This window comes from Anticarsia gemmatalis, chromosome 10 (assembly GCF_050436995.1).
Source record: "Anticarsia gemmatalis isolate Benzon Research Colony breed Stoneville strain chromosome 10, ilAntGemm2 primary, whole genome shotgun sequence".
Lineage (NCBI taxonomy): Eukaryota > Metazoa > Arthropoda > Insecta > Lepidoptera > Erebidae > Anticarsia > Anticarsia gemmatalis.
Genome location: NC_134754.1, coordinates 7,308,316 through 7,540,861, shown reverse-complemented (window position 1 = coordinate 7,540,861; position 232,546 = coordinate 7,308,316). Strand labels below are relative to the sequence as shown.

The 232,546-nt window shown below is 36.0% G+C and overlaps 1 protein-coding gene and 1 non-coding gene across 2 annotated transcripts; one reads left to right on the top strand and one right to left on the bottom strand.

Annotated features, from left to right (window-relative positions):
* Positions 1-42,738: 42,738 nt before the first annotated feature.
* cpo (RNA-binding protein) lies at positions 42,739-185,166 on the top strand. Its single transcript, XM_076119425.1, has 10 exons — positions 42,739-42,896; positions 52,441-53,207; positions 175,522-175,599; positions 176,211-176,264; positions 176,518-176,580; positions 177,609-177,753; positions 178,364-178,491; positions 178,667-178,854; positions 179,722-179,935; positions 180,463-185,166. The coding sequence occupies exons 2-10, from the start codon at positions 53,148-53,150 to the stop codon at positions 180,496-180,498; spliced, it is 966 nt and encodes a 321-aa protein (XP_075975540.1). The 5' UTR covers positions 42,739-42,896; positions 52,441-53,147; the 3' UTR covers positions 180,499-185,166.
* A 26,740-nt stretch (positions 185,167-211,906) lies between these two features.
* TRNAC-GCA (transfer RNA cysteine (anticodon GCA)) lies at positions 211,907-211,978 on the bottom strand. The gene has a single exon. It is a non-coding gene; the product is annotated as a tRNA-Cys (tRNA).
* Between the last annotated feature and the right edge of the window lie 20,568 nt (positions 211,979-232,546).

Here is a 232,546-nt window from a genome sequence, read left to right as displayed (position 1 = left end):
CACAGGCGGAAAGTTTGTAGAAAAATACTTAATTCGAATATAACCTCTAAGTAAGATATGTTATGTAGATATATGAAATTCTGGTGACTATTTCGTCATAATATGTAAAACTATTCCACATACAGAAAATAGCTCGTCGTAGTCAAGTAATAAACTATTTAAAGGAATATTGATCGGAGTCACTCAAGGGCGTACATTCGGACCCAGAACCTTGCCTTCCGTTTTATAAATGTAACTGGTATGCATTGGACTTAATGAATTAGTAGTCGTAGTCGTAGACTCATACTATCAAAAGTGATCAACCAATCACTTGAAGCTTTTACTTACTGTAAATACTTGCTTGCGACAATAAATTAACTACACTTAACTTAAACTTTGCGTTGGTTAAGTTAATTAATCCAAAAACTTTATATTTTGAAGTAATTTTCTATATCGTCAATTTCTTACATTCGAATAATCGTAGAGATTCGTTGAATTTTACTTTGATATCTTCTGAAATTACTCAATAGATGGCGTAACTAGTTTCATTTTAAGTAGTTTTTGTTATATTTTACCTCTGCATAGTTTATCTCACACATATCCACATATTTGTTATGCAACAATACTTAAGATTGTGTGTTTGCCTATAATATAATGTTTAATATTTTAATTATAATGTTTAAGTATACTAAGTTTAAATGCATACGATCAAAGTAGGTAGGTAGGTTACTGCACAAATAGATTAGTTAATTATGAAAAAAGCAAACATATAAAACTGCTTTGAAGCAAAAACCGAAATGACATATTCGCGTGTCTTTTCACAGCATGCGATCTGGATATTATACAGGTGTTACGATATTGAACGAACTGGGTATCTCGTGCTATGTTAATAGAAATAACTTAATGTTGCTTTTTATGTGTGTCGCCTAGGTCATATATGGTCATACACCTGCTAATCTATATTTGAGTTAAAGCCTTTTTTATAACAGAATATTAATATGTTACTGTAAAAGCCCGAACGGTGGTAAATTCTAAGATTTTCCGGTATAACCTAAGATTTACCAAATCGCAATGGTAAAAGTCCGAACAATTCTTTTATTTCGAACTTTTACCTATATTCACTTGATGATGTCGAGATGTCGCCGGAGCCCCGCTTCGCGGGGCTCCTCCTTCTGGGTGGTTAAAAAAAATGCCCATGTCGCTTTGCCCAAAACTCCTTCTTTATAACTATGTCACAGTCTATAATTATACCGTAAAATAGTTATAAACATAGTTATGAAGGAGGATTTTTTTATATATCGTAACATAGTTTTTAAACTCTGGCTTGTTCGGACTTTTGCCATTGAGAGTTGGTAAATCTTAGGTTTTACCGGAAAATCTTAGGATTTACCACAGTTCGGGCTTTTACAGTATCTTATCTTATCTTATCTTAGGGGTGGGGGTGCCAGTTAATGCCTGGCTGACACTTCGACCATTCCTGATCCTTTGTGTCACCCCCTCCTTTGCTACTCTAGACGTTGGGGGGCAGGGCAAAACTTATCAGTTTTGCTATGCACCCCACCGGAAGCAGCCTGTAGTCTTCTGGTTTAGGGTAACCGCATCCTAGAAGATCCATTCTTTTCCTTCCTAAAGCATCACACTCGCACAGTATGTGTTTCATGGTTTCTGCTTCTTCATTGCAGTGCCTGCATTTGGGGTCATCTATGGCTCCTATTTTGTTTAACATGTAGTTCGTGCCGTAGTGTCCTGTGAAAGCACCAAGTATTTTCTTGATGCTGTCTTTGCTGAGGTTTATTAGGTTATTACTCCAGCTTTTGTTGACGTTATTTATGAACAGTTTCGAATGGGTTAGTCCAGATATGGCTTTCCATTCTTTCAGATGCTGGTCCCTGGTGAAGTTGGTTATTGCCGGTTTGACTGTCGCATCAGGTAGTCCAATTATTGGTTCTGGACCTATTGGGAGTGATTCTGATCCTTTCCGTGCAAGTTCATCAGCTTTCTCATTCCCATCTATGCCCGCGTGGCCTGGTACCCAAACTAGCCTAACGTTGTTTGTACGACCTACCTTGTTCAGGTTCTTTATGCAATTCAGTACAAGTCCCGAATTGACCTTAAAACAGCAAAGAGCTTTAATAGCTGCTTGACTGTCGCTGAGTATATAAATGTCGCGATTTTTTGTATCTCGTTTTATAATCTCTTGGGTGCATTCGATGATTGCGTGTACTTCTGCTTGGAAGACTGAAGCATATCTGCCTAGGCTAGTACTTATGCTGCAGTCCTCCGAGTGGACGCCTGCTCCTGTGCCGTTCTGCATTTTGGAGCCATCGGTGTACCATATCTGTCTCGATTTGGTTTGTGTGTAGAGACCTTGACTCCATTCTTCTCTCGTCGGAATCGTCGAATCGGGCTTTTACAGTAACAAATATACCTGTTTTACATTTTCTGTTTAATACACGTGCTGAATAAGTAACATAAATAATAAAGACTGGCAGAAAATGCCTTTGGCATTAAGTCTGCCTTTATACAACTTTCTATAAGAAGTTAAAATAAATAAATAACGCCGCAAATAAAAGTCAAATGGTTCAAAAATGCAATTCATCGTATAAAAATCAAAACAACGTACCCCCACCTCCACTGCCACATAAATCTCTAATATCCTATTCTTACGTCATTAAGCCAATCTTCTGCATAACAATTACTGGAACGTCTTACGAACGTCGGGCTACGTTCCGCCGGAGTCCGCCCCCTTACAAACGTATCAAACATTCAAAGCTATCGACGTTGCGCACCCATTTTGTCGCGGAACTTCACTTGTTGGCGAGAAACGGTACATTAATTTTATTATAACAGTCGTTATGCGCGAAGAAAAATGTGTAGAAATTTTAAGGCTCTTTGTGTTTTGAAAGGGTGTATGAATTGATTTTCTTATAATACTCGTTCACAATAACAAATGTGTAGGTCGGTAGCTCTTTGTAGATGGGAGTGTTCATTGTTAAGTATAACAAGAAACACTAGCACATCCAATACAGCATGAACAATATTAATAGTTAACCAAAGCGCTGCAATTTTAGTCAGGTAAAATAAAGCTTAAGGCCAGTAGAATCTAACATCCGTACCTTATTAATACGTTATGCAAGTAACAACCTGACCTGTAATTTCTTTCTAGGGTGACAGAGGATTGAACCTCGTAAACATTGCGCATTCCAGTAGAGACTATAACTGCATTCGTATAGAGCCAGGTGAACATTTTCCCTACAAACTATACACGTGGCGTATTGTATTACGGCCGTTCTTAATAACCTATCATCAGTAAGCGATAGGTCTACAACCGACAGGCAGCGGCTCCCAACGATAGTTTTTTTTTAACCCATTTCTGACCCACTGTGGGGTCTAAAGGGTCTCCTCCCAAAGGAGGTGAAGGGATTAGGCCTTGAGTCCACAACTCCGCACGCTGGCCAAGTGCGGGTTAGGATTTTTGTTATTATTCTAAAAAAATAAGCTGCTTGTGCTCTGTAGTAATTTTATTCCTCTAAATATGTATTATGCCTGTCCCACCCAAAGGTAAGTTTTTAAAAAGAGCAGTCAATAAATCAAAATTGGCTATATCTGCTATCAGGGCGCATCTACAACTAAGTATCTATTTTAGGAGGGGAAGTGGTCGCCATGGCCGAAATCGATCGGAGAGCATCATAATCATATTAAACGATTGAGTATAAGATATCTTAACCTCTATTTAAAAGCTGTCTGAGTAAACATACTCAATCACAATAGCGATATTCGAAGATATCTGTAAACAAAACAATCCCTCACATAAATTTCACGTTCAGGGGTCAGTAAATACTTCTATGAATATTATTTTAACATATTGACGTTGTTAACTTATACTCGTTCGTCACGAACGTTTCATATGAACCTACCTAGAACACAGTTTGTATTAAAATCGTTTATGTAGACTACAAATATCTATTTCCTTTCAAGCTAATTTAGTGGTAGCGTCTGTCGGACCAGTAAGTATAACAGTATATCTTTATAATATACCTGCCTTAAAATTAATCGTTGCTCTATCTAAACAATAAATATTAAATAGCTACAAATTTTATATGAAAAAAAAACCTGAAAATATGGAAAATGCAAACTAATCTTGTCGTAGGTAAACGCACGCAGTAATAAAAAGCATTAACTGTAATCCCTTTAATAAAAGATGTATTTCTCATGCTGTGAGGTTATTGAAACAGTTTGAACTATGGCCGGCGCCTCATAAACACGAAACCCTTTAAGAATAAAAAAAATAATTACATACTTACTTACGTCTAATATTTAATGAGGGTAAATAAGTGTGTGGTATAATTAAAGGGCAGTAGACGACATTCGTGTCAGAAATATTGTTGCGTGTTTCAAGTAGTAAAAAGTAAAATAAGCAAGTGAAAAGTATTGTTGGTAGCGTTATCAAACTAGAACAAATGTTAGTAAACTTGCTCAGCTAGTGTTAGTACAGTCACCTTTTAGCGTTTCATTATATTCACTTAGAAATTCACTTGAAACTGCTATTTGAGTTTACCAAACACAAACTGAAAGTATATGTAGCGTGTCTAGGGAATATATATTTTGGTTTAAAAATATACTTATTATTCTATTCTCATGATAGTTTTAAGTCATGTCGTGAGGGACTCTATCAATTCTAAAAACAACGGTTCAAAATATAAATAATAATAATCGAACACTATTAAAGCATAGTATATTTGTGTTTATGTTAAAATCGAATCCAACATGCGCCGTGCAAAGTAATTGGCATGGTCAAAGTTGTTGTTCGACATGAACCGTAAAATTCAAAAGTTTTTAAGTTATTTCGTACCTATTTCACAATTTCTTTACTTAATTGTTAGTCTAATTATTTCCTGTTAGTTAATGATTTGCCTACCATCTGACCACAGCTATTATACGGCCTCAAGCTACAAAAGCCATACAACAGTTTCCCGCTTGGGGCATCCAATAGCATCAGGAAAGTGGTCTATTTCAAATATATCAATTTCTGTTCAACGCTGACCCGTAAGTGGTTGCGAACCAAACTAGTACAGAACAGATGGGTATATTTGTTAAAAAATAAGTAAATTATGGCCAGTTTAATTTTAAGTCTCACTTATTCTCGAAAGGCATGTCGCTATGACTAAATATTTAAATCTGTGGCATTTTTTTATTTAAAGCAATCTGCGCTTTTGGTATGATTATAAAACAACATTGATTTTTTAATATAAGGTCGCTAATTGTTAGGTAGTAAATATTAATATAATTTACTAGTAACTAGAAGTTATAGCAACATTTTGAATGCAAAAATAACCAATACGCGATAAAATTAAAGAAAAGTAAAAGAGCGCTACCTAGATATCGCATTTTCATTAAAAACCTGAATTAAAATACAATAAAAGCGAATGAGACCTAAAACATGATATAAACTGGTATTAGTGGTGTACAAAAGTGAGAATATGTAGGCAGAATCGATAATGGAGTCTATGAATAGCTCTGTCGATGGGAATGGAAACACATGTCCCAATCAAACTTGCGTTCTACACTTATCGTTCATTTATAAGTGATAAATACCAATGATTGGTTAGAATTGTGTCGTACTTGTTAATAATTTAGAGACGAATAGAAAGTGAATTATGTTCAATTATAGCCTGACTGGCAGTAGTAGGCTATTATGTTTCTTTTGTGTTAGAAATTGGTGGCATTAAAATGTTCCTAACCTGTTTTTTTAGCCGATAACAACGTTAAACAATCTTCATGCATTCGTCCAATTCTTATTCTTCACACTCACACTCACAAGAGGCAAATTTATTAAACGTCTTTTGAAATTAGGAATATTGTAAATGCAATACAATTCCATCAATGTATTACTAATTTACTCTGAAAATATATTCATGCATCCGTCAGTAATATACCTATTTAAGTAGAAAATATATTAACGTACCTACTTAGTTCTAATTTACATTGTTCACAAAGTATTGACGTTTAAACTCCTAATATTGTACTAGCTACTCTCTATTATTTGAAAGGTTTAAGGTGCGGTCACAATGGCTTGTTGAAAGTTTGTAACTATTCTTATTAAGTAGAGCAAAACCGAGGTTTTTACCTTTAGTTTAGCTTTTACCGTTAGTGCTCAGTATACGATTCAGATGCTTAAGCAGATAACAATTATAAAAAGGTAATTATCGTGGTGTATGGAAGAGCTACCACATGTTTAAATTGTACACATATTCAAAGAAAGAAAGGGAGATGGTCAGGCCAATTTTATTGTTATCTGATAATTTCAAATGAAGTAATTCAATAATAACGGCTTTTACTCAATTAAGTCCCCCTTGTCCAGCAACGTGAAAGCCACGAGTAACAAGTAAAACACTATACCAAAAAGGCATAAAAATATACAATCGAGGTAATAAACGATCATCTTTTTCAATATGATGACTAGCTACCCTTTACTTTTCGTTTTAAATTCTATTCACACCAATAAAACTGCATTATGCAGTTTACCATAACACATTACTATTGAATCAACTTTCAATGATCATAACAATAATAAAGTACTTAATAGAACCTTCACAACATGTTAATGCGAGGCAAACGTGAGTTCGTACCTTAGTAGTGTTCAATCGATAATGAGTGGAGGTATGGTATATGCGGGCTCATTGCGTATGCGCATCGGTATCGAGTAATTTGAATAGATGCGCCTGAACAGGCTCGAACAAAGGATAATCAACCGGAAGCGATAAACAAACGGGTTTCAAAACACAACGTCGGAAAGATGTATGATATTTACATCGAGTTTAGGCTATACCACTTTTATATGTTTATGATATTCGTAGCTTCTGCCCACGATTACGTCCCCGTGACAAAAATCCCAATGTTATTTCAGGTTATAAGCTATCACTGTACCGAGTTCCATAAAATCCATCTGGTAGCTTTTTCGGGAAAGAGTTACAAACACACGTACATCCATTCTCAAAAACTTTCGTAGCAGTTTTAGTAGGATAACTAGATGGTTGGACGACATCAAAATGTGAAGGGCTGCGGATTAGACAAGCGCAGGTTTGTAAAAAGTGACTTACTGAGGGAGATGCCAGTACTCAACAGTGGGTAAAAATGGACTGGATATATACTTATATAGGTACAACTGTTAACTCACCATCGTTTTTCCGAAACAATCCTTCGTTTAGTATAATACATATTATTATGCTCATCTTCATTTTTGTTCTAGGTAAGCTTGTTAGGTTACAGGGTGTTATCTCCATAAGTACACCCCAAAAAGTTAAGATACACTCTCTCGCAATACATGTTAATCATGGTAAATTATAAAAGCCAGTATTAAATAATTTTATACATATATGAAAAGTTTACCTGATACAAATATCTCTCTAAAAAAGGATTGTTTCGATAAAATTCTTAAAATAGGAATTTTAGCAGACTATTTTAAACAAATAATGTAAAAATAAAGATAGTCAATAGTCACAACAGGCACCCACGCAGCTCCGAGGGGGTCACAGGAGGCTTACCCAAACTTGAGAGACGCCCACTGGCTTCTCTTTATTAAACATAATTCAACATTTATTCTACTTGCTTAGTTTTTGGGAGTTCTTGATACAAATGAGTACGGGTACTTTGTTTTTAAAATAAATCTCAACACGAAAAATAATTATTTAACTTTAATTTAATATAAATTACCTACCAATACTACCTACTGTTCAATTTCTAACTTTTCTTTTTTATAAGAATATTTTTTTTCTGTTTAAATTTCTTGACCGTTCGGTATTGGAATTGAACTGCAACTGGAATACAACCTGGAATTTCTGATACACCTTGACAACCCCCAGGCAGGTGTCTTCTTTTTGCAAAGTGGGGTCAAAAAGTTCGTTAACCCTACGCGTGTTATGGATTAAAACTATATTTATGAGAATCGTCAGTGGCGGCGTAATTCCCAACTTGTAAAGCATTTAGGATGTTTGAGAGACGAGGTTCAGTGAATTCTGCGAAAAAATGTATTCTACGCTCATATTGCTGTGTAAAAGCCGTTGTTGTCTATATTTAGACTACTTTTGTACTTAAATATGAATCGTATGTTACAGCCTTCGTAATTACGTACCCTTGAGGGATTAGAGCGTGTCGGCACAATGCCTACGAGTTTTAATTTATGTTCTCTATCGCGCAATACACATTCTACATTGTCATATAAAATGTCACCTCATCCTAAACACAGACGGGCTTTATTCACATCTAGTTTTGTATATTTATACGTTATTTTACCGTATCACGCTCTAATATTCTCTGCATTTAGTCAGCGTACAACAATGGCCGCAGTCACGCCCGTCGATTTCTCTACTGCGAACAATGTTTATGTAGAAAAAAACTGTTCGCGCTTCAGCGGTCAAGCGTAACGGACACGGCGTGTGCGCTGTGCTCTATGCCGGCCATCTTGGATGCGCGGATTGGGTTGCGCGAGCGCATGCCACGAACACTTGGAGTTTCATTGACTCAGTGTACGGTTAACTCCAACCAAGCATTTTTTCCTTGAACAAGAAATGTCGAGGGTATATTTATATGAACGTAAACATGAGGGTATATAATTAGATTAAATTATATGATAAAGGTAGTTTGAATAATTAGCTCATTGCTAATTGTTCTAATCGCTTCTGTTTAACTTACCATTTTCTTCAAAATTCCAAGTAGTATATTTGCTACATTCTTATATATTTTACACTGTTTGATAATAATATTCAAATGATGGCATGGATAAAGTATCAGGTATAAAATATATACTCTGTTGAAAAGCTGCCAATGTACTCTACAATTTGCACACGGATCTCTGCCTATTTCATGAAATGGTCAGTAACATAATAAGCGAGTAAGTATAGCGTTATTATTCCCTATTTAGGGCATGGTCTGTAATGCAACAGAGTAGTTAGTGTACAGGTGGATTTCAGTCGAACAAACGGAGGTACTAACGTACATACTTTAGTGCAGGAGCTCGCCTCAATTTAATCCACTTAAGTAATTAACTCTAGCGAGTTAAAAGTGTAGATCTATATTATTTTGTGTTTTAATATTACAGGTTACCTACGTATGCTTTATCTATGTTTTACTTCGACACTGAAAAAGAAAATCACATTGGCTTTCCTAAATTTCAGGCATCATTGAACTTGTCAAAGTGGTTCTTATTTTTTTACCTCTAATCATGTACCTACTTACTTTGTTTGCGTCACTTCAGGCTCACTTAATACAGAATTGGGAGAATTACCAAAAAATTGTGACTTTTCGTGCTTCGATAGAGGTAATTATTTAGTCAACACGTTTCCCCCGATTCTGCAAAGGGAGGCAAATGTTCAGCGGATTTCGTTGAGTAAGCAAAGTATTATAAAACTGCGCTCATTGTATTACAAATTCATGAGCGAGTTGATGCAAGTTTTACGAATGAACGATAATCTTGCTAATTGACTCCTGGCCTAGCAGCCGAGATCTTTGCTATACTAATTGTTTCGGTAGCACGCAATCGTTTGAGTCAGATTTCTAATTGCTCCTTTTAGCGGCCTCACAGTCTCAAGGATGCTGCAATTTACAATAAACAATGGATAATGCAGATTGGTATTAAATCAATCAGAGAGTCGTCATACAAATCTGATAATGAATGACTGCGACTAGTATTTACGAGTATTCTATTATTATACGACTATTTATATGAATATTTCATAATTCTATTACGATTTTAGAAAAATGTAAGTACGCACCAAGTTCGTTGACACAAAGCATTAAAATTAGGGTAAAGTACTCAAACGCATTATCACGAAAAAGCTGAAATCAATATCAAAGATAAGTTGAAAACCCTTTTCGATATCTTGATAAAGTTACAAAACTAGTGACATCGGTCGATCATACTGGTAGGTGAATTAAGTAAATATAATATGAACCTTTTTAGTCGGCAGCTGCGATCCGGTGTCCACGTACCGTCTCCTGGCTTGCAATAATAATGTCGCACTAAACCGCGGATAGACAGGTGAGGTCTCTTCCCAGTTAGGATGTCCGACTTGACATTTAAATACACATGCAAATACATAATAATATGTAAAATATTGAATGGCTGCAAATAGTGCGTCTTTTTATTTTCTGTTAAATTAATGGATGGCTATTCTTATCTTAGAAGCGTTTATTGTAAGACCTGTTAATGATTTTGACTAAGTAAGTACCACACTTCCGTTACCATAGTACAAGCTCTACTTAGTTTGGAATCAAATGACCGTGTGTGAGTTGTCCAATGTTATTTCTTTATTTGCTAAGTATATTTTTACGTTTTGTGTGTATTTCTCTACCAAAATAATTTGAATGAGTTTTTTTATTTGTTTGTTTTTCGAAAGCTTGAAACGGTATCCTCGGTATGGATTATTACGGGACTTGCACAGTTAACAGGCATAGTCTGATTTTATCTGATTATAAAATCGCTTGGGCAGCACCGGAGATGTACAGTTTGTTTTTAACCCGCATTTAAAACTGCAAAGTAAACTCCATGTTCATGTTAATTTTACTAAGCACCTATTTCTTACAAAACCTATTTAATACGAAGTCAAGCTAAACTTTTTAAGTACTTAATTCTTACATTAATTACAGAAAAATTCAAGGAGCTAAACAAAAAAACGAATCGAATAGAATGCATGAAATCGAGATAAAGCAGAGGTACTTAGATAAACACTGCTTAAACTAAGCAGTCAGCCACAGGATCTTATAAATGTATATTATATCTCTTGCGACTACTCCAATAAAGCAAGCCTGCCCTTCATAATACTAATGAATATTAATTTGATGCTTTCATTACCCAACATAACAAAAATATGTTATAATTACAAAGACCGGCACAATTTCGTCAGTACTAAATGGGAACACACCGAATTTCCAGCCAAATGGACTGAGGTCGTCGGTATCCATTTTATCTTGAACATTACCAACGTGGTTATTCTTCAATATTTATATAAAATGTAAATTGTTCAGGGGCTTTGGGCCGTGACTGTATTATACATATTAACGTTAGAGCCTTGTTTTTTCGTATGAAAATAACGTGCTCCGTTGAGAGCACTTCGTTGCGTCGACGTTAAATTTTATTATTTTTTTCCAGTTTCTATGATATTTTGAGTGTCGTTAATCTATAACTTCCTTTGTGAGTAACCGAAAAGGGATTTATAAAGTGTGTTACTTGAAACGATTGCTTTGTTTTATATCTGATGTTGGTGTAATTAGTATCATTTATCTTCTTGCGGTACCTTCGTTTCGATACCGCTACTGTTGTTCGTCTTCAATGTTAAACAGAACTGCGATGTACTCAAACACACACGCGATAGAGTCACGCACACTACCATTCTGTCGGAACATAATATAGATTCAATATTAATCGTCTAACATAATTCATATAGACAGTATAAAGTTACGTGGATCATTATCATAACTGTACAGTAACAAAGCACAGTAAGTTCCGATCCATTGGTCGCTTACAAAGAACAATAAACCATTAATTTGAAGACAGTTTATTGCGTCCATTGAAACAATGCATTGCGACTACCGTGCGTAGTACAATAAATACCCTAATGTTATTGTTCTGTTGCGTGTTGGGTTGCTCCTATTGAACTATACGTGCTGCTCTTTAGAAGCCCTATTAAGGTCTCTATTTTGCTAGTTATTGAACAAAAAAAACAGTTAGAATAGACTATAATCACATCAACTATAACTACTTAAGAATCGTATACATAATAAGCAGTTTGACAACTATTTTAAAAGATTGGGATAGTATCCGAAATCGGTAAAAAAGTTTTGAGAGTAAAATATCTCGTCAGTAATAATCAAGGTGTTAGCTTAACAAAGATCTCCTACAAAATAATAGCTTACATTTTTGAGAACCCATAGAAATAGGAAAATGTCTATCTTAACATTTTTACAACACATCGTTCCCAATTTTCTATATCAGCAATCAGCCTACTGAATAATATCCATACTGACAACCCCTGGAAATGAACTATTCACTCAATACAGTCAATACTATAGTCTTTGTTACACTCCAAAACCTCTAACAAGCTTAGCTTTTAACTTCAATCCAGGTATTAGACGTACTTAGACATGGTCCCATCAATCATGCAGTCACTCACGCACATGTCTCTTAGCTTTTCAGTATGAACTATCAACAAAATATTCATGCAGCCATTAATATACATAGTGCTGTAAGGTACAATATAATATTATGTCCCATGAGACAAACTAGGGCGCATTAATCGTTTATTTATACGTATAATATAAGCTGAGCAGTGTCTTCAAAATGTCACGGCAACCGTTCAACCTTGCCTGTCGCGTTTTTATTGTCCTGTAGGCTTTTGGTGTTATGCCTCCAGTAAAGTATTCTTAGAATATCAAGGGGAAACTTTATTGGGCATATTTCGTTTTATCATGCTACTATTCTAGGGTAGTTAGAATATAAAATCGCAATGATTATGGCTGATGTATAAATAGTTTGTGTTTTGTTAATCTAGATAGTCATTTTAGGACTTGTATCACAATAAGGTGTCTGGAGTTGAGAATCAGTCAGGAGAGTGCTTATCCCCTGAGGTATTTGAATGCTGTGTGTATAGTTGCAGCCAGAATTTACCTTATGGTATTGAGGTATAACTGTAATATGTAGTTACTAATCATTTATTTTGTGTAAAAATATAAAAGAAATTATGAAGCGAGGAGGTATTAAAAATGTTGTGACTTATGAGTTATTTAATTATTGTTTGCTTTTTCCTAACTATTATAAATTTAATAATTACTTCTCGTGATTAGGAAAAAAGTGGAGACTGCCAAAGTACTATAATCTGAAACGAAGGTAATAAATAAATAATAAAAAATATATATCTTGATGATTTTCACACGCAACGAGGGGTCGTGCCTAGTTCTGACCACGCGCAGTGTTATTTTTTATAATTTCGTTTTTCCTTAACAAAGGAATGGTTCAAAAAAGAAAGAACTGGTATATATTGTCACGCCATACATACAGAAATAGCAAGTAATAAAGCAAAAGTAGTGGTCAGCTCGACCACCGTTCGTTTTGATCATAATCATGAACGTTACTCAGCTTTCTTTACAATTACACTATGAATAAAAACGGTAATGTTTTTTTTAATCCTTGCTTTAATGTTGGTATATTATACGTTGTTATTACAAGGCTCCGTAAATAGGACTATAATAAAGTTTATAATTAATTTCTTTACAGACGTTGCCATTTATTTATGTTCAGTTCAGTTGTGTTTTGTGATAAATAAGGATTACTGCAGCTGAATTCGCAAACTCAATGTATGAAAATACTTTCGTCGGCAATAATAAAGAAGGAAATCCAGATGGAGTTATTTATACACCGCGTTAGTAAGTATTACAAGGCTCCGTAAATAGGACAAATAAATCTAAGGGTAGCCTTCACTCATTGCATGGTGTAAGCAGTTTTACTGTTTTTGTTTTGAATTAAGAAGTAAACCCAGATTTATTACTAAAAAGGAATGCGATTTGCTTGTTGACATAAAATTTAGTTTTGCAGTATTAGTCGCTCTCATTAACAAATTATGGTTTTCTAGTTTTTCATACATGTTATTAGTAGACATGTTTTCTAACTCTAGTTTCTACTGTATAATTGCAGCAGCGTCTTTATGTCTCAAACATTTGTGGAAACTTCCCGAGATTGAGGGAAAGCACTGGAATGGCTTTCTTATCAACTGGACTCGTTTCACCCTCCGAGGCACTGTTTTATCGACGTCACGGAACAAGTTGTCAAAAGGGGTGCTAACTGCGCATGTGCATACCATCTGACAACTCTGACATTCTGTGGCACGCTTAGAAAATCACTGCGAAGCAATACACCCTAAAAACAGAGCAAAAATATTAAATACACAGCGATCAAACTACTACCTAGTGTGTCTGTATTATCACCGAGGTTCTTCTTTTTATTTACTCTTACCGTTTCTTGTAGACTTTCAGTTCCAGTGCTTGCTTTTACGCGGTTTTCTAACGTAACCAATCTAAACAGCAAAGTCGCCATAGCCCGGACGAATAAATATGAAATAAGTGATAATAATACCTGTGGCGGACTGTGTTCTACGAGAATGTTGAGCAAAGTGAACTATAGACTGACACGTTTCAGAAAATTGTGAAGATACTGCGCTGTGTTTACCCGGCTATGAGACATGGACCCAACATGTTTGAGCGTCATGCAATATAACAATTCTATGCATTGAACCAACAGTAGTGAAGAACACTCGATGACTTAGTATATAAAACCTTATCAAAACAAATACATATCATAACTGTGCCTGTAGACTAAAATATCCCTTATATTTACCTAAATTTACGAATATTGCATTTTAAGAGCATTTTATAATATTTTGGCGATTTTAAATACATATTAATTATACGGAGAAGTGAAACAGAACTGACCATAGAACTATCTACGGACTACCTCTTTCAGGAGGAGCAATCATTTGGTGAGTTGTTTTTTGTATTTTTTTATGTACAATTTGCTTACAATGATTATGATAATATGCATCTTACCACGCACGCGATAAAAACCAAAGCAAGCAATATGTAGTTCATACATATTTGTGTTATGTATGTGCATACATAATGTATCACGAATCACCACGTACAAGCTAACGGGTTTCAGTGGTATTACAAAAACTTCTACACTTCTATGGAATGACGAAAAGTGTGCAAAGAACGCTCCAGAACCTATTATTACTGTGTACAAATACTTAATCGGTTCAATTTCATTATTGAAGTATGTGACGTGAATATTTCTTCTAGTGCTGATTATGCCAAGCGGTTTCACTGTACAATTTTCCTTCGGTATTTAATCGTGTTTCGACGTAATGTTAGCTATTAATACTTGATTAATATGAAGGCGAAGAAAATAAGTTTTAGTTACTTATTTCAGTTTAACCTTTCGAGACCCGATACCGTAACTAGCCTATTTAAAAAAGGCGAAACTGAGTAATTATCTGAATACTATTTTGCTCTATATTCAAGATCTTTTCAAAATGCAAAGCAATTGCTTAATGGGATATATTCCCGACTAATAAATAGAGAACCTTTCTCGTACATTGCAATCAAATCATAGTAATCGATGGACTGTTTCTCAGAATTAGGTATTTGGTCCGCATACAAGCAGATTACCTAATCGCCATGTCCTGGCCGAGTGACTGCCGTTTACGTGTCGTCACCTTCCATTTCGTTGATAAGTGAATCCATTACTCTCATAGTATTAGCTCGTCTGTAATACGGACAGCTATAACCAGCAGTCAGTAACGTAATTCATCAAATGGATTGCTAGTAAATCGATGGACTAAGCTTTATACATTTATTTTTAATACAAACTCATGAGGAATATAAAATCACAATCTGAAGTTTGCATTTAGAACACTACTACAGTATGTAATTTGTTCCCAGACCCGTGAATTTATAAATTCTTCAAATAAGATCCGTTAGGGATTGTATAGAAGGTATTTTTCTGAATTAACTTCAAGTTGATACAGTTTTTTTAACATTGTTTATAAGCAGTAAGCCTCTGTCTACTCTAGTCTATGAAGCCTCTTTTACATGATATAAGTTTAGTGTATTGCCTGTTGCGTACAAATAACTAAATATTGATATGACGATACAAATAATTTTTCCATTGTATTCTTCAATGTCAATATTATCCTTTGTAACAGGCAATTTTGAAGAAATCAAGCTTCAAAGAAAATAGAACTACTTATTTAAATCAAAGCTAATGTTCTACACAAAGATAATAAAGATATTTTGGTTTGAGGTTTTGGTCTGAGTTTTTTTCTATTCTTTGCGTACTTTTTAGTTTCTCTTTATAATTGAGCATGCACGTTTGCTCTACTTTTCTATTAAGCGTTTAAACTCAAAGTGTTATTAAAGTCCCATCAAAAATACGTCCAAACAACTGTTGCGACACTACTATTAAGCCGTCTAAACGTTGAGTATTGTGTTCATACATAATGCGTATTCACCAGGTCATTTCCTTGATGGAGTGAAAATTTGGGGTAGCGACGGGAAACCAAACAAAGGTGTGGTAAGACAACATGAGTAAATTCAAATTACGTTTTTCCGTGAAACCGCCTCCGTGATACTAGCAAATGTTTGGCAATAAAAGCTAGCGAACTATGCCGGTTCTGTTGGAATAGAATTGTTTTTTAAGTGGAGGATAGAGGAGCGAATGTGTGTAACATTTTGTTCTGACTATGAACGGATTGATAGAGGTTTGGCTGTTTGTTAAGTATTATCGAATATCGGTTGAATAGATTTACAGGATAGAATTGGGGTCGATGTCTTGAGTAGGAACACGGAACACTTTTCATCTTTCTCCATGACCTCTCAAGGAGATACTAGACGATATTCCGATGAGGGTAAAATAATGAGGTGTTGTGTTGTATACACAGGTATTTCATGTGACGATTTTCCTTTAGATTTCCTTAAAAAGATTAGTTATTGTATTGCTCTAGGTTGATAATCTATTAAATTTCACTTATACAGTCTAAGTGATTCCATGAAGTAGTCATAAAACATCAAATAACGTTCTTTAGGTGCGACGGTACCAAACGGATCCGCCGCTCGCCCTCTAAACTGCGGGTTAAACCTTGTATAAAATATGTAGCAAGCTTACCTATGCACTTTATCACAGATTATACGAGTGTACCCCTGCTCTATCCCTAAACATATAAATTTATAGCAGCCGCGTGGTATCACGTGACCTGAAGTGGTATCGTATCGTGTTGATATACCGTGTGCCAGTTCAAAAGTCGTTTTCCTAAAGAAAAAGCTATCAACTCAAAGGGTTTAAAAAATAAAACAGCTTGAATTAGTCATGTGTGGAACTTCGCCATAAAAAACGCGAAGAGGCCATGAAAATTGTTTTGAGTTTTTATTGCATCGATGAAATGTTCGCGAAAAATGTTACTGCTACGGTAGTAGGTCGAAACTTCAAGTATTTATGGCAGTTCATATACAGTTTAGCTGTTAATCCTTCGATTTTTCAACCTATTTATTGTTCAGTTAAAAATGAACATACAATTTATAACATTTCAGCTTTGCATACATTTACTATTAAATCTAGGGATTTTAATATAAATCCTCAAATTTTACCGACGACGTGTATTTCGGATTTCATGTCAGAATATCGTTTGTACGTTCCATAATACATTTTAATGTCTAATCTTTATCTTAATGAACCTTGTAGGTAAGGGAATGTAACATTGAGGTATTACGTTTCTTATAATTGATTGTTTAATCAGTTTGAATATTTCGCATACTAAGTACCTACTTTAGAAAAAAAAAATGTTTTTAACTCTCAGGCACATAGTAATCCCCACGGTGAGCTATTACCATGACAATATACGTCATCCGTCAGTAGTTACTGATATTAATTAAACAATGATTGTATAGTGGTAATTACCAATATCATTGCGCCTAATAATAACGCACTGCTGCCTTCCAAGGTAAGCGCCTTGAAACTTAATAGTCGACATTACTGTTGCGATAAATTATTAATTATTCACCGTAACTCTCATTTATTTCATCATAAGCGTCGTGTTTTGCACTTTAACGTTGGTATTAGACTACAATTAAAGTAACTTAATACTACGAAACCAACTTCGGTAAAATTCTAATCCCATTGTTATCTTAACAATTAATTTATCAATCAAATAATTAATTAAGCTAGTAATCTCAAAGATGTCAAAGTACGCAAATATCGACAATTTGTTGATGCCTTTTATCCTCAAATTTACAATTTCCTCGTGTCACGTGTCTTTAAATTGATAACGAGGTAAGGAAACGCTTCACTCGCACTGCGGGTACTTTTATGAGCAAACAAGAACGTTATGTCAATAGCAGAAAACATTAGCTATTTCCCCTATAAAATGTCGGCTGGAATGGAACACCGGGGCGCGGTTCGCGTGTTCACAAGCGCTTGCGTTTCCCTCGCATGCTGTCGGTACCTAACCTCTATAGAGCTGGCTACATTTTTCCACATTTTAGTACACGGCTAAGCAATTATGGATATTGACGTTCGTGCTTTCCTATATTTAGGCTTTCAAAGAAGAGCTCGAGTTCTATGTAACTATTGTGTACGTAACCCAATTATTTCTATTACTCATATACGAAATGGGATTAAGTAGTGGGTACACAAAACATCTACATTTTCAATTGAATACCGTGCTTTCATAATTCGCATCAATGAAGATCTACTGATAAAGCGGCAACAATTTTCCTAGAAGCATTTTGAAGACGCGTGGGACGTTGGACGATGACCTATAAGTTGGCCTTTTGTAACTCCTCGCATTTCAGAAAGGTTGCAAACAAAATGTGGGACAGTTTGGAATAATATTAAAATTGTGGATGTCAACTTTGCAACGAGAGTTCTGGTGAATTTTGACACTAAAATGTTTCTGTGATGCTTAAAAGCCATACTAAAGTCCGTTCTGTATTTACTCTTGTGACTGTTTTACATGTAACGACTATTTGCGGATTTCAACTGCGAGTTAAATGTACATTATTCATACTAGTTATCCCGCAGGACTATGTGTAAAGAAAAACACAGTATATTTGCTGTAGTAGCTAACAGGGGCAAGTGCGAATTACGAGTAGATAGTATTTTTTGAGTGCGAGTGGGATCGTCTCTATTACTTCAGTACTTTTGAATTAATACAGGAAAAGCTTAACTTTCTTTGTTAATTGACAGTTTTAGGGTTTACCCTAGAGAATTTAAACTGAAATAGGCAATATTTTAATTGTTGCACAATGTCAACGCAATAAAAAAAACACAGTACTTGAATTTATTTATAGAATCCGTAATACCAGTGGGTAATTCAGTCGACTAGGTAACTGGCGACGATGATATATCTCGTTTCTCTACGTCAGGTCACGGTTCGTAGAGTGCAATATAAACCTCCTTCTATCCAAGCCTGAAGAATAACATTAAATACACGTAGTTATAAAGAACATTGCTCAATCTGTAAGTAATTAAACCTAAAATTGAACAAGAACGGAGACGATCGTTCGTAACGCCTCACAGAGCGGCCTAATTGTTCGGTTGCGATTTCAAATCCGGCGCGGGCGCAGCCCCGTGACCGAACCGACACTTCTGTTTATTGGTAAATCGTCTTATAATTTCAGTTTTTGCTCCCTACACTGATTATAGAATATAAATAGTAATAAATATTAATGTTTTATAACAATAAAGGGGTATTCAGTGATTATCATTAATTTATTATTATGCCCGCTGCCTAACAAGCTATAATTAACCGGTAAATAAATTATTGCTATGATTACGGGGTTGTTAGATGTCATAGTTTTATACAACTGATTTTAAATCATTTTAGAATTAACTACTTTGAAAAACTAACACATCAAATACCTACGCCATATTATTGCTAAATTTATTTGATCTCTGCCTACCCTTAAGGAAAAGTTGCGGGATTCTACGTAGGTACATTACAAAAAATGTGATTACAAAATTTGGCATTATTTGGTATCAAAGTAATTTCTAGGCCATCACCGTTTTGAAGTTATCTATAAAATAGTCATAATAAAATGTTGAAACGACAGGAACAATAACGATCGTGCGCGCATCGCACAATAGATCAGCGGGCATGTCGGACGCGATTTCATTTCCTGCGTGCGCGCGCGCCGACCCGTGGGCCAATTTCCGGCGACACTACTGTACTTATTGTACCAACTGATTGATGCTTTTCAATGGAGGTCAAATTATGAATCAATTGAATGGTGATTTCTCTAGGTGGAGTACCGATTTAATTCTGCTAGCATTACTAATGAGCTAGTTGTTAAGATTGGATTGTGAGATAACTCTCTATGGGCTCGCTTGAAACCCTTCTTGTTACATTCCCAAAAAATAACCATATTACTTGTTTTAAGGAATTCAGTTAACCTGCAGAGAAACGTTTCTCTATAACCTGACATTAAGAAATGTGACCTTCAATCAAAGAAATATGCGTCAAGTTTCCCAAGTAATTTTCTTTTAATAATTACAATAATTGTTCGTCCAGAATTTATTGTCGGTAAAATATTAGTGTGACATAAGCTATCGCAGGTTTTATCACGAGTCACGTAATATAATAATGGCTACATTACGGTAAATAAATGGTAAATTTTCATAAATAAAATTGGTTATTATTTTTGTTGCGTGCGCGGGTGGTATGACAGATTTTGAGATTTGGCGTGTAGCACGCAGCTATGGCGAGTAATACCGTCTGTCGTAGGTTGACATACGATAAAATGCCGTTTGAAAATCGGCCATGCACAGTCACAAGTTTCACAGTACGAATTCAGAATGGCATTCACGTATCAGATATATCTGCGTATATTTTTCCCCGAATGTGTTCACTTGTTTATTACTAGCGTCGAAATATGTGTGAAAATTGCCCCGATTACAGCTCGTAGGCACTCACTTTATATTTTATCACATTTTTTTCGTTGTCAGCGTTCAAATAAATCTGAATGATGAAATTGTATTAAAATATTATTATTTTTGTTTGTCTGGCTTCAGTGGCTTCGTTCTTGTCAAAAGTACGTCTACTTTTTCAAATAAATTTTCTAAATTGGTTAAAATTATATGTTATTTATGACGGAAAATATCAAAAGAAGTCAATATTACATATATGTAGCATATACTACTACTGAGTCTACTAGTCGCTCAATGCTTTATGCTGCACTTTTATTACAAAAACAGACTCTCAACAACGTCCAGTAATCGCATTTCGTAATCTGATAAGCGGAATCCCCACGTGAGTAGTGAAAGAAGCTAGTGATTTTCTTATTAATTTAAGCGCTTTAGCCTTTAACAACTTAGCTGTCGACTATCTCTCGAGAACTAAATTGCTCAGGACTTAAAGGTCAAACTTCCAGCAAATGTTTAAAAAAAATGATTGAGGTCAGATTACGAAAAATTAAGTAAAAATTATAAGTACCACGCATAACTAAGCTGCTTATTTTAATTTTAGAAATGTAAGATATTTTCTCGTTGTTTTAATTAATTCATTGGTATGTTTATTGCCTGTAAAGTTCTCTACCCAATCCGTATTGCGTGCACAAACTAACTATTAATAGAGCATAGTCATGTCAATCAACTATACATTCAGATAATTCTAATATTATTCACGCGCGATCGTATAATAATAAGTAAGAAAGAAAAAACTGAATAGTAAATAGACTCGATAAACACGTAATGTCTGAAAAAAATGAATTATTGACATTTACAACGATTTCTTTACAGTCGATCCTATTATTGTTTAGAAATGGATGTTGTTGAACTTTAATCCTTGCGATTGGAAATATATAAAGTACTTTTCATACTTACGTCACCGCCGCCATTATTGTGGAATGGAATGAAATTATTTGCATATCGACTCATTAAACAGCAATTTGTGTATAAATTATGCCTTTTTGATGTACTTATACGGCGAATACCGTTCTTTTGTGGAAGCTCATGCCTTTTTCAGGTAAAATATTATTTCTGCTATCGGTGATTTCCATTTTATATTCGTATTTACTTTTTTCAAGCGAGGCAATTAATTTAATTTTATATTGTGGGTTTCTATTCATACATAGTTGATGACTTAACGCTATCTAGACTCGTTTATAACTGCATAATCACGCGCTATTACCTCCTAATTCAAGAGACCGTTTAATGTAATTCATACGCACGGAGAGTGGCCACCACAAATGTAATCTTGTTAATTATTACCAAAATAAACACGCGGGCTGTATAAAGAATTCAGTGTTGTCTGTCGGCGTTGTTGTCCGTGTGCGTGTAGTGGCCAGTTACCGACATAGAATTTGTTATAATAACGGCCGTCCAGGGTAAACTACCTTTTATAGCATCAATTACGAGCATAACGCTTCTGTAATTTCACCGAATGTGTGCTTCTGCGGAGTTAGAGCGGTCGGGAGGTTTGTGGATAATTGAATATACTTACAACCAACGTATGTAATTGCAACACTTATTGTAATTAACTGTATTTGGAGCTGTTTAAAGAGGCGCGATTATACTGTTTAGAAAACAGACTAACAATATGCGATCTGTGTAATATTTAGACAGTAAGAATGTAATAATGTCAGATAAGATATAATAGAATGTGAATGTAGAATGTTTGATTCATAACATCAGTAAAAAACAGTTTTCATCACACTTACAAAGCTTTACATGCAAGCGAACATGAATGTTTGTTACTCAAACAGGACGCGCTCAACGGTTGAGTGAATTCAATGAAATTTAGCGGACATTGGGTACTTTTTAGTTTCGGAAAAATGCACGCCCCCGAGGCGAGGCCACGTGACGTGACAAACCGAATTCCACACGGGCAAAGCTTCAGGCTAACGCTAGTATATTATACACACAGCGTATATAATGCATGTGACGTATATTTTGGCTAAAATACCGCTCATTCTCGTCCCCTGGGTGTCATACAAAGTGACAAAGGGATAACATCAGGTTGACGGGCACCAGCACTCACCTGTTTATTAACTAAACGACTAAGTAAGGAGTGAAGTCAATTTGTTTTGCAAGCGTACTACGGACCTTTGTTCTTATTTTTATAACAGATAACTATGTTAAAACGATGATGAGATTATTTTAGTAAACTGTCAGAAGTTACTTTGTAATTGTGGAGATTGGATCTAAGTCAAGCTTTCCATCAAATCAGCTTTGTTAAAGATAGACTTAATGTTATTATCTTGGGTTTTGTACCGACATTTTATTATATACAATAAAATTTACTCCAAATAAAATGTAATCATAGCTATGTTTACATTGCTTTTGTTGATTCATACTTGAATTAATATATTAACGTAATAATATTTGGTTTATATGGATGACTTTTAAAGGCTTTCGAACAAATTGTAGAACATAATTATGTAATGTGTAAGTTAGTTCCAGTCTAATATTCAAAGTAAGTTCCATTATTCCATGTTCCATTTCAACGTATTGAATAGGGTACTATTAGCTTAAGTAACTTTTACATTAGTCTAATAAATTCGTCGTACTACAACTGTTATTCAAACATTCTATGGTACTGCAAACCCTATAATTTGTTGTGTGTGTATAGGGCTAATATTCCAAGTAATGTAGGTGGTGTCCTTATACGTTTTAAATATTAAAACGCGTTCTATTTCCCGCGTGTATATTTATTCGTACGTAGCTATTGACTTAGATGTAGCTGTATGTGTGTGTATGGTGTTGCAATCCACGTTACAACCAACAAACACATAAAACATACATAATAAGGTGGGTTTGTGTGTAGAACGCGGTCGGCGCCGCCACGGCGTGTTGGGGCGCGGTTGCCATGACGACGCCCGCACCCCTTCCCCACACCCCCACAGGTTTCAGCTGACCCGCCGACCTCTAGTGACGAGTCGTAACACTGTCAGTGTTGTAGGGATGGGCCAGTGTTCCAACGACCCGTTTTAATTTAACTGTTATATTTTATCTTGCTATCGTGTTTTATTTTTATGTTTTTGTTATCATATACTAGTCCAGATATTTTAATAAGATTGTTACTGTAACAATGAAAAACACAAAACACAGTACATTATGCTTAATCCACCACAGTATCCATTTCTCTCTGCATTTCCTGGAGCTTATTAGGAACACGATGCGGTTCATACATTTTAATTTAATATTTTCAGATCAAGTACGTATATAATATGTTACATACTTACCCTATTTCGATAGGGTAAGTAAATACTTCGGTCACGCACACCGGTCGACGATCTTAGAATTCGTTGTCGTGACTTAAAAAACCTCGTTATATTTTTAATTAGTCATTTCTTAAGTTCGTTATACCCATTCAGCAAGTTTTTACTAAATTCTATGGTTAATAATCTCTTCACGCAACATGCGTTAATTGACGTTTACTGGAGTCAAATATAATTTACACTTTAATGATTTTATTTATCCTTATCCTTTCCTGTTTGTAGTAAAAGTCGCTTAATTGATGCAATTTGAATATTCAACGTACAGTCGATGGCTTATTAAATCGCTAACTTAGATGGGCAAAATATCGTTATAACGGTTCTAAAATAGCTGTTGCTTTTTCCGGTAAGTTCATAGCTGTGGCACATCACTACAGGACGAAGTCTAGTCTAGTTCTCGACGTCCTCAGCTTTATGAATACTTCAAGCTTCAGGTGCTTGCACATCGTACACTCTGGGCCAATAAAAGGTAATGCCCCAAAAATCCACGGCTTACCGGCTTAGTAAAGAAAATCCTAGTTTGAGGTCACGTTTTAAAAAGTCTTGTTGTATTTCTTGTGGGCGATGTTGCTTGTTTATTTAGTGGATCGATAGAATCCGTAATGACTTGATTCCGTGTATAGAACTGGTAAACTAGTTATTCGTTTCTACTTTACAATCGAATCGATTGTTATTAAATGAGTAAATTGTGTTTTGTATTTTATATTTCCTACATTTTTCCCGTTATTTGTAGAATTCATTTCAAGGTTTGAAAGTAGTAGTTTCATGGAACTGCAAAATTACCTAACGATAGATAGTTTGTGCTAAAATTTATTACTGCTTTTGACGCAATGTCAACAATGGCTCTCGTGTCAATATTGTTAGAAATTATCCGCTTGTTGTGCGACGTGATACGAGGATGTATATTTATTACACATTTAAATAGGGGAGGGTAAATTTGTCCAGGAGTGCAGCGGGCCGCGATTCAGACTTTCTACGGCAAATGAGTGACTCACGCGTTACAGATCAAAGGGATAATTATGGAGCAATGCTCGTTTTTTATACAAAGTTCTCTGCATAGTATATTTTTCGTCGTCGTTTTTTCTCGTTGATACTATATAAGCGGTCTTTTGTGATCTAGAATACCTAATTTCGAGGACAAAAGTATTACCAAGAATTTAACCTGGCTTCGTATCATTAAATTTATAAAAAGATACATTACAAACATCATATATTCAATTTACCATTTTATAATATTAGACCACTGGAGGTGTATTAATAGAGTGAACAGTTTCGGCTATTGCATATACCTAAAATTCTTGGAAACTAAAGTTCCACATGAGCGACTTTGTGCTATGGCGTGGCCGTTGTGCAATGTAGTTTACTCCATATGTAGTTTTGTATGCATTATTAGGTAAATAGGTTCTACGTATGTTGTGTAGTTGATGGTTTATGTATTCATTTACACAGTAGAACCAACATATTATAGTTATTTTTAACCTTTATCGAGGTACGGTAGGTGTGCGATGCGATAGTACCCCCGTCGACTCTCCAGGGATTTTGAGATTTAACGGCAAAGCGCAACTTAAAGCAACAGTAACGAGGTTCTTGAAGTTTAAAACAAAATATAAGACGATCATATTTTTCTTCGGAAAAGTTTTGTAAAAAAACTGATGCTCAGCCCGATACGCTGTTACTCGTTAAAATCTAGGAAAATATTGATTTACCAGATTTTATGTAAGTATGTATAATAAAAGATCATTTGACACTTTAGTTATATCGCTCATTTCGAACATTAACATCGAATATTAATAATATTGAAGTTTGAATTGACGCTTTGAATTGTTTAGAATTTTTATTTCATAAAATAAAATTCAGTTTGTATTTGATATGTTCCAATTAAGATAGAAATGCGTAGGCATGCACGTTTTACTTTCTATTTTAAAAATGGATATAAAAAGTCGTATTAATTTTCGTATTTTTTTACCGATATAGAACTCTCACTTCGCTGAAAAGCTTGTATTGAATGCCTAAGCTTAAATTGAATAGGTATAAAAATAAAAAAAGTATTTTCGTTACTTGTTTACTGGAAACATAGGCAAATATACCCAATGTTTTATATTGGGAATGAAATGTTATTTTATCTATTGATTTATTAGAAAATACAAAATATTGGAAGGACTACTACAACAAAAGGCTTTAGGTGCCTAAAACGCACATCATTAATCATGTTTTACCGACTATACATATGATTTTTTTCTACGATAAGTATATATTCCTTTATATAAAAACTACAGGTATTACAATAACCAACAATTGATAAATTTTTATTTGTAGTAAATTTTCGAAATCAAAGTTCACCTCACAGTTCACACAGAAATAAAGTAATTTCTGATATAAAATATAGGTACATATTTTACAGATAAAATACAGGTAAAATCGCTTAACCGCGTTTCGGGTGTACATGACCCGTGTGCATAGCGAGCCCTTCAATTATTGGCTATCATAATTATTTTAATGAGCCTGTGTACCTGATATGTAAATTAATTTAGCGTGCGTGCTACTTGATACGTAGTCCGCCTGTCTGTTTGTAAAGCGTAGTTCTATAAACACTAATTAAATTAAAATAGTCGATTGAAGTGTACTTTATTTATTTATTTATTTGGCTCACAAAACAAGTTACAGTCGATACAGTGTTGATCTAAGACTAATGTTTAAGAGCTAGACTGCACCTCTAAATATGTAAGCACAGATACATCCAGATAATAAACTTATATTTTAGTTAGTGTGTGAGTATACTAAATATTTTAAAAACTTATTTTTAATAACTTACTAGCTAATTTGTTAGTATTGTGAGTGAAGAACATGAAATTACATTTTTAAATGAAATTGAAGTTTAATTAGGCTTGACTTGAGAGTTAATAATAGTGTGACTGCAAAAAATATGTCTAACATCCCTTTTAAACGTAGAGAAATTGTTGTGGAAAATATCCAATGAAGAGTGTTCCCACACCGTATCGTTATATAACCGACACATTCTGGTTATAGGGTTAAAGAATGAAGTGTTATTGTTGTAGACCTGAAGTGAAAATAATCGATTTGACGGGTTGCGGGCCTTGTACCGGGTGATGAATTTGATACGTGATAATAGTGTAGGGCTATCGAGATGAGAATGGACTATTTTGTATAGATTATATAATTCGCTACATTTACGGCGGTCCGAAAGACGTGGGATATTGAATTTTGCTAGCCGTTTAGTGTATGAGCGAAAGGTACGGCCTAAATTGGATCTGAAACAGAGAGTATTTACGAATCTCTTCTGAACCCTCTCAATGCGCGAACTGTGAGTTTCGTAATAGGGTGACCAGATAATCGACCCGTATTCTAAAACGCTTCTGACTAAAGAGTAGTACAAGAGAATTAGAGTGTGCTGGTTCTTAAAGTCTTTTGTGGATCGTGTTATAAAGCCAACGAGTTGTGTGCATTTAAGTATGAGATGATCATAATGAGGGCGAAACGTAAGTTTTTCGTCGAAGAAAACCCCTAGATCCTTTATCACAGTTTTACGCTGTAACAAAGAACCGGAGAGAGAATATGAAAATTCAATTTTTTGTTTTTTGGTCGTAAATGAAATGATGAAGCACTTATTTATATTTAATTCCATGTGATTTAGTGCACACCACTCAGCCACACGTGATAGGTCTTCTTGAAGATTCAAACAGTCTCTGATATTTTGTACAACGCAGTAAATTTTAAGGTCGTCAGCATACAGTAGGCAAGGACAAGTGATATGCTGTATCAAATCGTTAATAAACATGATGAAAAGTAGAGGACCAAGGTGTGAGCCTTGGGGCACCCCAGAGGTTATAATAATCGAAGAAGAAACATGCCCCTTTATGCTAACAAGCTGAGTTCTGTTATTTAGATATGAAATTATCCAGCGAAGTAGATTTCCGTGTATTCCGTAGCGTTCTAATTTCATACAGAGTATATCATGATTAACTTTGTCGAAGGCCTTTGCAAAATCTGTGTATATTGAATCTACCTGACTATTTTTGGCAAAGGCACTACATAAGTAACTCTTATATTCCAAAAGATTGGTGACGGTTGATCTTCGGGGAACTACGGTGATTGTTTATCTATATTTTTTAGTTTGAAACTTTCAAGAGTCATTTTATAATAAAATGCAGAATCAAATCTAACTATTTTTCATGTCCGATCATGTAGTACAATAAGATTTGGGTCGGCGCGATCGTTGATAGTTAATATTACATTTTATATATTCTATTGAAATACTTACATTACGTGTTGTTAATGAATTTGCCCTTTGTTTAGGTCTAATTAGCTCGGGGTTATTATTTTACATATATTCGAGTAGATAAGCTTTAGGTTTTGTGGGTTAAAGATACGACGGATAAAACAACATTAATGTCTGCAAATCACCCCGTATAACAGTACAATAACTAACAAAAATATTGAAACACACGACAATAACAAAGACATTGTTTCCCTCAATAGTCTACAACGCAATCGTAGCGGTTGCGTCGCGTTCTACATAAAAATAAAAATGGTGGCTTTTCAAAGGACTTTTCATATACAAAAGGATAATTTCGCTTTAGTTTCCATTATGTACGGGGGCCATTGTTGTCCGATGCCGTGGTTTAAACACGCCAATTTGCAAATGCGCCGCTTTTAATTTTACCTAATTGACCGTTTTATGTCGACACCGAAGGTCTTGTATGTGGACCGGGTAGTTTCGTCACCGCATTCAAAGGGTTTCACCGTTAAATTTAGCTCTGTATGTGAAATGACAAGGTCCTAACATTCTAAGAATTAAGGCAAAATCGTTATAAAGAAATATATAAATGTAAAGAAAAACTTATGTTCTAAATCAAAGGTAGAAATAAATTACAGGATCTCTTCTTACAAACATGTTTCACTGCAACAAAATAATGAACTTACTCTTGTTTCCGCATTATTTTACACCTCTTAGTCCACGTGGATGCTATTTACATGTGCAAATACAAAGTGTTATCTGTATGCGCAATACGAACCGACACCTACAATTCTGCCTAAAGCTTAATTAACTCATTAGAGTTTGTTAATGTTCGTGGGCGACCCATCAGCCGGCGGTACATCTCTGTTGAAATCTTTGAACTCGGACCGTAATGTGCACGATTTTCAATCAACTAAAACCTACGAACCTGTATTTCGAGTTTTCGAAGGATTCGTAGTAGTGTAATAGTATGGTGAATAGATAGCTTAGCTACGTTGGGTTTCCAGGAACTGGGGACGAGCTTATTGCCAATATCTGTATCAGTCCAATGTACAGATGTTATTGATAAATCCCACTAGCATTGACTACCTACCTACTAGAGCATCGTCTAATATTATTATGGAGTAAATTACATGTTGATGAATATACCCTGTACTAAATTCAACCTACATTTTAAAGATATTAAACTAATTTATTTACTCATGATTAAAATTTCAACAATTGTAGAAATCTTAGTAACGATAGTAGAGTGCACGTGGTGCGTAGATGAAAACCGCTGGCAAACAACCCGATATTTCGTTCTTAGTCTCGCCTTACAGTACCTAGGAAGTGATTCGGCAGCTTATTCATAGTTGAGACCGACGTACGGAGCACTTCCAATTTCTCGTAACCTAATGGTACCGCTTTGAGCTCCGCTTTTCACGTACCGAAGAAAAGACCCACTCACGTGTACGTGTATGTGTGAAGATAAGCTACCTAATCTTATTAAGGAACGGTAAAACCCAATACTAATAACCGAAGAGTGTAATTGTATTATGTCACGATTTAACGCCAACAATACGCCAGTAACAAGACACAAACAAAAATATACAAGTTGAACGGTAATTTTAATGTAATTTGTGGAGTCATTAATATTTTGTAACGTAGTTGCGTTGGCAAATTGCAGCCTTTAACCCTGCAATGCGGCTCGTTTTTTTGACATTTATCATATCGCGCACCGGAATACCGGCCGACTCTGCCCTAATAGGTTTTTTGGAACATTACCAGGTTCCTGTTGTTACCAACTTTAAGTTTATTCTCACTACGCAGTATCAAAATCTACAAGCTGTTCTTAATTAATGAACTGATGGGAATATGTAGCTATTGCAGATTATGGTGTTCCATGCACGTTTTTAAGTATTCTGAGTTTAATTACTAATCTTATGATGTTTTTCATTTGTTTAATTTGTTGCGCAATTTAAAAAACATAACTAACAATTAATTTGAACTCTAAAATATTCCAACTACCTATTTAATTCTAGTCTCTCCGTTTAAGTTGCCCAATATTTTAAGCTCATTCAGCGAAGAAAAACGGAGAACTTAGTCGCTAATAACTTCAATGAGAGGCTTTTTTCTTAAGCTCGGATATTAATAGGCTGTTGCGAACTACTTTCAAGTCGAGAAAACTCCGCCGCATACTGCACCGTGCGAAATTTAAAATATTTTTCTCTTCTCTATTGTATTATGGTTATATTTTTACTACCTTTTACTTCTATACAGTATCTACGTAAAATGTGTTAAAACTTTGTTGTACTTTTAAGGTTCCCTCGAATTTAATTATAAGTTTACGGTTAATAAAAAATGAGCGAAATGTTTCTGAAATACATGAATAGACCTTGATTGCGATGAGCAAAGATCTGGGTCGAGTAAAATAACGATTGGCTAATTGACTGTAAAATACTTATTACGTTGAATGAAATATTATTAATAAAACGTTATAACTCGGTATTAAAATTAAATATAGCCAATAAATATAGGTTTTCTTGGAATTGAAGTTAAGAAGACTGTTTCTCTTTCAGACGTTTTCTGTAATTACTTAAGTAGGTAGTTAATTTTATGAGTTAATAACCTAATTAATTGAACTAATATGGGTTTTGTATTAGGTTCTAAATATTATAATGCTAGAATGTTTGATTTGGTCATGGTTTTTATTTATAAACAAGTCTTAGCAAATAATCGTCGATATATAAATTGAAATCAATGTGCTATTGGCTGAAGGACGAGCTATCAATACTCAGTTGAGGTCGACCCAAGGCAACATCGGAAACGACTTTAATCACGTAGATTAAACGTGCAACTATTAAATAGGAACCTCTTCAACACAATATCAAAATAATACTAGGTACTACGCTTGGTTTTGTTCTCGAGTAAAGAGTTTCCGAATTTAGTTAAAATGTCCTATGGTGGTTAAAATAGTGTATTACGCAATGGACATATTGATTTAAATTTGGGCAGAAATCAAGAGATTATCTCTCTGTTGAAATATGTTAGTTTCTATACTTTACCTCCTTGTATGAGTCCTCCTTGCGTAGGAGTCTAGAATAACTAACTGCTTGATTTCTATACTTCAACAACTTAGTAGAGAGCCTTGGTATGCAGGATTTATCTAAATTGTAATAATAATAAGAACAGAGTATTTCCAATATTATGTAGCTGTACCAAACAAGCCATTGTCAGCTGCATAAGAATGCGGTTGCGTGGTTTTCTAAATTCTGGATTTTATATGCCTCTTAATTTACGCCCTTAATTTAAAACCCATTTCATTCTTCTGATGATCTTTACATTCTATTCGTATTTCCTTCGTTAAGAAAGCCCAGACTGATATTACGTTTTGCAGGTTTTATTTCAAGGAATTAGAACAAATAAGGCACAGCGAGGCGGATGACGTAGTATAAAATACTTGGAAGCGATCGCTTTTATAAGACAACGGTGTTATCATTCTAGGTATTTACTAATATTGTGAAGTTTATGAAGAAATATTTTTAAAATCATTGCTGTCTTATTTGTCATAATATGTTTGACATTTCATTAGGCATGACTTTAAACGAGCTACAAGTTTCACGCTAAATTGTACAATCTTAAGCGGGTCTGTCAATATAAAGCCGAATGTCGAACTCTGTAAAAAAAATTCTGTCTAAAAATTTGTTAGAAAAAATGTCTTAGGGTCAACTGATAGCAAGTCGTAGCTTGCCGGAGCAGTTCCAATTAACAAAAATCAAGCAAATGCAGTTAGTATCATTTACAGAGCCTCAAAGCACATTGGATATATTATTGCCTTCGTTTTATAACCAAAACAAGAACTTTTTTTTTAACAAGAAGGACCTCGTGATGGGTGTTAAAATAATGTTTTTCAAGAAACAGTGTAGCCAACATTAATAAAATTCTTTAGTCAAGAAACGCGAAACTTTTTTTACTCTAGTTTTCTCTTAGCGAGTCGGAGCATTTTTCTCCCCAACTTAATAAACGTAAGAAGAATTTAATAAAAGCGTCATATTTTGAGTATCACTTTTTGTTTTTACGGGATAAGAATATTGTGTAGCTGGACTAGTGGAATCGGGAATTTAATTGTCTCGGTGTCGGGTGGCAATTCCGGAATATGAAAAACTTTTCCACGAAAAATGGAAACAGCTACACGGCTAAGCGTACAAGATCGTTTCAGATTCTAGGGAAATATATTAAGCAATCTTTTGGCCTTTACGAGGTCGACTGTTCTCAAATGGTTTAATGCGCTATCGCCATCGCTTTTTTATTTTGCATATTTAATATATAAGTAATTATCGAGTAAACTTTCATTAAAGATTTGTAATTTAAAAATATCGCGACATGATATGATAGAATTGTATTATATGAACAGCACTGAATACAATCTGTTTTTTAGTAGGAAAAACTTTGAAGAGTCATTTTATATCCCACAATATGACGGGATTTAACAAATGAGTCCAGATACGGGATTTGCCAAAATAGGGCATTACATTTCGTATAACTGTCTAAAATAATTTGAATTTACAAACAGCTGTGTCCCTATTCTGGCGTGAACGTCGCGCGTACTCGCCCGTCTAACGGGGATCACATTCGAGAAACTTTTAAAAGCCGGTAAGCCTCGGCTCGCTACGAACGAAATCACAGCCTACTAAAGTATATTTCACCCTTTTGACGACACATTATGTACATTTGCAGCGCGTAACGACACGGGCACGGCTCACAATTTCCATTAAGGAGCGCCGTAATATGAACAGCCTAAATTTAAAGTGTTGCGTTCAAAAATCGACTCTAAATCGTTGTCGACAAAGTTGGATACGGGTTGAGGATTAGACACATTTGTATCCTAAGCACACGGGTCTGGCGCCGCGCCCCGTGTAACACATATCGAATTAGCAAAAGGACGGTATCTTAGTGCAATTAGCTTCAACATATTAGGAGTGCCCAATTGTCCGCTGTACCATTTAAGTGTGTCTGTGTGCCCAAAAATATCGTCCCTGGTTATTTGAGGCGTATCTGTTATGCATGACGTCCTGTTTTTTAATGACTAGATTAATGTTGGAAGGTGAACGTTGACCTCAGTTTTGTAATGGGATAAGCGCTTGGTACTGGAGTACTTACTGGTACATAATAATAGCTTAATAATGTACGAGTGCCGCTGTATATTCAGGGGCTTTTGTCCGTCGGCCTGAGTTTCAAGGAGTTCTAAAGAACGTTGTGCATAATATGTCAGTGTAATATGCTTTTGGCTACTATTGGCCAGTAATATAAGTTATTAAGTTAATGTGTTTGCCCGTAGCCTATCTCAATTCGTTTTTTTATGTTATTTGTGTAGAAATATGTAATGTTCGATCACATCATCGTTAGTGACTCCCCTAAATATGGTTCGTACTCATGTCACATAAATAAATAATCAATCAATACATTAAGTTATTTGTGGGCCTCTTTGACGTATTTAATATGAATAGTGAACGCATTTCTGTCACTGCATGTATGATAAAGTTATCTAAATTCTCAATGATTAAAAGAAAACCAATTTGAGTTATTTAAACTCGTTCGGTATTGATTTTGTCTTCAGGTCACATGCTGCTCTCAATTCAGCTTCTTTAAATAAAACAATTTTAAACATCGTCTCTGGACCATCCTTGACATACTTCTCTCAATACTATATTGGGACTATCGTCCGTTTCAAAGGTGAATTAGGGATGTAGCAAATTGAAAAGGTATACACGAACCTTGTTTCAAATGGATAATCCCATAGACGCTTTGCTTTCGTACGGCGTTTGAGGACTAACGATGGGATGAAGCTATTACTGGTCATGTTTATTTTGAAGACTCAAAGCCGAGTTTAATACAAATAATAGTTTTACTAACGTGAGATCTTACAGGCACGTATCTTAGTATAAATTCGATTGTTATAGTAAACATAAGTAAGTAGAAAAAGTTGTTTATAAAAATAAAGTTAGTCACGACTCTATGTCGTTAATACAGCAGTCATTAAGCCACGTCAAACGCCTCCGGGTGGCTTTAGCAACTTTGACATAACATTAAAATTACAAAGGCTTTTTCTCATTCAGAGGTCCGGGTACCCTAAAAAAGAGAAAAAAGAACATTTACAACATTAAAAATAAAAAAAACGCAAATTTACTCGCCCTTAAGTAGATATATTAGTAACGAATTAAGCTCGTATCTGTTTATCCGGCGAGGCACCGACGAGGATAATTATTTATTAAAATTGTTGCCATACACTGCGAGTTGCGACGGTTTCGCGTCGTATTAGCTACTGTGAAATTCTCCGGATGAAATGTAGGCTAACCATTCATCCGACCCTGTTTTGCAGGATGAGATTTTTATTATCCTCACTGAATAATGCATTATGCTTATTGCTACATTAATTTCGGCGTATACGGTCTAAATGTGCAAACAAAAATACATGTGGATTTTGTGAATTGAAGCTTTGTGTGGTGTAAACTTATTCATTGGATACAAAATAGCTGCTTCGTGTTTATCCTGTTATAAAGGATGTATTTTTATAAAGGAGTAGGCTGTAATCTACACATGGAGAGGCTATATTACATTTTGAGTTCTGTGACTCGATTCTCTACTACTATCGACTACCGACAACCGAACTGTCATCGAGAAATTTTGTATGAAAATCTGATCAGCGCCTCTGGCGGGTGTCGTGGGAAACTTTTTGGCAGTACATTCTAAATGTCAAAATTCGATAGCTAGCCGGTTGTCGGTAGTCGATAGTGGTAGAGAATCGAGGTACTGAGCTACACTTTTATTACGGGGTTTATTTTCTTTGACAAAAAATTACAAAAATGTTTCTTGTTTTGTACAAGACTGGAATTCTTACATAAAGAACAGTAATTGTCATGCTCACAAAGGGGATCCTGTTGTCCTAGAGCAAACAGATTACAGGATAGAGGACAGTATCTGGGCAATTAAACATTTGGTCACCGTACACAAAGCGCAGACCACAGTAATGTTGTTGTTGACACGTCGTTTTCGTTGACGAAATATTTTAACAAGTTTATTAACGTCGACATAGCTCTGTTTCAATGTTTACCGATGCCTCATATCCCTATACACTGGGCGCACAGCATCCAATTTTTACAGGTGGGATTTTCCATTTTGGGTAATGGACAGAGAATAGAGACGGTAATGTTAGACGGATTTTAGCTTTCATTACGATTTCTGAAGAGCTTACGTGCGCTCGTTTTACTCACTGCTCATGAGCAGTTCTGTTGAGAAAATGAGTGGAATTTTCTATCAAAAAGCTTCTATCTAGTTTGTAGGTGTGTAGAATCAGTGAGTAAGCACCGATTTAAAGGTGATGTAGTGGATAGCCGAGCGGTAAATAGTAAGACAGCCTTTTAAAGTTTACTTGTTCGATTGCAGAACCCTAAAAACTAGGTGTAAATTTTGTTTTGTTATATCGAATTTCGGGCGAGTTTACGCTCCGGTTCACCCTTTCAGCCATATTTATTTTACACGTGTATAGGGATTAAGCATTTCGAATATAGAGCTTTTAAATTAATGCTTTGATAGTGTTTTCGATTGCTAGTGGTTACATACAGTTTCGCTCTTGGTAAAACTCGTATTCATCAATTATAATTATTTGCTCTTTCAAAAGTATTAAACATTCTGCTGATTTCATCTTCTTAATAAAAGTACAAACTAACCTATTTCTTTCTTATGAATGATTATCTAGGTTAAAAAAGCGACACAAATTCATTTTTACATTAGCGAATTAGTAATATTAGTGTAGAAGTTAAAACCGTCACGTTAAAAGGTGAAACTTTCAACTATGTTAGGTATTAATGTTTTCATGTTTCCAGCGAAATTTCTTGGTTAACTTTAACAAATTACTTGAAAATTGTATTTGCGAGCGGAAAATGTACGTTCTATGTGTTGTATGTTTCAAAAGCATAGCGCTTTATGTACAGCAACGGCCTTAAATTTAATCTCTTAGTGGAGCACATCACATAAACGCAAGGAAAAGTAAAAGCCCTTAAATAAGAGAATGAAAAACGAGCAAGAAGCTCACACGATAAACGTTTTAATCTCTTTAAGTGTAGCTTCAGATAGATACAATACGAACATAAATTATACGTGAATTTTTAAAGACATGTGCCTATGATTATAATAGAAAAGGTATCGTTAGTTTGTAGACATCTTTACCACGTCTCACGAATGTCGTTACAGATAACTAAAAGATTATTACGGTGGCACCTGTGTTCATATTATTGCCGATCCCCTTGCAGACGGCACTGAATGGCAATAATCCCGAAATCGTTACACTATGTCGGAATTACCCATCGTTCATGGTGGAATTACCCATGATAGTGGAGATTTCTGTTCTATAATATTTGGAATCATTTTATTGCAATTTAGAGGTAAAATTAAGTTACGAATTAATATAATAATCAATAAAGTGCATAAGAACGATCTATTTCATTAGTGTGTTATATTTCAGTATTTTTTTCTTAATAGCTTAGTTTCGGCTAGGTTTCGGGATTTGGGTGTGTAGTTTATAAGATTACCCTGCCGAAGGTTTCCGACAAAACCGTTTTTGCTCCTTACAATGTTTTGAAAACATTAGGCTTGTAGTATCGACTTGATTTCAGTTACAGATTCTTGTATGCGTTCGTAACAGTGATAGCATTCTGAGTGTATTTAAGTTTCTTCTATGCACCGTCAGTACCTTAAGTAGGTACGAAACCTTAGCAAATGAAGCCGTTACTAAATGATAAAGCACATAATAAACGTATCAAAAATTCAATTATAAAATTTGCTATATCCGGTTGCGCATTGCAAAATTTACTGAATGCCAACAATTTGGCTACGTAACCTAGGTGCATTACATTAATTTCTAGCTGAAAGCTGGGGCATTAATTTGCGTCTGCCTCCACAGGGAAACCGCAAAATACTAGTTCCGTTGCTATTCATAATAAAACCGGTGCAAGCCGCTAAGTGCTCCAACATCTGGGCGCAACGAAATACTATTATGATGACAAAGGCCCGTGAAATAGTACCGCTGTAAGTCACTCTTAGTGATAAATACGGTATATTGTTAATTAAAATAGTTCGACACTGCAATACTAATTGTTTTCATACTTTGGCGTGGTTTGCGGGAGATTTTGTTAATTATGTTGTGAATTAGTTCCTACGTTTTCAAGGAGCTCATTCGTGTATTTAGTCCTGTTTGCTCACATCACTTGGAAGCTTTATGATTTCTGTACCTTCACTTGTACGTTTGCAAATAAAATAAATATTAAGATTGATTTGGGTTCAGTTGTCCCGAATTTTATAAAGTATCTCTCGGGACGTCCACGACTCTCTTTACGGATTTGTAATTTTATAAGCACCTCTTCAGTATTTTTATTTGTAAATAATATACGACCACATTTGTATGAAAATATTTTCAAAAGATATTTTTCCTCAATTTTGAAGACATCAATTTTAAGGGACTTCCCACTTGGCTTCTCAAGATGGCTGCTACACAATGTGTCAAGATCAGGCGTGTCAACGTAGCGGAGTCTTCCCGTTCACACGTTATCGAATTTCGACGTACGAATAATACGAGAATACGATAACCGAGTGGCTTTCATAATATTTATTAATCTTGTCCTTAGGGCACTGTGTATCTAGGGTAACTTGAGCTCGGTATATTGTAGTTTGTGTAAATAATATAATTTTAGTATTGTATGAATTATGAATAGTTTTAACTCTAGCTTAACCTTTATTTGTCTTAAACAATCACTGGGGTTTCGAAACTTCGCATTTAAGTGTAGTAGTATTTTAGGTTAAAGGTCTAAGTACAGAAATTAACTAGGGCAATCTAATTTTGCAATAAGGTGGCATAATCAAAAATAAAAAACATATGCTATCCGTACTCGTTTTTGTAAATTTTCACAGAAATCCCCCTTAGATTTAAAACATCATTATAGACCCTTCAGAATGACTTCAACAGCTTATTATAATGACATGGGCATGAGATAGACGTATAAGTTGACCATCTTCCCTTAAAACTTTTGGGGTTCAATTTAAGTAAGAAATATCGTTAACAATATGTAAATGAGACGCGTATTCTCGCGGTATAACTGGAGTAGAAAAAATAAAAGCTTGAAATTAAATTTCTTTTTTAGAATAGGAAACTTCAAATGAGACATTTTGCGGTAGTACATACATACCTAATATTAAAGAAACAAGGTAAGTATACTAAGTATATAAGTAATAGTTTATCAAAATATTACTTATTTACTTACCTTTATGTTATCTTTAATTTGTATTCTTGAGCGTTAACTGGAAAATCGCTTTCACAATCTATAGTGCCAAAATTAATTTTCAAACCATTAAAAACACATCTTAATATTTAAAGTTAGCTATTGTGCACCTATAAACAAATTCTGCAATGATGAATTTAAAAGCTCATACATTTTTAAAACTTTAATTCCAGCCCCTAACATGAACAAACTCTATTCATAGTTATTCCACATAAAACGTATGCTCGTTTATTTTCTATAGAATAACTTTGACCTCATGACGTGAGCTTGGCCTCAAGTGCAACTTTATCGAATTTCAAACTCTTTAGACTTTGATTCAACTGCTATCGAAATGCTCCTACATTATTCAACGGAGCTCGTTTGTCGTCATTTAGAAAACTTAAAACAAATAGAGAGTCATTGGTGAAAAGTGAAAATCTCGCTTTAATTTGGTATTATCGGCACCGTTTTGTTTAAGTGGAAACAGGGACTTTGGACGCCCAACGTTTCTGACGATTTGATTTAGACGCAAAGGGCGGGAAAATCCGGCTTTTTCAAAGAGAAAACATCTCTATCAAAGCTAAAAACTTTACCCAGTGAATGACGACATGTTAGCCTTTATGACATTAGGTCCTAATATGTTCATCGGAGTGCGAAAACGAGCTCTACCTTAGACGGAAGCAATAAAAATATGTAGCGAGCACATATTTACTCGTTTATATGAAGCAATATAAAGTTATTCAAAGGATATAAAAATGACAGGATATTTCATATACCTAACCAACCTATATAGAAAATAATTGAGAGGAAAATATGTGTTTTTAATGTTTGGTAAGAGAGCAATTCAAGTTGCTATTCGTCACGTTTAACAAAAGAAGCTTACAAAAAACAAGTGAATGTTTTGTTAGTAACACTGTGACAATCACTGTATAAAATTGTCTGATACCGAATAGTTACATTAAATTTACATCTTATATTACATTTAAAGTTTTTGCTAAGTTATATCATCGAATTATTGTGTTCTTCTCACGTTTCGTGTTCGCTTGAGCGGAAAGTGTCGTTATAGATGGTGATGATTGCTTAAACGATTGTTTGCGGACGTCCAGAGAGCGATGTGGCAAAATATATCGTCCATGACGTCCGTTACGATGTCTGAACCTAACACGTAACAATGTTACCTAATTTATTTGGATTTCATGTTGTTGCTGTTTCATTTTTGATATGGTTCGTTTATTTCAATTTAAGCGATTAAAAGAACTGATCCTCAACCCTTGATTGTATTGTTCAGTCATGTGAAAAGTACTACTTTTTTATCAAACATTTTTAAATCTATTAGTTTGTGTTAAAAGTATTCCTATAATAACTCTACAAATGTTAAATCTTTTGTAGAAAGATGACAGCAAAAAATACTTCGTTATAGTAACAAGATAATGATGGAGGAATACTGTTACTCTACAATATTAACATATTATATTTTATCCTGAGTATAAGCACTTATTACTTCAGTACATTAGTCGCGTCAAAAGCCTTTTGGTTCTTACTTCGCTTTAATAAAAAAGCGCAAACGCCCGGCGAAATGCGGCATGTTATTCTGAAAGAGTATAATTTATTGCGTTTACTGCTTCAGACCTACGAATGTCGTGGAAAAACCTTACGTAAATGTTTGATAACTCGATGGTAACGTTACCAGACTTATAACTACAGCATAAAACTATAAAGAACAGATAGTTCGCTTCGATTTTGAGGCGTGCCGACCCATTTATTTGGAAGGAATTGTGTTTAGTTGATTTATTATGAGTTACTTCGCTTTAATGGATATTTTTCATAACTCTAGGCGTTTTTGCAAGATTGTTATTTTGCAAAAAAATGTTCTTGCAATCAGATTGAGTAGTGGAAAATGTGTGGTGCGTATCTACTCGAATCTGGATTTGAAATATGAAAGTGCTTATGTTCAGTGCGTCGTTTATATCTTCATGCTCGCACTTTGTTTTCACGTGAGTTTTATGATAATTCTAACTTGCGAGTCTGCTTCGTGAAATATTCCTTTGGAAACATTATTATTTATTCAGGTGAAATGGTTAATGAAAATCTCGGGTACAATTTGGTGAACCTCCATCATTCATATATTCAAGAATCAATTGATAGAAATGGGTCACTATGGCGTAGGTAGATTGGCTTGCGGTGTGTTACCGTTTATATAGTACGCTGTAGGGATCTTTAAGCCCACATGTTATTGGTGTACATGCCCTCAAGAGCAACCGCATCGCATGAAATTTTAAGAATCTCACGTGAATTGGGAATGAGTTTAGATACTGCCGCTTATTCTCAGTCAATGTTAGAAGGTAATATATGTATTAACTTCTCGAGCTAAACATTTTCAGAAACCGTTTTAGCTGTAGCTCTCCGGATTAGAACTCTTGGAAAGATTTTGGAATACTATATTTTGTATGATATTGGTTTTCTTACAATAACTAGAGTTCCGTTTTAGAAAATAAGGTACCCGCGGGTATTAAGGCCTAGCTAAGGGAGATTTGTAATAAAATGAAGAATATCCAATATAATCAACCAGTTTTTATAATAATCAGTCATGTACTTATATTACTACCGAGTTTAAACAAAAAATAGCTTCTAAAGCTTAAAACTAAAACATTATCACTTTTAAAAAAACGCTGTCTTTAGGCCTTATTATAATAGGGTAGGGTAAAAAGGCCTATACTATAAACTATTCAAAAAGCAACTTAAACTAAGTAAATTAGTATTCTTGACATCAATAATCATTAACATAAGGCAATAGAAAGCATAGTAGTCTTAATAAATTAAAAAAATGTCCTTATTCGCATCCATCAGGACATTGAAAATCATCAGTATATTCTGCAGTCAAACCGACACATTCTTCGTGGTACCACTTAGAGCATCGCGAACATTGCCTCATAGCATCATCCATTCTATCTTATTTGCAAGCATGACAGTACCGATCATTTTTTTTTGTGATTTATTTTTGTCAGATCGCCTTCTAACCACAATGCTCGTTTGGGAGTCATCGTGACTGTAAGCACTAAAACAATTATATATAAATTGAAAATATAAACTACGTATATACTACCACTAAAAACATTTTAAAAACACGCTCCTACTTATATAGCAGTTAAAAAAATAGGAGTACAATAAGGCCTATTGTAAAATTTTATAGGCCTTAATATCCGCCAACCACCTATTTACAGAAAAGAATAATAATATAATTTTTATAACTACAAGTCTCTTAAAACGGTAATTTACAGACAAGCATACATTAATTAATAAGCGGACAGTCAATACAGGTTTGTAAATATGATATTTTCTAAACAACTTACGTTTTACTAGAGTCAATTTTTATAATTCGTGCTGCTGAACCGCACTTCTGAATGATTTCGACGATATTTGCGGGAGGAGAAGTGCTAGAGTGCGTCCGCCACTTTGCAGCGACTTGTATACGCTCTGAGCTTGTGTGACAGTAATCTTGATCGTCAACTACTGTATTTCGTACGTTTTTTGTGATTTAGGCCTTATTACCCGACAGGCCTTAATACCCGCAGGTACCTTAGATTTCGTCTCAGTAAGTAGGAGTAGTAGAGCTGTTGGATCAAGGCGTATGTCATGAATTACAGAAGATTAGTTTTGCTTAACCTAATAATTCTTCGGGTTAGAAAAAACTGTTAATATGAGTCGGTAATAGTCGGTATAGCTCTGAGCTCAGGTCGTATAGGTTTTTATGAAAGACGTGGTCGTTTAGTTAAAGCGTTCTCGATAACGTTGATAGGTAAGTGTGGCTCAAGTTATAGTGCGCGCCATAAACTAGGGTCGAAAGTTGTCGGCGCTGGGATCGATACGAAGGTTTACTCATCCACGGACGCACGGGCCGGACACATCGCGTGCCACCTTTAATACAAAAATATCGATTTTTCCACAAAGCCGCGTCACCGCAATCAATATACCTTTCCGCCCCGTGCCTAATTACGCCCGCCTACATCACTCAAACATCCGTAAAAAGCTCCGTAATCACGCTCGCCGGCTACCCTGATGATATCCACCCTGAAAAATAGCGCACACTGAATCATTGAAAGCGCACAGGAAAACGCTTCATTGTAAACGTTTTATTTAATTTTCCCTCCATTTACTTTTTATAATTTCTGCCGGGCATAAAAAACGATCCGCCGCCGCAGGAAGCGCGCATACACACGAAACCAGCCATATCGGGACGCACACAGGGATAAGAACACCTGTCTCGGGAACGAAAGGTGTGCTCGAGCGTGTGCGAGCGAGACAACCGTATGCGAGGTGCGGGCGTAGGACAGAGAGGCGTTATGCGCGCGCAGAGTGTTGGCACGCCCGCCGCGCGTCCCGCTCGCTCGCAAGTCCGCCCGAGAGCCGTCAGTCTATCGCGCGCAGAGGCAGCGCTTGTATGTGCCGCCCTTTGCTCTGACGCGACCGACGCAGTGTCCGTAATCGGTGTTCGGAAAATTGTGCATGTGCGTTTTCCGACGAATGCAGTGTGTGTGCTTGTGAGATGTGCTATTGTTTTCTAGGTAACGGAGACTCTTGTTTGAAAAAAGGCAGTCGGATGCAACGTATTAATTGATGCACTTGTTGGCGCGGTGTTAATTTCACTTTTATTATATTTCCCACGGAGTTGTTGTTGGAAAAGCTACCGGCGTATTTGTAACGCGTCCACTGTTTCTTTGCAAGTGAATTTAATGTAGTGCTGCATGTTATCAAAGTTTTATTAAAGCGCGCAACTCTCGTTAGTCACGATGTGAATTTATGATCCGTTAATTGTTTGCGCCGCTTTAGATAAGCCTAACCAATCTGTAAACGAACGAATAGCCGGTGCGTGTACCGGCAGAGAAACATCTACCCATCATACTTTAACTAGATTTGAATTAAAGCCGTGTTAAAACTTTGAAATTCAAGCTGAGGCATGAAATTAAAGGAGTGCGTGTATTGTAACAGTCTAATATGTTACACAAAAGAGTTTTATTTCTAAGAAAATAAGAGTCGAAATGAGAAACACGCGTAGTCATGTCATTCATGTGATACACAAAAGTCACAAAAGCGAGGCTCACAACAATAGCAACGTAGAAATTACTGCCAAGTATCGACAGCGGGAGCACTTTCTGAAACCACTACGCATTGTACTGAACCCAAACAATGAGAAAATACATATGTAACAGATATTTACCATGCCTCTAACATAGTTGATGTTCAAGATATAAATTAACGTAATTATTTAATAAAACAACCCCAAAGAGAGAAAATAATCGAGAAGAAAGTTTTCCAAAATACACCCAAAGAAAGAAAAATACTTTTTAACAGTTGCATTATTTAGTAAAAGTATCGCATATTTTTCAGTCGAAAGGTAAAAGAGGTACCAATATCGAATAGCCGTTAATAAAAATAGTTTCATAACATTGAGAAAGCGGCTAAGTGAAGCAATGATTTATTGAATCAGTTTAGACATAATGCAATTCAGTTGCGTGACGAAGAAACTGAAAAAGCAAACAATAAAATTCTTGAAACTAATTATTTTCTTGCCATTGTCACTATGATGAGAAACAGTTAATGTATTCATAGCCACCAAATTGGCTTCTGACTCGAAGGTCTATAGTTATTGTCGCGGAGAATTAATCCGGGACCGTTTGTACATTTGTGATTTACAGCTATTGTTTTAATCATGTTCTATGAAGATTTTCTACGATACCTACAATGTATTACTCCTGGCAGTTTCAAATGCATAAACCATGAATTGAAATGTGCATCCACCTTCCACGTTTTTCCTCGATACAAGTTTGAAATATCATAATAAAGCGTTTCTTTTCTAAATATTTTGCATAGCTTGAGATAACGCTTCTAGTGCAGGAGTACGAAATTTTAACAAATGATTTGCATTCAAATGCTTTGGTGTTTGTGGAATGAAGTTGATGTAAATGGATGAGTTTTTTCACGGTTGATGGTTGCGCAAATGCAAGGCAGACGCGCGAACTCCCTCGTCACGGTCGAATACCCGTGAGCGTCGTTAGATCGACACATACACCCGTGAATAATGATTTCAAAGACATTGTCAGAATCGATACAACTCCACGCCGAGCAAAACAGATAGCATTTTTTGTGAAAACAGAACTACAATAAATAAATAATTTGTAATACATCTTTACAACGGAGACGATAGCTTCAATAATTGATCTCAATAAATGAAAATGACCTTTAAAATAGCGGCATGACCATTAGACTCCCTAGCGTAAGAAATGAGAGGTTAATTGAGTTAATGGGAGAATATTCCAGTGTGGATTGAAGTTGAATCACATTAGGCGTTACTACTTTGATGTCCGAGTTTTTTTTTGTTTCAATTACCTCGGTATTGGTCAAGTTTTATTCAAAGTACCGTTTACGACTTATTATCCGAGGAAAATTGCGTAGAAGCGTATATTTGAAATCCAATTGGAATCGTTATTTTGTAACAATGTTATCTACTAGCATATTTTTTGTGCCTAAATTGTTTATAAGCAAATGTATTTCAAAGGCGAATGGTCTGGATCTACCTTAGATTATTAAATTAGCTAAAAATCAAATTGAGATCGTGATCTACAAAAGTGTTTTCCTTTAATATAGAAAGAATTTTCTTTCCGATTCTCGTTTTTATTCCTCTCAACGGCAAAGTACTATTATGATACTTTTGTAGCTCTAATTGTCTTCGATCGAGATTGGATGTTCGATAATTCCTAATTATATCTCTCTTTCTTAAACGCGTTCTTCAGACTTAATGTTGCCTTTGTTTTTTCTGTGCTAATACTTTATCTGAAGACATATAATTTCTCTAGTCATTGATAGTCATCATTACGTTTTTGTTGAAACTTTATGTCCCAAAGCCTTTTATTTGGTTTGCTTACCACTTGTTTCAGTTTACGAACTACATTTTTTCACGTAAGTACCAGAAAAATATCTTCTAGTGCACGACGTGTCGTCATGCGATACCAGGTATTAAGTCGCAGCCACGTGTAACTTAAAGATTTGCAAAACGCATTGATGTTGACAGTATCGAAGGCCTTGCTTTATTCATCGTACCAATGTCATAAAACAGCTCAAGAAAGGCCAAATTCATTCAATATAATACATGAACTTGATGTTAGACAGAAGTTTATGCACATTCTAAAACAAATGTGTGTGTAAATATATTTAGTTTGTCTAACGTATGACTCACTGAAACAACCTTAGGCTTGATTATCATACTTGGAGATTTTTTGTCGCAACTTCTTGTGCGTTTTAAGACTTTTTCAACAACAACATACTCGCTTCCATTATTAGATTTTTTCCGGCTGATCTATTCCGCTGGTTGTATTTGGTTGGTTAATAACTGTGGCGAGACCATTTGAAATAGTTGTCGTAGTTGTACCAAGGTCTACTATTGTGTCAGTTGCGTCATTGCTTTGCCTCTATAGGACGACTAATCGCCGCTTGTTAAATTAATTGGACAAATTTAGATCTATATGTTCGCTTGACACTTCTGTTACCTTAATAGGTTTATTTTATGTTCCGACTAATCGTCAAAACACATGATTAAGATTAATATTGCTGGTAAGACCAAAATAGTGTGTCCTAGGCAACTATAAAAATGATGTCTGCTTCAAATGTTCGTGGCTTAAGCGGAAGTTATTATTTTGTTAATGCTCCATTCACATACTTTCTTGACTCAATTTATTCTACATCTACAAATGTGATTAAAAACAGGAAGTGACAGCTATCTCAAAGTGTTCACTTTCTTTACGATATGATGAATTTAGTTATTTGAAACTTTACCTAAATACAGAAGCTTTAAGTAAGTCTATCGGAAGAAAGAAGTACTCAATTCTCTTAAAAGGTAATAGTCGCACTTAAATAGTTGGCAAGTGGCATCAAAAACGTGTCGCATAGCATGGCGCATAGGTATAAAATAGCTTTGATAGGATTTTCGCCGACTAGCAATTTGTTTTGTGTGTTCCGGAAAACGATCGGATAGCATTGATTTGCAATAAAAAATATTGCTTTGTCACGATTTCCGTGGTGCGGCCTCTTTCACAACGGGCTGCAGCGGCCCGCCGTGTAATGACTAGCGAAATGTTTCCAATAAAATATTTGATATTTATGTGATTTTTATTTGACTCATGTTCGCATCGACAGGTGGGTGTTGATTATGCGCTAATTACTGCAGAGCTAAATAAAGCATTTAAGAATGTTGTACCAAGGTTTACCTGTGAAATATAATCTGTATTACACAAAAAAGATATCTACATTAAATTATTTTAATATTATTTCCCGATACTGCATGCAGGCAGCCAGTAGTGGGTTTAATAAAAACAAACAAACAGGTGCCCACTTTTAAGACATCCGTTGTAACCGTGTTAGCAACTTGCCTCTAGTTGAATGATCGAATTGTGTAATCAAGGAAACGTGTTCGTTTGAATCATGAAATACATATTTTACGTTTCTTAAAAACCATAAAATAAAATAAAGAAGAAGAAACTGACGCGGCACCCGCTGAAATAAAACTGGAGCACTGTTCAGTTACAGCTACATCACTTTACGGCAAATGTAAATATTTGCGGTAATAAAATCTATTTAGGTGATTAATTCAATGTAGCCTGACGTGTTTCTACCATTGCGCGCCGAGCACATGTCTCTAGTGAATGAAAAAATGTACATTAAAACCTTTCAGACGCACTTGATTACTGGCTGTGTTGAGTTAGGACAACCAACACACACTTGCCAAAAAGTATATTTTGGACGTGAATTGTTTTGACCTTACGGAATGTTGAGCAATATCTGTTGAGGCTCCATCCGTCTATTCTGTATCACTCATTCTAAGTCAAGCGAACTTGTCTAGTTAGAACGCGATAGTGGCAGCTGGCGCCTAATAAAGGCGTTCGTGCGACAGCTGATGTCACCGTCTCGCGAAAATTTCATTCCATAAACAGGTGGTCTGTGGGTGTTCACAATTTCTGATCCTAAATGGGTAAATAGGCGCAATTTAGGCCACCGCTTCACCAGGGCCGACGGTCTGATTCAACACTTCGTTGCGGCAATTAGATTCAATTTGCGGGACACTCGGCTCACTATGAATATGGGCCCGCGTGTAACAAAGGTTCATTTCTCTCGGAATTAGACTGAATTCGGTACGGAAAGACGCTAATTTGCCTGTAAATGTAACTAATTAGACACCATCCTGGTGAAAGTTCTTACCGCGGATGTTTTTAACAGAATTCATTTTGCAAATAGATCGGTGAAAACGTTTAGAATGTGATAATTGCCGTTATAAAACAGATAAAAGAGGTAAAAATATAACATATAAACAGCTTCAGCGCATTTTGTGTTCCTGTCCAAATTTCATTACGCGAATGGCTCCATTGGTCGTCAGGCAGACGTAGTTAATTGAATGGACTTGTTTTGTTAGCCACATTCATGAAATAGTATTGGATTGTTTGCCAATATGGTATTTAAGTATATAGATATTTGTGTACTTTTTGAATCCAGGCTATAAATTGTGTTATGGGTAATTAACATTTACATTTTATTATAACGCGACCGGTTTTGCGATCTGTTTTACATATAGTAATAGTTCGTTCACAATTATAGTAATAAATCATTAGCGAAATGAAAACGGTAGTTACGTGTACACGTGAGAAGAATTTCTAATTATATCACATTTAGTGTCCATCAGTGACTATATTAATCTAATTAAACTAGGTCATTTTTGTAATTAACTTCAAATAAATAAATGTATTTAGTTATTTCGTATATAAATGAACTCTTTGACGGATCTTGCTTTAAACTTGTTACTAAGTCTACACTTTATTATAACTTCTTTATCGACTCCTCTATAATAACGTCAGGAAAGAGGTTTAATCTCAGAAATGCGTCAAGTTGATATCAAAATTGATGAAATTTTTAAATGGCCTTAAAATATTACGGTCGTAAGTTACCGATTTATACAAAAACTCAGTTATTTTCACGTTCCCTCGCGGTAGTAAATTTGATCGACGTTATCTTTGAGCTGTCTCATTATGAAAGGGTTGTTTTTGTCAGTTGTGCAAACTTAAGTGCGGCTACACCTCTGCATCCTCGAGAGGGTCCCTTCAGACCCGCCGAACTATTTCTTTGTGCCCGACCCCATAGTTTTCGAATTAAATTAAAGGAGTTTGTTGAGCCAATATGAATACTATGCGTTGACCGCAGAATCCAAACTTTAAGGTTTCGGGAAAGGCCCATACGGGTAATTATTTCGTTGAGATTAAGTAAGCAACAATAGAGAAGTTAGTCTAAAGTAACTGTTAATCTAATAAACAGTAATTGGCACAGAGTATGGTTAGTATTAGTAAGTACTGTAATCACGTTATTCAAAATTTCAACGGCTTCCGGAGCTCCTAAATATAGATAGAGATTTGCGTAATGTATTATTAGAATCGCGGAACACGGTAACTTTAAATAGTTTATTTACTTGATGAGTAAAGCGAGTGAACAGCTGAATTAAACGATGCTCTCAGTTCCCGGAGCGCGCTTATTGATTTTATTCCGTTATCAATAATGACGTTACCGTCCTCTGGAATAATTTATACAGAGTATTTAACATCGGTTAATAAATTAATGACACTGTATTCTAGTGTGTACGTAGCAATTTAATTTATACGTATCTTTGAGCACATGCATAAGTTTATTACATCATATTGTTTTCGCTCATTACTATCGCGCCGATTTTAACGAGCTGCGCTAATGGTTTCTGTAATTGTTAATTCGTAATAGAACACGATGTTTGAGTTGTGTACTGTACATGTAGCCACTGTATTCGTTTCATTAGTTTGTTGGATGGAATGAAAATAATTTCTACGTTCTATAAATAAATATTTCATAGAGTCGCAATACATGTAACTCTGGAAGCATCTTTTAAGTTTATTTATTGCTCAATCCATCGACTTTATTAATTACTTTATATATTTTACTTTAAATATTTAAATTTCAGTTCGTATATTTTTAATTACTTTGATTGATCTGACTGTCACAACTCACAATAAAGATTATTACACTTACGTGAGAGACTAGACGGCTGCTCTATTTAGTTTTTTCTTCCTCGGTAGCGATGTAATATATATATATTTTACGTGATCCATAAGTTTTGCTAATTAAAACTTTTGGCTACGTCGCACGCTTAATCCTCCGTCTTACTATGACAGATAAGTATTATTATTATTTGTCCAATTCAATCTACTTATCACTTATTCGGAACTTGTACATCCCGTAGGTATAAAGTCCCGTCGAAGTCCGGGATCTCCCCGGGACTTAGTAGTTATAACAAATGGAAACTGTAAGAGTTGGCCGGGACTTATTTACCGACACCGCCGCAGCATAAATACAGGACCGGATTAAAGTATTCAGCGGAGTAGGAAATATTGTGCCTTGTACTTTTCTGCGCGTGTGTACTTTTGAAACGTAGGAGTTTGCCAGCATTACGCGACTTGGTATTATGTAGCGGTCAGATGTTCCGTTTACATAAAATTCACGTTTCAATATACAAGTTTTAAATATATCTCCGTAGTTTTACGACAGTGGAGCGGTTTGTTTGTCAGAGAATTGCAGAAACCAATACAAACTGTTGTGGGGAGAGTGAAAAGAAAACTTCATGTTGTTATTTCTTCTTTATAGCTGACAGCGATTGTCGAACAGTTGTAAGTTGTTTTAGAACTGCTTAAGCGCGTACTAAATAAATCAGATGACTTTGTTGTGCTTTCCCTTTTGATTAACTGCTTGTTTTTTAAAGATGCTTATCACGATCAAGACTCGTAAAATTAATTCAAAGTAAGTAAGAATATAAGAGAATAGGATTTAATTTATACAACCTTTGAAGTACTGATTGAAAGGCAGATCTTGTAAATTGAGGTTTCTTTGTAGCCTTTATCTGTGAGGCTAATTCTAAATAGAAATACGTTCATTGAACGGTAATTGGCGACTCACGATCTACTCTGTGCCCATTTAATACTGAGTATGCACATCATTTTCTATTTTCTACCTAGATAGGAGCTAATAGGATGAGATTTGCAATCTTTAAATTAGACAATTTTGTTGAGTGTGAACAGCAAGACCTCAACAGATTTCAATCTGTTAATGTTACAAAGAAGGTCGATTTATTAAGCTGTAATCGATTTTATTCGACGATACTGTTGCCTAATATTCGAAGGTTAACGATATTTTTTTAATTTTGAGAATATTCCCAGCGTGTTATCATGTTGGTAATTAGTGTTTTTTAAATGAAGTTGATGTGTTCACACGTTTACCTTCACACAATCAAGTAATTCTGCGGTCGCTGTTAGGGCAAAGTGGTCAACAAACTCCAAGATTTGCTGAAATGACAAAACAACATTTAAAATAAAACCTAAAACGCAACTTTTGGTTCATAAAATCTCGGAATATATAACGTAACGTTAAATTGTGCTCGGAAACTATGTTATTGTAACCGCAGTAGGAACCTCAATTTGTACAAAAAATACTCTTTGGCCTTACCGAGTACTTCTTTAAAGTAATTTGGACGTTGAAGTATGATCACTTTTGAAATATACGTAGTTTTTTACTCGCGATCGTGGCTTAGTCACGGCAGCGTCGCTGAGCAAAAACATTAGCCTTGGAACACCTAATGGTCTTACACGTGATTGTTACATATTAAGTCCACGTCCGGTTTTATCATTGCGCTACTTAGTCTGTTGTGGACAACTAATGATACCTTTGATTATATTATTTACTTAGGTCCACCTTTGTTTCTGTCGTCGGCGTTGTCAATCGCATTGTTTTTTTCGTCGTTCGGGTCGTTTATTTCTTGGTAAGACTCCGTTTGAAGTTGAAGGGTCCCAAGAAAAGGAACCCTCGTTCTACAAATAAACGTAGTAGCAACCTCCACCGTTTAAGTAAATTATAGTACAGATATCATCAGTCTAGTCGGTAATTTAGACGATTCTAGATGTTTATTGCGATGACTAACCGTTTAAATGGTTGACTGCAGCCCACACAATTGCAATCGGCACTCTTTGACATATAAAAATAACTATATTTTTATACAGTGTAAACTGTACCGCGCGCTTTAAATGAAGATTGACAAGGCATTATGCTTCGGAAGTGTTTGTGGTATATTTGGAATGTAGCTTTCATAACAGTTTATTCATAATTATTCAAAAGAAAAAATCATACCTGTTTTTTTGTACTTGTCCAAAGATATATTTAGGCAAAGGATGAAATAAAAATGAGTCAGTCGAATAAAAATAATTCAAAAGACGTAAGAATTGCAGTATTTATGTGTTTTATTTACAGTCGAGGTTATAGGACAATGTTCGCACTGACAGTTATATGATTACTGATATTATTTCTGTATACACGCTGTATTTGAGTTTCTCAAATATTGTTCGCATAAAATCGATTCGTGTTTGAAGTTCTAAAGCTTCTAATAAATTCATTTATTAATTTCATCGTTAGATATTCGCCGAGCAAAGCGTTAATCGATTATCGTTACACCTTCGCTCAATGTGTTTCGTATATTAGGTGTAGTCTTTAAAATATTGACTTTAAATAAATGTCTTGTCCGTAGTCCCCCGAAGGTATGAATGCTTTCTTGGTAACAGAAAGGACTCTCATAATTCTCGGGTTTCATATGATATCCTACTCATTTAATAAATTCGAAATAATAAAATGTACCTTATTGTTTATTACCTACTGGAAAATCAGCATGTTTTGTCGTATTAAATAATTTAAGTTTATATAAAGTATTTCTGTTTGTCAAACTTGAGGAAGAAAGTAAGAAGTACGTAATAAAGCAAAAAAATAATAAGCTCGTCTGATCCTATATGTGATACAAATATCTCTCTTAATGGTACTCGTCGATTTATTAGAACGTTGTAAGAGGATTGCCTCCCTAATTGGAGATAAAGATACTTGAATGTTTTGAACTTTATTAACAAAAATACGCCAATAAAATTGTTATCGTTGCATCACTGCCTTTTGTATCGTATTTTATAAGCAGGCTATGATGAAAAGTATTGTTTTTAACATATTTTTCTTTTTTTTCAGGAGTGGTTTACAACCAGAGGATCAACTTATACGAATAAAACCATAGTGCTGAAGCACTAATTTTTAAAATAAAAAACATTCGCGAATTGTCGTGCTCTAACAGTCTAAATTGATAAGTCAATTAAAATCGCGTACCACAACGAGCGTAGAGTTGCGCCGTTGTCGATACGCTGATATCGGTACCGCGTCGCGCCGCGCGCGGTCTTTAAGCTGTCGCTGCAATAGTCTGTGCTCGCCAGAGTCACGTGACTCGGCCGGCACGCCAAGCCACAGCCGTGGATAACCTCGGCCAGAGCCCCCTCCCGGTGAAGAGGCTGCACGAAGCGCTTCAGAGTGCGCAAGTGAAGCGCCAGCGTCTCTCCCCTCCGTACCCCGCACCCCCCGCGCAACTCCACCCCATCCATCAGCTCGCCGTGCACCAACACATCAAAGTGCAGCAGAGCATTGTGCAACAAAGCATCGTGCAGCAACACCAGTTGAACCTGGCCCATCAGTCGCTGCAAAACCTGCAGGCGCAACAGAATCTGCAGGCCCAGCAAAGCCTTCAAGCGGCTCAAAGCCTTCAGGCGGCTCAAAGTCTGCAGGCGTCGCAAAGCCCTGCAGCTACGGGTGGCGCAGGCGCGCAGCAGGCGGCAGGAGCGACACAGGGCGCGCTGGTGCCGCCGCAGCAGCCTTCGCCGCGGCCCGCCTCCCCACAACACAAGAACATGGAGCTCGCACTCTGTCAAAGCATGGACTCCGTCAACACCGCCACCACTGAGGAAGAGGTTAGTCTACTTTACTTTTATTTACATAAATAATGTGCACTAGTCTTATGTGTATTAGGTAACCCAAAAAACCTTTGGCACGTAAGTAAAATTAATTATTCCCGATCGTTGCGGCAATTTAACCCGTAATGCGGACCCTTCCTACCTTTCATTTTCACGTTTCTCATGAATTAACAATAGAAACTAGAACGCGCCAATTCCCCTTTCGAAGAGGACTTAATGTATCGTTTCGCTTTAGCTATTTGTCATCTTACAATTGTAAAGTAATACCGAAGAGGTGCGGCTGCGTAGCTGATACAATGGGGAAAACGTTCGGATATACAATAAGCATTCGCTAACACAATAAAAGGAAATTTTCCTTGCGACAAAGACGATTTTGAATCGAAAGATTGTATTGCTCTCTTCTAACATTATATTTTAGCCTTTATTTCTTTGGATTAAAGATTATATTTGGATATTGGTATCGATATTTAAATGGCAACTCTAGAGGCCACGCGGTGCCATGGCACTTCCGGGCAGATTCACGAGTTGTTTTCAGAAAACGTCAAATCGAGTTTGTGAATAAATTATAATTTACATGTTTGTCAACTTCCTATACAGGGTTCGATTTTAATTGAATTAAAACTTTTAAAAATTAAAGATAATAAAGGTTGACAAGAAAACATAAAACTCCAAACTCGCTCAAGATAAGTCGGATGTTTCTAAACCATAACGTCAACGCAAAAACAAAGTAACAAGCACAACCCTAAAGAAAAAGCGATAAAATCCTTAACGCAAACTAGGAGGAGGCGACGCGACGAGAGAAGTGGGCAGCGGTTGTGTTAGCCGAGACAAATAGAGTAGATGTCGCTTCACCGCTTTCAGCCGCTCTCCTGAACGGACAGCTTTATAAATAGCTTGTTTTATTGTTACATTATCTTCTTTCAGTGTTGTCTACCAACTAAATAAGGTATACTTTTGACGGATAGTTACTATCAATGTATAGATTAGCACAATAAAGCTTTAATGAATGTAGTTCGGTTTGAGACTTGTGAAATAATTTCACTAGCAGTAATTCTACGCGAGTCGTAGCAATGTGACATTTCTGCTCCAGATGCATCCAGTGTTTAGATTCTGTAGTATAATTTTATACCTGGCGAAAATAACTAAATGGTGCGTGCAAATTCTTAAAGCATTAGTCTGTAATGAATGGCTTTGATATTAAAGCAAACTCTTCTTTTTATTTTTGCTCGGCGTAATAGTTCGAGAAATATTATAATGCCGTAGCATTTAATTGATGCATAAATTCTAAAAATATGAGGTGCATCTCGCAGTTAGCGGTCATAATATTCTTTGATCACTCTTTGATTCGGGAAAACGTATTATAAAATGAAATGTTAAATATTTAAATTGAGATTTAAAGTCAAGGTTGAATCAAAATAAAATGTTTTTGTTCGTCTTGCTTTGTTGACTTAGGTAAATTATTTTAATACTTCATCTTTATTACACATCAAGTGAAAAAAACAACAAAGATAAATTGTAACCATTGTCAAAGTCCGAAATTGTTTGATGTGTTTATCTTGCGCAAATCCTTTCTATAATGAATATACGAAATAAATACTCTTGTCATGTCCAGCTCCCATTGTTTGGCAAGTTAGTGTTGATTCCCCACTTCGCTTTGATGTGAATCCGACCGGCGAACGTGGGGCAGGTTTATAGACAGGGTCCTTTGCTCACATAGCGTAGGTGCATCCATTCATGCGGTTGACTATTGCTTGTTACTTTAGCTATGAGAGGAAACCGACTGCTCCGTCACTGTATAATCATAAGCCTTCAGAGCTCTCTGTACTCACATAATACGTCCACAATTGCACAGTAATGATCTTTAAACGTAGAAATTGCTACTGTTCTTGCGCCAGAAGTCATTTATTGCATTGCATTTCGATGTTGATTCATTACTTTCTGGAAATCGGAACGTTTTGTTTATAAAAAGAAACTTCATTCGCTATTTTAATTTAACGCGATTTGAAGTAAATAACGTAATTTTTGTTTCGTTTTTATTGGCATCAAACGAGCAATTGAATGAAGCTAACTATTCGCTGTAATGCTTTTACTCATAGAGCCGAGTGTCTCGTAGAAACTTTTCTTTAGTAATGTAGAACTGCGATCGATTTGTATGTCGTTGGTGTGTGATCTCAGGGGGGGTTTACGGGAGTGCGTTCGTCTGGCCGCCGCCGAGCCGGCAGACATCTCCGGCGCCGGCGAGTCTGCCGCCTTACACCACCGTCTATTTCTGTTTAACAATTGCGAGCAATAAACTTTTACACTAACATCTTAATAGCTGGAGCGCATCGATGCTTTGTAATTTATCAGTTTACTGTTGAAGTTTATAGGTTTTGTTGATATACGAATGAGTGTATTTAACCCTGTTTTGATAGTTAAGACTAAAGCGGAACCTTTGTAAGTCGTGCACCCTTTCTCGGTTAGATCCCGAATTATAGACATTTGGTTATCTAATATCTTTCATGTGCTTTGTACATAAAAACTTTGGTAGATATCTAAAAATAAACTTATGTATCTTAAAGTAGGTACCTAAGTCTTCTTCGAACATGATGTTTTTACTACTATTTATTTTTTGTTCCCAATAATATAATATTTAGTGGAAGTAAAGATTTATCTGCAGCAAACCGAGGAAAATCGGTACATTTTGCAGTTATCTTGATGGTCGGAAGTAGGAAGCGCTTAGCCAATTATACTACTGATCAGATTATCACTGGCTGCCTAGTTATGCTGTCTTTTAACGCTATGCAAGCTCAAGTACTCATAAAACTAAAAATAGACTTATAAACAGAGTTGATGTCATCGCTATTAATGAAGCTGCATCACTTTTAACAGAAGTACGGAGCGATAGAATCTAAACAGTTTGACAAAAACACTTACTGAGTGTATGATAAATACATCGATCGGTCGTTGTCGCCGTATCCGGGGCGATCGTGTGACAAGTTGGATGATACGTGGCGGTAGCCGGCTATCGGGCCTCGCAGACAACACCGCTACGGCTTCCTGAAACCTCTAACTACTTTTTGTTCCACGGTACGTTCACATTTTGTGCGCCAAAGTTACGCGACAACTCCCCTGCCCGTCAACACAACGTGGTTTCAACTCCGAATATCAGGAGTTATAATGTTCACCAATGTTTATATGTCACACTTGTTGATTATATATTTATTTTTCTCCCTTCAATTTGAGACTATTCTAAAACATTTGTCTTAACTTCGAAAGCGGCTAAAATAAGCTTTCTGTTTCATAAACTTTCAATTGATCATATAAGTCTTAACTTTCCGTTATTAAAAGTACTTGTAAAGTTCAGTTACAACTCAGACTGTGTACTTCAATCTCTAGGTAAGCAGTGCTTATCTGTGGAAGTGCCAACTCTGTTACAATAAATTTAATGAAAGGACGCTCATAAACATTATTGTAGGAGACTATTTGTATTTTTCGTCGGCTGTGCTCAAGCCAAACAAAGCAGGGAGTTTTTATCCTCGCTGTATCTTTGTTCTACAGCGGTCGAAGAAATTGGGGCTCTTTTTATAATTGGGTAATTTCGATCTTGAGACGTCAAATAGACGGTTCAATTTAAACTTTGTAGAAAATGTTCTATCTGATCTTGAAATATTTTGAACAATTTGTATTCTTGGTCATAAAATTCACACATAGAATGCTATGCAAAACTAAGAAACATAATATCATTACAATAGTTTAATAGGAAATGTAAATTGTTGAACTCTAAAGCCTCTCTGAAGCGAACTACATAAATTTACATGGAGGTCAATTATTACGCTGTTCCAATGGCATTCCATTTTACGCTTTGTCTATTTCCGAAACGCACAATGAATTAGTTAAACTACCCTCAAACATAGGACGGAACCCTCTTATCCCCTTTGTGTTTTCCGAAACTCTAAATTACTTAAGTAAATTCAGACAGATAAATTACTATAGATCTCTACAAAAGATGTTCACGTTCAGTACAGTAAATTTCTTTCAAGTCACTTTAGGTATTCCAGTCATAAATCTCTTGTTTAAACGCCTATAAGCGGCAAAAATCTTTTATTATTTATTCTATTCTTATTTGATCTGTATTCACGTTTATATTGAATCCAATAACTTAGCTAGTAAGTAAATAACTAGACAAGTAATAAAAATAGTCTCAAAAGATCGGAAAGAAGAATATTCATATAAACGATATCGTTCTCGTTCTTGAAAATCCTTTAAGTATCTGCCAATAATACGCAGATCGAAGGAACATCTCCATGGGAACTGAAGAGAAAATTATTACCTCGCTCGAGTTCAATCGAGGAGACATTCTCTCTGGAACGATTTTAAGAGAAGAATTTCCGCAGAGTGGAATATAGACACCTCGACCGTTTCAACAGTTTGTCCACCTAATTTGTTCGTCGGCGCTCGACTGTAAAAACAAATAGCTGCTCCCGCATTTCCCCTTACAGAACGATAAAGATAGATATATTCTAACTAAACGGGGAAAAAGGAGGGATAGTTTTCCGAGCTTCGCGTTTACGGGTCGCTTCAATGAGCGATTGGTGTTTACGTTCAAGCTTTTGTCTAGTTCAGTTGGAATCTTGTTTGCCGGCCGCTGCAAAGAGGTGCCTTTGTCCATTAACAGAGTAATAATTAATCGAGCTTTATCTAATGTTCCTCGGTTTGAGTTACTCGTAGAAAACTTTTAATTGAATTTGTTGGTCGATTTTGGCTTTTTGACGGGAGCGTGTTACGGCTTTAAAACAATTTTTAGGTAACGCTTTGCGAAACTCTCGCTTTTAATTTTACCTGCTGATATTACCTTCTTCATAAACGTGTCAAAGTTTCTTCAGCTTATTATGTGTTCTGTAATTGAAACTATTCAATATCAGTTGGAATGCGCTCGCAAAAATATTCAGTGAAGCGAAAAGAACTAAGTATCTGAACGTGTACTGTTAAAATGATTTATGATTTAAATCGTGATGTAGTGCGCGCAAATATTTTTATCAAACCTAACATCTGGAACATTAATTTGACATTAACACGAGACAGCTCTAATCGTTATTATAACTCAGTGATGACACTTAAAGTCGGCTACATTTTACGACATCCTGGAGCTTTATAAATCAGAACACATGAGAGTGAGGTCAACTCCGGCTGAGTACACTGGACTGACCACGCAAACAGAGACGTTGCACATTGAATAACTGTTTTCCAATGCGCTGAGCACAGCCTCCCTATCGCTTTTGCACCTCGGATTACCGACGATCGTCCGCCGACCAAAGAGGACAAAAACTTCCCGTTTGATGTTTTAAAGTCCAAAAAGGAAATTTAAAACGTGAGGGTTAATTATCCGTGCAGTTTCATGCATCCGGTTTTACATCGGTCTAGCGATTTTTCGTTTACACGATTTTGAGGAATTTTTATTACGCGTTTATTTTTTTAATTAGTGAAAAGTATTTGCACTCGAACAATTTGTAGGTAGTAGTAGGTGTAGGTACGTTTTATTTATTTACGTTTCATCGCAGAGCTGGAGTATTTGTTTTCATATGTTATACACTCTATCTAGGCTTTCAAGCTGTATAGTTGTAAATGCGAGTGAAGTAATTAAGAGTAGTCCCCATAGTAGGTATTTATTGTGTATTGTGCGAACAACTTGGCGGCTGGCCAAACGGACGCACCCTAAAGCTTTATGAATCCTAGCAATGTATTAATTCTGCGATATTGTTATGCAAAGAGAAATAATGCCGCGTACTCTAAAAAATATTATATCGTAGAGTTACGAGTTGAGGGTGTAAGGCTGTACAGAGAATGCCGAACAATGTCGTGCAAACCGAATGGACCGTGGAAGTATAATCCAGAATGCAAGACGAAAATCGACGCCCGCATTGTGAGCGGAAAATCGAACTCGAATGTCGCAAGACGAAAGGCTCTTTGTGCGCAATCAATGGCCCCTCGATTGCTGATAACTTTCTTTGCACCCTGAGAAGTTTGAGTTGGAAACTGCTAGCCGGGCATCTATTTAACTCTTTACTTACTACTCAATGTTAGCACTCACTCTTGTATTACAGAACAGTGGTGGGCCCTCTACTTTTAAAACGATTGCTGCTTATTCTACAGAAACGACAATAATTTCTGTCTAAAATGTTGGTCACGTTTGAATTCTTCAAACTTCGTCTACAATTCTGAGGACAAAATGGAAAGTGAATTTTTAAACGAAGATATTCTTTGCTCAAAATAATTTGTTTGAAAGAATCTGATTACATAATTAGGTATCTATTTAATAAGTTTTCCAAGTATCGTATTTTCGGAGACAGAATTTTTAAATTTCCTAGTCTGGAATTTCTTTATCGCCGGGAGTATTTTTAGCCGACTAAATTAAAGCTGGCAGTAATCAAGTGAAATTAATTTATAAGGATCTTACGGACGGACTAAGTTCGCTAGGGAGGGTAAGTTTCGGTGTAACAGCGAGTCGTATCTGTGCGTCGACATCGGAGTCCGTGTTCAAACAGGAGCATTAGCGCGACCAATAATTCACAATCTCCTTGTTACTGCACAAATTAAGTTCTTGGCTCGTTGCGGTCACGTACGGGGTCGCCTTGTTTGAAATACGAAGGAGCTCATCGGTCGGGCTCGTTAAGCGTCGGAGCGTGCTTTTATTACAGCGAGGCGTGCGCCGCGAACGCGCGACACTTGAATATTAAACCAAACGGCACTGGGTCATGCATATTGTCCCGTACCAATAATAACCGGCATCTGAACTCTACGCACTGTTCGATTTGCGCTCCTCGTCCTCCCCGGCCCCGGGACACAGGTACGCGGCTACAAATTACCGATTGCGTTGCGAAGGCGATGCTTAGGTCCTCATTTAATATTTATCTGACTGACGACGTCTTTGAGCGTCTCCATCTGTTTGTTAAACTAATTTAGTAAGACCTGCCGGGCTTAAAACTAGATGTAGACCTGAAAAGTAAAATAAAGTATTTGAAAGATTCAGAAAAATACTGTGTAGGTGCGAGGGCATAACGTAAAAAAACGTGAAAAATTGTTGTTTCTAAGTACGTATTAATAAGTTTACAAAAGTACTAGCTGACCCGCGCAACTTCGCTTGCGTCACATAAGAGAGAATGGGTCAGAATTTTCCACGTTTTTGTAACACTTTTTACTGTTACTCTGCTCCTATTGGTCGTAGCGTGATGATATAAAATATGTTTTTTTTTTCACGAAAAATATTCTCAAAATTATTTATATCTCTTAATATAACGAAATCGCGCTAAGGCATATCCGCCATTAAAACAGTTGCCATGACAACGGAATTTTGTTAATTCAGTGTCATTATAATATTGAATATTCGCGACTTCGTTCGCCACCTGAATTTTCCCGGGAAATGCGTCATTTTCCCGGGGTAAAAAGTAGCCTATGTCCTTTCTCGGTATCAAAATATCTCCATACCAAATTTCATGCAAATTGGTTCAGTAGTTTAGGCGTGATTGAGTAGCAGACAGACAGACAGAGTTACTTTCGCATTTATAATATTAGTATGGATATTTTTCTGGGAATCGCAAAACTCGAAACACTCGACACAAATCCTTCGAATAGACAGTCTCAATTACATTGAGAATACACACATCGAAAATTATTTGTTACGTCGAAGAAATATTAATAACTATTAAACATCAAATAATAGATAATATTAATGTATGTTAGCTACATATAATACAATGTGTAGTTGCCGTGGGAGGAAACAATATCTGTTGTTGTTTTGACTCTATCTATACATCGAAAATTATTACTCGAGATTTATTACGCCGTTTATTAACTAGGCAAGCGGTATATTCTATTACTAGCTGACCCGCGCAACTTCGCTTGCGTCACGTAAGAGAGAATGGGTCATATTTTTCCCCGTTTTTGTAACAATTTTCACTGCTACTCTGCTCCTATTGGTTGTAGCGTAATGATATATAGCCTATAACCTTCCTCGATGTATGGACTATCTAACATTGAAAGAATTTTTCAAATCGGACCAGTAATTCCTGAGATTAGCGCGTTCAAACAAACAAACAAACAATCAAACAAACAAACAAACTCTTCAGCTTTATAATATTAGTATAGATTGTAGCAACAGTATTGAAATTAAATAATGTCTGCAGCTATATTTACAATCATGCATTTATATTTTTACTTTATAAGAAGATAATACTACTTTACATTTTTGCAAGAACATTAAAACATCTTACTTCCAGTTTCTGAGATACATTTAGAGGTAGTTTATCTATTCAATAGCATTTGAGCTCATATAAAAGTGACAGTTTGTATAGATAAACTACCGCTAAATGTACCTCAGAAATCGGGGGTAATTGTCTAAAAATGCAATGACAATACATCAAGTTAATTACAGACATACATTATATATGAATCTAGAAAACTAGTTACGGTGCAGTTTATAAACAAACCAGATATTAAACATATTCAATTAGCGCAATTTGAATAGGTATGCTCATAATCGTCTAGTTGGTAATATGATTGACGCAACGTCTCGCAACAATTAAAATTCACGATGCGTCACATTTGATCAACGAGTGATGATCGGAATGAGGTCATGCCTCGTATTGTCTTTATTTATTGTTTAGATTGCATGTACGTGTAACTAGACGTAACTATTATATGCACTTGTAACCGCTAACTGGCTTGTTGTAACAAGATGTGCAAGATGCTACATACTTGTTGAATGTATCGATTACTTAGATGAAGGAAACTGACTTTTGCAATCTTCAATTAGTTTGTTGTAGAGTGCCTTAAGCTATGATAAGAATAAGATTTATTGAAACCGCTTCTGTTATTTTAATGCCTTAAACTAATAATAAATACAGGTTATGTATAGCAGCTAACAAATCTTCACTGAAAATATAATAAAGTACGCCTAAAAAATCTATTAAGTTAGTTTATCAAAACTACATTTGTTCCAACTAAGAACTCAACTTTTTCCAACTAAACTTCTTCAAGCAAGCGGTTCGGAAACCATTTCGCATGTATGAATGAGGATGAAATCCGCTCTTGTTTATTGTTCAATATCCGTTGTCCCGTACAAAGATTGGCATTTTAATAGATGTCCGCTATGCATATCGATAACCGTTCGCGCTTTGCAGAGCACGTTAACCCGTTGATCCATACGGACATCCATGACGTTCGTTACGGTCGTTTAGATGCTTGGAAAAACTTGACAATGGACTGCGATTTTTGAGTCAGGTGATAAATGCTTTTCAAAATGGATTTTTCTGTGATATTTTTGTTCAGATCTTTTGTACTAAATCAGACGTTAATGCAGGCTTTACTACAGTTGAGTCTGTGTTCGATTATTATTGTTTAATGTCAAATGCTTTTAAGATAACTTAAATATCTTATGATATAAATCAAGAATATCAACCTCAATGCACTGAGAGTAAAATTACGAAAATCTTGAGGCGAGACCGATGTCTATTTATCATTTGTTTACCCATATTACTTCAGATTAAAACATCTTTACTTAGATCAGCGTTTATTATTAGTATTATTACGTAGTCACACCTACTTGCAATAAAAACTTCAACGCGCATTTGGAATGCGTTGTCAAAATGATTGGGAGCTATAATCCGAGGTGAATTGGCATAACAGTGTGTATCGGGGATGGTATTAATAATTCTAATCTGTTGTAATACTCTGCTTTGGACATGGAATCCTCCACATAGAGCTCACCTCACGTACACCGCACCTTTTCTAACCGGCGTGTTGGGTCGATAGTACATGAGTTTAGTTTGCCGTTAGATACCTAAGTGCTAAGTAAACGCGAACTACAAACTTTATGATACACTTTATCACTTTATTTCGAGCGGGAACTAGCGCCGATAGATTTATAGTACTTTATCTTTTTAAGGAAAAGTTTCGTTATTAGCTCGATTTCCCAAAAGGCTGATATAAATCTTAGCAATATTACGTCTAAATAAGTACAAGATTTTAGCCTTAGATTTGAAATCAGTCCTGTAATTCATTCGTTTCCTCACGTTCGATGTGTTCAGGTGTTTCGAAGAACGTTCTTCAATTTACTTTCACTCAAAAGTGTAAGAATTGTAATATCCTGGTTACAGTCTAAGGTAAACATACTTTGGCGCGCAGTAATCTCCACAAGGAAATTGTATTATTCCCTGCACGTCCCTATAAAGTTAGACAAAATCAATTCAGGGAAATCGCGTTTTCATGCATATTGAGTTTAAATAAAGCAGAAAATATTAGCCGCCAACAGCTGAATCAGCGCTTATGCCAACAACAACTTTAGAAATATTTTTCTGATGATTTCATCTTACAAAATGTTTGAATTCAAGTAGATATATGGACTTTTGATTAATAAAAATCAGACACCCGAGGTATTTATCATAACATTATGGATTAAGCAAGTTTGGCAACAACGTATTAAGGTGTATGTCGTTTGTATACAATCCGGTAGTGACGTGTGGACGTGCACAAGCCACAAAAGGTGCTATGATTTATGGTAGTGGCAGGACGAAGTCCCGCACTCGCAACATTAACATTCGCGGCGCGTGTCCGCCACTGCGTTTGTTGCCTTATGCGAGTAAGGTCTAGTTGAGTCATTATTCGGATGTAATCGCTACAACAGGTACGATTTCACACGTTGACCCACTAACTTCATTTTAATTTGCTGACAGTTTGAAGTAATTTACGCCTGCAGCGACGCAAATAGGGTTCTATTTAAACATGAATACATCTTGTTACGAGACATAATTGTGGTAGAGCCCTCCAATTAATACAGAAAATTGTCAGACGCTGGAGTATTTAGAATATATACACAATTCGTGCTGGTCTTATTTTAAAGATCAAAGTACTTGCCATTGTTTAATTGATTGCGGGTTTACGTTACGAGACGTATATCATAAATAACGTCGAATGTTGCGTTTTGGAATTTATAGACAAAATGATTCGTATAAAATAAGATCTGAGGGATTTATTTTGAGTGTGTATCTACCTATGCTAATGTCAAATGGTAGTTTTTTTATGTTGGCAAATGTTAATTGTTAACTGAAGCGTAATTATAAATGGGTGATTGGATGAACACTGGTGTGGTGTTCGTTGGTCGTGGTGCGTCTCTTCTCTCTGTACGATATTAGGCGACATCGCGCGACAGTTGGCGGCCGACCAACGTTGTGTCGTTGACTGCCGACTGACCATTTGGTTTTATTTTATGCTCTCATCAGAACCTTTATCGGGTAAATTACTGGCAGAGGGGAACGTAGCACCTAATTTCCTGAAACGATTTGTACGTTCTACTTACTTTATTAATAACTTATTCGTATTCGCTGATTATGTTATTTGTTGATTACGTAAACATATTCTGAAGATAGCTGTCACTAATATTTAATGTGAATTCATAATGAATTGATTTAGTGCCTACAATTGAAAAATTCTATTGTTTATAGCTACTTTAGAAAATATACTACTACTTATCGGGAAACAATACGATTATGGCTGTAGTAACGACCAATAAAGTTGCAATTTTAATATAAGTAACATTTTATACCTACATAGGTATCTACATAATAATATCAGTAACAAAAACGTGCTCAAAAATTGCTTTATAGGATTTCGTTAAGCAAATCCACATGCTATATATGTAGTTGTAGGAGTTTAAACTCGGACATGGTTATTATTTAATAACGTATCGTGACGTGGCATCAATGCAACTAAATCGTGCAAACAAGATTATCTTTCATACCTATCAGTTAAGCCGCAAACGCTGCGATGAATATTAAATTTACCTCGTTGCTATCAATGTGTTTGATTCAACCCTCTCCACATAATTTGCGAGCGGATTGAATGAGGTAAAATAATAACGAAAATCTGAATACATTGGGCATGTTACGTATGCGGGCGGAGGCTTATTATGTAAATGCGACCCCTCATGTATGTTGTTGATAAAATTGCAGGCGCCTTACGGACTACATGCTCCAAATAGGAATAGTAAGCTATATCGTAGGAGTTTATCCGTGTTGACCGGCGGAGAGTGCGGCCGCGGCGGGATGCACACAGTCGCCGCGACGCCACGCTCGTTACATAAAAACATTTTACGAATTTTATTGAGCGCATTTAAACTTGAAAAGGCTCTCTTAAAATTTAATGAGAAACAACGTAAGCCCCCTGAAATTTAGCTTCCTGTTATGAGTGCGGACCGTTCCGCCGTCACGGGTACCGGTCGAACATTGCACCATTTACTCTGAATTCCAGAATCATTAATTAAATCGGTGTTGGCGAACAGTACTGTCAGTCATGTGGTGTATTGCGCGGCCTGCGATCTCATGTGTCCAGCGGTGCATCTAAAATTTCCCACATCGCGTAATCGAACCTGAATATGAGCGCATAATTGCTTATTTGCCTCATTTCGGATTCATTCGCGGCCGGAGTCCGTGGTGTGGGTAAATACGGTCCAATACGGACATTGGGTTCACGAACCAAATTCGCTTTTGTCGTAAGTGACGGGGCATAGGGCTATCGCAAGCACGATGTACGTCAAGTGTAAAACAAAATATTAATATTAGATAGCAAACTAGACAAAATAGAGAAAGTTCAAACGGTCGTGTACTTAACATTAAGGTCCAAATGTATGGAGATATCAACAATAATGTATAACTAAAGGTTAGAAGTTACTCGTGATTCAATTATAAATAACAATGTTTGTTTAGTATCCAACATTTTTATATCGGTAGAATAACAACATTTTACTTTATTGTTTCAGGTAAGCGAAACTTCTGTTGAAACAAGGATTTATTCCGACGGTAATGTATAAAATCCAATTAGAGTGTTGACACTCAACCCTGTTCTCGGTAACGTAGAGGTATGTCCAGTGAACGGGGCAACCGGCACTTACTCAAATGAGAAATTCATTACAAGCGCTGTTTTTGTGGATTTCGGTTATGTCCATAAAGCCGACGGTGCAGTTTGCAATACGCTGCATACGCTTTGTTTGTGCTCTTAACACTAACATGCTCTGTTTACAATTTTCAAAACATTCTGTTTTTTCGCCGCATCTCTTGAGAGAGGTAATTACGCGTGGGTCGGATTAAACATACTTTACAATATACGATGTTAATGCTCGTTGTCGGTGTAGGTATATTACCGAGTATCAGACCGCTGGCTGCTAGAATAACGTTTTTAATTCTTGCGAATATATTTAACGCCGAATGCTGCTTTGACACTTTCTTGAATGATGTAGATGTAAACATCTCATTAGAAATTGTTTCGAGCGTAGTTGCATGCGATCAAAGTACTTGGAATGAATGAATTGGCTTTGTAAATCACAAAATGCTTTCTACTCCGACATTTATATCAGTAGGCGTCCAATCAACGGCCGAGCAGGTATTTTGCTCGCAAGTGATGGCTTGTAGGAGTCGTGTGAAGAACAAGCGCATTGTAAATAGCAAGAATGTTACGGTTAAAACAACTTGTCGATTGTTTGTTTAAATGTTTACAAGTTGTTGAGAATTGATGGGCAATTCAGCTCGAGCGTCATCGCATTTGTTTCAAATAGTTTACATATGATAGCAATAACGAGGCTAAACTGTTTCACTTAAAAGTTGTTCTAAAATTTGAATTTTACGATGTTCAGACACTGTTTCAAGGTGCATTTACATCGAGTTGTTGTATTTTGTCTTGAGAATTCGTGAAATATCTTCATATTCATCTTTACAAAGTTGTATATTACACTGCAACGTAAGATTACTCAAGCGTTTCTTTTACTGGGATGCGATGCACTTTCACTAGACAAGAGTCATTAGATAAAATAAACACATAATTACTTATGCCTTTCTAACACTGATATTCTGCGAACTTAAGATATCAATGGAATTTTTAATGCTGTTCTATTTTCCATACAGTATCACTCAGCTAGCTTGTTATTGAATAGTAGTGTGAAATGTTCCCATTCTCATCACAATTACAGCTGTACAAACAAAATTACGTTACGTCATAATAAGATGCGAGTATCAATCAATATATTATGACATCAGAATGTTCATGTCGACAGCTAACATGTTCCATTCAATGGATTAACATGTATGTTGTTTTATTTCGATGACAGTTTTTTAGTTTGTGTGCTTTTCTATTCTCACTATGTCAAGGATCTTTGTTTTTTAGCTGACATTATGATTAATGTTGACATGGCCATGTACTGTGAATGTTTTAAAGAAAGCGCCACTTTTTATAATGCATGCATGCTCTTCAGTTCAGACGTAATACTTGAGTTATATTATAGTTAAATTATAGTATTAGTTTGCTTGTTTGTTAGCACGATTCTCTACAATCGGCACTATAGAGTATCTAGAGCTGGACATTTAAAATGTACTGAATAACTAGTTCCTATGGCACCCGCTAGGGGTGCTGATCATGATTTTGTACAAAATATATCGATAGCTAGACGGTTTTCGATAGTCGATAAGTTGAAGAGGATTGGCCCTCAGGAATTAATGTGACCTGATTTATAAATACACAATACCAGGAATATTTTGTTGATTCATAATACTATAATCCATGTAAATAGGACGATATAATTCAAGACAAACAGATAAATGTATACCATAATATCACTCTTAAGTACTCCGCTAATTCAAGGCTAAGAGTGCAATTTGAATTAAACATATTTTATTATTATCATCAATATTTATATGCGCCTAATGGGACAATAGCATTTATAATATGAAGCTCGTAAGTACATAAATCAGAATTAAATTATCATTCAATATTAAAACGATGCAGAAGCTAGCATTCTTTAGACCCATGTATGGTGGGGCTTCATCTACCTACGTAAATAACTAAGCGAAAGATACTTCTTGGATAAACAAATTAGGCAACGAGTACAATTCCTTATCGTATTTCTAATATGTAAATTAGTATTTTTTTAAAGCTAAATCTTCTCCCAATTAAGTTGGTTGAATAGATCAATAATATTTCATTCACTACGATAATTGTGATATTTTAAGGTAGTACAAGGCGTGATTTAATGTATGTACAAAATCATCGGTATGTAGAGCCGGCGAAGATGAAACATAAAATATAATTCACAGTCATGCTATATTGGTTGATACGTATTATTCCTCATCCATAGGGGATAGATAGCCAAGGTTGGTATGCGTAGCGTATAACATGAAATATTGGGACATCGATGTCCCAGCTCCCGTCCCTTGCATACTAATGTAATTTGGAACACCGACACCGCACAAAAGCCTTACGGAGCCTTCTTTTAGTATTGATTAACTTCCCACTATCGCCTTTTCGTTAATCTGGGTAAAATGCCACTTATTATTCCGCATAAGCCGGCTTAATTAGCAATGTATTGACAGCTTTTTAAGACGGAATTAAGCGATTCCTGTATTTTAACTGTCGGATTCCTAAAATTTTATCGTCACAGTCAATAATTAATAAATAGTAGGTACTACATTTGAAAAAACTCATAACCACATTATAAAATGAAAATCCTTACATTTTGCAAAAGCACATATTATATGAAAATGAGCTGACATAACTTTGTATGTTTCACACACCAATATTGATAAACATGTGTAACTGATATGTATTTACAAGGTATACATTAATAGTTCAGTCGGATGTTTCGGCGAAGCTTTTCCCTCAGGGAACTACTGATTCCCGGAACTAGTGGCATGATGCGTCTGTTTAATTTCAATCCACTGATAGCCTCGTAGGTTCTAAAGTCAACAACAGACGCCGACGATAATTAGTTCTGCTCTTCTCAAATCAAACACGATTGCAAAACTTGTTCTTTCCGAACCAGTGATGCAGCCAAAATACAGAAACACTATCCAGTGAATTGCCAAGGCGATTGCATTTTCAGTGACATGTTTAAGGTCGTCTCCGAGGCAGTTACAGCGACATTTAGCACACTCCAATAAGATTGCGAAACTGTAACTGTTTATCTATTTGTTTACTTTAAACATTGCATAAAATATACGAAACCATTTTGATGCTGTTTTTGCTGCACAGAAAAAGTCTGACTTTTTCAGCTCGCTCGCTGGAAAAATATTTTTAAATAAACTTTTATCATGATTTCAGATTTATGTCACGAGCACTGTATTATCTTACATACATAATGTTGATTTCCAGCTATATCGAGAATCACAAAGTGGGTCAAAATTTACTTTTAAGATTTCAACCACCGTGACCAGTGCAGTGTCAAAAACAGTAGAAATGTTACACTAGTATTATATATTATTCTGAATATGATATAGTGAAGGGAAATCCCTCAACATAGTTGCCAAATGAGCCTGCCATGATTATGTGGACAGAGCTATAATAGTGATAGCATTGAGGAATATTTAGACATCGTAGGCGAGCGCTAGTTCGTATTTATTTACTCAGCAAGCTATCTGACGTATAAACTCATTGAGTGTAGGTTTTTAGAACGGAACTCACTCATAACCACATTTTTCTGTACACAACCGTGTGTGAAATTCGCCAATACTATGCATGTTCTACAACTTCTAAGAAATTGCACATGTTTTGCTCCACAACTGGAGTTGATAAATGTATTCAACAATTTAGAACCGATCCAAACAAAATGCACATTAGCCGAAACGAAAACATTCGGCGCGATTACGTACAACATTACACATTCTTTGGTTTGATATACGTTTGAAAGAACAACCATTATGTGTTGAAGAATTCCACTACATAATATGACAATGCATAATGACAAACATACGGTCAGACGGACGTGTCTGTACAAACGTTTCGCAATCGTTGCGAATTCAGCAATATTGCACAAGAAAACAACATTGTGCTTGAACAATGCACCGGCTCTGGGAATCTCGACTAACACCCGTGAAGTATTTCCACTCTGTTCGGCGCGCATGTTGCGTTCAAATTGTATGGCGCTTTAGCATTTTAATATACCGCTTGGATCCTTGTACGCTATTAGATGCGAATGTTACTAGATTTGTCTTGTTTAACTGTTGCGAAATACGTTGGCGCTTCAAGACACTGGGTTGTAGTGAGGGGGAATAACAAATTAGATTTCGTGCGATGTAAAGATCAGATGCTATGTTTTGCAACTTTAATATAGAAAGCAATAAATATAGCGCACCATTAAGACTGTAATCTCTGTAAATAATTGACAGAAGTGAGCTTACACATGTAGCTTCATGTTGTAAGATTTCATATCAATTTTATTTATCTTATTATACAGTTCACCTTTGCACGCTACTGTTTAAAGCTGCTTCTAAATATTAGTCTCTATAAAATCCATGAGAAAATTATTATTTCGTAAAGCTATTGATTAGACACTCAGACTTTGTATCTCTCTCTCTCTATAATTAATCTATCTCATCGACTCTCTTGAGTAAATAAAGTAACTGTTCATGTATCACATACATTCTTCATAATAGAATCGAACTCAACAACCGGTAGCGACTACCTCAGCCCTTGCGCCACAGAAGCCGTTAAATCTTCCAATCGTTGTTGTTAGATCTTTAGATCAAACCAATGATAATGTTCTACCGTTTTAAAAGTTGTGCAATATTCGCCATCATTGTTTTCCGATCGCGAGGGTCGTGTGTAACGGCAAATCGCCGTAAACCAATGAATGAATTGACACAATAGTGAGAAAAAACCTCCATATAATTCAATTTAGATTTGAATCGGTGGCCTTTAAGTGTTATTTGAGGTGTTATTAGTGCTATTTGTAAAACAATGTTGTTACAACAAAAGATATCATTTTCTTGTACCAATCGTGAGACGATTTGTCTAATGTAACGTAACTTTGCCGTGATTTATGTTCGCGTGATTTCACATGACTTTGTTCTAGGTTATGTTGGTATTATGGGACTGCGTTGTGCATTCAGCTGTCAGCTCTATAAAAAGGGTTTAGATGTAATTTTATATGACTTTAGGCCTTTGATTGTTCATTTTATTAAGCCTGCGGTACAGGATCATATATAAGTTTGTCTCGTTATCTAATAACTTCCTCTTGGCTGAAGGAGCGTTGCGGTTGGCTTATTTTATACTTTTTTAAACGTCTCATTGTTGTCTTATCTGTGCAAGTCTGAAAGTCAAATGTCAACAGTAGGTATATTGTTAATAGTTTTTATGTAAGCGGTTTGTTACTTATCTGCTTTTTTCCTTCGCATATCTATGCAAATTACCCAACAAAATAATATAAAAAAATATTCACCAAGGTCTCTTTTATACAAGTTAATTAACCTAATGAAATCCTGAAATCGCAACTTAATTAAAAATATGAATTAATTATTTTTACTATCAAATACTTAGTTATCAGCGTTACGCTAATATAAAGGTGCGGTCACACTGCGGCGGAGGAGCGAGCGTGCGATGTGAAGGCGCGCCCACACGCGAACCCGCCATTAGCTCTGCCAACAATATATCATACGCGCTCATATAATATGTAAGTGACGTGTCCACATTTATGACACTTTGTTGGGTGACATAGAAAAAATATCATTTCGTGACAGAATTATTTAGTGTGAAGCGTATCGTAAAGAAAACTGTTTCGAATATTTTTTAGTTTGGGGAAAATTTACTGCTTCAGTGCATGTATTTATACTTTTATGACGTCTTTAAATTTAATTTCAAACGAATAAAATATATAAGTAGATAAAATACACCGTACGATGCGTGAAATTTGATGTTAATGTCCTGCGTCGTATCGAAATTTGTAAATGACACGTTAATCATACCCATTAGGCGTTGGAAACACGTTGCTGATTCATTAATTTGAGACACGCTACAGTTGACAGAGAAAATAAATAATTGGCTAATAATTTCATAAATGTCAGTTGTTAAAAGTTTATTGTACTCATTTTAGTTCTTGGCCTTCGAGACGCCGAACATGTTTATAAAATAATAATATGGTAGACTAAATAGATAAGTTAATAAAAGGTTAATGATGTAGAAAACAGGGCTTGCCGAGGGCCGGTCATACAAGATAATCGTTACAACACCCTCGGACATTTTCCTTGTGCCTGAGGGCCGCATTAATTGGGAACGTCGTTAAAAGACTGCGATTAAATTACTATAATTATCGAATAATTGGTGATCAGTGTTTATATCTTGACTAAGATTAAGAGTCAAATTAATTCATTAAAAAGAGAACCAAAGATGTTAAGCGATGTTCTTCCATTACAGTTTAATGATACTGCAAATGTGCAATATACACGTGCATCTCTGATAAGCAATTGACGGACGACTCTCACTGTAATGAGCAGGTGAACACAAGACTGGCTCGCATTTAGATGTTCAACATCGATGTAACTGACAATGATAGACGAGACACCGTACTTGTTTTAAAAATCTGCAAATAAAGCCATTAGATGCTGTCCATTTTACGTAAACGCCAGGGTTTTGTATGGGCAGCATTTGCGAAATTGCTTTACGTAGATCACAGATAGAATACAATGTAACCTTCATGATGAAGTAACTCATTATTCCATGAGTTCGCAGTGTAGGTAGGTATCACATCCTGTATACGAGCTACATTCACCACGTTCAGTTTCAACATCAAAACTTATAATTTGCGTTTAGATGCCCACGTATTGTTTCGCAGCATGAACCGAGAACTGTTACAAAAGTTACATTACGGTTTATTGATCCACTGATAACGTATCGCATACATTTATCTCTGCTCCGATAACTGCATTGAAATAATACACTTTTGTATATCGCTCATACTCATACTTTCCCCATTGTTTTGTGTCAATCGATACGCAATCTAGCTGGGTTTCAAATTAAAGCAAACGTTACAAGAACAAGAAAGGTAGAGTTACAATCCGATTTTAATTAACATAAAAACTTTTTTTGCTTAGTCTACCTAGTTGCCATACGAATGGTCTGAACACACGGAAACTGTGACGCGAAACTGGAGCGAGGCAAAACGACAATAGCGTCGACTAACTCAAAAGCCAATTTTTTTGAAATGCATGACGCGAAAGGATGAAAAGTCATAACACCACTGTATATCAACTCGATGCGTATCTACCCCCCTTGAAAAAATCTAATACGAAAAAAAATATTAATGTCAACGAGCGAAAAGGACAAAGATAATCGGCGCGGGGGTGTGAAAGAGACGACGAGCTATTGTTCTACACCTGCCAGTCCTCACCTGGTGCGGGGTCTCGTCCATATTTGATTAGGTTTTTTCGGGGTTGTAGTCCTAACTATGAATGCGAGTGGCGAATTGAATTGTTTGAAATTTTTGAACGTGATATTTTTGATACAACACTGGCTGTAACCAGTATGTCCAATTGGCCACGTTTTATGTGTTGAATGTTGCGAAATGAAATAGAGTCATCATTTGCTGACAGTTTTGATTAAAGTTCTGTTGATTGAAACTATTTTATTTTTTGTAGTTGATAATTAAAATCTGCCTACATTTTTTCTGAATGCAATATTTGTTTGCTTTATGAAATAGACTTCAATGTCAAAAATATCAATAGCATTGACTCAAAAAGTAATATCTCGTATATCGCAAGAACGTAAAAGCCTTGAAAGTATTATATAGTATTGCGCAAGTGTCTATTGGCCGGTGTGTATAACAAAGTTAAAAGTAATTGTTATTAATGGTTTAGAACAAAACGCATGTCTATAGGGCGTTCCACTGAACGGAACCTTGCTTGTAAACCGGTTCCTTCATTAACTCCGGTGAAATTCTGCTGTTGTTGTCATTCATCAAATGTTCACCTTTAAAGGTCGTATCGTTAGTTTAGATTATCTACAGCAGTAGCTACTCTACTCCACTACTTCAGCTACACTGTTTTAATTACCTATAATAAATTCATTTCTTCGTATTAAATTCTTCGCTTTATCGACCTATTTTATCATGGTACTGTATTCAATTTAATATCATGATAGAGTTATGTAACCTTTGTTTTAATATTAAAGCTCTCCGCTTCAAGTATAATGTTAATATCCTATTATTATAGTAATGGATTATTTCAATTTTCATAAAATAAAACCTGATATTACGACAGTAGAGTCGTTATGCTCATTTCCCCTGTGGAGTGAACAAAATGAGAACGCATCCGACGTAGGCTTTTACTTGTACATACCAAATGTAATGAAATGCATAAACCAAATGTGCGGATGTCAAACCTTTTTCTCTTTTTTATATTCAAGTTTGAATATTTTCACTGCTAGACGCGACCTGCCTGAATACATAATATGACACTCGAAATATTATAACGGTACTTGTTGCTATCTCTGTTTACCATTGAACTTTTTTTAAAGTAGAGCACCTAAATGGAAGTACTTGCAGTGCAATAGAACATAATAAACCATAAATTACTTTGTTGTATTCATTTAGTCGTTAGAAACGTCCGTAATCCAAGCCAACTGAGGGTGAGCGGTGTACCGCAAGCGCCCTCCAACTCTCACAACTTTTGCCATGACCACTGTCAACTTGGAACGCCGAGAAATTATTGGTTTAAAGAGCTTACACAGAAATTAGCTTAAATACCTTTTGTTTTTACTTCGGCACACCGCGCCTTCGTCCTCCTATCTAAGGTTAACACAGACCGCATTTCGGCTGACTGAAGATAAGCTTGTGAAATACGGGCGCCGGCTTGTCTTGTCTCGCAATTTATTTGAATCTAAATGTTTTTCTACATACGGTGTTATGTATGCTTTTGTTGGTTTCCTGCGGGCACTACTAAATTTCGTTTGTTTATTATTTTGTTTCCGTGGTTATTTACAGACCCATATTTCTGCGGTTACTTAAAAGAACACTTAATTGTGGGGATCGAGTGGGAGATCAACAGAATGCACCTGTACACTAATTTCATGGATCATTAAATCGGGAATTATTTGTCAAATTGGTTCAGACCACCTGTCGGCTGCAAAAGGCCTTTGAAATGTCCACAATTAGAAATATATGATTGTTTATACCTTTAGCTCCTTCAGTAACGTAAGCAAAACACGATTTTCAAGATGTGAAGGAATAAATAGCATCCAAATACATTAGTTCGTTTCAAAATGATTGACTGGATCTCGATGGCTAATGACACCTAGTTTAGTAAAAAATACACTTGCAGTCTCACGAAGTTTCATTTTGTCTTTTTTACAGAATGTCACTGAACCTGGTCCTTTTGTATTTTTTCCTCTTTCCGTCTTTGAATAGCTTGTGCTCCAGCGACACTCAAATTTATTCTTGAAGACAGTTTAATGGCGCATATAATTTGTTAAACGTACTGCCTCTAAGATTTAATGATAGTCAGAGGTCACTTAGAACAGGCGAAACGCTAACGATAAAGTATTGTAATGTTTTGTGAGAAAATATCGTTCTGTTTAATGAACGAAGTGTAAAACATATTAAAAATGAATTTGGTTATAAATTTAGTACTGAGGAAGCGATAAAACCCGGCCTTGGTTAATAGTGTTTTAATAACGATAAAAATATTTCATTACTGTGCGTAGGTACATACATACTGCACGTTGAAATGTTATGATATTGACAGCGGATACGACAGTACATAGCATGAATTATGCAGCGGTTCTCGTTCGAATATCGTAAAATGTGTCTGTAGTAGTTAGTATATTAAAAGCTGAGGAGAAGAACGAAGTCGAGAAAGTACACTAAGTGAATTTCTTATCGCCGCGCCAAGGTTAATTCAACAGGCCTTGAGAGTACATAAGTATTCTGCGCTTGGCGAATTTCTCTTCATGATTGTGTCAGGGCTAATTTAAGAACCCTTGGGGCGCATTCTCTCTCATAAGGTAAGCTTTACAAAGCAGCGCTGCTTATATAATACAAGCCGCGGTGACAGCGACGGCTCGTCCTGTTCTATAAAATCTTATATCGGAGGTATATATTATTATTCGTTGGTCGACCGTTATTTGTAAACTCCCGGCAGAGTTTCGTTGACCGGAAGTGCTTGCGGGTGGAAGCGCGGGATTTGACCGGAAGTTGTGCAACCCCCGGGTTGATGTGTTAAGCTTTAGTACTGGGGCTTAACTGAGTTATTAATTAATGACCGCGAGCATCCGGCTCCTATCAAATGTGCCAACTTTTTAATACGCGTTTTCATCCCATATTTTTCTGCAAAGAATTTTAATGAAAATACAGGTTGTTTAATTCACAATGAGTGTTCTAGGAATTTCTTCTTTTACCTTTTCCTTGCTTACAGCAACAAGTGCAGGCTTTTTAAACCTACCAAGTGCAGTACTTTTTATACGTAGCCAGCCTTTTTAGTTTTATGCAGGAGCCTTTAAGAGTTAGCTATGTTTTATGCTAGTGTTATTAAGTTGCGCGCTTTTACATATAAAAGGTTAAATTAAAAATGAATGTGAAGCCTTTACTGTTCGCTGCAGCTTATCTATTATGTACACATATAGGCGGCGGCTATAATTTTAATATTTTAAACGATCAGCTGTTGCCGTATCAATAAAGTGAGTATGTTTATGTAAAGGCGGGGTCGTTGGCATTCAGGGGAGGCATATGCGAAGTCACCTGCCGCTCGCAAACCCCTGCCGTAACGATGCCCTCCCCCGACGTGGAAATATTAAATGTTACTTGTTTGGTAAGTTATGTGGGTTCAGTTCACCTTCGCATACGGAATGTCGGGATGCGCCTAGCGTATTATTTTTTGACTTAAGATTATATCTTTCTAAGGAATGGTACCGAAATGGAGTCGCGAGCGAGTTTGTTCCGCAGCAATAAAGAGTTGAAGTAATCCGGTCTGAAATGTATTTTGAGATAAAAGCCCGGAAGTAATTTTAGCCGCTCAGTAAAAAAAGGTATTTAAGTAAGTAATAAACGTAGTAACGAAAGTGGCACTAGGAACAAGTCCGGTGACATCATGCCCATCATGGTGTCACAGAGCACATAAGTGCTGAACACACAAGATAACACGCGCCCGTAAATAAGCGTATAATTTATTAGAACCGTGTAGTATAGTCGTTAGAATATCAAATTACCAACTCCGAGCGAAATGGTAAAATGTTTATTGGCACTTTACTTAATCGTGCACAAAGTGGAAGCACCTATTTTAGGAACTCCACTTAATTTTATATTTAGCGTCGCATTTCATGAACATTTTTCAGCAGCGTGTGGCGAAACTTAAATAAAGCATAACGGATAACGAGCGAATTAGGACCACCCTCCGATATCATCGATTAAACTTGTGGAGCAAATTATTTTTATACTTGTGCTTTTGGGTTCCTTATTTAACAGTGAATAAAACATTGCAGTTATAGTAATATATTCTTCGTTACCATCATTCAATCTTTGAACAGATTATAAGACTACGAAATTTCTGTAATAAAGCATGTATCAAATAATTGGCACGTAGGACTAGTTAATGTTGATCACGAGCGAGTCCCTACTAGCTAACTTTCTATCGTATTTATTTAATCTGCAGTGTGTTAGTCCTTGTAATCCTTTCTCCCCACTTAGCCGGTACTATCGCTCCACGTTCGCGTCGACGCGGTGACAGCAATAGTAATGAGCTATGTCTGTATACATTATTGCAAAGGTCTTTTAAACGTCTCACTTGAATGCCTACTGATTGTAACTTCTGAGTTGATGCTCTTTTTTGCGTAATTGTTGTTGATAATGAAACTCATTTTGAATTTTAGGTTTTATTTCAGGAGAGGTTTTATTGACGTTTACATAAATCGAGGGAATAGGCTGTTTCCATATCCTAGATAACTGATTCGAAGAATAGTTAGCTTATCGATAAAATTATGATTTTTTAAATTAAACTTTTTAAAGTATCTGAATTAATGTAGTTCTGTGGGTTTTACAATGTGGAAATATATTCATTAAACATTTTAAGACAGTGTTATCTTAGCACTGCAATTAGTATTTATGCCTTGCAAACACCATTCTCTTAAGGCGTTTCACGATAGGTATTTTATGCTAATAGTATAGTTTAGTACCATAGTTTGTTATCATGCTTAAACAGTATAAGCAACACCTGGCTAACTTCGCCGGCCGGTTTTACTTAACGATCCCCTAAATAATGTAGGTATAGGGAAGTTAGCACCAGACGGCCGGCTGATTGAATAGATAATATTACCCATAAACGAATTTGGGGGAAGGGAAAAGTAAAAATTACGAATAAAATACAGTTACACCCTAATGTAGGGGAACAGGGAAATGTGAGCGTTAATTATGTGTTTCGAATTGAAAAATGCGAAAGAAATTAGAAAACGTTCGTTGAATTAATTAATGCATTTATTTGCGTAAAAAAATATATATGTGTCTCAGAAAACGGGTGTTAATCGGTTTGTAAGTAGTAATGATTACATTTTAGTAAGTAACGGGAGGAGTCCAAGATTTATAAAGAAACTCTCACAACTCTTACACATAATATTATAACGCAATGGATCGATTGTATCAGTAGACTTTCTCCAATATATCATTTAACAGTTTCTTCAATCGCTACACGTAGAGTTTCAGTTAAGTCGTCAACAATCCACAATGGGAGGTGTTTTTGACATGACGCGATGTAACTCGTGAGATCAGAACATGCAATTACGTAGGAAGCTGATAGTGCTTCGTAATACCTACAACACGATCCGCTGCGAGCGATACTCGATCATAGAAAAACATTATTTTAACTGTATTTTATTTATTTACTTTAACTTTGATAGATAGAACACCTTATTCCATAAACGTTTGTCTTTGTAAAATATCTAAGCGCTTAAAATGATTTAAGAAATATTAAAGACATGATAACGCAAAGCCTTTTCAACCATTGATAACAGAAACATTATTTACAAAGTTATATATCATAGAGATTTACTATCAATAAGATAATCCTTCAAAGTCTAAGTTCTCGCAATTTACCTCATTATAATATTCACATAACAAATATATTATGTACGGCATTCAAGGTGTCGAGTATTTAGGGTTTTGCAATTTTGGCATTAGGATTAAAGGCTTTACGTGTTGGTAACATTGCTGTTCTATTCATAGCTTGTTACGGTTCACGAGCCTTGTAGGGTGCCAGTGAAGTGTACCAATTCTATCTATGAAGCTAATATCTTAAATACCTGATGTACATTCGGTTTAAACACGTAGTTTGAAGTAGAATAAAATATTTTTAATTACTTAATCAGCATGTATTATATAAGTGCAAACGACGTTCAAGAGGGTAGTGTAATGTGATTAGGTATATAAATTAAATCATGGAATAGATAGCCAAGCATCCGGAACACAGTTTAAATTAATAAGCTTGGCTGATAACACATTGTGATTGAGTTACATCAAAGTCTTAACTCATTAGTTTCACAAAGCGGTAACTTTAGAGCGAACCAACACTTTTACGTCCTCAGTTTAAACTTGGAAGTTTTGTTCCAAAAAACTTCATCAAAGAAGCTCCCACTGTTAGTTTGACCAAAATATGCTTCCTATAAATACCGGTTTGCATTGATTGACGGATGCGTGTCAATATTTTTTTCCGGTCGTTGATACAATGATGTAAAATGTTATGGGAATGAAACTTGTTCGCAAACATTCACACAGAGCGGGATAATGTATGATCTAAGTACTCGTCTACGGTGTGAGCTAACTTCAAGGTCGACAACTATGCGGACGACTCACTGCCTACTTCAGGAGTGTTGTACTCAGTTTAAGCTAAACTCTTTGATCACAAGACCGCGTAGGAAGAATATTGAATTCCTTTGCTCTGTGTAGTAACGATCGTTAGCAAAATTCTATCTAAAGGAAAATTAAATCTGACAAAAGTAACAACACGTTGAGAATAAAAATAATATAAAACTGAATTGAAAAATATTTGTATGTCTCGTATTAAATTAGAATCAGCTTATCAACAATTTGTAATTAAATGAACGTTACTTAATTATTCCAAGAACTTAAAATAACTTGTTTTCTCATTAGTGATTTAGAATAATAGTAACACATAATAAATGCATTATTGCATTAAAGCAATCTATTCAACAAGTATATTACCTCTCTAGTTTTTTGTTTGACAGCAAATAATTGGGGTTTATTAAAGTAAAAGTGTGAAAGGCAGCCGCCATTGTTATGCTTGACATAATGTATGTGATAATGAAATCGAGTATCTTCCATCGTTCAACTACAGGAAAATAAGTTGACTATTTCTTTGTAATGTGTCGATTTCATTGCTGACTAAGAACGTATACAAAATTATAACATTGGCGTTGACTCTACATTTAACGTAAAAAGCTAATCTAACTTAATCCCTAAACTATCATATTATTCATGTGCTTTTTTTTGTATCGTGTCTATCCCCGAACGAATTTTAATATACAAGATAAGATATGATGTCGCTCCGGGGTTAGACACCGTATGATGAAAATATCAGCGCTATTTTCATAATGCCCCATCATCTAGTCTGGCTAAAAAGCGATCAAATGCAATGGATATCGTCGTCTTTACGATATTGGAAATTGTGAATTGACATCGTTGCACAGTTGATTTATTTTGGCAAACGTTCGGCTATGTTTATGATTGATCTCCGATAAGAGCTGTCGAAGACGATTATCGTCAAGAGACCACGAGGCGACAAAGCAATGGCTACTAAAGAATACAGAAATCAAATCTCGATCACAAATAATATTGAAATGCAAACCCGTTAAATCTAATTTTGTTTTGTTTCAATAATTTGTCAAGCTCGCTGTAATGCTATCGATATTGTGAATTTTGAATATAAATAAGCGAGCAGAAAGCTTTTGCTCTCAGTAATTGATGAAAGACGATTTTATTTTTTCGCTCCTTCCTACCCTCGAGGAGTAGCTGTCTAATATTGTGATTTATCGACTTAAAGTTATGAGGCGTGGGGTGTATTCTCACGAATAGAAATTATTTCAAAATAAAATATTCTTTATTGGCCGTCTGCGAGTATCGCTGTCGAGAGCTTGAAACTTTCCAAAAAATAGAGCGGAGTTCTTCTGACAAGAACTGACAGATAGAAAGTTTGTCCCAATGTTACATTACAGTAACTAGTTAAAACTTTCATGTAAGGTATAAAGTTCGTGAAGGACTTTAACTTTCATCTGCATGTTGTAGTTGTTGGCTTGTTGTGAACGAATCTTCTTAAAAAGGTTCTTTGAAAACAGCTTTAGCTCGCAAGGGGTCTTCGAAATACTACACAATTCGGGTCGAAATTAGTCGAAATACGAAAAATATAATTGTTCCTATTTATATGAATATCTTGTAGCGGGTGATCTTGTTACAAAACGTTCTTAGTTGAGGGTTCGGTTTAGTTCTCTTATTAAACTTACTCTATTAGGGTAATGTCGAGAACAATATTGTAATCATACGAATATTACGGTGCGACAGTAGTGGAGTTTAAAATAAGATTCGTAAGGGCAGAATTTGTCACGGATTATCTAAATTGGGGTTGATAGATTTATAAAAGTAAGTGTCTATAGCGGAGAAAATGGACTGGCAAAGAGCCCTTTGAAAATGGACTGAAGGGATCAGTTTATTACCATTAGGTTGAACGACCCCCAACAGGTGATTTTCAAACGGATTTCGCAGATGTTTTTGTTTACCGACAATGTTTTAAACAGTTTGGCGTTGTTGTTTCTTTACAATGTATGGTGGTTTATAAAAAATGTTAATCACTGAAAAAGCGCATGCGATTACCGATATGAACGGTTCGCAGTTGTTTGTATTAATTATTAATATAGTAACATTTTATTATATATTTAGCGAGCAGCTCACGCGGTGCGCGGTTACTAGCCGCGGCGCATGCGCCAATGTGTTTGTTTGCCTACCCGCGTTTGTTTGTTTTAGTAAAAATTTATAGCGTTTCGTGGAGATTCGCCACGCTCGGGACGCTCCTGCCTTTGAACTGCTTTACGTGTTTGCACCGAGTATGCATCTCTTTACTTTGTACTATTTCTTCTCATACGACCAAGTTATTACGTCTAATGTGTGCTTAAACATGTTTTTTTCTACAGAAAATGCAAGTAATGACTCTACTTCATGTTTTCGATAAGTAAAGAGCATATTGTTCAGTTATCAGTCGTAAATTATACTTGCAAATTGAGGTTTCAAATACTGTCAACAATTTCGGAGAGTGTTCCAAACAAGTTTTTACAATCGGTTGAATGGTAGCTGAGGAACAATGGCAGTATTACCTAATATCAACACATCACCGTCGTCAATACATCACTCACGTAATTGTGCAGTAAATTACGCACAGACAACTAAGCGAATGACCGTTAATTGGAGGATTATTGCCAACGAAAACAATCAAACCGACTTTAATAGTTTGCATATTTTCATTAGATCACCGCCCGCTTCAAGTCATTCGGAACAACGTTCATACCAATTTATGCAGTGTTATTTTTATTGTTGCTTTTGTATGGTTATTTATTAAAGGAAACTATTTAAATCTTTTTAATTACTATCAGTATCACATTTACAATTAGACCAAAATGATTGCCTACATATTTTATTGAACTATTTATGACTACGCTCTTAATAGATATCACTAACAAAAATGTGTTCATAAATGTATTGCATTCTTAACATTTAATTTCCCGGGATTTAAAAGCCTGTAAATGCTCACAGACATATTGTGCGTATAAATATAATGTAAACGCTTATGATTAAAATAATAATCACCCTCGGAATGATCCTCACACTCGCTACGAATCTACATAAACATGTGGACGAAAAACCTCAATTAAGTGCTATAATCCCCGAGATAAAGAGACATAAAATTAAAGTACGTTATTAAAAAGAGTATCACCGGCCAAATGGACTCGATAAAGTGAGGTTATGATGTCCAGCGTATTGCGAAATGGCTGCTTGAAATTAGTTTAGTCGCTAGGCTCACCCCCTTTAACATTTAATGGAGGCAATTATCATTTAGGCGGCAAGTGTAAATTAAAAGAAAGCTGGCATTTGAAAAAAAAATATACGAAGACTGCTCTAGAATGTTTTATCGTTATCGAGTTAGGTTAAACACAATTTGCAATTCGCGTGGTTCGACGCGCAACATCCTCTGTCGATAAACGCCGCGTCGTCGTCGCCGCCCGCCACTCGCTGTTTGATATCAACATAGCGCTCAACTTGAGTTTTATTTCAATGTGCTAATAACCATTTTCGAACAGCGGCAATGCACTCTTTAACAAGCTAAACAGGTTCCAGGTTGTCACAACTCATTTATCGAATTAGATACTAATATAATTTATTCATGGAGTTTTATGGGAAGTTGACCGTAAACTACACTGTGAGTTAAAACAACAACACTACTGTTTAGTATCATCAAACATTTATTGTATACTATAATAACAGTGAAACTTCGTGTAGCATACGTTTAGATTTGTAACAGTCTGCACTATATTCAGATTTTGACTGAGTGCTCAACAGTAAATCCAGAACCCCAAATAAATAGTGGACATTTCGCCGTATCTAGAGTTTTATGGAGCGTCAGGTTCCGTGTAACATATTGCTAGCTATTTATTATTTCAGTGAAAAACTTTATCAACCAAATTAAATAAAGATTTCGTCAGGTTTTTCTAAGAATTAAAGTGGGCCTATATAGTAAATTACGGTCCTAAACTAGTCAATATATTATATCGGCACCCGGCACCAGACAGCTTGATTAATTTCGGGAAAACAGATATTATACAATTTTGTCTGTGTTTATTTTTTATCTGTCTTACACATACATAGACGCGGCTTGTTTATTTCAATTCGGCGGGCCCAATATAATAACTTTCGTCTCGTCATGACAACGTTGAGCGCTTTTGATGTTTATTTACGCGAAAATTCCGCAAAAAGACAGCACACGCGTCTTGACAGTTTTACGGACGAAAAATCCTTTACATAGCAATGAATGCGTAACCGGGACTGTGCCCCTCCGTCCCTCCCCTCCCCCGTCTCATTCTCATCAATTGTTTCGTGTGTTTGTTTGTGTTTGTTCTCCGTTGCTTGTTTTCATAACACACTGTCTGTCTTTGATGGCGGTGTGTGTTTGCACAGCGGTTGGATTGCTCCGGGAACTTGTGCTTGAGACGCCGAATTTTCCCAATGTTGGATAAGAACGTTAATGTTTCTCATTATTAGGTATTTTGTTTGGCTTTGTCTCCAATATTTATGTAAGTCAAATTGTCACATCCTAAAAATGGATAGGTTACCTTTAACATTTATGTTTACGTCTCGTACAAAGATCCTTTGGATTGGGTTTGACCGTACTCTCCAAAGTATTGTTTATTTTTATGTTACACTTACACCTGTATAATTATTTTGATATACGATCGTTCATGTGGTAATTGCACTTCATATATTATTCATGTCTTACGTCACCGCCGAATACATCAGCTGTCATTGTTACGTATTCCACACATAATATTCACTCTGCAAATAATATATTATTATGTCTCATTAAATATTGGTTGGGAATGATCTGCTTACTATATCGTTAATCCGGGGAGCATTACTCGGTCGGGTGGCTGTTGGCCGCCGGCCACCGCATGTATCTTGCCTCTTTCTTCGCATTGTTAATCCATGGTTATTTATAGGCAACTAGCGCCTCTAAATTTCCCTGCGTTTATGACGATATTAATTAAACGCGTACTTGATTGCGGTGGTCGGGGATTATTTAAGCCGAATCTTGTTTGCATTTGATTACGTTTGCTACAAACTGTGAACATTTGCGCGGTTCATGAACATTGTACAAGTGGTTTTAGGATTAAATACAGTTAATATTATGTATGTACATTGTACAGTTTTTTTATCAAGTTTAAAACTTACTTTTTTTTAATCTCGTGATTTTATCACCCCACTGCAGTGTAAATAACTCTGCAGTTCCTCATAACAAAGCCAGGATATAAGGCTGGTTTTATTCTAAGTGGAGCTGAATACGCACAATTATGATCTCCGGTGAGTTGCCGTTAAATTACTGAGGCGATGTATGTATGGCTGCACACAATGCTGGTGCTCACTGAACTTACACTGAGTTTACAACGAACCAGACGTGCTGTTTCGTTGCACAGGTTGCTCTATAGTATACATTACACAGCCATGTTAACTGGTATGAAACAAATTTTACACAGCAATGGATATCGGTTTAACACGCAAAATCTATATTAACCTTTGGGACTTTGGCACAGCAGGAACAGATAACGGTGTTCGTTACTAAACCGCAAATAATCTATGTCCACAAAACAGGCTCAAACAATGGATTTATCAAATATAAATTGTCCACAATATGGGCACGACTGTTCCCAAAGCACCTGCTTGTAGTTTAACGTAGTAAATTTAGCAGAATTACAACCAGGAAACAGTCTCGTCATAAAAACATACCGTCTCCTATCTTGTAGACGTTTAAATTCTGTTCGTATTCCTGTAATGTTCTCTTAAAGTGAGCGTACCGTGAAGAGTAACGTACGCTTGCGTGTCATATCTGCACACACACAGTTAGCTTTTGCACAATAAAATATAATCTCTCTTATTAACACTACTGTTATTGTTACTGTACCAAAACAGCCGAGGAACCATTACCGTAATGTGATTAAGAAATATTAGTCGTACAGAAATAAGTACCTACTTGGTAACAAGTGTTCTTGAATGTCTAGCAGCTACTGAGTCTTAAGTGTTGGAACCGAACCGTTTGTTCTTATGTTATGTTATATAGGTACATGTCTTCTATTCATATATGATTTAGCATCCGTTACAAGTTCCAATGATATCTTTTTAATATAAGTGAAATGTTTTGACAATTAATATACTATTTAATTTAATATTCAGAAATATGTAGAGATACTCGGTAATGTTTACGAAATATGTCGGACACAGCAAAATCAAAATAAAACAATTTATTGGTTGTTTGTTATAGTAAAAATCTCTCAATCATGATTTTTATATCAGATCGTAAGACCTCGTAAGAATGATGGCAGCGTTCGTGACGAGAGTAAAAAAAAAACAAAATAACATCGATTTGTCTCGGATGACGGACAGTAGAGCAGCCGCAATGGCCGTCGCGATTGGCTGCCCGACCGGTCATTGACTCGGCGGGAAACAATCTTATTGGTCAGTTCTCTTTCAAATGTCAGAAATCGTGGCTAGTGAAATTCCGGCCAGCTATTTACACCATATTTTAATTAATAAATCTTTTTCGTTAATATATTCTGATGGCTTTATTGTTAGCCAGAGTTATTGTTATTTTTACGACGGCTTAATTTTGTTTGACTCTTTGTCAAATTGTTGTCGCTTCCTATCAAAATGTTTTAAAATATTGAGAGATAAATTAAAACATGTAAATTAAAGACGGCACCTCGACAATAGAATTAGCTACTTTACAAATTGTTTACTATTGTAATCTGCCACAACTTTTTGGCTTCACCTAACCCAATAAAATAAGTCCTAAAAAAAGTGGGAACATGATAAAATTAAGCTGTAGTTGTCGTCAAAACAATAAACTTGTGTAATTTTTAACATAATACTACTTTCTTCGGTTCAAAATGGAGATTTCGTCTTTATTTTTTTACACCAGCTGTACATTGTATTTAAATGTCCGCTGTAGAAATCCGTAAAATGTTTGTTTTTGTGTTGTTTCTCAGTGGAGTGCACTTTTCCAGTATTCCTCTCGGCGTCTGCGAGGTAGAATCCATCAAAGGATTATGCGGCGAGGCGGGGAGAGGGTGTCTCGGCGTCCCGATCGGTCTATCGTTATTTTCTGGGATGTGGAATAAATTATCCGCCACTTAACGCCACCTCGCAGATTTCACATACCCGCCGCTCTTAAACGAGTTTAAAATTACCACCATTTGATCTTAATGTAGAGCAAAACTGACAGAGATACCAGCAAATTATCGTTTTCTAAAATTACTGTGATATCTTTTTTAAAAAAGTGTAGATTTATTTTGATTTGTTATAGTGCTACGTAAGCCATTAAGAAACGTCGCTTTCTTGTGATCTCGGCCAACACTTTTATATTGCTAATTTGTCAACAATTACGTCAATATAATTGTGGTATTTATTTAAAAAAATATTTCATATGAATGTGACATGTTTCTTAAGATGTTGTGATATGATCAAGAAGACATTATAATAACATGGGTGCATTCGCAACCGTTCTCAGAACTCGTCATGCAGAAACGAAAAGCTCGGCAAGCATAGCCACGTTTCAATCAGCGCAGATTGAGGCCCACCACCGCACACAGTGGCACGAACCGGGGGGGATTATAGAATGCATGACGCGGCAACATTAGACGGAGCCGTCATTTCATACAGATGGAAATTGGATGTGGCTTTAATGGGAACGAACTCGGGGCGTTTTTATAAGTAATTGGTGGTCTACTGTGGCAATATTGAGTGTCAAGTACATTTGAATTTCACGGACTTAATTGGTTTCTCCACCTCATTTGGCGGGTGTTTCGTTTATCGGTGGGAGATTAGTGTTTGGGATTGTATTGTCAGAGCAAATATTTTCTCTGCTTATCTTGCCGCCAGCTGAGTTTGAGATTTCGTTTGTGCTCTATTCGTGTAGTTCTTAAACTGTTACCAGATAGTTTTATTTTCTTTGGACATAATATTATTTATCTACAAAATTTTAGTATAAGGATGCGACAAAGATGCCCGTTGTGAATTATGATGATCAGCTGCGGTATACGTCATTACGCGCAAACTAAATTTATCTCACTAAAATGAGAAATGAGTAAGATCAGCGAATTGTTAATATAACTAGTGGAATATTCACATAAACCCACTTCCTCTCGTCTCAAGCCAACTCTGTACTTAACACGATCTAATTTCCAATTTGCTTACAACTCCGAGTTGGCGTAAGATCCTTTACAGATTTGGTGGTATTGCATACGGGTGCATTAAGGAAATACGTAGAAATTCCCAACTAGTTTCTTAAGTGAGATTCGTGAGTGTGATGTGAATAGTTTCTATCAGTTTTTCGCCTCGTAGCGTTTTCCAGCTTTCATATAAGACATTATTGAATATGGTAATCGTATCGTTCAGTTTCTACACAGTTCCATAAGTGTGAATTGGTTTCTTAATTTACACAGTAATAGCGAGTTAAATGTATTATCAATTAAATATATCGATTTATATACTTACACATAATTAGAAACAGATGTGTTGGTTGTTAGATATCACTAAATATAATGACGGAAGCAAGTATAAACGATTAGTTAATGCGACAGTGATATTTCGCAGTGCTCCACGACGCGACGGCGCTGTCACAATCGCTCACTGATTACGACCTTCCTCTGTTCGCGATTGTGTTCCGATCAAAGTGATTCCGATCACAAAGGGTTATAAAACGCCGGCGTCACCGTGCCAGGGGTTGTGCCACCGCACTGCTCCGATTAATTGTGCCTCCGATACGTTACCGGCTCGATTGTTTGTCTCTAAATAATGCGCCAGCCGATTGCATGGAATAATGCCCCTCACTAGTTCTATAGTTTTAGTGGTATTGAAATGTGCTTGCTCAAGGTTAATTTGCATGATGACTGTTTTAGGAGCAGTTTGCAGAGTTAGGAACTACTGATAACTAGTTCTTAGCCGGTATTTTTTCGCGACTTGGCTCAAAATTTTATTATTGTAGTGTTATAAGTTTCGCTAAAATAAAAGTAAAACTAATATTAACATGTTTTTTTTAGTTTTTTGCGAAGTCACGTTTGAAAAAGGCACGTATTTGCGTGTTGAATTGCATAGAACACGCCAACGGAGTTTTTATGCATAGCCTCACGTTTTGTAGGCCGCGTTTATTTGCGCTGCGTAAGTACTCTTAACGGTTGACAAGCAATAGTTAATACTGCATAGGTAGAATGCGCCCGTTGCCGCTTAATTAAGTCAATGCAATTCGGTGCGCGAGCGCATGAAAGTGAGTGGCCAGTATCGATATGGCACATGGAACGCAACTGCTATGTATTAGGAGTAGGGCTGTCAGACGATCTCTATCGCGCCAACATTCGCAATAGAATCGCATACATTTCCTTTCACTTGTTTCATTAATAGTCATTCGTTGTCATCCTAGTGAAAAGATAATGAATGATAAGCCTACCGAGGCTCTGGAGAGTAATGTAGTTCGCAGTTTTCTGTCAATAATCGTCTTTCGTACCATATTTCTTATTACTTTCATCTTGTGTGATTGGAAATTTAATTAATTGATTGTAAAAAATGACTGATAATGAGTATGTTATTAAAAATCGATGTAGGCTGGTCCTGTTTGTCCAACTCTGCTAAATTATGACAAAACAGCCCTGGTACTACGACACGCACGCCACGTCGGCGTCGCACGCGCATTCTCTTTTTGTAAGTCTAGTGCCAGTGATGTATTGAGAATGCATCCATTAGTTCTTTGTGTGTCAACGGTAATTATTTAGTTATTTGGCCCAGCGAGGATTAGCCTCGCAAAAGGTCAATCGACAAGGTGTAAATGGTTAACCTATTTTTAATAATTAGCGCTTAAGTACTTTTATTTTATCGATAGAAGAAACACATTTATGGCATACATAACAGCTCTTCCCAAAACAATCTCGATCCTACCATTCTCGTAATTTTGTTATGAGTAAATAATTGAAAATTCTGTAATTGCCTCAATAAGTTATTCTGATAATTACAATCAATCCACTGTGCTCATTCTTCTAAACACGATTAATCAAGATTCTCTAAGGAAAATTCTCGTCGTTTATTCAAAGGACGAGGCACCGATCGTCATCTACGTGGCTTTGTATATTGATGACATTAAACAACTATGTAAGTAAGTTTAGCAACTATGCTACCTACGGTGAAAATTTGCCGGGCCGCGTCGGGAACTCATGTAAGTGCCGTTAACGAAACATATTAGAAATTAGTTGCGTTACTTGCCCTAATCGACGGCAACGAGAACTTACACTATCACTTTGATGGCACGCAACTTACTCCCATATACCCATATGCGTGTTTGTTTAAGTGTCGAAGTTTCAAGACAAACTATTGTTCGTCAGGTGTCGGGATGAATTTGTTTCGTGACGTTGCGAATTACCGCCCAACAAACTTGCGAATCTACTTCACAAGTCTTTAAAACATTTACTGCTGAATAATTTGGTTAGTTGCAAGAAAACAGAACTTCTGTCTTCATAATAACATTAGAGCTCTTTGTATTTTTACGTCGGTAAAAGGTCGTTGTTATGACAAATGAAAACTTAGTTTCAGATTTCACTTTTTGAGCTACTTTGCGAAATTATTACTCAGCGTTTGAAGTTCTTTGATATTTATGTAGTCATAGGCAATGACTGCCAATGAACTTTGAATTGTAAATTAATGTTTCAATGATTTTTTTACTTCATATTTTGAATCTTTACGCTACTGCGTTCGAATTAGAATCGAATATTTCGAATCGATATACAGATTGTATTGTGGCAGAACTCAACTTCATCCAATATTAACACTGCAATTAAGTGAAATTTCGTGTTTAGCTTACGTTGTATACCAAATGAACTGCTCGATTCATCGTCGCAGTGGCAGTGCCAAGCATTTCAATTTGAGAACGTCATTTAAACTACACCAATGTTACTTTGACAGTTTGCGCAGACATCACTCCAACGGTGGAGGAGTTAAATTGAATTGAACTCGTTGTTTACGTGTTACGTGATATAGATTAAAGTGGTGTACCGTGAGGGGCGCGATAGTAATATGAGAAACCACTAACCGCCCCAGTCCAAACATACTATTTAATTAGTTCTCGCAAATATTTAACTTTTTTGCAAATTGGTTTCATCAGTGAAAGTGGTAGAAAGGGTAAATCTTTATCTTTGATTTATATTTGCCTTAATGTCATATTGCAAAAGGTTTCTTGCCGCCCCGTTCCACTCTCATATTTAGACAGTTTGACGCGGAGAATGTAGTAAGTAGTAAATAAGCGTTAATTATAATTAATGTGCACCAAGGAAAATGTACGTCTGAAAATAAATTGTAAACTATGAATAGTTGACTCGCAATTAAAACGCGTAAGCATGCATAAAAGCAGTCATCCACAGAAATGGGAAAGGCTATTACAAATAGAGGTGAAGTAATGGCAAAGGCGAAAGATTGCGTGTGTCTCTTGCACGCCATTTTGTTCAGTAATCCAATAGTGGGGAAAAGATAAAAGCGAAAAAGATAAAAGGGGTGGTTTAATGGAATTAAACAAGGACGGGAGGGGGTGGGGGCGCATCGCCGCGGCTCGGCCGGTGCCGTAAGCCGGACTTGTGGAATGTCTTTGTTGGGATTGCTTTATTATAATTTTGGCTCACGACTTAATTTTTTCCTTTGTTTTTCTGGCGACGATTACAAGCGGATTTCTTATTAAGACGCGCCTCGTATTTCGTAACATTCTAAATCACATTATGCAATCCGAGCGCGGCTCAGACAGAATATATAACATAACAGGTAATAATCGTTATAATAAAATGGATTACAAGCTATAATAGTAGTGATTGACATCAAATTACTATCTAACAAGCTGTTTAGGCGATTAAAACATGATCTCGCTCGATTAACTCATCGGATGTGAAGCAATCGAATTAAATTTAAATAACGCGTGGTGCCTCGAGTGTGTTGGGTGTGCGTGGACTGTGGAGTGTAATAAAATGCGTAAGTTGGTATTTATCTGCAGTGGATGGAGGGTTAACTGCGGCGGCTGCGATTAGTAGGTCGATTAGCACGCGGCCAAGAAGCGGTCGCGCTGTCGATACTCGATTATTTTCGTAGGGTTGCCTGATTGCACGCCTACTGATTAAACCATGACAAAAAGTAATTTCAAAACTATAGTGTTATACTTTTCGGGAATGCATAAATCATGTTTATAACAACCCTTATTTTCATTACTTAAGGTTCTGTCTATGTAATGAATTTATTACACTGTAATCATCCGTTAGATATCAATGTAACACGGGATTCGAGGAACGCTTAAATTAAGGAGTGATAGAATCGACAGAGTAATTATTGCGAAGCCAGCTCATTAGTTGAAGAGCAGTTGTGTCGAGCCAGTAACGCGTCATTTGCACAAATTGCTGGGAAACTATAGCGATTAGTGCTAATTGTTCGGTTTGCCAAATCGTTGGATCTATAGACCTTCAAGCCGTAAGATACCCTACTAACTAAGCACCTTGATGAATGGGTCGTATTCTAATCAAATCTATTTTACTCACAAATATTTTTGTAACTGACAAAATATTTTCACAGACAGCCAAATATATTATCTCCCAAATAACTTGTAATTAATATAATCTGTTCTATTTATTAAACAGTTAAACGGCTTTATATATAACATTGGCGACGACATAAATGCCATCAATGGATTATGTCACCTAAATTATAATAGCACAAAGCTCTCTGTATATTTTAATGAAAATAGGTTTAATAGTATAATGTTTTAGGCAAATTATATGTTACATGCGAAATTATTTGATATGTTATCGGTTTTTGTTGATTAGCGATTGTCGACAGACCATATTGGATATAAATGCTATTATTATCATGTGGCAATTTAATTTGCAAATAATTTTTTGATACTATCATTTTGAGGTCCACTGTCTTCATGATCCGAATCGCGTTATTGTAGAGTGCTTGACTTCTCTGAGTACTCTGACCCTCCAATCCGTCAATCCCTATTCACTTTTGAGACTTTTTAAAATAGAAATTGTGTAGTTGACTGGGTTAACGAAAAATTATAAAACTCGTACTCGTGAAAGGTTCATCTAAAATGCTCAGACTATGTAGCCTTTTTCGTAAATAATGATGAAATTGTAATTATTGCAGACTGAAACATTTTATTAGACAGTTGACACCAACTAAAATATGATGACATAGTGACGTCACTACGTCGTATTTCTATACTAAAATGTGTTTTGACATTTCATAAAGAGTAGCTGATTTGACTGGTAGGCAACTACCCTATTGACTACAGACAGTTGTTTTAACATAATTAGTTAACAGTTAAACGACAGAATAATTGTTATGGAATTGCGTGCACCAGCCCTAAGTCAGAGATGCACCTGTCTCGATCGCTCAGCGTCAATGCGCCAACATCTGTCGAGGGCGTGCACTTTTTACTTTTTTTGCTCTTGTTTTTTACCCGCCTAATTGCGTAGCAACAGTCGAATTCCAAAGAGTTATAGCACAGTTATAGTACCTATTACAATATTTTATCGATGTTTTGTCACATCGAATTTATTTCGGGCGACATTTGGCTGCCGTAAGACAATATCTTGATCGGATTAATTATGTTATTTGGGAAGGAAGTAAGATGTTTTTTTTTTCAAGTAGCTCTGTAAATTATATTGGATCTTTGGGTGGTAGATTTTATCTTTAGAATTGAATGGTTCATGCTTAGAGATATTAGTTTCTTGTTAAGGAATTTAACTATATTAATACGAAACTACTAATATGCTCCTTTTAAAAATCAATCGATCTTATTAAGCATGAAATGGAACTTATCTTAGGTTATGGCACGTTTCTGTTATTTGTTCTACATCCACAGGTGTTAGTTTCTTTGAACTTAGCCAAAACTTGCATACTTTTGTTATGTTTGTTTGAAGCGCACGTGCTTATTTTTTACCGCGTTTAGTTTCTGCTACTTTCTAGTGTTGCCAACAAGATAGTTGATGAATTATTTGCTAACACGAAGCACCTGTTGGCCATTAGCATTTGTTAATTGAATTGTTATGAATTGAAATTTATAAATGTAATGCTTTATAATTATTGCTACATAATTAGACAAGACATGCGTTATTGTGATGTATTAATAATTAGTTGTAGTTAATTTTAATAGGTATTTGTTTTAAACGTTCTTGCGGATAAGTCAAGTAACTTGTCCCGTTTTATTTAGGGAGTCATATTGTAATTTTTTTAAGGCAAATAAATAAACATTGCATTTTTCTTTTTCAGGTAAGCTTCAATAACACAGAATCTGAAGTTATGACAACAATTTGCAAATTACGTGAGTATACTAATGTACTGTCTAGACTTAATAAATTGTAAAGATTCGGATGTCGCATCATATAATACAGTAAACATTATATCTACGAGATGAATAATATTCCAGAGTTATTAGACACGGAAAAACATCAGTGGCCATCCATTGGACATTTCACACGAACATCTGTTCAATATTTATAGTCCGTTATTTTAATAATTACATTTATCGCCCACAGTGAAACATTTTTAGTCAAATTTTATCCGAACAAAATTCACAATATTGCGAAATGTACTCGCTTTTTACTGATGAAGCAAATTTAATATTCGGCCGAGACGGCTGTTATGATGGTTGAGGGGCGCGGCGCGGCGGGGGGGGGCGCTTCCGACGAAAATGGTTTTCTCTTACCGCCCTGTGTATCAATCATTGTCTTTCTCATTTTATACATTTATGTTTCGTATTGTTATATCTCTCACCTGCCATAAAACTTGTAGTAACAAACCAGACTACATCCCACAAAATCCGCTTAACTTGCCCCTCAATAACAAACAACAACCCACACGCTGAAATTATGAAAATGTTTTAGCTTGCGGTACTTTTGAGCCACAGCTTTTCACAAATAATGTTTAACAATTGTTTCTCTATTTAATATCATTGACAACCTGTTGTATATGTAAGGTTTTTTGAGTTTGTTCACTGCCCTTTTGTTTCAATTCCCGATAGGTTGTGTTTTCCTCACCGTTTGCTCGTTCTCTGGAATCCCTGATAGTAATTTATTTTCCCTAATTGCGTAATTCCCGTTAATCCCGGTAAGGAATTTAATTTAGGCCGCCAACGTAGGTGTTTTTTATCTTTTTTCTTAATTTATTTATTTTTCTTTTATCAAACATCTCTAATTAAATCCAGACTGCTTGTAATTGTATCCTATTATGTTTTATCGCGATTAATTACAAAAGAAAATAAAATAATTTGAAATTGGAACGCCGAGTTGTCGATCGGAAATTGAATAAAGAACAAAGTGACGTTCGGAAATTAGCTCGAAGAGCAGTTGAATTCGGTTCGGGCAACTCGAGATCCACGACCGGAATTGCGTCAGAGTCGGTCGAGTTTCTTAGAAGTTTGTGTAAACTGAACGCAACACTGCACGTATTTAGGTTTAACACACCGCACAGGTAACCTGTGTACTTACGGTGCGTGTTGGCATTAGCTAATTATAATTATAGACTTAGAGCATCGAATATTACGGTTTAATAAAATCAGAATTTTCCTCGTCTTTTCTGCATTTGCAACATGTTCCTACTTAGTTGGAGTAAAAATGGGGATGTAGGAAGCTACGGACATATTATAAGGACAATCGGATGTGACATGACATGTGTTGTGGTATGTACATTGCGCACGAGTCATGACCTATAATGAAATAATAAAGTAATTGGATTACATGAACCCGTAAAATATATTTCGTCGTCGTGTTTAATATTCGATATGCTTGCATGTAATCTATTTCTAATATTATAGAGGCGCGGTGACATGGGCCAAGTTTCTCGTAACCGTCGGCTAGTGTTGAATCGATACGCGGCGTGCACACCCGATCGTTTTTCGTACAACATGTGATCGGGATTACCCTCCATAACGTCTTGATGTCGGACATCTGCTGCGTGCCCCGATCGCCCCGGCACATGTTTTTATCGTTCATTTTTTAGCTTACGATTCCGAATTGACAGATTCGATCCGACATTTTTATTTCGGACTAGGATCACCCGTTACCTCGGACACGAGACTTCCTTTTTAAGTTCGCTGACGTAATCTGACGTAAATGGTTAAAAGACGCTCCTAAGTGGGGACGCCGTTGTAAAAACCTTTGACTTTTAATATTTTAACTTAACTGATATAAAAGTCAAATGTTTGCAGGGTACTTTACGCCAAAAATAACAGTAAACGAATGAAACCAGATCGAATAAATGTTTAAAGAGTTTTTTATTTTGACGAATAATTAAGAGGACATAAATTAATTTTACGAACCATTGTTATAAAAGAGCGTTAGTAGTACAGCGGTAGAATAGCGGGTGACACGGCGCATCGTGGGACTGTTCTTTATACGCGTACCGAGAGTAACACAATTACGTCAAATGATATACGATTGAGAGTCGCTCGAAAGCATTTGAGTTCCGCATACACGTTACTCGTAACGTTACGACGACGAAACGTTCCTGTCAAAATAGACCCGGTTTTTTAACAGTCCGTTAGTTAAGCGAGCACGTAAAGAGAACCTTACATATTTTTATGGCTCTTGTCAACGGCATCCCGGTAGATAAAGATCTTGACGAGCAATACAGTCCAAGAAATTAATTACAGCTATTTCGTTGATTTAGTGGTCGCAAACTTCTGGTTTCTATTACTAGGGACTTTATTATCTTAAGTATTTTTTGTATATCTAAAATAAATAAAGGTTTGCCACCTGTTAAGTTGCGAGTATGCCTTTGAATAAAGTTTGCAGTTCGTTCAAAGATTTATGTGATAAATACTTTAGCGTCCTGCAGTTGGCAATAAATAGTCGTTATTTTTTTTTATGTTCTTACTTAAAACATGCCGTACATAAGTACATAGTATATGTATGTATAGGAACGTTTAAATCTAGCCTTGTTCAGCATTCGTGTACATATTCTATATCCCATCAATATGATTTATATCGCTATTTCAAATACCGATAATTCCTGTTAATTCTCATGAATGAAAACTACATTAAAGTGAAATACTTTTATGTCTAATATAATTTATTGTTGTTTTATTCTAGTCACGGATGGATAGATATTTATTTTAAAAAGTGGTTTATAAGCTTATTATTATCAATGGATAGAGTTTGTTATGAGAATAATATAGAAAGTGATTTTCTCAATAAAATGTCGAAGTAAACATTTAAATATGCGAAATTTTCTTTTTTAATATAAAAATATTTTCAATGGGCCACATCTATTTGCGATAGTGTTATTTTCCTGTAATAGAAATACCTCGTAGATAATTTGCAATCGTTTGACGCGATTATCGTAAGAGACATTATATGCGATAACATTAAATATATTTCAACGTACATTTACTGAATGGGAAAACTTCTCAAGTAGATTCTTTCAAATCCGGCTACATTACACCGAAGTGATTTCAACAAGTTTTACGATAAAACACAGAATCATTACGGTACGCAAATATCATAACATTATAAAATATAACTGTTAACTACAACAAAACGAAATATTTCAACGTACATTACCTACTTTGTTAATATTTTACGTAATAGAAATATCAAACGCAGCATTGGTCAGCAAAATGTAGCGCCCTGTCGAAATTTAATGTTCGAAACCTGGACACCTTCCAACTATATTCAGGTGCGAGAAAAAACATTTTAATGATATTTATTACACCTTTTAAAAAAATTCAAGTGAAATTTAGAATAATTTATGACATTTTTAGTTGGGTTGTGCATATATTTTATATTTCATGAAAACATGTAAACTTTTCGATGTGATCGGTAAATATACCATGGGATTATTTTGTACGTATCATGTCAATAATCTTACGCTAGGAATGTCTATAACATTAGAACATTGGATGTTTGGTTCCATTTCACAGTTTTTATAGTTGCGGTTTATTAAATGTATCTCTATAGTGAATATTTATAATTTGATGTACTGCCAGAATCGCGTTCATTGATACTGCAAATCCTTATGATTCTCTATTGGCCAACAGTATGATGAATTGCTTTTCAAGTGCTCGTCATCGTAGTAAATAGTTGGCACTCGCGGCTACACTACACTTCCGACTATGGACAGTGGACAGTAAACCTTAGCACATAGCTTAGATATGAGTCACTTTTATCTTAAAAATCTAAAAAATAAAATTGTTTACTAACCTCCTTGAAAGGTCTTTGAGTAAAATGTAACGAGCCGACACTGTAATGAACTAGACGTTTCTAAAATCTAGGTCCCGAATATTTACCGTTTGAAGTTAAATAAAAAGAAACAATATTAAATTTAATTTACCTAACTTAAATGTTGAACACAGTCAAAAGGAACATTGAGTAGACAGAGTTTAATAAAAGTAAATAATTTAAGAAACAAAATGAATTAAAGGTTTCTCTACAAGAAAAAAGATAAATGCGTCCAATGGTATTTTATGAAGAAAAATATTATCCTGTTCTATCTGCATCTTGTTCTGAAGTGGAACGGAGTGAATTCACGCGACCGACGGCTATAAAAAGTTACGATTTAACTTAAACAAGATGAAATTTTCCTTGTAATGTCACTTCTCAAGCTAATATAACTAGAGCTCGTCCCGCCAACTTGTTTTAAGAAAGACAGATTTTTAGATAACACTGGCAACTTTTTAATGGCTACTGAATTTTGTTTTTTTTTCTCTCCCTTGCGTCGTGTCATCAAGTACTTTTGTGTCTTACCTCTAATTAGGACTTTATAAAAAATGTTGGTCGCAAAAGTATTAAAGTAAGATAAGATTTAACTTCCCGTATAAACACTAAGTTGTAGAGGTTATTTCTATATGTTCATTTCCACGCTAGACGTTCCGAGAAGCCAAGTTGGTGGGATTAAACTATTTGAAGCTAATTCTAGTGAGCGCATGAGTGCCACAAGTAGGATCATATCCTATTTGAAGCATTTCACAGAATTACAAGATATTATTATACTGACTTTTATAACTTCGCCGTATCATATTTGCTCTTCTAACGTTGTTTATTTACCTTTAAATGATTTTATGAAACCATATCATGTAACAGTCATCTAATTTTGTGTTAAATACGATATGAGTGATAGCGTTACATAGAGCGGTGGTCATCAATAACCAACAATTTATTAATTATAAGTATTATTCGCTTCGTAATCATTTAATAACTTTCTAATTTAGTTTAATGAAATGTTTTAACTATACCCGTTATTATATTGGAGTGTAATTAATATGCGAATGCGATGACTGAATGTGAATTGAGTTCAACGTTAGAGCTCTATAATGCAACAGTTTAGGATGAAAATTAAGAGATACTTGTTTATATTTCCACTTTGAAGAAATCAAGGGAAAGCATTCAACATTAAAATTTGATTTAGTATGCAAAGTGTGGGAAATTACCAAATGGGTTGTAGCTGCAAAAATATTCTGTGATTCATTTTACAGGTGATTACGGCCCATGGGAATCGTACTGACCCTCATGTATGGCCGTAAGTTCGCAATCCTCACGTGGCGTGTGTCGAAACCGAGAATCATATTCAGAGAGTGTTGGTACGTTAGTATGTATTCACTCGTTCGCAGCCACCGTTGTTTGTAAACGCTCGCTGCAAACTAGCTAGTGATTGCTGGATACCGACTTTCAGTTGTAAACAATGTCGATGGATTCTTTTTTTCGGCGTTCATACATGCCTTTACAAATATTTGGCATTTTATTATAGTGGAGTGGAGAGGCCCACTCTATGTTGCATACAATTTATGTACATGGTATGCAAAACTAAAAAATAAATACACATTGTTTTACAAATACATTCTGTTAATTAAAACTATTAGAAATCTTAATAGTGTATGAGTGCAGACTCTATTGCGATTATGCCAACATTATTTTCTTCCTTATTTGATGCTTCGGAACCTTATAATTAATCCTTATTGGAATTTTTAAATATAATAAATCTGTACCTTCAGTTGTACGTTCTAATTCGAAAACGTATAAGACTATTTCCCTATTTTTTCAAAAACATCTAGCAATACTTTCTTGGCTAACATTCTAATGAATACAGTATACTAGCCGCTAATGGACGTGTTGTTTTACGAATATTAATAACATTTTGCTATTAGCCAAAAATAAATCTCAACGTTTAAAAAATGCATCGTTGTCGATAAGTAAGTTCCTGTTGCATACGGCACTAGTGGGCCGGTGCTTCCCACGGCCCGGTTCTAATGAGCCGTGTTGTGTTCACTAACAGAGGTGAAGCGGGAGACGCGAGGGGAGCCTGCTTTTTGAATAACTTACTATTCGCCAGTGACAAATAGATAATTAGGCGTGATTCTTTTTGTACGCCGCGCCGTGTTTAGAGCGCTACAACCTCTGTTTTGTACGATTTTCGTACACAAGCTAAGCTCTGACGAGAGTTTAGCGCGTGAAGGTTGCTTTTTTGTGATGTTGCTTTAAACTGATTTGAGATGCTCATATTTTTTATTTAAAATACCTCAAGGTCTTTAAAATTTAAACTAACATCTTAAATATTGTTTCAAATAATAAAATTGAATTAACTAAAACCTACTGATTTTTACCTATTATCAAGAATCAAAATGAAACACTAACTGTTACAAATAACATTGTTCAAGAAATACCTTAAAAATGTCAACCGGAAAAGCAGCCATAAAAGCACCACATTGCGAAATAAAGCAAAACAAGTGCGTCCTTTGTTTGGCCGGGGCATGTTGACTGTTCCTTATCCACTATCGCCTGAACTAGAACTCTGTAGTGCAACGACCCCTACTCTACTATAGAAACTCGACTTCGACTTACAACAAAAGAATACAATAATGACGACGTCAACTTTACGTTGCGACCAAAACGTATGAAGCGATGATATTCAACTTTAATTGGCTAAATAAGCGTCACTAAAATAATTACTTTTCATTACTTCATCCTGTCTGGCGAAGCTTTTAAATATTTAACATTTCAATACAGAACGCTCTAATGTTTTCTCACAAAATTCCTTACTTACGCATCTTTATGGTGTACAAAAGAAGCGAATATATTAAACGCTTTTATTTGTGCTGATTTAAAAAGCGATTATCAACAATAGAGTGTTGAAATTCACAATGTGCTCCGTGCAATTAAAGCAGCTCTTACCACATAAAGTTTAAGAGTCGTTGTGTACAATGGTAATGGTCAGCGTAACTTTCTCGAGCATTGTTCGTTCTTGCCGAGGCTATGTCGTTGAAGTGATTACGCGCATCTTTTTTCTTTTTCTTAGCTCTATTTGATGCATTACGACTGAAAAAGAAACACTATGAAAAGAGTATTTGATTTAGCGAGACCATTTTATTCTACGTGCTCTAAATAAACGTGGAAGATTTCACCGGACTCCGCAAACTCGAATGAAATTGTTGCGTTTCTTTTCGAAGAGCAAGAATTTCTGTTATATCAAGAAGGAAGTGAAATGAGAAAAATATTGTATTGTTTAGATAATCTAAACAATAGAGCGGACCGGAAGCAGCGATGAATCGTAATAGAGAGAAATGTTGTCATTACGCGAGTATTAGATATAATAGCCAATAGAAAAAACAACAAGCCACTAATAAGGCGTAACTGATACGTGTAATAGTATCTTTGATTGGTACAAAATACTCAGATAACAGTAACTGGACATTGAACTGTTGCAAGATGTCCATATAAAAGTTTCAAATAACAATAAACAGTTTAGAAAGTGCTCTAATGATTGATGTGGTCTTTTTTAGAAGGCACGATGTTGAAACTTGTTTTGCTGTTTCATTTTGTTCTGGCGGTACTGAGATGTGCCCGAGTGCCCCGAGCGTGACGATTAGACGTGTTATTACTCCACCTTGGAACTTGGCCGTAACATCGAGACACGATGATAGTAATGTCTTGTAATTGTGACTGGTAGGCGAGCGATGCAATGCCGACCACGTTTTTTACACACACAGATTCAGACGAACCATTTCGTTTCATATAATTTTGTTCTGGTCATCGACTTTGAATTCCCAGCTGTTGCACAATAATGTAAAGGTCGTGTTTATTCTAAAATACTACCGAGTTCTCACTATTAGTTTAGAACACAAATTATGTTTATGTGCACGTTAACTGCAAACCCACAATTTAATGTATCTACTAATTCTCTTTTGCAGTTCTGTAAATCTACACATTTTAGAAGAGTTACTTACTCACAGAGTATATCGACAAATTACCATCCATACCTAGTCAAAACATGCTTGTTGTAAAATTTTGTGTTATAATTGTCTGTTATATTCAAGACGATCTGGTCACGAAAAACTAGTATATCGTAAATGTCGACGCATATTCTTAGCCCGTCAGCAACGCTACTTCGTAAACCTCGCACTACAGTCATTTTGCTCTAATGGTCTCCAGCGGACGCGCGTTACGCATGGAAAAGGACATAACTCCTCAATACCCGCACAAGCCATATCCACCTCTATGAAAACGCTTTAAACTTTACATTTGCATACGAGAAAATTTAATAATTATACCCTTATGTGGTTGAACGTACGTGCAGGTACGCCAGTTTAGCCAAGTTAAGACTTGCGACGCACTGTTTAGCTTATTCAGATTTGAATATCATTTACGTCTTTTCAACGGTACCGCCGTTAAATAAATCTTGATAAAACCTTGCTTACACAGTGTTAAAGAGAGAGTTATGAAAGTATAATAAAGCGTTGATTCAGTTTTTAATTTGCGGCTACTGGCGCGTAGACTTGATGCTTGCAATCAGATACTTATTAAAGTTACGACACGTATTGAGTTACTTTTAGTTTTATTATGATTTTGCTAGTAACTTGACAGCAAAAAATCTGCTTCAAAGGAATGGCTTTGAAGAAATTCAACTCCAAACTTAGATTCTATTAAATAGATTGCTGGAATATAAAGAGTGCTGCGCTTTTAAAGTCTTACCTTTTATTACAGGACTCGTGTTCCAAATCAGAGCTGCGTGGCTCACCGTCTCCCCTTACCTTTCCGTCTCACCAATATCGCAAGAGGATTAGAATTTTGATATCATTTCTCTTATATCCTAATCTCCTTTGTAGTGACGCATGGTACCTTTTGTATGTTATTGAATACGTTATTTGTTTTGAAGCTCGATCTGTCGATAATGTGTCTGCGAAGTTCTAAACAAAAACAAGTAATTTTAACGCGGCTAAACTATGTTGTCAGTGAGAGTGTCCTCAAGGCCTGTACAACAATATTGACTAAGCCGCTAATTTATTTAAATACCTAATTACTGCGTCGTGAGAGCCGTGACTCCTCAGATTTGCAACATTCCGTCAAACCTTAACCAAGTATTTAGGGTGGTTGTGCCCTCTGAGTTCCCTTATTGTAAGGTGAATTCGGTTAACGACCGTGAGTCGTCGTTTTATTGTTCTTTCTCCTGATAATGACTGATGGCTTTCTCTCCGTGTCTTTGTTCGAAGTTGACAGTGACGTGAAAATGTAATCATGGCTCGACGTTGCCCGAAACCGCTTCGGATGTAAACAATGAAAAATGTATTGAAGTTACACAGGACACAGCAATTAATATCGCGGCAGCTATTTATAAGTTGGGGCTTAATGAATATGGGGGAACTTTGTTCGAGGTGTACCGCATAAAGGTCATCTCTACATTGTTTTGTTTAAAAATGCGTGCTGTGCAATCACTTAGCTCGGGCATAAAATTTATGGTAAGTATTAATATTTACCAAATCATTGCATGATACTCCTACGCTGTCGCTGGCATCTGTACGATGACAGAGTAAACGATCAAGAAATATTGAGATATTCAATGTTTATATTGGTTTCCTGGACATATTGGAATATTTGGTGTAATGCCAGGGCGTGGATATGGAAAATAACAAAATGAGTAAGACTTGGTGGCGATGCTAGCATATTTAGCACTCGCACACAGAACCATCATAATGCTACTTTATATAAGTACGTTTGGGATGCGCGGGCGCTGATGTTCGACTCAATGTTTTCTGGATTGCAAATGCAACCTTGTGTCAAGGTAACCTTAACTTGTCTTGTCACTATTCGTTAAACTATATGTACAAAGTAATATATGTATAATACACTATATATTTCTTTTAAATAAACAATCCAATTTACATTTTGTAAATGACATTGTGTTTGGAGTTTGGCCAGTGAGTGTGAAACGGGAATTAAATAGACGCGCGTAAATTGTGCCACCCAAAGTATGGTATGGTGGTTGGCTTTATAAACTCCACATTTACACGGCACTTTAATAACAGTGTTAAGTGAACACTTTGAAGATCCCCTTTGATATTCGTAGAGACGCCGGCTTTATGATTTATTATTCAACAACTCGACAAAACGTTCAATTCTAAAGATATTCTATACAGACCCAGTTTTGTTTCTGAAAATATTACAGGTATATTGTATTTCAAATCTCTTATCTTTATTTGAAAACTATTGTATAGAGGATTTTGTAATATAAGATCAAAGGAATGGATTTGAATTTGCGAATTAATTATTTTAGAGTTTTCAATGTTTCATATTTTTAATGTATCAGAGTTACTTAAACAAATCTCTTTGTAACAACCCAAAATGAAAATGTATCCAAAATGATAATTTGTTGCCTCATTCGATGGTACTTAATTAAGAAAGTTTACAAGTTAATGCCGCGTTAACTCCAAAGAAGCCAAAAAAACAATTTGACCGGAACAGTAGCGATAAAAAGTCAGTGTACCAATTTTCTCCAAGACTTTCGCAATTTCGCAGCTAAATCCGTGTAAAAGTGGGTAAAGACATCTCGATTGAGAATAGAGAGATTAGTTGAAGGAGTAACGGGACTGTGCAATGACAAAAACAGTACCAATTAACTTTTTTCTTCTCGAACTTCAGACACAAGTATTTCCAATCGCTCGGAGCATTCCGTCCGAGAGAGCGTCTTTAGTCGTGCGATTTGCTCTCGATAGGATAGAGATCGATTCGTTTTGCTCGTTTTATTACGATTTAAATTGTATCGATGCTAGAGGCGATTAAGGCTTCCGTGCTTGTAGCCGTGGATGCAGCGAGAAAAGAAAATTAGTTGTTGCAAAAAATCGAGCTGCACTAGCGGTCGTACAGCGCACCCTTTATCGCTAATGGTTTATTCAGGATTACACGTATGTGGAATATCCAATATGTGGAACATTTTAGGTATTTACTCGTTTAATTAATCCAGCCGAGTCCGAGCCGTACCTACATGTACAGCGTATTACGCGATAATCCCGTATGTATTGAAATATCATTGCATTGGAAGCTTGTCAATACGAAGTTGGACGCACAGAAAATGAATTCGGCTTTTGTGGGCGACAAATGAAAAATTTACAGCCGTTTATTCGGTGATATTGGGGATTTCAACGCTCATCGATATTATTGGCAAAAGAAATGACCGGAATTTTAAATTTATTTTCATCATTAAAATTGTGACATGATTGCGCTTTAAGTTGAAGTAATTAATTTGTTAGGTATTTCGAAGTTAATCAAAAGTGTTATATAAAGATTAACAGTTTAAAATAGACAGTACATTTAACGGGACGCGACATACGTAACTCTTAAACGCAAAGTCTAGCCGTAACCGTAAACGTGCCGTGTTCAGAGTCGTTGCGTGGATTGCGGTACTACAAAATAAAACTACTCGAATAAAACCCGCTTAGGCCCCTGTAGATTGGCAACTTTTTGTACCCTATTCGAAGTACAGTACAAAGTGGGCTAGGATAGGTGACTCTATCGAAGCTGTGTATAGAAATCGATTCGATCTAACGTGCGTTTGTCTTCAATCCATTTGACATTAATGACATGATACTAGCATATCGATGGCGCTTACGCTAATGTTTATTTTTTCAACCAGCGAGACACTACCGACTTTATAAAAACAGTTTGTAGTCAGTGCAGCCGCCAGGCGTCCCCGGTAAACAAAAAAGTATTTATTCCCACACACTTTACCCCCAAGATAAAGTCGTACACTTCCGTTAAAAGTTAAACAATATGTCAATCTTCGCTTAGTGGCAAGCCATTGGTTTTTTAGTTTTCCGTACGTACTAGTGAGATGTAAAATGACGCTACATGCTGAATGGTTTATATGTGTTCGCGGCTTCTGTTTCACATATAACAAGATATATGTACAGGGTATTATACGTCTAAGAATGTATTCAATAAACACAAGGAGGTTCCATCTGATAAAAGTGAATTCGGCAATTCTCTTTTTTTTTCTTAATATGTTGTACAAGAAGCCACTAATAATGATATTTATATGCATTAGAACAGAACGAAAATAAGAGTATTTGGCTATATGTATTAACTAAGAAAACATCGACTAACATTTATATTTTACTGCCCAATAAAATATTAAGTTATTAAATAAACATAAAGCTTACGTGATGCAACAATAGACATAACAGAATCACGTGAGCCCGGGTTAATTCCTGCTATAAATATAAATGATGACTATTTAACAACGCTTAGAATAAGTGTTAATACCTCGCATTTAAGCAATAACCACGTTTCAAGCAGCATTTTAGCTTCGAAACCGCGAACAATGTAGTTTACAGTTCTCAACACAGATGTTTAAAAAGAATCGACAGTTAACAACATCGTAAAAAAGGTCGGATGTAAACAGCTACCGTTGAAATTTTACAGTCACTCTCATTTACTTTTACCCTCCTTCCACTTCTCGCGGCAAGGAGGGCTTAAACGACTTTACCAATGCATATTCCAAAAAAAGTTAGTGCAGTTGTCATAAATATTTATGTGTTTGCGTCATTACGTGCAACTAACATTAAAATCCCAAATATACGAATAAAAATACGCGGCACAAGCACAGGTTTCACGTTTTGTTACTTTGTTTTAGTTGTGTGGTCTCGAATAAAAATGAATCTAATCAGTTTGAGTGCACTGTATAAAATATATCTGTAACATTACTAAATCCGATTGCTGCTTCTCTTTCAGCTTCAGTACGGATATACTCGTAGAGAAAGAATTGGGTGAAGTTTATAACCTTGAAATGATATAATAACTATAAAATATTTTATATGTCATCGTGTAAATATTTAGGGCGTGTAGCAACCATGTCCAAGGTATTTTAATCTACATTCTACACTGATATTAAAGAGAAATTTTATGAGATTGTTTGTTGGAGGTAAATCAATTCATTTTTTTAACGACACATTTTGATTTTCCTCAGCAGCCATTATTTCTGTCGTTAGATAATAATTAATAAAAATATTTTGTGTTAAATATATTTTTTGTATATTTATAACTCATATTAAAAATAAATGTATGTTGTAAAGCAGCTATGGGGATATATTTCGTTCTAGAAACAAAGACCCTGGCACCAATAAACTATTAATACAAGATTATTCTGAACAACGAATAGATTAATTTAATATCTTATTCTATAAGAATTCTATGTAATAAAACAATATTATTATTTTAAAAAAATGGGATTAATTCTGTTAACAACATTTGTATGCCATGTTATTTAAATACTGAATATCAAATTCTCGCCTGATTATAATTCAACGATTGTTATTCAAGAACCATTTTGCATCACCCAAAGCAAAAATAAATGCTCATTAAGAAAACATATTTTCATATTGATCACAAGCCAGGCTGACAATGTCATCTTGGCTATTTAATTAAATAATATCTTATACAATTCGGATTCATTCATACAATGGCGCTTCTATTCAACCTATTGTAGTAAGTATTGTAATTAATGTGATGATTCATAATACGGTCAACGCATTCGCGAACTATCATTTACAACATTTCCCCTAGAATTTAGAGTTATATATAAATATTGTAGCTTTATGTCTGATGCTTTAGAACAAGTCGTAAATGCCCAGTTTTACACGATAGTTACAAAGTAACGGTAAAGTTCAAAGACTGTCCCAATTTTCGAAACAAGATTTCTTGTCCCAAAAACGTCACCCAAAATGTACCCAACATTGGCAAGTAGTCTAGATAGCTGGCAACGCTGCCACATCGGATAACAAAGTTAATTCTCCGGCTGAAGTGCCAACGAATTTCTCCAAGTGATTATTAACCAACCGAGTTACTCTTACAACCAGTTGTAAAATAATTTCTTCAATCTTTAAGGAGCCCGCATCACCTTTGAAACTTTATCAGCTTTGGATTGGATTAACACTTTAACTCTTAGATTATTATCTCGTTGCGACAATGACATTACGTGTTATTATATTTCTCGTTTCTTTATCATCAAAGGCCGCTTAAATAATACTGTATAATCAATTGGTTCACAATAAAATTAACCGTCCCACTGCCGCCCACGCGTTCTAAATAAATCTGTCAACATTGGCGTAAGGTGCGCGAAATTTACGAGTTTTACTGTCGATGTGAGAACGTGTACTGCCAATTGGTTCTTATCAAATTCATTCTGTTTAGCGATGTATCAATCGCATATTTTACCGATGCGCTTCGAAAACAACCAGCTCACACGAGTCTGTCATTGCCATTTGCCAAATAAATATAGGTAAATGATCAAAGCGCTCAATATTCTTTTGTAACAAATTGTTATGTTTACTCGAAGCCGGTTGGCGCAATTAGTGTATCGCCTTCGGCAATGTTACGTCTTAATGGTAGATCATATTTTTATGTTTTTGACTCACTTTGTTTAGTAGACATAATCTTTATCTTATGTTGTGTGATGAATATTAATGACTGTCTTTTTTGTTCCAGGTAAATAACAAAATTTCACAATCGTGCTTAATAGAGTAAAGCAGAATGAAGTAAGTAAAACAACAATTAGGTTTTAAAACAACATTTGCGTTATGGACCTGTCACTATTGTTACTGTTACCCTTAAATGATATAAGGGCCAAATTCATAATATTTTTATAAAATTTGATCCCGTGAGATCTAAGGAACGTGGTCGAATGTTTTCGAGGGCGACGGTCGCGGTCGGCGGCCGGTATCATAGTAGTTTATAATTTTGATAGATTGCTATTGCATGGGGAGTTCCTCGACCTTGTTTTGACATTTCTGTGCTATTGATTTTCCTGTTGCGACAAAGCTGCAGGCCCTATATCATTTTTATTGCTCCCCGGAGGAGTAGCGGCGTCGTGCGTCGTTCTGTCCGCTCGCCCCCGGCACTTACTTATGTATTTTTTTATTACGGTTTCGTATGTCTACGACGATATTAATCTCTTTTCGTCGAATCTACTCTCTTTCACAATATATTCTCATTGCTTATGTTGCCGAGTTTATTTTTGCCCAACACCACGCTTGTCATATAATACTTACTCTGTTATATTAATTTATACATAGTAACTACATATTTATATAAATATAACTCGCGCTCTGTAGATAAAATAGTGTTATTGGCACGTTAAGCACCATCCATACTAATAAACAAAATTCCACATAATTGGTTCAAATTCAAATACAGATAACTGACCGCACATTGACACCGCAATTGCAAAATACCTGGTTAGTCGGATACCTAGTTTAATTTAATACATGAGATAGACTAAAAATCGAATTATCAAATTACGTTAATTTGAATATGACATAAGAGTAAATCGGACGGACGCAGAGAACCGCAGGGCCGGCGGACGGCGTGCGCCATCCGACAGGACAGACATCGGATATCTGACAATATAATGTGGACGGAAGTTGCATAGTGTACAGTTTCACTTACCTAGAGTAACCATGGGCCGCGGTCTCGATTTCACCGCGTGGATTGGACCGTGTCGGTTTTGTGAGCACGTTGATTGAGTTTCAGATTAAACTCTTGGACGCTCGTTGTGTCATTCTTTTGATCTTACTACAGATAGCTACTACCAATACACGTGCGGTATCGAATTTTAAAACTTTCAGTTTAATTTTAGTCGGCTCAAAAATACCGGTGTATTTTATATTTTCATGTAACTATCTTGCGTTATACGTTTTCAGACCAAATTCTTGACATAATGCTTATGCTTTTGATCATAGAGAATTAGTTATGCCTGCTCGTTAAACATTATGTTCTATTTGTATTTCGTACACACGTCTCTGGATATTGTTCGCGAATATTGCCCTGACTGAGTCATCACTACTGTCTACAGGTACATTATGGCTATGGACATAAATTTCACAAATATGGCTTGCTGTTGACGTCATATTTTTACTGTATGACAGGAAATGTTTTTTCAGATATTATATTTTACAACGATTCCCTGTTGAATAGCATTGTTATGCATTTTGTTCTACATCTGTACAATCTTTAATATTTTTACGTAAACACGTCGTTATCTCGATCGTGTCTTACCGCTAGATCATAATGATAGTTGTTAAGATTAATCCGAGATTAATCTGTGAACTAGTTCAGTGGTTGTGACTCCTTGCACAACGGCGGTTCTCACGACATTGGATAAAATTACTGTTATTTGCCGCGCACCGCCTCCGTGCCTCCGTACACAACGATAAAACGTGATCATAACAATATACACACGGTAACAACAGATTATAACGTTTGTCAAACAACTTACTAGACCTTCGTTGACTCAGACGCCAGTAATACGGATACAGACACAACTAAAACTATTGATGGCAGTAAATAACATGATACCAATGTAGAGACGTAAAGCGAAACTTCAGAAACTTTGCGAACACATCCATTTATCAAATTGGTGAATAACTATTGCGCGGTATTGAGGAATCGAGGCTATTTGAGTTAGTCAATACATTTAATGTACGGAAGTGACTTTTCCTATAACATTACAACCGAAAATTTGATCAAATTAAACAGTTGCCAGCTAACGTAATAACATGCATAGGATGCCCATTTGTATCCACAATAAAGATGGAGTTGTTTATAATAATTGAGCCTAACTGGTTTATAATACTAACTTTTATGGGCGGCTTTGCTCTTGTAGAAGTTTTTATAGCTCCTTCATAACAACTTAGTGGTATGTTTATCGCAGATGTTGGCTGGGAACCTAAGTTTTAATTTTAACCATTTCTGAGAAGATCATATTAAATGATCTACTTATTAAGGTACTAAAATTGTTGTTTGTTTTTTGTTTAACTCTACTTATATATTTGCAAATATTCCCCAGTATTACTCTTCATTTGATATGAATTGAGGATTCAAATTATAACCTTATCTCAGCAAAGGAAATGGTCACTATTCATGTTACAAAGATTGAAACTCCCCATTCAATTCAACGTCAGATATCTGGGGACTCTTGAGGTTTCAATCAGTATTAACAGTGCGGAGGCACACCGCAAGCTACACATGTGAATGATACACAAGCCAGATACCAAAGGCCTTAGGTTAGGCGGCATAAACCCTTACGTAAAGGATAGCCGGCTTCGTACACAAAGGCGAAAGACTTTCCGGGCGGTCAGTCAACAAGACGGCCTACTCAATTCTCTTTCGTTCACAAACTAATCGCCTGCAGAGGTTGTGTCGTAACGTCACCGAACGTAACAACGACCGTGTTATGTCTTACTCGTGACAAGGACAAACAAGCCAGTCATCTACATAGATATCTGGTGTACGGCATTGTGCTCCGTAGTCCGAGAGCAGTGATTACTGCGCCTCGCCCCAAGGCCGACCATTGTTCTAAGCTGAATTCTTGCACGTAATCCTCGTGTCGTCGTTGTTGCTTGTTTTTTGCAACTATTCATTATCTCGGGTCAGTTTGTTTGTTGGTTTCGCTTATGTTAATTTGTTTGCTGAAACAAAAGCGAATGCATCGAACTTTTGTTTTTGTTGTTGTTGTGTTTGCACTACGACTATAAATTAGGATTTCAAGTTACGGGACTCGTGCGTCTTGTTCGAGTCGTTTGATACTGCTCTTTCACTGAAGCACTTATTGCAGGGTTTACGGGGCTATTTTAACATTTCGGGCTTATTCAAATCTGGCAGGCATAAAAACAAGTTTTAAGCAACTTTGCAACTAACAACTTTTCCTACTAATATCAGCAAAAACTACTACCGACTCGCTACACTGAAACTAACAAGTAGTTTGAGATTTCAGTTTGCATTTAGCGGTTTTATGTATGTACGGGCGTTTAGTTTCGATTGGAAATTTTACTCGAATGCCTCTTATAAATAGGATGAAACAAAATTTAGCAAAATATCTTAAGTTTATATTTACGCCGAGTAAATTAAATATTAGGTAGGTGCGGAAACTCGGCGCCACTGTGCTAAAGTCAGTTTCCTTGTAACTTTAACTTCTTTAATAATTTAAAAACTTTTACGATTCAATATTAAATCGTGTTTCGTATCTTCTTAATAACAAGAGATGATAAATTTAAGTCAATATTAAATTTTATCGAGTTACCAGTTCTTGTATTATGAAGTACAGCTTTCATCTTTTGTGTTTAAGTGTTACGATATTAAAACTCTTAGAAATATTTCAAATTATTGTTTAGGAGGCTCTTTGTAAATTTAAAGGTAACGTTCATCTAAATAAAATATAAATTTTATTGGATTTTAATCTGAAACGTGACACCTTTTTGTCGGAGTAAACATTGTTTGCCTCTACCTAACAAGGTATTACGTAGGGAGGCATGTTTGCTCAGTATCCTATTATTGTAATTAATGTAAAACAACAATATTATAATTAAAATTTTACGTTGTAGCTATTTTAATGAAACGAATTTTACTCAATCTAATTTGATGACTCAAACAATGTTTATTACAACTTAGCATTACAGTTACTTTACAGTACTCTCAACTCTATTCTTGGAATTAAATAGACCGGATAAGAAGCCAAAGAGGGTAATAATCGAGAATAAAAAATTCACCGCACCACTGGTCAACGGTACTGGAACTGTAGTGCGGAAGTGTGGTCGTCACGACTAAGGACTATCCACGTTGAGCTCATCCGCTACGAATATTTGATAGCTCTGTCCTTGTGTAATGTGCACTGTAAGACGGCGTTACGCTTAAGGAATAGTATATTAGTGTAAGTACATGTCACGATGGGGTCACGGGTATGTTAGCGACGAATATAAGCATTTACTTCGACCGTCGTAGAGACGTTTGCATCGATAAACTGCATTGAAACTCTATGCTGTTCGAATGTAAACTGTAAAACTAAGAGAATATTAATCGGCGAATCTTATATTTCCTTTTGCGATACGAACTAACTTTTAATCGAAATAGTTTGGTAAAGTGCATCTGAATCATGTTCATTAATTAATGTTTATTATTACCAGCTTTTACAGTATCTTTCGGTTTGTTTGCTTGCTTGTAATTAAGCATAATATCTCGTAATTTTTATTGCTTATTTCGTTCTTACGCGATAATATTTTGTCCTTGCCGCGACACGTGTTCGCGTAAATAACACATTCACAAACAAATACATTATGTATAAGTTCATGTATAACTAATTACAGTACATATGTACATATACTCGGTGTACGAATGTCTAAACGTCAAAGAACACGTCGCGTTTCATTAGACATTAGCATCTCAGGGTTAGTCGCAGACATGACTGGGAATTCTAGGAACACTGGCCCACAATGTGTTATGTAATCCGTCTCAGTGTCATGTCCCTTTAGAGAATGGATTTAGCCAATGAGCAAGTATTTGCAGTAGTGATGTACAGATGTCACAACATTGATGTTACCAAAGCTTCTGTTCCAGATTTCGGTAGAGATCGACGAGATTTTACGGCTATTTCTCGAGCTAAAAAGAATTGCTGAAAAGTATCAAACTAAGATTATTCTTTCAAATAAACTTTGTTGTAGTAGTTGTCATTTTAAGCCTGACGAATTACTACTTATTAAGTATTTTACATTTCATCAATCATCAAAATACTACTGTCATTCTACGAAATGATCCAATACTTGAACAAGCTAACACTCGCTCTGTGTGGCAGTAATTCCACGCGCAGTGTTCGTCGCAAATGATAATAAGTAGGAGCATGAGTCATAATTTGGTGCGGGTGTCCTGAGAGCGATAAGCCGCAGCATCCATGTGCACACTAACACGAAACCGCTACACCACCTGCCAAGCGAACTAATTAACACTGTATTGGCTTTGGTCAGCGTCATATCGTTGCCTAGTTTTGCACAAACGCCGTTTTCAAACCTTATTCTGCTTCGTCTAACCCAATTACGTGGTACCACCAAGGTATACATAATAATATTTGGTTGTAACAAAATGTTAGCATAATGCAGTCTGAAAAGAGGCCAGCTCCCTACGTGAATAGCTGAATGTTGACAATGTGAGGTGAATTCAATCATGGCCACACCTAGCGTTTAATATAATATTACAAAGGTTCCATTCTTTCCGTACTTTCGTCACCTGTCGGACGGACGGACACGGCGGACTATTTGCATGCAGCGACGCGCGACCACCGGAAACGAGGCGTGCCCCCAAACTGCTCGCTTCCGGCGCTACGGCCGTCGATCCAGTGTCGTCAGGTGCTATACCTACAAGTTTTAATAACCTCTTTTACTCACTTGAATGCTTTTGATGAGGTGTTAAAAGTTTAACTTGAAATTTCTTCGAGCTTTTAGCAAACAACTACACCTGACCTACCTCAACTTTGCTGTTTCTAAGTATAATTTGTGTCAACCGGACACTGAACAATGTTACTTATCAAACTGACAATTCATCAAATGAGGCTGAAGTCGTGTTCGATCACGTTCAGCAATTAAATTTTTCTAGAACAATAACATCAATGTCGTGCAGTTCTATAGACTCGGATCACGGCGTATGATACATGAGTGTAATTTAAACATGATTTTTGTCGCAGCGTCGAGTCTATGTTCACATAATGACTATAATTTGCCAGCTGTGTGTACTGTAATTTATTCCGAAAAATCATCGTCGGGTGTACTTAGGCTGATGACAGTGGTTAAGGCTATGTCTCGAAGTGGGGCATTAGCTGGAGTTAAGCCGCGCACACACTCGCCCGCCCGCCTGTTGCGCAAGATGACATCCGAGCCGCAGATTAGCATAACGCTAGTGTTGCGACACATTGTACGATAAACAACGCACTTCTGTTCCAAATTAACTATTTGTGCGCTTGTTTCAGTTCTTCTGAAAGTTCTGTTAGAGACTTTTTTATCTCATAAGGACGCATTGGTTTCGAAATTATGTGCGACACAAGGACTTATTCTCAACAGAATTTACGTATGTGTAACGAAAGACTACTTTAATTTTATTGGCAAATTCCAAGCGTTATTCTCCGTACATTTTCAATTTAATTACATTAAACAAGGCGAAATTCCCGCACTAAATAGCAACAAAATTTGGCGTCAACGTTCAACGCTCTACAAATAAATTGTCTAAAGGAAGTAATGCAATTGCAGCAATGTATTTAATGGCATAGCACAATGCAAACGTTTCAACTTAGTATCGGGAACACAATTTACAATACACTCTGCTAGAAATGAATGTTCTTCAAATTAACTGTTGAATAATATTTCATGAGGTTTACATAGTGTTGGAAAGTTAGTACTTGTGTTATATCATTGTTGTGAGTAGAATACGTCAAATATGTGTGAAATTTACCGTATAATAAAAACGTAAGCAGGGAAACTGATAAAAACGTAACGTTTGAATGTAATACAGGCGCTTACGTATGCTGTAGTCAATTATGTGTCTGCATAGAGTATTCACTTCAGTATCAATAAAAAGAGTTTATCGACATCGGAACGTTGCGTGAAGTGTGTCACTAGTGTTAGATTCGAGGTCGTAATAATGTGACATGACGAAGTGTGCATGATTCACCGACGTCGACGCTCGGCGCACGTCTGCGCGCGTGCGCACCTATACATACATATACATGCATGTGGTTCACTGTACGCGATCAAGTTTCCAGTCTAGACGGGATCTAATAACCAATTGCATGTATAGGGACGTGGACTAACATTTTCCATGAAATAACCTATTTTCTTTTATCTATTTCAAATAAAGTCTGAAAGCTTTCTTATTAAACAATAGAGCCTCAGACAGGTGAATGACTTTTTAATATAATTTTCTTTATCAATTCCTTTGCTATTGTTACAAATGTTTCATGTGACCGAAGCGCCATCCCACATACATATTATCGTCACACTTACGGATTTCCGCCTTCCCGATAAAGATATGAGCGTGAGCGTTACCAGTAATTCTCTAGAGCAAAAACACCTAGCACATATCACTATGATCAAACAATAGAAGATTTCCGGTATAAGTTGTTTTTTAATGAGTCAATCCGCGTGAGAAAGCTTCAAATATAAAAGAAGATGGCCAAACATTTGAATGAAATAACTAAAGGTTCCATAACAATTTGTAAGCTTGTTCTAACATTTTGGAATTTGCCAAAAAATTTGAACCATCATATTATAGGGCTCGGCCTGAAATAGATCTGAATAATGTTTTTAATTCAAATGTTAAACCATCCGCGACATTTTATTATCGCCATGATTATTTTTAAAATTTTATTTCGGACACTATTTTGATGGGTTTTCGGCACAAATTTGATCGTAGCCCGACGACACGGGAAGTCATAAAATGCTTCTCAGCGCGTGTCGTGGTATCCAAAGTACGGTCTCGCTACTACGAATATTCCTTCTCATTAAATTCCTCAGAATTGCTATTACCTAGTTCCGAATTCATTAGGTAGCCTAGTGTCTTCGGTTAAGCGCCGTAAAGCGCTACTTGAGGTCGCTAACGATCTCTATGTCCTGAATTCTTTGTCTATCTACGTTTATGATCAAATAAAGACCTTAGAATGTTCATATATCTAGCACATTATCTTATTGCTTCTAAATATATTCTAAAACCTATTTTACATAGATTTTATCATAGTCCGATGAGAAAATATTAATTATGAAAATATTCCGTGTTCATGTATGAACATATTTGTATGCAAATGTTGTGAAATCGCGAGCTCAGTTGCTTTGTTTTATAATGAGAATACCTGTAATTTAGCTTTGCACAACAGGTTAGCTCTATTCGTGCCAAAATTATTTAATTAACCCTGGTTGCCCTCACCTACGAGCTACGTGTGCTGAGTCAAAATCCCGAAAGTCAGTGTGTGACTTTTGTTCTGGTCACAATTATTTTATAACATTTTATTACTGAAGCGGTTTTCTCTTGTGTGCAGAATGTGAGGGCACATTTAATCGTATCTAATTGTGGTCCCGATGACAGAATTATGTTCTGGGTAATATAGATCTTACGCGATATCTATCTGGATATTTTTAGGGATTTGACGCAATCATAATAATATTCTGGCTTGTATTCAGATTTAACAACAAACTTATATTTGGTTCGAAATGCACGTGTCTATCGTCTATTATTATCTACGTGTATGATATTATAACGAGTCTGTGAAATAATGATCCACGCTTGACGCTAACTAGTAGTCCAACCTATTTAATAATACAATGCTACTCACACACGTTTCAATTAAATATACTTTTTACTGGAATTTGTTCTATACTCGTGATATAAAATTATAAATACTTTGTACTAAAATGTTATATAATGCCATGTAAAATTTTGCGTTCAGTCAACCACAGCAACCTTCTTTGGTGTGGAATAACAAAAAGTTTGAAGCTGTACAGTACAGTAACTTTTTTGTGCTTTTTCTTCTGTATAAAGCTGCCATAAAATAAATTAAAAGTCCGAATATACAGTGGGATGTTCTAATTTGTTTCAAACTAGAATATTTGTGGAGTGTAAAATTGTAGAGCGTGTTAATTTGTTAGTGAAATGTTTGTTACAATCTGTATCATTGTTGCGTTTAGGTGCTTCTAGAGAATGTACGGTGTGTTCCGTCAATTATAACGGGCAGGCGGCCTAGTTTCCAGGAACTACGTGGGTTTACCAATTAATTTGACGTTGGATCCTCATTATCGTGTATCCTGACAGATATATTATCAGCAAGGTATTTATCTAGTTATAAGGTACCTCCTACTCTACGGCGGCAATATCGTGCAAAACCGTTTCGTAAGATTTATGTGTCGTTTGATGTCGCACTCAAATATTAAGAGTAATTTAATACGGAAACTGAATTTTCTTATACTTTTAAAATATAGTAATTGGTATTTCCGATTAGTTACTTTTCATGTAAAAATAGCTGGCAATGGAAGTAGATATTTTTTATGTTTCTGATTCCAAAGATGATACTGAGCTACCTATTTAACATTTTACCTTTGTTTGGATATCAATAACGAAATCTCGCAATAGGAATTTAGAGTGGGTGCTTAAAGTACATATTCTTATTCCCTCGTTTCAACTAATTAGGTTTATTGGGTTGACACAGCGAAGAGTGACGGATCGTCGCGACACCGACATGTTTACGACTTGACGACTGTTTGACAGATATAAGTCAAAACATGTTTCAAATTTCCTCGGAGTTGGCCAATTTTCATGAAACGTTTCACCGGGTAACGATGTCAGCTATTTTATGTTCTCAATTTTATGCTAACGATTACCGACATTTTTAAATTTATGATCTTACGAGCGAGAAATTGATTGCTTAGTAATCTAGGTTACAAAATATATATGTGTTACGGTATAGGTACAGCAGTACGTGACGGCTTCGTTGTATGTGGCATTACAGAGTTTAGCAAGCTGCAAGATTGATGTTTGAAAGGGTTTGGCTGTGTTGCAAGAGGACTAAAGGAGTAAGTTCGAAATGCAGGCGTTGGTTTAATGGTCCCTGGAGTACGGCCTCAAGAGAGATTTAAGGATCGTTAGGAGAATCCATTGGTGATTAAACAAGCCGAAGAACGTCTTGGCACTATTTATACATATCAATACTTAGAGCAGCTGTAACGCGCTAGCTGTATCCAATTTCTATGATCTTAGAAGAAAAAATGTTGCTAGTAAATAATGTGTGTTTGTATAATCATCTGTTACATTGGAATCACAACAGTCAATTGACAATCCGAGATGATTGCAATGATTCCGGTTGGACGGATTGTTATGACATTGTCAATCGAGTAACAGATTACGTAATAAAACGAAGCATTGTTCGGTTGTCCGCGGCCGATCAGCACTGAACGGTGCATATGTAATACGCGGATAGTGAAAAGGGTGAAAAGTGACAGTATTCGAGATTAAAGTTACCGGCAAGCCTGTCGGTGGCGATACATGTGGTGCGATTTGCAAACACGCACCCGTCTGTGTGTAACAGAACGGATTTTATTACGTCCATTACGCGAATGTGACACACTTTCAACTATTTCTTAATAGATAATATAAATTAGAACGCCAGTATAGCAAGCTTCCTTCATTGCGTCCGCTCAAGTTAGATAACTGGTATTCTTTCTCCCCTGGCTTTCAAGTTTCTGACGTTTCATCTAGATAAAACATAATCTTCCTTTTTTTGAAACGCCGCAACACAATAATGCAAACCCCATTTAGATTTATTCGGAGATTTTTGCTCGGCGCGCACAAAAATTGGTGAGGTTGGAACAGATTAATTGCTTTTCTAAGCTGTATAAATATTGAAGGTAAATGTTGATATAAGCCATTGCTTATTACGTAATTGGCCACATTTTGGAGCGCTCGGATCTGAAAGTACGATATTCTAGATAAGCAGCATTCCAGAGTTGTGTAATATACATTATTAGCTCCCGACCGCGACTCTACTCGTAGTTGTGTCGTGTGTCATGTTGATAGTAACATTCATAAGATTTTTGTGGTATTATCGCGCACTTAGTTTTATTTTCCTCCAGATTTTCTAACTTTAAATCTGAATGTTAGTTCCGTTACTTACCGAAAATATTTTGACTGATAAATCGTACCAACAAAAACAAATTAATGGCATCTGGCATTTAAAATCTTATGATATCACAATTCATTTTAATTAAACTCTTGACAGCTCTTAGAAATTTGGTAAATTTCGTTAGGAGCTAATATTTTAATTAATTCACATCCATTTCATTCCTGCTTTTGCTTGTATACTTCCATTCTCGTTTATTTTATCATTGACAAAGAGTGCATACCAGAGAGCGCGCGTTTGGTCCAATATTGCGTTTGACGTACACGTACAGTTGTACAGATGTACAAGAGTGTTGTATATAAAAGCAGGGTGTCGACGCACCGCTGACACATTCCCGATGGGCCACGATCACACGACCGTTGCAGTTTTGTGCATTGCGCACTGATTTATTTCTACCCGCATGCCGATCGCGGCCGCTGCATAGACTAGTCTCATTTAAATATTTTATTTCAATACCTACAGTGCGCTCGATTTACGGCATTCAAACAACGTTTACAGTTAAAATATCACTATTGGATATCTTTTACAAAAATGTAACCGTATTTTTGTGGTGAAATACGGTAAACTGGATAACGAACCGTTGACCGTGACTGCTATCAACACGGCTTCAAAGACAAATCAGTTTTACAATTATTTAAGTTTTATAGTTTACGATTTAAACGGCTTATAACTAGGTAAAATATAATTTATTTGATACCGTGTCTAATAGTTCAGCAGCAATTTGGTTTTAATGGTGCGTCTGATTTAGTTGCTAAAATTAGTTAGCTAAGTTAACTATCTATCAAGTCTTCAAAACTAAGTTTTAATATTGAAAATGTTGCGATAGCAGTGACTATATTCATTCGTGTTGACTTGGAAATAAACACTAATAACACAACAGTTATAATCAAATTCACACGGTTACGCTAACATTGTATGAAGCACAAACACATTGATTGATATAATTAGGGCTGATACAGGCGATAATCATAGTATTTACCTGACATTGTAAACAACAATCTGATTTACCCCGTTATAAACGCAATCAAAATGCCTATTGAATTTTTATTGAATTTCATGCTAACAAAACAAACTCTAGTGTTATTTCATTGACTTAAAATAATTTCTTATCTTTAAGAAGGTTTTTACTGCTTGCTTACATTAAGTAATTAGGTCGTTAAGGTTTCCGTGTAAGTTAGGTATTTCCAACTAGATTAGTTGCAGTGAACATTTTTTTTATAACAACGGCTTCCTGTTTCACCGCCGCCACAAATAATAAGGGTGTGTAATCAGTGCTCACGTCATTCTCACTTCAATACACATCCGTCTGGCGCGGGGACAACCCTAGATTGATTATATCATCCCCTTTTCCACTTCGGCCCTTTCACCCCTTTTTGCGTATCACCGTTAAAGTAAAAAGGGCCCAGTTTCAATGGTTGTGCGGAACGGAACATTTATCATGGCTGTAATGAATTATCGGGAATTTTCCAATAAGCCTCTCTGCCGAGGCTTCGCTGCTAAGTACATACATAGATAACTCCGCGACTCCCGTGTATTTCATCGTTTTGAAATGCCATTTGTAAGGATATTAACGATATAATTAATGGGTTTTTTATACGAACGTGATGTTACTTTATATGATAACGAGATTGGAGTTGTAAGGACTCCATTAACGTCTTGATACTTTCGTGGTTCTATGAATGATTAAACAGTTTCCACTCGGCGAGAGTTGGAAATTAATATTATGAAAATGACACATACAATTATAGTGTCTGTGACTGCTATGGCAACTTTTACTCGGTGCGCTCGTTACTGCGGTCATGCGAGTTGTATGCTACAAGAAAAGCAGATGTGTAGAACCGTCGGGCGCAACTTAGTTTTAACTTACAAGCGGTTTACGATAATAATTAAGTTTGCTTGTTCTGCTTTCTCGTATATTTTGTCGTGTTTCTACAATATTTAGACTGTGAATATAGCTTTTACTACACGAGCTTATTACCTTCTCTCTTGCTCTACATTTTTAGTTACTTATTCAAGGACAAGCAAACAAGCAAAACTAAACAGAAGCATTTTCACACAGATTTAATGTTGAAGATTGATTGTGCTATAAAATGTATTAACACATCGCTACTAGTACTCCGTAGAGACTATTAACAAATTAATTTAATGTACTTCGACTATCATCAACGAGAAAAAAAATAAGACACCTGTAAACATTATTTATGCGCGCGTATCGAACATTTACGATTGGGAATAAAATCGTTCACACTTTTATAGTACGAGAGCTGGTGAAAAATTTTATTTCCTTGTAATGTTGCACGAATATGACGTCATAAAAGTTTGCCGCAGCTCACGTGTCATGTGTTGCTTTTGTACTTGTTTGCATCATTAGCAAACGAGTAATTAGTAGCAGAAAGAAATCTTGGTTGAATACCTATTCAAATGATGAACTGGCTCAGTTGTCGCTTCTGTTCGTGCTGTGTATAACCATTAAGGTTTGAGTGTTGTGTCTGTATTGACACTGTAGTTTTATTTAGTTCTACTCTAGATGTTTATGATTTGATGTTGTCTCACATATAAATACAAAATTAAAGGTCGTGTCCGAGGCATTTTGAAAAAAAAACAGCTTAGTTTATTGAATTGTTCATCAGTAATTCCAATTCTATAATAAATTGAAATTATTTCCGAATGTAATTTATGTCAATTCATTTAATAATTCAATTTATTTTAATTACCAAAAAGCGAGGTCAATTCCCTGAGCAAATGACTGACAATACGCCCGAAAATATGATACGTTCAATGAAATTTACCGCAATATTGAAAATTATCCAAGAATTTCGATATTGTGGGCTGTACGAAAACTGTGAGATTTATTATTTACTCGAATGCGCATTTTATTGAAACCGGTGCAGTTGTTCGGGTGATAAACAAGACATTAAAATGAAGCGTAAATCATCAAACCATATAAAATATAAGGGAAGAATGTTGTTAGTTCGTAGCAGGTGACATTGAGTAAACATGTCGATTAAAACTACACAAAAGAGGCGGTTTCATATTCGTAATATTCATAGCTCATGTAACGAACTGATTTATAAAGAGACCTTCGACTTGGTTTTCTTCATAACGTGACACATTGGTGTTCAGGTAATAATTATACACAATGAACAATTAATTTCAAGTTCTTGATATTAATATTACTATTTATTTTCGTATTTACATCTTTCAATCCTACGCTCTTCTCAAAAAAAAGCTTCATTTTTAACATATTTTACAAAGTGAACACCGTGACCTATTCAATTAAATAATTTACACTTGCAATATTAAAATGGTTCAATTCCGTCCAAATACAGCGGTGTGCCAATCCCCTCGGGACTAGATATTCATTGTGACGGAGGTCGATGTACTCACTGATGTAACACGAGCCAAAAAGATGAGTAAGTAATAAATAAGTACGTATTAGTATTCAGTATATTTTGAAATATGATACACAATACTTAACTATACATAGGAAATATGCTTGTATTCGTCGCGCGTGTATTCAGTCTTGTAAACCCGATTTTTTTGTCGCCACCAAATATTAGATATCAAGTCAAGTTACGTGATGCGAGTGTTAAAAGCGGCTGTGGCATGAAAATCTGCGTTTATTCCGTGACTGAAATGCACACGATCGTTAGACCTGTACTCATATTCTCAAAGGTCTCATCGCTCACAGCGACCCTCGTATACATACTAATGTTATAAACAAGATACCGCGTTTTGACGTTTGCCGCTTTTCATATACTTATTTCAACCCCTATTGTTCACATTTTAATGTGTTACACTTTTGTGCAATTTTTTTTAACAATTTCAAAAACGATAGGTATATGTGGACTTATGCAGTTTCACACTAAGCAATCACTTCATTAAAGCATCAGAATCGTACTAAGTTTATTTGTTGTATACAATTTGCTGAAAAACTACAAAAAAACTTCTCGTAACTGAACATTAGTTTGTTTGTCACATTAAGCATTAACTCTCATAACTAGTATTACTTTCCTTAACCATGTTACACCATAAAAGCGGACGTAAGGCAACAACAACTCGTAACTAAATATTGTATTTTGTAACTTTGTTCCACAACATTAGCTTGCACATTTTACCGCGCATTCAACTCTATTTTCATTTTGCTGCTACCGGTATAATAATTAATTATATTTTGTCTACGCTACAAATAATTTGTTGTTTAACAAATCGATTTCTATTTCGTTTAACTTGGATTCATCTAGTGATAATATCGATTGCATTATTAAATGCGATGGCACTATAAAACGTCTGTAAGAAAACATTATTACTCAAACCGAAGTCACTTATAATATGGGCCTTTGAATTGTATGTCTTTTCTTTCAATCAATGGTTTTATGTCAAAAGTCTTTCACGTCAAACCTCTGAACCGAGACAAATGTAATCTCACAAGATTTCAACTTTACATCCACGCGAAAACATCAGATAACAATTTTTTGAAGTTGCTGGATATTTTCGCTTGAACGCATTCAGAAGGACTGCAAAGAGAGGCAAAGGTAAAGATTGAAGTCACGTGAAACGAAACGTCATGTTACTTTGGTCTCTACTGCTTCACAATAACGTGCAGCGATATAAAAAGTAAAACATTGCCGACAGCAAAATTATTTCTTCGCGAAAATTCACAAGTTAACAAGGAAAACATATTTTCTTATTGAGATTTATGCGAATTTTATACGTAAATGTTACGTGTCTGTAGTCGCCGCAGGGTACAATCGATAATCTATTAATTACCCGTCTCTGAACGAGAAAATTTATTCGCGCTCATCATATTTATCATCATGCGATCAGCCGGTCTCTCCAAGTTTTAATATTAAATTACTTATTGATTATGTGTTTAATAGTATTTATTTATGAAAAGGTTTTCGTATGAATTGCGTATATTAATTTTTAGTTTCGCCAAATGTATTGATTCAATTTATCGTGTCTAGAAAACAGAGCACCGCTCATTAGTTAAACCAGATGATTCGGTTATAACCTACAATTCAAGGTATGTGACATACGATTTATGTTTATAAGTCGAAGAAATTAATTTAAAGTGATCCTCACAAATGCTAATTTATTAATAGAGGCAGGTGTGATGTTGGTACGAGAGGTGTAGTTATTATACAGACGACATGTATAGCGAGATGTCATCTCATCTGTGCCCGCGGCGACAAAGCATCAAGCGGGTCAAAGGGCGTAGGGCGGGCGCATTGTTAACTTGCGAGTCACGCTGAAGGGCTTTTGATGACGACACTTGCTCCGGTGCACGTCACCGTGCCTCACAACTTAAAAAAATATGTATTTCAACAAGATTTTTTCGGGAATAATAGTGAGGAAAAGCCCCGACGACAGTACGTTGAGAAAAATGACAGGGACTCGAGTAAACGATAAAATATTTTTGTGTTACGTCGTTTGTGAGGTACTTTCATCTGTAATGTTGCTTCTTTATTAAATTTCTTATCGAAGTGACCAACGAAGGCAATAGTTATTTAAATGAGTTTTAAAGTAAGTACAATACCACAAAGTTGATGAGTTTTTCTGTTTTCGCTTTTTTTAGTAAAAAAGCATGCGTTTTCTCTTTTGCTGAGCGTATACATAACATAAATGTATTATTCTTTATCATTCAGCTTCTCATATTCTCTCGTAAATTCTTCCACTTAGAAACTTCTCTGTGTAAACACAGCATGGTACATATGTGTACATATTTTGTCATGGTGATAATGAGCATTGTCACCGAAATTCCTTTATTTATATTTCGTGCGGGTATCGCCACACCTTTAATAAAATGTCGCCCGAAACTGAAGATTTTCCAAACCCTTCTATCACAAAAGCCCTATGTGCCCTTAGCTACGCACACCCTTTAAAGGGTGAACCAGGTTACATTCTGAAGGTGCTATTTTTCACTTTATCAAAGGAAGACGCCCTTCCTTCCTGTCCCCAATGAAAAGGTCGAAAAGGGAACATGCTATAAAACATTTTTTTTTTCTTGAAAGCTCGACCAAACGATGAGTCGATGAAAAATATCCAAATTATTCATATTATTCAAAAAACTTTGATGTATAGTGAAGAACGACTAAGAATATTCTTTACTTCTTTGTCTCCGGGGGGTTTCTAACAAGAAGGTCTCGCAAGTTAGCTCAGATAATATTATGATAGAGAAAATTAACTTGACATGACGACGCTTGTTTGACAGCGATAAGTCACGCCGTCTATGTGCGTAGTGTGTAGAAGCTTTAGAATATAGAGCACCTTTACCTGTTACTAGCGACCGCACGGAATCTTAAACAGAATACCTACCTTGTACCATGAGCAAAACGTCAAAATACTTATAACACAAAGCCAAAACCAGCAAGTTAATACACAACACAAAGCCAAAACACAGAATAACACAGTTATCAGCGTAAATAACTAATGTACATTGAAACAAGTTTAATAATTTCGGTCTGTAGTTTTAACACTCGAGCGGAATTCCGCCGCAAATCTCTCGTCAAACTGTATCCCCATCTCGGGACTAGTTTCAATTCGAACTTAGTCTGAGATGCGACTAAAGTAGTATTCTTGTGAAGGCAGAAATCCTGAAAGCGGGCACGACAGACGGATCTTGACTCGGTGAAATTAATCCATCTTCGCTCTCAATAGCGACGGGGAAATGTATTAATGCTGCTCGAGAACAAGACGCGCCACTTCTCTTACACTTTTAAAGTTGCCTCTAAATATGTTACTTTACACAGGAAAATTGTGGGGGAATTCTTGTGCACATACATCCGTATGTCTTATATGAATATTTTGTTTAGAAAAGATACTGACTTGCGGTGGGTGTGCGAAAAAATATCAATGAGTACATAATAATATATCTAATATTATTATGTACTCATTGATATTTTTTTCTAGTTCAAAAATTCTTTCTTATAAGTACATATTTTAAAAATCCAATATTCTATTTGAAATCTTTGGAAGTAAACGTATGAAGTAGAAAATGAAGAGGATTGCAGTAAATTTCAATCTAGAAACTTATTTGACTGTTGAGGTCGCCTCGAAATCCTCTCAAACTTATTGGAGCAACTTTTCCAAGCTGATACTTTGTTGGTTTGCGGTTTTACTTATCAAAAGGGAGATAAATGCGGTCGACGTACTTTACTGTGTTGATAGATATTTATATGAACTGTATTAATTTGAGTAACATTTATTTACTGATGAAAATATGTAAATGACAGTCATAGAACGTGCAAGAATGAGACCAAAGAAATTTATTCTCTCAGATGCTCAAAATATTATGTTGAAGCAGTAGTGACAAGAATAAGATACATTTAATTTCATTGCAGTCATTCACACATGAGCCCCTGCAGCGATAACTCGACTGCATACTAATGCAAACAAGTTGCTCAATAAAGTCGAGCAGGCGTTTAGGCGACACCGCATCTTATGTTCCGGCGATGCGGTTTATATGCCAAAAGGACAATTTTAAATAAAATGTTTTATGGACGTCTATAAAATGCTTTTAGTGCAACATGTGTTTACTCTTACGTCGTTAATCCAAACTTTGTACAACAACAAACATCTCGGGTTACGGGAGGAAAGTAAATATTTATGGCGCGGCCTCATCTGTCATCAAGTATTTAAGTAATTTTCCGCCCGAACCCTGCTCGCTTCTAATCAGCTAGTGCTTCGAGGCCGGGTGCTTTCCCTAATTTTCGCGACACCCTATTAACCAGGCGCAAGATATTGCTCACTCCCGAGGGATCAGAGGCCGGTTGCTATAGCAACATGTGTTCGTGTGCGTTAACACGCAATTTCCTGCTTGTGTGGGTGTGAAAGTTGTAGTCTGCGGTTTCTAGAACTTGTGGATTCTTATCTATCGGTTTTTCGTATACAACGCTCAACATAGTTTGATAGTGAACGCGGAGATTAACCGAACAACGGAAACTAGGTGAGCGAAGCGTCGAAAGTAGTTGATTCAAGTGTTCCTATCTTGTGCGGTTTCCATACAAAGTGTTGGCGTTAAACGATACTGTAGCAACTTCTCAACTGATCTATTAACTAGTTACGAACGTATAGATACATGATACAAGCGTATTTTATTGCCACAATTTCTATTAAATGTTGCAAAAGTCGTCAGAGCATATCGCGCTTCATATAAAAGCTTGTACCTAAAAGCTAGAACACGAAGTATCGTTCGCATTCAGTGACGGGATCAAGACGATTCAAGTTGAACACGAAGTAGGCAATATAACGCAATAGGGCGGTCTCCGGGGATTGGGGGTGTATCGTAAGTGTCGATACGAGCAGTTTTGTGTCCTCTCGTGTTGTCGGATAATATGTGTTGCTGACGCTACACACCCTACACACCCCGACGATCTGACGACACTTTTTTTTCCACTATTTTATTTAGGGAATACAAATATGGTTCTAGAGAAACGTTACACTGGAACACTTAGCTTTTATGGCTGAGTAAATGCCACAAGTTTCAGTGGTTTAGATCTAAAAGGTACAAGTGACTAGACATTGTTTTTGCATTGAAAAAAACAAATGAACTAAAGGCGCAATACGAAGCTAAGTTAATTTCAGTACTTCATTATTAATTTTATTTGTTTAATAAACATTAATATCCATACGCGACTTTCTACTTCTGCATAATCCGAGTAATTATTATTAATGAGAACTCTTTTTAATTAATTAAAATAACGTAGTTTGTAATATTTACAAAAAGTATGATGCGCTGAAGCCCTCGCTTTCAAGTCATTAAAACAAACGTTTGGAAAATTAGTTTGAAATGCAATTTTAATGTTTCTCTCTACAGCCCTAAAAATGCTTGGAGTTTATTAAATTTCTCTTTTATTATTCTTATGAAAGATGCTTATTCATACTTTTAAATTAAATTTTAATGTATACTCACTTAAATATGTTTACAGTAGTAGAAAGTTTCAGTTTCAGTCAACCTTAGGTTTGAATTTAAACTTTTTAATGAAAGATGTAAAGCAATAGACGAAATTAAAAGCAATGTTTAGTATTAAATGTCTCTGAAGATTAATAGATTATAAATCAAGGAAAATAGTGTCTATAAAACGAGGTACTTACTCGCCGAGATTGGAAAATTGGGGCCGGTACCTACACAACGTTATCCATGTCCATTAAAACAACAGTCCTAAGTAAACACCGGGCACGTGTGGTCACACTGATAAGTGCTGCCATCTATGTTTTGTAATTAGAAGACTGTATTTATGTGTGGGTGATTTCGGAAATTTACCGAATTTAACGATAGACCACGACGTCGTAAATAGTTATTGTTTCTTTAGCAAATTAAACCTAAAAAACATTTAAGTATTTAATTTAATGGGTTCGGTCAAGAGAGATAACGTAAAAGAAACCACTTTTACTAACCTACGTAGTTCATTAATATCTATCAGATGTAAACTTGAATAAACTTTGGCCGATAAGCCCTCTGTAAGCGGGAAAAGATTATAACATTACTTCACAACAGCACGCACGCAAAGCCGATATCAATACCAATAACAGGCAACTCGAATAAAAAATATACTATCGCCATTTCCATATATTACGTACCGACAATAAAACCTTAATACGAACGAACATTCGAGCCGGTTCTAATTAATAACGTGCGGTTTTGTTATGAAAAGAAAATGTTGTCTCGTATGTAAATGCGGAGTTTGCAGCTTAATACCGATGGGTATAATCTTCTTCGGGAACAATAATGTGATTTACGCTACGTCTCCTCCTCGGTCAGCCAGCGTTGTCTTTTTATAAATGCACGTATGCCATTTTATGTTTACTGGAATTTGTAGAGGCAAATATTTTATGTAAACTTGATGTTTTCTAAGTAAGTTTTTCAGTTATTTGGATTATGATTTGCGAATATTTTTATTTAGTTTATTGTTTGCTGTGCATTAGTTTCATGTAGAGATCTTAACTTATATCCAACAAAATATGTTTAAAACAACTAATTTTCATTGAGAAAAACAAAAGAATGCGGCCAAATGTCTTGTTCTTGACCCACATAGTAAACGGCCGCAGTAATACTTCCACCAAATTGACCGATAAAGTCCCGAATATTTATGTGTTTACTATGACATTTTATTTTTAAACCAAAGGGCACACTGAATTACTGTCCCACAGCACTAGTCCAGAGTTAACCGATGATAATTGAGTATTAGGTTGAAATATGATAGAACTTTATGGTAGTTTACCAGCCACAGTTCCAAAGCCTTGTTGTAAATGGAGGCTTCTAACGGCACACCCCAATTACACTTGGACTAACTTGGAGACCGAAACAAGAATCACAGAATAGGTAGCAATTTGAAACAATGCTTAGCAACACTACAGACAAATCGACAACAGGTCAATTGGCAATTTTGTTCAACATACTCATGTGACAAGATTTAAGTAACAACCCACATTACGGGAAACATTCTGATGGATAGCGGTAAAATAGACGTCTTCGTAAGAGCAACATCACAAATGACAAGGAAAGAAATGACAGCGAATAGCACAAGAAACGGGAACAATAAAATAAAGATTTAAAGACCCTCATATTTCAGTAACGGGGAGCGAGACGTTCTGGGGTGGGAACTGTGACCTCTCCACATTTCCAATAAAATTCCACGATGTATGAAATTCACTGAAATCGTTTATAAAGTAAGCTTCATTACTTCCGTGAGAGGCGTCTATTTTTGAATATTCTTGGGAAAAATGTGGCGAGAAGCGTGTTGAGGTGCCGTCGTCGCCCGAGATGCGGCCTTTCATATGGGAGTTCAAAGGCGCCGCCGCGCCCGCCCAGACCACGCGGTCACCAATTATTACGTCACCCAGTGGGACATGGTGACCGGGTTTTATTGATTTTTATTACTAGCACACTGTAATATAGTCCACTAATGTTACACACAATTAACCACGCAAATGGGACAGTCGCGCTGTCAACATTATTCAATTAACGCGGCCCGCCGTCATTTGTTAAAAGTAGTTTTATAATCAAATTATTTTTAAATTCATATTTTTGGCAAAGTTATATTTCACTATGTTAACATTTTTAATATGAATTAAAATAGCAAAGAGCACTGTGTTTGTCCACTTGTTTACAATGTATCACATAACCGACGTTTTAATCAAAACTACAGCGAGAACAAAGTAAAACTTTTATACTGAACGATTCACTCTCATCATTTTTAGAACTTCGGCTACCGAAAACAGAAATTCAATTTCGGCCAAAATCTTGATAACTCGCATAAAAACTAAAGCTATATTCAATCGGGTAACTCGCAAGTTTGGCCCGACAGTGTCGTACAAAACGCCGGCTTTAACGTTGACTCCGCAAATATTTCCCATAAAACTCGACGACGAAACGCAGGAAACGCGGCCCCAGTGAAATATGGACGTCCTAGTATTGCCATTCCGTAAAATGATTCGTGATTTACGCGGCGCGCTTTTGATACATGAGCGAGATTTGTGTCGCAGGTGACGCGGGACTCGACGCGCCGCGACGCCCCAAACTCTCGCCTCCAATTGAATTGTTATTCTCGTATTGAATGGGACACATCTAAATATAAATATTGAGGGTTTCTTCATATCATAAGTCATTGACTGCTTTAGTCGTTGCCGTTATTATACAAAACAAGAGTGTAATGTAGCTAGGAGACGGGAAAAACGTATTACGAAAAGTGCATTAAATACTTACATTACCTACGGGAAATGAGCATTTTGCGCTCTTCCTCAAAAAACTTAACAGCTCATAAATTCTTATTAGTGAAAGCTCCAATTTTCTTGGTATGCTGTTAGCTCCCCTAAGGAGGGGACGCGACGATGTAGCTAATGTACGAACGACCGCAGTGAACTGCGCCCAGCTGACTGTCGTGTGAGCCCCTCCGGGCCACTAGCAACACTGCTTTGTTCTGTGTACCATGTTTAATACAAGCTTGCGTTTATTATCCGGTTCAGGAATTACGACGGTATTAAGGAATACTCTGAAGTTGTGCTTCAGAGGTTTGCTTACAAATCAATGTCCGGATTAAACGTGAACTAGACGAAATATCGGAGCTCACACGCAATAGCTGTCGAAACGCATTGTGATTCGATGGCTGTCCAATAACGCATACTCAGAGTCCATTGCTTCACACCACGCTCCAGCACTTCGTCACGTTTCTCTCGTTTGTCTCTATCTATAACGTTCTTAGTAATCAACGAAACTAATTGAATTATGATCACTTCTACGTAATGTTGTAGTGAATTATTTCTTCTAATTACAGTATATATTCATTTTAAGACAGCGTTTGCTTAGAATTTGATGTGAGATGTCGTTATTACATTGATAAATATGAAAACAAAGTGAATGCAACAACGAGTCAGTCAACGAGACAATTAAATATGTTTAAGCTTAGTGTGTTCTAACAGTGTCCCTCATATCAGATTCCAATAATCACCCGAGAACCGGTAAACACTAACGAATTAACCGAAACGAATTAATGAAATCTATATTTGCTCAACAAACTCACGCACGCATACATTTGCCTAAACAGTTTGCGCTTGAAATCCAACTCCGTGATGTGTATCTAATATCAGGCTATCATTACAACCGCAAAGTTATACATCGTCGAATTTCTGCGAAAATTATTAGCGAAGTGGGTCAATAAACGTGGTAGATAGTTTCTGTAATAACATTTGTCGCGGAATTTGCGGCTCGAGTGGGGGTGGGCCGGTAGCCGGAATCAATCCACTCACGTCAGCTCCGTTGTCCAATCAACTGACACACAATGTTCACTGGGGATCAACGGGCGCGCGAGTGCCCGTCGCCACGATCCACCAAGATAAAGAAGGTTTTATTTTTCACGTGTCCACCGACTCGAGACGTTGATAAATGTCGTCGGTTAATTACGTGTTGACGTCTTATCTGTATTATTTCAGACATACTGGCGGCAAATGGACGTGCGAGACTCTTTCTTAGTAATGATAATTATTTTAAGTGCATACTGTGATTTATTTTATTTGTTAATAGTCAATTCGTTAAGGAATCATTGTAATAACAGCAATTTTATTTTGTTTTCAGGTAAGCTTTACAACAAATAAGTACAGTAGACCACACAACGGCTCGCCAACGGTAAGCTTTATTGAAATAAAGTTCATAATACTATGTTACCACAGTAAAAGCAAACTAAATTACTATCATAAATAACGTAGACCATTTTAATTTGAGTAAGTACGTACGTATAATAAATAATATTAGGTTGAAACCACGGAGTTTATAGGTCGGCGGTGTCGTCATAGAGCGCACCGCATGACAGCTAGTGAGTGTAGTGTCCCCCGAGCGGCCGCCGACCCCCGCAAACAATTACCTGGCCCCAAACTAACAGAGTGCACACACTAATAGAGATTTCCAACGGCTAAACACACTCACTGTTAATATGTGGATATACAATTCGTAACAAAAAACAGTTTTTATATTAGAAATGAACTTGCTAAATGTAAAAAATAGTCTTGTGTCCTTTATACACATACGTTTGTTAGTATTTTGACGAACTACTTTCGATAAAGCTCAGACAGATATTTATCATAACTTGAAAAAACAGCGAAATTCTTGATAATTTGATAAACATAGTTATATAAACATGGTAATATAGTAACATATCTTCTGTCTCTACAACAACAACCCAATTAGTTAACATTGCGTTGTTCCTCGTGCTCTTTAAAATAACAAGGTTAGCCTATTACCGTCACTCGTCTGACTCGTTTGAAAGACTAAACCTTCTAAGTCTTGGCACGGTTGAGTTCTTAAGATTTTCTTTCTAAACATTAAAAAAACAAAGCACGAGCAAATTCAATTCTATCGCTAAACCAATATTTTCTATCGATATCCCATCTCGACACGAAAATAAATTCAAGTACTGTTTATACACAATAAGGAGAGTAAACAAGCTATGTCACCCCTTACACAATTCTGTCAGTTGGCCGGATGACAGGTCATATCCGGGGGCGGGCGGTCAACCGCCGCTTCTATCGATTCTATTACACTGTGCCCGACAGATTGAGGTGGTCGCGCCACGCGTAAACTGACGGCCATTTGTCCATTCACTACTCATATTACTTTTTTACAACACCAACACAGCACATATACAATCTACAAGAAAGTATAAAAACTAGAGAAAATATTTAATAACTTTTTCAAATGCGTAGACGTAAATTGATAATGAAGAAAACATGTTTATGGTGCTCGTTCATTGATAAGGAAACAATTTATATTTATCAGAGAAAATATTATTCCATTTCATCAAATTTAATGACCATCATTGAAAATTGGTAAACATCCACTATAAATTATAATGGGTTTCGTAGGCCGCTACGAGCCGGCGTAGTACCAATGTAATCTCGCTCCGTAGTTATGTAGCTGAGTGCAATACCTGTGATAGCATTAGTAATAGGATGAGTAGACTATCCTGTCGGTGTAATCTAGTTTACCGACACAAATACATATAGAACTAACATAAAAATGATAAGATAGCCTCCTCGTAGCACTCGTAGTCGACGAGTGAACGACATCGGAAAATAGTTTTATTAGCTCGAAATGTTGAAATATTCACTGAATCGAGGGAGGATATTAAGCTGTCACTCTCAAGTGTTTCTGTAAACCACTTCGCTCGTATTCTTGAGGTATAACTTCTAACTGAATATGGTTTATATTTTCCCGGATTTTATTTTTGCTGGGTTCATAACGGTTGTTGTATACGACGCAGCTCGATAGACTACGGGCTAACAAGGTGCAATACATTTGTAAGTTAACAAGGCGATATGGCGATAAATTCACCCTGTTGGCCGACTAGCGCCGACGCTCCGGCTAAGAAAAATAACACTGCTGCCCTGAACAACGCTCAACTGTAATACATTCTGAATATGTATGTGCCTGCTGAATAAATTTTAAATAGACCGTTTTAATTTTCTTGTAATACTAATGTGGGTCGGGAAATATAATTAATGGTCATTGAAACAGTTAGGACTTTACCTTTAAATATTACTAGTCATAATATATAATTATTTAATGGTATTTTCCAAAAGTGTGCAATCATTAATATTATACGATGTAGGAATTTAATATAACAGCAACCAACAGGCAATTAATTCGTGAATTGGAAGACGTAGGACCTTTGATATTTTGTTTTATATTCAAGAGGGTATAATAAAAACATGTGAAATAAGACTACAGACGGAATAGAATGGTGTAATAAAGAAATTGCTGGGAAGGAACACGCTCTGCCGAATAATCCCGAATGTTCGGCGGAACAAGCACCCACACATACCAAACACACTCATGCATATTACAAGGGCGGTATGAAATATTTTCTCACTTTTCCGAAAAGGTCGTGACTGGCCTAATGTTCCGCTTTCAAATCTTGACACTTGACAAAATATATTTGTTCTATCGTAGTCGCTGTGAGCTTTGAATTATATAGCGCTTGTTCAAATAATACAATAGCAGTTATAGTTAACTTATAGTAGACTGTATATAGCGTATTTATATTAACAATTGCCCTGTCTCGAGCTTTGATTCGCATATAGCATTCTTAGAATTTATCGATAAAACAAAAATGAGATGCACATATCCAACGAAGCGAGGCAATCGAATCTTGCTCAGTGGCTTTGAACCCTAATACCGAGTTCTGTCCCATTGTTTGTACCCTATTGTTTCTTTCATCAGTTCGCCCCATGATGCCCTCTGTGTAGTTCAAAACAGAGACTCTCAAACGAATGCCAATCATCCCGTCGAGTGTAAAGCCTTCGTGTCTAGTTCACACTGACAGTTCAAAGGACTAAAGCATATTTGATTAAATAGAACTTTCTCGTTCTAGAATTCTTTTAATAAATTAAACGTCATACAAAATTAAATGTAACTGAATATTAATCTTAAATTCACAGACTAACCCGTATCATATTTATCTTGAAAATATTGGACTCTTTGTTTGAAGGTAATAAATCGTATCCTATCTCTTGCGCCGGACATTTTTTCTACATATCTTAGGATTTATTTCCCTTTATCATATTTTCCTACTTAATAGGAAGCAAGCAATATATTTTCAAAGGCATATTTCATAAGATTAATAGCGCACTTAAGCTGAGATAGCTTGATATCATATCTGCTTTGCTAAAACATTAGGAACTCATGATTTTTAATCACTGTTGTTTAAAAACACTTAAGCTGTTTCGTAAGTTTTATATTTATTAAAGTTATAGAATTTAAACTTTTAGTAAAACGAGTGATTAAAGACGTCTGCTACTTTACCTAGGTCTCCAAATCAACTGTACATGACTGCCATACATAAGTGCTTTTCCATAAGCTAGTAATTTGACAGTACATAATGAGTAGTCGAGTGGCTTTCAAAGCTCAGCTCTGCCCGTCTGTGTACAGCGTTCTCCAATAATATTTAGGTAATTGAGCGTTAATTATTGATTGGAATGCCCTGTCAATCTGTGGCTGATTAATTTGAGGTTAGACTGACGGCGGACTCGTCAAAACTATCCGGTTATACGAATTTCCTAGTTTCATTTTCATTAATCATCATTTGTGATTTAGAGTTGATTCGTTAAAATAGTACTAGATAGAATTGAGGTTAATTGAGTATAGTACGATTTATATTTTTTCATGTGTCTTGATTGAGAAATATACGTAGAAGTACCAGAACAGAAAGCTAGGAGGACGGTGGAGAGCACTTCCGACATTGCTTGTAAACCACGAGCTTGACATGAATACGTATTCCACAGAACATTTACCACCGTGACTGAGTGACGCGATATCCAATCTTTCTATTTATTCGACGAATCAAATAAATCTTCACAGTGTCGCGACGCAAGGTCGAAATTATCGTCCTCCATAGCTAATATTTATTGAGATTCAACGTCTACTTCTGTATAGATCTGCCATACAAAAGTAGGCATGGAATAATTTATCGCTGGGCTTTGACACCAAAGAGCAACATTAACAACGCTCCGGCGCCCTTTCACAATTACAGATGTTGTTTTCATGATTCCTCAAATAAAAATATTCACCTAAAGTCCTCGGCCGTGATGAATGTAGGGTCTCAGCAATGAATAATGGGCGTCGCTTAATAACGGTGGCGTAATTGCGTTATCTAGGCTCCGAGTGGGCGGGTGAACCTCTGCTATCCATAACCGAGAACTCTCATAATTGTCACCCGCAGACTGCCGCCGCGCCACCGTTCGTCGCGAGTTACGACAGACATGCCGATATGTCCGATTATAATTACCCTTCATTAATTGTTTCTCAACAACTACAACACTTATAAATATTGATACAAGTACTATGTAAATACCACGTAAATCTACTAATAGTCTAGTTTAATGGATGATAACTGGTCGGATTATAATTAAGGGGAAATTTGCACCATATGCAAGCACCGTGATACCCGGCGGCGACGTTCTGTCAAAGTGTTACCGTTCTAGTACGGTATTAAAATTGTATGAAATTGATACACCTGCCTATTACATAGAATTTAATATGTGTTACCTCAGGCAATGCTCGAAGGCTACGTGTGAACCACAAGGATTTTACTTACTTTATGCTGGCGTAGGTACAAGATATGTAGCAGATGAATGCCTAACACCTTCTCACAATTGACGAAATTAGTGATCACAGTTTGTGAAACCACAACAAGTTTGAAACTCTACCGGGCGGAGCGAGTTCGCTTGCTGGTGAGAATATTTAGCTATCAGAATGTTTGCTTTAATTCCATCCCCGGAGAGAGACAGTGCCTATTTCCTTAAACAGTAAAGAGGGCGTGAGTTAAGAAGTGCCAAAGAACGCAATTGATCACGCTAATTCTCGAAGCTTTGCGGAAAAAAATGTCGTCAATTTGTCACGTTATAACGAGCAGTGGATTTTTAGCGCAACGTTTTCTTTGATGTGTAATATAACATTATTTTTTATTAAGTGCACTATCTTAAACTGTATTGGTAAAACTTTTCACTAGATTGTTTATGTTTACGTTTACGACGCAGTTACTGAAGTATAGGGACGAATCTCCATTTTAATTTAAATGTATTGTATTTTACGTTTAAACGATAAATGAAAAAATATTGTTATGGTACGGTAAAGCAAGTTTAATATTTTAACGTGAACGCTCGTAAACCAGGCAACTATCGCTGAGAGCTTTTAAATTCACATTTTCCCGACTACAACACGACTACTTATATTAAACAATATGCATCTCCGGTTTCCTGTGAATCCGTTCATACTGAATTATCAGCTGAGTTATCACAGCCACTTTCAACCAAATTTCCTAAAAGCAAATTTTGCTATGTGCAATGACAGTACATTGTATTAACCAGTCCGACGTGAGGTACAATTGAAATTCGACTTTATTCACTAATCGAGAAGGAAGATTCTAATATAGTAGCAAGAGGCAGTGCACGATTTAGGTGCGTTCGGGAACCCTAGTAGGTGGATGAAATATGAAGGCACAAAGGAAGAATCTCATTCCGTTCGTGCCTGAAGCGTTGCTCCAGAAGCGAGAATGATGTTGGATATTGAATGTATGAATGAAATTGTACAAAGCAAATGAAGTGTATAGTTAGGTTACATCAATGTACAGTTGCCAAGTTTAATCCGCAGACACTATATTTGTACAGGTGCTATTCGGCTAACTTGGGGGAATAATGAGCGCTTACATTTACCCGAAATATCAGCTTGTTAGTTGTTACTGACTTCAACAGAGATATGAAATTCAATTTGTAATGTAAAACAAGAAAACATGTTAAATCAGTACCTTTTACGAGCGCGCCAATAAAGAAACAACAGAAAGTAGAAGTGAATCGTAAAAACAACACTAATCCCGATGTGTCCCCAAAAATCCCGTAGCGAAAGTGCCCACCCGGCGTTATACCGAAAATATCGTCTGTGTTTTGATTTATGTGCCTTAAAAGCGGCCCTTGCTCTGCGCCTCGAGTTATTGTTTTTCCCCTTATGAAAATGGCGTATTTTTCCCACCCGGCGGTCCAGTGCCGAGCGAAGTTTCCCTGTGATTTATTCACCATTTAAGTTCATGTAGCGAAAAGCCAAAATATTTTATTATTCATTTTAATTTAAATCATATTTTCATTCAGAATTTTAATTCACTCAAGTGGTTAATTACTATTACCGTATATTATATTATTGTTCCAGCTATTTTTTAGAACGATTCCTACAATACTGCGTCAGCGGTGAACATTTTAATAAATTGTCAAAACAAGAAGGGTTGTAATAACAATTCAAAAATATTGGTACTGGGGATATTATTGCTACGATTCCTTTATTTCCAGCTGTTGACTTTTACCCCATATCCAACCTTCCAATTTTGACCTTTCTCTGAAGGTACCAGGTTTTGTCTGTGTATTATAACCAACTTCAATACTTTAAACACACATGTGTCCTTTATTGAATCACGCGCCATATTGCGGATATTCTACTAAAGTTTTGTCGCCTATAAAATATTTTATCGCTGTAAAAAAGTAGGTATAGTTGAAATATGAGTTGACTTCTTTAAGCTTATTCATATTGTAGATAGCTATCATAAAGCTGAATCACCGTGATGTAATAAAATCTTTTATAATAGAGTAATAATATTCCCCTACAACATTCATCTCTTTCTATTGATTTTGGAGGTGGTGAAGACATACGCCGTCTAACCAAAGTTGTAAGGTGATAAATCTGACGCGTGCCTGTCAATCGACGCCTTTTCAGGTAATTTCAGCTGAATAATACTGTCACTCATCGTTAAAGTCTCAATAATAAATGTTCCATAGCGTTGTGTGAAATATTTAACAAGTTTAATGTCTAAACAGTATTTGATTTCCCCATCTTGCTTGATCTTTACTTTTCCAGGAAAAAAAACATTATAATTTGCGAAATTAAAATAAAGCTAAACCTATGTTTGTATGTAAAATGATCTCCTTGCAAATAATATTGTTCAAATGTGTAAAAAGTTGTTACTCTGTAAATATTTCAGTATGAATATGAGGTATTTGAATAGGCTTTTAACGAGTTCCAACATAAAAATTAACGTCGTGTCAATAAGGGTACTTTAGCCGTGCATTCGAAAAGTGAAATAGAACGCTCGACAACTTGGTTTTGGTCCAACCCTTTTTTGGCTTCACACAGCAGAATAATTGGGTCTTTTGTGGTTTCCGGCAACGTGTGTCCCGTAATGGGCTTGGCTTTTTGCGCCTTTGAGCCGCTCCACTGTCTATTGGGCTCTTTACAGCCAACATTGGCTTCTTTACTTTTTAGAAAATATTTGCCTACGTGCGCTCGCTCTCTCTACGTCAGCTAATTCACGTTTTTCCTAGATTTTTTGCCGGTACATATTAACATACACGTCACACACAGTTAAAAACGAAAAATATAAGCAAGCGTCCGGCTAGTTATGTCACTTCGTTACATTTGTATGTTAAGGTATATTTTAGTATCTTATTTTTAATTACAGATAAGAGAAATTCATATCTTGATGGCGAATCTTTTCGAATAGTCTTAAATTAAGTCAAAAATATCCACTGAACTTTGAATTTGAAGTTAGAGGAACTCTCCAACAATTTAAAGTTGGAGGACCACCTTAAATATAGTATGAGCACTCACGGGGGCCATAACTTTTTAATATCAGCGTGTTGTTATACCGTCAATCATTTCCGTGGACACTAATGACCTCACTTTGGCGACAATAAAAATTCCATCAAAATTACGTCATAAAAAACAAGTTAAGGAAAGTTCATTAATATCGTAAACATTTTCGTTTCCCTCCCCATTGTCGCGGCCTTGTTATATTAGACTCAGTGTAGATAAGAGCGCACTGGCTTTCCGGTGCCGGAGGGCTTCTATCTAATTCTCTCTTGTTATGATAAATGGTTTACGCATTTCCTAAACATTGATGTATTATTCTACGCTTTACATTTCGTCCAAATTACTCCAAGGCTTTTCGTTAAATGTTTTGCCGTTTGTAAGCCAGAATTATGTACGTAATTACATGTTACGAGTTAAAAAATTGCAGTTAAATACTAAAACAACAAAGTTTGTATTAGGAATTTCCTTTTATGCTCATGTTTAAGATTGAATAATCCGTTTAGAGTTCAATTGTTTTTGTCCGGCAAAGTATTGAGCGTATTGTGTATGGGTCTTTTAAGCTAGACACGAGACATTGCGTGATGCGCGCCTCACGTAATTACGTTACATCAACCAAACAACAGGGAGCAATAACTGTAACCCATTAGTCTGTTCCAAAACGCGCAAGTTTGCGTTAATGTCGCTAATGCCTCTTTACCTTGTAAACGCTGATGGCTTTTATGCCGCTCACACCTGACTATATTTTGACGTGCTGTTATCATTTTGGCGTGACGTAAATTATTAGATTTTGCTGTCTTAAACAATAAATAAGAAGATATTTTCGTATTTGTTATGTAATTAAATTATGTTATCCTTTGTCATAATTAGATAGGTATACTTAGCATTATATTACAGGCAATTGTTATTAAGTAATAACTTACCGATACAAACGCTGACTATTAAACTAATTTCATAGAAAATAACCAAGTATTAGGTACAAAGGAATTATGAATTGTCATGTACAATATTAAAAGCATGTAGAGGCGGTTCGTTTGGAGCGTGGGTTTGTGTTTGTACCCCGTCGCTAGGTGACAAACCGACAGGTGTTTTATGTCCCGTACTCTATCGATTTCTTTATACGCCATTTCTATTTCTATGACGGCCAGCGTTTCATTATTCAATACTTTTGATGTATGTACGCTCTTTGTTATTTTCTAATCACATGTGAAATTATTTAATAGGTATTGGACGTATAGTTTATTGAATATTTAAACGTAGTTCATTAAATGCTTCGTCGAATAAGTTTTAATTTGACGGTTATTAGTAGTTAGGAGTTATTACGAATTTTCAGCGGCTATACTTTATTTTAGTTTACATAATCGTACTGATTCAAATATTATTTTAATAAACGTTCTATAATTGCGTCATATCGTTTAGAGTGAAAAGAGTAAATCAACTTACAAACCTTCTAGTAATTGAAAAAAGCAACTGTTCTCAACAGAAAGGACCCATTCAATCTTAAGAGAAAAGGAAAGTATCCTCCATACAAAACATATGTAGTACATAAAGCTGTAAAATGTACAAGACTCCCCATCCGTTATCCTCGAACTGTTAGCTCCACGGATGAAAACAATAGTTACAGTTCATTCGACAAAACAACGGCATTACTTCCACGCCGTACACTCGCGGACAAAAACATTCATTCATCTTACATATAGCAAAATGTCACTTAAAATATAATGATGAACGTTAAAATATTTATTTTTATTTATGTCACATAATCACTCTTTAATAAAACATAAAAGATTTTCACATTTTCCGTGCGACGCCAATTATTCTGTCAATCTGCGCGCTTTAATACTCTAGTTGATTTTTTTATAGCGACATTGTTCAACGATCTAATTTTACACGAAAGCTTGTGCGTGTACAGTTTTTTGTTGAGTATTGTTACAAAGCGATATAAGTCGACGTAGGAGGCATCGATCTCCGCAAGTCCCACTAAGCCGGGTCCTACAAGGGTCGAGAGAAATAACCTTCGAATATTTTGTAACGAGCGTTACAAATACGCTGTTCCCATTTTTATGCTCGCAAGTATTGGAACGAAATAATATAGAGTTATGTGATCATTTGCGGTGAACATGCCATTGTTTTTGTTAACTTGTTTGTTTATAGTTAATAAAACACGTGCTTATATTATGATTCCTTATATTTTTACAGTTTTTATTCATATTATTATGCAGCTTCTGTTTTATTAGTGAGTGTTGGGTATCTTAGTCTTAGGTTTTGTTTAAATTGTTTATATTTTGTGCATTTACAAAAAAATATTAACGGTAATGCTTCAATAAATAAGTAAAATAACACACGTCAAAAGTGAAGTAAACGTAACTTAACCACAAACTTAAACGAAAACGCAAGTGTATTAAAGTATTGAATGGCTGGGGTATAACATACTTCCTGATCCGGTGCAATACTTACAATTGAACAATCATCGATCGCGCAAATCCGACGTAAGCTGCTCTCGTGACTCTTAGGGGACGAAAGGCTCGAGGGGCGAGAATAACAAGACTACTGCTCTTTGTAACAAAGGAAATTCCAACAATATAAATACAGTTAATCACACACGCAATGGAATGTAACGACACCCTGAAGGCGCGCCGGTAAGAAATTACCTGGAATGAAGCAAATGAGGCTGAGATGAAGGGGCTGTCACTAACAGAAACATGAACATGAAAGCACCTGTGGCCACAAACTCCAATGAAACTTGTTACGCTCACAGCAATTTATATATATTCCCATATAACTGCATATTACGTAGAGACACTTAAGCTCCACGTTTTCTCAGATGTTCTTAACGTACTCGGTAATATGCGTAGGTGCGGGTAAAGTCAAATGTAACACCGCAATATGAAACACTCTGTGTTGTTGAGGCTCCCCACGCCCTCTAATGCTATCAAAATTAAACTTGATGCTCTTTAAATAACAGCTGCTTTCAAGAAACTGATGTTAAACGTTCAAGCTTTCCAAGTACACTCGCGAGCAATCATCCTTTCATCAAATATTAATCATGGTTTTATCAGGTCAACAATTTTCCTTGTTTATACTCAGGATAATGTTTTTGTTTGTAAAGTATTATAGGCCTAAAATAGCCTTACCCTCATTTTACACAATTTTTCTTTTTTGTTGGAATATTCGTTGTCATTTCCTTAAAAACTCCTAACCAAGTAAAATAATTTACACCTAACTGTATTATGTTCTGCACAATACATACAAAAGCTAATGATATCAACTACAGTACAACAAAATACAGGAAAAATATAAATGGGCACCCTTTAATCTGAACAGCAGTGTATAAGTATTTCGAAGAGCTCTTTTGTTTCGCGAAGTATTGTTGCTCTCCCGCCGATCTGTTGTGTGAAAAGTTGGAGCCAAGTCGGCCGATTGAGGCAAGTTTTGCTGAAATCAGACAAGTTACATCGTATTCCTGGCGGCTTTTCACTTACAACTTGGCTGTTGCGTGACGTTGATGCGACCCAAGTTTGTTCTTTATCCATTGAGACTTTAATTATAGTCGGCTCCGACCAGAATGCCTCGCTCTCGCTAATGGGACTTTGTGGGTTATTTATTAAATATGAATAGGGATAGATGTACTGCGTAAAGTTGGAGATTAACTACCTCATCTGAGGTTACTACAGTTCATTTCAATGTTGAGTTGGTTAAGTTTCGTTTAGAAAATTAACTGTTTAGGGTCAATGTATTCACAAATAGTATAAGCCTACCTTTATGTATACCACAATTTGCCCACTAACAGAAACCTGCTAGAATTTCTTCTCGACCATTAATTTAAGGGCGAGTTTAACCCTACCCAAAATACACCCAACATAATGTGATAGCGCGAAGCCTTCTTCCGGGATCCATTTATTATAGTTTGATATTCATACATCGGCGTATCATATACCGAACCCAAAATACATCACGCCATCTATAACGCAGTATGAAATCATCGTTTCTAAAATAACAATTTTCTGCTAAATAAACAGAACGGATAATTTCTAGCGTGAGTAAATATATTTTCACGAGAAGGGCCGAACCATTATTTACTTTATTAACAAGACAATTACGGAGTGTCCACCGATTCATCATTATTATCTGTGAAGACCAATCTAAAATTTATATCGTAAGTATAGCGATTGTTGGCTTACGATCTCTGGCGGTATTGTCCGATGTGTTGGAGTAATAGCTAGCTAAACAAACAAACGGTAATCAGCATCATTTGCATAAACATACATTGAATGTGTAACTAATCATTGCTCGTCAATACGCGTTATATTATATCATGTTTGTGTCATTTGTTTGGCAAAACTACCTGTATTAGGAAACCGTGTAAATTCAATTACGTGTTTACGCTTAATAATATTATCAAGACTTTGTTTCACGGGTATAAGGCTGTTGATGTTTTGATGTTTGAGCCCCAATTTCTTCAAGAACATTACTAAAGTTTGAAATCACGACTGGAACTGACCCCAAACAAGAATTTAATAGATTCTATAAATGGTTGCCATTATAACGTTGTCGTTGGATTAACGATAAATCGCTTAGCAAACGCTAACCACGATGGTTGACAATAAATAATCAGCGTCGCCCACTAAATTATTTTAGCCCATTAGCACGACAGAGCCGACACTAATTAATCACCGGAATGACAGTGAAGGCGTTTAACACTTTCCTGAACGACAAACGCTCCAGAAAAGCTTTAAGCACCCGACATGACATAACACTTACAATATGACAACGTACTAGGGAAGGTATTAGACTACACTAGTTTTGAAAATATCCATTCCAGTCCTCCTTTGCTTTTGTTTATTTTAAATTTTCTTTAATGTTTCCTTCGCTCCCTTTATTTTTAGCGATCTCTCCGTGTCGGCACTGAAATAGGTCGAGGTTATTTGCTTATGATGTGTATACCGAAATCGATGTTCGCCGAAGTGACAATAACGTTGGAAAAATACCGCCAGCATATAGATAAAACTTAGCCTTTGGGAATGATCTGCGCAGTGAAAACAACTGTCTTTAGGTAAAGTTGAAGACAAATCACCCGTGCGATATGGCGTCTGGCGTCATCTGTCACCATCGCAACTGTCAAACTGGCCTGCTAAATCGATCACGCGCGAACTAATATCGAAGTTGTGTCGACAAGTCGCGCGATTTGGGCGACCGGTCGGGCCGCCGGTCGTACAAGGCAAACTTTTTACGTGCACCGCCGTACTATGGAACACTTCGTTTTATTGGATGTTTCCGTGCAAAGTTGGCTCTGTCGTCTTTTTACACTCCTTGAGGAATCGACGTGATCTTTGAACAGTATTTCTTACAGAACAATTTTATGTTATTATAGCTACGTGTTTTGCAATAGATCGCTTGTTTATCCTGATATCTGGATCTATTGTTTGTGAAACATTACTAATTAATTCTTGACATTGCAATAACGTCTCCCTTCAAACACGACAAAATAATTAATATCAAGTTAATAGACCGAAAACACAAATGTTTAATATAAGAACCAATCTATTCGCAAATAAGGAAAATAGTTTCCTTTTCGTATCAATCAATCGAAACAAGAATCACAATTCCTGTAGTACAAAATAAATCGAACGACAATAGGATTATCCCACGATAGAACAATAATTAATCTTAGCGTCCCATATAACACACTAGCGAGAATATGGTGTGAGAAAAAAGACGTTTATATTTATATTTTTATATCCTCGAGCGACTCAACAAAGCACTTGTGTAAAGGTCTAGTGAATCTCGGGTTTCGTCGATGTTTGCCGAAGGATATCCCGGGACAAACGGGTCCGGGGCTGGCGATCCCGGGATCATGGCCGCGTTTAGGGACAACAATAGCGATGGAGGCACCGTGATACCACGATATATATTATCTTTGTTGACACCGCATCATGTAGGTCGTTTTTTGTCGCCAATTTTCTCATTGTTGTTGTAAAATAACTTTAGTCCCGGGAATGGTATTTCTTTTTGTAGTAAAAAGGATTTAGATGCGGTTAAAAACGTTTCGTCCCTTCAATCCTTTTGCGTAATTTATATTTGAGAAGCGGTAATTTTATCTAATGTTTGTATTCCAAGCAGAATATCAATTTGATATTACACAGCAGGAAAAATTGTATATTTTTCAATATCGCGTATTACGTAATCCGAGTAGAGCTTAGTGTGTCCCACATCTGTGGCAGCTGTTAGAACAAGGTTACAATGATCCGATCACTTAGTGTTTACCGTGAGAGATTTGCAAACATCCTTTGTGTGCCGAGACGAGGTGATAATACTTGCCAACCATTTTTGGTCCCTTGCACACAATGGGGGTGTAACACGGGGTATCGTTCAATCAAATGCCGCATTTTGTGACATTATTGCGCTGATAACGTCGTCGACTTGAATTGATGGGATGATATAGGTTTCTACAGTCCGTGCATAGTTAATAATATTATTTTTGGGATAAATGTCACAGGTAATTTTAGAGCCACCTTATTAACTTTCACATATCTTAACTTATCGTGTATGTCGTGATTAAGGTTATTCAGATCGTTCATTAGTTTTTTAATTGATTGTTTTATAATGAAGTGGTGTTAGTAAGTTCCAAAACGTTACCATTTTTTTTATTCGCGTCAAATTAAAATTATCATTAAACTCGATTTGTTAATAGAATAATTGATTATAATTATGAACGTCAGTTACACTTGCACCACCTCCTGGTACGTGACCGTACAATTAAATCACTTGACCCGGTCGCATGATGGCCCCTATGACGCAGGATCACCAGGGCACAGGTCAAAACATTTCAACTCCATTCATTGCTCGACAGATTATTCTTATGTAACGTAATTATTTTTTAATTTAATTATGTCGTACTCTTCTCCGTATAAAATGCTTGGTGATTCACTTCTTCAACATTTACTGCTCTCGTATTTCTACCGTCCCTACAGTTGAAGGATGTCATCGACATTGAACGCTCCAAATGTTTCCTAAGAACCTATACATACAAATTCATCTGTATCAACTGGTGTTATTTCGGTCCGTTTTCCTTTCTCATTCTGGTAGGCTGGTGGTTCGGCGTATCAAATTCATTGTATATTAATGTTATTTCATTTTCTGTTCCAGGTAATGTTTATTATCTTAAGACGGTAACGCACGGGTGAGTTACAAAACATATTTCACGTCGACGCTCCGTGGCCCCGCTGGCCCTTCGAAGCGCCTCCAAAAAATCTCATTCATAAAAGATTTGCGTATTATTCAGCGACGTATTTACAAAGTTATGCGCCAAAAAGAAATGAAGAGGAATATTCTATGTTTGTACTGAAAAAATGTGTATTTTGCGAGTTGTAGATCAAAACAGCGGTCTCCTCCCTAGAGCCAAGGAAAATATTAAAATATCTGTACTTAGGGGACGAAAACACACGATGTAAGAAAAGATGAGGCGAGCTCAATTTTGTCGATTCGATGTCCCCAATTCGTTTGCTGAATTCTTAATAGCGCCTTGGGGTCGGTTCGGTACGTAACGCGACACTTTAGTATTTAATCCGCGTTTTGCCACGCGCCCGCCTGCATCCCGGGTTACTGGAATTTAATTGGGAACCGTTTTATTAATTTTATTTAAATTATTTTGCTTATAGTGAAATGGTTATCTTAAGAAAGTGCAGTAGAGGTTTTATTTGAAAAGCATAAGATGTTTAATTTGTCTATACACTGACAAACTATCGTGTCTGGGGTACCTATATCAGGTCTGCTCAGTGTAAAGGTGGACGCGAGCCACTCCCGAGAGAGAACCCCATGTGAATCACACTCGACAGCCGGATTTGTGATCACAGTAAATTGAAAACACCTACACAGGTGGGCAACGCCGCACGTTCCCTGGTTAATTCTTTAGTAGTACTGTATGACACCCACGGGACGAACTGGAATCGTCCTTAAGGCGAGAACGTCTGCTTCAGAAATCGAACATCGCGAAACAAATTTCATTTTGTTGATTAGTAGACTTCGAGGTACTCGCGATTATGAGATACTTTAACCGTTATTTTCAGTCGACATGTCATCCGAGAGTTTTTTCTTACATTTACTTTATAACGAGGAGTTGAAATCTATATCTGCAATAAATAGAGTTCAGATTACAATTTTAATGTTCTTGCAAGAAACATTTTGTTTCTTGCAAAATTTTTGCAGACTGTTTTAGCAAGTATTTTTTATTTGATTATAATTTGGTTTGTCTGATTTCTATTATATTTGGTACAACATTCGTATTTATATATTTACCCATTGAAATATTTCCACGAATCGTAAAATATTTATAGAATGTAACATTAAACATCACTCAATCAACAAAGTGCTCTCTCAATCATAAATAAAATATAACTCATCGTATTTATGCGAAACATTGAAATCCAAAGCTTACATAATATTTATCAAAATTATTTGAATCAAACAAAACTACAGATACAGTTAAATGGGAATAAACGCGCTTCATTGGGGAATACCATAAGGCTAATATTACTTTTGTTAAAAAAAATATTACTTTATAAAAACATCGTGCGTAAACATTATAATAGGACTAAAGCCCTAATCACAAAGGAAGTTAGATCTCAATCTCTGGCATGATTTACTGTTGAAGATCAAAGGTTACTAATTGGTATAGAACCTCTCGTACACATTCATTATGAACGAGTGGCTGTACTGTCTGCAAAGAGATTCATCCAATCTCGAGTAGAGCCTCCTTATGAATGGCACCTTAGTGATTTGACGCTCATGCCTCACGTTTCCCCAAAATTCTCTGTGATAATAACTACCTGTAAGAGTTTCTTCCTAGTTCAGAAAATAAATGATTTTCTTTTCTCCTGTCCGGGCTTAGTAGCCATACTAGAGGATTATCTTGTATCAGCCACTTAACTACCTCGTACACATAGTATTGAGCACTTTACGCGACGATTTTCGGTAGATAAGCTCAAAATATGGAATATAAGAACCCATTTTTCTAAATTTCCATGACTTTTTGTTTATTATACTTTAAATCAATTATACGAAATTATATTTAATTTTCTACTAATGGATACTCAATTGTAAAACAATTTTAATTTTAAATTGAAGCCTTAAAAAGGTGCGTGAAATTAAGTGAATTATAAATTTCGTCGTATAAATCTCCACCTACTCGACGGTTTACCGTCCGTTCTAATTCCCGACGCCCCGTTTAATTGATCTACATCGTCTCCACGAGATAATTTCGTTCCGACTCGATCCCGTCCTATCGCTTGTCACTGTTTTATTACCTACCCCCTGAGCGGATTGCGGGATGCTCGTGGAAATGTCATCTCATTTGATACACACTTTATTATACTGTGATCATTTCCTATTAGGCTTCCGGAGTGCAAACGTAAGCGTGTCAAATTCAATTCTATAATAAAGCGTGCGATTGATCATACGTTATAAATTCAAGGTTTCTAATCTGATTTTGTTATGACGATGATTCTATTTTCACTCAAAACCGCGTATAACTTATTGCTCCTTCGTACTGAAGAAGTTTTAGTGAGTAGATATGTACGTATACACAAACAAATGTTAGCACTCCAATCCACTCCGCGTCTCTTGATACTACAATAACACAAAATTTCAAGCGTATATTATCGCGAGCATTAAATATACAGTCGTTAACTGGAGTCGCTATTGACTCTCTTCACGGTACACAACAACATGTGGGTACCATTTAACATGTTCTGAGAATACAATTAGTATTTCATTTGGAACCGCGCGAAGATTACAAGACGAGTGGGAGTACTTACAACAATATATTGCTTCTGTACGGGAAGATTTATATAGACACAAGTTCTATACACAGTCCTTTATATAGAGCGAACAAAATGGAGACTTTGCGTGACTACGTACCTACACGGTTCCGTTACGCTCAAAATGATCGACGAAATACTGCGCCGAGATTTATTCAAGAATAGAGAGAATTAAGAGTCTAGGTATTGACTTCATAAAAACTAAGAACGACAATGTACCAGTAATAAAGGCAGAGGTTGAGTCTTTAAGCGGGGAGCGAAACGACAGTCGTTGAACAGCCTCCACTACGCCTAATTGGTCTTACGATTACTACCCTCGCACCCGTCATTTTAAACAAAAACCAGTTTAAAATACGCAACCGTAAGGTCTGTATTGCAAAAAAACGTGTTAAAATAAAAGCCTCCTGGAGAGCCGTCCGCCCTTTTTCCACGTGCTCGTTGTCAGTGTAATTGATCGTCGCTGCCGCTGCGAGATAATTCCGCTGTGACGTGATCCGCATTGTTGTGACCGTTTTATTACGCCCTTGCTGCTTCTCAGATGCAGGGGAAATGCAAAACAAACAAACGTTAATTGGACAAGATATGACTCAATATACCGCAGCTGAGATCGCTCGCGGTGCCGATTTTTTATTTAACACTACGAAGACTTTTTTCACGCTTTTATCAGCTTTATATGCAAAAAGAACCCTACATTTACATAAGATTATAGGGAGATCACGTGAATGATGGTAGGATTATGAGGAGGGAAACCACATGTCTATGAGTCAAACAGCGCTCCAGCGAATATATTCACAGTTCGATAAAGAAATTCATACTAGTGATTGTTAAAATTAAATTATACGTTACGTGATACGGTATCCATCAATAATTTCTCGAATCATTGCTATAACCCTTTGTGGTTCGCTTTATTTTGGCAACATTCATGAACAGAAACAATTGTCTTTGAGGTTGAATTCAAAGTTGCTCCGATTAATTCGATAGCTGTTTCATCTCGCGTAACAAATGTTAAGTTATACTTCTTTGGTTTGACAACCTTGATCAACATTGATTACGTGTGCGAATAGGTATGTATTATGGTTTCCTTTTGATTTTCAATATACATTGTACTTACGTAAATACCTTGAATAATTTTAGGTCTAGAACGTTTTGTATATTGTGTTTAAATGTACCGAGATATAATAGTAAAGTGAAAAACAACTATTTATAATAATCATATCTTATTGTTATTTCAAATATTTCATAAGCGTAGAACAAAACAATTCACCCGATAAGAGAAGAATATTTCGGCGCAAAAAGTAAAGTTGTCTGGTCGATAAAACTGGTCCCCGTTCACGCGTAGCACGTGTTTAAAGTGGCGTGAACGTATTTTTCAAAAATCTCACCAATACTCGGCGTGTTGGGGTCGCATGGCGGTTTCAATGAATTATTACACCGAAGGGTTTATACGAGATAAAATTAAATTCACCAAGCGCTCGTCCGTCGGAATTACACTCGCTAAATTACCGGTCATTGTGGCACCGACCCGTTTGTTGTTATCACGATTATCCGCGATGACGATTGTCTGTCAAATATTTATATTGATTTGCACTTCACTACGGACTATTTGTTTTTGTGTTCGCTTCATTACTCTCTTAATAAAATTATTTCTACCGAACACACAATCACCGCTACACACAATTCTAAAAATCATTTAACAAAACCAAATGTTTTGAAGAGAAATATTTCGTTTCAATATTTTTTGTAATATAAACACGATATTGTTATCAAAACTAAATGTTATTCTGTCTATCCATACTGGAATGTAGATTAGAACATGCCCCGTGGCGTTCCTGCGCGCTATTTCCAAATATTTTTATATTTTTACTAGAAACCGGTCAACTGTGGATGGCTCTCGCTATAAAAACTAGATAGGTATATAACTTTTAAAATATCTGCAATTATTGGATATTAGGGGCTATTTCTCTGCATTGTGTTGCTTTAAAACTGTGTGCTGAAAATGTTACGGAAGGTAACGTACTTCTGTAAAAATCTAAAATATTTTTCACAAATATTCCCTGATGGATTTTCCTCAAGCTTTTCATTTTCTAAGAACTCCACAAGCCCCATATTCCATCATCGTTTATTGAGGAAAAATCGAAAAGAAGTTCCTGCGGTACAAAGCCAGTACATTTCGCGAGAAATTGAATGCAGATTCGCTTTACTATTTGTACATTCTTAGAAATAAGTCAAGTTAGTAGCACTAAGGCTGATTCGCGATTGCTCGATAAAAAAACATCCGGAAAAGTGTTCTTAAATCACATTATGAAAAGTAAAAGCTTCCATAACGCTGAACTTAAAGTCATTTCAAGTTAAAAGAACAAAGTTGAATATAATTTGTATTTGAGCCAGTTCGCTTCAATTCACCCCGCAGTCGGTTTTAGACCGGTTCACAACTTTGTAACTGTGTAGCAATTATAATAATGGGTTACACATAAAGTAAATTGGGTGGAAGTTCATTCGATTGTTAGTATGAATGTGTTCCACATCGGAACAGCATGTGACCCGCGTAATTGCTTTATGTAATCACAAGATTGCAAAGTTTTTAGTTGCATTCCAAATATGTTTTTGAAGCAAACCAAGATAGTAAGAACCTGGTTATAAAGAGAACGTATGCCTTATGTCTTTACGAAATGATAATAAATAAAAAGAAAAGGAATACAGTAACATATTCAATAAGTATATTTTCTTGCTAATAAAGCGTTAAAGCAGTCGTAAGTCTCATTGTGACATTTTCCTTTGTATTTTGATTCAAAAGTTTTCATCGAAAGTTTGCAACGTTCATCGCACAAGGGAATTATATTATTTATTACTACAACACCTGCGACAGGACGTGGAAAGTTTCCTTAAAAGTCTCACTCGGCTGGCCTGGGGTAATGGGGAGAATAAGTCTACGTTCCTCGCGCCTAATTTGGCAACCCGACGCGCGGAATTTATAGGGGTGGGGCCTCTACAGCTTGAAATATTCGAAGGCTCCACTCGACCGTGAGTTATGAATGAATCCCGTTAAAGAACCCGGAAAATTTCTAACGGCACGCGTAACGGCTCTGACATGGTACGGGATCACTCGACGTCGTTATTACCGATACTGTCTTTATTTTATATTACGACTAAATAGCACAAAACACGCCGATGTTTACCTGCCTCTCGTAATTAGGTTTACCTCTCTTTGCATGTTCGAGGTAATTGAACTCATGAATGTTTAATAAGTGTAAGCAAATGTTTATGCGAAGATCCTACAAAATTACAGAACAATGTGTTTCGAAGTGATCTTATTTAGTAAAACGTCGTGAAGTTGTAACTAGATTTTATCGAGAAAACGGAGAGACAGCAAACAATCAGCGCTTGCGAATGGAATATAAAAATAAAAGGATGAGCTTTAATGGGCACTACATCGGTAACAGCCGCACGACGCGGCGGGCCGCATTCAAATCTGTTTGATTTATGCGAAGTAATCGCTTCGCCGCTCCCGTCTGATGGGAAACTGGAGAAAATGGCAGACTCTATTATTTATTAAACGCTAGACTACGTTTAGTCCGATGGTCAATAACAACAACAGAATAACAAGGGAACAGTTCAGCACACAGCTTCAACTTTTTAAACAAACTCGGCAATTGTGTTTTTTTAAGTTTTGATTCTTCGGTAATTTCTTTTATTAATTGCGCGAGCGCTTTCAAGTTGGAAGACAAAAGTTGACGGACGTCGTCCGACGACCAACTTGTTCCCAGTTAGTGTCGAGTTAATAACAGAAGTTGACTAAAATATGTTCGTTGGCCGTGGCCGACCGAGGCGCGTTGCCGCCACTGTTATAATAATAGAGGAACACTAAACTACCTTAATACTTTCACGGCGAAAACTTCAAATTGAATTTCCAGTTGTGTGAATATTTCAAACCCCCTGCTGTTGACTTTAAAACATTGTTCCCTCGGCCCGCACATAACATTTACAATGTAAACATGTGGTTTCACTTTTACATAAAGTTTCGAACAAATTAATTATACGCACGCTGTAAAACTTCAATTATTATTTGAGCAGAGCGTTTTGCGTTAGGATATGTTTTTATATAATCTGCCTTGTTATCTGTATTCATAATGATCCGGTGTCTGTGGATTACACCTACATGTTTAAGTAGAAGATTCAGAGTGAGCTCGTATATCGTAATTTGTAGATGTTCGTGTAATGTACTCGACGGTACATTTTCCCTCTAAAACAACTTTACAAAGATTATCTGTAGAAAATCAAGTCACGTATTGGGTTTGCAGGCGTGAAGGTACTTTTTCGCGATTGGGTGCAGATCCATCGACGAGATAGGTGAAGGGCCCACACATTGAAAACAAAAATTGAAATAGATTAGCTTTTACAGCCTCTAACAGGATCATGATAATATTCTATGATTCTTTCCCGTAGGAACTATATTTCTAAAGAATTTGAGTTTATCTATTGTAATAACGCTACTCTTTATTTGGTAAGCTTCTAAAGGCTACATCACAAATTCGGGTCGTGTAATAAACCCAATAAGGGTTTATCTGTCAGGAAATTATCAGTCGTCGTCCGGAATAGAACTGTGTCCAAAGATTTAAGATAAATCACCCAATAAACTGGACCCCTGTTACATGGGTTCTTATATTAGTAGATAGCTAAACACGAGTACACTGCCGAGCTCCTTTTGCGTTAAACGCTGATACATAATTCACAAACAGGTGAGAAGGTACGTTGACGTTCCAGTAATCAAATTAAAGAAACGTCAAAGCTCATGCACGCTTGTGAAGGGGTAGTGCGCGCTCGGAGCGGAGGTGAAACGTCGTATTAATTACCTAAACAGCGGCCGATGGATGGAGGTGTCTACACCAACACCTAGCTGCACCATCAATAAAACAGGTGACATCGAGCCAGGGCCGCCGCACGCCAGCTAATTTTCATACTAAACGAGCGGGTGCATTATTAAAATGTGCTCTGACGTGACAACCCTCTCTCGACCTCGGCGAGCATTTAAACTTGACTCGGTAACTGAGCTGTTAAGTATTTAAGGTGTTTGCTTCAGTGGGGTACTAGTTTATGGGACCGGTGCACCTACAGCCGTAATGTCGCTCTAAATTGTGTAGTATACAATGTTCACAGCCGTTATAACTTGTAACTTATATACTCGTCATGCTCGGTCACTCGTTAAGTGCTTTAGATTATGTTACACTGTTGATTGCTTCAAGGATAACTTTCTAATTTGTTGCTAACCCTAAGTCTATAACATTAATCCGATGTAGATGAGCAACTCATAAATGCTGCTACATAGTAGAGTACTTAGTTAGTACTACTTTGTTGTGCAGGTATACCTAGTTCGCATTATTTTTAGAAAATGGTTTCAGTATACGCGACAAGTTGGCCGTATTTGTGCAACATTTGAGCTCTTATTCCACCATTTCCCGGTATGAGTTTCATTTCAGCTAATAATTTCAGTCGCTTGCATCATAGCGTTTTATGGATCACAACACCGGCGTGACATATTATGAAATACATCCTCAAACAACACTTGCAAACAACAATTTAACACTTAGTTAAAAGCTTTCTCAGTCCGACTGGCGAGAGAATGAAACAATACATTTTCTTCAGCTCGACTGAAGTTGCAAGTTTGAAACAACTGCCCTTACTCTTGACATGTTTGTGCCATCCATCTAGCTGCCGTATTTTCATAGCCGGAGCGGAGAGCAGGTGTCAAAACTAAAGGACGTTAGGCTAATGTATGCAGATTGCATCTTTCGCTACTCCAGCCTGTACTAACGCGCCACTCGCAACAACGTTGCACTGCGGCATTATTTCTACTATGTTTAATGCTCTATAGCGGCGAGCTTTTAATTTTTTACACATAATTACACGCTTTTAAAACTTTCCACTAATATTAACATGTAACATTGTTGAGTGGATAAGTGATAGTGTGTGGCATGAAGACGTGAGACTAATTGCTTTTTCAAAGGACCATTGCTCTTGTATCTGTAGACGGAACAAACAGACATAATTAATACGCCGTCAGTCATCGTGATGAATCGGTTCATCCACCCGCGATATGTTTTCTGTCAAAAATATACATGTTAAAACTCGCAATCGTATTATAATATAATGTGGCAATTATCAAACATATTGTGTGCATGTAAATAGACCGTGTAAGTGTGTAAGTGAGACGGCAACAGTTTCACAACAATGTTTGAAAATTTAATTAATTGTATAATTTCATATTTAACATACGAAGCACGATGAGCATTGTCTCTCGAATCCTTCGTATTAATTAAATTCATGATTCTCTGTCACAATAAAATTAACATTGATGGTTTAGATTCACCAAGTGTTATAATTGTAATAGTGACAATATTTGGGTCAAAGCAAACATTGTTGATATAAATGATAACATTCTCTTTCTAAACAACATTTTTCCAAATTCAACGTCTTAAACAAGTTTAAAAATAAACACATTGAATCAAAACAAGTACTCATATATTACAACAGGAGTGTAATGATCACATTACATAAAGATCGTAAATGAAGTAATACAGGGAATATCATAATTTTCGTTTTAAATGGTAGCCGCCACACAAACAAGTGGATTGCAAACACAATTTGCATGACACTGTCAGCTGTAATCACAACTGCTGATTTTAATTGACTGGATGTGCCATCGATTAAATTGACTTTTATCTTGTTGTCAATATTACATTATATTCACACGTCAGATTTATATGAAGGGTTGTTTTTGTTTCTGTATTGTAATAACAAGTGTTTGTACGACTCATTTCAATTATTATTTGATGTATTTAAGCTGATGTAGGAATTGGAAATGCTTTGTAAGTTGAATATAGATGAGGACTTACCCATCACTTGTTCTAATAGAGAACCTTTGCCCAGTCAATAACATTTTTTTTCTACTGTTACATGGCTTACTTTCGTGTTTTATTCCAGAAATTACAAATAATCTGGCTAGTTCGATGATCAATTACGATAACGTTTGCAATATTATTAATGTTTTATAAAGTGGGCTTTTATAAAAGCTTGAAGGGAGTAAAATATGTGTAGTGATATAAAATATGCACGTAAGAAGGAGCGGTGTCGCATCTCCTGCTCCTGTCTTCAATTACTAAACGCCGCGTGGTATATTAACTCACCTACAAGAGTACTCGTAACCGTCCAGAGCTGCGTACATCGTTCCTTATATGAAGCTCACCTAAAACGTCGCCGTGAAAAAGGGTATGAAAATAACATACGCTCGAAAGAAATTGCGTCTCGATTGGAGTTCCTTTCTTAAATATTAATAAAAGCGCCAAGGCACTTTTGAGACACTTTCGAGAGTAGAGACGGTGCGATGCATATTTAACACAAAGGAGTTGAACGGGGACGAGCCCGCAGTGTCCCTCAATACGTATAACGTGTAAATGGCGTAAAGAAACCCGTTCATAAATTAACATCCACCTTCATTGCTTACGAGATAAAAGTGCTCTACAAACATATCTATCAGAATCATAGCTGTTGTTCTCTAACATGAGTCAACAGAAATCAAATTGTGGAATTCGAATACGAAAATATCCCAAGTACTTGGAGGTGTCATAAAGTCACAGACATAATACGAACTAAACTAACACGATAACTTACAGATTTAAATCGTAGTGTAATCCTCGTGACGTGCGAGGTCCACACGATAGTATAAAACAGAGCTCGCAGCAATTTATCTCGAGATAAATCCGACCACGCGTAAGACACCTGTCAGATGACGGGACGGGCGCCGTCTTGTCTCGTCTTGGGGAACAGCTCGGGTATTAGCTCTCAGGGTAAATTAGAATATTTCCAACATAAATAAAACGATAATTAACGTTTAAACAAACCGAGTTGTTTGGGATACATTTTGTCAAGTTGTCGTCTCGTGACTTTATACCTTGTTTGCTGTTGCTACGGTTTTGATGTTTTAATATGGCAGCCACTTTGATCGGGAAATTGTGGATAACTTATTTGTTTGTTCAATCCATTGTTGTGTTTGTTTATCGATCGATACATTTTGATTGCTAATGTTATACGAGGGTTAGTATTATTGGTATCCTAAACATTAAACACTGTTTAATAGAATAGAAGCATAATATAAAAAGAGGCAAATACTAATAATATTTGTAAACATTTTTCTTGTTTTACTCCCCGATTACAGATACTAACAATCAGTTACCTCCTTGCTTGCAATACACAAGAACATAAATCTTATCTTGTAGGGATCTCTGGTCCAATTCTCAGAATTTAAGATAGTATAAACATATTAATTTAGCAAAACCATTGCATTGTTACGTGTCTCATTTGCACAAAGGATAGCACGACGCCACTGTGCCGACTACGGCGCGCCGTTGCAATTTGTCCCAAGATAAATTCAGCCGTAGACAGATGTCGTCTGTACAGACCTTTTGCTTTTTATTAATACCATGTTTTGTTTCATCCACACGCACAAAAATAAGTAAAATATACTACCAAATTATCTAGTTTGTTTATATCTGTATACAATTTGATGTAACATTACAAAGAGAAATACGAGCAAAATAAATTGGAGTTCACGGGTACAAAGGACCACTTTCATTGTCAGCGCTTGCGGCTGTTATTGAAACATTAATCTGAACACAAACACCGGCAGTAATCGTCATGTCGGTTTCCAAAATAGCTTTACGACCATTTTCTAACACTTCAAAGGAGGTCATTAAATGTCGAGGGACGCTCATATAAATTTCGATTTCCAAGACGTGCACCGTTTGCGAGCGCCACCTGGCAACTGTCAACATGAACTGCCAATTTGAATTCGGAGCTGCCTAATTGGCCGACAGCTCGTTCCAAATATAAATATTAAAGGTCGAAAACGGATATCGTGTAACGAGGTGGACGGGGTTGTCGGGAAAGGGTCGCGTCGTGCGTGGCTGATAGGCGCTCACGCGATTTTTACACACCGAGAGTATTCGTGCGGCAACTGACACATTTCGGATGCAAACAATCGCAGAATTTTAATGCCCAGATCTCCCTTTGAGCATTGTTCATAAATACGACAGACGAAACGGATATTTTAATTGTTAAAGAGCAGGTTATACATATCTCTTAATTATATGGAATCTTGAAAACAATAACGATATTTAATCCCCTCTTTAATTTTCAGCAACAATCGCTTCGAATTAAAGGACAAAAGTTTGGTGGATCCCTCAAATTACGCGTAGCATATGGTGGCGTGATATTTCACATAGGCCGGGTCCGAATAGGTAACCTTTCCGATTCACTGCGACCACCGCTCGTAAAATACGGGGTGGTATTCTCCAAGTCATGAATACGTTAGTTCGGCGGGGCGGGCTGGTTTAATAGTTAAATAGGCGAGCTAGAGAGAAAGGGGTACATACTTACGTATGCCTAAGTCGCCCCCGACGAGGGAGGCCTGTTAGTACAAAAAGGAAAATGATTGTCTTTGTCGGTATCTCTAATTAGATGACACTCCTTGCATTGTAATTTAATTAATAGAGTCAGTTACCAAGTTTAATTATGCCATTTTTATTACTTTAATTAGTGCACGTCTAATGAAATCTCAATAAAATAAATACTTTTGGGTCTACTCTGCTACTTATTTGTTGTTTTAAAATAAACCATTAAATAGATATACACAGAACTGAGAGAGCAATCGAAGTTTAAAATACCGATATCAATTAATAGTAAACACCCGTAACCAAGAGATCGGAATGCGTGAGTGGCATTCGCAAACATACCCTTTTGGGAGCAGTTCGATATCGAAATTCTATTTGCGAAAGGCAGGGTTAGCACATACACCCACACTATGAAGATTTCCGAGTCTTGCTCAAATATTATATGCTAACGCAGCAATTTGAATGCCGCGAGTACCAGGGGCGCAGATCTGCGAGTAGTGAGTATGGACATCTTGGGAAAACCCTCGCCACCGTCTTGCCTGTACTATTAACTTTTATACAAGGTAGGCGGATTTCCGTTGCGTCGTATCCCAACGTTAATACTAAACGAGATTCCCTAATAATGTTTCTCTATGTCTACTTTTTTACTTTAAATAGCCCGTTACATACGTTTTACCGGGGCCTAACGGTTTAGGTAAATGGTAAACATAAGTTTGTTGTGAACATCTTTACACGACTACAACGTGCTAAAACAAGGCTAATGTTTTATTTTGTTTATATTTCTGTAATCCGAACTCCTATTCATTTTAAAATAAAGAATATAACAAAAGCAACATGTAAGAAAGAAAATGCCTTCTCCAAAATGATTTTTACAAAGTGTTACCAAAAGTAAAAAGCAATGATATTATTATCTTCATTACATAGCAGTACTGTAATCTTAGCTCTAAGCCCCAACAATGTAATCAGATGTCATAAATAATGGGAACGGTACATCCACATAAACGCTGTGCCGATTTGCTAACGAGACGTAATTGCAGTATTGACAAGAAATTCTCACGGCACTAAACAACAGTAAAGAATCTATTACATCGCAACAGACAAGACAAAAACATTACTCACAATAGAGACATCGAGACGGCTAAAGTTCAAAGTGAAGTTGAAAAGAATGGAGCCTATCCTTAATAGTGGAGGAGAAATGAGCAAGTAGCAAGTCGGAATGAGAGCTGTAGCCTCGTAGCTAGTCGTAGCCGGCTTATAAAGGAGTTTAGAGTGTTCCAGAGACGTGGAGAGGCTGTGAGTGCTACACGCGTTCGGCTCTCGTAGACGGCCACTCGTAGCGGCCACCTAGTCAGACGTTATCGACGCGCTTCATGAACTTTTGTTAAGTATTAATGAGCACTGCGAGGGAGAACAGCGGCAGCAGCTAATGTTATTTACTCGTAATAGAACAAAAAAGTTAGTACATCTAATTAATTTCTAATGTCGATTAAAGTTATTAAAAAAGTTAAATTTTACTAAATCCTAATTGAAATAATCGGGCTAAGTCACGGCGTAACAAGTACAATAATAATGTTTATAAAAAAATACGAACCAATCCAATATAAACTTTGCTTAAGTGGGCGCGTAATATTCACGTTTTTATGAAAGTTTTTAAAGTCTCCCCTTATATGTTGGGCTCGGATATTTACATATCCTATGCACATACAGACATTTTTATTTGAGAATTTTATTGCACGGCTTTAGGTGCATATTTTTGGGATTTTTACGTAGAAATAAAACCGTAAATAAAGGCTTGGGTACATTGGAATTTGGTTTCGATTTCGTGTGCAATTTGAAAGGTATATTTGATATTCATTTAAGAGGTGAATTCGCTTTAGTTATATACGTAGGTTACGTGCACGTTACCCTAGAACACAGTATCCAATCACTTCAGTGAATGCACTCGCATTTCGTGCACGTTCGATCTAATTTACAACCTCTGTGATGGTCACTGTACAGCATAGAATGCCACTTGACACATGATACTAACCCTCCATTCATACTTGTTGTACAATGTAAGCCTAAATATAAATCTATCGTAACACGAATATACAAGTTATTTATTAATAACTTGCTAAAAATCGAATAAAAAGAGTCTATTATTTTGTTATACTATTTTAATAAATTGTAGACGTAGCATATAAAACACCATTACAGGCAACATTGCATACGTACAATTAATCAATATTTATTTATTATTTTTTTGTTGAATGTTATCGCACCAACTAATACTTAATTATGGTATTAACAGAACTGCATTACAACAATGCATGCCTGGTAATTATGGCCCTCAATGATAAACGATTGTCAATGAATACTCGCTCTCTGTACCAAGTTTGTGCGTCAATTGAATAAAGTCCAGTATTACGGTGACAGTATAAAATACATTTGTAACTGTTGTTAGTACAGCTAGTCTAGTGTTAATTACCAGTGAGATTTAGAGCTTTCCTCGCGGTTATGTATCTCGTGTTATCTGCTTAATTGCTTAACAAACTGTTACTTAGAAATTACGTGCTTACAAGTATTTGTCATTGTCTGTACCACGTTGCATGCAACTAAGTTTATTGTGAGATTCCGCCGTGTTTTAGTATTTTTTTCTTTACGGTATTGTATGGTTGCCGTTTAATTAAATGTGTCAGATTAATGCTAGTTTTAACAATAGCAAGAGTTAACGCTATAAAATAAAACTTATCATTGCTTTATAAATCATTCTTAATTCATCCACGAAATAATTTCAGCTTGATATAACTCATTTCATAAATCACATGAACAAAAAGATGTCTGAACTTTGCGAAAGAATTCCTTTTCGGCGAAAATTTCATAAATCATTTTCTTTCACTTTTAATTGCTACCATAGGGAAGGTATAATTAAAAACACATTTGGAAGTCACAGCTCTACGGTACACGGCACGAACAATAGATAAATAACCGACAAGAAACACGCAAACAAATCGAGTAACACTAAACAGTGGTGAATGAACACATTCGTTACCTGAAAACCCACTTAAAACAAATACAGTTAGTTCCTTTAACACGTGTGTAGGACACAAGAATCCCACAAGGCAGTACCTATCTTGTGTGAATGATACCGAGAGCTCGCGTTGTTAAAACTCAAGCCGTGTTGAGTCGCGCGCGCTAATTGTGCTCTAGGTGGGGCAAACCCACCGGGGGGTGGGCCTCTGCCACTCTACCTAGTGCTCTACACTTCTTGTTTCGGAGACTCATTGTACGAAGAGAAAAACTTTATAACTGTTGACATTGAGCTCGTGTTCTGTGCGTCGTGCAAAGGGAACAGTCTTTTTAATTGTGTTTTATAGTTTGTTTGTTAGCACCTCATTAGACATTGCGCTCGAGTAGTATTGTGTGACGTGTTGAACTATAAGACAAACGTAAACATCTCCTCTTGTCGCCTCCGAACATAAGAAGCTTTACAATTACATACAGAGCATGAGGCAGCAGCAATTTACAGCAAAGTGCTGCTAATATCACTTCTTATGGGCGACACGTAACGTAAAACTAATAAATGCCGGACAAGTATTGCTAGTTTAATCGCAGCTGCACAAAACGCCGGCGACAAAACCAACCTCGGATCCGAACCACAACAACCGTGCCGAAGTTTAATTCAATCGGTGTGCCCCACTGAGTGTTGGAGGGTGGCAGTTCGGCTGCGGGGCGCGAGGGGCAGCCTGTGCGGGGGTGGGGCGCGGGGCGCGGGCCGCGGGGTGCTCGCGAGGCGGTGTTAATTACTACTCATGTGGCAGGCCACATATCGCGAACTTTGGCGCCCAACGTGGGGCCCCCGCCACCGTATTTATCTTTTAATGTCAGCTGAGGGGGCCTTGTTTAATCTTGTTTGTTAACAATGTGGGATTATAGAAAACTTTTATTTAATTACCAAATTAAGTTTCCATAATTAATTGGGTTAAATCAGAAAGAACCCAAGTACACCCGTAATATGTAGATTGTATGAAAGCCCTAAGAGACTGCCAGTACTGCCACAATGTTTTAAATAAAAACAAACAGTCTAGTATGGTGATATAAATTGATACACTTGACAAATAATATCTTATCACCAGTTTGCTTATTTATTTTTGTGAACCGTCAAAAATATAATCAAGAAAAATTCGATATTAAACACGTTCACGATTTCAATCAAATATTCCAGTCGTATTCCGCGTGCCTGCGTCGGATACCTCAAACATTCCCGTCCCTTGTTAGAAGACAGCGACTCCCGAGACATCTCTAGGAACGCAGCCCTCTTTCCACGAGGCTTTCTCATGTAAATTTTCGAGATTTCCTCCCCAAATTCGATATTTTACTTAAACGGTACCAAACCTACCCCTTAAACATCAATTGACAAACATTTTTTTTCTTAGTTCAAAAGTTAATCGGTCCTGCCTTCATTATTACAAAGAAAAAGTTGTAAGTATCAACATAAAGTTGATGTGAACTTTAACATGTTTGCAGCACTAGTCTTTTTGTTCAAAGTTAGAGCCTTGTTGCGAAGTTTCCTTTCATCGTTCCTGATCTCAACGAACATTAAAAACAAATTATAGTCCTAAAGGTATAGATCGTAGACGGTCCATAATATACAAACAATAAACTATTCTTAGCTCTAAAAACTATAAAACCCGTTGCTACGAGTGAATAAATCTTTGACGTTCAGCTAGGGACTACGTTTTATTTCTGCAGGTATTTTTTCCACAATATACCTTGTATAAAGTATATCATGGTTAAACATAAAATGGTGGTTTGAAAATTGAAACATTTATAGGCTGTAGGCGAATCGATATTGGCGGCAAGGCGCCTCCGTGGGTCCATCGACATAAATTCGTATTAGTGCCACCTCAGATCGACTTTACGACGCCTCAGCCGTACTTATTGCTTGGTCTAGATATTTACCCGACACGTTAAATGTTTAATAGAAATAAAATAATGTTATTTAATGTTATCTAATAAAACCAAAGGAGTTTCTAAAATGTTCGAACATTTTATTAATTTATACGTTTGTCGTATCAGGGAATAAAATTAGGTATAACGGTGAAAATGTAACAATTTAAAAGTTGTCTTTTTTTGTCTGAAAACAGACAAAGTTGCGTCTTGAAGTCAATTTTCTTCACCAGGGTGAAGTTTTAAGCGAAGAAGACATCGTTAGAGGTGTCGAGAAGTTTTCTTAATTTTATCAACACTTTGAACTGATGCGGAATTATAGTAATTGAAAATTGCCGTGATAACTGCTTTTAATATATTTACACCTAAAATATTTTACGTAAAAACTAAATTACTATTTTATGCGTCCAATTTTTGTTTTAGATTTTTAGTTTTAAAGGTGTAAATTCAACGTGAAATGTGCCACTGGGGACTTTAGTATAAAATGTTGCTCTGCATTTCGTTAAATTAATTCTAACGACCGAAAAACTCTGGCATAAATAAATCTGTTACCTAAATTAAGCTTTATCTAAAATCTAACGTAACTTGAATTAATACACTCCTTAGCTAAAATACTTTTTGTAGACGTTCTCGAAACGTGGACGAAACTCTTTATACATATTAAAATCTTAATTTATAATTATGTATATTTAATTATTATCTGTAATTTCAGTTTTATTGTATAATATATGTACATATATTGTTTGAATTAAAAAAACTGTTTTGAAATATTTTGTTAAGCAAGCATTTAAATTGTTACTGTATATTCAAAGACCACAAACAAGTAAATGAAGTTTAAAATACAGCTCTAAATGTTAACCCTTTACACAAAGCAATGTATAAGATGACAGACAAACTCCGAACAATAAATGAGTGTCCCTGTTAATTCGCCTGTCAGATTTCAGCGGTCCACTATTCAGACTTTCGGACAACAAATATGGCAAGACATCGGTCGGTGCGAAATTAAGTGAGTTTGTTAAGTGTAAACAGGGATAATCCTTGGCTTGACTATGATTAGCATATCGCGGGAGTCGGCGTTCGTTCCCGAGGGGCATCTGCAATTTAAATCAGGGACTTGGCCGGGACGGGCCTCTCCTTAGCTGCGTACTCGGAATTTGAGATTTACTACGATTGGATGATTTGGGGTTCGATTTTCTGCTTGTTTGGACTGATTGAATTCGCTCTTTAAATTGACTCATATAACTGATGTGACTTCGAATCTATTATGGTGTTTGACCGCGCTTTGCTTTACCATCGTAAAATGTATTAAGATGTTATTGATTCGATACCTCACAAAGGAGTATTTGTTATTTGTCGTACGCAGAGGGGACGGATTTCTTTTCCCCTCAATATTTTGACTTCCTTCCTTCCGCAAACATAAAGTAGAAACCCCAGTGTACAGGGTTATCTATCTTCGTACAAATTCTATAGTTGTGGAGATTAGAGCCATCAATCAGATGGTCTGAAGCGGTTGCCGAGATACATCTATCGCTCGGGCGCAAGATATGAGAGCTAACACTTCCGACTGCTATAAAACTGGCGGCTACTTTATATAGATACAAACATTATTATGCATTAACGGATGTTTGTTTAGGTTCGCTGCTAGCGGAGTTTTGTTATTACGTAGTCTAGGAATAGTTTTGATTTCATGATGCTTTAGGATAATGGTTAAGTAGCCAATTACCATAAGCGTTAACTTCAGATTTCGTCGCTAAATATCTTTACACTGATATATTCACATCTATTCTTAAATTGTACAAAAACATCTTGTTTTATTATTCAAATGAACTTAGTAACATCAAATCTCTATAATGAAGTTTCACTTTATTTTTACTTGAAAGCATCATACGAAAACTTAGAACTACACAAAACATTTCAAATAAACTTGCCACAAGATGTTGATATATCGTAAGACATTATGTTAAATATTGTACCGAGTACATCGGTGCGTCTAGAGATATACAGTGGTGAAAAATTGCCCTGGATGTAGACGTCGAGTGGAAGAATTTCCTCTCCCCGACTGCAGAATAAAGAATTTAATCGCGGCCCTCATACCGACCTTGTTTATGGCTTTATACGCTACAAATTATACCCCGATAAGTGATTTAATGTTATGTCTTTCGGAATTTGGTAATGAAAATCATGTTTTATGATCTAATATTATACTCATTGTGAAAATATTAACGGTCCACGGAAGTCATTTTCCAGCGAAAAAAGAAAATGATTGCTTTGTAGTATAATAAACAGTTGCGAGCTGGCCTTGACGAAGCTGATTAGGATCAAATTGATGGCTTAGTTAACAACTTAATAGATACGAAGCACTGATAGAAAGCAAGCAATTGTAGAATACGAGTAAAGTTTGCACTGAATATTCCTAATGCACGCTTAAGGGCCCGCATACGGTTGGTGTTATTAGGCATGTATTTCACTGCAAGTGTACTAACACTAATAATATAATAACACTACATTGTGTGTGTAATGGGGTTGCAACCAGTAATTGGTGTAATGTAAGGCCCTTGTTATCAACTTCGTTATACAACAGTTACCTAACGACCATATGAGTCAATATCACGTTAATGATAGCGTTTACTAAGCCGTTTAGCGTATCGATTTAGCAGAGTTTACGCTAATCAGGTATTAGGATTTATTCACTTGTTGTTCAATGAATAGCATATAGTACGGTATATTCATCTTTTTACAACTTAAAATTACTTGTTACAAAACTTATAGCTTTAGTTATTACGGACTGTAGCGTCGATATTCTTTAGCAATCACACGTACTCCATGTCGATAAAGAAAACAACGTGACAAGGTCTCAAAGTTTCAAAGCGTTATTTGCAAATAATGCAACACGAAAACTTGCATTGGTATTCTTCAAATTCCAACGAAAATACAGTGTATCATAAGGTACTTTATCAAGTAGATACACAGTGCAAGTTCCGCCGCTAGATTCAATTGAGGCTGGTAAATCTAAACCGTGCAGGAAGTTGAGCCCAATCGTATCCTCACCTGGCCGGATTTGAAATTCAAATGGGATGAGACAAACCCAGTTTCCTTGTAACCCTGTATGTTTATCGTTGCCAATAGTTTTCGTTAGTGACGCCCCGGTATGTTTCCCAACTTACAAAGGGATTATTTCGCTTTGATTTTATAAACAAATATATACGGAATACCAAGCGATGTTTGCGTAGACGTGTGTGCCAAGACGACGTCGATCGATTTGAACGTTATTAGTGGATAATGTACCTATTGATTTTTTTATAAACATACTAGTTAATATCAATGTTTCATAATTGATAATGTGTATTATTGTCATATTATAATTAATTAATATATTATTTCAGTAAGATATTGAATTTGTTTAATAATCGTTACTGTTAACTTTTTGTATACACATTTTAATAAGACCGTACCTACATCTAATCTAGAAATAAGATTTGTCAATATAAAATTTCGTTATATTTGCACAAGTAAAAAGCTTAGTGAAGTAGGTACTCGACGTACTTTCCTCTGCTCGTTAATTTAATAAAATGGAAAATTTTAATTGCTAGCGACCCTCTCTTTGGGGTCCCATTAAAATAATACTACGGAGCTCAAGTATGTTTCTCTTGAGGATAAAATCGCAAGAAAATCAAAAAGTTCGCACAGGGGCAGGTGTCATACTTTTTTATTATTTTGTTTAAATATTGCATTCTATTTTCAATATTTCTAATTTACTGTTTACCTTTTCATTTGATGCGCAGTGATTTTAAAATGAAAGGCAGGGAATAAAAACTCGTGAACAATGTAATACCAGAACGTGCTCGTATTACAAAAGCGCGCGTATTGTCACAGGCAAGTGAGGCTTCATCCAGACAAAGGCAAAAACAAACGAAATCCCCTTATTGGCAGGTAAATGAAAGGTCAGCGGAAAAATATCGCATCATTAGTCGTTAAAGGTCGTTAAAATGATATTATCCCTGCAATATAGCTTTATAATGATCGATCTATCTCGATATGCCTCCCATTGTTATTGAAGTGAACAGGGACGATTAATTATCCATTGAACATAATTTGGGCGGACCACCGGCCCAGTGCTGGAACCGACCGCTCCCTCCGATTTGAATTGATACCACCGTCTGTTGTCTCTTTAATATATATCATCTTCTCCATTATTAAACAATTACTTCATTTAGGCAGATTTCCCACGACGATTCATCGAAATCCGATGAAATCTTCTGAGAAATGTTTTTTCTGAGCGCAGAAGTGATAAAAACGCGCAATAACTGCATTACAAGCAAATAAATAGTTACAAAGAAGAATAATCGTGCATTGAGCATTTTAAATTAGCAAATTCTTTTGAGATTCTTGGCTATCAAAGGAAATAATAAATTGTTTTCCACCCACCTCCCAACAAGTTTTGTCTGCTTTCAAGGCGAAAGGCATCTTTATCGCTGCAAAACTTTTTCTTCCTTGTGTAGAGACGGAGAACCCCTTTTAATGAAACTTAAACCGGCCGTCTGCAATTTAGATAAGTATCCTACTTGCCTTTTAATTAAATATAGCTGTTCATCAACTATGATTGTACGACTATTTTATTGTGCTACATTGCAATGTAGTGGCTCTTTTTTTAACATCTTTTTAGCAGCATCAATATTATTACAACAGTTAAATGACTTTAGACTATTTAAATAAATATTAACACGATATCACAAAACAGTAAAATTCATTTGTTTGTGTCTGAAGCGGAGCTTATTTAATATTTTTCCATAAAAATATGAAAATACGTACGTATTATTATATAACGTAATTTTCTCCAAGAAACTCAAACAAAAAATATACTCTACGGATTAAAACTTCACAAAGTTGGGTATTTACTCGATGTTTTTACTGTAAATCGTTTCCCCTGACTTGTTTTCCGAGATATTTATAATCAGCGACTTTCCCCAACTTACTGTCGGCGACGAAATATCCTTTTAATGGTCGGCGGAGTGTTGGGTCGTCTGCAATTTAGATTAGTCCTTTAATTAAATTAACATTATGATCCCTATCTCTGCGGAGCAGGTGGTCGACAATATTGCCTCGTTGAACTCTTTCTGCTAGAGTATTCTATGTATTCTGAATAACTTGTTGAGATACCGTTCGTTTATAGATTAGTACTACAAATGCTGCAGATAAGATTTTACTTAGAAGAGTATTCATTTCATTTTATGTGCTCATTTATAGTAGTAATTAAACAAGATATTATTTTGATTTAGACTAATTAATAAGTCAGATTAATATATCACCACAGCTCATCATAATATTTTCCACGTAATATACTTTATTCGAACAGTTATACATCTAATCCACGTATATTTTATCGTAAACCTACATCAACTTCAATCTGTATTTCTTGCAAGTAATCCACTAAGAGGTCGAAGTTATTAATGATATTGGTTAAATAGACGTTTTTGCACCCCCAGTGAGGATTTCTCAAGAAATTGCGAGACTTTCTCGAGTATTGGATGAAGCCATTAATATTGTGGTATCAACTTAAATCAGTTCTCTACTTAAAAGTCATAAGTAAATAGCAAAGCTACATTTTTATGAATATACTTGGTAGTTGAGGACAAAGTTCAAAATCTATCGAAGGTAGAAAAAAAATAAAAGAGAGCTGCTAAGTTAAATATTTGAGTAGATTCAATGATTTCAATTAGTCGTTGTACGGCGCGCCGGTTGTCGGCCGGTTGTTCGTCGGCCGGGCCGGCGGCGGCGGCCAGCGGCGCGTCTTTTTCTACTTTTCCAGTCTGTTTGCGTTTGCGTTATCTATTTTCCTAGTGCTACAATCTTGGCGGCGCAAGTCAAGCGAAAAATTAGAAATATCTCTATCCGAGTCAATCGTTCAACTTCAACGAAACAAGTGGCTTGATAAAACATTCTCGTAAACTTGTTACTTAGTGTTTGTTACGTTCGTAATCCTAGAGATTTCCCAGGTTTAGGTAAATCTAGTTAACATTCCGAGACTTTGCAAACAAGGTTTGTTGTGAAATACTTGTTATCTGACTTAAATATTTACGCCCTAAGTTTGTTTTCATTGTTAATCAATAAGTTAGGTAAGAAGTAGCAAAACTATTTACACACAAATTGGTTTAGTTGGTTAGCCGAGCGGGACCATCATGTTCGCCTCAGTCGGAGCGGGAATCCCAACGGTCATCGATATCTACGTGGCCGCTGTTAAACTTGTGAATTATTGCTTCTGACATTGACGGCCCGAAGAAAAATTGCCCTCGGAAAGTTTCACCACTTCATTTTGCAAACTTTCACAACAGCGTGCTATCGCGCTGCTCCACTGAGTTATTGATTTACACTTTTTAAATAGCTTTATTACCTGTTGTGATTGCCAACACCAAGTATGAAATGCTCTTTCTCTTGATTTATTGGAACATTTACTATTTTATGTCCGTGTTTGCGTTATGAGTGACAATTATAGTCGAGTTGAATTCTTTGTGGTATGAATAGTGCGTGAGAGTGGGGAGGATATAATTGCTTTTACATTAACAAATGTATTTAACCACAAAGAAAATGCAGCGTGAAAAAAGCTAGCCGAAAACAATGCGTCAGCAGTGGTTTACTTTTTCATTCAGCGAAGCGTAAAAGGAGAAAACAAATGAATTGCCAAAGTTCTCGTTAGAGTGGATAAAACAAAAGTTAACCACCGATTTTCTATTCAGCGCACCCGCTGTTTCAATCAACTACGGGAATAGAAATCGAGCAACACGACTCGCTGTGTTGTTACCATATGCAACCAAGTATAATGCCATTTAAGACTCAGTTTTAAATTGGCCTTTGATGTTTTTAAAACAATGTCAACTAAGTTTTCGTTAGATAGTCATAATGGTAAATTGTTAACTAGAGATTGGTTTGCATGGTTTATGAACATTCTTTATCGCTTTGTTGTATATTTTCACGTAAAATAGAAAAAGCTTTGGAATTTACGCTAGACCGTTATTCTCAATTTCCCCCTCATATTAAAAATAAACAGGAGACGTATTCGGAAATCGAAAAGCTCGCAAACATTTTTGTTTGTGGCGCACTACACCGAGCTGACTGAGTAACCGTGTCAGGACGATCAAGACAACGAGCGGTAAAGGCACGTCCACCCATCTCCAACAGTCAGGTAAAAAAATAATAAATGCTACATTTTTTTATTGCCATCAAACGCCTGACATTTAATTTCTATTCCCCTTTGTGAAGTTTTATTTCGAAACGTGGAAGCGTTTTTTCATTATTTCGTTTTTTGCAAACAAGTGGAAATGATACGTCCGCACCCAAGCACACGTCACAGACGATTTGATAACCTTCTGTTTTGCTCGCTTATATCATTTTTGATTGTAGATTTCCGTTTTAAAGTATTATTTACCTATTAATACAAACCTCATTCACAAAATATTGTTATTAAATAAAACAAAAGTACACCTATGAAATACATGCACTGTTTTCAATTACCCCCGTAATTGCTTCAACTTATTCATGTTTTCAATATAAAATTACAGTAATTATTGGCATTGCCTTGAGCTGCCATTAACACTTGCAACTTTAACCAACTAGCGTAAACTTTTTTAATTGAGTGGTACTGAGTATGCGGTTATTATTGGTTGGCATTGCAGCAGATCGTTATAATTCAACTTTGTAGGTAATCGTTATTAATCACAGTGGGTAAACACACGTACTGTACGAGATTGCATGTTGAAAGTTAGGTATGTACACACTAACGTATGATAAATTCGCTGTGCACTGCCCCGGGTGTTTCCGCTCCAATCGCTTCGGATGCACGCTCGTGCGATCGATCGTGTGAATACACCTTTATCCGTGTTTTATTTTTATTTTCATTTTATTTATAGGCGCAGTTTATTGAATGTCAATATGCTTTGCTTACTTTGCTAGCTACGTGTAGGCAAACAAATTGTTATAAATCAAACTCCTATTTTAAACTATATTTATAATAGTTTTATGCGTGACAACATTCATAAATAACTAAATAGCATTCGTAAATTTTTGTTCATTTCTAGTTTGCATACTGTGATGTGTTTAAAATAACGGAAGTTAAAACCGTTAGTTAAATACGTGCGGCATACGTATTTTTATTTTATTACAAAATTGAGTGTTTATTTTAGCTATCCCGTATATTTAAAATGACATTATCAAGCGATTGAAATAATATATTGAACAGTAAATGTTACGATGTATTAATAATTTTATTCTGTAAAGTCATACGTCGAACGCAATCGGCGATGCCAATTGGAACGCGCAATTACTATTATCACATTGACCAACAGGCGCCACTCGGTGTAAAATTAATATTCGGATGCGCGAGTGAAATCGCCCGGCGAGTGTACGTCGACGTTCACGAATGTTCAATCACCAAACTGTTAGCTGTTGGACAGTTCATCCTGCGTACAGTCAACAACAAACGTTTGACAGCCCACGTCAAAATTCAATAAAAACCTAAATGTTTGTTTCATTTGAATATGGGAAAGCAAACTTTTTTCAGTATAATATAATTTCAAAGTTTTATGCATTTTGTTTAATTATACCTGGCAGTTGATATTTAAACGCGACTGTTAATGTTACAACTGTTTACATTCACATCAATTAGCGATTTAATACACTCGATTAAGCCATAGGTCTGCAGTTATCCATTGTTGGGTGCACTGGAACGCTCCGCTCCACTTTGATTACTCATTCATGATTCGTCCAATACTAATAGGATACATACATTATTATGGTATCGCGGCAAACACTTTATTTTTCCTGGTTGTCGCATTAACGTCGGCTTGTAGATGGTATCGGTCTCTCTGGACAGATCAAATGTTCGTTTCGCTTTCAGAGTCGTGAAGGCGTAAAATTGAGATAAGCCCCAAATAGACCACTTACACCACCGCCTTCTGTCTCATTGATAAAGACGAGCGACCCATCAAACGTTTCCTGTGTTAATCTCGCGACAAATTCTATCACGTGTTGTTTCATTCTCTCTTTATTCTAGCCACGGTATCGCGTAGTACATTAAAATAATGTGATAACTTTGTTTAAAATAACACAAAACATACACATTTCACTGAAACCCTGAAACAAATAAAACGCTTTTAACTTTATTACTCGCATTTCTAACATTACCGTCCTTTTCATTTTTAAATGCAACGCGAAAAAATAAAAGTTGTTATCACGACGAGCAAACTTTTCAGTTTATGTGTTATCCGGTAAAATTCCCTTTCTCCCATCTCTGAGTATGAAACATAACTCAATAGTAGAGCGTAGGGATTCGAGGGCAACCGAGTGTAAAATGGTCGACATGGAGGGGCATTTTCAAACTGACCGGACAGTCGGGCGCCCACCCGTCTCCCTGAAATATGTTAGGTGAGCCAGTGTTTGACGTTCTTATATCTACACCGCGCCGCACACCGCGCGCCGGCTAATACAAGCGTGTAGAGTGTTACATTATTTTTTCTTTATTCATACCTACATCGTTAATGGGGAATAGCTATTGATAGATCTGTATTGTATATTTTTCTCGTAAAAAACGTGCGTGAACACCTTTTTTAACAATTATTAACGACGTAAATTTGAAAAGGATATCTCACGCACCTGTTTTGTTCTCAGCGTAGAATTTAAACGGAAAGCGAAAAAACAATACAAGCGCACATAAGACTGAAAGTAATACAAATACATTACAGTTTAAATTAAATATTATTCTTACTTTTCCGTAAATTGATTTAGCGTAAATCTGGGTTATCCTTCATAGTTGGGAATCCAAAGTGACTGCATGTAGCAGAAACAGATATTTATTACTCTCGGGGGACAAAAACTCACGATTCCCACGGTAACTACATCGAGGAGCCCGTACCTACCGACGCGGTGTAGTATTGATACATCTTCTTTTATGTATTGTTTAAACTATTTATCATTATTAGTTTAACATCCACCAGTTCGTCCTAAAAAGTTGTTTCATTATTTGAAATAAAGACTAATAAACAATGAGGTTTCTGGATGAGTTATTAAATCATAATAATCTTTACCAGGCTTTCTGTGGGTTTTATACGTTATAAACGTAAGCATTTTTCTTTATAAAATAATTTTCTATAATAAACCCACAATATTAAAAAATGAACGCTATAAAAATATCGCGTATCATCGAACCGGGGAATTCCCGAGCATTCGACCGGAAAATAGCCGACATAAAGGTCCGACATTCTGCTACTGACCGGGGCACGGACGCCGATAAAATATATACCAGGACCTCCCTTGCGGTGAGTGTCCTAATGTTGATAGAACTCGATAAATCAACGCTCTCTGATCAAATATGCACTTATCCAAGCCATTTGTCATAGTAATGTCACGCTTGTACGAACCTCGACGGCTGCCTTTTAAAATAAGTTTTTTCAAAGAACATCTACCGCTAATGGAGCGTAGTAAGATAGATACCTATTGCCTTTGACTTTTGAGTATTGTCAATCACGGCGTTTTTCTCTGTTCAGCTATGTAAAAACAAATAAATTGTACTAGATCAGAAAATTAAATTAGTTTTGAAGGTATTTAAAGAAGTTTAAGGTGCCGTGAGTGCCAATGAGTGGAACTCAGACGCATAAATAAAGTGCGCAACAAGATGGCGTCAACGTCGGCGGCGGTCGGTGTTGCCAGCAATTAATCTCCATTTCCCGCACGCGCCAAATCGCGCCGCCATTACTGGCTCTGTTTTATTTCATTAAATGGACCCACCGAATTAATGCGCTGCACCGTTTACAAAGCCGGTGAAAGAATCGAAAAAAGCACCATTGAAAGATTTCTATGCCTCCTTTGTGTCTGTTCGTGTAAAGTGACAAACAATATCTTTGTTTGCGGAAGATACTGCCTTTTAAATCCGGATTACTTTTTGGTATCGCTATTTAAGTTTTAGCAGATTTCCTGTAAAACCAAAAATTTACTCATACACTTCAAAAAAACACAAGAAAAGTGAAATGATTTTACTCTTTGTTTATATATTTTTTATTATATTCCAATATAGTAAATACAAAGTTCGGTTCCATTTGTAGCCTTTCAGTTTTCCGCTACAATGGCATATCCAATAAAATACAGCATGTCAATGAACGGTCATTCATTGTTGCAGGTGCGAACATTGTTCGTGAGCGGTCTGCCCATGGATGCAAAGCCGCGAGAGCTCTATCTACTGTTTCGAGCGTACGAGGTATGTAAAACTATTAAATAATTGTCTTTTATTTGCTATTCCATAATTCAATACTAAAAGCTGCTATTTACATCGTAAAGAAGAAATACAGCCAGCCAATGTGAAACATCCCTTACAAAATACGCAAAGCTAATAGAAATGTCAAAATATTTATCGAAAGAAAATAAAAACTGAAAGCGCCATCGTTTTCGTCACGCGACTAGATCTCGACTCGGATTACTGTGCCGTAAATATCAAATGTCATGCTCCGATTCGTAATATTCGGATTGAATCGATTCTGTTTACCGATAAGGGGGATTACACTCGATCCTCGGCTGGCACGGATGGCACCACAAACATAAAGGTGCCTAAAGTTAAACCAGGGGTTAGTTTTAGTGTGGGGTATCGCGTGACTACCGCACCATGGCGCCTGGCACAGACTCGTACCATCTTTTTTTGGTAGTCGCAACATTATTTTGTCTAGATAGAATTTTACTGCGACATGAATGACATCGGCAATTCAAGTAACTCGATAATGTGGTCCCATCCAAAAGTTACAGAAAACAGTAGACGCGAGGGAGTCAAATTTTGATAACAAAGTTAAAATAATCATTGTAATTTTGTTTGTACAGGGTTATGAGGGTTCCCTGTTAAAGGTTACCAGCAAGAACGGGAAAACAGCCTCGGTGAGTTCCTTTTACACATCGTGTCTTTTTATTTATTTATCCAATGGAATTCAGGAATCAACTTAATAATGATATAGTGAATAACGTTACGTGTAACTATTGCATGAGTTTAGACATCAAATGAGAAAGACGGAAGATGCAGAATTACGGCACTCGCATCGCTTACAACGTGATCTAACAACTTGTTATGTTAGCGGTACTTATCTTGAGTATATCATAAAATATTATGCGTTACATACTCATTTTTTTACAGCCCGTTGGCTTCGTCACGTTCCACACCAGAGCTGGCGCCGAAGCAGCCAAACAAGATCTTCAGGTTGGTTTTGTCACAATATATAAACATAGAAGTTTTTCATGATAGTTTGAGTTTGACCTAATATTTTAGTAAAAGTTTTTCTCAATAACCATAAAATATTGGTACGAACTCATAAAGTGATTTTTATGCGTAGATTACAGAGGTATAAAAGTTTAATATATTTTACTAAAATAATATGTATATCCTTCCTACAATGCGGAATTCACACAATAACAATAAAAGTACCACGTACACTACAACGCCTAATCAGTTTGAATGGCTTCCGAACACAGTATGATAGGTGACACATGGGCAACAGTATCTCGATGAATGACTGAGATACGTACTAGGTATACGAAGCTCAATACGCTATTGTAAATACTAAAACATGTATAACGCACGGTGTTACTAAACCTCTTCTCATCACATGCCTCAACACAGCCAATGAGCACTATAGTTAATATTCTCATTGTAGACTTGGAATAACATTTTCCTGACTCGAGTAACCGCATCGTAAGTTATGCTAAACCCATGCACATACAGAATAGACCACATCGGGTCATCGAGTCGATGTTATTGAGCTGTGTGGACCGTCGCCGGAGTGTGATCGATATAACGGTGTAAATACGCAACTGCATGTCACTGTTTGACAGGTTTTGATGTCACATCCCGAGCACTGTGTTCCGTCACCTTAGCAGGCGCAGGCGCGGACCTCTCGATTTTATCGAAGCTATCCAATAATAATGACAAAACAATCCGTATCGAAATTTTTCATTGTGCCCAACCCCTTACACATAAAAGTTCCAGTTTAGGCTACTCTTTAAAAAAATGGGATGTTTAATAATAAAATTGTTTTAAGCAATCGATAGAGTCCATATAGTAACCTCCACATAACATGTACCGGACCGACGCCCTCCCAACCATTCGCTAGTGCCCGTAGACCCGCCGGGTCACGTGGTGTTTCTATGTTTGGGAGCTGGGAGCTCGGGGCAACCGACCCTTCCATCGTCATTATATCGGAGCGCCGCACCGCTCGCGGCTGTTCACAGCAGGGCGTCCGGTTCGACCCCGACATGCCGCAAACGATTCGGCTGGAGTTCGCTAAAAGCAACACGAAGGTCAGCAAGCCGAAGCCGGCAGTTGCCACAGCCGCGCCAGCTGCACACCCCGCATTGATGCACCCACTCACTGGACGTAAGTACCGCCGAACGCACACACCGCCCGGCGCTCGCTCGACTGCCCCTACACCCGTTCCGTTCCGACACATTATGAAGAAATCGCACGACCTGTGTCTGTGCTGATCCTTACACTATATTGCCCGTATCCTCACAATTGCCACCCAAACGTAACGCTGTAAACGTTGTAATAGTCACGTAATGGGTACGTCGGGGGCGTCGAGCAAACGCAAAGGGCAAGTATCTGTGACGCTTACACGTACCACGCAAGGCCTAGCTCCGCGAAGCTATTGATTGATCTGTCGGGTTCTTACCACTGTTGTCAACTTTTTACATGTTTTCATGTTAACACGACCAAAAAAATATAAAGTATATTTATTCAAACCTCTGTCGACACGATGCAATGTGGCTAAACCACGGCATTGACATTTGGTAATTTGAGTCAACTGGAAAAATATAGACCGTGAAAACATGTCATAAGCACATTGTAAATAATAATTTTCTCTAGCAGTATCCTAATATCACATTCATAGATGAACGGCTATTCGACTTGGATTCTTATAACAAACTGACACAGCTTGGCATACTTGTGTATTCAGTAGTCAGTATTGATCGTTGTGGTGATGCAGATCTAGCGAGTCCGTTCTTCCCGGGCGGCGGTGCGGAGCTGTGGCACCACCCGCTGGCGTACGGCGGCGAGCTGCCGGCGCTGTCGCACGGACTCGTGCACCCCGCCATCCATCCGCAGATGGCGCCAGTACGCTCTTACCTCTGACTAGCTGCCGCCGATAGGCCACACCACGTAAGCTATCCATCTACCTACTCACTCTAAATGCATTTGAATGTCGCATTTAACCAATAAATTCACTAGATTTTTTTTTTTTTAATAAACATATTCCAACTTGTCGTTGAGCGTAATTGTTGTGTGGCAGACCCCCCTGACGCTGGGCGCGTGCGTGCTGCCTGCGCCCGCGCTGGGGTCGCCGGGCGCCGCGGTGCCCGCGCACGCGACTGGGCCCGCTGCGCACCCCGCGCACCCCGCGCCTCCCTGCTCCACGCTCTTCGTCGCTAACCTCGGACAGTTCGTCTCTGAGCACGAGCTCAAAGAAATATTCAGCAGGTTTGTTGACAACTTGTACACACAACACGCAGCAATAAATGTGCAAAACGCTTCCCATTTTCGACTGGAAGTACTGATAAAAAATTACACCAACGCCCGACGAGCGTTCGATTGTTAAATAAAATCGCTGATACAAATATTTCCAGTCGAAAAATAACACGATGTTATGTGCATGATCACGCACTACATAAGATATAAAACATATGAGAGCATTAAAAAAATGTATATGAAGTTAATAAAATTTAACTTTTCCACAGTGCATGTTGCACCGAATATCACAATGTCGTCCACGTTAAACATTGTTGGGTTTATACTTTTATGTTTCGATTTTGGCTCTACTGTATCTCACACAAACGATTGATTTTTGTGTTAAGTTATTTATGAATTTAATAAAGCAACAAATAGTTTGTGTGAGATCGCAAGCCTGCACCCGTACCACCCTAAGCATGACAAACGTCACTATATTCTCCACAATTGTCACAACTAGTCGTACGTTAGCACTGTAACACCACACAATATGAGAGCCGTGAATATTACTTTTTGTGTCCGTATCGTGTCGCAAAGCTTCACATCGACCGCGATTTTATGTCCACAGCATTTAAGTGGATGTATAAATAAATGTTACACTATTTGTTAATTTACTGCAGACCCAAAAATCTAAATATGATTAGTATTATTTTATTGAACTGTTACTACCACAATACTATTTTTATTGGTGTAACAATAATAGGTACATGGACGTCTCTCATTTACAAAATGTGACGTAAGTCTGTATTTCCTTAAGAGATTCAGGCTGTTTAGTATCAGAAACACACTGTCATAGTGCGGGGGGTACGAGCGCGGGCACAATAGAGTATGGTGGTGCAGCTGCCCGGGGTTCTCACGGCTCCGACTGCTGAGCGGCGGCAGCGGAGGCGCGAGCACCGGCCCGGTGGCCTTCGTCGACTTCGCTAATCCGACGGACGCGGCCGCGGCCATGGCTCGCCTCCAGGGCGCGCTGCTTCTCAGCTCAGAGGGAGCCATCCACCTCGAATACGCGAGGCATAAGATGGCACACAACGGCTGGATTCTCGCACATGAAGTATGCACGCGCACAATGTTTAGTACATCTGATAAACTCGACCTATATCCTCTAAGTCACGTACCACGTCGATGTTCAATATGCGCTTAAGCCTGCTACAATATAGCATCCACGTAGTACAGGTGTCGCTAGATAGTATAATATAATGATTATGTTAGTCAAAACAATTGAATTATACTTAAATATTTTTCCTTTTCGATATCTGAATTGTGAAACGACATTGAGAGATTGTTTCAGTCAAAAACAATACTAAGTAAGAACTCATGTGTATTCGAAGTGCTATGTGTTATGTCTGGTAATGCTTTGGCTCTCATACATGATTACGAAATCCTATTGCCTATTTTTACTATGAGCGTAAGTGAAATGAGTACCAAAGTAGTCAATCGTATCGTACTACTAATGTTTCACCATGCACCTCGCACAATATAGAGTTATTAAATAATGCCTGCCTAACACGTAAGCCTTTTAGTGAGGATCACTATCAATAATTAAATATTTCTTGTAACGTATTATTTTGCACTACGCAGGGAGCCAAAAGCGGAGAAGAGGGCGAACAGCATTAGCTCGTTCGTGGCTCTCGGCACTTGACAACCAGCTAACTGAGGGACGCGCTATCTAGATCCTCTGCAACGCATCGGAACTACAGGCTCTGGAGACTGGGCGGGCGGCGGCGGCTACGGCGCGCGCGTGTGTTGCACTTGCACGCAGTGCACCCAATGCATCGGGTGCATTGAGTGCATTGAGTGCATTCAGTGCGCTCAGTGCACCGAGTGCAGCGACCCACGCCGCCTGCTCTCCGCCGCCGGTACACATAGTCTGCACACAACACCCCGCTAGTACAGGCTCTGTCTCCATTTTTGTTATGTTTACATCTCCCGCGTCAGAGGTGTGGTGTTATTTTGTTTATACCAAAATTAGCAAGTGTTAATTGTATTATTATTAACATTCCAGGTTTATTGTTTACTGTTCATGATGAAAATATTATTTAAATCTATTAATTTCCTATAAATGTAGCCTGTTTATTTAATATTATTTTTCAATTTATCGTGTAACATAAGATTTATTTACAACTAACTTATTGTACGGTAAAAGTTTGTATATTTGTTTTTACAAGGCCGATGTATACAACTGAGAGGATTTGTTATGAATATAGTGTATTACCAGAAATTAAACATTTTAGGATATATCTCATTCGAATAAGCTAAAAACCAAAGGTGCCCTTCATAGAAAGATTACGTTTTGTTAAATAATATTTCAAGTTGAATGATTTAAATGAAGTTGTATGTAATAATACGATACTTTTGTTTTAGCCTCGATAATGTTAGCATATTTAAATGAATTTCATGACTATTTCAAATTATATTTACCTAATACTTTCTTAGTAATTTTTATAATGTTCAATCACTCGTTAAAGCGCTGGCACTCTAGTGTTGGTCTTACGATCCTTTCTATCTGTAAATGAATTATTGCAATAATTATAATATTTGACTAGGAGTTGATGCGTTAAGAGTGGGACGCCCTCGCGTCGCTTGCTGTCAAGTGCAACACGTCGCTGAACATGGTCGCGGGCTCGCATCTCCTCCACGTGCTACGTCATTGTTACGTCATTGTTACGTCATCGATAGGTCACCGTTACGTTCCATGTCTCGTGTCCCTTCTCTACTTGGGTGACTCACCTAAATTTCTTGTGCCTTGCGAAATTTTTCCTAAAGTCGATACTATTCCAAAGTTTGTAACTCCATTAGTTTGAGTGTTCAGTTGAAAGTTCTGCAATGTACCATAGGGTTCCCACTATCTTGGCGGTTAGCATGCGATGCGACACTATCGAGATCGGTTCAGTCTTGTTGCGAGAATTTAGCCTTGGCCTTATGAGAGTTAAATAATTAAATGTAATCATTATATTAATTAATATATTATAGTAATAATAATTAGCCGGTGAGGAGCGCGCCGACGCGGACGCGACGCTGAATAGTGAAACATTATTCTACTATCTGCATGCTTTGACGAGCTTTTTGGTAATAATCTAATTTAAAATTTAGTAGTTACTTTTATTGTGTAATCGTTAGGTGAATACTATAATACTAGATAAGGGTATTTATTGTAGACAATCAGCATAGTTACATTACTATTTAATGAAAGTTATTCATTCATAATAATGAAACGATGTAATGAAATTAAATTTACTGAAACGTTAGGATTAATCAAAATGAAGATTAATATATTTTTTATTTTTAGCTAGTTGACTATCGCATACAGAGGACTACTTAGTTACCTTCGTGTGGACGAAACGCGGTGACGACTTAAGTACACTACAGTGCGAGATAGCAATAAACCAAAAATGAAATATTAATGTTATAATAGGTATTTAGTGACGTATTCTGCTGATGTAAACATGTAAAATTTACGAAAAAAAAAGCAAAAAAAAATCCCTGCTTAGGCTATAATAATAAGGTTTCGGATATTTGGGTTATAATGTTGACGCGACAGAAATCTAATGAGGTACTCACGCGATCATTGTCGGTCGGTGGCCAGAGATACCGCATGTGAATTCTTATGAAATTCTCTTAGTCAATATTTAATAGAAATTTCGTCAATTTTTGACTTAGCAAAATTTTATACATTGTTTATAGTATCTGTAACTTCACAATGTACCGAGCGTCGTGGCGTATAGACCAAAGATAAAGGATTATACATAATGTTAATACTAACCTCAGACCGTACCAAACTTGTATTTTGTAGGCACATTGTACTGCAATGTTTAGTGAAACACAAGTAAATAATTATTTGGAAGCCACAGCAGTGTTTGCAGACATGATTTGTTACGGAGCCAAGTTAAGGCTGATGCCACCACGGTGATAGATGAGGACACCTAGGTTACGCATCATATACTATTTTAATTGTTACCTACTTTTGCTAATGTTATAGACGAAACAATAACACACAATTTTATTAAAACAAATGTTTAGATCAGATTCATTTTATACCCAAGGATTTATTATGTATATTAAATCAAATATTACAATGTTTTGTGTCACGTGAAATCTCCTGAAAATTATTCAGATTCTCTTATATATTATTATTAATTATTCATTGTCGGTTATAATAATTAAGCTAAGTCAATGTTCACTTATTTAATTCGATATATAATGCTAATTCGTGTGTAAGTAATTGTGTAATAATGTAGTAGTGATCTCCCATACCTTCGGCGTGCGGCGTCCTCGACCGCATACTAAAAATACAACGAAAAGTTTATTTGTTCTTTTCAGTTGTTAGTGTGTGTATTATTTGATGGCTCTATCGCGTCAATAACGATCAATATTAAGCTCTCTTCTGAAGTGTGTGTATCGCTGTTTGAAATTACTTGATAGATTTAATGTTAGCGGTGGAGCCATCGAATAGCACAACGTTTTGGTTAACTATGATCTTCTCGGCTGCCAGTCTGTGCATGGCGTTATATCAATGTGGCTGATGCGCAGAGTGGCGGGCGCGTGGAGCGAGTGCGTGAGGACGCCGCCGCCGCCATGATTCCGTCCAACAACCGTAGATAGCGAGTAAGAGACGTCCAGTGGCTGCGGACACGGCTACGTCACCTTTTGCGGGACTACTCGATACATATCATCATGTAATATTTAATGTGTAATTAGGAATAAAAGCGGTTTCATAGAGATGTTTATTCTGTATTCTCGTCTACTACTTATAATGCAATCGGCTATATGTCACGCTATGCCCACGTTTGCGTTTCTGACATTATATTGTTCGCTTCGCTGTCGTTGTGTCCTTTTTCTCGGAATTTCTCCGCTTCTGATTGATTTATTTGTAAGAGGTTTAAACGCAAAAATGTAATGTAAAACCATAAAAACCATATTTTCTTAACGTTTACTGTGAAATCGAGTAGATGGTGTTCGGATCGTCGTCGTATATATAAAGACGCGTGACATTGGCCCGCATGTGATAGGGTTAGAGTAGGGGTGTAGCGTCGCCTTGCAAGTTAGGTTAAGTGAAGCGGTATCACACAAACGCCGTGCATCGGAAACATATCAATTCTGTGCCCCTTAATAAATTTAGTTAAATACTATTCTAAGAGATACAATATGGATAGAATAAAGAAGACAAAATAATCGGAGTATCAAATACCTGCTAAGTGTTGTTTTCGTACGGTAATAATAATAATGTAAAATGGTTAGTTTGTGTTTCAAACGTGGATCATTACGCATAGTACCCGAGTAGTGTCGCGCAAGTTTCCATTTGTTTATCGCTCTAGACTTTGTAATACTTTATTGTTATTTTAGAATTATATTAACATGGCTTAATTACCAAATTACTTAAACAGTTCGCTTCGTATTCAGTATTAAATGACATTTTATTTTAATATCGGTGACAAGAGTTAGTACGTTGCTGAAAACTTATTTGTATATCGAGCAAAATAAACCATACAAACTATATAGTTAGTAATTAATTGTTAGATTTGTGTGACTTGGATTATTTAAATGCTTTTAGAGCAGAGGTAAAGTGTTATTGTGGTTTAAGAAAAACATAATGACATTGTAAAAATAGTGATAAAATTAGCTTAATTATCATTATTACAACTTTTATAGATGTTCATTACTTTTCTTTTCTTACTTCATGGAGTATTGTGGCATTGGAGACGTCATTGTTAATTCAAATAAATTTGAGCTCATCCTCAATGGAAGTTTTTATTCATCTGACAACCCTGTCTGCGTGAAACATTCGTCTCGTAATGTCGTTGTTACATTTGTCTCCAAGCGAAGGCTCGAGAACAACTAGTGAAGTTATCAAACGTTTTAATATACAATGTTTTATATTAGCTAATAGGTATTTTAAAAGATCCTTTAATAACAGAATAACCTAACCATTGTTTTGAGGAACGACATTTTGTTCATTATTATGTGTCTAATAGTTAATAAATAGTACTTTTATAGGTGTCTAGTATAGGATAACTGAAATTAGATATAAAATTGACAGTTGAGCTTTTGAAATTTCTTTGTAGACTTGTCTGCTTCAGTGCGTCCTTTTGTAAAAATAATTTTAGACAAATATTGCATACAATGTTCTTTAATTTATTTTACATGAGGGACGTAGAGTTATATAACAATAAAATATAAAATCTCTTTATTTCGATAATAATTATTGCAATGTTGTATTTATGTTATTATTAGTTTTAAAGCATTATAGGGTCCAAAGATTGGGAATAAACATTATGTGACAATTAATGTTCTTGTTTCTTTTTCTGTGGATACCCGGAGTGGGTGATACCTGAGGGTCGAGTGGCGATGGTCGTTGTTATGATAATAAAACAATTATTAATGCATATGCAGCGTACAAATTATGACATAAAAGTAGTTTTTAATGTCAACTAACTTGTTTAATCTAGTAACAAAGTAGGTGCGCAGAGCACCATCGGGAGTTAGTAATTATTTAGACAGTCAAAACTTGGTATGACCTCGTTTTGCGGCCTCGGCCAAATTAGTATGAATATCATTAATATCGCATTAGCCACGAACGACCAAACTGTACGTATGCGAGTTGTAATTGCGTTACTAGTTAATTTCAGGATGGATTTGCTTCGGATTTCCTTTTAAGTTTAACGAAATTATAAGAATCATGTGTTAATAATTTTGGATAAGTACACTGAAAAAGTTGACGCAATATTCTAGTCAAAATATAGATAGGTACCTTAGATTCCTTATTCCCTTCCAAATCACAATTGGTTCTGAAGACGAACATCAGCGATGAAATTCGTGAGATACTAAACAGAAAACGCAGTGATGGTAAGATATGTTAAACAGTAAGTATGTATTACGGAACGAAAAAGTTTCTGAGATTCTTATACCATAACAAAATCTTAAGGCTGACCCATATTCATACTGTCTTGCTTTAAGAAACCTCTCTAGAGAATAACTCTCGCATCACAAGGGACTTTACAAACAGTAATCACAGACATTGGTAGTAAAATGTTACTTAACATGGGTACACTGTTGTGTGTACGTGTGTCCCCGAAGTAAGCAACTCTTTGCCAACAATATACGAGTGAAATATGAATGCTTAATGCACAAGTTCAGCTTTGTTACACTTGCAAGACTTTATGAATGATGATAGAGGAAACTTTCACGATGCTCTTAGCTTGAACTTGATTAGTGTAGTCAATACTTGGGATATTTCTCAAATATAACATGGCTATTGGAGAACTAGGACATTAAATCAAGCGTTATTATTTTCGAACTTTTTTCGCGATGGAATTCGACAACATGGTGGATAGGATCAAACATTAAAAAACACACACAAATGTCTGTTACAAATTGAAATTGAATTTCTGGCTCGTAGTGCTTTGACAAATATTTATCGGACATCTAAGGGAACGCTGTTACTTGTATACAAGTCATAAACCGCATAAACGTTGGACAAGAGTCAAGTAAGTATCTCAATTAGTTTTGACATGGTCAGTTGCTATACTGTGGGAAAGTCGTAATCTAGTATACTCGGACTCTTATAAAAACCAAGCTAGGAGATAACTAAGCGACATGTTTTACAACTTAAATCATAAACTTTTATTCGTGCTCTAATTTCTACTCGACATAATACTAAAAAGAAATCCAGCTCGACTACTTATGAAATAGTAAAAAGGTTTAGTTCAACCCCAGTGCACAAGTGTGAATAAAACAAGTTCTGTTAGCCATCGTCTCTGTGTTATGTGCCTCTAGAGAATCAACTTTAAAAGGACTTGGTGTTCTCGGCAAATTGCCTAGGTTCTATTCGGTACACTCGTTAAAACAGTTCCACGAATGTTAGTACTTAAATTACTGTATTTACTATGCATTCTACAGAAACCTACCACGAAATACTCACCAGAATTTAACATAAAACGAAACCACAGCGCTTCGTGTTCCTTGCATTTGTTTAAATGTAAATTAATAAATTACCTGATTGCAATTTGCAATATACATGTACGCTGCGACCAAGTTAATTTTGGGGTCTACGCCGTAGATGGTCTACAGAGAGTCTACGAAATTGATTTTAGAACTTATTTCAACTTATATTAGAAAAAGCGTTCAAATGATGATAAGTTGGAATATAAATAATAAATACTGCCTTTTGTGATAGCTCAGGACTCCTGGGTATTCCTCAGGGGAGTGACGTTTAATTCATCACTGAAGAAAGTCAAATCTAAAATCGATTTTGATTTATTTTGACAAAGAGCATAGGGAACGTAAGGTCAACGTCGCGGATCCCTTAAACACGAGGGAGAATCCCTAAATTAAATGTCAACCTGCTTTTCATTACAATCGTTGTCAGATGGTACACATCAACATTATATAGATACTAGATAGCAATAAAGTAGATTACTTTACTTAGTTATACACATTTCGTAGAGCGAACTAAATTTTAGGATCTGAATTAGCAAATGATACTTTAAGACTCCGCAAGACACTTGTTCCTTCGTTTTTGTACTTAAAGGTATATCTAGGTAACAATTAATCAGACTTACTGTGGGACGTAAATGGAAACGCCGGGGGGACGCCTTAGAAAGACACACGTAGATCATATCGGCGATGGCTAGAAAAAAGGTCAAAAGGTGAGGTGCGTAGTACTCGTAACGCAACTCGGTCCTGTATGACAAGATGTATGTGAATGAAGCAAGGGAAGTTTATATGGAAAGTACCATGCGTACTGCGTTCGACTATCGAAGTTCCACGAGCGGCGCTCTTTAAAAAAAAGGCGTGATATTACGTATTTAATAAAAAATCGCGAACTCATAAAATATGTATAATTAAGCTCAGCCCGTTAGAATTAATTTATTCTAAAATTGTTTAGCTTACCGACTGAATGCGCGGTCTTTAATTAGCCAATCACTGTATAAAGTAGATAAATAAACCAATATTATTTTAATAGTTTAGCAAACAGTTGCAAACTAATATTAACATTAATTAATTGCGTTCCGTTAACTGAGCGAGAAACGTAATTATAGTGAACCGCTTACGAGTTCAATGAATAAATACTGTTAAAGACTTGAACATGTCTGTGCTACTAACATTTTAAATGAACGTATTCTCTTAAGAGGCTGTATTTAATAATATTTTATTTTCCTTTACATATGTATAACATATTTCGTTTCGTTTGATGAAGACAACTGCACTAAGAACTGCTCTTTTGGCGTGGAGACATTTACATACATGCATTTGTTCTACTCACACTTTACACTACTGAGTATGGCAACAAAAACTGTGATGCGAGAATTTAATATATTAGATTATTATTTTTAAAATATTAAAAACTTAAATCTAAATATAATTATATACACTATGGTTCTCTTTTTAAGTGATTTTAAAAACTAATAAAGTCTTACTATTTTATATTTTTCCCTAAGCATACTTACTTTTAAACAAAGAATAGAAGTTCTTTTGTTTGCTTTACAAGCTATTTCAACATAGACCAATAAATGAGGTAACCGTGATTCTTAAAAAAAACATACAGTCGAATTGAGAACCTCCTCCTTTTTTGAAGTCAGTTAAAAACATTTCATGGATAATTTTTCCTTGATGTGGAATGGAGAGAGAGAGAGAGATTGGAGTGTTACACAAAACCACAGGCCGGTGACGTGTTTTACTCTGTGGCAAACGATATAATACTAATGTTTTTTGCCTTAAAACTAAATACAGTACATTAACACGTAACATTTTTTATATTTTTGCCACAATAAAGATTACAAAAATTATATCTTTCTGAAACTTACGGACGTCTTTCCTAATAAATCCACAAAACTATATTTTACAAATATTCTAGTCAATGTCTGGCTGCCTCTGTGAAAAGGCCGGCTAGTGTATACGTCTGTTGAGCACGGCATTTGAAGTTTAATTCGCGGTTTGAGCAATTTTTCCAATTTATGTAAATATTCAAAATAATCCTAATATTATAAATCCTAATATATTCGCCCCCTATTACATGATACTAGCATTGTTAATGTCAACCATAGATAATCAAAACGTAACTGTATTTAATACACCCTACAAATTCGGGTACAACAGTGTATAAGTAAATATAACACTGAAATTTTGACAGACAAACAAGTTAATACAAAACATTTTTCAATTGGAACACAGAAAGGTGAATTGAATCGTGACACGTAAGTAATCAGGCGAGTCGTAATCCAGCTGCCGATACTGGCCAACAGCCGCATTGTTCGTTGTATTTCTGAAGCCCGACACCCACTCGTTCAACTGTGTTCAACTGTATTAGAGCATTGTTTTGCATTGGAAAAGATTATATAGTAACAAAATTATTTTCGTCCTATGTATTTCTCGATCAATCTAATGTTTTACGTAGATATAGGTATATTTTGTTTTATTCGGAATTCTTAATTAGCAGGTATAGTTAATTTGACTCTATGTATCTGTTCTGTTCCAAATGCTAAATACTAAACCTATCTGAATCTATATTTTGTTTTCTCTATTTTTAAGATTTCGATGACGTGATCAAACAGTTTACTATATGTAAAATTCGTACGTCGTTTCACCGTAAGTATTAAATAATAAATTAAATCAGTAAGCGCGATGGGATAGCGGAAGTCTTTCAAAACACGATTAAGAGATTGTCGTAAAAAAAAACTTTTTTATATCCATTAACTTTTTATAACTGTTAAATGTTCCAAGTTGAGATAACAAGTCCCCAATGTAAACAGAATGTATATAAACGTTCTATAATGGTTATATATGCGAAAAAGTTTCTTCTAATACGGCGGCTTTATGAAATTACTTGGTCGTTATTTAAACTGTGAAATTATCGAAGATCACCTTTTCAAAGAGAAACTTAAATTTTTAATTAACCGAGTTAGTAAGCTACTAAAGTTATCAAAGTCAATCAAGTCATCCTGACCTTTACACTACAACTCAAATGAAACGAGAGATTATTTCAGTGTAAAATAGAACAAAAACATAGTAAAATGTATTATTTCGTTTATTTTTAAAACGAGTACCAAAAGTAATCAAATCTCAGGTAAAATCAAAAGCATATTAGCCACTAAACCAGCTGGAAAGATAAGTTCACTCCGTTCATTTTAAAATTAATACCTATGAAAAGGAATGAGATTAAATTGTCTTAAGAATTTCAGGAATACTTCGGTACGTGTCCGCTGGGCAAGGAGTTTCATCTAATTAGTCTTAACAACTAGCTTCATTTACACCGACGTCGCACCCAACCAGTTTGTACCAAATAAACTTTTTACCAACTTGGAATCCGAGAATTTCAAAGGACCTTCACGAACGACAGTTTCACTATTTAACTATTTGTAGCATGTGACGCCTGGCTCATACAAACTAGATAGAGCTACTAACTTTATCTAAAGATGCAACTTTATAGGTATCATGCGTTTTCATAATCTTACATGAGCTTCATAAAGTTATCGGATAGAGTAATCGCTATAGCTCAATCTGCACTCCAGAGCACGAGTGTACTCAGCTTTACATAACAAAGAAGTAGCGATAACACTAAAAACTCGTATTAGTCTACAACGTAACATATTTATAGCGGGGATACGTGTGGAATATTTTCACAAGAGCAACTGTAAACAGAACGTTGATCCGATAAATCGCGTATCATTTCGGTCTCTTCGACATTTGAGAGACATATTCCAGATGTTCTGGGGAATGTTGCCACATGAAAGGAGTGCCCTCTTTTAGTTTGGCTCATCTCTTGGAAAATTTGACGTCTCAATTTTATTAATACTGCGTCCTTTGAACGACTGCACGTGTACGGATTTATGTTGGAAGAATGTCATATAATTTTTTCATACGTATATTTCAGAGAAGTAAAAATGCAAGAGACAGTTGTTTAATATGTCACAGACCTGGATTTGCGACCCCGTTACTTCCCGTGTTCATTGTACAAGGCGACTAAGTAATTAAAAGTAGGCCTAGCCTGCAGACTCAACTTGTGAGCTATTTCAGTTCACTGCCGCCTGCCAAGGGAAGTGCATCTGATTCACAACGTCTACTGACATCGCTCAACACAACTTGAACTCTAGCACATGTTTCAACGTAGTGAACTATAAGACATGAATACACGACTGAGTTGAAGGCATTCTTAGAATACTGTCTTACAGACTTGTAGAGTCAGATTCAAGAGATCATTGTTATGATTTTACGCAATAACTAATGATCGAATTCAAATCATTTATTCTTTCTGTAATATATACAAAGCTATCTTCTGCTATGGTGATGACCTAATTCGTAGGTACTAGGTATAGGATTCCGTTTCACTTCAAACTTCTAAGTTAAGTTGCATTTTACGTTGTTTGTTTAACACACTCGTGTATGATACTCCACTTTGGAAGTAAAATATTGAAGAAGAAGTAAGGCATCAAACGCAACAACAAGTTAAGTAAACAGATAAAAAGTTGCGCTCAAGAGTCGTGTCTACGTGTGCAATCCTCAACTACTTTTATTAGTTTCGGATCAAAGCTTTACAAACATACATACTTTCGACATTCGCTTTGCAAGGCTGTTTATTTCTCTTTGATTTCTTGTATATTTTATAGCTCTAACATCTAACCTAGAGATAGCACCCAAATATAACTTTTGTAATATCCACTTGACCTAATATGAAAGAAAAACATTTCTGAAAGTATTTTTCATTTGTATAGAAAAAATATTGAGAAATTACCTTTTAAAATACTTGCTTTCTCAAGACATTATATTCCCTACAGTAATTAGTTTTAGCAGCGTATTTATGATCTAGATCATAGTTGACAAATTGTACAAATCCCTCTATTAGATAGAAAATCCTGACGATCTAGACTCTAGAGCTTTCAACGGCTCATTTCAAGGAGCTACGTGGCGGTTATTTGTTACGCAAAAAACGGACAGGGTTTGTGCTCCCTTTTGTCGAGAATATTATACTAATACCATCTAATCTAGTAACTATTTGTAACCATTGTAAGTTAGTTGAGACGATCATTACCTACATTATATCAGAACATAATAGATATTTTGAACATGCTCGTAATTTTTTGTAGTTTTCTTACATTTATTTTATAATTTTTCATTCTATGTCCAGTGAATAAGAATGGCTTTTACAAACACATGACACCCTGTAAAGAAAACGTATAGAGGAATTGGTAAGTTTGCACTTAACAGTTCCATTTTGCAGCATATATCATGTTCCCGAGCATGTTATTTATGTTTAGTTTCTCACATGTTTCTCTCTGCAGCTTCCTTGCGCGGTTTCTACTGATAGGTAATAAATGTAATGGTTTTACAAAAGCCTAGAATATTGAATAGAATCATAAATATGTTGATATTTTTACGATCTAGCAGAAAAATATACATAAACTTGGAAACATAAATGTTTGCTTAAAAAGTTGTGTGACGGCTGACGATTAAAGATCTAGTTTTATACTCACGTCGCGTCGTTTAGTCACGTAAAAACTACACATATCGAGCAGAACCACTGAATGTGATTCACAAAGTTTATACGTAAAAGTTACAAAGCAAGTATATTTAGTGCACGGCATCCACCCTAAAACGAAATTAATGTTGTATATATCCGTCACAACGAACTATGTTCGTAGAACGGTTGCTTATGAAAAAAATACCGCAGTAATAGTCGACGTGTCGTAAAAAAGGTCAGGGCGATACTGAAAAACGGAATCGAGAGCGTGTTGAATTTTTTATCACAGCTTCTATCTTGTAAAGCGAGTGTTATAGGGATGTCTCGCCTCTTTACATAACGAATCGTACGCGAGGGAGATTGCTCCTACTAAATTTAGAGGCGTTTAACTTGTTCACTTTCGACTTCGTAAATCTTTATTTGCATGCTGAGACAATAACAATCCGGCCCTTACGACTGATTTAAGAGTTTTCCGATATCTCCATTGGTTAACACGTTCTTTTAGTTCTTGAGACTGATTGAACTATAGCGAAAAATTCCACGTTTTTGTTAAAATGTTTGCAAACTTTGCTGAAAGCGCTATTGTTATTTTCCATTACGATGAAAAAGCTACATCACAATTCACAGGCAGCCTAAATAGTTCGGGTTGTTTCAATAAATAAGGGTTACGAGGTCGGTAACGAGTTATAAATTACCTTAGTTATCATGACTACATCAAAGGAGAGCTCAAAAAGAATCTGTCGACACCTCATAATGCTAAGTAAAGGTGACATAGCCTAATAACATTTGCTAATTACGTGAAAAACCTCGTAAACGAACCCGCTCGAGAGAATGACGCATACTAATTAACATTACCGGGTAATTTTCTTTATGGTCCGCAAAAGGTGTATAGCTAGCATGTAGTTGTTTGACATTTAATTCCTATTTACTTAAAATTATAAAGGAGGAATGAGTAGTAAGTAAAGTAAAGCACTTAAAACTGCACAAACCGCATATTATCGGTTTAAACTCATTGAAATTCAAACCAGGAATTAATGGAAAGCAATCCACTCTCACGTTGCATTTTTCTTAAATATGCAAGTAAAGCACCGGAGCAGTCGTAACCGGCGGGATTTTATTTAAAATTCTCAGTATAGTTGAGGTTAGCGAGCAACAACTACACAAATCAAGTTGGAACTAAAAAAATGAAAACGCGAGGATGCGATGCGGTCGGCGAAATCGGGGTTAACTGGGACGCTTTGTTTACATGTCTGGTTGGTTTTCAAACTGGAGAATTGCGAACCACTGCATCGGGATGTTTTAATTACCGACGTTTGTTTTACAATTCATTAAACGAATATACCCATATATTTAATTTAATTTCCGACACTTTGGCGTTTATTACGTTTGTAATTATATTATTTAATCAACTGACCGCAAATGGTAATATTACAATTGTATTTCTGACGGCGAGCTCGTGCGTGTATACCTATGTATATCTGTGGGCTATTTGGTATGTACTGGTAACGGCACAAATTAAAATTCTACTGCATAGCCCAAGGAATGTTGCCAGAGCAAGAAAAAAGGTACGTGAAATAACAAAGTTCAGGATCCTAAGAGCAGCCGGTACCGGGGTGAAATGTGGTGGGGTGCGCGTACGAATATCAAGTAGCGTGCGGCATTACGCGGCCTGCACAGACTATACAGAGGCGCACGTGTAATGGCGGCCGTGACGTCACGTCCCGATACGGCACAACGCGGTCTCAGTCGGTATCATGAATTACATTACCCACCTACGGCATGCAAGCCTGAAACATTGCCCCCTCGAAAAAATGTACGAAGATACTCTTCGGGTCGCACCAATGCCTATATCTTCACCAACTTTCAGCATACCTGAGTGAATAAAAAGAATGGCTTAAGGGACGGCATCAAAGGAAACTTTCAAAGATACCCTTAAATCTGTCACTTGAATTCCATAACACGAATAGAACCGTGAAAAAAGCAGTACATGTATGTGAGGAACTTTAAAATAGCCGCAAATTTTGTAATCATCCATAAAGCCCTTAAAATGTTTAAACCTTAACTAGTTATTTCTCTTACAAACCATATTTTTATAACTTTATCTTTAACAAAATTAATATTCGTATTTTTTTACTGGTCTTATATTGTGCGGTATAGGTAGGTACAATGCAAGTTGTATCAGGTCCAATGCAATAGAGGCTGAGCTATCAAAGCACTAACGACCTATCTAAAATGTTAGCTTCAGCCTACATCTAAAAAAGAAACGAGTTGGATTGTCCAAAATTGGAAGTGATAGCCAAAAAACTCATCTACCTAGAAAACTCTGCGAAGAGAAAATATATTGTACTGAAAAATTGCATTTTTATAAAAGCTTCTTTCAGGCAATATTTATTTTCAACCGAGAAGAAAATAACTTCAATATTGTAGATTGCGTGTAATAATAACAAAAGTGGTATTATAATAGACAAACTAATCGATAGCACTCTGTTTGTTTGCGCCTTCCCCGTAAATTGCATTGCGAACAGCGCAAAAGAATAAATACACTACCAATTGGTGGATTCTCGAATAACAAGTTTGCTTTTTCCGTTTTGTAAAAATTGCATCGGCCGCACTCGCTCCAACAATTTATTGACACTGACTGAGCTTCACAAAACAAAGACAGTCTGGAACGTTTAATTTTAAATAAGTATTTAATGAAGAGTGAAGGTGCCAAAAGCGATTGGAAAATAATAAGGACACAATTTGCTTTAATATTTTTCCTATTACGGTGATGGAAAATTAGCAAAAATATTTAAAAAGTAAGAAACGGGTAACGTTTTGTCGTATACTGGCATTTAGTGGTAAAAGTAGTATTGGTTTAATATCTACCCCATACTCGATACTTTGTAATTTAGTCACTTTTAATTACATACGTACGTATTCTAAACATCTGTCTGTTCAATCGAATTTTACTTTAAAACATAGCAGAGCAATACTCCTTATAATAATAATAATAAGCCCGCAGGGCACCTTGAGGCGAGGTGACGGGGAGTAGCGACCCCGCGGTACCTGAGTGCTCCAGGGGGAAGTCACCCTTCCTCATCTCCGGCTTGCCTTAGTTGGCTGGTCGGAGTGAAAACTGACGAGGAAGCGGTCCCCCGCCTCTGGCTTGCCTTCATTGGCCGTCCAGAGTGGAGTCGCGAGAGCAGAGCTCCCACTCTGCTCGGAGGACGGATGCTGAGCGTAAGTGGCTAGTGGGCCAGTGATGCCGGACCCTCAGGGAGCAAGTGATCTGAGTTTAACGTCCAGCGAGGCCACTCCGTCCTTCAGCCGCTCACGTCCCTGTTGCCCCCTTGTTGCTATTTATGCGACTTGTTTAGGGTGGCCCAGTTTGTGAGTTGGCAAGTCTCCGCCTGCCATTTTTACATGTTTTTAACATTGTTATCGGCAGGCGCCATAGTCCCCATAGATCCCCTGGTTTCCAGTCCATAAACACCCCATCCCGATAGCCCAAGTAGTTTTTTCCCATTAGTTTTGCCATAGTTCCACACAGTCCGGTGATTGTCCTTGGGTGCATTTTATAGTGTAAATAGGGATAATCACCGGATTGTGACACCATACATTTATTTAAAGATTAAAGCCGTCTAAAAAGGGCCTCTACGTGTTGGCTTCGGCCCCACGCACGCCTTCCAAATGTCCGGGACTCTATAGTCCCGAGATATAAAAGAGACGTACATAATAATAACTTTGATATTTTTAATGGCTTAGTATAGTTACCAACAAGATGCCCCAATTTATATTATGTCATAATAATATATAGGAAGCAGCTATTAGTATCGGATATTTCTATTAAATTCATAACGGCTGAAGCATTCCAAACAATTTTCAGAGCAAAGTCTTCTTTTAATCCATAATCCGTTGTCGGCATGAAGGTTGACGGAGCACTAATTAACAATCACTTTAGCATCTCGGGCTACTTTAAAGCTCCATTTCAGTTCCAAACAATGTGCTCGAGGCGTTCTCACTTCGTTCTACGTTTAGCTGCTCTTACACTCATAAGTAGAGCTAACTATTATTTCACAATGTTCTATTTTTAGGAAGGAAATATTTTCAATGCTTTATTCATTTCTGCTTCTTTTATTCGACGAATAATTTCGACATTTTAAATATCTTAATATATGCATGAAGTATATAGTGAATACGAATATAAATATAAATGAAAGTTACTTTTAGTTATAAGGGCATAATGAAGGCTTAAATAAATAAATACATTTCGACCGAATCGGCGAATCTGCAAAAAAAAGTTTATATTTATTTGTCGATACAACTAAATATCGACCCGGCTATTGGTTACGACCGGTCTCTTACGAAGGCAATAGAAACTAGTTACAAATAAAATAATGACAATTTTAAATCTTCGTATAAAATTTAATTTTAAAGATTACATCACCCGCGTAAACCTTTTAATCTATGATGGCGTCTGTTAATAAATAACAAATCAAGAAAACATGTCGTTCAATTGCAATTTAATTTATCATATATTTTCCTAAAATAACATATTACTCAGATTAACAAAAGATGTGGGCGATACGAAGTGACAGGAAACATGGCCATTGGAAATTAATATAAAAACGGAACTTTGATTCAAGAGGCATAGAAAACTTCAAAGGTCAGTCTATTTCCAGTCTTTGTATTTAGACACAATAGTGATCGAAGTTATCTTTAGATGAAGTGTTTCATTGAAGCCCCAAACAGCTTTTACGTAACTGTTTCATAACCTTTAATGAAATACTTCAGTACTACAAACAAAGTATATAAAGATATATAAATTAATATAGAATCCCTGTCTCTGGTACTACAATCTTACGAAATTGCTCTAGTTAGCTCCTTATTATCTCAGTGAGGTACTCTCATAGGAAATAAATAGGAATACTGCTGGCTAGTTCAGCGCTCACCTTAAATGAATTAGCTATTTAGTAGTCCAGGTATCCCACGTTGTGTCTATAATTCATGTCTGTCGGTAATAAGTGCCGCCATCTATCGTCCAAACCAGCGCATTACACACATTTAGATTATGAAACAAGCTGATTTTCACGTTTAAGCCGGGAATAAATTATCTAACAGCTAGTTATGCGAGCTCTGAACTAATAAACAGCTAATTACTATTTGATGCCGAGTTATTGCACTTTGCAAATATTATTTCGCTCTACTTCAAAATCTCGCTGCAAAATTAAATAAAAACGAATTTCCCCAAACGTCGGCTCATACTCATATCAAAGCAAATGTCTGAAAGCGATATTAAAAAGTTCTGTTTTTCATTAGGATCGATTAACGGTACTCAATACGTAAACAAATGACATGCTGGAATATAACGTGTTCCATTTAAACTTCTACATTTCGGGCTTCGGGCCGATATCGATTCGAACCGATACACCAATATATACCTTCGAGGACAACAATAAGGTGCAATTTTCAATGTAAATAAAGTTTGGTCCCCGATACAACGAGCTCTTGCTAATTCCAATTCGCATGTGGCGATGACGGCAACTTTTATTTTTTGGTACTTTCCTACTGGAAAAGTAGAACTAGGAACGCGTAGAGTTGTAAAGTTAGTTCCTCAATAAGTTGTGTTGCTGCAAAATACGTAGATAAATATCTAGAAATGTAAGTTTTACATGGACGATAATCATAAACCTTTAAAACGAATTATTACAAAAAACTTACTTGCAAATATCTTATTTGTAGATCGAATTAAATGTTTGAATGCCAGGAATGTTACCTTTTTTGTGTTTTAGTCTGACAACACTTATTCTACATAATATACCGCAAGACTAAATAACTAGTTTTCATAATAAACAGTTCTGCTACTGAATATAAAACCAAACAAACCTAATTCAATTTTAATACGCATCATTAAAACTACATTTCCATCGGTCTATTATAAATCAATGCAAATTTTCGTTCATAAACACAGACGATAATTATCCAACTCCACGGAACATTGTTCGCTTCTAAAAAGTTGATGTGTTTGCGCGGTCGCCGGCACAGTCACGAGCTGTGCGCAATCGGCCCTCCCTAATTACCGCCAGTAAAAACTAATTGCGAACGACTGAGTGCCGCCACCGCTCTCTCCTACACCCTCTATAACGTATTCGCAAATATTGTGATTAATGCACTGTTTATAGGACTACTACAATTAGCTGCGCGCTACCTCAAAGGGATTTTCCTGTAGACTTAACTGATACAATTAATCACTACTGCTTTAACTATTTTAATTACTAAGTATTTTAAATAAAAAAAGTACTTACTTATTAAAAAGATCTTATTTGTTAAAAGTACAAATAAAGTGCACTAGGGCTGTAAATACTAACATAGCGTTGCTAATTCATTCAGCTGTAACGCATTAGCATAATTTATACAAAGTTTCCACCAAATAACTCCTATCCGACTGAGTGTTTTACAGCGAAATAACGCTTTGCTAAACATCAACAAAGTAGATATTGAAGTTTTTTTTTATTTTCTTTGCACACCTAAGGTTTCCGATCTGTATAAGTAAAATCCCACGCAGAGTGAATGCTTTGAACATCAAAGACCGCTACCACATAAAAACGGATTTTCTCAAATGAATACTTATAAATGTTTACATAAAGAAGCTTACGATGTTTTCTTTTAGAAGATAAAGATGGCTCGGATTAGATAGATTTGCGCTTTAATTTGTTATATCGGCAACGCAAATAATATTTACTAGGAAAACATTGCTCATTGTTTAATCCTTTTAGATAGTTGTCAGAAATGGCAATCCGTAAAGATTCAAATAAAGTCCGTTCCTAGGATTTGTTAACCACAACAAGATCAAAAATAATCGGTGCACTGAAAACGGATAAGTATATTAATCGAAATAAATATTCCAAGCGGCCGTCAGGAGACAATAGTAAAAAATCGCGGTTCAAATAAATCTGTTTTAAAATAGTATTTTGTATTTTGTGCCTTGTAACTTCGAATCCAAAAAAACAGCGTTATTTTTCTCTAAAAGGCTCAAATTATGTACCACATATCTGTTTTTTTTATTGTTTAATTAAACAGAAACAAGCCTTATTATTCGTATCATGACTATACAAATTTGACACCCAATGTTGGGTTAATTTAATTCGGGATGGTTAATCCGGCGGACAGGCAATAGGTACCGCTGTATTTATAATTAAAAACAGGTGGCCCGCTCACGATGTAGCGCGAATGACTGAAGCCGCCATTTATACACGAATCACTCTGAAACATAATGGCTCATATAAGTTACCTTTGTTTACTACAGGCTTTATACACGAAGGTAAAACATCAGCGAATAGTTAAATTTATCTATCATTAATTGTGAAATAACTACAAAGAACATGAAAGCGCAGTAATTAGCTGCAAACCTCAACGGTACTTACTCTTTATACTAACATATTATATTTTTATCAAAACGATGTATTCATTAATGTTTTAAGTAACTATTACATAGGTAGATTTTTGTCACCTTTATTGACCGTGGCAGATTTTTTACATAATCCCGTAGTGTATCGCTTCCCAGCGCTCTGTTTCCTTTGAGGTATTTATAATACGCTCCTTGGTCTACTCTTATCTCAAATGCATTGGTAAATTCTCAACTTCTATAAATTTTTGGGCAACAAGATTGTCCCGTTACAAAATGTATAGATCTATGAAATTATTTGTTCTAAAACTGTTTTTAGTGTTTACACTTTTAGATGAAATACATAAAATATTTAGAATTTTATTTCGGCAGAAGATAAGTATTACGGCCATCAAATTAATTTTACTACAAAATTACTGCAAAACTCGTTTCAGAATTATTTTCAACGAAAGAGCGAATGAAATATTTATTAAAAGAAAACAAGTTTTCAAGTTATAATTTAATTAACTGAGTCAACTAACAAGATACGAATGGACAGCAATAAGGTTTTACAGACCAAGGACTCGAGCTGATATTTGATATTTTTAAGTTGCCATAAAACCTTGTAACAAATAAAGGAAACTCCTACCACATACAGACTAAGCTACTGTTGCGTTTATTTGTTTTTCTTTGTCTTGTGAACTTGAATGTTTTCATTGTCATAGCATAAGCTTCTCTGAGTTTATACTTAAGACAAACGTATATATTTAAATGACGATGTGTTGCACTGTTGCATCATGGATAACGCGATGGTGTTTAAAATAAGTACGTAATATTATTAGGTATAGGTACAGTTACAGCGGTACCTCAAAAATCGCTGAACATATTCATATTTGAAAAACTTCTTTTTTTGAACTTTTAATAATTACCTGATCAAAAACAATTAGTATTGATGAAATTGTACATTTCAATATATGTGAAATGTTTTTCCCGTGGAATAATAGGCATGCTACAGAATAAAAGCTTTCGAAAGATTGAATATGTTTGTCGACTTTTGGGGCTGACAGTACATGCATAGTATACATATGTGCATCAGCACCTTAATTGATGATCCATTAGTGATATACTCGTATGTTTCTCCAAGCAATTAAACATCTCATAATAAGTAAGTAAAAGTTTCCAGTAAACATGTGCAAGTAGTTGTAAGGCCAGCTTACATTAACCTACGCATTGTAACGTACACTACACAACTTTTCGCCGAGTGAACCTCAACTTAGTATTAGATACACGAACAAGATAAACATGGTTAGTTTACAAACTTGCTGCTTTGCATATTTACTCGCCTACCTAGCCACGTCTAGCTTAAGCAAGTAATCATTCTAGCAAGTTTTATAACTATACTATAACAGTCTATCTCTGGTCTTTAAATACAGATATAAGAAAATGAATTATTTTAAAGACTCAACTTCAGGCTGCTCTACGAATATTCTTCCATATAATTCAACTGAAGTTCCATCAGCCAGCAAATGTAAATAATTCGTAAAAGCAATGTCATTTATCATTGATTTCCTTTACCTTTTTTCCTCAACGTGTCAAAAGACGAACAAGTTCATATAATATTCATGTGGTCAAAGTCACAAGGCTACTTTTCGCTCGGTTACATTGAGAGTAAAACAAGTATGTTAGAAAATTGAAACGTGTTCAAAAGACCGAATTGTACTTTTCCAATGTAAATAATCGCTACACAGTTTATGGACGGGCATTGTCGTAGCTCATAATCCCTTAGTCGCTTCTTACGACGCCCGTGGGAAGGTAGGAAATGATGGGGTGGCCGTTAAGTCTCTAATTAATTGCTGTTTTGGTCTCCAACAGAAAAATAAGGGTTTCAGTATCAACCCGAACATCATTACGGTCCGTCCCACAATTTTATTCAATGTCGAAAAATATAAACATCTTTCCCAGTATTAAGAGAAATAAGGCTGACACAAATAAACCCCATATCATGAGGAGCCGTTAAATAAAATGGCCGGATTTTTATAACATATTGTGTGGACGTAAATCTCGACACCTGGTTATGAGTTACTGCGGCCAGTCCGCGTTTTACAATGTTCCTGGGAATTAAATTACACCAGTGTCCCCCCGCGATAGGCACTCGCTTCCATTGTGAACATTCCTACTATATGAACATACTTTCGAAATAGATTTCCTTGACATATTTTTGTTCATTATGTTTATATCATACTTGGGTAACTACCCACACGTCATATTTACATTGATACTTATAGATATAAATAATATAGATGCAAACAAAGTTGATATTTTTAGTCTATTGTAAAAATATTTCATTATTATTTTTACTCTATTTCTACTATATTTACCTGACCGATTTTTCTCTATACTGATACAGTGTATGTAGTAAAAAAAACGTTTAGTTTCACGCACGAAATCATAGCAAAGTATTTAACAAAATATTTTTTTATTAAAATATTCTAGAGTTGGCCCCTAAATAAATATGTAAAGCTTTAAAACATTATATAAGCGATATAAATATATAGCAAGAAGCCATCCACTGCTTAGTAACTTCTTTTACGCCTATTTATGTAACCGCTTATTCATAAAACAGTAAAAAGCCTTAAACATTGGAACATGCCGTGCTTCCGCAGTATAAAAATTGATTTCCTTTAAAGTCTAGTGATGGCTAGATATCACGAAGTCTATATCATGGGAACGACTTGCGCCAAAACTACTTATTTTAGGTGATCGTAAAAAGAACTTTGCGCGCTACAGTCAGGCACAGCGAGCCGATAAAACCTGCTGAACTATGCGGAGTTATGTATTGAAATCTATACTAATCTATACTAATATTATAAAGCTGAAGAGTTTGTTTGTTTGTTTGAACACGCTAATCTCAGGAACTCTTGGTCCGATTTGAAAAATTATTTCAGTGTTAGATAGCCCATTTATCGAGGAAGGCTATAGGCTATATACAATTACGCTACGGCCATTAGGAGTGGAGTAGCAACGAAAAATGTAACAAAAACGGGGAAAATTATATATTAAATATATAACCATTCTCTCTTCAGTGACCCAAGCGAGGTTGCGCGGGTTAGCCAGTATTTTAAAGCATCGACAAAAACATAATTTAATAAACGACGCTATTCCCTGCGGAACTATTAATCACTTGAATTTAATATGCAAATGATTCAATTACAATTACACTGTTACAACACTATATGATAGGGAAGTTTATTTGAAATACATAAGGGGTGTGATTTGTGAGTTCGGTGCCATCATAGTGATAGCAACGCTCTGTGACGAGTCTGAACCTTATCTACAATATCATGATGAAATAATTATTTATTTAAACGATTTTGTTTATTATTCTAAAACACTAATTTCGTCAAGATTGAACGGTGAACGTTTAACGTCCTCGTAGTATACATGAAATACCGGCAAAAATACTTACATATTGTTAGATTAACTCTAATTATATAATATTGTTTTGGAATTACAAATATGAGAAAAAAATTAGACTGCTTACTTGTCTATAGTTAATTACAATTTCTTTGATTTCGTTAGGTTGCAGATTTCTGTTATATTATGCGCAAACTATATTTAATTATGAAGCTTCTTGGTTGCCTGCAAAGCAAACCATGTACCGACGTCAGTCAGTTAAGATGAACTAGCAGAACTAACCTTATCAAATTGATGGATCGATCGCACACTTGGAACACATTTTTGCTGATACTGTCATAAAGCAAGTCCCAATTATCCGACCATTTTATTTGGCATGAACATTACATTAGTTATTAGTATTAATTAAATTTTTCAGATTTTATATGTACAAAACTCCAAGTCAGTTTTTACATATCCAAGACCACGAGTACTTAAATGTATGTAATTTCGGTTATTTTTATGATATATTTGGATATTTAAAGAAATAAAATATATATGTATGCTTTATTTTCTTTTATATGCCAGAGAAAGGTTGCCAAGAACATCTTGAAAAGTATAAATACGGGCAACCCGAGCGACCTCGCAGTCACGACTTTAAATAGAAGCCAGTAGGTATCCATAACTTAAATGTCACTACCTATTTTCTGGGACAGATTCTAAACTTCCAGAAATAAATAAGCCACTTCGACCTGTATTTTATACAATAACGAACAATAACTTGTAACAAACAAATTAATTTATAAACACTCACGCAAATTCAAAGACTAATAAGCGAGCGACCCAGATTTACAGCCAAACAGTGCTTCGTACTAAGTATTAAGATGTCTATCAACTCGATTACTCCACACTTATCAACTAAAAGTGATTTGGAGTTGGAAACAAAGTTCTTTAGAAGGAACATTGAAGGCAGACACAGGTGGAAAACTTGCTCTACTCAATCAAACATCAATCTAACGTTACGAACACGTCCATCCTCGTTACCGAAGGAAAAACTTTTTAATTAGACACTCTGTTTGCTCAGTAACTATGTTCCGGACTTCCTAATGTACCGAACTAATTGGTGTAATGCGTAAAGTGGAATCGAGTGGCCCGAGCTTGATAGCGAAACTTACAGATATCTCTTCTTGTTTATTCACCAACGTTTACTTGTACGTCTGCCAACGTATAACTAGGGACTCGACACACTCCAGTAAGCTTGATTCAATTCCCGACGTTACAGAAGACTGTCGCCTTCAAACAAAAACCCTTTTTGTAAATGCCGTAATGCGTGACGTTGTTTTATTTATTTTCTGCAGTGACATTTGCTGTAGAGAAGTCCGTCCATTAAAAGTTGTATGTATGGCAACTGACACGTTTTACCAGTGAACGTAGATGAGGCATTTATTAAAACTCGCATCCAACATTCCTGCTCAAATATTGTAACAACGTGTGTTCTGAATTAGCCGGGCAATGTGTCGAGTTCATAATAACTTTCTGAATCTCGTGTTAGCGGCATGAGTCGCTCGCGGTTCGGTTAAGTTAAATAACACTCAAATTGTTGTTTAACTACGAATAAATATATACTTTGTGTAACCATGGCTGCTGTGCTTCGAGCTAATGAGCAAATTCAAGTCGTTCTCAGAAAAGTTTAGCCAACTTTAGATTAACTTATATGTATTACAATGTCACTGTTAAGTTTACGGAGGGCGTTGTTATGAAAAAGAAACGTTTTACAGAGATGGTATTCTTTTGTGTAGTGTAGTAACTCTTAACATTCGTATCGGTCATCGCGAGTATTTATACTTAATTCAATAACCAGTTAATTCAGGTAGAAAATCCACAATACCGAGAAAATAACCATAATAGTAATATAATTTTGTACAAAATGGCCGACGCATTTGGATAGACAAACAAATGTCAAAAGTATAGAGAAATTATTTAACAGTGTACCTATTTTATGCGGATATAAAAAATCCTGCAGCAGCACATGTGATGAGTATACATTACACACAGCGCCGACTCAGTTGCTGAATTTTATACAGCAAATATTGCCTGAACGTGACTCCTGCAGTGCTCACACACACATGCGACCATATTACGTATGTACACTACTTATATACATTCTTCTTGTATCTTTTTTATCAACACAGCCCAAACTGCTGCCCTAAAATCACACTGGTTTTTATACCCAGATTCTATAATAGTACAAATCTGTACTTGGAATCGCAAGTGTTTTTCTTTACATTTTTTCAACGGTCGGTACCAAATAACGTTTTATTCATGAAGCCGGTGACCGATGCGGGATCGTTTTACGATCGTCGATTTGCAAGTGTCTGGTTCGATTCCCGATGCAAATTCTTCCGTTTTACTGCCACACAATAAAACCGCTCGCTTTCATAATACATTTTCTTATAACCCAGCCGCCTCTGCCAAGAAATTTATATTGGTTTTGCAATTGTTATCAGATGACATGCTACCACATCATGTGGAGGTTACGTACTGTCATATTTTTGTTGTTCACTGGATATGTCCTGTAATTGTTTTTGAATATCAGTTGCTAAATTGTTTGAAGACATTTCTACATCCATTAATATTAAAACGGTTGTGACAACAGTGACAATTATGGCATCAACAGCTTATTATACTTGAAGAAAAGATGAAATATTCTTGTCATGACCGCATGTGGTATCAAAAGGATAATGCACGCTACGAGACCGCAATTTATGCCAACGCCTATGACCCCATGGTGGGCGCCATTCGTAACCTTGAATGTTAATAAACCAGGAACTTCGTTCTATTGCAGGTAAACTGATGCTTTTAATAAAAAAAATGTGTGCAACTTCAATTACACAAACTCTCTGCGTTTGTCAGAATGACAAGAGTATCTATAGTCCATTTTCTGTCTTTGTAAAACCATGCATTTTGAAAACGAAAAACGGACATAGCCAAGAAAAAGTAATGAAACACAAAACTACGATGGACGACAATTGGAATAGTGCACGAATGAAATAGCGGAATGAAAAAGGTAGGCAGAAATAGCATGTATTTTATTCACGAGCCGCCAGTAAAGCTATCAGACATGTCCAAACTTCGCTGAGTGCAGCTTGCTTTATTTCCGTTTGACCTGTCCCGTTCGACGCTATTCCTGGAATACCACGACCCAGACATGTTCATTTCACCGACAAGCCGAATGCAAGTCCTGACAGCGCGAGAGCCCGCCGCCGCTGCAACGACACGTCTCTGCACTACCAAATTTGAATATTTAATTGCGATTATTTTAGCGCCAGTCTCACTAATTAATAAAGCAAATTGACAGTTCTAGTGTTGCTCGCACGCCCGGCTAATGGGAATGGTTTATTCCTAGACATTTCAGTTTCGAAATGAATCAATTGAATTTTAAATTCAGCGCATTTGCATATATGTTGGCGACCGGCTACTTTACGATTGCAGACCAGTTTCGTATTCTTTGTTTGGTGTTTTATTTTGTGCATTTCCAAGCGAGAAAGGTACGTGATACGGTCGGGCCGGGGTCGCTTTTGTCTCTTTTCATAAAATATTTTCAACTTGACATTCTACAATTTCAATTGAATACCTTTCTTCGTAGTTACAATATTGGATATTTTATGACATTGTTTTGAACTTTAGAGCATCATTTTTTATGCAGGTTGTTTTGAAAAGCATTATCGAGATGCGGTGTGCACGTTGTCCAAAAATTCCTTGTTGAATGTGCCGCGAGAGACACATATAACGCGACAGAGCCAGCTCTAACTTAAACCTAACTTAGATGTAGAGCCTCTGGGGGACCGCATTGAAAACCCAGGGTTGACATTATGTTGGGAAAACAAATTCATTGCTGGAAAAATACATTGAATCATTTTGCAACACTATTATATCCACAATTTAGGTTTTATTACTATACATTTAATCTGGCCGGTTTTAAGTTAAACCTTCAGAGAGATTATATCTACTATTTAACCGTTCGTATGAAGACATATCCAATGTATAGTCAATAGAAACAAACATAATACCTGACCGACCTGTTGGTAATGTCTGCACATACGGAACCTATTTTAAGGTATAGCCTATAAAAATGTTTTACAACCTTACTTATAACATCTTGCCGCGTGGATCCCATCTTAAGGGTGGCTTTACACTAAGTATGCGTTTTGCGAATATTACATAATATATGCGGCTTCCTAGGTTTAACGGAATAATATATATCTTGAAAGCTAAAATTTTCCTTAATACAATTTTAACTTTCCCCATGTGGATTTTACGCATATGATTTTTCATATAATTAGCAGAAATTTGGTGTGATGCAACAGATTAACTTATACTATTTTTACATCTATGGCCCAACTCCAATATAAGGATTTGAATAAATTCTGAAAAACTGGATATAGTGTTTTGATAAAATAATGCGCGACCATCAATAAAAATGCTTGAAAACGTGATTGGAGAATGATAAATTACAGTGATTATATCAAACAGTTGATAAGCGTAATGCGACATCGATAAGTGGACCCTTACCTTAAAGAAAGTCCAAATTAGTCATAAAATTTTCCGGGGATCGAGGCCATAAATATTTAACGAGCAAGTTTTAAATATATATTACTTCAGGGCAGCGAGTTACTTCGGCGACGTCTAAATGTCAAACAATCGTCTCAAGTTTCACGCGTTACCTGACGGTTGTCAAGATAAAATCGACTACGCACTTCAGTGTCGTTCGAATGACAGACAGATTAAACTTTCACCTACCTTCGCTTCAATATTATCGGAAAACAGATAAAAATATACGTGTAATTTTATCTAGAAAACTCTTGAGTGTTTCGGAAACCCCCACGTCTCGATATCCTTTTATATATCAAGTATTCTGTGTTTGTCATGTGTCATGTTTTGATAACTTTTAAATAAAATGACGGCGTCGTTTCTATGCTTTCCGGCGTATATAGTAAATAATAAATATACATTACAATTTCAAGCTTAAGCTAAGCTAGTCTTTATCATGTTCTAGAAACTTAATAAGTGTCACCGCGTCATATTAGTTATTAAAAAGACAGCAAAAAAAATAATGTATCAACCAGATCCGGAATTGTATATTTTCGTCTTTCCCGCATTCATTACATCAATAATAATTAAAAGTCCACAACGGTAACCTATACGTTATACGGCGAACTCTAATATTCCGACCGCAGTTCATTCATCGGAAATCAGCGGTGCGCGAAAAAGAGCCTGAATGTGTGGTCCGGTCGAATAGCCACCGCGAATGAAAACCTCTCAATTGAAATGTTTATTCAAACACAATGGGATATACGTATGTGGATTGAACTGTGCATGAAAGAAATATCAGCAAATCAATTGCAAATTCAGAACAATTCTAATTAGATCTTTTTTAAACTCGTCCTAAATATATTAATTAATTGTTCGTTATTGTTTCACAAAAAGCGTTGGCAATAATTTATTTAGAATATTAATAGGCAAAATGAAATATGAATGAACGAATATGTTGAAATCTATTAAACTAGTCGTGATATTTATCTAGACAAAATTAAATAATTCATTATTCCACCGCAAAACGCTTTTTGCGTAAATTTATTCGTTGTCATGAAGCAAATTCATGCAATTCATTTCATCAAAACAATATCCATCAAAAAGCTAATAAGAGTCGAGTCGGCTGACCAATTAGTCGAGTGAATTTAAATTAAGAACTCGGCTGAGGAGCGCGAACCGATCGGCCGCGTAATTTGACAAGTCTTTAGATTCGGATCAAGAATTCCGTTATAATATTGAAAAGTAACTTCTTACTTTTGTACTCGTATTTCGTTAAAAACTCTCCACTTTCCTAACAGTTTATAAATGTCACCATTATAAGAACTTTCTTTTTTGTTTGTTTAACACAAATAAGGTAAAGTTGGGCGTGTTTCTACGGCGCTCTTTAAATATTGAAACAATGTAAATATATTTTACGCTTATTTATGTGAGTTTTCTCCGTGGTTTCGCTCAATTCTCTTTGCTTGAAATTACGCGAAGTACGTATTTACTGCTCAATTTCGTGTTGGTTTTATTCAATAAAAGCAAGCAATAAAACATATTCGAAAACTCTTTGAACATACTTCATAATGTTTTCTAGTTTAAAAAGTTAACGAATTACCTCGACATACAAATCGAGGTTTGGTTCAATAAATATAGTTACACTTAATACAACTCTCTCTTCTTCTCCAGGCTATTATCATAATAAGAACACAAAACGGTAATTTTCCGTCGGAACTAAAAATACAACATAACGAATTTTTGAACCTGTTATCCTTATAAAATAATGAATGGACGAAACGCCGAAAACATTTTTACTTTTCTACTTAATATCTGGAAGAATAGAGCACAACCTCGTTACATATTTATGATAATACGGAATATTTATAGAGACCGAACCTATAAAATTTTAGCTAAACCAACAAGACCGGCGGCGCGTCTTCAAAATATATTTTAATTAAAGTGGCGCCTAAGATTTAAGCGGCACGATGCGATCAACGCTTAAAATTTACCGCTCTAATTAAAACTATAAGCAGTGGGGTAACTTCTGATAGCGGGCTTGTACCCTCTACTATATTATGTTTAGCTAGCGCGTGTACCCCAACTTACCCAATACACTTACTACTTACCTGTTGATCGATTAGTCTTTGCATATGTTTTCTAATATCTTGTCTGCCTCATGACTGTATATGTTACTGTAAAAGCCCGAACTGTGGTAAATCCTAAGATTTTCCGGTAAAACCTAAGATTTACCAACTCTCAATGGTAAAAGTCCGAACAAGCCAGAGTTTAAAAACTATGTTACGATTGTATAAAAAAATCCTCCTTCATAACTATGTTTATAACTATTTCACGGTATAATTATATTAATTATATACTGTGACATAGTTATAAAGAAGGAGTTTTGGGCATAGCGACATGGGTAGGTTAGGTTAGAATTATTATGGTTAAAAAAAAAATGGTTATTTTTTTTAACCACTCAGAAGGAGGAGCCCCGCGAAGCGGGGCTCCGGCGACATCTCGATATCATCAAGTGAATATAGGTAAAAGTTCGAAATAAAATAATTTTTCGGACTTTTACCATTGCGAGTTGGTAAATCTTAGGTTATACCGGAAAATCTTAGGATTTACCATCGTTCGGGCTTTTACAGTAACATATATAAATATTGTAATGTTACAAATGAAGTCGGTGAAAGTATAAAAAAATAACACATGAAACTGCTGGATAAAAAAAAACTAGTTACGTAAATACCGCATTTGTAGTCACGAGATCAGGATATTCTGAACATTACAGGTATATATTAATATAATGTACTAACTAATACTATTATAATTATTGTGGTCAATCAGATTAAGTACTGTACCTAGTTATAAAACCGCGTAATAATTATACCAGTGCAGTACTACATAGCTAGCCCTATGGGACGGTAACAAACAAACTGACTGTAAACTAGCCTAGTTTATGCGTTGTACTTGAATACAAAATTCGTTTCGCGGAAAACAGTAAGTTGAATTTTAACCAAAACAAGGGTATTTTTAAATCTCTATGAATTTTATTTAATACGCTACTTTGTTGTTTGTTTACAAATAAACATTGAATTTGATGAAGCAGTAAAGCATAAATGGATTAGAATAGTCACTACATTCTGATTTTATTTAGAAAGCAAAAAAAAATATTTCTGCCTTCCATTTCTTCGCCTCCTCTCAAGTATTGTTTACAACAAGCATCATTGTGACAACTATTCATCTGTCATTTCTGATGATGTGATGTCGTCCTGGCCGATTTCGGCTACGGCGGACAGTTTCATTGAAACCAGCCAATTGTGCAGGACTTTGTTTATAGTGGCTAAGTATGTGCACAATACGCAGGTACACTCTCTGTTCCTTTATTCTCATAGTCTGGTGGGACGGCTAAACCGACACGACCAGAAAGAAGTCAGGCGCAGGACTGATGGTTTTACGTGCTCTCCGAGGCACGGAGGTCTAAGGGAGGACCTCACCTTCATAACTCCGGGCAATCTCTGAGAATTTTTGAACAGAAAATCTCAGAAAAGACTTATTGGCCCGACCCAGAATTCGAACCTGAGACCTCTTGCGCGGCAGTTGCACACACTACCGACCGCGCCACAGAGGCAGTTCATTTCTAAAGGATATGCAAAACCTCGATAAATTTTCCCAATCACCGAGCTATTTGATCTTTAAGCCCTTATTAGCGGTAAATATTCTACCGTTTATGATAATATGTACACAAGTGGTCGTCTATTACCTTGCTGAGGTCAAACAGGCAACGCTTCATAAATTATTAAATACTGGTCGTTATACTTTACCTAATGATGTACATAAAATTCCACTAACATGGAGTGATAGTGCTTTGTATCCATGAAACTGCTGAGAAGGGTTTGTTAACATATCGAGAAAATATTGTTGATTTTCTTCTATTGTATAGAGTACAATAATGTTAGGTATTTGTCAATATCATTAGATGGTATTTATAGTATGAATATAATATATAGTTTTAATTTTTAAAATACATAATATAAGATTACTCATAAACAGTTGCACATCATAAAACCTATCGGTTTTACTAAGTCAGATTATAGGACATAGTAATGTCTTACATAACTTATTAAAGCCACCTATTGCACTTGGTGGTAATAATAAATAAAAATAAAAGGTTTCTATTGTGAACAGTAAAATTAAAACTATGCGCGAAAAAATCAACAAGCGCAAAAAGAGACACTAGGGGACACCCGGGTTTGAACCGGGGACCTCTCGATCTGCAGTCGAATGCTCTACCACTGAGCTATATCCCCGTTGACAAGGTGCTCGAAATTAGCGTTCTCGCAAAATTCAACAAGTGTTATCAGTTATTGAAAACAATTTAGTTTTAATAATAGCTAATATTAATCACTTGATAATTTAATAATCTGTATTCTAATGAAGAATAATAAATATAGGGAATTATTGGTGTACTTTAGTACATCTTGTTGAATATTTTGTGTTTGCAGGAAAGACGACTATAAAATTGGACAATAAGACAACATAAGTAATCATGTGTAGTGCCACTGTTGGAAGTACATGTATGATGTAGAGCACTTTACAATATTGCGTCATGTTTATTTCTGATGTAACTTATAAAAATACTTGCAGGTATTATGTTAATTCTGTGAATATCTGCAATTCAAAGTGCATTTTTCATTTTTAAGTGTCTTATGTAGCGTTGATATAGTTGTGATTTGATTTTTAACATTTATTCGTTATAAGAAAGTAGATAGTGAGTTGGGGAGAAACAATTAAAATTCGGACTTTTTAGCTCAATTGTGAACAGTAGTAGTGCGAGTGATGTGCTAAAAACACATTTCAAAACTGTTTATGGAGTTCTAATTATAAACATAAATATATTATAAACTGTAAAAAAAATTAAATTTTGCTTAGAAGTTTGAATATATTTGATTATCAGTTACGTGGGTATAGTAGTAGTTACGTAATTTACTCCTCTAAAACAGTGTATTTTGTACGTGCCCTGACATAATGTTTGATTTAAAAAAATACCTTCTAGACATGCCCTTTAATTACAGAACATTGTAGCCAGCATTTGATTCATTCACATAATTTAATAAAAAGGGCATTAAATATAAAAGCAGGATTGCCGACACAACGGCGGGCTAATGAAAAGTAAAGATAGAGTTGTTCAAAGGTTCCGGTCAATGAGCGCACACCCCGCCCGCCAGATGGCTCTTCTGTACACCTAATTTCCTCATTCTTCCAGCTCGCGACTTCTTCCCTAATTAACTAACTAGCACTTGATAGCTTAATAAAGGTTTGTTTAAAAACGAATCGTCGCATTGCTCTACTTCCACCTTTAAACATAGCCTACAATTAGTTGCAGTCAGTTCTATGAAGCGAGCTTATTTTCAGAAAGGTATTGAATTAAATTCTGTTTAATTATTCACCACGGCGCCAGGCTAAACCCGGCGCAGACGACCTTCTTCTAATAGATTAGGTTACCTGTACAGCTTTGTGATTCTCTGTCTATTTAATTGACGATGACTTTAGACAGGCTCACACATATGTCACTATCCTCACACACAGAGTCAATTTTACCGGTTTGTAGGGCAAAGTATGGGCAATAATTACTTTATATTCTAAAAAAGAATGCTGGTAGTCTTGAAATACTTTTTTTTCTGTTCTTACACTTATAAGTAAAAATTTCTTATTTGTTTCTTTTTACATAAAACTTATAAAATACGAAGCTATGACGGACGGTCTCGTAAACAGACCATGTTGTGATGACCATTCTTACAGCGCACCGCGGGGATGCGTAATAATAAAGGCCTACCCTAAAAAGAGCAGGGATGAACATCCCACAGAAAGGAAAAAGTAACTTGGAATGTCCGAAAGCAACGATCCGTAAAATAGTCTTGCGTCCGTTTCAAGAAATAACCACAAAAACAGACATATTTCATGTGAAGGGATAATGTACAACACACGTTTTGTACTACCCACAAATAGCGGACAAAAAATTGAATTATACATTCGAGAATTGTAGTTATTACATCTTAAATCTTGCAGCAAATCTAAAGAGAATGGTTTCATGTTACGTGAAGCACAAATCGCTTGTGGTAAACAGAAACAAGAATTAGTTAGTAGGCCTGAGTGAGGAATACTGCCTGGTAATAGTGAATAACTTCATATTGGTCAGGCTCTGTGCCAAGTCAGGCTATTGAGGACCTCAATTGATTCGTAACAAGGCAATAAAATCATCATATTTTTCCACTTTTAGTAATTTATTGTGTACACTAATATTATAACAATAGAATATGAAAACTTAGGCCATTACGTAATTTTCCATTGTACAGTATTGACCACGTACTGAAGTAATTTTATTGACCACACGTTTTATTTAGTGATGTGGTGGTGGCGGGTGGTGGGGCGGGTTGTGTGGTGGTGGTGGGTGGCCGGGAGGATGGTCACCAGGGTGGCCTGGAGGGTGGTCGGGCTTCGGTGGTGGTGGCGGCATTACTGAAACAAATAAGTCATAAAGTTGTAATTATGGCGAAGGTATTATTAACTGGGGCCTTGAAATCAATAAATGTTTTAATAGTTGATGTTTCTAGAACCTGAGTCGTTTGATGTTTATTTGGAAGGAAATAACTACCACAGTTAATTTCAAATTATTTGAATATTTAACATGGCAATTTGGACATGACGTGTCTATTTAACTTCTCTATGACGTCTGCCCTTTTCAATATTATAGCAATTCTTTAATGTGTAACGTTATGCTACATTGCATACCTAGGTCGAGATCTTGGTAAATACGTTCACACTTATCAATCACACTCATCAGAATTTCCCACCACTCTAAAACTACAATAATTCCGCGTACAATATAGATTTTATCAAGCACAAGTAAGTACAAACACACTTAAGAAATATCTTGATAATGTTATTGATCGTAAATAATTTTACAATCTTGCTGTGATAATATTGTAAGAGGTAATTGAGATTAATTCATTATTTACTAGAGAAATTGCACTACTAGCTTTTGCCCGGGACTCCGTCCGCTTAAACTCTTCTTACGAGTAAATGGCTTATACACCCATAGTTCCCGTTCCCATATGATTTCTGTAATAAAAACTATCCATCATCTTTTTGCGGGTCTCAAACTATCTTTACACTAAATTTCATCCTAAGCGATCCAGTGATTTAGACATGAAGGAGAATCTGACAGACACATTCGCATTTATAACATTAGTATGGATCTTTTATTTCTATACTCAAGTAAAACAGACTTTGAATACAGACTTTAACTGATAATTATGTCGGAAATGAACCGGTAAACTAAATCGTTACGTGCTTAAACACAACCGAAAATGCTCGAGTTGGCTGCAAATAAAGGATACTTATGTACCTATATACAGTAGAAACAATTTAGTATATAGATACTGAATTCAAATAGTTTGCTTTAAAAGAAGCCAAGTACAAGGTAAGGTTGCAAATAAAGTGCCATGCGTTGCGTAGAGACCTCGCATGCATTCAGTCAACATGAGTGACAATTTTGATCGTAAAAAGGTTGGAGGTTTATGAATAATATATGTAAGGGTACGTGTTAGCTTTGATTATAAACCTGGAATATCAGCAGAATTTGATTATAACTTGTGATGCATGTAAAAAATTTAATTTAACGAAACTTAAGTTTAACTAAAAGGGAAACTAAGTTTAACTAATATAAGTTTTCGTTTTTATTTTTTAGATTAAAATTGTAGTTTTCACAAATAAATAAAATAAACATTCACAGTATAACTGGCAAGCTTTAGTAATAAAAACGGAAATCATCGTTAGTCTGTGTAGAAGATAACTACAGCGATCAAATAACTTTTATTTACTGCTCTTTCAAGACTCAAATGAAAGGCAGGAAGTATTTCTGGGAAGGGGCCTAAAGGCATAGTATTGAGAAGGCTATAGAGATTATCTTTGAGATATGTATATCTATGTGGCCCTTTGATCATCGCGATCGGTACTTGCAATTTAGACCACACGTTGTATAATTTCGAATGGGAAACATTATTAAATATTTAAGTATGTATGTAGTAAGTGGTACCATAGCATTATATTTTACGCTACAAATACAGTTTAAATGGTTTCTAAAGAAACTTGAATAACATTTTCCGCATTATTTATAAAACCTTAAAGCTATAACAATATTACATAAAAATACTCACTTGTATTTTTCAAATAAAGGTCAACACAAAGTATAGCTTCGGGTAATGTTTGTGTTGTATTTGAGTACCGAGATCGATCGATGGTTTGTTTTATATTCCTTATCTACCGTCCGTTGGTCGATACATTTATCTAACGCTTGATAACTAATACAAATATTGTGGCTAATTTATTTTTATCTTTACAACATTTAAGCACATAATATGCTTTGACTGCTTGTGACTCATATATTGTTTCATAATAGGTACAATCTTAACTATGTCTAGGAATATTACTTCAAAGTTTGACGAATTGGACTCCACTAGTCACGATGATAATTCATAATATTTCACAATAATGTTTATATTACATACCGATTTACACTTTTAGGCTTATTGCAAACCCTTGTTGTCCAACGTTGTAAAGACTGTATTAATTGTTTTATGTTATTAAACCCGAAAACAATACGTTAATTGAGGGTAAATATGTATATTTCTCAGTACAAACAACACACAATCCGATAAAAACGAATGACGAGCTTTCCTTTTATGTGGTTAAAATGTTCCCTATTCTGCTTTTATAATGTGAAAATGAGTCGTCAAAATATACCCAGCGGTTATTAAAACCTCGTAACAAAGAACAAAACGGTCGAAAACTTTAAAAGAACAAACTGTAAACAAAAACGAAATAGCTATTACAAAACATCCTTTTCGAAAATCGATTGGGAATACCGCCCCTTCTATATCCCAACAGGAAAATTCCATTTTCCAAATACAAAACTGAGAACAGACGACACAAACCTAAATACCTTGTAAGTAAACGAAGCGCAATAAGTAAATAGCATTTTCTGCTTTGAGGAAATTTCAAAACAAACGGGCTATGAAAAACTCCAAACAACTTTTAACGGATTGCCGTCCTACTGACGAAGTAAAATTATTATTTAGTGGCCTATCGTTTTCAATAAGCCTCTGTAGTTTTCCCTTAGTCGGACTATTGGAATATTTATATGATTTCTTTTTTCAGCGATTTGTTTATCAAAGTGGTTTGAAATAACTCTATTTTTGTATAATAACTCGCATTGGTTCATACTGACCTACATATGTTATATTTATTTGACTGTAGTTTTTGTCGTGTTTAAGTTTACAAAATGATTTAATACATAACCAAAGCATCATAATCTGTCCACGCTCTGAATAAATGACAAGTGACTTTAATTTCAAGGGAGAGGTAAATAATTATTTTATACATCACATGGAAGGAGTCATGAATTGCCTAACACATGTTAAATAGAAAACACTTCGAAGAATTTATTTCTGTAGATTGTTTATAATATCGTTGAGATTATTATCGGCGATATATATGAAACATGCCTCTTACTCGTAGATAATACTTAAGCTGGTATTGTTAGTAACCGATACATATTCGTGTCTCAGTCTAAAAGCTGTAACTGACCAACACACTCGTCTGTACAATATTTGATAACACATTTTCATCAGAGGTAAGTCTTTTGTTATTTTTCAAATATTCAATGTAAATATTGACCTGAATTTTAATAAAAATGTATAGGCACTTTAGATCTTTCTCAAAATCGAGTTATTCTATTGAATATTAATGAAACCTTTTATATATTTTTCTTTCTTTTGATTTTCCCCTTTTACCTATTAATAGGTTCATGCCAGAATATTGGTGAATTGTAATAAAATATCACGCTGAAACATTTTTACTTTTATAATAATGGGTAGCAACAGTTTTTTTGTAAAACTGAAGAGCGTGGTGTAGGTGTAAGGTGTGGTACCATGGTCTGTCAGATAGAACAAACATTTATGTGACAGTATAACATATTTAATTATCGCTTGAGCTAAATGCGTCAGATCAACATTGTTATTATATTACTTACTAGCTGACTCGCGCAACTTCGCTTGCTTCACATAAGAGAGAATGGGTCAAAATTTTCCCCGTTTTTTAAACATTGTTCACTGGTACTCTGCTCCTATTGGTAGTAGCGTGATGATATATAGCCTATAACCTTCCTCGATAAATGGACTATCTAACACTAAAATAAATTTTCAAATCGGTCCAGTAGTTTCTGAGATTAGCGCGTTCAAACAAACAAACAAACAATCAAAGAAACAAACTCTTCATCTTTATAATATTAGTATAGATTTCTGTACCAGTAAACATTGCAATGACCAATAGTTATATCCGAACCCTCAACATCGATTTATAGTAGGTTATTTAATAATGTGTATTCCAGTTATGCCGCCCCCACCACCGCACGGCCATGGCCCGCCTCACGAGCCTCCTCACCCCGGCCCACCTGGACCACCACACGGGCCACCACATGGTGGACCACCACACCACGGACCTCCACATCACGGACCTCCTCACCACGGACCACCACACCATGGGCCGCCACGTCCTCACTAAACTTTGACTGTCACTTTTGGTAATACATGATTTAAATCATATTCGTAATCGTTTTATATATTTTATTAAATTGTTTTATTAAAAACTTGTCATATTAATAAGTGATTTTATTTGAATGTTTACTATGAGCTACACAGTAAACGATATTTACGATCAGAAATGAAATTTCTTTACTTTTCTTAACAAAAGTTGTCTGGTGATTGGTCTGCCTGGTAAATCTGTCCTATAAATACAATTACGACTTTCTAAGACACAAAAATATAGGTATTTTATATTTTATGTGGATATTGACTTATTTGACTTCTTATTTTCAAAATTATTATAGCATTACGATAACGATAACTAATCCTAGTATATATATTTGTTGTAGAGTTTCATGTAATAAAATGTTGTTTCCACGTTACTTGTGAGTATTTGTGATAAACGTCTTACTTCTGATTCACAAACGAATCATAAGGTATTGGAAAAATCTAATCATTAATATTATCGTAAATACGTCTGGAAAATTAATCATTCATGTTCCCAGTGATCGATTTTATTGTAATCTTGTCATATTTATTACTGCCGAAACATACCGGCAATTCGTCAAAGATTTGATAACGCTAAGATTCTTCACTTGCTTATGTTGAAAATATAATTAGTTTTTTAATAACTAATTGGCAGTTTGTTAAAAAGTCAGTTTCTAAAACATTGTTATGAACACAATAACGCGAATCGATACTTTAGGGGGTTTTGATTTTAGACTAAATATATTATGCTCAATGTGAAGTTACGTTAAATAAATGACTGTAATTCACCTGCTCTTCGTATTTTGTTAAGCTTTTAATAAAATCTTAGAAAATAACAATACATATAATGAAAGACATGAGAATAAGTTTACAAAATAAACATTAATATTCATAATAGTCTAGAAAGGACGTGGTGGTCCGTGGTGCGGTGGCCCGTGATGTGGTGGTCCATGGTGTGGTGGCCCATGGTGCGGCGGGCCATGGTGTGGCGGGCCGTGGTAATGAGGCCCATGATGCGGTGGTCCGTGATGAGGTGGCCCGTGGTGTGGTGGTCCATGGTGTGGGGGCCCGTGATGTGGGGGCCCGTGGTGTGGTGGGCCGTGGTGTGGGGGCCCATGGTGAGGTGGACCATGATGATGGTGTGGTGGACCGTGTGGTGGTGACATAACTGGAAAAAATATTATTATATTATGAAAAATATTTAAAAACGCAATATAAAATAATGAAATCTGTTAAAGGCCAGTTATTTAAACTGTAAAGTTTTTAAATAATTTTATAAACCTTACCTTTGAATAATTAAATAATAGTGCAGCCGAATAAACCGTACAGTTTCAGTGTTTATACTGAAATGAATGCCAATATCGATTGTGAGCAATATCTGGGTTTATTTGAGTGGGCTTGTTCCGTGTTTATCGCTGATAAGTACCAAGATAATAATAAACAAATGCTTAAAGAAGATTATTCGGAAATGCTCTTAAGAACTTTACAATTGTATTAATCATACGTAAACAATGTTCAGTATATGTATGTTATTAGGACGAAAATATTAGCAAGTCAACTTATAACCTATATGGGCAAGACCGCGTTTATTCTGTGATCGTGACGTGTAACCAATTTAATGTAACCTTATAGATAAGACTGGTTTTCCGCCTACAGGTTTAATTTACCCTATTTGGAAAGGAATTCCTAAAATCCTCTGTTAGTGCTCTTCTACACTTCCTAAGGAATCTTCATACCGAATTTCAACTTTCTACGTATGGTAGTGCTTCTACTTTATTTACGTAGGTATTTATCTGACGTTAATGTATTTTCCAACTCAAATCCACGTCGCTGATATACCAAGCAAAACTCCTTCAAATCTTCAAGTGGGTATATCGATGAAGCGACTCACGTAATAGTACAAGTTAGTAGAGAGCCTTAAATGCAAGGTTCGCGAGTGACGAACGAGTACAAAATTCAGAATTTAAAACATCCCTGACCTACAGGATTATACAGCAGACGGTGGCTTATTTGACACAGGTACTTTTTTTTATAACACAATTTATTTTAGTAAAATGTTGGTAACTCGTGCGTGCCAAGGCTTTCTGCCAAGTTGTCGTACTATAGTATAAACGATTTTCAATTCTTGAAATTCTAATTTTAAACGAGAATTTGTAAACAAACCGAAGATTTTTCTATCTCTACAATCCTCTGATAAGGTTTACGGAGAAATACGGTTGCACTGTTGTTTAGGTATAATAAAATAAATCGTATACGGTCGGGTAACTGTGGTCTCTAATGTTTATCCACGAGTATGTCTCTGAAATCATTTATTTCACTTTAACTTATGCTGCTTACATGAGTAAAGTACAAAAAACTAATTTGATATCCATAGAAGATATGTTTTAGGAATGCACCTACCACCTACTTATTTATACAATACAATATGTTATAATTATCGACGTTAACATGTTTATCAATAATGTGGTGATATATTTAAAAAGAGAGACAGTGATAACGAAAAGATGTCACAGTTTCACATTACTCACCGTATATCATTATAATCAAAATAATTTTCAGCATTATTTTATTATTAGGAAGTGACTGACACCTTATCTTGAAGCGGAACTGTTCAAGCAAATATCTGTTATTGTGTGACGAATAGTCTTTGCAAGTAATAACTACGTAGTTGGTGTAAGTTCCGTTTTCATAACAAATAATTTCTATTAATCATCGATATCACGTGTCATATAATCGCTTTATCAGAGCCCACAGATAACAGGTCTACGACGATAAATAGTCACAACGATCGATTCCTTATCATTCAACGTTGATTTCACAAGCTGTAAACAAGCTATTTTATAAAAGAATACATTTCTTTGTGAGCAAAGAACGCATAAAGAACAAGGTAAGGATAAAAGTTTTGCTATACTTATTTAATTAAATTTCTTGTGATGTCGCTTTGCCCTAAGGTTGTGTTCCACGTAACAGTCGGTGTACTTAGTTCTAGGTTTCTCGGAAACTTGTTGACTTTGATAAAAATGTTAGTCATAAATGTAGTTATCTCTGTTGTGCAGGTTGTGTTTATGCTTAACGCCCTTTGTTTTAAACGTTTGTGATAATGGGATCTCATAATGCAGGTAAGTGTCATTTAAGTTTCAAGTAAGCTCAATTGTTTGAACAAGTGTGGGAATCGGTATTTTTTCCGCCATATTGTTATCTATCTATTTTGTATCCCGAGCAATATTGTATTAATAGCAAATTAGTTTTAATTTACAATATTCCAAAATTATTAAAAACGTGATATAATGGTACCTATGATTACAATGTATTAAAATTTCAGTATACTTCTATCTTATAGATAACATGAGTCATTAGATAATGTCCAAAAATATCATCAGTAAGCCGTATATCTACATAATCACGTTCAATGTTTTCAATATTACCAACTTTAAAACGCTCAAATTATAACAATGAAGGTAATACGCACTTCAATCATTAATGCTTTCATGATTTTCATTGCAACAGCATATTAAGTACAGTTGGCTTAAATAAAGCCCATTTTGTGTATTATTTATTCATAACGCATTGTAAAATTAAATACTTTTTATTATCAAAAAAAAACTGTTAAAAATGACGAAAAGTAGCATGAAATCAAGATGGCTGCTATTTGTTACAAGGTAAAATTACATGAGAATTGACCAGGTATTATTTACGTCAGCTATTTTATATCTGGTTGTTAATAATTCTTTGTTATTTTTCAGTAATGTCGCCCCCTCACGTTCAGTGTAGTGCCCACTGCGGTACCCCGGGCAGGTGCATGCCCCACTGCTACTACTACTACCAGCCGCCACCGACGCACTACTACCCGCCGCCCCACCACCAGTACCCGCCGCCGCCGCACCACCAGTACCCACCACCACCGCACCACCACTACCCCCCACCACCACCTCACTACCCTCCGCATCTACAGCCTCAATACCCTCACCCTGATGCACCTTTGCCTCAGTCTTTCTTACGCTAAACTCCAACGACCAGTAATAATGTAATCTAACGTGTCTTAAATGCGATTGAAATTTAAAGGTTAAGAATCCTTATTTGGTTGAAACGTCGGATAAACAAATAAGGTATCCTAACCTTTAATTTTCAATCTTTTTTAAGACCCGTTACATTATAATAATATGTGTACAAGTCTCGAGAGTTTAACATCTCCAACGACAAGCTTACAAACAATAAAAGATTGGCTTTCTTTCGGACCTGATGTAATTAAAATATGTATTGGTGGAGGTTTGAAAGTCAAATCAATATTTAGACCTCATTTTTATCATATGTGTACTGATATATCAGCGTATAAGTCTGCACATTTTGATTACTCAACTGTGATGAAACTCTCTATTTCCATTACTAATGCATTTTTCACAATATCTTTTAACAATGAGATCTGCGTATTATTGAAATTATTATCATTTTTTATCTTATCTAAAGGATAAGCATATGACATGTTTTGTACCTAATTAGTGTTACTGAAAGGTTACAATTCTTGGAACTGATATCGAAATGAAAATAAAATGTTTTGTAAATTACACGATTTTTATTTATTTCTGTTTCCCCATTGCTTTAACGTGGATTATTTTTTACAGGAATTTTATTAATTTTAAAATAAAATAATAACACTCGAGCTTTATAAAGCAATAGTTACAGTTAGTGCGATAAATTAAATTAACTCTGATTCGATATCTAATTGATTCAGTCTTCAATTATTTCCTAAATGACTGTTATTAGAAAAAATCTATCGTAACATAAGAGAAACGCAAGTAATTATTTCATCGTTTCCTCTTCACGGCCATAGAGGGAAATAGCAAACCAAACAGCGCTCTTATTAAGAAAGTTTTTCTTCATAACAAGATTACGTACGCCAGATGTGTTAGATTGTGCTGCTGTAAATGTAGGAAGGGAAACGATACTAACCAACGATATTACCAACTTTGCCCAACTAAAATAAAAAATCTAGACCAACGGAATTTCTAAATTAAAATAAACTTCCTCGATAAATTTGATTATAGAACAAATTAATTTTGTTTTAGAAACCTTGTTACCTTTATAAATCTTGGAACTGTTCTTGAAAGATAATAAAGAATTTGTAAGAATACTATCAAAGTAATTTTATGAAGGTATAAGTTTTGTTTTATTTTCCTTCATGAAAAAATTCTCAGTGTATTCTAGGAAACGAACACGTTTTAAGATTACAACACGTGTATTAAATAAAAGGGATTAAAAATTTCCTTACTGCTAGATTTAATTTGTATTCAGTTTCTATTATCAATTTGTACGTAGAGCGCAAAGAGCAAGAACGAGCTATGAAATTATTTTTAAAATATATATGTATTGTATAAAAGAAACTAAGACTCAACAATTTAAATAAACTTTAATAGACACAGTGAAAGAAAAATCAGTACTTTATTTTGAAGTTTTATATAACGAACAAAAAATAAACCCAGTGTGAACTTATAATTTAGTGTACCTACTTTTATAGATTAAGGAACACGCTACACGGTGAGTAACTCCATACAGTGTTTCATGTGTGTTAGTCATAAAAACTGTGTGACATTTATATGCCCTTTATTACCGCCTGCGACATGGAAACTGAAAGTTGCCACTATAAGTACTAAAGGAGTATGGTATACCTATTGTAGGTAGTAGGTACTTGCTAATTCTTTCTTTTAGTTTTTATATTAAACATGAATTCTATCTAATTTTATAATACCGAGTTGGTAGTATCATGTTTGTAAGTATTAAAAGTTCTCTTGTTCTCTTCCTAATATTCATCTGCTCCAAAAACTGTTTGTTATATGACTTGTTTGTATAAATCACCAAGGAGTCTCTGTAATCCCAAGATATTCTCTCACTAACCACCCTTGAGAGGCACGTTGTTGATGGCAACATGGCGTTATTAGTACTAATTTAGGTGTTACCCTTACACTCAAGCCGCAATCCCTTGACCATCTTTACGACACCCCCGGGAAATTATGCGGCAATACATTCTTATAGGAGACCAAGAATTAGATGGAACGAACATTACACAATCACTATAAACTTCTAGAATATACTACGGACACTGAGTAATAATACATGACTCAACTACAACGGTACATTAAAAAGTAATGCGACATTTAGAATTTACAGCAACTATATTTAGAAGGATTACATGACCCTGAGCAATAGCAGTAAAAGCGTTTATTATACCTATGTTTCGTTTTACTTCTCTCTCTAAGCTATAACGTTTCGGAAAAAGTGAGAACGAAAAGTCCATAAATATCACATTCGCACACAGTTCGTTACCCGGCCAAGGAAACGGAAGAAAAGTCTTAACTCGCGGAAATTTCGCCCTCGGCTTATTCCTACCAGTGTTTTTTTTTTGCCAATACGTTCAAGGAAAAACGCAACTGTTTTGAATATTATTTTTGCGTTCAAATTGTAGATAGTGGGGTAATATGGTTGGAATGTTATATTTACTTAAGGAAAAACGATATTTGGGACAAAGCAAACTATAATACACAAACAATAAGTAACAAAGGTGGTCCCGGCGAGTCACGACGTTTGGGAAATGGGTTCGCGGTCGCAGAATGATTTTATTAGTACACAGGTGTATGTTCCTGTCCATACATTTGGTGTAATCCGTAAGTTGTGCCTTACGATGCCCGAGGGAGGAACGGGGTAGCCCTTCTCGTACCCGTAACCACATTGCTGGTATTAGTGTTTCCTCTTATAAAGTAGTTTTATTAGGGACAAATAATAATAAATAATCATATGAATTCGTTTGGGGAGCATTTAAGAACCTCGTTGTAATAATGACAAAGTTTAGAAATAACTATTCAGGTATAACCAATCAACTTAATATGCTAATTAGACCAACAAACTTATTTAAGCATGTATGTTCGTATTCGAAAGCAATTTCTTTGGAATGTTCATTTCAATAATTTCAACACGCAATTCAAGCTGCTAAGATATGTTCAAATCTTTAAATCTTTAATGATAAATACGTGCATAATTGAGTGAAGTTAATCGTCCTCAATCCGAGGTGCGCTATAAATATGCGCATGTAGCATCACTTTTGGACGCTGTAGGGATGTTGTTCGTGAGTTACGGTTATGGCGGTCCCCGGTTCACTTCCGCTGTGCCCGCGCCCGCGTCGCTCGCCCTCTGCTATCCGCGATTGAAACACGCCCCTTAAATTTTTATAGCCCTTTAATAAGAAATAAGCCACGCTTGTGAAGCTACCTACTTTTACAAACGAATGTCGGCGGTGGAATTAGTCCAGTTTCCGAATGTTGGTAGGTATGTACTTTAGAATATATTTAAATTGGGGAGAAATAAAATCATCAAGTTAATCTACATGACTTTTTAAATGCCAATGCAAAACAAACACAATGATATTATTATTATACCAATGACGTTCATTATAATAAAACCGTATTACTTTCGATGAGAACAAAACAATACGCGAGTGTGTCGTGAAGTAATCTCGACATAAGAAATTAGAACATTACCCGCTATTATTGTCATGAGAGACGTATCAAAGCGTTCGCTCACGTTCCTATTCAAGTAAATGAAATTTTGATGAAATCGCCGTAATGATGCGGTACGTTATAAATTTAATATTTCCTGAGCTCGTCGACGTGAAAAAATATGGCAAACGTCTTATTGTCGCGATAAATTAACGTTCATTGTTAATGAAAGAATTGAATAGGAAACCTCTAAAGGTAACATTGTGCTTCTGTTGTGCTGGCAACTTGTTTCGTTCTTTATCACAATTGAATAAAGAAAATGGAAACATACTACATTCACAGTTGCGCGAAAACCTAGAACAGTGGACATTATTTCATTCTGTAAATCGTTTATTCTTTATGTTAGCACATAATAATAGAACCACAAGAAGTATTATAAGCATCTAATTAAGCGGTACTGAGAGTAAAAAATATTCTTTATCGTTACCAAGCAGTTATTTGTTCAAAATATGAAACAAACTACTACGCTGCTACGCCGTAGCACAGTAGCAGTCTACGATAAAGTATTCTATGTAATATCTACACGAGTCTTGCAATCAATATCATATGATATACTGACAATATAGTTTACAAATCCTGTTACACACAAAGGAGCCTATTGACCTATGAAACAAAGCGTACCATTAATATACACTTAGAATAATTACATAATGAATTGATTCGGGAACATGAATGTCGGCCATGGCATTTGTGGGGCCTGAGTTCTATCGAAACACCTCATCGGCCTATGAATATTTGATCATCCCTACTGTCTTAACAGACAGCCTTGTGTATATTTTATTATTTTAGATCGATATCTATGACTATAGAGCGCTGTATTAACTAATTTATTAATATATGCCATTCACAAACGTTCTTAGTATATACTATTAAATTATTTATATTAAACACAAACGAATTTTCTGAGGAAAAGTTAACTTAACGTCTTGTAATCTTAGAGCCGTTTCATTTTGTGGCTAATCTTCCACAACATAAGAAACAATAAACATAATTTATAAAACAGAACAGGATATGAAAAATAACCTCATTGTGCTATGAAAAGCATGTAAGAACTAGTAATTTCTGTTGTGGGGAGAAGCAAAAAGGATGAACGAGCAACGCGACTCCCGTACTTAATTAAAAACTTCACAACAGGTTGCTTCCCGCTGTGTTAGTGGAAAAAGGAACAACTATTGCATCGCCTGCTGTTAAAAACAGCTATTCAAACAAAGCTTTTCCAATCCACACGTATAAAAAGCCGTGTATTGTGAAGTTGCGGTAAGTAAATATAAATTATTCAGAGCCGTCAGCCGTCCGTTTGAGCGGCTAACTTTCTAACAGATAAACACTACCAATTGGAGCGCACGCAATTGACTTTGAGTTAAATCAAAACATTTCCGGGTAAATGGCGGCATTTACTTACACGTAATTACTGTAAGTAGAATAAGCTCGATAGTTATTACAAAAGTAAGATAAAACCTCAGTTAGATCTCGACACTTTAAGACAATGTAAGCGTCTCATAATAATATTAAACAAGGGTAGATTATGACCAAATCATAATATGTAGTAACAGCGTATACATATGAGCGGTCACAGATGAAATTAAAATAACGTGTAACATATAGCTAAATTTATTAAGCTTGTAAGGAACAACAAAGCGAATCCGGTACGTTATTGCGGCTCGTTTCGATGCAAAATGCCGCTTCGTTGAAATATGCGACACCAAATGAAATCATAAATTCTGGTAAATACGAAAGCAAGGCGAGAGGTGGTGCATCACGATTCTGTCCCTGGCCTTCTTATAACATTTTGTTGTACCAGTGCTTTTATTAAACCTCAAATATATGAGTTCCATTCAAAAAACTACCGAAAGATATGAACCACAGATATGAGCGGGATTACATAACTAAACAATAAATATATTTGGTCGATGCACGTCACATTGGGTATCGGTAAAATGAAAAGTAAGTATAAACACGCAAACTTGAAAGCGTTATTGTGAAGTTATTAGTTTCGAAGTATATTATTGAATATGGGCTGCGGTCAATCGCCTCCTTTGTAGCGCTTACCTAGCGAAATGGATGTGGTCGCAATGACGGACATAATTGTCCCTGTTCGGCAGTGATATGCGATGGCAAACCGCAATGTAGTGGTCTCTCGCACCACGACGCGACGTCGCCGTGCGGTATGCCAAACTATATCTTGGAACTCAAATTATGTTTTAATCAAATTGGTACAGTTGTTCCCAACATTAAATATTTGTAATGTTATGTAATTTTACTAAAATAAAACTAAAACGAATTTCACTTGACTAAGTTCAAATATACAGTTCGAATTTCCGCACAACAAAATCTCATAAGGATTTATTAAATTCTTTGCTCAAAAGCAGTAGCTACCACTTTAAATTTTAATAAAATCATTTTTCACACCTCAACTTTAATACTGTTCATAATCAGGAGCTAACATTTCATAGAGTCTAATGCTTAAGTCGGGCTTTTACCCCTTTCATCAACATTAAAATCTTTTGCTGGTGGACTGGCAAGTTTTATGGATATTAATCACACTAAAATATTATGTAGATTTTACTTGATGTTAGTGAGATGTGTTATTATACGCCAGGGCTTTTATGAATTAGTTCATACGAGTAGTCTTCACAAACAGCATGCCTTTATTTGGCTTTGTGATGTTTGTTACGACTCGATAAACTATTCAACTTTTATCGATAAACCGTAAATATTGAATATATTTTAAGTGGAACACGCAGGGTATTTGGCAATACCAAGAAGTACACATCATTTAGTTAAGTAGTGTATCGCATTAATATTATGCAAGAGGGCTACGCTCAACACGTCCGTAGCCGGGCCAGCGCTGCGCTACAAATGCGAATCTAATGCCACCATAAATCGTTCCCCCTCTCTTGCGCATATCTCCTCCCCTCAACCCACTCCCAAAGCTCCAATAAGTAGGAAAATGTAGCGTGAATTAGTATCGATTAGGAACCGAGCATTTCAATCTGAGCCAATTCGATAAACTACAATTTCCATGTGAATATATTTTTATCGTTGGCGCTCAGTCGATTCAGGTGTTGGAAATAAGGTCCGCTTTTTTATGTCCAGCTTCAACAAATCACACAAGTAAATTAAATTTATCTCAAATTGAAAAAGGACTGCAGGATTTAGAACTGTGATTTAGAAATGTTCTGTTCTTTTCCATTTACTGGGGATTTTGTCATTTTTTTTACTTTAACAAAAAGCTTTTAAAGTATTTTTCTTTAATTGAATGCACGACAAAATACATTTACTCACATTCAACTTACCTACATAGTGACACTCAGAAACAAATAATTTTAGTATAGGAAAAGTTAACAGAAAAAAAATATCAAGTTTTGTATACAAAAATTTCAGCAAGAAGTAATAAAATTTACGACTAAAGACATAACTCCGAAACATTTTTCCATAAATAATAAATTTAGCATGAATTGAATTTATCAAGTAACACAAGAAAAGTACACGCTGTTTAAATATGTATAATATTGAAATAAGGTAAGTGTGTATACCTATATAATGTTATTTAAATTTCGATGAGTTGAGTCGTAACGTCGTAACGTTGTAAATAAGAAAGTGAGAGAAGTACAAGTCTCGTTAGGGGATGCAAGACGAGACCAACTAGCAGCAGCCAGCCCTCGCTCGCATTCCGCATACATTACTCACAGAGTGCGCTTTCTACAAAATTAAATTTTGATGGCTGCTCGGATAACGCAGAGTAAGCAACTCATTTTTTTCATAAAAGTAATTTTGAAATTGCATTTTATATTTTGTCAACATTGTTAAGTTTACAAACAGGTAAGAATATTTGCGCTCTTTCTTAGTTAAGTCTCTTTCTAGTTACCATTTTATTTTTTTAAATATTTTGTTTGATTGTTAACTTCCTGTACCGCCATATAATGCGTATTTTAAAAGTTCTACTGGATTAATAATTTACGGACCGGATGACCGACTTCTCATGCCCTCAGGGTGACATTTATAGACGAAACATGTGGAAGTATTCCCACAATGCTTTTTAATTCAATAGAATAAAGGTTATTGATTTTTAGACTACGAATGTGTTTTGTTAATTACTTAATATATGTGTGTGTCTCAATACGGATCGCTGGTAATTTAAAGAATTACAGCAAGGTTTTATTTGGGAAATATAAATATCTTTAATCTCTATCACTATTTGTGATTTGGTGTGCCTACATTCCCCGCGACAATATCAAAACGCACAGATGGCTTCGTACAATTCGTTATTATATTTATTTGAAATTTAAACGGCAAGGAAACAGCAGGGAAGCTCCGTCGAGGCAGAACTAACAAGTTTCCCAGAATTTAATGCGTCGCCTTCAGCTAAATGTCGTCGTCCACTGTATATCTTACAATTATTTAAAAAGGCAATCAAGTGTCGTTTATCACAGCTTTTTAAGTATTGACTACTCTGTTACAAAGTTAACTTTGTCAAATGATTAGACTTTATCGGAAATAAGTGGGACTCAGTGGAACAACAAACAAAAGAACGTTTCAATAGAACTGACATTATAACCATTGTTTTACAAAGCGTAAGATAAAATTCAATAAGTAACAGAATACAAAACTGCAACAAACATATTCAGAGGCAAACTCCGGTCCCAAGGAAGTTTCTAGTAAAATATCAAGAATATCTTCAAGCTTGTACTATCGGTCGGACTGTAAAATATAGGAAAATGTAAATTGGGAATCTTTATCAGATCCGTATAACTCAAACATTGTGAAGTCAGACTACAAAGAAATAGTAGAAATAGAGCAATATTTGTTAAGAATATTGGATTTCTGGTAAAAACTAACTAGTCTTATAACAGTCTGATTCAAATTTTAATTAAAAAAGGATATAGCAATTTCACAGTCCACTACACTTGCAAGCAGGAAAACGAATCAAATCAAGCAATGATCAAAAAGTAACGACGCCGCTCCCTATTGCTTCTTTATTATTTTAAATATTGTGTAGAGATCACTTCTAAAAGCTTAAGTGATAGCCTTCTTGAGCAGAGCGTGTTATTTACATTGGATGCTCGCCAAGGCCTACCTTCCGACACAATCTTCTTCAATTAGCCTTCTTCTTTTAAACGCCTTTCAACAAACTCTCGGATAGACTAAATTGGAATAAATTGCTCATTTTATGCCTTACTAGTGAAGAGCAAGATTACAGTATTTGAGAAAAAAACATGTATCCAGACTAACATTTGTCTTTTTAGCATGTTTTACATTTAGTTCTTGATCGAATGTTTTACATTATAAAATAATAATATAACAATATTTTTAACTTTGATTGCCCCCGGTTCTATTGAATGTTTTTATGTTTAAAATACTTAGATAGATACCGTATTTTTAAGTATAAATCGTGAACATAAATTCGACGCCAGTGGAGAAGCGGCCGGAAAGCGCAAATGTCCCGGTTTAGTTGGCACTTGGCGCCACAGTCTAATCTTTATCCTCGAACACTATTGCACTGTACAGTTAGCAGCTCTGCTTAGCTCGCGAATATAACTGTTATACTTGCACTGTGTTATAGTCTCAATGTTCTTATTATTGAAACTCTGTGTCTTATGAACTTCCTTACTTTGTACTACGATTTGATAGTTTGAGGTTCAGTAACGTAAATTGTATATGCTTGAGGACGGATTGTCGTATTCTAGTAGCTGTTCAAGATTGATGTATACATATGTGCCGTAAAGTTTTAGTTTAAAGAAGTATTTGGGAATTTGCTATTATTTTTTAACTGACGAAACATTATAAATATGCTTAAGGATAGAAAAGATAAAGGCTTCGCATTAAATACAGCAAATATGTACATAAAAGTCAAAAACATATTATTGTTCAACAAATAATGACATTCAAATAACACTCAACTGTAATCTACCTACAATTAATAATTCAGAGTCAGATTATAATGCCAATCCATGAAACCTCGTGGAACAATACTTTCCAAACACATCGATGTAGAACACCCCGACCAGTATATTAAAGAACTTCATGACTACGTTAATTTCCTGCCTTTATTCTCGAGCTGAGCGCGAGAAAGGCCAATTTAAATTAGTTGTTTTTCTTTGACTGGTAAGATTGATGAAACTGTCGCACGACTTTCCCAAGTTCAACACTTCAAATTATTTTCCGTTAAACTTTTGGAAAATGTTGCTTCATTATTGAAACCAAACAAAACCTCGTTCTAGCTTAACAATTTTAAACGACATTATATTCTTGAGAAAAGAATTTCAAATATTAATTTGCCTCTCACAGCTTGTTACACAACACCGAAATAGCCTAAAAGCATTCCTTGTTCTAGGTAAAGCGAGGTATTACTCAGTAAATAAATTGCTGGATTTTTGAAGGCTTTACGCGTTACTGTGATCAATGGGAAGGCTTTGCAGTTTGTAATGGGAGATTTTTGCCTCTCATTCTGGCGCGTCTGTATCGCCATAAACTGTCTCTATCGCGAGTCTAAGGCTATTTCGAGAGGGCGTACAGCCCATAAGTAAAGTAAAACAGAGAGCTGTCAGTTCTTGTTAGCGAAGATTTCGCTTGTTTTTATTCACTGGAGCCTCGACTAATTTGATTGATTCGGTCTCTTTTTCCTCTCCAAAAAGAGATGTAATGGTACTTTATTGTGATTTGACTATTTGAATAATGTGTCAAATAAGCCTTTTATCATATT

What these genes read in the sequence shown, in the direction of transcription:
- cpo (XM_076119425.1), top strand. Translation starts at nt 53,148, where the DNA reads ATGGAGCTCGCACTCTGTCAAAGCATGGACTCCGTCAACACCGCCACC. An exon ending in TACTGTTTCGAGCGTACGAG is followed by an intron (nt 175,600 to 176,210) that starts GTATGTAAAACT and finishes TTGTTTGTACAG; the next exon opens with GGTTATGAGGGTTCCCTGTT. An exon ending in CAGCCAAACAAGATCTTCAG is followed by an intron (nt 176,581 to 177,608) that starts GTTGGTTTTGTC and finishes GGCTGTTCACAG; the next exon opens with CAGGGCGTCCGGTTCGACCC.